We start from the raw sequence: 235379 nt of genomic DNA on the forward strand, positions 1-235379 counted from the left end.
GTGAAATAAAAATATAACGCCAGTTTCTTGCAGGAAAAAGCTTTAGAAAAACACAACAAAAAACTCTTAGTTTAAGGGCATGAAATTGACATTTATTTTTTTATGGAATGCAAATCTTCTTTTCTCTTCTTTCACTTTTGTATTTGTGCTGGTGGTGGTACATTATTATTATTTTGAAATGAATCTCTGTTGTTTAACAAATGTGATAGAAATATTCTGATTGTTGCTAAATTTAAAAAAACAAGCTCTACACTAGAAAAAAAATCCTTGGTGGGCTAAAGTTCTGAAAGTTGAATCAATTTAATCAATTAATTTCAACTTTCTTGAAGTTATTTCAGCATTTTTTCATATAATTATTTGCACTCCTTACTAGTTAAGAAAGTTGAAATTGTAATTTCAAATTGATTAAACTTTCAAAATGTTTTTTTTTTTTACGTGTAAGAAGACCTAATTAATTACAAAAAACCCACCTCTGTGTAAGGGTGTAAAAATCCTTGAAAATTTTAATCAAAACAAATAAATCTAAATGTATTTAATCAAAACATATAACCTTGCCTTTTGGAATTTTTTAGTAAGGAAGTAAAATGCAGGTTTAAATGTCAGGAGTTACTGTCGGTTCGCAAGTTGCTACTTTTTTTCCCACTGCTAATGTGGCGACTTTCTCTGTGTTGCATCATTTATTAAAAGCCTCTTATCATAGCCTCATATCTTAGCTTTTCCACCTCCACCTGAACTTTACTAACATTTACTAACAGCTTGCGCCAGCGAAAACCATAATTTTGTTGTTAAATCACTGAAAAAAATGATTCATTCAATTAATTGAAATCAAATAAACTGATTGCAACCACTTACAGTACCTTAAAAAATTTGATTAAATTGAATGAATCATTTTGTTTTTCAGTGTAATGACTGTCAGGATTTACTAAAGACGTGCAGTGGATCATTAGCGTTGAAAAGGTGTGGTCTAGTTATTTTTGCCACTAATCTTATTGCATTTCTAGTTTCCCTTTCAGATGCAATTTTATGGGAGGAGATTATTTAAATGATTCACGCAAGTTATTTACTTATGTGGTGGCTGGATGCTGGATGCTGCACGTTGGTGGTGGTTGAGGAGATTCCCCCATTCATATGTAAAGCGCTTTGAGTACTAAGAAAAGCGCTATATAAATTTAAAGTATTATTATTATTATTATTATGATGTGTGTGATATTATTGTTTTTTGTGCCATTATTTAACTCAGAAAAAAGCATGTCTTAAATCATTTTGCCCTTGAAATGGCTGAAATTGTAGCTGATAGACCGCATAAGAGAGTGCATGATACAAGGCTAGAGGATTTTTTAAAAATGATATAACAGATTATTTGGAATAACATAGAAAGATATTATTCAAAAATATTGTTTGCCAAGCCATTTTTTTATTTGCTGAACGAAAAATAAGAGGAGTCACTAGGAGAAGTCACACAATACCAGGTGTTTTAAAACTTATTGTAAACCTTCACTTTTAAGTGTTCTATGGTTCATTAGCTGTGATGTCCATGGCGCTGAACTATCTGCTTATATGCGACCCTGAACTAATGCTGCGTTCCAGGCAGGTTTTTGAGCCCGTATATTTACAACCTTCTTCCTGTGAAAGTGCACTGGAACAGCACTCAAACCCGTGACTTCCCACCTGTGAACTCGTACTAGATCGATGGACTCCCAGTTCAGAGTCGTGAGTCGTGGTTTTGAAGTCGTGATTTACGGGTTACCGGTTGCCTGGAACGCAGCATAATTTACGCTGCTCTTAGTAGATTGCGTTGATCATTATGGAAATCACCTGTTGCACCAGTGGCGGCTTGTGACTGCTCTTCCGAGGAGCACAAATTCAAAATATGTGTGTTACTCGTGTTTTCAAAATATGTGTTTGTTGCGTCATGTGAACCATGTGCATCACGTTTTTTGTCAAAATAAGTGCCTGCTGCACAAGCGTCAAAACCGTCTGTCATTTTCTTTGGATGTCTCATGTGTATGGCCCTCCTCAAGTCAATCCATAGCATCTCATCTGGGCTCTGACTTGGCCACTCCAAAAGGTTTGGTGTCATTTTCTCCATTTGTAGATTGTTTTCCTATAACTGTAGACTGGTGAATTTCTAAAGTCTTTAAAATAACTTTGTAATCCTTTCCAGGTTTATGTAAAGCAACAATTCTTGATCGTAGCCCCTGTGAAAGCTCTGATGGCTCACATAAGCCTGTTCTTCTTGTGCAGAGCAAAACTTCAAGACTTTATCTTAACAAGACTTCAGATGTGTTAAAATCTGACTCCAATGAACTTTGTTGAGGTCATTACTTCAAGGGTTCACATACTTTTTCCAAAAGCTCTATGAGGTGGTTCTCAATAAAGACATGAAAGATCAGAATTTTTTAATATTTTGTGTATTTTGTGTTATTATTTTTAGACACAGTGGCCCTCATTTATCATTCTTGCGTAGAAACGGGCGTATATGTTGGCGTAAGATTACGCTTACACTCCTCTCACCGCCTGATTTATGAAACTGTGCGTACCTCTGAAATTCAGGTGTAAGCAATATCTGCCCTTCATAAATGCGGCGGCTGAAAACGATCGTCATTAGAATAACAAGCCCATATAAATTCAAGTCTCCACCTCCCCCACGCCCTCATTTTACGACATTGACACATGGAAGACGGCAAAGACGAGAAACCAGGGAAGTGGAAAGAAACAAAATTGTTTTACTTGGGAGTTTAAATAGCGGGATTAAAGACACATTAACAATTGCATGACGTTTTGTAATATTTGTATTATTATTTTTATTATTAATGACGCTTAATTGATATTTAGAAGAATAATTATTTATTATTATTATTATTATTATTTAATGTTGCCTACATCTAAATTATATGTCTGCTTAATGGTTCGGTTAAGTTTTTTTTAAATAATATTTTAAAATGATGTAGTAACTTTTGTAGTGTGTTTTTCTGTATTTACATACAGTTGTTTGTTAGCTAAGATCCAGTTTGATACGGAGCTCTGGATATAATTCAAATTAACAATTTGTTTCCACGACATCCACATGTTTTACTAGGCTAATTCATAATTTGAAGTAATAATAATTGTAATAGTAATTACGAAATATTATAATTAGGGCCGGGACTTTAACGCGTTAATTAAGATTAATTAATTACACAAAAATTAACGCGTTAGACATTTTAACGCATTTTAATCGCACTTATTTTTGCACCGCGGAACGTTTCTCACTGGACGAGTTGCGCCAGACCGATTATACTGGAGCACCAACTAGCGTTCAGACAACAACAACAAACCGCAGTGAACATGAACGAAGGAGCTGATGAGACCGCTTTGGTTGGCCCCGTGGATGGGAAATTTAGTTATAAAAAACGAACGGATGGAAGTGTCGATAAGAGCATGGTTATATGCAAGATATGCCACAAGGAATTCGCATATCACCGCAGCACATCGAGCCTTAAGTATCACCTAAGTGCCAAACATATAGCAGCTAGCGTGGACGTAAGCCCGACTCCGAGTAGTTCGAGGACCCACACCCAACCCACACTCCACCAGATGACTGGTTTAAGGACCAGGGTAACTAAGTCAACGTCTGAAAAAATAACAAACGGCCTGGCTCACTGGATTGCACTCGACTGTAGACCACTTGGAGTGGTTGAAGATAAAGGCTTGCAAAAAGTACTACAGATTGCGTCGTCTGACACAACATACGAGCTGCCATGCAGAAAGACAGTGACAAAAAGAGTCCAGCACCTTTATGACACTGAAAAGGCAGATAAAGAGAATTTATTGGAGAAAGCCGAGTGTGTTGCCCTGACTGGGGATCATTGGACCTCGGTAAGCAATTCAAATTACCTCGGTGTGACGGCACACTTTATTGACGTCAAGTGGCGTCTTCACTCATTTGCCTTAACTATTCAGAAAACCACCGCTAGGCACTTTGCTGAAAACGTGGCAGAAGATTTTGAGTCTGTGGCAGAGGCATGGGAAATCACACAAAAAGTCACCACAATCGGAACAGACAGTGCCCGAACGATGATGGCTGCAATGAGACGGCTCACATTCCAACACATGCCGTGTGTTGCTCACGTGTTGCAGAGGACCATCACAGTTTGCCTTGCTGACAGCGGGTTCACAGCCACATTGGCAAAATGTCGTAAAATAGTGGGGCATTTTAAACACAGCCCCTCAAACACAGAGGAACTGCACAAGGAGCAAACACAACTAGAACAAGACGAAGAGCCACTGATACAGGATGTTTCCACAAGGTGGAATTCAACACTGTTTATGATCTCTCGTCTGCTGCGGAATCAAGAGGCTGTGAAGCTTACTCTAGCCAAACAGAAGCACAAGCTCACCATGTTAACAACAGCAGAGTGGGACAGACTGCAGAGGCTCGAGACCCTCCTTAAACCATGCAGGTAAACACCCAACCACTGTTTTTAAATTTATTGTACTGAATATCAATATCACTATGACAAAAAAAATCAATATCACTATGACTATACTGCCCTACAAAGGCAAAAGACCTTAACTCACTAGAGTGTGAAAAATGACTTTAAAGTTTAGACTTAGTGAGTTTCAATTGTCAGTTAATTTCTTCTTTATTTTAATTTTCTCGAAAAAAACATCAAATTGACTCAAGATACTAATGCAAATAATAAAGGAAGTCTTGAATGTCTCAAAAATATCAATAAGTAATTTTTGACCAAAAACGAAGTTACTGCCTTTTGCCTTTGTAGGGCAGTATAGTATAAAGTTGCTACTGTTAGTAATCTACTATTAATTGGCACAATAATTAATCACTTTCCTAAACTATCCTCTGCAGATATGTGACTGAGCTCCTTGGGGGGGAGACTTATGTCTCGTGCTCTGTTGTGTTACCTGCTCTCCGCCACCTGACCCACATCATGGAGGTCTCAGATGATGACCCAGCCTATGTGGTGAGGTTCAAGGGTGACTTTAAAAAGGACCTGTCTCAACGCCAAGATACCCTCAATCTTGGATGGCTCAGGGTGGCTACAGCACTCGACCCCCGCTTTAAGGTATCATGTGTAATGGTCTTCTTTGTTTTTACTCTTTCTTTTTGACCCCCTTTCCCCTGCTCCCCCTCTCCCCCCCCCCCCCCTCTTTCTATGGGAACCATGTATGAAAATTAGTTTCACCCATGTTTTACTCTGTAAATCTGTGATGTGACAATAAACCTGATTCTGATTCTAAGGACCTAAAGTGTCTACCAAGAGGAGAGCGAGAAGGGGTGTGGACCAGCATTGAGGCACTGCTGCGAATAGAACCAAACAGAGCCACTCCAGAACCCACAGAGGAGCCAGCAAGGAAGAGGAGCCTCCTACTGTTTAATTCAGACTCTGAATCAGAGGATGAAGAGAGGCACAACGTGGCTCTGGCTCGCTACAGGGCAGAGCCCACCATCAGTGAGACAGACTGCCCTCTGCAGTGGTGGTCCACTCATGAGGGAGCACATCCACAGCTTTCTGCCCTGGCTCGCAAGTATCTGGGCAGCCCTGCCACTTCTGTCCCTTGCGAGAGACTTTTCTCACAGGCAGGCAACATTGTTCAAAAAAAAAGGGCAGCCTTGAGCTCTGAAAATGTGAACAGGCTAGTGTGTCTCAGCAACTGGCTAAAAGAGAAGGAGAAGTAGTAGTCATAGATGTATCCTGAGGCCAATGGGGTTGTTGTTACTGAAATGTTGATTAAACAGTGGCCTAAGCAAATGAGAGATTTATTTTTCATCAGGATATTGGAAGAATAGGGACTGAGGTCAATCACTGGCACTTTATTATTTTATTTTAAATGGTACACTTTATGTTGAACTATGTATTATGTTGTTGGTGCAACTGGCACTTTATTATTTTATTTTAAATGGTACACTTTATGTTGAACTATGTATTATGTTGTTGGTGCAACTGGCACTTTATGTTGAACTCTTTATTGGTTTGGCCAAGTTTATTGAGAGTTGGACTGAAATTAACTTTATTTTTTAACCAGCTGTTGGTAAATCAACAAAGTCTGTTATGGCCTCTGAAGCAACAGAGAGATGTTTTCTAATAGTCAGGGGTTCCAATGTTCTGACTGAATTTACTTGAAAGTTTTGTGTTTTACTTAAAAAAACATAGTTTACAAAAGGTCTACCTACCTATAGGCTGCCTGAATTTTTGAAATGTTCTACATTTCTTTCTAAATGTGTTATTGCTACACTTAATGGCAAAAATTGCACTAGTCTGTTTGACTTGGTTGAACAAAAATAAACAATATTTTGTTGCTTAAGCTTATGTATTCAGTCATTATTCAATGGTATACAAAAACTCCATGTGAAAAAAATAACTTCTCACTGTTCTCAGGTCAAATTTTAATATGCAATTAAAATGCGATTAATTTCGATTAATTAATTACAAAGCCTCTAATTAATTAGATTAATTTTTTTAATCGAGTCCCGGCCCTAATTATAATAATTAATTCCAAGGAACAAACTGTTGAATATTTACTTTAAACTAAATAAGAAAAAGAAGTGTCCATAATGTAGCATAAAAGATAATTCGTGGCCATGATTTTGTCCGCATGTCATCATGATCGGATTTATGGCTCCATTCAACACAAGCATTTTACCTTACCTATTCATGTGTAGCTATTTATTTATCATCGAATAGTATGTAACTAGCTTACCTTTTGATGCATTATTACCATGTTTTCGTAGCACATCCTTGTGCTTTCTTGCAATGTGCCGCTTCAGATTCCAGGATGAATATTTGCTGACTTTTACAGTCTCTCCGCACTCCCTTTCAATGTTTTCTTCCTGTCCAGTCTTAACTTTGATTTTTACTTTACATTTGTATAAGGCTTGAATTCCATAACTTATTGCTAGACGTTTTTACAGATTTTCGAACTAGCAAATTATTAAAGGGCGTTCTGGGTTCAACGAGCGGTGCTGAGCGAGCGGATCTTTAGAGAGGCGCTTTGATGGTAATATTACCGCACCGCTCAAGGCTCCGCTCACATGCTTTGCCCTGAAACGTCAGGTAAAGCGCCCAGGCTCTCAACTGAAGGAATACATATGCCTACAAATCAAATGCTTTGGTAAAGTCTCACAAATTAAACATTGAAGTACATGTTGCATAATATAATTTTAGTTTTTTACAGTGGGTCATAATATATCATATATTTTAGTTTGTCAGTGCGTTTTGTGGTGTTAGGAATTGTTTGCGCATTTCTGCACTAACTCAAAATGTGCGTACACCACCTCCTGAGCTGGCGTAGGATTTGAGCGTGCCGTACGCCAACGTCCATATTGATAAATCTGAAAGTCACCGTGGTTTTGGGTGTACGCCAGGTGTACGCTGGAAATTTGGTGTACGCACGTTTGATAAATGAGGGCCATTATGTTTTTCAATACCTTTGACTTAGAGGAAGATCTGATCACATTTTATGACAAATTTATTCAGAAAACTATGACATTCCAAAACGTTCACACACTTTTCCTTGCCATTTTAAATTTATATTAATGTCCAGATTGTTCATACTGTTGAAAAAAAGTTTTTTTAACAATTCAAGTTTCCAGGTTGCTTTTAAAACATTTGATACAACTGAAATTTAAAATGAAAATGTAGTTGAATAATTTTTTGCAAAGATAAAGGACAAAAATGTTTGCAGTTATTATATTAACATAGTAACAAGGTTATGGTCATGTATATTTAATAAAAACAAGAGCAACACAAAAGCAATCTGTCTTGTACTGTTGTGTTACTTTTGACCCACCTATGTGTTAGCCTTCTTTTGTCCCAACTGATGAGGTCAAAAGTAACAATGTACAACTTATGTTTAAAGTGAAATTATACTGAAGTTGTTGTTCATTTGTACAAAATACCACCTGGTATTGATAGACCACACTTATTAAGTTATTGACCACAGCAAACATGTATCTCTGTCTTTTAATCATTCAAAATTAAATATTTGGTAAGAAATGGTCCTCCACCCCCCCCCCCACTCGAGTAATTAAGGATGCAAGATGAATGTTATCAACTGTAATATAATGAGAAGGCAGGCAAATCAATTTTTTAAGCCTTGTGGGGAAGCTAATAATAAAAATGAAGTATTGGAAATATTTTCTTTCACCTAGTTATAGTTCATTAAGTACCAACATAAATCTCCACTTCAACAAGAGTTCCTTAGAGACCACAAATTCATATGCAGAACTCACAAACCAAACTCATAAAATAACAACTTATTATTCTGAAATTAAATATTTTGGTTTGAAATAATAAAAGCTGTTTTTAAATAAACACACAATTATTTTGCAATTCAAAATGCACACTAAGTAATCATTACGAACCAAAAATTGGTTATTGACTTATTAATATGTGTACACTGTAACAAATTTCTGTAGTTTTCACAGCATTATTACTGTAAAATGAGCAAATGCTTACTGTAGAACTTGTATACAGCAAGTTGCTGTAGATCTGCAAAGCATCATGGTCTTTTTCCAACGGCGGGTAAATTCTACAGTAAAAATATTTTTTCTGTGAATCACAATACAGCAATTTCTAGAGGATTTTTTTCTTCAGCCAAGGAAAGCTACGAGATTCCACACTTTCATCTGAATTTTTACTTCAGAAAGGTAAATTTGCTAATTTAATTCCAAAGTTTACTCTTGTAAAGTCACCTGTTTGTTCAACTTTAAGAGTGCACTGAGAGAGAGGAGTAATGAGCGACACACTTCCTAGTAAACCCGTCTCGTGTGTGCATTTAGCAATTTTATTACCACAAATATATATTTCTGCATGATTTCGATATGTTTTCTAGTCTGGCAACATTTTATAACGTCATAGTTAAGAGAAGGAGAATAATTTAATAATAAAAGTAATTGGCCGTGTCTCAATGCGAAGGCTGCATCCTCCGGAGGTCGCATTTCTCGGCTGCATACGTCATCAAAACTGTCTTGTTTCAAAATATTAACAATTATAAAGTTGACTGTTATTCTAAGTTAATAGTAAATTGTTTAATATGCTTATGACTTGCGAATCTAATGGTCAGTTAACTTAAATAACCCAGGGTTGATGACGTATGGACCCTGCATATGCGACATCCGCAGGCTGCAACCAGTCTCTCGAGCTGAAAGAAAACGCAGCTGAGGAGATATGAGGTAAGACTTATCCGGCAACATTACATTTATAACGTCTTTAATTTAATTATAGCGTTAGCATTGTGAACCAAAATTAATTTAAAAGTGTGTATTATTGTATTTATTGGCGCGATATTCGTTTAAATCTCTCGTTTTTTTCTCTTGCTCGCTTACGTTGCTGCCTGAGGAAACGGACATAAAGTTAAGCGGGCCGATTCGAAAGAAAACACAGTAACACACATTTTTCATAATTTCACGATTTTTCTGAACTTCATTGGAGGTCAAACTGCAGAAACTATAACGTTAGATTGTTAATAGCCTAATTTGAAGTGTTATACCCGACTTTTGGGAGCATATTGTATAAATATTTGTCTTATCTGGCGACATTACATTTATAACGTCTTTTATTTGATTAAAGAGTACCTAACGTTAGCATTGCTGAATTCAAAATAGTTTGAAATTGTGTATATATATTATAGTATTATAATATTCTCGCACTGTATTAAGATATTTCGAGATCTTACTCGTTCCTTTTTTCACCTCTTTTTTTTCCTTTCAGACTGCAGACAAGAGCCATCGACCATCGTTCCAGGTACATAAGTTACATGAACTGGCATGCATGATGATTTTCAAATGCAAGCAATGTTGTTTATTCTATGATTTATATATATATATATATTAATATATCAAACATGTTAAAGTGCACAGAAACCATGCAACAGGAAGAAGCTGTTTTTCTCTTGGTTGATGCAAGTTATTTTTGTACAGTATTGACACACTTTTTCTCTTATGAATATTGTACTTGTGATTTCTAATAGTTTTTATTTGTTTGTTTATTTTGTGTTACAGGAAACTTCCACCTAAACAGATGCTGAGGCCCAGATTTCCCTGCCAAGCACTCCAAGGCTCATCATGCTCGGTAAGATCCCAGCACTCGACATACACAATAGATGCCAATTATAAAGGGTTACTTCATCTATAAAGCATATTTGTATCGAGTCACTGTGTGGTGTGAACAAAGTTTTATTTCATCTTGCACATACATTCCAAAAATCTCTAGTGGTTATTGATCTAATAGGAAAAAAAGAGGTAGTTATGTAGGGCTAGTGTTTCAATAAATTTTGCTTATGTAAAATAGTAAACCATATCAGATTGAATACTGTGCAATGTCAACTTTTATTTAATATTTTTTAGGAGAGTCCATTCTGGGGACAAAAAATGGATGCTTTCCATCGAGGGCAGAGTTCTCCTCCAATTGAGTGACCGTTGTGATTTCACTTCTGCTCTAGCCATGTATGATGCAGCCACTACATTGGAATTTATCCAGAGGTAAGCACTTATTTGTTTTTTATATAGTTTTGACTAGGAATTGGAACAAATATTGAGTACTCATTCTTTAACCAACTACCCGATTAGTAAAATACTTCTTAAAGTGTTTATTTTTGTTTATATCAACTGTTGTGCTATTGTTAAACATCATACATTTAATTTAACTCACCATGCAAACGGTAGAAAAGCAGCACAGCTAGTCTAATGCAGTGGCGGCCGGTGACTTCTTTTTTCGAGGGCGCACGATGCGAAGTTTGTCACAACATGTATGTAGCCCGTCATGTGTGTGGTTCGTCATTTCAAAATATGTGTTTGGCGCGTCGAGTGAAACAATACTTTTCCTTTCACAAATCAACAAATATTTACCATAAATTTCACTGTTGTATCACTAACTGTAAACATGGTATTGTGGCAGAAATGTGGGATATTCATGTATAATTTTATAATAGTATTAAAGGCGGAGTGCACAATGTTTGAAAGCCAATGTTGATATTTGAAATCACCTAAACAAACACGCCCCTACCCCAATAGAATCTGGACCTTCTTTTAAAAGACCCGCCTCACACATACCCAACCCAGAAAGGATGTCGGTTAGTAGACACGCTCCTTACTGCTGATTGGCTTTAAGTGTGTTTTGGTAGTCGGCCCGTCTCCTTTTCCAAAGCGTTTTTCAAACATTGTGCACTCCGCCTTTAATGTAGACAGTTATTAAATAATAAATATTAAATTTTACTCCACAAACCACCAACAGAGCATATAAAAAATAAAAATTGTTTATTTAAAGGTGCAGTGTGTAAATTTTAGCGGCATCTAGTGGTGAAGTTGTGAATTGCAACCAACTGCTCAGTCCACTGCTCACCTCTTGCTTTTGAAACACATAGAGAAGCTACGGTAGCTGCCACCGGACAAACATGTCATAGTTGGAGACAACTTAGTAAAAAAGTTTGTCCGTTAAGGGCTTCTGTAGAAACATGGCTGCACAAAATGGCGGCTTCCATGTAAGGGGACCCTCTGTGTATGTAGTTAAAACGTCTCATTCTAAGGCAATAAACACATAACGGTTCATTATGAAAGGTCTTTATACACCCCTGATAATTAAGTTTTGTATATTATTTTGCATTTCTGTCAAGAGATCCTTCTTGAAATTACACACCGCACCTTTAAAACACTGTGAAGTAAACTTTTCTGTATATGTCATCAACCCATCTGTCTTGCTTATAAACTTTTACATTAATAGTCAATTTCTTTCACTACAGGGTAGAGTCCAGCCCAGGAAGTCAACTAGTTCAGGTCCAGTTTTAAAAGAATAATAGTTCTGAAAAAAAAACGTCTTGGGGAAAAACAATATTCAGGTTTGAAATCCTGCTGTAAATGTAAATCATTTAATTTTTATGCATTTGTAATTTACCAGAAACATTTAAATAAATATTGATTGTTTTGTGTGTTCAGAAAAGTGTTTTTGTATGAAGTGTTGAAATTAAATGAAATATTCACAGAAAAATGTTAACATATTAAAAAAAATGTATGTGTTCAGAAAAGTTTTGAGATGTTCACAGAAAAAATTTAACATGTTGAAAAAAATGTATGCTATGCTATTTTTAATTTATGAATTTTTGTAATTTAAAGTGAGAAAATAAATGGCATTTTTGTGACAAACAGTGTCTTCATTTTACAGTACACAAAATAAATGCAGTAATCCCTATTACAGTAGTAGTTATGAAATACAGTACTGTGATTATTACTGTAAAATAGTTCACAGTAATTTTAATTTTACTGCAGTTACATTTACAGTAAGAATACTGTGAAATGAAATACAGCAACTTACTAGCTAATTGCTGCCAGCAAGTTACTGTATTTTTCACAGTATTCTTTTTACAGTGTATTAATGTAAATCTCTTGTTTCTTTTAAATAAGTATCTGTGTTATGGTTTATGTTCATGTCTATTTGGGTCTTGTATTAGATTACTTGTCCCTTCCTGTTGTAGTCCTGTCTAAGGTCTGTGTAGTTGTTTCATGCTAACTTGGTGTTAATAGATACTAATTTTTTTCACATTTAAGTGACAGGATCGTATGATGAGAGACAGGAAAGAAACAGTGGCAGGAAAGTACCTTTAACTGGGCTTTTAACTCGTTCTGTTGAAGGTGCATGATTTCAATAACATCACACACTGTGCTCAGACTTTTCTTTAGCTGAAGACTCTAACAGTCTCACATTTGTCTTTTTTAAAGTTTTATAAGAGATAACAACACACTGTTTTCAGATTTTTTGTCTCAGCTAGAGACTTTACTCTTACTTTTGTCTTTTCTGAAGTTTCATGAGATCTCAATAACATTACACATTGTGCTTAGATTTTTCTCCTTAAAGACTCTATTGCTTTCACATTTGTCTCCTCTAAACTTTAGAAGAGAGAAATCTCAACTACGTTATGTATACCAAGTCAAATGTCTCAATGTGAACTCAAACGTTTCCACCATTTAATTTGTATAAACAATTTTGTTAAATCAATGAATGGAGTCATTTGCATTTCACAAATTTGCTGCACATTTATTCTTATTAAACACGGAATCGTGAGCAGCACAAAAATAGTCCTGTAAGCCACCATTGATGTTTTGGTCATGCATGCCTAGACTGAATTACAAGATGCGCATGACGTCACCGTTATCGAACTAAGTTTGGTCTTTTAGAACCGCAAAAAGCCATCGTTTTCAAACAACATAAAATTGTTATGTAAATAGCCCCTTAAAAATTGTTTAAGGAGACAAATATGAGAGTGTTTGAGTCTCTAGGTGAAGAGAAAAATCTGAGCACATTATTTAATGTTATTTTAGATCTCTTATGTAACTTTAAAAAAGACAAGTTTTGTCTCAGGAAACAAGTGTGAGAACCAGGAAACTCAAGCAGTAGTCTACATTTGATGTTAAAGTAACCTCATTCATGTCTAGGAGAAACATTTGAGATCTTAAAGAGATTTCACTTTTGATTTTTCTTTCCTACAGGTAGAACTGAAACAGATCCGGAATCCGTGGCTTTTTTCCTGCTAACACGTGTGGGTCATATCTGATCTGTGCCACATGGGAGAAGAATTTGGAATTGAGTCACTTGGAGCATGTAGTGTAAAGGCAGCCTATGATTCCTACTCTATCAGAGATATCCATCAGCATCTCACTCTCTGTTCATCCACCACTCTGTGTCGTCATTCTCCATGCCGGGGGAGTTATAAATTTAAAAGAAACAAGACCACAATGCACATGTTGTGTGGACGGACTATTGATCTACAGACTGGCCCTTCCAGACCTCTGAACTTGACATGCTTATCACAGGGCATTCAGTTTCCCTATTGCTTGGGGCTGGCATTTAAACTTTCCCACTTAGAAAATATTGATTGATTTTTTTTCCTTTTTTGTGTTTCGCTTTATTTACCTTTTCCTCTGACAGCCACCCACACAGGAAATAATAGAACCAAAAGCTGGTCGAGACATAAGCGTTTAACTGAATGAATTCCTCTAAAAGAATCATAACCATTGCTGGTCTATCTGTTCAAAATAATTCCTATTCTGTATACCTTGAAGTTTACATGAAATCAAAAGTGGGTTTGTAAAACACATGCAGTCACTGTGCAGCCTTTTCAAGATCTGCAATTGCAAATTTATAGTGATGTATATTTTATGAAATTTACTAGCCTGACGTTGTCATACTCAATTCTAGTCAGAATTTGAGTCTCATACCGTTCCATTGGGCTATGATTATCAGGCGTGTCTCAACCGAAAAATGCCTCTGCACTCAATTGGATAGACCTATGACCAATCAGAGCAACGGAGTGTGTGACGTGTCGTATATTGAAATGACGTCTTTTGCAGCCTGACCGAACTGCTAGTTATTTCGCTACAATGACACTAACATTGTGATTATACTAGCGAACGTACATCAACACCTACTATGTTTACAACATTTCATTTATATCACAACATTAAGTTTTTACTAAGTCATACAGTAAGACTATCTCTTACCATGTGTGCGTTAGGTGAACTTCATCCACGATGATACCCATTACATTTGCTTAAGAATATATTGGACCCTAGCATGTCCCTCGACTTATTCAGCAGCCACGATTCGGGTGTTCCGAAAAGAAGCTGGCAACGACCGCTAATTATATCCATCTCGTCGTGCAGGCCGAGTTGCATCGCCGTGATTCCCATTTTAGTTGCTTCTTTAACTTTGTCCTCCATAAGTGCGACCAACTTTTGCCGAATCCCGTAGGAAGGACGGCAAAAACATCTTTCCGATCAACAAATGCCTTGCTCGGGTTTCTCTGTTCCTCTTTTAAAATCAATGCTCTGTCGATATCTTTTAGAACAGATTCAATTTCAGAATCCACAAATCTGAATTCTACAGCGGCAGCCATTTCGTCGTAAATAGATTCAACACACGCGCTCTTTGGTGACGTGGTTGATTACGTTACTGTTGATCATCTGTCCATCATCGTATAAAGCCCGACCTGACAATTTGATTGGTCGACCAGCTTTGGGACTAGCTTAGTAGCTTCTCAACGGAGAAACCCCAGACCGAACTTCCAGTCCTCAAAATGTTGTGGGCGGGGCTTAGATCGGCTGGCACCCAGGCTAGAAAATTACAGCAATAAAACAAAAAAACAGAAAAGTTACTGTGCAGGAGTACAGTAAGCATATGATTGCGTATGGTACACAGACACAATCACACACACATGCATATGCATACCCCGCACATACAGTAATAGCACAGTCTATTTGTTGGTTGTTTTATAATCATATTTATACAGATCTGTGTCGCATTTCAGTGTATTGTGATAAATGTTGTCTTGTATATTAGGTCTATGTATCGTTACATGGTTTATATGTCTATGTGTGCCTAACAATATGAATTAATAAATGAAGCATATTCGTATATTGTATCACATAACCAGGGCTGGAAATGGGGGGGGCAGGGATTATGGAGTCCAGGGAGTGAATTTTGAGGGGGCATTTCACCTAAAACTGGTTAGAATTTTTGAAATAATAAAGGAATTGTATTTACTTACAACTTAACTTATTAGCATTTAACAATGACTCCCCATTATGAGTTTTTATCCCAACTATTTTGTATAATGCATTATTACATTTGTTACATGACACTTTATAGTCACAATGACACTGCATAATGTATCGGTTTCATTTTAGATTTTTACTCCTATTTAAAATATCCATTAACTAAATATTCAAATATTCATGATTTAGTGTGACATATTCTCAAGCAAAAGTATCGATTACGTATGTAACCCACGTTCCCTGAAAAAAGGGAACGAAGACGCCACGTCGATGACCGATGTATGGCATGCAGTATTTGCATCTGCTGACACCGCTCCGCAAGTATGCACAGGATGAGAAAAGTGTGAAGTGACCTAAGATGCTTCTGACTCCACAGGAGGAGATGGCGGGCGAGTTGTGCCCCGGGTCTTGAGGGGTAGAGGTAGTTTAGAATGTGAACGGCGTGTTCTCTCAGGAAAAAGTGCCACTTCTATGCCTTAAATGAGACGTGGGCAGGGCCACCTTAACCTAATGTAAGGCCCTGGGGCTGAGAGGTTTTGTAGGCCCCCCATCCCCTCGATTTATATTCTCATTTAAAAAAAAGTGTAATATCTGGGTAATCTACATTACAAAATGCATTCGTTTTGTGCAGTGAGTTTACCTTCTTTGACCCAGAAAACACCATAATATTGTTATTAACATATCACTGAGCCCATTTGAGCATAAACACAAGACACTTTATTTAACCCATTTGCGCCTGATGCTGCAAGAAGAAACATTACATCTACCGCCGGTTACTTTTGGTTCATGTTTCTAAAGTGCTACAGAGGGCGTTGACAATTCTTTGTATTTTTTTAAAACCCTCAGGAGATAAGTGTATTTATCCTAGAATAACAAAGGTTTAAGGCGTTTTAGGAGTAAATGGGTTTTAACAACCACACACAGCAACTTGTGGTGATAATAAAACCAAAATGTGTGAAAGTATATATGTTTATAAGCTTTATATATAGTTTTTGGAATATTCAAATTTGCAGAAATTGCCACTCACTAACTAAATGTTCACCACAGTTTAAAAAATATAATATGTTAAAGTTAGTTTTAAAGGGAAAATGCATTAATGATAACAAAAGATACGTCTTTATCGACAGAATCTTATTTTTTAATCAATTATTTATTTTGTAGGCTATTGAAGATATAGTATGCATTGTATTTAATATTTATGCATACATAAGCATGTAAAAAGTATGAATATGCACAAAACAGACAAGGAACATACCTGTATATAAGATATTTAGATAAGGAGATTATAAATATGAATGGTGCTATCAGGGGATGATCATTTGAGATTGGCTTGTCGCTCGTTACTTGCACCTTTACCGTTGCGTCTCTTTCTCGTCTTTCTAAATCAACAGATGTGTGGATGTCACACGGTGACAATCTTTTGGGGGGCGGAACCGAAGTTAGGAAAGTTTGGTTCCGCCCGGAAGTGTTTCCGCCCGGACCGGAAGAGATGGACACCGGAACTTCCGGTAGCGCCGCGAGAGGGAAAATCGGCGAATTGGACGCAGCTGTGCCTAGTTAACAGGAGCGGCTGATGATTGGAGGACACGCTGAGTAGGGCAGTACTTAAGGACAGCTAAAATCACAGTTTGGAGTTGTTGTGTGCAGTGTTGAGGTGCTGTGTTGTACTCGTCCGGTGCACTCGTTGTGGGCTGTTTATCTCTCTCTCCGGCTGAAGCTTGTGTGGCTGTGTGGACATCGTAAACCTTAAGGGCTGAAGAACGAACGAAGACTGTTGAAAACTGAAACACAACAAAGAAGAGGAAATGGAGTTAGCGTGAGTGTACATCTGTATGGGAACTATTGAGATACGTGAAATTGCTGTGTAACCCTGTTAGGGGAAGAGACGCCCCGTGTGTGTGGTTGGAGTCGATTGCCGTGTTAACCAGAACAGAGAATAGTGGGACCAAACGTACAACCTCTGTGAGTATAAAATACTGAGTTTGAAGACGCACTGCCTAATAATCTGTCTTTATAGCGATACCTCCAAGGGAAGGAGGACGGCCCTACCCCTAAGTTAGCGTGGTGGGAGAGCCGAAGGAACATTGGCTGAGGCTAGCCACAACAACGCATCTACCGACCGGGCCGTACTAACCATCGCCGAACAGACCCAGGCGAAGTGGAGGAAGGTGGGCGTCCTAAGTGTACACTTGATTGTGGTGGGTGAGTCTTTGTGCTGTGGAACTTTCACTTTGACGTGGTGCTGTGTATTGCTGTGTGTCTCGTCAGACAAACCCCCACCTTCATACGCCTCATCGAGGGAGAACGAAGAGGCTACCGGTCCCAGTGTGGTTACTTAATATATGTTGTGAGCACGCTCCAGGCGGATAGTAATAGTGTGGTGCCCAGAACATCCGAGTGGGTCTAGGAGTGGCGGTGAAGTGCTGGAGTATTACGGTTGTGTGAGTACGACTAAATGTCACTGTTGTGGATACTTTCATCGGTGTGATATTTATCTTTGCAGAGAGAGAGGGGTAGTAAATTCCGTCTGTCCCGAGGTCTCTTCAAAGGGGCGCCCCTGTCCGGTGTTCGATCACCTCACGAGTAGCGAGGAGAGGGCAGCGCTCGGGCCGGTGAGACAGTACGACGTTTCCCCCCCTGCAACTGCCAAGCTCGTCGAGAGGGTCCGCCCCCGACACCACATTGGAACAGCTTACCCCAGCTGAGTACATCCGTGTCGTAAGTCCGCCACCCTGTTTAACCAGAATAATATATCTAGGAGTCTGCTTATTAGGAACCAGGAAACGTGCTGTGTGGAATTGGAACGAGTGAGCGACATGAGAAGAAACTGTGTGAATCCCGTACTTATTGTACGTGGTGTCCAGCAGAGAGGTGAGAGTAAACCAAGTCCAAATAACTGTGCCTCTGTGTCCCAGCCGCCGCCTGTGGAGAAAGAGAGAGAGAGAGTGAGCGACACGAGGAGAAACTGTGTGAACTCCTGTACTTACTGTACGTTGTGTCCAGCAGAGAGGTGAGAGTGAACCAAGTCCAAATAACTGTGTCTCTGTGTCCCAGCCGCCGCCTGTGGAGAAAGAGAGAGAGAGAGAGAGTGAGCGACACGAGGAGAAACTGTGTGAATCCCGTACTTACTGTACGTTGTGTCCAGCAGAGAGGTGAGAGTGGACCAAGTCCAAATAAGTGTGTCTCTGTGTCCCAGCCGCCGCCTGTGGAGAAAGAGAGAGAGAGAGAGTGACCGACACGAGGAGAAACTGTGTGAATCCCGTACTTACTGTACGTTGTGTCCAGCAGAGAGGTGAGAGTGAACCAAGTCCAAATAACTGTGTCTCTGTGTCCCAGCCGCTGCCTGTGGAGAAAGAGAGGAAGAGAGTGAACGACACAAGGAGAAACTGTGGGAACCCCGTTCTTACTGTACGTTGTGTCCAGCAGAGAGGTGAGAGTGAACCAAGTCCAAATAACTGTGTCTCTGTGTCCCAGCCGCCGCCTGTGGAGAAAGAGAGAGAGAGAGAGAGTGAACGACACAAGGAGAAACTGTGTGAACTCCCGTACTTACTGTACGTTGTGTCCAGCAGAGAGGTGAGAGTGAACCAAGTCCAAATAACTGTGTCTCTGTGTCCCAGCCGCCGCCTATGGAGAAAGAGAGAGAGAGAGAGTGAGCGACACGAGGAGAAACTGTGTGAATCCCGTACTTACTGTACGTTGTGTCAAGCAGAGAGGTGAGAGTGAACCAAGTCCAAATAACTGTGTCTCTGTGTCCCAGCCACCGCCTGTGGAGAAAGAGAGGGAGGGAAAGTGAGCGACACGAGAAGAAACTGTGTGAATCCCGTACTTACTGTACGTTGTGTCCAGCAGAGAGGTGAGAGTGAACCAAGTCTAAATAACTGTGTCTCTGTGTCCCAGCCGCTGCCTGTGGAGAAAGAGAGGAAGAGAATGAACGACACAAGGAGAAACTGTGCGAACCCCGTACTTACTGTACGTTGTGTCCAGCAGGGAGGTGAGAGTAAACCGAATCCAAGTAACTGTGTCTCTGTGTCCCAGCCGCCGCCTATGGAGAAAGAGAGAGAGAGAGAGTGAGCGACACGAGGAGAAACTGTGTGAATCCCGTACTTACTGTACGTTGTGTCCAGCAGAGAGGTGAGAGTGAACCAAGTCCAAATAACTGTGTCTCTGTGTCCCAGCCACCGCCTGTGGAGAAAGAGAGGGAGAGAGAGTGAGCGACACGAGAAGAAACTGTGTGAATCCCGTACTTACTGTACGTTGTGTCCAGCAGAGAGGTGAGAGTGAACCAAGTCTAAATAACTGTGTCTCTGTGTCCCAGCCGCTGCCTGTGGAGAAAGAGAGGAAGAGAATGAACGACACAAGGAGAAACTGTGCGAACCCCGTACTTACTGTACGTTGTGTCCAGCAGGGAGGTGAGAGTAAACCGAATCCAAGTAACTGTGTCTCTGTGTCCCAGCTGCCGCCTGTGGAGAGAAAAGGAGAGAAGAAAAGGAAAGAACCCTATAATTACCTGACCTCATTCCAAGCGAAGGCGAGAGGAGGTCCTTCGCAGCTGGTAGTAGCCGATCCCCTGTGTCTTGCAGCAGCCTGTAGGAAAAGGAGATACACGTGAGACAAAGGAACATTGTTATAACTCTCCCCCAGAGCACGTACAGAGTAAACCCCGTAAGGAGAGAAAGGTACGCAGTAAGGATACATTAGGCCCAACATTCATTTTGCTTTTATTTCTGCCTCCAGGAGGAAAAGGAGGGCGCCACGGGCAGTCAAGACTAGGCAGGAGCCCGAGTCCCACACCCTCCGGTCTACAGTGCTCTGGGCCCCTGCTGTCCCCCCCCCTTCTTCTTGTTACTCTTCCTGGCCGTGGCCTACCTGGAGGGCAGAGCCGAGAGTATTAGATTTAATTGCCCCCTCCCCATCTCCCAAGTTCATTTTAAATATTTAAATAAATAAAGTTCTTGTTTTATACTTACTTGCCCTCGTTGTTGTCTGGTCATTGGGTTGGCTTTGGGGACCTCCTCGAGGTGGAAATTAAAAAGGGGCGTGGCTTTAGCCAAATAGTAGCCAGCCCCGGGGCGTGACATGTACTGTGAGCAACAGTAACATCGCGTCAAACTACATCGCTCCATGCGCACGCGTCACTGATATAAACGCGAGTAAACTTAAACTTTATAACAACTAACAGCATTATGTGCTGGAACTCCTTTCTTTATTTGGCGGCACAGTTTCTTGCGCACGGTTGGAGAGACTTTTGCATGCCAGAGACTCAGCTGCACGAGCACCGAGAGAGCGAGCACGTGCACGAAAGAGAGAGAGACCTGCACCTCACTGGTGCTTATTATGAAATTTCAGAAATTACTCTTTCATTTGTTGGTGGATTATTTCCCGTTTCTCTGTCACACTCAGGCAGGAATGCCAAGTTGACAACGCGCACTCAATTACATTACACGGAATAGAAAAATCTTTTACGTCTGACATTATATTTCATGGTAAGTTACCACAGACCAATCAGCAGCCATGTAACGTGCAATTAGATTGATTGACAGAAATCCTGACAAGTTACAAAACAATATGACCTTTTCAGCTCATCATGAACGCGAACATGCGAGGCCCATGAACTTGGGAGGCTCCTGGGCTTGAGCCCAGGTAAGCCCGTGCATTAAGGCGGCCTTGGACGTGGGGCGACAGGGACAGCCCAGGCTGGCACTGATATGCTCGCCCCTCGAACACAAGTGGAGAAATAGCCTGTGTAGGGGGGAAATCGAGACGTGAAAAGTTTGCGTCCTTCAGTTCAATGGCTGCAAACCAATCTTGTGGACGGATGCATCAAAAAATTTGCTTCTGCGTCAACTTTTTTGAACAGCATCTTGTAAAGCGCCCGGTTCAATGATCCAAGATCAGTCGTAACCCAGTTGTTTGGTTCTCCGGATGTCAAGTCGTGTCCGCTAACATCAGAGGAGAGGGAGGATGGGTCGGCTCTGCACTGCACATAAATTATTAGAGGTCCTCTGAAGACCTGGAGAAGAAAGAAGAACAGCTTTTCATAAAAACAGGGTGCTGTTGGCTGATGCCAGAAGCAGAACATAAAATGGAATTACCGGGGCAATCACAGACTCCTGAAGAGCAGCCTCCACCATCTCAAGGTCGATGGCCCTAGGGTCACTTAGATAATGCAGTAACAGGAGAAAGACGGTACATCTCCCTCTTCCAATACAGTTTACAACAAATTACAATATTTTCTTTCGATTTCACTTACATCATTTAAAAGCAGACATTACAAGCATTATGTAGACATTTATATTTTGTTTCTTTGACAAGTATTCGTTAAGTTACAGTTAATTTTTCTGACGCGTTTCTGAAAGGACTTCACTGAGGGAGAGAGAACAAAACGCGCATCATGTTTATTTTCTTATTTTTGCGAAAAGCACAACATTCTGTTTTTATTGGGAGTGGACAGAAAAAAAACTAGACACTTTAACGTTTTAAATGATGTATACATCATATCTGTATGTCCAAAATCAGCAGAGTTATCTAAGTCTCTTTGCAGAGTGATTGAAAAATAAAGAGTTTGCGGTGCCCGCACCGCAGTCGACCTCAGAGTGTTAATACCAAAGATGGCTTTCTCGAGTCACCATAATGGTCATTGTCCAAGATGGGTTTCTCAAGCCACCATAATCGACACAAATGATTTTTGACCCTGTTAGACCACCAATGGACACGTGCGGCACAGGCTGCACCTTGACCTTTGTCACTTGTGGTGCGAGGTCCATTGCAGCGCTTAGTTCTTGAGAACTGTTTGGCCGTGACCACTCTTGTGCAGATGCTTCAGTGCCTTATACTGATGGACCTGCAGTAATGCCACAGCGTGCTGGGCAGAGGCGGGCAGCCAGTCAGGCTGATATTGACAGTCCATGGAGAGGAGAGGCTCACCCTCTGATGCAGCAACTGACACAGGGGCGGATCTACCAGGGTGGCACGGGGTGGCAGTTGCCACCCTAAATAAAAGCATTGCCACCCCATATGCCACCCCAGCGCGGGTATCCTAATATATATAATTTATACCTGAGTAGGCTCTTTTAACCAGAAAGGCAATGTAGTTTTTCTCTGCGTGTGTTTGGGGGTGGGAGACACATATCTGACGATGATTGGTTTGTGTGTCTTAGACGGGGTGGGACAACCACATAGCTGATGGTGATTGGCTTAATTTCCATTGTTAGCCAACCAGAGGCAGCAGAGTTCATACACAAGCATACAGTCAGTCCGAGCAGAAAGTCTTTTACAGTGTAAAAAAAGTCCGCGCAGATTTGCCAACTTGGTGACTTGGTCGCTAGATTAAGAAACTTTTTAGACCCCTTTAGCGACTTTATTAAAAAAGCGACTAGGACAAATCTAGCGACCTTTTCTGGCGTGGTTGGAGACGTTTGGAAACTGCGGTGAAAGGATGCATCGCCCCATCCAAGGCACTCACATGCAGCCCGGTTCTCGCGCTGCAGTTCATCCGTGATCCGAGTCGCACAAACCCGCAACAACAGAGCGATGGCGAATACAACGAGCTCAAAACAAAGGTAGCGGACGCAAGCACAAAGTATAAAAAGCACAAACGTTACTTTTCCATCGTTGAGGTGAAAGGCAAGAATGATTATGGACGTGCAACTTATGCCCATGAAGAAAGAGTCTCTTCACGTGACGTCTTTAGAAAGTAATTCTGATCTAATAAAGCATCTCACATCATCACATGCTGCCAAAACATTAGTGGTTTCTCTTTAGTGTCTTAAAGTGATTAAGTTGAGCATCACATCAGCAAATCAGAGTACTAAATACGGTCATATTTATAGATAAATGTTGCATCAGGATAAAAATACAAAAATTAAACTGATGTTAAATATTGCACGAGGTAGTTGCTTGGTAGTTAAAACAACTGAACTGCAGGTTTGTGTAAGCAGTAAATATATTTTAAGCAGTTCTTTCTAGAGTTAGCCCGTCATGTCTTAGCTACTGCAGCAATCAAAATATTCCATACGTGCATATGAAATCGCTCGTTATGATATAGTCTGATGTTTTTATTTGTCTTCGTTAAGGAGACAAAACTATTCAGTGTTGTGTATGTATAGAAAGCTTGAAAGACAACTTAATGCGGCATTTTCCAGGATATTATGAAAAGAAAGGCTGATATCCATTATTTTTACCAAAAATAATAGAAAAATCAAATACTATGGGAGTGGAAGGTACAAATAAAACAGAAAAATATGTTGTGGAAGGGAAAGGAATAGATGAAGTAATGAAGGAAAGAAACATATGGATGGCAAAGAGCTAAAAAGAAGTGAAAAGACAGAAATCCATCATCAAGTGAGTGAAAGGATTAAAGAAGAGGGTTATGAGAGAAAGAGATGTTTGCCTTTCAAATATGTTTTACATTAATATAAACTAGGCAATCCTATTTTATTTATATAACTGTCTTTATACCATTATGTTCAACCAGTCAGTGTTTTTAGATATTGATAAGCTGTATGTATTAACTTAGTATTAAGACAAAGGGTGCTACAGAGATGCTAAAGGTAGCTGCTTGGGTACTTACTTATAGGACCATTTGTTGTTGCGTTTATTAATGTTATAAAAATTTGAGGACCAGTGTTCACCGAATATAGTATATACAGTATATAATTTCTTGAATCCACGACAACCATGCAAGGACGCTTACTTCATTGCCACCCCTTGTAGTTCTCATGCCACCCCCTTGCCACCCCATAAATAATTTTCTAGATCCGCCCCTGAACTGACATCTGGTCATCTGGAGAAAAGCCGAAGATAAGAGTGGTACCATGTTTGACGGTGAGGAGTGGGCCTGGAGGGTTGGTTCCCGGTAGGGAAAGCCCTCACTGTAATCCTCACACTCCGAGAGATTCAGCTTCCCACAGTGGGGAGTGTGACCAATCCACAAAAAGCCATCTCACACATGACACAATGATTGTTACCATCTCTAGGTGCCAAATATCAGCCGCATCCAGAACGCACAGGTGGAATGTCATCTTACAAAACACAAATGCTCTGCAACAAACACAATTCACAAACTGATCCCTATAGGGGCCAAACCCATATCAGTTCTTTAGAACCTCCAGGAGCAGAACGATTGGGGAAGAAGATGTTTAGGTTTCGCGTCAGCCATCCCAGCCCTTATGGGACTGAACATGTCAGGGAGAACCATAAAGGGCAAGTAGGTCATGTTCTGAACCACAAATAGTTCAGTTAGACCATTTTTAGACAAAAATTTCTCCACCACCTCAGAGTGGACTCTACATTCCCCAGGCCTCTGCCTCGACAGAATTTCTGCTCTTACGTTCTGTGCTCTTAGAATATGCATCCCCTGGGTGACAAAGAAACCACAGTTTCTTCCATGTAGACAGGAAAAGAAGGCTTTCCATGTAACACTAAATATACAGCATGGGTTTCCCCTCTAGGAGAACCTAATACAATCCTCAACACAGTTGTCAACAATGACTTGGTGCAAGCGGAAGACAGGTATGCCTGCATTGTCACCAAATCCCAAACCACCCCAAGAAACTATGTTCTTTTTTGGGGGGTTAAATTGCGCATATGGCCAGGGACGACATCTCACTGCCAAACTGCCATTTCGACAGATTTTTGAGACTGTACTAACACTATACAGTCATCTATATGGATCCCCGAAATTCAAAATTGAGCAAGGGATGAATCCATACATTCTTAAAATGTGAGAAACTGCGGTTTCCTCCATGTAGACAGGGAACAAAGGCATTTGCACGCACCCCTGAGCATACAAAACAGGTTTCACCTCAGGGAGAACCCTTTAGAGTCACCACTGAGAAAGTCTCATGTGCAGTAGGCAAAAAAATCACTTTGGACAATGCCGCTATTAGACCCCATATTTTCTAAAAAGACTTTAGTGTGAATGGGCCCTAATATAATCCAGGACGCTGCTCCAGGACGCTGCTGTCAGGATTGACTCAGTGCAAGCAGGAAGCATATGTGCCTGCATTGTCCCAAACCATTCCAAGGAACAATATTCTTTGTTTGGGGGGGGCATGATTGCTCTTCTATTGCTTTAAGCTGTAACTCCAGACGTGTTTTATAGCCAGGAACGACATCTCGATACCATACTGCCATTTCGTGAGACTGAGCTAGCACCAGCCAGTCATTCAAGCCGATCCCCCGAAGTCTCAGTGGAGCAAGGGCTGAATCTATACATTAAGTGAACGTGCGAGGGGAAAGAGCTAGGCTGACCAGAAGCACCTGATATTGGAATGCATTCCAAAACAAACCTTAAAAACTTAAGAATAATATGTGGAAAACATTTTTCAGATGTAAAAATATTGTCCGTAAAGCCCGGACTGAATCTCGAGGGGGGGGTGTTTTTCAGTTGATTCATAGCAATTCGGAAATTAACATTCCCTTAAGCATTAATGTAAAACTGCCCTGTTGGCTCCCCCGTGAGTTTAGCGAAGCGGGGCACCCTCCGAAGCACTGATAGACCATCAGGATCTTAGATACAGTCTTATGATTTGCGATTATAACTGATCTGAAATCAGCTTATCCATGTATTTATTTTGCGCTGCTGCTTCAGGCCCCCAAGCTCTGTGATTTTGTAGTTGTCAAGAGGAACTGGTTGCTGGGGCTGAACTTTACCTGCAGCCTTCTGAGAAAAAGTACGACAGGATAAACATTTTTTAAAAGCTGCCACTTTTGCAGTCTATCCATGACAGAGGAGACAGCATTTCCAAATAAACCGGTGGATGGTAAAAGAGCATCGAGAAGTAGATGTTTAACTTTGTCTTTAATGCCTGATAGATTTACCCATAAATGTCTCTCCGTGGCTACCATAGCGGACATAGAACACCAATTGCTTTGCCGTAGCATGAACAGAGAGATTTGCCGCCTGTCGGATCTTGTTTAATAAATCTGTGTGCACCGCCTTTCTGTTATTTAAGTCAGCCTGGTATGCCTGAAGGATACCATACTATGCATGCATGCACGCACCAGCCCGACCTGCCGCCTTTGCCCACCAAACTAAATATAACGTGACATGGTTTAGAGGGTAGTGTCTGTTGTGCTTTTGCAAACACGGGCAGAAAAATGGTTCAAACACTTAATTTGTCCACACAATATTTAATTCATTATATCCTTGTGTGAATTATGTATTTTTGTGCAGATCAACACTGTCTAACTCCTCAGAGTATAACATTGCATTGAGGTCCTGGTTGAGGCAGAAGAAACCGCTGTCACCCTCCCGGGTGCAAAAGGAACTAGACAGCGAGGGCTGAGAAAGGGCCGAAGCCTTCTCTGACACCTCTGCTAGCTCCTGAGTGTCCCAACCTGTTATGAAATGAGGGCTGCTTGTGCCTCCCTTTTATACCTTCCAGTATCTGTTGCATTCGTGACGTCATCACTGACCACCTATAAGATGGACTGGGTTTAAAAATTATTCAGGTGCGCAAATGATGGTGGTGTTCCCCAAAGTGTCATTTCATGACCAAACGTTGAGTTACATCGAAAGGGAACTCGAAAGTGGAACACTTTTGCCATCAAATCAACTCCCAATGGATAAAAAGTGTGTCCTACATTTTTCTTTGTTCCCATTTTGTTTCACATTCTAAATGTAAAATGAGTTTTAAACGCTGTTTGACATTGACTTTAAGTTTGCATGTGTGTGATGGTTACACTAGTATTACCAAAACCCCTACTCCCCCCTAAAAAACAATAAATCCTCTTCTTTCCCAACCTTATCCTCTTTTGCTCAGTAACCATGTTATACCACCTCAGATTTGCACCAATCATCAGTGTTGAGTCAGTCTACAAATGGCTTACTTGGTTATTCCTAATATGCAGGAAATTTTCATATCCCCATAAAACAGTATGCTCCTATATATTTTTAAAACTAGAACCCACATTTTTTTTTTTAATCGTTGAAATGAAATTATCATGAAAAACTGTAATTTTTGGGGAATATTGCGGGACCTCATAATCTTTAATCAAAAATGCAAATCTCATCCCCTCATCGAAACGACCTCTACTTACTTCTGGTTTGGCATGTGGGCAGGGTCCTGGAAAAGATCGCAGCGATTAGCAATAAGCAGGAACATAACCCCACTTTAAATGATCCAATCAACTCTTGATGGACAAATTCAAGTCAAGTCCTATCTTTATTTATTTCAGAAGCCTTTCACTCGGATATACGTCACCACAGGGAAAATAAGACAACCTCTACTTTCATTTCATGGCAACTTTAATTTATATCCTTATTTTGCCAGGCGCTGCTTTATACACTAACTTAAACTAAACATTCCATCCTACAGTATATAAAATATGAAAAGTAATAAAAAATTACACACTTAATATTTAACAAGTCGTATTGTGACTGAATTTCAGAAACTGTAATGAGAACAGGCAGCTTATAATGTTTGAGGGTGTTGGCGAACTAGATTTAGTGTGATTCTCTCTCTGCTGATAGGAGCAGATAGGCACTTTCATTATTTCTAACACCGTCCTGACAACAGAGCGCCACAGAGGCTCTGGTGACCTTGCCAACGGGAGTCCTGCATTAAACACTAATTAGGATGACTTTGGGAGAACAGCACCACAGGAGAGAAAAAGACAAAGAGAAATATAATATGTAATGAAACAGAACAGGTAGCACAAAAGTAAAAATATACAGAGAATCAACATTTTTAATATAAGTGCATACATGTGAATTATATCCTGAAGCATCTGGGATATAAAGTAATTGAAATGTAAGATAATAATATATAAGATAATTTGTTTATTGACAAGTAACACCAGTATAGTCTCAGCACTTTCAAAATATTGCAAATGCTAGTATACAACTGGAAGAACTTGGCACTAGAAAGTCAGGTGTCATCAGGGACGGACTGGGGCTAAAAAACAGCCCTGGACTTTTTCCCAAATAGGCCCATCAGAGATGGGACCAAGTCACACATGTGCAAGTCTCAAGTAAGTCTCAAGTCTGAACCTTCAAGTCTCAAGTAAGTCCCAAGTATTTTTTTTCTTGGGCAAGTCAAGTCAAGTCGAGTCACAGGCTATGTCAAGTCAAGTCAAGTCCTGTAGTAGGTCAAGTCAAGTCCAAGTCAAGTCACCTTATTATTGTAATTTTACCTGCAGAATCTGATCTTAATAAAGTGACAAGATATACAGTAAGTAACTATCAGTAAATAACAATAATTTGGATTTGCATTGTAAATACTCATGTTCAATAAAATACATCATGGAATCAAACAAAATTGTAACTTCATAAATTATTTATTTTTTTCACTTCTGCCAACCGTGTTTGAAATTTTCCACATTGAGTCCATAAAACAAATAACAGCTTAACATCCAACAGACCCCTCTCTGAACACCTCCCTTTCTCTCAAACACAATTTACGTACAACATTAAACTTTGTTAAATTTCTCCTCTCTCTCTCTCTCTCTCTCGCACACTCTTTCTCTCTCTCTCTCTCTCTCGCACACTCTCTCTCTCTCTCTCTCTCTCTCTCTCTCTCTCTCTCTCTCTCAAACATGCGCCCAGAAAAAACGAGCGCGTCGCACCTCTTCTGTTTGCGCGCCTAAATTTGAAATAACGAACTTGAGCGTGCAAAAGACGCGACATGTGAACCGCCCCTAACATTGTAGAATCAAGTAATTTTTCTCTGTGTGTGTGTTCAGGTGGCAAACTTGAAAAATAAGTATTAAAAAAAAGAAGTATTTTAAAAAATAAATCAAAATTATTTTGCCCACATTTGTCCCCAACACGGTATGATGAGGGCTACATTAGCTATTATTACATTAGCTAACTACCAACTAACCAGATATTAACAAAATGACAAGCACTTACTGGGCATAATGGCTCTTTAAATGACGAACGAAATTCGAGGTTGTCGTCTGGCTGCCCGTAATTTTAATGTTGCATTTCTTGCAACGCACTGTTCGTCTTTTGCCATCTTGTTGAAGCCGAAAGCGATGACCCTCGGTACCCCTCCGGCTGACATGTTGATATCTGATCTAAGTGGGCGTGGTGTGCGTAAGGTACAAGAGGGCATGACGAATATAGTGTCGTGATTCAGTCATGACAACACCATTCTCAGCCTGTGCTCCAGCTGGGTCGACTTTATTTTTTTAAATAATTTATATATTTATATTTAAACTGAAAACATGATGTGATTAACACTCAAGTCATTCAAGTCATCATGTCTCAAGTCAAGTCAAGTCCCGAGTCTTTAACTTCCAAGTCCGAGTCAAGTCCCAAGTATTTTTATTTTTGTCAAGTCAAGTCACAAGTCACAAAAATAGCGACTCGAGTCGACTCGAGTCCAAGTCACCAAGTCACAAGTCCCCATGTCTGAGGCCCATCATCCGGCCATTCGCCCCTAGCTGTGCACAACAGACACAAGGATGTCCTGATACTATGCCACAATACTGTCAGACTATTAGACAAGGATATTTAATATTTTGTCCATGTCATATTAAACTTTGATGTATAATAAGGCTGTGAAATAATGAAAATAGCTAGGCCTATTAATTTTGTCTGTACAGCTTTCACAAACAACCACCAGGTCTTTGCCAATTCCACAATACTAAACACAAATATGAAAGACAAGGAAAAACTGCACTCTGATGGAAGACAGACAGAAAGTGCAAGCTAGGATTTTTTGGTTAAACTAATATTTGGTCAATTATTTAGCCCCCTTTCTTATTAGCACGTTAGAGTGGTTGCAATGCATGCCTGATATTTACCCGTTTAATTCAATACCTTAGTCTTCATTGTAGCAGAAAATGTGAGCTCACTATAATCTCTCATATACAATAAAGTCAATGAAAGAAATGAAAACCAATGCAATACGATGAATGTCCACCCACAGACTGTTTTTAAACGGGGTTGGATAAATATTTTTTGCTTTGATGTGTGTGATTTTGGTTAGATGACAGTTGTAGGTTACAGTTTGACAAGAGTTTACAGTTTGACAAAAGCTAAATGTTTTGTTTTATTGCGACTGTAAATATAAGCAAACACTTTGCCGTTTGAATTATGTCCCATATGAACAAAATGACAGAGTATGTATTGTTTTTATGTTTCCACTGTTCAATCGCGCCCGCGCCTCTCTCTCTTTCACACACACGCGCGTGCGCACACACTCACATCGCGTCTTTCTCTAACAATTTGCGCATTACGTTAATTTTCACGCGAGTTTAATTTATTTTTATATCGTGTATATTATATTATAATGTCACGTGTCCTGCTACTACTAGCACTTATCTCGTGCTGATGTGAAGTTAACTCGGTCTGTCCCTCATCATGACCAGGCTGTGGATGCTCAGGCTCGCAAACATAGACGCTCGCGAATTCCAGGAATCCGTGGACCACGTAGCAGCATATAAGTGATCGTATTAGTGCCTCTGCTGTTGGCTGTTCATATTGCGTTATTAGACTTTTTTTTGCCATCGGCCGGGCGACGGCCCTCCGTTGAACGGCCGTTCTGGACTTTTCCAGAACGCACAGATTGCCAATCCGTCCCTGGGTGTCATAAATTAAAATCGAATGGAAAGAATGCACTATTCAAATATATGGCTTAAATGCACTAAAGGTTTAGATAAAAGTAGTAATAATAATATGAATATATAGAACTATAATAATGATACAGAAAGACATACTCTTTAAATTTACCTATTTATAGAAAATAAGTTCTATAGTCATTTAGCACATGCCTTGAGTTAAACTTTTGTGTGTGCATCAGCTGAAGAACATAATGCACAACTGAAATTTCTGGTAGAAAACTACTGTTCCCTTTCAGTTGATCACTACGACGTCACGTTGTGACCAACGAATTGGGAACTCCCTTAGAGAGACCAATCAGCTTTGATCTGTATGTAAAGAGCCAATGAATGTTTACATGCAGTATTTGCTTCGGCTGGCCCCACCCCGCCAGGTGAGTATAAATGCCAGCAGGTGAACTGCATTCATTAGATTTTCGCTTCGGAGCCAACAGCACCTACGCGTGTTGCAGATTTGTGTGTGGGAGGTGTGTTGCATGGATGATTGGCGTGACAGCGTTGCTTCAAATGCCTCTTTTATCTCTTCAGTGTGTGTGGTCATCTACCCCTACATGCTTCATGATTCATCTGCACAAAAGAGCTGCAATTTGATCTGCGTCTTTTTTAAAGGCAGCATTTCTCTGTGCTCCACAGGTACAACTGTGTGTTGAGTGCGGCAAATACATCGGCCCCTTGAATGGTCACACTCGCTGCCTCCCGTGTCTCGGCATTTCACACCCTGAGGCGGCGTTGTGGATGATTCATGTTCCCACTACAGAACCAACCCACCTGCTCTTTCCTCCTTCGCCAGCGGATGTGCACGGGAGTTCAAAGAGCATAACTCAGCATGTTCATGATCCGGCTGTTCGGCCGCAGAGCCAAGCTAATGTTCTCATACATTCGCCTGGCCCCTGTCGTGTGCTCGCCTCGGCTTCGCCTGACTGCCACACTGTGGATACATCTGTAATGCCGTTAGTCCCGCTTGCACGGTATCTGGGGGCCTGGTTAAAGCTTACCAGTCCATCGTGGTGGCTTCTTTGCACTCGGCTACGCGATTCAGCTCACCTGGCACCTCCCTCCCCAAGTTTGCGGGCGTCCTCTTCACTTCTGTGACAGATGTAGATCTTGCATGCGGAGATTGCTGTCCTCCTGGCAAAGGACGCGATAGAGCTGCTTCCTTCAGCCGAAATGAAGTTGGGGTTTTACAGCGCTTACTTCATAGTACCCAAGAAAGGCAGTGGATTACAACTGTTCCTCGATCTGCGCTCTTTTAATCGTGAGCTCCAAAAGCTGCCATTCAAAATGTTGATGCAGAAACACATTTGTCAATACGTCTGTCCACAGGATTGGTTTGCAGCCACCGACCTCCCCCAACACAGGCCATTTCTCTGCTTTGCATTCGAGAGGCGAGCATATAAGTACAAATATCGAGACCGCTTCAGCACTGGCTTCACGGCCGAGTTCAGAGATGGCCGTGGCTCAGCGGTGTGCACCGGGTTCAATTCACACCGGCATGCCATTGCACCTTGTTCCCTTGGTCAGACCCTTTCTTTGTACAGAACCTCAACTGCCCTGGCACATTAACTGCCTCGAGTTGCTCATGCCTGCCCCAAAGGCGAGCTATGGGGCAAAGCTGTACAACCCGTTGTATGTCGCAACTCGCCTGCCATCTCCTCCTATGTCAAAAAGCACCTGAGGTCCCTTGATGTCATTCACATTGCGCCTCGTCAGAGTAGTACAGGTAGACCTGTTTGAATCTCCGGAAACCTCTCGTTGCCAGCTGTTTTATTCCCTGACCGAAGAAACCCTTGGGACGGATGCACTGGCACACAGCTGGCCTCGGGGTCTTTGCAAATGCGCATTCCCTTCAGTGAACCTTCTTGCACAAACATTGTGCAAACTCAGTGAAGACAAGGAGCGAGTTCTACTAGTGGCTCTGTACTGGCCCATGAGGACTTGGTTCCCCAAACTTATGCTCCAACAGCCCCTTCCTGGTGAATTCCCCTGAGTAAGGACCTTCTTTCACAGGGATGGGGGCACAATATGGCACCCATGTGGAATCTCCACGTGTGGCCTTTGGATGGGACGCAAAGGTTCTAAGTGGTATACGTTTCCCAGTATTGCCTATGGTTACTGAGTGGGTTGGAACAGCAGTGAACCGCCTTCTCTGCATAAGATCCAGGTTTCACCTACATAAAACTAAGGAGTTAAAGGTTTATTCAGGGAACTGTAACGGGCAGCCCTCTGTGGCGCTTTGGTAGTTTTCCCAGTTCGTCAGACACGACATGATGTCTTAGTGACCGACTGAAAGGGAACGTCTCTGTGATTATGGCATAAGTATTTCCAATGTAAATGCTTTCAAATCAAGGCATTTACACTTACAGTGTAATGCTTTTTGATCAAAATTATACTAATCAATAATACAAGGCAATGAGACTGTTCACATCCTAAGCAAATGCTCTCCTTGTCTGGACAATGGTAACAATTTAAAAACCCAACAACAAAACAAAAAACTCTTTCAAATACTAATATAACAACATACTAAATATTAATAACCCCCTATTTTCTTATATTAATTTAAAATGCATAAAATTCTCTTTATTTTGATATTTACTCTTATTGTTAATGTCACCATCTTCACCTCCCAGCCATCATCCTCATTATTCCAACTCCATTTACAGTATATGCTCCTGTTCCCCTTAGTCCGGTCTTAGGCTGTGTCTCAATCTGCTCCCTCACTCATACCTCTATCAGTATATTGTGTACTACAAACCAATATCTCCTTGACACATTTTTTAAACACTTTAAGTATATTATGAAAAACACTTTACGTTATTACATTATTCTCTTACATTATTCTCGTGTGTAAATGTGTTATCTCCTGTTTTTTACAAATAAAGAATTTTTAGGCCCCTATTTTGAAGATCTAAGCACATTGTCTAAAGTGCACAGCGCAAGTGCACTTATGGCATGTCTGAATCCACTTTTGCTAGTTTAACGATGGGTAAATTGGTCAAAAGTGGATTCGGACAAGCCTTTATTGAACTTCAGACCATTGTAGTTAGGACCACTTCTATAGAATAAAAGAACATACTGTAAACACTTAATTTATTTAAACTACCATTCAGAGGTTTAGGTACACTTAACTAAAATGTTTCTTATGATTATAAAAATCTTTAATCTGAGGGTGTATGTTTGAATGAAATGATTTTTTTAGACTAAATATATACAGTGATTGTTCCAACATATTAATTTCAGCAAATTTTTATTTAAATTGATGTCTTGGACCCAGTTATGATGAAATGGCAGCCAATAAGAGCTCAAAATATATTGGCACTTGCTCAATACTGCATTGTAGAGTGAAACCTCAAGAAGCTGAGTGCTAAAATACCAGTAGTAGCCTACATGTGTATACATTTTTGGCAAGAATGTCTTCATTTAAGATGCCAAAGTAAGACATACTGTAGTTCTGAGTTAGTTAGAATTTTGCTTTAGCCACAACAAAATTGCCCTACAGTATTTTATTTTATTTTTCATTTTACTGTAGTTTTTTTATGTTTTTTTTAAATGTTATCACTACACATATGCTGGTACACTCAAAGAAACATGCATGTTAAAATTTCATTGCACTTTAAAGTTAAACACAGGCACACTATAGAATTGGAAGATTTCCATTAGCTCTGACAGTAACATAAACACTAGTGAGTGCAGTCATGCATTCTTCTTGTCATGTTCTGGCAGCAGTGGCAGAGGGCAGATGCACTGTGCCCCATTTCAGAGGGTTACTCAAGTCTGGCGTAAGACGGACAGATGTTGTGGAAGAGTGGGTGAAACGTTGGCAGTAGAAAGAATAATGCAGGTAAACCTTTCAGCCCCTTCACAGATGTTCTCTTCCTCAGCCCCTTCCTGTGGATGCACATCCTGAGTAGAGCAACTCATTTTTAAATAATACTGCTGCTGACTGCTTTTATTTGAGGCTGCTTTCTGAAGGCGAGAAACATCATCAACAAGGTTTGTCGTTTTTAGTGCAACAATCTAACACTCGTTAAGTAGCAGTGGGCCATGCTTTAGCTAATGAGTTCTGGTCAAAATGACCTGGCCAAACTATTTGTTTTTGTTTCAGTGGTGCTTTTTCGACTGAGGCAGAACCTGTGATGTGATTTCCATGCTAATATTAGTTCGACTTAACATGGCAATAATAACAATGCAATACAATAATTTATCAAAATGCCTTACTGAGAAAAACATATAACAACAATAAAACCAACACATAGCACAGTATTGTAATGTAATGAACCACCTAATGTTTAATAGGAACTGTGTTCCTAAACCTACAAATTATGCTGATCTAGGAACATGTCCTGCATTTGCTAAATAATGTCATGCAAAGCATTTGTTATTTGTTGAAGAGTTCATATTGTCCTTGGCCAAAATGAATTAGTATACATCTGGGCTTCATTTGGAGGTTTACACCATATGCGCATAATAAAGTTCTGCTATCAGTAAAGCTTTGAATATTTGCCACCAGCTGCACAGTCTGCATTTACATATGTTGAATAATTTGTGAGACATTTTTCAGGTTAAATCAATATTACAACAAACCTTTATCTTTATATGCATCTGTCTGACAAAGTCACAGTTAGGCAGAGTTGTATATTATACTTATTACAATGAATCGTGATACTGACTTAAAATATTCTGCACCAATACACAAAAACAAAGAATCAAATTTTAAAATGAAAATACCATGTATTCGTTTTTTTGCACACAACTTCTAAGCAGAATTAATTAATTAATCAAATCACATTGTAATTATTGCTTTTTACCATCTTATGGTCATTACCACTGTTACTATGGTCAAGTCGCCCACCATATTGGAACAATCCATTAACCAATAAGTGTTGCCAAGTCTGCAACGATCATTTTAAAATTGGTGATGCGTGATGCGGATTGCTTTTCCTGTGGGTTAAAGTGGCCATTGGATTGGTTTTGTTTTGCAAATCTGGCAATCCTGCCACGATGGTCCGTAAACACTGGAGAGCAAGCTGACTGTGGCTGTGTCTCAATCAGCTCTTCAGTAGGCGGGCACTAATCAGGGATTGGCCATTTTGAGGGCGGTCTCAATCGCAAAATCCTTCCGGTGCACTGGAACACTCTTTGCTTAAAAATTCCCACAATGCAATGGAAAAACCAGTAAGCATTTTCTGAAGCTCTCCAACTGATAATCGTGCAAGCCAACTCAATAAACTTCATGAAATTATGACTTTTATTGACAAACGTTAATTTTGTTTTAATATAAACACATATGCTGAACAGGAAGGGACCACAATCTACTTAATACTTAAATATATAATTCCTTTAAATGTATGCACCGATATGTAAGAGAATAATGACATTTTTTTTTACAATATACTTTAAGACGTGTTTAAAAATTATTGGATTGCAGTTGTAGGTGAATAACAGCTGTGAATTATCACAACACGCTTAAGCAGCCACGTCACAGGAAAATAAGTGAACAGTGTCCCAATGTGAAGTGAGCTGGGTACTTACCAATGTCCAAACCTGTGTACACGATATACTGATTTACGACCTCAGGAGCTTGGGAACGGATTGAGATACAGGGTCCACAACCATAGTTATACCTATGTTTAATCAAATGTTGTAGACCTGAATATTATTATTGTTAAACTAACATGAAAGTCCGATAAAAACTATCAGCCATGTCATGTTACAATAAATAAATAACAACATTCTGAAAGACATTACTGCAGTTTCCTTAAACAACATTTTTCACATTTTTCAGTGAACTACTAAAAACAAACCTTTTAGATTAATATTTAACATCAGTATAAATATTTATGAGTGTGAGTTTGGATCAAGCTTTTTAATCAATGTTTAGCACTATGTAGTATCCGCTAAAGCTGTTGATAAGACCAGACTTCAATAGCAAAAAAGAGGCCTTGCTCCCTGAGATCTGCTGAAACAGATCGGTATTTGATTTGTTCTGTATGAGAGTAAGAAAAGACAATTGATGACAGACTGTGTCTCTGTGACGCTGTAAGGTGTGAGGGACACACTGAGAGGAAGAGGTCAGGTTCATTTGTAAGTTGTCAAACACACATGCTCAGACAAAGATCAAGAGAAGCCCTCCTGAGCAAGGCTTCTGTTTGAAGTTCAGTGATGGGAAAGAGTCAAATTAAATCAATAAGATGGTAGAGGAAATAAGTTAGATTTTCAACATGCAATGGAAGACACAGGAATTAAATCTGTCTTCTCGAGATAAATTTGACATTTTTCAAGGCCAGAACACAAGTTTAATTGATGATCTTTTAAGAAACATGTTGCTTACATCAAAAGTTTGTTTTCACTAATAAATTCATTGTTTACAAATAGATTAATAAACACAAATTACTCCTTTTTTTATCAAATGACTCTTTTTCACCAATTCGGATTTTCTTAATGTAATAATGTAATTTATTATTGGCCCTCTGAAATAGTTATGACTGGTCAATCATTTTTGTATAATATGCAATTCATAATATAACTAATTGTTGTCCAAAGCATCAACTGGGAGAACTGAAGACCTGAACATCTCCACACATGGCTCAGCAATGATTACATGCACCACTGAAATGCTGATAGTTCTGCTGAACACCGGTGAACAGTGTTGCCAGATTGGAAATGTCCAATTATCGTACCAGAAGCTCAAAATTATGGTATTTGGAAGAAAATTATTGTACACAACTCAAATGTGCAGAATACAGCTAGACAAACAACTTTTGATAGCCTGCAGATCCCCAGTAGATAAATAACTAGGTGTAGCTTAGTGGGAGTGTCAAAACAACTGACTAGAAACTACTTACTCAAGCGACGCGGTAGGAACCTTAACTCTTGAGAGAGAGAGAGAGAGAGAGAGAGAGAGAGAGAGAGAGAGAGAGAGAGAGAGAGAGAGAGAGAGAGAGAGAGAGAGAGAGACAGAGATTCTCCACAATGAGTGGCTGAGAAGACATAGGGCTCTATCTTGCACCCAGCGCAATTGACTTTGTCAGTGACGCATGTATCATTCGTATTTTGCCCCGGCGCACAGCGGGTTTTTCCCGTCACAGAAGCACGTCGGCAAACTAGGGAATGAACTTGCGCTCCCTGGGTGGTTCAGCGCAAAAAAAGAGGCGTGTTCCAGCGCAAACCATCCCTGATGCTATTTTGCAGTTTCAAAAAACAATTGCGCCACTGACCAGAAAAAAAAGTTTAAAGTCAGTGGCGCGTTGCGCGTTGTTCATTATGCTATTTTAAGGGCGCATGCTTGACCATAATGTATAGCGTGCACAACGTGTACACTTTGCTTATCTAATCTACACAGATGCAACAGTTATTTTTGCAAATCATAAATTGTTACACTTAAAAATATTAATACACGAGATAAGGGGAATCATAGTGGTGAGCATTGTGGTGATAGTTTTTATTTATTCTCATGCAAATAATGATTAAAATATTTTCATAACTTTGTTGTGTGGCTGTATTACGTTTATTTTATGTAAATAATAATTAAAATGTTTTCATAAGAAACGTCTCGGTTACGTATGTAACCCTCGTTCCCTGAAGGAAGGGAACGGAGACGTCACGTCGTGACCGACGAATTGGGAACCGCTCCGCGGGTGACCTATCTACTTCGAGAAACTATAAAAACGCCAATGAACTTGGCATGCAGGTATTTGCATAATGCCGGCGCCGCCCCGCCAGGTGCGTATATAAGCCGCAGGTGCACAATACCAAATTAGCTATATTATTGCTGAGAAGCCGAGCAACAGTGCCCGGCCTGAAAACAGCAATGGAACAGCAAACTGTGGCGACGGGACGTGACGTCTCCATTCCCTTCCTTCAGGGAACGAGGGTTACATACGTAACCGAGACGTTCCCTTTCAGTCGGTCACTACGACGTCACGTCGTGACCGACGAATTGGGAATCCCTACCAAAACGCCACTGCAGCTGAACCCTTCCAGTGTCTGTAAAAGCCCTCCGCCCTCCACATAGGGGGCGGAACCTAAGGCGAAATGCAGAAGGCCGGTCACTACCTGTTCCTTAACCCACGATAGTGAAGCAGCGAACTGGGGAAGCGTCTAAACTGAGCGGAGCTAGAACACTGCGGAAGCCATCCCCTAAGAAGGTTGAATGGATGACATAAAAATATGAAACAACCGATAGGTTGCTCATAAAAGTCTCTGAACAAAACATAGTATGCAGAGAGATGCAGAGCAGGCTCTGCTAAGGAAAACGTGGAGGATTAGTACCCCACGGAGTATACACACAAATGAACCCCACGTAGGGGACAAATGTGGACGCCTAGCCTACACAGGTTTACAGAGAATACATCAGTGATAGGTTGACAGCGGATGCTCCGCAACACCAGCTATCAGGGCGGTGGAGGAGAGGCAAAAACAGTTTTTTAGACGTTTTTGCCCCGATGGCCTTCCATATTGGTGCAGATGTGCAGCACCAAAATAGAGGCTCCAAGCCGACACACGAGCCGACCCTCGGCATTCTTAACTAGTTAGTAGAAAGAACCCGAGTGGAAACCGGTTCGACACGAACACTATAGAATCTTGTGAACGTATTAGGTGTCGCCCAGCCTGCAGCTCTACAAATATCTGTTAGCGAGGAACCGCGAGCCAGTGCCCAAGATGATGCCACACTGCGTGTAGAGTGAGCACGTAAATTAAATGGACAAGGCACATTCTGCTTTTGATATGCAAGGGCTATAGTATCCACAATCCAATGGGACATCCTCTGCTTGGTGACAGCTTTTCCTTTCTGCTGACCACCGTAACAAACAAAGAGCTGATCTGAGGTCCTAAAACTTTGCGTCCTGTCTATATACACACGTAGTGCACGAACAGGGCATAACAAAGCCATGGCTGGGTCTGCCTCCTCCAAAGGCAGCGCTTGGAGGTTCACCACTTGATCTCTGAAAGGAGTGGTGGGAACTTTGGGCACAAAGCCGGGCCGGGGTCTCAGTGTTACGCTGGATGCAGCCGGCCCGAACTGAAGGCACGATTCATCGACCGAAAATGCATGAATATCCCCATCCTCTTAACAGAAGCCAAAGCAAGGAGAGTTAATGTTTTCATAGTAAGAAATTTAACACTCACACTATGCAGAGGCTCAAACGGGGCTTCCTGGAGTGATTTCAGCACCAAGGACAGGTCCCACGGAGGAATAGAGGGAGGACGCGAAGGATTCAGTCTTCGAGCGCCTCTAAGAAATCTAATGACCAGGTCGTGCTGACCCACTGTCCTACCGTTTACGGGTGAATGGTGAGCTGATATCGCAGCTATATCGACCTTAATAGTGGATGGTGACAGCCTATTCTCCAAACGGCGCTGGAGATATAAAAGCACAACACTAATCGGGCATTCTCGGGGGTTTTCACTTTGGGAAGAACACCAGTCGACAAACAGGTTCCATTTAAGCGCGTAAGCCTGTCTCGTAGACGGCGCTCGCGCTGCAGCAATAGTGTTAGATACCTCTTGCGGTAAATCACTCAAATCCTCCGTGCCCCGTCCAGAGACCACACATGGAGGTTCCACAGGTCGGGGCGCGGGTGCCATAATGTGCCCTCTTGTTGAGAAAGAAGGTCCTTCCTCAGGGGAATCTTCCAAGGAGGGGCTGTCGCGAGGAGAGAGAGTTCTGGAAACCAACTCCTGGTTGTCCAATACGGTGCCACCAACAGCACGCTCTCCTCGTCCTCCCGGATTTTGCATAGGGTTTGCGCAATGAGGCTCACCGGAGGGAACGCGTATTCGCGCATGTTTCGCGGCCAGCTGTGTGCCAATGCATCCACGCAGAGCGAGTCGTCGGCTAGTGAATAGAACAGGCGACAATGGGTCGTCTCTGGGGAAGCAAACAGATCTATCTCCGCTTTGCCGAAACGTCTCCAAATCTGCTGAACCGCAATGGGGTGGAGTCGCCATTCGCCGGGACGCGCAGCCCGAGAGAGCGCATCCGCCTCTACATTGAGCGTGCCCGGGATGTAAATGGCACGAAGAGACCTCAAATTCTTCTGACTCCAAGTGAGGAGATGACGGGCGAGATGCGACAGGTGACGCGAGCGTAAACCGCCTTGACGATTGATGTACGCCACGGTCGCAGTGTTGTCTTTGCGAACTAATACATCTTTGCCCTGTAACTCGTTGCTGAAACGGACGAGCGCAAGATATACAGCCCACATTTCTCGGCAATTTATGTGCCAATGCAGCTGGGGTGCCGTCCAGACCCCCGAAGCCGCAAGCCCATCGTACGTGGCCCCCCACCCCGTGTCCGAAGCATCTGTGCATACTATTGCATGCCTGGAGACCTGTCTCAGAGGCACACCGGCTCGGAGAAACGCACGGTCTGACCACGGAGTGAAAGTGCGACGACACGCAGGTGTAATGATAACACGGTGAATGCCGCGCAGCCACGCTCTCCTCGGGACTCGATCGTGAAGCCAATGCTGAAGCGGTCGCATATGAAGCAGTCCGAGCGGAGTTACAACTGCGGCTGCTGCCATATGCCCCAGGAGCTTCTGAAATTGTTTCAGCGGGACCGCGCTCTTGCTCTTGAATGTATTCAAGCAAGTCAGAATCGACTGTACACGCGCTTCTGTTAGACGAGCTGTCAAATCGATCGAGTCCAGTTCCATCCCGAGAAAAGAGATTCTCTGCACGGGGCAAAGCTTGCTCTTTTCCCAGTTGACCCGAAGACCCAAACGAGCGAGGTGTTTTAGAGTTAAATCTCTGTGATCGCACAGCGTCTGACGTGTTTGAGCTATTATGAGCCAATCGTCTAAATACGCGAGAATGCGCACACCTTTCTCTCTCAGGGGTTTTAAAGCCCCCTCCACTACTTTGTGGAGACAGAGAGAGCCCGAATGGGAGGACTTTGTACTGGTATGCTCGCCCCTCGAACGCAAAGCGGAGAAACGGCCTGTGCCGGGGGAGAATCGATACGTGGAAGTACGCGTCCTTCAGGTCGATGGATGCGAACCAATCGTTTGGACAAATGCATGGAAATATGCGCTTGGGCGTCAGCATCTTGAACGGCATTCTGTGAAGTGCACGGTTCAGCGAACGCAGGTCCAGGATCGGTCGCAAGCCGCCGCTTTTCTTGGGTACAATAAAGTAGGGGCTGTAAAACCCCGACCTCATCTCGGCTGGAGGGACCGGCTCGATCGCGTCCTTCGCCAGTAGGACAGCGATCTCCGCACGGAGGACGTGCGCATCGGCAGCTCTCACCGCAGTGAAACGAACGCCGGAGAATTTGGGGGGACGCCGGGCAAATTGGATCGCGTAGCCGAGACGAATCGTGCGTAAAAGCCAACGCGACGGGCTGGGAAGCTGTTCCCACGCCCCCAGACACCGTGCGAGAGGAACTAAAGGCACGATCGGTGTACCCGCGGCGGGCGCAACGGAGGTGATCGCCGGTGTGTGCGTATTGGCCGCACCGACAGCAGTGTTGTGCATGATAACACTCACCTGAGTCCGCTGCTGGGTGGGTGAGTAAGGGAGGCTCTGCTGAAGACACCTCACGCCACTCGATGCACCCTCTGGCGAAGCGGGAGGAAGACGATGGGTTATGAGCCCGTGATGGTCTTCTCTCCCCTGAGAAGTCAGAGAGCGCGATGGGGTTATGAGCCCGTGCGTTGCTCTCGAACTCCTCTGATGAGTCGGAGAACGAGGGGGGGTTATGAGCCCGCTCGTGTCTCCGGCGCTCATCTGAAGACCTAGAGATGGAAGTGGAATTCGCTCTTTTTGTGGAATTGTGGGTGCCGACTGAAAAGTCGGCGGAACAGAAAAATGAAACAAAAGATTCCCCAACCGGCCCTCCTCCGGTGGGGGGAGTGGTGCCTTCACCATCTCCCGAAGAGCGATCCCCTCCATCTCTAGGTCGCCCGTCTCAGGGCCGCTTCGATCTCCTCTTTCCACCCTTCGGAGCGGGCTGAGCGGGCGGGGCGGGCTGCTGGCGACCGGTTCCTCGCTTCTTAGAAGAGCCCCGGGGAGGAACGGAGGCGGCCGCCGCAGGACGCCCTCGGCGAGGAGCAGGCTGAGGCGCCGACGTGGACGGGGCAGGCGCAGGACGCTTCCGACGCGGCATGATTTGAGCTATGGCCTCAGTCTGCTTCTTAGCCGCGGAGAATTGCTGGGCAAACTCCTCGACCGTCTCGCCGAACAGGCCGGTCTGGGAAACCGGAGCATTCAGGAGCCGGGTTTTATCAGCATCCTTCATGTCCGCCAGACACAGCCAGAGATGGCGTTCCTGGACTACCAGGGTAGACATCGCACGCCCGACGGCGCGTGCGGTGACCTTGGTCGCACGAAGCGCCAGATCAGTGGCCGCACGCAGTTCAGAGAACTCCGCCGAGTCGTGACCTCCCGCGTGCAGGTCCCTCAGAGCCTTAGCCTGATGAACCTGCAGCAATGCCATGGCATGCAGGGCTGAAGCTGCCTCCCCACAAGCTTTGTAAGCAGCACCGGTCAGCGCCGAAGACTGCTTACAAGCCCGTGAGGGGAGAGTAGGCTGGTCCCGCCAGGAGGAAGCGACACCGGCCGGACACAACTGCATCGCGACCGGCCGCTCCACTGACGGGATACCAGTATACCCCCTGGCATCTCCACCCTCGAGAGAGGTGAGGGGTGAAGGCTGAAACTGCCGGTTCCGGGCGGAAAACGGGGTTTTCCACGACCGCGTCAGCTCTTCATGCACCTCGGGGAAGAAGGGCACCGGGGGCGAGGACTGAGAAGCCCTGGCACCCCCGAAGTACCAATCATCGAGGCGGGACGGTTCAGGTGGGGGAGGTTCAGTCCACTCCAAGCCGACCGCCGCCGCCGCCCGAGCGAGCATGGCTGCCATCTCGGGGTCGAACGCAGGACCCGCAACCCGACCCGAAGGCGGGAGCGGATCTGGATCGACGTCCGAGGCTGACAACCCCCCCTCCGACGTTACGGTGGACATCGCGTCCAGTGGAGGCTCGACAGAGCGCGAGGACACCGTAGAACACGGGCCGCTCGTCTCCATCGGGACCTCCGCTGGCAACGGATCAGGGCGCTGGGAGCTGCTGGACGAACCAGCAGACCGACCCAGCACCGTTATACGGAGGTCATCCTTCGCAAGTTTGGTAGCTGCGCCCTTAGCAGCACCAGACTTGGAAGGCGGGCGCCGTTCCCGGAGAAACGACACCCGTCTCCGCAAATCCGCCATAGTCATGCCCTCACAAGTGGAGCATGAACTATCACGCAACGCTGCCTCTGCGTGCTGGAGCCCCAGACACGAAACACAGCGCTCGTGGCCATCCCGGGGAGCGATGAACACACCGCATCCAGAAACGGAGCACGGGCGGAATGCCATCTTTAAAAAGACGCACCCGACCGTGACACGAATGAGTGACTGTCTTTAAAAAGACACAAAGCTCAAACGTGCTGCTCTTTTAGGGAAATCACTCTTTTGTGCGAGCTGGTGAAACACACAGGGAGAGGCAAACGCACTCACTCAACTCAAGTCCTAAAAAAAGAGACAGAGAGAGAGAGAGAAAGGGTGGAGAAAACACTGCGAGCCTCCGCTGAGGTGTCTTTGCCCAACCAACTTCAGCAAGCTGAGATCTTTTTCCTCCAAGAACAGGGATCTACGAAGATCAGTATACGCTTCTCGAGAGCAGATGTCTGCCGGCTTCGAAGCAAAAAGCTAATTTGGTATTGTGCACCTGCGGCTTATATACGCACCTGGCGGGGCGGCGCCGGCATTATGCAAATACCTGCATGCCAAGTTCATTGGCATTTTTATAGTTTCTCGAAGTAGATAGGTCATCCGCGGAGCGGTTCCCAATTCGTCGGTCACGACGTGACGTCGTAGTGACCGACTGAAAGGGAACCTTAATGTATATGAACTTGATTTGTAAGAGTACTTTGGGGTTGGACCTTGCTTGCGTTTCTTGGGTCCGATTTCAAAGCCCCCAAACCCTTTCAGCGGTGAGGGTGGACGCAGCGATGTCCTCTGCTGGCGTCTGTGTAGAGGCAGATCCACCTCCCGTTACACGGCGTGCCCGATTTATGCTGGCGCAACGATGGGGATGCCAGCTGATGAGACTATTGTGGCTATTTCCTCTCACGCCTGTTTAACCTACGCTGATTTGGGCGGGTTTCTCCTATCCCCATACAAAACAACTTCTCTGTCTTTGACGTGGGTCTCCTCGGCTGTGAACCGCTCCTGGCGTGCGCCTGGTAAATCCGTCATAATAATAGCAACCCGCCATGGAACTTGCGCCCTTGCGTTTAAAGGGAATGTTGGATAGCGTTCTGATTGGTTTATTTGACGTTACGCCCAAACCACACCTATGAATAATGAACCTACTTCAGACCAACCCCTTATTGATTTGCGCCTGGCGCAAGAGTTATTTCTCACGCCGGGAAAATAGCAACAGCGCCCAAGATCCGCCCACAAACTCACTTGCGCGTTGCGCTTCGCACTTGCGTTTCAGATTGTTAAAATAGGGCCCATAATGTGAGAAGAGATAGCGTTTTGGCTAGAAGGAATAGGCTACAGCAACTGACAAAATCTTGTGAAAAACAGCACTGTTTTTGAGCATTGTGTTTGTCCTAATCCTACCCCCAAACCAAAGTCTGAGCCCAATATCTTGCAAGGTTTAGGCCGTAGCTGTATCTCTTCTAGCCAAAACCAAGAGATGGAAGACATGCTTAACACGCATTCAAGTTCTCCTCACAATTATGATGGTAGATGTAGGATCCACAGCTAGATCAATGAGTATAAAAGCCCTATGATTGCAACAACCATTTGAAGTGTCATAAAATTGGAAAATAATCGTACATTGTGGGTTTTTTTTATTATTGATGGTACAGAAGTCAAAATTTCGGTACAAATTCGATCATTATCATGCATCTGGCAACCCTGCCGGTGAAGAACCTCTCCATCATTTACTACACATAAATTAGGAAACATTTTAAGTGTAGTTGTGGTCAGCTAATGGGTTGATGGCTGCTTTGCGCATTAGTAAATGACTGTGCCTTTGCTTAACAAATAATTATAATAGGTGTTTACAATTTTGTATTGAAGACATTTATCAACAACTTACATTTTTATTTGTAGAAATCTGAAGTATTGTGAAATCATTCTCATATTTATCAGTTAAACAGACGCTGATATAATCAGCACCATGAACAATAAAATGAAGATTTACTTCACTTTACATGATTAATAAGCTATAAAAAGATCCCCACACAAACATTCCTTCTGCTATATTTCATAATTTCTCCCTTAATTTTGTGAGTGCATATGTCAACAATATAAAACATACTGCTGTTTGCCTCTTTTTGATTTAAATGACTGCAAACATTAAAGACTTTTATTTCTTTCTGTCTTCCTAACATTATTTTTATTGTTGAAGTTATTGTTGTGCATTCTTGTAAATAAACATTAACAATTTTATCTACACTACAATGAAGTTGTCCAATGTTTTGATATTAACATTAATATTATAAGATATATACTTTCTAAAAGCAAATGTTATGGTTCTTAAACAAGATATATGAACCTTGAACATAGGGGCTTTTTACACCTGGTAATTTCATGCGTTTTCTCTGATCGGATAGTCATCCGATTCTTAAAAGACCAAGTGTAAATGCCCGCCGAAACGTTTTTAGACAGATTTAAATCTGTTCGCTCAAACCACTTCAGGAGTTGGTCTGGGACGCATGTCAGATGAAACTGGACAAGTGTGAATACATCTGGTTGATGAAGCCACATATGTCAGCACAAAGCTCCTCCCAAATGAAAGCACGTCACCCGGAACTTAGTTGGCAAAGAGGCAAACAAACAAAGAGGAGGGGCTTATTGCTTTATGGAGTGACGAAAGCAGGTTAAAAGCTTTCTAGAACCAATAAAAGACTCCAATGACAAACTTGAATAATATTAAACAAAGACATAAAACTTTGAGAGAATGTTTTGTGAACGCTTTTCCCGTCATGAACCTGACATTGTGTCTTAATCGTTCTTACTGGATTGCGGCAGTGCCGCAGATTGCAGATATAGCATGTCAGATGAGAACTTACCCCCCCCCCCCCCACCCAGGGTACCAAGTGTTTTCTGGGTTTTTTTCTCCCAAGGAGTTTTTTTAACAACTAGACCACAACCTGTCTACTGGGAGACTGCCAATAATAGTTTAACTTTGAACTTTCATTTATACATTACGGTAATTACTGATTTTAATAATATGGTTTAAAGAGCACCTTTTTCATTGCAAACAACCTTTTTTGTGTATTTGGTATAATACAATGAGTTTGCATGGTTTATTGTTAAAAAAAACACATTATTTTCCACATACCGTACATTATTGTAGCTCCAGATTTCATTCTCTTCCTGAAACGCACAGATTTGAAAAGCTATGTGTCCCTGATTGGCCAGCTAATCTGTACATTGTGTTTGGTCTGAATACTTCTGTTGTCAGCCGGAAATGTGACGCTGCTTACCATGTTTGAAAGATTTGTGCACAATGCAATGCTAACAGGAGATAACCTACAGGCTGTGAATCAAAGCGGGAGGAATTATGATAATGTCGGTCTTGTCTACATCACCAATCCCAGAAAGTAAATTGTTGCCTATAATCCATGTGTTTGCTGTAGTCTGAGGAAAGAGATTTACGTTGGAGATGATAACTCGCATCATTATTGACATTGGGGTTTGTACCTTTTGCATATCGTTAACATGCACTAATACACACCCACACACCAAAGGAAATGTAAAATCGTGAATCTGACCATTGGTGCTCTTTAAAACTTGACCCTAGCGATTTTGTTACTTCTGTTCTTCTTTGATTTTTCTGTGATAGTATGAACGTCTTTAGTAAACATGCTAATAGAAGTATATTGGAATTGGAGTATTATATGCTTCACTGTTTTTCTACTAACAGTAATGAATACCTCCATGTACTCCATCTAGACCATATTTATAATATGACCTGGAATGGAGTACTATTTATTTAATTACTGAAATGACTCCATGTAGCTTTAAATACATCATATATTAATTTCATTATGTCAATTAGCATAATTGTATTAAAACTGCGGTCTATTAAATTGAGAAAAATCTTGGAATGTTTTATTCAAAAAAAAAAAAAAAAAAAAAAAAATTATTTCTTCTTGGCTGAACAAAGAAAGATATCAACATTTTGAATGACATAGGGTGAGTAAATATCTGATTTTTTTTCCCCTTAAGAAAGTGGAATATTCATTTAAAACCACTATAATTAGATTTACAAGATTCCAGTCTTTTGAATTTTTGTTTGTTCCCGAAACAAAGCTAAGCCTTCATTCACAAAAAATCTTGCCAGTGGGACTTTTCAAAAAGTATTACAGGTAAGGAACAGCATGATGGTGAGTAATGAATAGATTTGCAGATATAAAACTGCAGACAGTTATAAATGTGGTTTTGTAAGCATCTACACAGCAAGAGGTAAAGGGTGAATCACTTGCTGGTGTACTGCAGGCTTTCAAAGAAGGAACACCAAAATAACTCAGTATTCCGTGCCAACATAAACTATTATGGGAATGAGACAATCCAAACTTGGACAGCTTCTGTCCAGGAAGCACTGTGCCATTCTAAGCACTGATCAACCATACCAACAGCAGCTGGCCTTTAGTGTTAGCCCAAGGCCAAAAACCTAGAAAAACATCTTCTGCCATTCAGACAACCCATGCTGGGAACATTGAGAAAGCACATTTCTGCCATAACTACTGCATCCAACTAAACAGCCTAAAACACAAGCCCAGTATTTCAGATTCAGGTCTTTACTAAATGTTTTACTAAATCTACTCTAGTCAGTATTAAATCATACTAGTACTGTAAATATTAAAATGACAATGAAAAGCTAAATTACCAAGGATAAACATACAAGTGTATTTCAAATAAATAGATTATTCACATATAATGAATTTCGAGTATTACAAAGAGGACTGTAAAGAAATCCTAAAAATATATTTTTGTGACTTGAGCTTTGATTTGAAGATATCCATACACTGCAAACAGACTTTACCCATGTGGTATCCAGATGTTTTTAGGGGTTTTCCTGAATAGATTTTTTTACCTGGCTCAGCTTTCATCAGAAAATGTAACAAACATCTGCCAACGTTGGTGTTTCATAGGGATACAGTGACAGTACTGCTGGAGATAAGGAGCATTTATAGCAAAAAATTGGCACACACGATGGGATGACACTTGGCTGCAGGTGGATATCACAGATTGGGGTTTGTGTGAGCTGACATTGGGGTTCTTTTGATCAACCATGAGGGAAAAAGGATGTGACAGAGTGAGGGGAAATGGGAGGCAAGGTATAGGACCAACAGATCGTCCCTTATGATAGCGGCTGGTCTTACCAGAGCAGATGGCGAGAGGGAGAGAGAGAGATACACAGGTGTGGCATTGATCTTTTAAGTATATTCTTGCCTGTTTTGATCAGCAAGAGAAATATGAGCATGTTTGAATTACTGATGAAACCTCTGAGGGGTCCAAGGCTGCTAGGTCACAATAAAATAGCATTCATTTATGTTAAATAATAACAATAATTATATATAAATAAAATAAAAAAGATATTGTAAAATTATTTGTAGAACATCCCCCCGAAGGCATATCAAAAACATTACAATCAGTGTTGAGGAGTAAGAGGAATACATGTACCGGCGTTACCTATTCAGAATACAAATTATGAGTAACTGTATTCCGTTACAGTTACAATTTAAATAGTTGGTATTTAGAATACAGTTACTGTACATTGTTGAAATCAATGGATTACATGGGGATACTTCTCTGTGTCACGTGTTTATTCACTCTCTAAATAAATTAAGGAAAATCCATGCATTTCCCAAAGGCCCAGTATGAAAACCAAAATATGCGCAGTTTGCATGATCAGTCACAGTCACAATGGAGTCTAGGTCAGAGATGGAGCCAGCCGGAACTAGAGCTTAGATTGGGCCCCAAAAAATCAAGCCTGACCCTACCCAAGCCCGTGTAACCAATGTTATGTCCTATCCTGGCCCGACACATTACCTGTAGCCTAATTATATGGTGTATATGATGTAAATTAGTAAATATTGTGTGTTTGATTTTTGGAAAATGCAGCAACTTTAGTTTTTCTAACTGTCTGGGAGAGTTGCATAGCAACCTTGATTATTTAATATTGTTTGTTAATTTGTCTTACGGATAAACTGTTTTTTTTTTTTGTTTAACCAGTTTTACTTACCTCACTTATTAAAAACTTCAGATGAAACTGATTAATAATAAAAAACACTTAATCAATAAGTTCCAGAACATAACATAACATTTAAAACAAAAGTTCCATTTTCAAAAAGGGAGCAAGAGAAATTACAAAAGTATAATTTAACAACAATATTATCTTTTAATCTTGTATTGTTTTTATTTTATAAGAATGTGTTAAATGTAGAAATACACAATCAAAAAACTTTTCACTGCTTGTACACAGTCAACTGGACAACTCACACTCAAGCCAGACCATGCTGATGAACCAGCATCACCTGCTTTGATTTGCTTGACAACAGCCCAGTCTCATCCATGAGTATAAACAACACAACATTCTAACTTAAACCCCAAATCTAACCCCAACCGACAATGGTTTTAGAAAAAAACAAGAAATCAACCTGCAGTGCATTTCTAGAGCAATAGGCCAATAAAAATTAAATTTTTTAAAGATATTTTATATAAATGTGAGTAAATTAAGTAAATTAAGATCTCTTTAAATATTTAAGGCAACAACAGTTTTTGTAGAGTCTGTGTTTTCTTTCAGAGAGTTATGGAGTTAAGAAGCTAATCAAACAGCACATGAATGCATTTATGTAGACAAGGCAGGATTTCATTTGGCAAAAATACAACTGGTTGAGGAAATCCATTGAAAAGGGTCCACCACTGATGTCCCAGGTCAGAGAGGAGCCAATATCACAATGTGTGCTGGAATCTCGAGCGCTGGTTTGGTTCTGCAGAAAAGCCATATTGGTCCAGACAAATCTAAATACCTTCTCTGTTTTGAGATGACCCCCACAGACATCTGGTGCCAGAAGCAGAAAGCGAACAGGTGGGAGAAAAAATGAGAACATTTGTGATTGCATGTGAATGGTGGAATGCTACATTGTCCCATGCTATCACAAACAAGTTTGCAGCCTTTCCAAGATTGGTTTCCTTTTTCCTTCCTCCCTACTCTTCACTTTTCTTTCATCAACCCCACTGAGGATTTTTGTTCTGCGTAATGGTGTTAAGGATATGGTCGTTAGCCACATAACCAGATGTCCCTCCTGGATGCAATGGATGCTGGCTGCAGAGAAATATCTCTGTGTTGCTATGGGTGGACAAGGCAGGACAAGTGTTTCTTTCCAATGTGCATAGCAAGAGATAACATAAATTGTGGATGACAGCATATGGCTAAATGCTAAAGATGCTAGATTAGAAATGATATATGTATTATCATCTACATCTGCTTTATCTGTTGTTGCTCTGTATGTAGAGTCAAAGGTTTTCTGAATGTAGTTTGAAGATTAGGTTTTGTGTTTTAGGTGTTCAAGAAATGTACTTTAGCAACTGTAAAAAAATGTGAGAATGGCAAAGAGAGCAGCTTAAAGACTACCGACAACATCTGCTGCTTTAAGAAAAACATCTATTGATTAGAAGTATTAAGAGAATGAACATACGGCCTGAAATTGCAATTAGTATCTTGAGCCTTATGGGTGAGAGTGGGCAGATGTTTTCTAACTAGTCTGATCAGAGCCGTATGCCATTGTGACATCAAATGTGTGGTGCCCAGGAGGGCATATGAAAAAAGCTGAGGTTATAACACTAGTGCCAAATTCTTAACACAAAACATGAATAATACATAGCAAATCTCCAAGAAAGAAATATGAAATGAACATTAAAAACAGGAAAATAACAACCATGCTTTTTAAGACCCAGCTCTTGGCAGCACCACAGAAGAAGGGGCTTGCCGCAGAGACCTGCTCAATGTAAGTTTTGCCAAATATTAGAATGGCATTACTTAAGAACTGATGGAAGACATTATGGGAATGAATGGATAATTCCCTCTTTACTTTTTTTGTGGTTCGCTCATTTTTTTTTCAAGGTTACCCTCTAAGTGACAAGTGGGTTTGTTTTCCCTCTTACCCATGGAAGCTGGCATGAAATATCTCATTCTCTTAGATTCATATCAAAATATGTGCAAAAATGTGTCTACTTCTATTTTGATGTAATGGAAACCAAGGAGATGAAGAAAATAATATATATTGGAGCAGAAACGGCGGGAGCAATTGGACCTTTGGGAAGAAGGTGCACGACAACCAATTAGCAATGACAGTATTAGATTTTGTGTGTGGCCCTGTTGTGGTAGCCACATTTGACTCAAGTATAACAGAAAAGGCATCTCATATTCTATTTCCCTCTTTTTCTACAAAGCTTCATGACACAGCAAGCCAACTGAAGTCTAATTCTGCTGTTGACAAGGCTGTGGGGAATCACCCTGTCTGTGGCTGATTCATTCACGTGTCACTCTGTCTCTTCTGATCCTCACAGCGTTGACAGTGTGTTCAGGGAGACAGCTCTTTTTTAACTTCTCCTTCATACACTTCCATTTCTCACACCCCCTGCCAATTCAATGCCGGTTCACTGATATGCCAGCAAAACGAAGTTGAAGTATATTCCCTTTTGTCCAATGTCACAATTTACTCATCTGCTACAGTAATATCAAAGTTTCAGAAGAAAGCTACTTTAATTGAAAGACTCTAAAGTGACCTAATGGCAAATTAGCCTCAGCAAATGTGATCTCATTTGTATTCTTTCAACTATAGTAACAGTAAACCACATGAATATATCTATCTGTCTGTCTGTCTATCAATCTATCTATCTATACAGGGGTGTACATAACTTGTGTGCAGGTACGCATGCGCGATTACAATAAAAATGTGCACCAGACTTGTTGGGATTTTGTTACATAGTTACCTTATTTACTGCAACATAAGGGATTTCTCCGTGCATCATTGGTAAGATAATTAATGTGTTTTGTTAGCAGCGATGCAACAGTCACTGGCCTGATAGGCACATAGGGTGGCCATTCGTGCCAGTTCTGCCGGACACGTCCCAAACAGGTTTTCAAGGGTGCGTTCTCCGGAAGTCGCTTTGGTCGCATACGTCATCATACGTCAAATGTTAGAACCTCAATGTTTCTGGTGGAACTGGCACGAATGGCCACCCTACTTACACATTGTCATTAGTTTTGTTTGCACTGTTGCTCTAAAGTACAAGCAGGATCCACCTCTTAAGGCTTCAGATAGCTTGCTAGTAACAAGGAAATGGTATAGACAGCGCACAAATGTTTGTTTACTTGCACTTGACAGGACATTTTAAAACAAAATTATCTCAAAAGGACCTGATTATAGTAGTAAAAAAGTGATGATGACAGCGTGTATCATGTCGGTGCCATAAAAAGTGTGAGTACCAAGCAATATATATATATATATATATATATATATATATTAGGGGTGGAACGGTACATGTATTCGTTTCGAACCAAATCGGTACGGGGGTCACGGTTCGGTGCATGAATTTAAACGGAGAATACACGGTATGAAAATAAAAAAAAACTTGCGTGCAAAATAATTAATGTAATGCGGAACTACTGTTAGATTCGCGGGTTCTTTAGGGACAGCTAATCTGTAGCCCCGCTTTAGCTCTGAAGCTCTGATTGGCGCCGATGCAGCCGAGCTCCGCCTATGTATGCGCTCTATCAGAGCCCGTCTTCATTCTCTGGCACAGTTTTTTGTCAGATTGACGGTCTAGTGAGTGAGTTAGCGAGCAGCGACAGCGAGTATGGCAAATGGTGGTGAGGATCCGCCGGCCTCTTTAAGATCGCAAGTTTGGCAAAACTTCACTTTTCAGTCAGTTACAGTAGTACAGGCGAGAGAGTGGTGGAAAAGACGAGGACTGTGTGTCTGCGTTTTCAGCAGTTGTTAGGTATGTGAGTGGAAATACATCTAATCAGGGCTGTCAAGTCTCACGCATTCACCATGAGACACACGCATTTCAGTCAGTTCACACGCTCACACGCCACACCTTGTTTTCTCACGCTGAGAAGTAGGAGATAAATTGTCCTGCTAATATACAATTAATGGACGAAGCGCATACATACGCAGGGCAGTACTGTCGAGTTCAGCTGCTTTAAGTTTTATAAGTGTGCTCAACTTTACGCAGCGCCATCATCGTCAGAGTACCACGAGAAATCTTGCGGAGGAGGCTTATTTCAAATCGCTCTCGCGTTACTCTGACGTCATCCACTTGTAGTTTCTTGCAGCGCCTCATGAAGTCGTACACACCTGTTAATGCATCCTACAAGCCTACATTTTTTTGTTCTTTAGTACATTTAATATTAAATAAAAGTGCTTAAATGTAATTAAAAAATGCATTTAGGTAACTTGTAATACATTGAAATCTTTGTATGAAAGATTAGTACAAGTTTACACATTTTTGTTAAATGAGATAGTATGTTAAATGCCTTTCAGTTCATATTCATGACATCTCAAAATAACACAGATAAGGACACCTATGTTTTTAAGATTATCTTAAGTACTAAAAAAATTATCTTTCTGCATTTTTGTTTTGCTTTTCCCTCCTTTGTACCGAAAAATGAACCGAACAGTGACGTCTGAACCGAGGTACGAACCGAACCGGGACTTCTGTGTACCGTTCCACCCCTAATATATATATATATATATATATATATATATATATATATATATATATATATATATATATATATATATATATATACAGGGCTATTATTTTATATATACATTGCATTTTGGGAACCAGAAATCCTCACCAACCTTTTTCTGCTTTTTTCCTTCAGATTTTGGTTCCCAGAATTCCACAATACATATACATGCTTTTAATACACAATACATATACAAATAACAAACTAAATTACATTCGTAAGATGGTTTTATTTTATAAGCTGTCCATCAATAGATAATGTACCTACAAATACTAACAAGATCATTTAGCAAGAGTGGAAACTTCCTCATAAAGACAGTGGATAAAAATATGATTGTGCAATTTTCCTACCTTTAAAATACCCATGAAATCAAAATGTATAATTCTTATTTTTTTATATGAGATTGTAGTGTTTTATATAAACAATTAATCAGTTTAAGTCATTATTTAAAAACAAAAAAATGTGCCCTCATAAAAAAATGTACTTATGTGGGATCATTCTCTGATAATGTCAGCTAGATGCTTGGGCTCCGCCCCCTCCAACTGTCAGTCTGATGCGACTTCCATTTCTAAATCAAACCTCGTACACACTGCATATAAATTCATTTTTCACTTCACCTTTTAGTCCTACACACACACTTCAGTAATTTCCAGATCTGACAACCGCATTGTACAACCAAATTAAATGAGGCAAAATGCAGTGATGCAAAATGCATTTATAGAAACTCTGCATAGGAGTGTGTTTTGTTCTGTACAAACATGTCACTCCTGAAAGTTTGCAGTGTGTACAGGGCCTATACCCAATCAAATTACAGTGGAAATCACACCTACTATTTTCCTAATGTGATATTCTGTTTCCCTTGGAAAAAACATCACAACGTGGAAGTCTAGACGATTGTGACTTCCGGTTCACAGGAACTTTAAAGTTGCCTTTGCTGGGTAAAGCTGCATTTGCTGTTGTTTACTTCATTTTTAATGTTATTCAGTATTACTTAGTCACAATGAAATTCCCTTCTAAAGCATGTGGGCTAAGTGAGGTGCCATATAAGTGAATAGTGTATGTGGTATAACACCAGTCCGTGCTAAATGGTTGTTAATTGCAGTGACAGTAAATGGAAAGATGTTCTATAGCCTCACCAAAAGCAAAAAGTGCTACAAATGAACTTAAGGGTTCAATACTTTAAAACTGCTGGAAATTAGACACAAAAGATGGTCATAATTGCTTACTTGCATTTTTTTTATTAGTGAAACTCAAACTAGTGATAGTTATGTATAAAACATAATACTGTATTTGTGCAAATTAAAATTAGTAAGGTCCAGGATAGGGTGTTTTAAAGTACACATAGTAAATGTACTGTTTTCGTGCACTCATTTTGCAGCTACAGTGATATCTACAGAATTTTTTTACAGTGATAGTTGTTGGCTGTTGTGAAAATCACTCACCCGCTAAGATCATAACCACATCATACAATACAAAATACATATACAAATAACAGACTATTACAATTACATTCCTACGGTACGATTGTTTTTTACCTTTGACAATATGAGTCATTTAAAAAAACAAATTAGTCATTTTATTATATGAAAAATTATAAGTGACCTCATAGCTGGCTACAGTCATGGTGCAACTTAACCTTGCAAGCATTTATAAATCATAACTGAGGTATTTTTTTCTGTATGCTGTTTCCAATTGAAGATACACATAAAGAGGCATAGACTTTTTAGGGATAATGGGGTTAGTTAATCCGTTTTTTCTTCAGTGAATATATTTTGCTGGGCGGGTTTACTTTTTTTGGTCAGTTTCTGCTTGGATAACATACAGTACTCTTAATGTAAAAAAGCTATTAGTGTAACTAAAGCTATTAAACAAATTCCTCTGTTATTGGAAAATGGCAAACCTGTTACTTATTCTTCATTCTTTACTCACAACTTTCCTAAATGACAGCGCAACTGTAGTAATGTCTGTACAAAATGTGTAATAATTATGCAGCTGGTTGCCAGTAACTTACAGTAGAAGATGAAGACTGAAAATGTTTAATGTTCATTTAAATTTGAAAAAACTGTCGCCAATAAATAACATGTAAAATTTACAGTAACTTACTGGCAGCTAGTTGCCAGTACCCAGTAATACTGTAATTTCTACAGATTTTTTTTTTTACCGTGATACATGTAGCTTCACCAACAGCAGTTTTCATTACTAGTGCCCTTATACACCCATACTTAACCCACTGTAATTCAGGACCCTTGCCAAACTTTTTAAAGAAAGTCTGATACAATCAGTATCAACCCTAGAGCTCCCCCTACTATAGGTAAGTGGTTTTCCTGGTGACCCACTGCTCATAAGGCCAGTGTTATTTCTCTAATGTTATCAACTACTTGTAAATCGTGAGAAAATTGTCATCCTAAACAGTGACACGGGACAGTGCAGTCGTCTGTCAATGACGTTAATATCCATGTTACCCGTTACAGTGTCGTGGACAAATGCGGAAGTTGGTGTATAGCCCATAGACCATGATTACTATTTACCATCTGCCGCTAGTTGTGTTGGCAAAAACAGCTAGCGTAAGCGTAGGCGTACAGGCCAACCAAACGACCCAAGAAGAGTTTGGGACAAGAAGTGCGAAAGAATGAGGATTCAATATCCGTGTTGCATTATCTAGATGGAGAGAGCTTTGTGACAACCTTCAAATAGACAGAGATGTCGATCTTGCTTGTGTTTTATTCGACAGGTGAGTTGTTTTGATTCGTAACCCTTCAAAAGTGTTATGAAAGCATGTCAGAGGCGCACTGATCGCAAATCAGCATGTTGAATATTTACGATCAGAAATCTTGTTGTGTGGGGGGAACCCTGAGGACAAACGCGCACGCTGTAGAGCTAATATAAAACGAAACCATAACCACAGTCATGGCGCAGTCCAAACTAGGGCTGTCCGAATACCATTTTTTGAGCTTCGAAGCTCTAGTAGAAATCAAATCCAATCTATATCCAATACAAAGTAATCCCCCATAACTCCTTGGGACATATTGTCGTCTTGTGAAGCAAATCAATCAAAGTTATTTACAACGGCCATTCCCAAACTGTGGTCCGCGGACCACTAGTGGTCCGTGAGGGTACTACAGGTGGTCCGTGAAAAGGCAAAATAAGAATATGTATATTTTAATACACAAACTCGTTCATATTTTGGGCGAACGTGTACTGCTGCCTAATAAACGTTACTGTGAACTCATTCATTCTGGTGCCTGTGAACGACAAGCTCTCTCAGTTTAACGTCGTTCAATAGGGTGCCAGATTTGTATATTCTTCCAGGCGAAAACCCGACTAAAACACACTGTAAACAGTCCTTAATGTGTAGCGGAAAAAACACCCAATCTGGCAACACCGCCACCACTCGGTGTTCACCAGTCACGCTGCATGCGTCATCACAACAACACAGACGCTGCTGAAATTCCTGCCGCGCAACTCAAATAGTTTAACATTAAATAACATCATATTTGTTCTAAATCGTTAACGATTAACATAGGCTGCTGACGCATATTCCGGATCTTGAAATAGACTTTGACTAAGCTCACGCTATTTAACGTGCACGTGTGGTGTGCAATACCTGCGTGTCATACACGCAATGCCTCGCAGCGCTTCTCGCCCGGGGTGCGACCCCCACCCAGCTAGCCTTTCAAGGTATGTGTAAGCAAATACAAAAATTAAAAGACAGTCAATGCTAATGTAAACACTGGTTGGATAGGGATTTAAAGTTGGACATTAAGATGTAATCTGACGCTTTTAGCTTCAGTGTTAAAACTGATCAAATAATTGCTGTCTGTGGTGGTTCTATATGGGCTATAATGGCAATCATATAAAAATAATAATATGGGAAAAAATAACTATAAATTAGTTCATTTTTGGAACTGTGACCTAGTTTAACATTTTCAAATATGAACTATGAACTGAACTAGTTCATTTTAAAATTTGTGAACTAAACTAGTTCATGTAGAAAGTAAACTTTCCCAACACTAAGAATATGTATATAAATAATTATGATATAAGGTTAAGAAACCTGTTGTACTGATTTGATGACCAGTTATAGTTTTAGTGCTAGTAAGACTATTTAGATGTGCAGATTAATTCAGGACTTTGTGTAGACATATTTTATAATAAGTATTATGAGGTGGTCCGCGAAAATTCTTGATTACAAATAGTGGTCCACACACACAAAAAGTTTGAAAACCCCTGATTTACAACACTATAGCGTGAATGCCAAAGCAGGAAGCGAGCTTTACGTTCGAGGTGATCTCTTCTACTGTTGGCGTTTGGTAGCTGTTGGCTATGGATGTTGGTCTCTCTGCGCCACCTATAGAGCGGGATTGTGAAGCGCACTTCCTGCTTGGCAAAAGCTCTGCTTTAACACTGTTATATATATATATATATATATATATATATATATATATATATATATATATATATATATATATATGTATGTATATTCGAATCTCAAAACTGAAAATCGAATGTCAACCCACGGAACGAATATTCAAATAATCGAATATTCTGTTCCAGCCCTAGTCCAAACTGAGATGAATTTAATCGTGAGAATTTAAGATGTGTGGTGTGCAGTGATGACCACATAGCAGCAATCCACACACTATAGGAACAAAACTGGTAAAACCAAGATATGTTCCATTATGTTTGTGGTCTGAAAATCTGAAAAGGTTTTAAAAATCGTTTGGTGTGGCCCTAACTTAAGTTAAAGTGTTTCGGGTAGACATTCGGGTAGCATTAAATCTGCAACATGAGATCATTTTGATCCTACCGTATTGGACTACTGGCTTCTGAGTGTGCCTAATGAGTTCAAAGTAAGCTATCCCATATAGCCATGTGCCTGTGAGAACATCACAACTATGTCAAAAACAGCTTCATGGCATCCCACCAGTAAGTTCGGTTATTCCGTTCCAGCATCTGTGAGGTGCGATTAAATTTTGCTGCTTCCAGCACATTCACCAATGTGGCCTCTTTTTGTCTGTTGTGCTTTTAGAAAGTGTCCAGGGTTGCACAAAGTCTGTGTTACTTGTATCACCATCTCAGGTACAATGAAATAGAATGCTGGCTACTGGCATTATGATGATTTACATTTATGCATTTGTCAGACATAAAGTGATTCAGGAATAGGTTTATTCCATTCAGGGAATAGTTCAAAATTGATGGCGTGAAAATAGTTAAGTTTAACATTCAAAAAGCCACCATAAGGGTTCAAACACACTAGAGTTTACATGACATCAAAGAGTGCTTTGAATACATTGTTTCCTTTGGAAATGCATTGCAAAGACAAAGAGATGGTTGCAATGCCCTGACCATTCCAATCCTTTGGCTATTCTGCAGTCATTGCGTCCCCAACTTGATTTTAAAGTGACTTTGGTATTTTCAAACCCTCAAAATTGATGTAAGTATGCCTATCCATCAATGCTTCAAAAGACTTTTGTATAAGAACTTTCTGACAACTCAAGTCACTGCAATCCAGCTGCAATCAACAACACAGAATTGGGTTTATCAAACAGTGACATCCACCTAATGGCCCTTGTTCCTTTAAAAGGCAGCAGTAATCATTCTTTTCCTTGAATGCACTTAATAGCTACCAATCAAGACCTAAAAAAAATGGCTCTGCGAAAAAGCAAATGAAAATACATATCAGTGTGCTGCTTTCATAGGTCTGCACGTGATTCATTATCATGAGAGATGAGCGTTTGGCATCACTCTATTCTAATCAGCCTATTAATCAACATCCCCAGTAAAGTTCAGTCATGAATTATACTCATCACACAACAAACTCTACTACCAGCATGTTTAAATCAACATGCCTCATCAACATCTTTGTTTAAATAAAGACGAGTTTCTATTGTTGCCGCAGTCTTCGCATTACCTTGTCAGTTTACTGAAACCTTTTTGTGTGTCTTTCAAGTGTAATCAGAATTACAATACTAAAAAAGTCAGCATATCTGCAATAAGTGGTATGTTAAAGTGTCAATTTAAAGTTTGTACAGTATCATTGTTTTCTAATATATGATGTTATTGTGGCAGAGTTGAGAAACTAAAATAAATCATTGTAATTTTCAGCCATTTCCAGTTATGTAAAAAGGAGTTTAAACTAAAACATGGTTGTTGGAACACTTTTTCCATTTTATTTAAAATTCCAATTATTTCAATTTTCCACTTTAGACATTTTACTAACTGTGAGTCATTTTGAAATTTCTTGTCAATTACTGTAGCACTCACTGTATTAGCAGACTGTCTGGTTTGTTTCCGCTAACTGTGACGGTCCCTCAACAGACATTCTTATGACTACATGCCAACTTATTCTACTAACAATAACCACTTCCCTACCCCTAACAGTCTATTTATACCACAATTAGAGTTTGGTAACATGTTGCAAATGAATCAGTTAATTACTTTTCATTAGTGGATTGTCTGAACTATCGAAATGAAGTGTAAACTTCAAAGGTGGTTGGGAAATTAGTGACTAGTCAAGAGAATTGAAATGAAGTGAGAGTTGTTAAGTCAAGCTGAGAGACAACTTAAAGCAACACTATGTAGTTTTTTTACCTTTAAATAATGTCTCTAAAATTATTTCAGTAATAGAACAACTTTTAACTGGACAAATTGTACTGTTGCTGCAACCTGAGCAGCCTCCTAGCTGCTACAAGCACACTCTGAAAGTGGCAGTGGAGGGTAGAGCACACAGCCCCGCCCCTCCCCCTGCCTGCAGAAGAGTGTCTGATACCAGGCACTGTTGCGCTTTTCAACCACATGGGGGAGCTGTAAGTCATTTTTACATGGAAACTACATAGTGTTGCTTTAAAACACGGGGTGCAAATTTTTTGATGGTTATTCACTGCTGAGGAGAGATGAAGGAAAGGACAGGAGAAGGTGAATGTAGTCACATTTACCTGACCAGTGATTGAACTCATAAGAAAATAAAAATGTTGTGACACTGAACTTGGGAAGACATTTCACAGGTACACACAAGAATGCATATAAAGAGACAGCCTATGCGTAAAGTGTTTTATCGCCTAAAGCTGATACACATATAAATCTCCTCGCTCTTCACATTGTCACGTCTTTAAGTCATATTTTAACATGAATAAATGTTAGTTTTAATCAATAAATTATTGTAAACGTAGACTTGTATCAGACAGTGTATTTAATATTCACGTATAGACCGCCAGACCTGCAAACCAGTACGCTTTTTGCATAGCAGGTACTCATTTTGACCTCTAAGTACGCTGGTATGATTTGTCACTTTAAACTACGCAAAAACCTGGTGACGCCTCTGCCATGCACAGTACTTAAAACAAGCAACAGATAAAAGAAAAATATGTCCAATCATAGAACAAGGTTCATCCACAAAATAGAAAGCGGCAATAGACGGAACCACAAAATCCTGTGTGATCCCCTTCCTCCCACTTTCTAATGTTTGTTTAAACGTACAGTCAAGACGTTTGACCCCTAAGGTAAACTGGTCAGGGTGGATGTGGAAGGTTGAAATACTAAATTAGCTTAATCCTATGAAGTCGACGGGTTTGCAGGGCAAGATGCGCGAACCCAAGATGCACAAACATTAATTCTGATTTGTAAATGAGCATTGTAAAAGTTACCATGATTTTATTATGTACCATAGATGCTGATTTCCCTGGTGGATCCTAACGTGCACTCATATCTGCGAGAGAGCATCCCAGTTTTCTTCATATAAAAAATGGAAAGTTCTCTCTCAGTGAATAATTCCCATGCTGGTTTGGTGCTGGTTTAGCTGGTGGTCACCAGCATACCAGCACCAAAACACAACATATGCTGGTCTTGCTGGGATGCTGGTGATGGTATGCTGATGACCACCAGCTAAACCAAACAAGCATAGACCAGCATGGGAATTATGTAAATAGCATCAATCACTAAGAAAATATGCATTTTCATATGAGGCAAATAGCAACGCTTTTACGTGTAAATACAGTAGTATATCTAACTCTATTTGCACTACAGTAAGTGTAAATAGCCGCGGCCTTATTTTATTGTAATCAGGCTAAACTAAAGTATGTGTTTAACTGTATTTTTTTGTGCGTTTAACTTTTTATGCACTTGGTAATTTGATAATAAGGAATGAACTTTATACAGAGAGTTTTGCCATTTCACTTCTCCGTCCTTGCGAGGAAATGAAACCGGGATGCACAAATAAGAATTGAAAAGCACCTCTGGATCAGTTGTTGAAGTCAGAAACCTTCTTTCATCAGGAATAACCATAGACCGTAAAAAAATACAGACGTGGTGTCCGTGACGTCACCCATTTGCTTGTGAAGATCGTTTTTGAAGCTTAAAGTAGGCGTTGCCTGCCGTCGCCATCTTGGCTGCGCGTCACCACGAATCACTCGCGGAAACCTAAAATGGGTAAAGAGGCGGGACATGGGTGAAGCTGAGGTAAAACCACGCCTGCCTAGCGCGAGTCTAGTGACAGCAGTGGCTGTTTAACCGTCACCCAAGTGGCCACGCCCTTAATTATGCAGAAGTTTAAGGCTTAATATAATTTAAACAGGTTAGTTACAAAAAAATTCACCCCCCTCACAGTTGTCATGTAGGGCAAAATTAGCTATATAGATCAAAAACACTTTTTGTTCCAGGCTGTAAACACATTATTTTCTACTGTAAAGTTGGGCATTTTTAACATGGGGGTCTATGGTAATTGACTCCTTTTTGGAGCCAGCCTCAAGCGGCCAGTCGATGAATTGCAGTTTAAGTCACTTCCGTATTGGCTTCATTAGAACGATCCGAAGGTTGCCCCTCGGGAATAACCCATTAACCTCACGTGAATCTCATCCACCAATCAGAAAGAAGCTGCTGATACCATGAAAATCGAGCACAAATTCGGAAAAAAATGTTTTTGTGTGTCTTGACCGTGATCTGAAGGATATATATAATAATAATAATACGAAAATACATTTCTTCAGATACCTCCCATCCACAACTGGCCCAAATGTTGTCTGCCATCAAGGATCCAGTGTCATCATCGCTACACTTGGCAAACACTTGAGGCATGTTGCATGCCAGGGCCGGCAGCATGCCAGCAGTGCTAACATGAGGCCACATTTGGCCCAAGACCATCTGTTATGTGGGCTGTGGTGTTTTTGATAAGCGTTAAGACAAACCATGGGCAAATTCATCATTATAAATATTGGGTTGTTTTTAACCCAGTGCTGGGTAACTATTGGACAGAACACAGTTCTGGGTTAAAATTACCCAAATAATGGGTTGTTTTAACCCAACTGCTGTGTCGTTTCAACATGGTTGATTAACAATAACCCAGCAGTTGGGTAAAAACAACCCAACCTTTTTTAGAGTGTACTTCAATCAATTTACCATTACTGATTATTTTGTCCATAAAATTGGAGACAGAAAATCACCTTGTTTTTTTCATCACAGTCGAACAAGTGGATAAGTAGTTCAAGCCGTAGATATTATGTATGGATGCCACATAGACTCAGTGCTGAAACTATTGTAGCACTGCTGCTTCATCTTTACTTCTCTGATCCTCACATGTGCTGTGTAACCTCTGGGTCTCCAATGTTGTTCCTGGAGGGCACTTTTCCTGCAACACATCTGCCTTAAATTTATAGGTAGGCCAGAACAACTTGATTAGGAGGTTCCAGTGTGTTTAATTATAATTTGCACATTTTTCATAGTTTGGCGGGTCCTGGAACTTCTAGTCAGGTGCGACTTATATGACAAAATTATTTCATATGAGCCAAGAGAAACCATTACCGTCTACAGCCACGAGAATCAACTAAAAATTATAAAATAATTATTGATTACAGTAAAAAGAGTGTCTAAACAACTGAATGTGTGACTGACCGCTCTGGTGGGAGCTTTTATAGTCATAAATTAGTGACCGTACAGCTTAGTATCACATGGTGATACTGCTGGAAAATCAGAAAAGGTCTTAGTTAGTCAGGATTTTAGAACCAAAATGAACTGCTTTGTGTCCTGTAAAATATAATGTAACAGTTTAACAAACTTTATTAAATCATACATAAACATAATTTGTGAGCGGAGGTGACAAATTATCGTTCCATGCTCCTTCCTAGCATCATAACGCCAGTGTTCTTTTGCAACCACTAGTGGTAAAAATTACATTTGCTTATCAGCCTTTATAGAATATTCTCTTTAACAAAAAAAAATGCTGTACAGGCTTCTGTCATAGGACAAGACTATATGTGCTGTGTAATTGGACATGTTCCAAATGTAAATTTATGAATCCACAATAATATTTTTTAACATTTAATCTACTGTAAAGAATATATGTGTAAGCACATCAACAAATTAAATATGAAGCTGATGTGATACTAAAGCTCCACTCTAGGGATGTGCTAAGAGAGGTAGCCAAGAAATCTCCTGAGATCCCACTAAAACAGTCTTGACGGCACACTTGGGATTTTGTGTGAACAGTAGCATTGCTGTTGAAGACTGTAGAGGCTTTGAAGTAGGTGTTATCTTTAAAACACTAGAAAAATGTGAGGCTTTGATCATCTGTGTGTCCTTAAACTTTATCATTGAGGCCTCATTTAAATGTGACTATATTACCTTTATGCTGACAATAAGCACATCAGAGTCCAGAGAAAGAATTGAGCTTGGTCTTTCTTTTTTAGCTTGAGAGTTCTTAGTTGTTTCGTTCCAACCTTTTCTCCAACACATACGATTGCTTTGTATTAGGGTATAAAATGAGGTTTTGGGGTATCATTTTGCTATGATGACATGTGCTGGGATAAGATTTTCAATTTAAACCGCCAGGATTAATTTTCTTTTATTACACATTACATTATTTAGGCATTGGATTGGCTCTCGTGTGTCTCATGACTGTACTTTTACTTGCGTGTTGTGTTTTATATGGTTGGAAGGTGGTTGGGTTTAGGGTAAGGTTGAGGGTGGGGTTAGATGCTCCAAAATATCTTTAATACCATAAATGTTTATGAAAATGTTTCTACATTAAAAAAATTCGTGAAATTAAATGTGTCTAATCTGACGTATAAGGCAAAAACCTTAAAACGTAACAACATGTTGTATAAATTACTGTTGCTAGTGGACAATAATACTTCACTTTACGTCATAATAAGGTGCTTGCACAAATGACCAAACGTCTCTTTCGTAAAGTTTCTCCAATTTGTCTCAGATGTAAAAAAATAAATAAATGTGTTAGTACTGTGTGTTAGCTCTATTTTCACACAAAAAATTGTTTCAATTATCCATAAAGAAGATGCAATCTTTGGGCATTAAATTAAGCATGTAAATATTGTGCCCTGGATCTTTTTAAGCTTAGCACAGTGTGAGGCACAAAAAGACCCCGGCTTAAAAGCATCTGTCACAGTAAAGGTCATATCATGCAGGTGCTAACAAGATTAAAAATGTACAGCTAACTGCTGTGGCACATTTCATCATCTGAAGAAGCAGCCGTCCAGACTCTCTTTTAGTGTTGCTGCCCCTTACCTCTTAAGCCCACCAGTGTGTTACAAAATTGTCCTATGGCCTTTTCATCCCACTTGCAAAGCTGGAACTTTTGGTATAGACTGTAATCGGATCATTTACTCCATGTATTCTTCTTTTACTTTGTCGCCATAGAGAAATAACTGACACAAGGTGAGTAAAACCAGAATAATCAGCTTACTCTGAACAGTGGGAACAGTTCATTATAGAGCATGATGGCTTCTTTCCCAAAGAATGCAGCTAATGCCTGCTGTACCAATGTGAGTGGATATGAATGTGTGTGTTTTATCTGGGTCTTGGTGGAAACAACTATGTGTGGTATTAGTTTTTTTTCTGTTATCCCACTGCAGGGGTAATATAACCCAGCGGTTCTCAAACTTTTTCAGCATGTGGCCCCCCATACGGGGCATTCCTTCACAGCCCCCCAAAGAAACTGTATGACAAAAAATTGTTCTAAAACTCAAAATTTTAATTAAAGAAAACACATTAAATGATAAAAGTAGTGCTGTTGGTTAGTAGCCTTATTTTTTTAGGTTTAATTGCACAGAACTCATGATAAATTAATTTATTTTATAAAACGTAAAAAAACTGGGACACCCTGGCACCATCTCGTGGCCCCCAGTTTGAAGACCACTGGTATTACCAATATCTTGTCACATTTTTTATAGTTTTCCAAATATTTATCATTAGTATTATATTGGCCGATGAAACAAAACGGTTACTTTTCAGGAAGTGAAAAAAACAGTATTTCAAAAGCAGTTGAATGTAGCGTTGTCATACTTGGTACGGCATCTTTACGTTTAACCATATTCTTGCCAGTGTTATGATATAATCCACATTTGACCAAAATTGAGTTTAAATGGACATACGTGGATATTTTACAGTAACGGTGGTCGAAACGCGTTCTTCCGATCATTCATTAGAATGGCCATATTGACAGATGAATACGCTCAGTTTATTAAATAGCCTACGTCTTAGTTTATTAAATACGCTTAGTTTATTTAATATTAATTATAAATGTAATAAATGTCTCTTGCAATCTATGAAGGGACAATGAATCAATACACTGACATGGTAATGCTAGACAGATACTTTGTTTGCACAGTCCTACCATAATTTTGTCACTCCTAGACGTTCGTCTGGTGTCAGGGGGAAGTTTACCTTGATGAAGGAAAGTCATTGTCTCACCAGGCTATGTTTATTTAGCTATCCAGTGCTGAGCTTCGATGAAACTTCACGAGACCGGCGAGATGCTTCCACAGGGCGGGAGGTACGCGGCGTGACAGATATATGTGACCAGTCACGGAAAGTAGGGACACAAGTCGGATCTGGGCATTTTGAGTTATTCACAGATTCTGAAAGTGCAGTTTCTAAGCTTTCCAACGATGTGTAACACATGGAAATCTGATAAGATTTGGAGAAGTTGTGGCCATTTGAATATAGGAACTCAGAAATACTCAAACCGAGAAAATCGAGACGAAAGGGACTCTTCTTTTCAGCTGGGGGAGACAATAGGGCTCATTTACATCTCATTTAGCTAAGCCATGCCCCCTGTAAAACCCTTTTTGAGATGTTCTAGCATCATATGTAGTATTTTATGACCAAATGACAACCCGCAAAAATAAACATGACTCTTTTACCTTTGTGGGGATCACAAGTCAAATCCAGTCTGTTTCAGATTATCCAATGACCATATTTGTCTACAAATGCGTATAATCCGTGAAATATAGATTGTTTACATCAGATTTCGCATGAATGTCTGGTAATACAATATAATATATAATCTGAAGACTATTTAAATCGTAACATGTAAGGGTATAGGAGCTTACACTCCGTTAAACACATAAACCCGCCTTCAAAGTTTGTATTTAAAATAGGGAAGTAGTATAATAGATCATCCAAACAGCGCCGTCGAAAACGTGACATCCTTTAGAGAGGTTACCAATGGCTCGCTCGTTCCTCCATCAGCCAATGACTTCATGGAAAATATTGATAGACAAACATGTAGCCAATTATATGAAGAATACAACTATATCTGTGTAACTTCAGTGTGTTTGGACTCATGCTGCGCTGCAAGAACTGATATACAGATGACGTCAAAGTACCGCGAGAGCGAGTCGAAATTAAACTACTCCGTAAGATTTCTTGAAGAGCTCTCGCGGTACTTTGACGTCATCCGACTGCGGCGCCGCATAAAGTCAGTGACGCGGCTGACGTACGATGCGGCTGACTGTTATTTGTTCCGCCCCAGCTTCTTTTATTTTTCTTTTGTTTTGTGCGCCCGAGCTTTACAGTCTGGGGAGACGCAGGCTATAAGTTTGAAAAAAAAAAAAACTTAGCAAACATGTCTGAGGAACAGGGCAGCGCGTCACTACAGTCACGTGACTTCACGCTCGAGCCGGAAGAGAAGACAATGCTGAATAAAGTCGTAATTCTGCTATTTTTGGACCAAACTGTATTTTCGATGCATCAACACAATCTTACTGACCCACTGATGTCACATGGACTACTTTGATGATGTTTTTATTAACTTTCTGGACATGGAAACCATACATAGATTTTCAATGAAGGAGAAAGCTCTCGGACTAAATCTAACGATAAAACATCTTAAACTGTGTTCCGAAGATGAACAGAGGTCTTCCGAGTTTAGAACGACATAAGGGTGAGTCATTAATTACATTATTTTTATTTTTGGGCGAACTATCCTTATTTAGTAGTCACGCTGTTCCCTTTGGGGGCGGAGGCGAAAACACAAGCTTATACAGTATGTAAATATACACACAGACAATGACGCCCCCCGCTGCACGCTAGAATCTCCGGAAAAACAAGCCTATTTTAACCGCAAAATGTACGCTTTTAAATATACAAAAACTGCTATCTCAAACATGGAGAGGCTTCTTCGTGATCTCAACTAACAGATTCTGCAATAAAACGAAAATCACAAATTTCGAAAAAAAAACTTTGTTTCTCATTTTCTCGAAACTTGTGCTGCCGACTTGAGTCCCTGGTTTCCGTGACGGGTCACATATGTGAAAATCAGATGACATGATTTCACAACTTTTCATTGGCCATCTAGATATGTGAAGCATACTGTATACCGAAATGAACCTGGACATTCAATCCATTGAAAAATCAAAAAATCGGCAAAATGGACATACGTGGTTTTCATTGGATAGCGAGGATATGTGGTTTTATTATGTACTTTTGGAGTGGTGTATAAACAATGTGATAAACACTCTATTTGAGGATGATCGGGGAAATTGAACACTTTATAAATGAATGTTATGACTCACCAGGACTGCCTTCAGCTCTGACAAAACGTTGCACAACATTTTTTAAACGGAAATGGTGACGCGTTAAACACCCTGTTACATTAATAATTATTATTAATAATTAATTAATAATAATTAATTACATTTATATGGCGCTTTTCTGCAGTACTCAAAGCGCTTTACATATGAAAGGGGGATTCTCCTCAACCACCACCAATGTGCAGCATCCACCTGTTCTGATGAGCCTGATGAAATCATTATAAACACGTTTAAAATACTGTAAAATACACTGTGTATTCCATCTGCAATTTTTCCGGCATCCCTCCTCTTCCCCAACACCTCCTTCACTGCCCTCTATCTTCCTCTGTGCAGTTTTGTTGCAGGGGGTTGAACCTGGGGCTCAGGTTTGCTCTCTCTGAAGGTTCAGAGCTCAGCTGCAGAGCTCCGTTCGAGGACAGCAAGCCAAGTTTGTTTACCATTAATCATCAAGATCTGTATGCGCAGGCGAACTATTAAATTGTAAATAAAATGACTCACATGATGACCTATTGACCTTTCACCAGATGATTTCATCCGGGACGATCCCTCACTCATGCAGCGCAATAAGTGTGCTCACACGCTCTTATTATGCACAATGCACAGTACAGGGAGGATACCTTCATTGCGGCATTAAGCAAAGCGTTATGCTTGTTACTTTTGATTATTTTAAAAGAACGGCATGAAAAGAGCATACATGCACCGCTTTTATTTATATTATTGTGTGTAACCTCTTTAGACCGTTAGATGCAAGTAACGTTAGCTACAGCAGCTAAACTTCTACACACAGCATTCAATATAAACAATGGTTCATACATGTTCACTCACTTTGTTCTTGCTGTTATGGGGAGAAAAGATATTCAGGCCTTGAGGGGTCTAGTCTTAATATTATTTGAATACAAATGATTCATACTTTGAATTACTTTGAGTTTTTGTTAAAAACAAAGTGCCATAAAAATCCTCTGAATTATCCTTATAATTAGAGGGTTTGTTATTATTTAAATACTTAAAAACAATAAATTCAGAACAGGATTAGCAGAATTATATTTTAAATTATGACCAAAAAAATACACATAGCTTGTAAACTTAAAGGGATACTTCACCGATTTAGCATTCAGCTTTGTATCTGTAGAAACCCGGCAGTATTACTGAATGACCATGTTTCCCTCCCTCATTTCCCCCTGAGAGGAGAGATATCTGCATTTTGGTTCTGCAAAAAAGTCCTCCGATGATGTAATATGACGATTTTTGCATCATCTGAGGACTTTTTTGCAGAACCAAAATGCAGATATCTCTCCTCTCAGGGGGAAATGATGGAGGGAAACATGGTCATTCAGTAATACTGCCGGGTTTCTACAGATACAAAGCTGAATGCTAAATCGGTGAAGTATCCCTTTAATAACATTCAGTTTTTTTAACTTGGCAGTGCTACAATCTTTTGTACAAACTCTTCTTAACTTTTCTTAAAACTGTTCTGTTTAAGTGTGTGCCATCTGGTGACCAAACAATAAGCAATTCTCTCTCTGTGAGACAGGGCGTGCATGAACGCTTCACCAGGCGCCGGCAGAGAAAGCACCAGTGAAAGTATAATTGAATATAGTACAGTCAATTTGACTCTATCTCTCTTTTGCCTTCTTAACTAACATTCTGTGTATTCCAGCTCCAGTTGTGGAAATATTGCGAACACATTATGGCTTTACCCTATCTTGACAGTTCACCTTCTCTCCAAGCGTTCACTGCGGGACATTTTATTATCTTAATGGATACAGACAGCAGTGGGCCGGAACCAATGCTGTAAACCAATTGCGATAGGAATCCGCAGGGATTCAAATTCACGTTCCCTCATCTGTGACTGTGTGTTTGTGTGTGTGGTGCATTTTTTCACTTGTTTCTTGTGTGAAGACTGTATCAAGTGTTCCTTTAGCCCGACCAGTAGAGCATGGTGCTAGCAGCAACAAGGTCATAGGTCCTATTCCCTGGTAAACACAAACTGGAAATGCATATTTAAATGCACTGCACATCGAGTTGTGTACAAGCGGCTGCCATATGAATACATCAGTTACATCAGAATGAATCTTTTTGACTGCCCTTTACAGTCTCAGTAGAAATTGGTAAACAAATTTGTCTTGCTGTCCTTTAAGAAGGGGCTTTATACACAGTCTCTAAAGATATGTAGGCAGCTTCTTACAGTAGGCATATATATTCTTGTGTGATGAGGAACAAAAAAATTGAAAAATGATAAGAAAAACACCAAAGAATTAGTGTAAAACCTATGTTTACTATAGTCAAACTTTCCCTTCAGATACAACAAGAATAGAATATTAAATAGATATAAATAAAAATCAGCATAAAGTAGTGCACCTTGAAGTATAAAAAATTAAGACATACAGTACATGTAACCTTAGACCTTTGCACTCTTTTGTTACGGTACAACATTTTCAAATTCAATTCAGTACCCTTGATCTGTTTGCTCTCAAATGTATATGCCTGGTTAAATGCACATTTCGATTAGTAAAATTGTAATTGAGTAATTGAGACATTACCGCATCATTAAATTGATTCCATATGGTCTTTAAATGAACATTTAAATTTATTAACTACAGTAAATGAAGGAAGGCATTTTTGTTTTTGTATCAGAATATATCAGAATTGCTTTAAAATACTGATTTATTACAAAATCAAGTGTAAAGAGAGGAACTTTCTTTGAAGTTTATTGTTAGCTGTGTCTATTCTCTGTTTATAATAATCATCATTATTCATTATTTAGCATACATTGTAAATAAAAGTCAGATCATAAAAAGTTTATTGCCTTGGTTTCTGGAGTTTTTCCTTACTCATAAGTGATGTCATTAGCATGTGTGTGTGTGTGCGTGCGTGTGCATGTAAACACTTAAATCACATGAATGCTGTTCAGTCCTTTATAACGCCTGTCGGGGTGTGAGTGGGTTGGACGAAGTGTTTATTCAGGATATAGGAATTCTCAGAGGAGCGATGCATCCCTGGTCAGCATCATTTCTCCAACTGCTGGAGTTTGAAGAATTGAAGCTTATGCAGTAAAGCATTCGTCAGATCATCTCATTCCTGTGATTTTCCATTAGTGGAAGAGGGTACATGCCTGATTAAAATTTAGAGAGAAACTTGTATTAAATGTGCTTTCACAGTGTAAAAATAAATATAATAAAAAATATTACAAATATTTACAGATATTCAAATATTTAATAATACAAGAATTAGAAATTCAACTATTGAAAGAAATTAAATTAAAAATATATAAATTATGTAGCAGAAATCTGAGCAAATACTGGCTTGGTTCAAAGATAAAAAATAAATGTGCTTAAAAGGTAATTGACAGCAATCCCATAGAAGAACCCCTTTGGTTCCTCAAAGAACCAAAGTCAAAGATTTTTTAAAGAACCATTTATTTCATACCTTTTAATAATAATAAAAAAACTTTATTTTTAGGAGTGTACACGCATGCGTACACTGCTTAGCGGATGTGATTTTTGCCAAACATTTAGGGGGGTCCCGGCCAGGGATTAGACTAGTTCTAGACTAAAATAAATTTAAGAACTGTCCAAACTGAAAACAACTTGCACTGGCTTATCTTAAAATACATTAGTGTCCTTTGTTTTGCCTTAAAATGCACACAAGTAATGTTTTTAGTAAGGCATGTTTGTTAAAACTAGTTATGTTTCCTAATTAAACTAAGGCCTAGTCCTAGCTTAAGCTAATCTCTGTCTGGGAAACCACCCCTTAAAGTCAATACAAACACCTAACCTAGTCCTTAACCTAACACTGACTCTGAACCCAGTCTACAATTTGACTAAATAATACAAAGAATGTTACAGGACCAACAATGATGTGCTTGGTGTAATCACATTTACCATGCAAGACTTACTGTACTGTACGTTTACACCAACGCCAGCGAGAGCGACTAATCTAGTAGGAACCATTGTTTACAGACTGTGTTCTCTGGAATCCAGGATTTCTAGATTTCCAGTGGTTGTTGCTTATTATGATTAAAAAATATTGTGCTGCAGTTATTTGCTATTCTTCTAACGTCTAAACTTTGGTAAAGGCTGTTATAAGAATATGAAGATTCGGCCTATTATACACTTCTGGGGAATATGACACTAAAACATATTACATAAAACTTAGAATGTCAATGCTGAGCTAGAGCTCCATTACCACTGCATTTGTGTGTCAGAGGGATATTGTATAGAGCCATTTCACAGTGCAATGGTAGAAGCAAGTCACAAAAGGATTAGTTTCATACATTCAGATCGCGCCATTGTAATGTCCTACTGAATTTCTGCAGTTAAATTGTGGCCATGGGCAATAGCCAGACAATACTCATCATTGTACTCAGTGGATGAAAGGCTTGACCGACAAGAACCAAGAAAACATGACAAATAAACACAAGGGCAAGTCAAAATATACAACAACAGGATTGGGGTTACATAACAACATCTATGGGAGGGGGGTGGGCCACCAGAAAGGTCTGGGGGGTGGTGCAGCCAGGGAGGAACTGGGTGGTTATGGAGTCCTTGAGCTGTGGGGTGAGGTATGAGGGTGAGGAGTCCTGGCAGATTTAGGGGTTTGGGAGAGGTAGACTCGGCCGTGAACACACAAGGGGAAGTTCCAGGGCAGAAAAACTGAGGCAGGACAGGTCTGGGGATGACAGGGGGAGCAGACGGGAACAGGATACGATTTCTGGGCTGAGAATGGGCAGAAAAGGGCACAGACAGAGTCGAACCAGGGCTACCAGGGAAGGGGAAAAAGTCCAGGGAAGACATGGAGACCAGACCAGGGGACCAGACAGATGAGCAGGGTGATAAATAAAAGTCATAGGTGTGAACCTTGGGGGGCCTTGGGGGATGAACCTGATGGACTGATGACGCTGCAGCCGGCTGAGGAGCCAAGACAGGGGGTGCTGCAGCTGGCTGTAGAGCTGAGACAGGAGGTGCTGCAGATGGCTATGAGACCATGACCGGGGTGCTGCGACAGGCTGTGAAGCTGAGACAGAAGGTGTGTAGCAGGCTGTGGAGCTGGCATGGAGAGGGGACCTGATGAAGATGGAGGTCTAGATGCTGCTGCCTTCCTCCATTTCTTCCTCCTGGTTTGCGAAACAAAGCTCATGGCAGGTAAGGTGGGTTCTGCAGTGGTATCAGCTGGCTCCCTCCTTCTGTGCTTTTCGCGAAGGCTGACTGATGGGAGAAGGCTCTCGGGAGTGGTGGTAGGTAGGGCTGTGTCATCCAGGGACAAAACAGCCAGGAAACAATCCTCTGGGATCACAGGCAGCAGGGCAGATGGTTTAGCCATGGTGGGACCTCGGGACTCCTCCCAAAACAGATGATCCCCCAGCTCTCGAAATGGGTGGCGGATCAACCCCTTCCATTCACACAGAGAAGGAGGGACATTGAGGCCCTCGATGAGGTAGGAGTCCAGGAGGATCTCAGGCAAGAAAAACCTCCTCGCTTCCAGGGCCTGGCAATACTCCCATACTAAAAAAGACCCTTGGCCCTCTTCATTTCGGTGGCAGTCGACTGCCACTATTGTTTGCGGTCTGTTGACTGCCGCCTGGCGGTAAGAGACATGCTTTTTTGCTGGGTTCTTTCGTTAGCTCTTTCGTTTTTTCATGAATGGTGGCAGTCAGAACCCAGATGCAGACAGCAGGAGAAACAAATTACTTTATTTAAAACAAGACAATACAAGGAAAACAAAAACCCACAAGGGGAAAACAAGGAAGAAATCAATAAACAGACTAAACAGGACTTAACACTAAACTTGACAAAGACTAGACTTGATGACAAAATTTGCTTGAGAAAAACAGGTTCACAACACTTCACAAAAACAGACGCACGAGCATAGGACAGCAACACAAGGGCATTAAATGAGGGAGCATATCAAGCGGGGAACAGGTGACAATCATGAAACAATAAAAAGGTGATTAATGAGGAGACAAGGGGGCGGGGTCAGGAGACAAGACAAAGAAGCACACAGCCCAAATAAAGGCCATGTGCTACCACACAAAACATGTGGTCCTGCCTCAACAGCAAAACAAGGGCAAGATGTCAGAATCATGACAACATTATTTTGGTAATCCAGGTCTTGTAGCCGAAACACATTTTCTCGTTTGGTCGATCAGTTCCGAATATCTTTTCTTGTGTGGCGCATGAATTCAAACACAAGGAGAACACTAAACGATAATGAAGATTTAAAGTAATACTGCTCTAGGCGGCAAATTTCGTGTGGACCTACTTACGTAACGATAGCAAGTAATTTACAAACAATTACAAATGCTTTTTATAACATAAACCTTATATTGTCAATCGCATGGATTAGTGAAATAAGCCTACTACACATGTAAAATGCGCACTCGTCAAAGTCAAAACTTGCACAAAAAAAACCTGTATCAGTAAAACAAAATACTTAAGGAAGCATATTGAGGTAACTATGTTAAGTTTGATGATGAACTTTTAAAGGCTGATATTTCCTTGTTAAGCGGGAGACAAAGGACACATTTCATCTTGTAGGAATCCTTACTAATACCACTAAAAGAAAATAATTCGCAAAGGTATGGCCACACGTGCTCTTGATCCTGTGGCTGATTTTAGACTGTGTTCGCAGCTGAATCACATTCTTTCTCCATTTTCTTCCACTGATTGACTCTTATAATTTCTCTAATTTCCAGGACAAGGTGCTGTGCATTGTGGTAATCAATGCAACATGACATCACTTCCAAAGAAGACCCATGAACATGTCTGATTGATTTAATGGAATGTGAAAACTCTTCGGCAGAAGTCTCATTGGCAGAATAAATAACATTTAAATTAAACTGGCCATTCAGTGCTATGCAGTTTGTTAAAAGCAAAGGAAAATAAAAAATAAGTATTTTTGACTGTAAATAAAATCGTAAGGAGTAAAAAGTACTTTTTTTCTTAAAAAATGTAATTAAGTAAAAGTATTGATTTTTAATTGTAGTCTAGTAAAGTAAAAATTGCTTAAAATAATACGTAAGTACAGTAAACAAGTAAAATTACTCAAGTACTTTACACCTTTGTTTAAGACCTTGCCACTGTCAACTTCGCTGGCGTGCAGGTGCAGTGCCTCGAACACTTAATAATGATCAGTGACATCTGTTGCGGGCATTCAGAGTGTGCGACAGTTACCGTAATGGTTTACATTTTTAAGACTTTTTGCCAGAACTAAGATTCATTAAAAGAAATGGCCTGTGGTCTCCTTCCCTGCATACTGCAGCTCGACGCGCTTTTATGTTGCTTGCAGGCTTCCCTAAAGTGGCTATAGCAAAAAAGCTTTCTCATGATGCGGCTGGTGAAACAACATGTCTAGCATGAACTTGTGTAAGGACAAGTAGCAGATGAGAAGAGCAGTCAGATGTCATTCGGGTTAAAATGCCCGAAAAGATCACGGAGCGAGTAAACGTGGTAGCGAATAAGCAAATATGCAGAGGAAAAGGTGAAAAGGCTTAACACCCCGATCTGCGTGGTACGAGTAACAATTGCTTTGTGACACATTTGCACTGAACTCGAGCGCGTGAAGTCAGCGTCAGAATGTGCACACACAAAAGAGGGTTGAGTAGGGCACTTAAATACTCCAACAGTCAAGTGATGATTGGCTAGATCAAAATGTCATGAATGACATAGCATTAAATCTTACTGGTAGAACTTGTGCTAAAGCTTTCATTTCTAAAATATACAATATATATAAAATTGTCTTCCTCTGCTGTCACTTCCTGTAGTAAGAGATAATGAGTTTAACACACAAAGATTGATGTATTGTATACAGTACCTGAAAGTCAGATTAAAGCATTTACCAAATGCATAAATGTAATACACTTAATGTTCTCAACATCTAGTGCTTTGGTTGTGTACAAAATGCAGACATACCAATGCAGAGCTGTAAATGCAAACGATTGCCCAGGTTAGCCTATAATGTGTCAAAGAGGTTTTTGAATGACTTAAATTAAAGGAAGATCATGAGAGTCATAAAAATTTCAGATTTTCATCCTAGCCTTTATGTTGTGCAGACAGAATTTGAGGTTGGTTGGAGCACAATACAATTAATGTTTTACACACATATATCCACTTATACATGAAGGAGGTTGTAATCACAGCATACCCATGAACGTCGTGCTCGTAATTTTCCAACCAGAGCAGTAATACATCCTGGGACCATTTCAGATCCCAATGAAATATATTCATTACCATGCAAATTGGTTTGGGAATCGTCGACTAAAAGCATTCGACATACTTCATTTGAAAGTACGTAAATGCAATTAATGGGGCCGCATTCAGAAGAAAGCGAATTTGCCTGCAGATAATTGTTATTGTCAGGATCCCATTAAAAGTTTTACCCCTTCTTAATTCCTTAAGAAAAACAGGCTTGTGAGGGAAGCCACTCTGCCATGTCATTGTTGACACAGACTTCATTATGCGATAATAATCCGCTTTTTATGCGAAGTGAATAATGCACTATTAACAACCTTGTGCAAAGAAAAGATTTCTGTCATGATTTCTGAGAGGTCTGTTCAATTACTGTCCCCTGTGGAATACGTGCATATGTCTGAAATGCTATCAAAGATGTACACTCAACAACAGCTTGTGAAATGAAACACAAAACGTGTTATAATTTTGTCGATTTTTATCAGAAAGTGATGCTTGGTTGCATTTTTGCACACTTGCTACATTTTATTTTTGTTTTGGTTTGGGAGGATGCTTCTTGCAATAAACTGAACTTGTCTACAGTAAAAAAAAGTCAATAATCAATTATCTCCCTGGCACATACAGTATAGGGATGAAGAGGTGCTAATGCACTACAAACAAGTCATCTGACTGTTACCGTTTGTTCTGTGGCACAGCACGCAATCACAGTCCATCTCTCTCAGGTAATCAACAGTTATTACAGCCCAAATCTTAGAGAGCATGCTCTCATGTTGATAACCCCCTGCCATTATATCGGGAAAAAGCAATGTTAATTTATACCATAAGCACTCCCCCCGCTCACACTGCAACCTTAGGAAACAGTTATCATGCAAAGACGAGGGATGAAAATGATCTGTGTCAAAACTGAAAAGAAAAAAGAAAAGATCAGTTATTACACTGACATTGATTACAACTGAATACAATTCTTGATCACTGACCTTACACACACCAGCCAGACCAGGGTTCTTTATTTTTTTAAATCAAAACTACTGGGTTAGGAGTAACTCTTAATGCAGAAGGATTGATCTTATTTCAGTATATAGAAGAACCCACTGTCTTCATGGAGAAATTAAATCTTACTCTCAATACTGTAACATCTTGATATTTAAATTCTTAAAGATATTTATATACATTGATTTGCATTATGTAAAAGCATAAAATGGTACAACAAATTATTCTATTATGTATGCATATTTCACACATTTAACAGACATGTTCTAGCCATGCTTCATGAGAATCACAAAGAAAGATTTGCAAAAGCATTAACTGCATTCTCAGCTCTTCTCATAGTTATATGACTTTGTGTCTTAAAAATAACAGCAAATAAAAGAAAAAAGATGAAGAGCAAAATCACGCCATGGCTGAAGTTCAAAGACAAATCTCCATTGTGATACAGGGGAAGTAGAGTGAGGAAAGATCAAAAGGAGAGTGAAGTGAAAGGTCAATGCTCAGTCGATCACAAGCGACTACATAAAGAGGTGTCCCTGCTAAGTAATGCACAGAGAGCAAGAGCAATACAGACTTCTGAAAGCTGAAATGGAACCTCAGACTTTTGAAGAAACACTTTTTATAGGGTCCTGTATGGGAAACACGTAATAATAATATATAACTTCTAAACTCCTCACATCTCACAAAGTTGCTCTTATGCAGTATATCTGGTTCGAGAGCGTAAGACTGCCTTTAGTGTGCTTTTATTTTAAAACGCATTACTTTTGTTAAGCCTGGCATCCATACTACAGAGTTTTGAATTTTGTAAACTCTGCTGAACCTGTTTTAGTTTGGAAACAGTATAGCTGTATAGATAGACCTGAATGGAGACCGATTGGGTGTTCTGGATCATTGCGTATCCTTCCCTGATTCGTCAAGCTCCTATCATATGACCATACCAAAAAATGACAATGACCAGCCACATGACCATGAACAATAACATGACATAACTGTAAGCTTTTCAGAGTTTTAGCTGTTCAAATGCTCCTTTTAAGCACACCCAAACCAAGCGCATAAGTACTATAAATGTTTGCACCAGAACATAATACACCCGGCGAAATGTGGCGCAAGGCATGACACAAAAGTTGGGTTTTTTGCTAGTTTCAGCCCAGTTACAATGATCATGCATCATTCTTTATCAACTCATTATACTTTTTACTCCATGACTGATATAACGACTTTTATAGGGAACCAAAGCTTTAATTACAAAAATACCAATTCAATAAATAAAACACAACGCAATTTAATTTCTTTCTCTGCTTACAGTTTTTCTGCTTACAAACTATGAAAATTATGAAAATAATCCGCAAATCCACTTTTAAAAACTTTAAGACTCTTATTGGTTAATTGCACATTACGCCCAAAAATCGATCTTGCAGTAGTGAGATGTCATACACCGAAAAGGTCAAAAAAGTCTAATGTTAAAATAGTTAAGAGATGACCAAATGAATCAAATTAGGCAGAGTTGTAGTTCACAGAAGTTCCAGAGACGTCTTAGACCCGGCATTTTCAAACTTGGGTCCAGGGGCCTTTAGGGGGTTCTAGGGGGTCCCCAGAAAAATTCAGAGAAAAAAAGAATTTTATTTATTTATTAGGTGTGTATTAGGTGTTCATCTCTTTTTCTTGCTATACGTTTAAGAATCATTATATTTATGTCTTTCTTGTGTGTTTTTCTAATTACATTTTATTTATTTTATCTCACTTATAACATAAGTGCATAAGGCATAAGTACTGTAGGCCTATTATCTTAATATTGTAATTTTCGTTATGACATTATAACTGTCAAAAATGAATAGTGTTGTAATGTTTCTTAATAAACTACCAGCTCATCATATCCAAAGTAAGCGATGAGCCAAATCAGTGACAATACCTGCTTAAATGAAATGTGTACAAATTTGTCTCTTTATGTATTATTGCGATAAATTAAATAGCATTACCAGCCAGTTATTCCATGTTTAAAAGTATTTTTTAATGCACTATTTTGCAACATATATGATGGCAACAACGTAAAAGTACTACTAGTCTGAATCACCAATACTATGTTAAAACAGTGAGACGGAGCTGTCCTATTTGTGTGGTGCTGAAACTCTTCTCACAGCAGCTCTCAAGTCTGTGCTCTGTTCCGAGTTTAACACACTACAAATTTTTGTCTGAATAATGTAGCCAATAAGGCGGTTTGACAACATATATGCACTATATATAATTTAACGTCTTTAACGTTATAACGATCATTTCAAAATATATATACGGCAACGCGCTACACGTCAAATAAGTCCGCGTTATAATTAAGGAGCTGACACTTCTAAAATCAATGAGGCGTTTTGTGGCGTCGCCTTCAGACAGTCTAGTAAAAGTTGAGGCGTCACGAAGTTTCAGTACGTGTCGGTCTGCGCAGCTTTAAATCTTTCCGTTTCACCTTCTTACAGATGTCCCTCGTTGTCTTTAAATGAATAGGAAATTAAAGTTATGGTAACGGTGCCTCTTAACGAATATTCGGCAAACCCGGACGGTTTGCGTGGGATTCTTCTTTACTGAGATACACGTCTTCACTGACCAGCCAGTTCTTTCGCCGGTTAGTTAGACGGCGTGTCGCCACATGGTTTTAAATGTAGCCTACCGAGTTTATGCTCGTTTTGTTTTTGTTTTACTGTGCGAAGGACTGACGTAGCGAAATCGTGACGGCTGAAAGTAGGCTATTCATGATAAAATCTGATTTCACGCGCCTATTTTGGATTTACAGTTTCCCGCGATACCCTATACTGACTCAATTACGCGTCAGATACAGACTTTATCTTCGATGTATTGGACTGCTAAAGAGACTTAGAAATGAGCGCCTCGCCTTCAAAATGTCTTGTTTAAGAATCACTCGTGGAGAGAGACGATTTCTCAGAGGACGGAAGGGATTTTAATACCGAATTTTTCGCTGATTTCACAACACGCGTTTCCATGGCTCCGGCGGTAAGATCGATTAAGCGTAAGGATGCGATTAACTGGCCAAGGATGTCGACAACTTTCTGGGCTGTGCTCCTGTTAACGGCTCTTCTGATCGTGTACTGCGGTGAGTTTGCGGTGTGTGCGATGCGTCTTTTAAGTGGGTGAAAGCAACGTAATGTGACCTTAGAAATCATGTCTCTTACCTGTCCATTATCTATCTAGTAACGTATAGTAAACTACGCATAAAAAGTCGTGAATCCTCCAGGAGAGAATAGCTGTGGATATGAAAATCTCAAATCATGTCAAAGGTATGAACATAGTGTCTAGAAATGTATTTTTAACTTTACTTCAAGGGCATGGGAAGGTTTGTGTCCATCATGTAGTATGATATCTGATGGACCTTATGATTAAAGCTTTCTGAAACTGTTATTTTTCTTTAATAGACCATAGCTTCTGTTAAGGATTGAGGATTAAGGAGTTGTTTAAACATGTACAGTACATGCAAACCTGAACTCAAACAGCTCCTCTGGTTAACACAAACATATGATTAATATCATAATTTCTTTACGTTAGATCAGCTCTGTCCATGAAAATGTCAGGACCATAATGTGCATAAATGTGCATAAATTAACCTGAGACTCAAGGACAAGGGACGGTGTGTGTTATGCATGCATGCACACAAACATGATAAATATAATACATACACATACAAGCAAATATTCATTATTGATTGTGTATCTTCAACTTTAGCTTTGTTTTTCTGTTTTTGGGATGCTTTCGTGGTGGTTTATCTTAGATAGTATTTAACCTCTGCCATCAACTTGCTGTTATGACCGGGGAAATCCCAAATCAATAGTGTGCATAGATGCTTTTGGATTTACTGATGTCCTACAATTGCATGATTCGTTCTCTGGCTACAATCAACGTTAGAAATGTTTGGTGTGGTTAGCAGTCTAATGTATACAAATGTCTTTCTGTGTAATACTGAGGAAACCATCATCTGCAGCTCTGCCCCAACCTGCTTGTTGTCTGTGATATTAATCTTCATCTAGATTGGCTGCCCACTGCACAACATCTATGTTTCAGTTGCTGTCAAGACCCCAGGCTGACGCCTCACAGCTCAAGCTGGTAGTAGATGAGATTGAAAACATACAAGCATGGGCATAGCCCAGTATATTTCACACGAAACATTAAGTTGTAATAGTTTAATTGTTTTTTTTATTTGTCTTGTTTGATGCATTCACATACACAAAAAATAGGTATTCTTTCGAGTCATGCGGTCAGTGCCCCTTGTATGCCACTGTATTACCGTCTTTCTGCGGACCATCTTCAAAGTATCCTCTTCGAATTTCATCATTGCATAAGATGATGTTTGTGTTTTAGAGAGAGATTGTGGGTATCTCAGGTTATTTATAATAGAATGGTATTTGTGCTGTACCGCAACTGTACAAAATCTATGATATGATGCCATTGATTATAATAATGACTGTTTAGTGAGTTATATCGAGAAGAATTTGTTTTGTGCAGTGGCTCCCTCCTCTGGATGCTATTCAACATGTGTGTTGTTAAAGTCACATACATTCCAGCTAGTGTGTAGATAGAGATCATTAGTTTAAGAAACTAACTTCTCCCACGAAAATATTTATATAAAAAATATAATATGTATATATATTATGGCATTGTTTTTATATGGTAGAATGTCTCTTATAGACATAGGAGTAATACATGATGAAATGAGTGAGCTTTACAAAATTGCTACCAAAGTACACTCTTACTTTGATGAAGGAACCTTTAATTTAATAAAATATAATCTGGATTGTTGTAACATAATACTCGCTCCAATTTACTTGTTAGATACTGTACCTGAATAACATTTAATTTTAATATACTATTTATTATATCTGATTATTTTGTACATGCATATCATATTACTTTTGACACTTGCATTAAGTAAGACATTAAAAACAGGATAAAAATAGATTTTCAGCTTATGTTTACACTTTTGTTGTAGATAATTAGATCAAGAAAGGAAAACACATTATGTGACACATTATTTTACAGAGTGCTTTGACCTATTGCTAACTCTTGCCCGAATGTTGTAAAATATTTTGTAGGATGCAGTGTCATATTTTGGTTTCATATCTGTGAATGCTTTAACCGCATGGGCATCATTAAAGTCATATGGTGCAGTGAGCATATGGTGCTTTGTGCGTGGGAGTTCGTACATGTATGTGTGCTGATATTTACTGGCTACATTCCTGTGAATAGGTAGAGAGAGGCTTAAAAATGTTATACATAAAAAACACAAAACAGTCAAAAAGGAAAAGAAGACCAAAGGAAGACAGAACGGGATGGTTACTTTATGACCACTTTCTCCATCAAACCTCCCACAGGGTCAGTTATGTGCCCCGATGAATCACAGTTCCTGCTACAGGCCCGACCCACATGTACAGAACTTGGTGCACTAAAGGCTCCTGCAATCCATTGCAGCATACACATGTTGTCCTCAAAACAGCCTGTGCTACCAACAAATTGCTTAAACACTCGATATTCACATTTTCTTCCACTTTCTCAGTCTGGTTATTATCAAACCAACTAAAGGGTTTAAATAGATGGGGGGGGGGGGGGTAATGCGTTAGCAAAGAAAATAGAAGGAAGCATTGGGTCAATAATCATGAACAAGGAAAAAGAACCCTATAAGGGGCTGGAAACACCAAAACTTTTAAACGCGGCCAAAAACGCCTTGAGGACGCCGATTGCCAGCTGTTTTTCAGCTGAGTGCCAGCTTTCTTTAGCTGAGCGCTTGGTAGCTGTGATACTTCAGCTGCGAGCCGGTTGGTTGCTGTGGTAATGTCCTGCCCCTCCTCCACTGTGATTGGGCGGCCGTGTGAGAACTGACATTGACGAGTGGAGCTTTTCTCCCAAAGTTGAATCTCTATCAATTCTCGACGCTCAGCGCCGAGCGCGGAAAAACTGCCGAGCGCCGGTTTTCAGCACGGAAAAAACCCGCTAGCTGCTGGCTTATTTGAAAAACGCCGAGCTTCCATTGGAAACAATTGAAAACATGCGCCGGCCGCGGGCGTAAAAGTTTTGGTTTACACAACCCCTAAAATGTATATATGTGCTATATATTTTATATTTTTTTCTTTGTTCATGATTATTGCGTATGTGTGCTCTAAGTTGTTCTAAAGTTTTTGCATATATTTAAAATAAATTTTAGTACGAAAGTTTTTGTTGAATCATGATTTGTAAGTTAAAACGTCCGTGCGCACATTTAAAGCAACACTATGTAGTTTCCATGTAAAAATGACTTACAGCTCCCCCATGTGCTTGAAAAGCGCAACAGTGCCTGGTATCAGACACTCTTCTGCAGGCAGGGGGAGGGGCGGGGCTGTGTTTCCTACCCTCCACCGCCATTTTCAGAATGTGCTTGTAGCAGCTAGGAGGCTGCTCAGGTTGCAGCAACAGTACAATTTGTCCAGTTAAAAGTTGTTCTATCACTGAAATAATTTTAGAGACATTATTTAAAGGTAAAAAACTACATAGTGTTGCTTTAAGAACAAATTTGTGCGTACACATGCTTAGTGAATGAGACCCATTGTTTGGAAATTAGATGCTTTTGACAGCTTTATGCTTCTATTTCTACCAAAACAAATGCAATTGTGGAAAAATTGAATTATATGACCTAAATATTGTACAAAATTACCAGCCAGTGATACACAGAATTGTGGGGTGTATCATAAATAAAACACAGCTATTGATCAGAATCAAAGACTTGAACTAACCATTTTATAAAAAAGCAATAAGATAGTACTCAAGGCTAGTGCTCTGCTACCTGCTTTTCACCTAGCAATGCCCTTTAGCCATGACTTATTCACAATACAGCACAGCTTCTTGTATTTTATTGCTTACATAAGTAATTGTATATCGCAAAATCACGCTGTAATCCAATTTAAATAAACCAATTAATTGCTTTACAAATAACAGCTTTTCCACCTCATTTGATTATTTTGTCTTAAGTTAACCTTTATTGATACAAACCTAACGTGTTTAAAGTGAAAGGTTCAAAACCAACGCCTAAATTTTAAAATGTATAGTTCTGATTTGGATGAGCCAATACAATGTAATGCCAATTTAACACACACCTGTAAGCAGCACATCTATTTAATTCTGTAATATTAAAGGTCCTGTTTTTCCTTTGTTTTGAAAGTTACGATTGTGTTTATGGTATGCAATATAACATGTGTTCATGTTTTGTGTGTAAAAAAAATGCTGTATTTTTCACACAATTTACTTATCACTATATTGCTGTTTTTACTGTCCTAAAAACGTGCTGATGTCTTTCTTGTTCTATGAAGTCCCTCCTTCAGAAATACGTAACGAGTTCTGATTGTAGTTTGTTTAGTGTGTTGTGTTCAACAGCAGCTCAGCTTAGCCAGAGCCATTTGAGCTTAGCAGGCGACTGACGTATTCCTGTGGGTGGAGTTTAGTCAAAAAATTTTGGTAACGCTTTAGATTACAGCCCGGAAAGTACTGCCTAAGTACAGTGAATTTACAGCGTATGTTTCTGTAATTATAGTTTACTTATGAAGTACGTACGTGTAATTATAAGGGAACAATTTATAATATTTGAGGAATAAAGGGGTAACAACCAGGAAAAATACAAATACTATATGTTGTAAAGTACTGCGTAAGTACAGCGAATTTACAGCATACATTTCTGTAATTATAGTGTACTTATAAAGTACATACGTGTAATTTTAAGGGAACAATTTATAATATTTTGGGAACAAAGGGGTAACAAGTGCCACTTTAATTTACAGCCCGCATATGTTGTATTTACTCTTTAACTATGTGAAACAAGGGGTTAAAAAATTTGACTTAGACTGTTAGAATACAAAACAATGGTATATTTACACAGGAACTACAGGAAATAGTTTGTTTAGTAATCTCCATCATCATGAAATGATAAAATATGTACCCCCCGTGGTTAAAAAAATACTTAGCCTATGCGTAAATATATTTTAATTGGCTACCTATATAATTCCAAAAATATATGTGGTGTATGACTATGATTGAATGAAGACCCACAGTTTGCAGAATCCATGTATGACGCCAGTGTGACCACGCACCAGCTATATGTGGAGAGGAGTGTGATCGAGCCAAATTCAGTGAATGTGTGTGTTCTCGCTAAATTACTCTCAAACATAAGATTGTTTTGCATGTAGCCTATGCCATATCACTTAGGCCTAATATTTGAATCGTTAGTCCGAAGTTATGAATTATTTACTGTATAAATAATTTGTAATTTCCCACGTTTTTAGCATATAAGTCATACATACCATGTAATATTAAAATAGTTAGCCCTTAGTTATAAAATACTTGTGCATATAGTGCATATAGTATTTGTATTTTTCCTGGTTGTTACCCCTTTGTTCCCCAAATATTATAAATTGTTCCCTTATAATTACACGTACGTACTTCATAAGTATACTATAATTACAGAAACATAAGCTGTAAATTCGCTGTACTTACGCAGTACTTCCGGGCTGCAATACATAACATTAAAAACATAAAAAAGTTCTGTACCATTTAGTACTGTACCATTCCCCTGCATTTTTGCATTTCTTAAAGTATTGTATAATTGATATTGTATAATTATACCACCGATTCCAATACAAAATTTCGTACAAAATCTAAAAAAGCTTTATAATACAGAACAATGATGCAAGCAGTGTTTAATATCTATTTATATTTTATACCTGGCCAAAGGCCTTTTCTACAGTCATTTTAGTACTGTCCATATCAAACGGTGGACATGACTTGGTGTTGAGTTGTCAAGTTTCTCTCTGGCCTAGCAAATGTCACAAGGTGACGATCTTTTGGGCGGAACCAAAAGTCGGGAAACTTTGGTTCCGCCCGGATGTTTCCGCCCAGACCGAAGAACGGAAACACCGGACATCCGGCAGATTCGCGGAGGCTGTAATCGGCCGATTGGGCACAGCTGTGCCTAGTTGAAGAGATCGCTGAGCAATTGGATGACTGAAGTACAGAGAGGAGTATATAAAGCACAGTTAGATCACAGTTCGGGAGTTCGGGCACGAGAGGGGGATTGACACGGGGAGAGCTCCTCTGCTTAGGGCAGGAGAGGTAAATACGTACCTTTTGAAGAGCCCGCAGGCTCTGTTGATCCGGGCTGCGCTAGAAGCGCGCGGAAAGAAGACAGGAGCTGCCTGGGGTGAAAGAAAGGCGATACGTGAGTGGAGAAAAGGAGCACCCCGAAGAGAGCATTGTGCTGTCAAGCCTGTGCTTAGTGTGTGCTGGGAAACGGAGCTGTGCTCATTTTTGGACGTGGTGGCTGTCTGTGGTTCTCTCTCTCTCTCGTTGCAGTTTTGATTGTGGATCTGCTGGAGTAAACAGGAAAATCCTATGGGTAAAAAGGAACTTGTTCTAACCAATATTGAAGGAGTAAAGCAGGAAGAAAATTGACCTTCTGGTACAACGTAAACAAAGGCTATTCGCCGTGAGTATACCCTTTTTGTGTGGAGTAACTGGCAAAAGTTAACTTGTGTAACTATTGGAAACCTCCAGGAGAAGGAGGGCGGCCCTACCCCTATAAGAGTGTGGTGGGCGAGCCGTGAGAAGTCCAACTTCAAACAGCCACCGCAACGAGACTTATTGTGGCCGTACTTCCCATCGCCTTATCGTAGCCCAAGCGCAGTGGAGGACACCGGGTGCTTCCCTTGTTGTGGTGCACTTATAGTGTGGTGAGTGAGACTGTGTAATAAATCTTTTTCACGTTTGGAGTGGTACTGTGTATATTGCTGTGGGTTGCTGTGTGTCTTGTAGACGAAGCCCCGCATCATCCATTTTCTTCCACTGGGCAGAGGACGGAGAGGCCAACGACTACAGAAATCACTGTTACTATAAGTAGTGTGCTGTTTGGAGTGCGAAGGGACGCAGACTAAGAGCTGTCCGTGACCGTGAGTAAACCATTGGAAAACATTTCGTGGTGTGAACTTCCCTGTGCCTGTTTTCGTCGCAGAGTCAGAGGCGAAAGGGTCCGCCGCCCCGTGGTCTCTACGAAAAGGGCGCCCCCGTCTAGAAATCGATCGGCCTATGGGCATTGGAGATAGGGCAGCGCTCGACCCGGTGAGGTGGTGTGGGACCTTCGCCCCTCTGTTGACCTACGGAGGAGAACCATACCTGCCAGAAAGCTGTAACCAGCAGAGCCGGTGAGAATTACTCGACGTCTCAGTAACAGTGTCCTTGTGTTCTAGCGGCCACCTGTGGAGAGAGAGCAGAACGAGAGGAATCATTGAAGAGCAAACTGTGAATGTGATACCTGCCCAGAAAGCTGTAAACAGCAGAGCCGGTGAGAATTACTCGAAGTCTCAGCAACAGTGTCTTTGTGTTCTAGCGGCCACCTGTGGAGAGAGAGCAGAACGAGAGTGAATCATTGAAGAGCAAACTGTGAACGTGATACCTACCCAGAAAGCTGTAAACAGCAGAGCCGGTGAGAAATACTCGAAGTCTCAGTAACAGTGTCTTTGTGCCCTAGCGGCCACCTGTGGAGAGAGAGCAGAACGAGAGTGAATCATTGGAGAGCAAACTGTGAACGTGATACCTACCCAGAAAGCTGTAAACAGCAGAGCCGGTGAGAATTACTCGAAGTCTCAGCAACAGTGTCTTTGTGTTCTAGCGGCCACCTGTGGAGAAAGAACGGAAAACGAAAATGAACATGAGGAGAACGGACTGTGTGAAGATACAGTGGTGGCGGAGGAGAACCTAGAGTGGCCATTGTTTTAAGTCCCCCGTTTTCCCCTTCCCTATTTAATATTTTTAAGTAATTTAATAAAGGATATTTTAATTTTATGCTTACCTTGTGTGTCTGGTCATTGGGGTGGCTTTGGGAATCTCCTCGAGGTGGAGAAAGGGGCGTGACCTTATTTACATCTGGGTCCACCCCTACCTGTGACAGATTTGGCGTAGTCGGCAGTCCACCTCGGGTTGAGACCAAGGTCCCCCAATGGCCTACCACGTTTTTTTAAAGAAAAGCTCCCATCAACACCCGATCAGTCCCTAAACAACGCGTTCTCGGGACGAGAACGGATTGGCGGGGGAGGATGTCACAAGGTGACGATCTTTTGGGCGGAACCAAAAGTCGGGAAACTTTGGTTCCGCCCGGATGTTTCCGCCCAGACCGAAGAACGGAAACACCGGACATCCGGCAGATTCGCGGAGGCTGTAATCGGCCGATTGGGCACAGCTGTGCCTAGTTGAAGAGATCGCTGAGCAATTGGATGACTGAAGTACAGAGAGGAGTATATAAAGCACAGTTAGATCACAGTTCGGGAGTTCGGGCACGAGAGGGGGATTGACACGGGGAGAGCTCCTCTGCTTAGGGCAGGAGAGGTAAATACGTACCTTTTGAAGAGCCCGCAGGCTCTGTTGATCCGGGCTGCGCTAGAAGCGCGCGGAAAGAAGACAGGAGCTGCCTGGGGTGAAAGAAAGGCGATACGTGAGTGGAGAAAAGGAGCACCCCGAAGAGAGCATTGTGCTGTCAAGCCTGTGCTTAGTGTGTGCTGGGAAACGGAGCTGTGCTCATTTTTGGACGTGGTGGCTGTCTGTGGTTCTCTCTCTCTCTCGTTGCAGTTTTGATTGTGGATCTGCTGGAGTAAACAGGAAAATCCTATGGGTAAAAAGGAACTTGTTCTAACCAATATTGAAGGAGTAAAGCAGGAAGAAAATTGACCTTCTGGTACAACGTAAACAAAGGCTATTCGCCGTGAGTATACCCTTTTTGTGTGGAGTAACTGGCAAAAGTTAACTTGTGTAACTATTGGAAACCTCCAGGAGAAGGAGGGCGGCCCTACCCCTATAAGAGTGTGGTGGGCGAGCCGTGAGAAGTCCAACTTCAAACAGCCACCGCAACGAGACTTATTGTGGCCGTACTTCCCATCGCCTTATCGTAGCCCAAGCGCAGTGGAGGACACCGGGTGCTTCCCTTGTTGTGGTGCACTTATAGTGTGGTGAGTGAGACTGTGTAATAAATCTTTTTCACGTTTGGAGTGGTACTGTGTATATTGCTGTGGGTTGCTGTGTGTCTTGTAGACGAAGCCCCGCATCATCCATTTTCTTCCACTGGGCAGAGGACGGAGAGGCCAACGACTACAGAAATCACTGTTACTATAAGTAGTGTGCTGTTTGGAGTGCGAAGGGACGCAGACTAAGAGCTGTCCGTGACCGTGAGTAAACCATTGGAAAACATTTCGTGGTGTGAACTTCCCTGTGCCTGTTTTCGTCGCAGAGTCAGAGGCGAAAGGGTCCGCCGCCCCGTGGTCTCTACGAAAAGGGCGCCCCCGTCTAGAAATCGATCGGCCTATGGGCATTGGAGATAGGGCAGCGCTCGACCCGGTGAGGTGGTGTGGGACCTTCGCCCCTCTGTTGACCTACGGAGGAGAACCATACCTGCCAGAAAGCTGTAACCAGCAGAGCCGGTGAGAATTACTCGACGTCTCAGTAACAGTGTCCTTGTGTTCTAGCGGCCACCTGTGGAGAGAGAGCAGAACGAGAGGAATCATTGAAGAGCAAACTGTGAATGTGATACCTGCCCAGAAAGCTGTAAACAGCAGAGCCGGTGAGAATTACTCGAAGTCTCAGCAACAGTGTCTTTGTGTTCTAGCGGCCACCTGTGGAGAGAGAGCAGAACGAGAGTGAATCATTGAAGAGCAAACTGTGAACGTGATACCTACCCAGAAAGCTGTAAACAGCAGAGCCGGTGAGAAATACTCGAAGTCTCAGTAACAGTGTCTTTGTGCCCTAGCGGCCACCTGTGGAGAGAGAGCAGAACGAGAGTGAATCATTGGAGAGCAAACTGTGAACGTGATACCTACCCAGAAAGCTGTAAACAGCAGAGCCGGTGAGAATTACTCGAAGTCTCAGCAACAGTGTCTTTGTGTTCTAGCGGCCACCTGTGGAGAAAGAACGGAAAACGAAAATGAACATGAGGAGAACGGACTGTGTGAAGATACAGTGGTGGCGGAGGAGAACCTAGAGTGGCCATTGTTTTAAGTCCCCCGTTTTCCCCTTCCCTATTTAATATTTTTAAGTAATTTAATAAAGGATATTTTAATTTTATGCTTACCTTGTGTGTCTGGTCATTGGGGTGGCTTTGGGAATCTCCTCGAGGTGGAGAAAGGGGCGTGACCTTATTTACATCTGGGTCCACCCCTACCTGTGACACAAACACATGATGATGAACCCTCTTACAATGAAGGCAGCTTTAGGAATGAATATTTTATCAGCTCAGTAGACTTACAAGGTTTTCTGACCATAGATGTGGCTTGTGAACTGGAAAAATACATTTTTGCAAAGCTAAAATGTGTGTAACACAAAACACCTTCAGCAGTTTATGTTGAAACTTTAGAAATGGTAATAAATATTTTTAAAAGTCTTTGCTTAAGCTTTGCTTTAAAAAAATATGTTATGGATTTCACCATACATTAATTGTGTTTAATATATTGATGCACAAAAAAGTTATAATATATTACAATGTAAGTTATATCTCATCTTATTGTAATCTGTAATCCACGTGGTTTTAGACGCAAAATGTAAATGAGCACAAGTGCTTGGCCATTTCGGTGTGTGCTCGAGCCCTGCCTCGGCGCACCCACGGGTTTGGCGCTGTGCGTGCTGTAGCACTTCCATCCTTAAAACAACACAAGTGAGAAATCTTTTTGGGGTTATAATGTTTCCTGCCGCACTGTAAAAGCATTCTGATGGTATACTGGTTGCGCAGATTGATACTTTTTCGTAACCTTGAGTGACCAAGAGAGAATATCTTGCCTCATTGTTCCGCCCCCAAGCAGCAGGTCATCATCATTGATATCAGTTGCCTCCTCTTGCAAAAAACTCAGAGTCTGCTGCCCATTTGTGTTCACACAAACTTTAAGACCTCTTGCTTTGTGACGTGCAGACCACCGTGGGTCGCACTTCACCATTGCGGTTGTGCGGTGATTATGACAATCACAGCCTTAATTTTTTCCATAATTATAGGTTTTTTGGGAAGCTATACAAGCTTACATTTCCCTCACAAACAACAACACGCTTCTTCTGTGACATTGATTTTTGTGTCAGCTCTTGGTGTGTACATACACTATTTTGGTTAAAGTGCCATATAAGGACTTTCAGTGTACTTCCTTCACTGAAATTGCCCATAAAAGAAATAAAGCAATATTGTTACGTATGAAACTTTTATGTTTGAAAAAAAATACAACACTTATACGAACCCTAGCAAAGTGCATAGAAAAACTCTTTTATGTTAGGAATCCAACTCTTAAACAGTGTTAATAAGTCAGAATGCATAAAATAGCTTATAAACTCTGCTTTAAAGTAGGCTATAGTTTTTTCTAGTGATTGCATGTTGGCTGAAAAAAACAGATTGAGATTTGTCATATGATTTCAGAAAGCTTGGAATATTCAGAACATTTTGGAGATTTTGGGTGTGTCCCAATTAGCTCCCTGGCTCCTGAGGTTGTAAATCAGTATATCATGTACACAGGTTTGGGGACTGGTAAGGGCCCCAGCTCAATTCACAATGGGACACTGTTCACTTAGTTTCCTATTTTCAGAAATATGGAAATTGTGGGTTTGGCCATGATAGGGGATACATTTGTGAATCAGGGTCTCTTAACTGAGGTTGTTGAGACCATACTTAACTCTAGAGCTACCTTTATCAGAAAATGTATACATTTAAGTGGAGAGTTTTCACTTTGTGTGGTAAACGGCATATTGATGAAGTTAACTGCCCACTGGCTTCAGTTCTGGAATTTCTACAAGATCAGTTTTCCTCTGTTCTTGTGCCCTCTACTTTAAGACTATATACTGCAACCTTAGCTGCTTTTCACTAACCTCTTATGGCGCTTTTCCATTGCATAGTACCGCACGGGTCAGGTTGTGTCAGCTCACCTTTCTTTGGCTTGTTTAGCTTTTCCATTGAGTTTAGTACTGTACCACTTCAGAGTGAGAGGGCTTATAGGCGTGTCCTTATATTTCCGCTGCCTACTGCTGTGACATCATACAAAATGTGGGAACGAGCGTTGTTGGAATGCAGTGTTTCTCATACATTCATAAGCACAAAATCTAAATGTACCAACACAAATAGATGTTTGCACATCACGTTTTTGTCACTGTACCTCTGTCTCACATGACAGTTTTTGTACAATCATCCGTGGCATCAGTCGACGCACTCCGCTTTAGTTGCAGAAATGCTGTGCATACATGCTGAGGTGCGTGTCACAGATGTGCCGCTACTGTACAAACTGCAAGGAAAACACTGGTATGGTATGGTGATCCTTGGCATGTGCTTGATGAATTAAGTTTTTCTTGAGAAAAAATTATATTCAAATGAAACTTATATTATTAACTAGACGGGTCTGAAACAAAACTTGTGTTCACAGTGGGTGGGACCGGTAGCAAAGGCAGACAGCAAGCACTTTGAAAAGCAGAAGAAAGTGACTTGTCCTGCGTTTCCTGTGCATTTTAGATGTTAATGGACCCTAATGCAAGAATTCTTTTTAAATTTCTTCCAAAAAAAGGTTGGGACACAATCAACTTGGGCATAAAGCAGTGGGGACATCTCCCACCGGTAAATTTCCAAGTAGGGCTGCTGTGAGTGCAGGCTCCCTAGGGACAAGAACCTTCAACCCAAAAAACAGACCAACCCAACAGGAGTTCTCCCGGTGCTTGTGATCAGCCAATCCGGACCGGATCTGGCTTCATTTTTGGTTTATCCAGTCTTGTAACGATTAGAATGTGAATTTTAATGATCATGATCGTTACCTTAGACATACACGCTCTCTCATACACACATTGCCGGAGGGTTAGAAAATACAGGAAAAGACTGCTAAAATACTCAGAGAGGCCGTTAAAATGACTCTTCTGCTTTATTACTGAGAAAACCAATTGCTTGGAAGAAAATGCCACCCTGGTGTTTTGAATTCCTGGAGGGCTTCATCAGTGTGAGGCCGCTCACAGGCTATGACAGAAAATGTCTGGGGTGGAAATGCTGTGAAGAAGGTTTAGAAAGATAAAATTGAGGTGGAAAATGACAAGTACAGAATGAGACAGAAACAGTCAGATGAAAATGCACCGTCTAGCACTATAATGTGTAATGATAAGGACACTTTTAACCAATAGTGTACAGTTTGGTGTCCAATTACTTTTTTAGCATTGAAGGCACCGACTCAGTTCTTTGTTTTTGAAGTGGAAAAGGCAAATACAGCATTATAATTATGCTATCTTTGGTTATACTGTGTGGCTTAATCAGCTCCCTACAGTAGCTCCCAATGTCACGAATCAGTATATAGTAAACAGGAGATCAGGCACTGGTAAGGACCATGGCTCATATTGAACTCTAGCACACACTTAAATGTGTTTTGAAACATCACCAGTTATGTTTATTAATGATAGGCAATTTCCTTACCTTTCTTGTGTTCCTGACTTGTGTATTTTGTTTATATGTGTTATATGTGATAACATTTAGTCTTTTATAAAGTTCTGTCACATTTCATGATGTTCATAGCTGGCTCATGAAAGGCTTGTGGCAGGATTTTCGATATGGTAACATAGTTGGAATCAATGCTCCCTGGTTTTTGGGCTGCATTGAGGGAACAAATGTTTAGGTGCACTGGAAGGATTAAAAAAAATGCTGACTCCCTGATCAGTGCTGTGGCAACTGAACTAGGAAGCTGACTAAGATGCACCCAAAGTCTGAAGAAAATGTGTGGTGAAGAAGTCAAGAAGAAGTTTTGTATTTTGCTAAAACATTAACAGGACATTAACATGCTTCAACCTGATGTTGTGCATCATTCAATTCAGTTATATGTGAATGGAATGTACAATCCTGGTGAAGTATTGGCACCCTTAATAAATATAAGCAAAGAAGACTGTGCAATAAACCTGTTCATTCTTTTGATATTTCAAAGTTAAAGAGTGAAAAGAATTGGGAATCACATTCTGTATAAAGTCTATTCCTATTCATTTTCACCTTTTCTTAGCAAACCAGGGTGACAAGGAATATGAAATTGTCCAGCAATGATTTCATGTTTCACGGGAGTATATCAACTTCAGTTTCACAAAGGGTCAAATTCTCTTAATCATCTATTACAATAGATTAAATCAAACCATCTAATTTTGATGTGCACCAAAATTGTTGAGCTTCACAAAATAGAAAGTCTCTGTAAGTAGATAAAACATGAAACACTTCAATTTTCACCATTCAGGGCAATAATTAGGAGATTCCAATCAATTGGAAATGTTATGAATATGTTAGTCTTGCATAGCCAGACCTTCAATAATGAAGGTCTGGGGTTTTTTGTTGCTTTTTCTGGACAAAGCCCGCTCACAAGCTGTTTGACCGACATGTCAAACAATCACAGTTTGTTTCATCTAGCGTCAGGTTTTGGACTCCCCACAAAAACGAGCCGGCTGGTGGCAACAAGTCAGTTATTGAAATAACCAGCCAACCGAATTGCATCTAAATAAACAACATTACTCAGAACAACGTTGTGCACTTCATCAACAGCCACACCAATGAGACGCTCCCGTTAAATGTCTGTTTGAAGCATATCTCTCCACTTTGTAACACCTACAAGCAATTCGGGAGATGACCGAACTTTTTGACTCCACCAACTGCCTCAAGCAAAACTCTTGAACGTCTTTTAGAGAGTCTATGCTGCGAACTTTGCATATTTTTGAGAATCCAATGTTTAGCTGATCATGATAACTGGTCATTATTATTCACGTGAACACGACTGATTCTCTTCCTCAATGGAACGTCAGAGCTTTGTTTTCCAGGGACTGAAACTAATCGCGACACTGACAATCCGGTTTATTGCAACCAATCAAAGACGACTTTAACATTCTCACAGGGTTTTAAGAAAAGTGTATGAAAAACATCAGACGTTTAGCCAACAGTCTGTGGGCGTGACGTCTGAGGCTAAGACTACTGTAGGAATATGTTACAACTCCCCTTACGAAAGGGGATGAGTCCTTATATTGTCTTAATGCACAGCAAGGAATATAGTTAGTGTTTTGTGTGTGTTAAGGTAACGCAACATAACATTGTTTTTTTAGCAATGAAAAAGGTGCCTATTTCATCACTCTGAGCCTTTGTAAGGGCTTCGTTTAGTTGTACAAAGATTTCACGTGACCGCACACTGCTGGAGTGTTCCCAAAGTGTCATTTCATGACGCAGTGTCTCGATTCCTTTCTTAGGGAGCCATGGTTAAATACATAACCGAGACGTTTTGTCTGGTTTTGGGTATTTAACCACTTGTGGTTGAGCATTGTCTTTGCTGTGTGGTTGAAGTCCTGTGCCTAGTGATCTGTGCACATAAATTGTGTTTGTTTTGTGTGCTCCATGCTCTCCTCTCTTGAATCTTGCCTGGTCCTCTTTACCCTCTTCCTCATTAATTATCAAATTTTTGTTACTCTCCTGATTTCTGTGATATTTCTCTGTCCTTAGCAAGTTTATTGTGGTTGTTACTCAGTATGTGTCTATGTCCATGCCAGTTCCTTCGGGGTAGTTTTAGTTATTTTGTTTGCATTTTTTTTTTTTTTTCAAAAGATAAGCCATTTTTAGCACTGAGAGTCTACACACAACCAATGACAATTATAAGTATTATTAAATGAAACGTAGTAATCTAAATGAATGAATGAAGTTTTCAATATACATTCTGTTAATACATTGATATTGTGCAGTTATATCTATAATAGCATATTAAATATGAAAATTTACAAATGCTAGAATCACACGTGTTCAAATATTTTCAAGTAGCCTATACTGATGAGATAAGAGGCTCAGTACAGTTCAACTATGACAAAGAGACGCTGCGACCATTGTGCTATTTTCCATTCTGCTGTGCTCAGCTGGCTTGAATGCAGACATTCATATTGTGTCAATGGTTTCTTACTCATTCTGCACTGCCTACCCTTTTGAAGCATGTTGTTTATAGTAGCAGGTTTATAGTAGCATTATTTTAATTGTCATTATTGATAATAGGACACAGTTTATTCTTTTGTTTCATTCAAATTTATTCGATAGCGCATTTCATAATCTTGCATTGTTGCAAAGCAGCTTTGCACAAAATAAATTGTAGAACAAACAGTGTAAAGATGTAATGTAACTGTATAGAAATAAGGGGTTAAGTACTGTAAAGGAATAAGAAAAAAAGGGAAATATATATATTTATATATTAGAAGAAAACGTTATAGAATATATGGTAATATTGTTTTTTTTAAAGAATGTTGTTAACAATAGTAACTGTAAAAACTATTATTATTTTTTTACAGATGCAAACACTTTTTAAATGACAAAATAAACAAACAACAAAGCAAAGGTCCTTTTGCTGCTATTGTGGTCAAAAGGTCCCCTTTTATCCTTCTGGAGCTTTTCAATTGAGACCAAGGGCTCTTCACATGGGGTTTCTGGGCCCCCTAGCTACTTTGTACCACCATAGCTGTTTCAATATTCTAATAAAATACAGTATTGTGCAAATGTCTTAGGCCACCACCAGCTAGCAATGTTTCAATAACCATCCATACTTATTGTCTGGTCTCTTTATTAAGATACAAAAAAAATAAAATATCTAAACAAACCAATTTTCATAACAAAATGTCTTTTTCAGGCAAAAGTCAATATTTAATGTTACCTCTCTTGGTAATAGGTCATTAGATGGAATTAGAATTTAGCGTTTTATTTCATTTAGGTTTAAAAGAGCCAGTAGGTTCTATTGCTCAAGTGTATTTGGTGCTCACACCAAATACTTGACACATATAAAAATCAGTTTTTCTCTGTTTTTTAATATTGCATACACATTTTATGTATTTTCTGGCTGTTTACTAAAATCAAGACAAAAAAAAATAAACATGTGGTCATTATACTATTTATGAAAACATCTAATGGTGATAAGGTTCTAAGACTTTTTGCACAGAATTGTAAGTCTGTAAATATTACTTTACATTTAGAGAATTTTCACAATATTCATTACATTTGCATCTTACAAATCCTTTGTGCACCCAATCACATGAGCTGTGACACACTGGCACCAAAAAAAAGATTGTTCTGTAAAGCTCACATTCAGCTTCACATTACTTGATATACTGAGTGAGTACGATTCAAAGTAGCAGCTTCAAATGGAAACATGGAAATGAGAAAAACACTGGCAAGATCATGAATCAGTGAGTTGTAAGGACATCATCATGGTTGGTATGAAGATGTAATTGTGCTCATTTTCAAGTTCATAATTTTATTTTGGGTGGTCTGCAAGAATATTGACATGATTTAGAACAGATAAAAGTGTAGGATTAATTTGCGATTAATAGCGAGTTAACTCATGACAATCATGCGGTTAATCTAGATTGATACAGGTTGGTTTCAGTGGCGGCTGGTGCTGAAAAAATGGGGGGGGGGGGGGCGCATAGAAACTTGAAATTAAACTTTTACTGTGGTAATGCAGGTCTGCAAATAGCAGTTTATCAGGTGATAAATATCATTACTGCTTAGCTAAAATGCTGAAAATGTTACTATTGAAGTCAACTAAATAATGAAATGATTTACTATGAATGTGTAAATCTGGGTATAATGTGGGTTTATTATCAGTAATGAACTAATCATGGTAATCATTCACACACACTCACAAACACACCAGAGTTTGCGTTAGACTATTTCATTTGAAAATCTCGACAGTCACTTATTCGTCATTTCATGTTTTAATGATAAGAATTGTTTTCGTTCATATTTCTAATCATGAACTTACAAGACGAGCATTCAAGTTCAAATGTGTTTATTTATTTGTGAAGAGAACATATGATGAACAGAGACTGTGGATCACTTTACATGTTTAACATCACATGAAGCAGATTAAATGAATTATTTTTTCTCGCAGTGACAGACAGCTTGAGGCGATAAAACACACAAACTTTGTGCTGAACAGGCAAATATGAACAAATCAAATCACAAAATACTAATGCGATTAAAATAGCAACAGGTGTGTTAAAATCTGAATTGAACACTGACTGTGTTTCTGAAACCATCTTGTGTAATAAACGCATGAAGACAGATAAATGCAGACTCTTGACATTAGATTTTGTGTTTTTACCTCAGATAGACAACGCAGTTTTACTTCTGTTCTAGAGATTGATTGCGTGCTCTTACATTGCGGTTCGGTTAACGCGATCTGAAACGCACACGCAAACACACACACACAGTAAAGTTGCCTAATCACAGACCAGTACGTTTGCAACAACGTTGACTAGTAAAATACCAGATTATCTGAACATCATGTCCACGCAAAGGCAGCTCTTATAAACAGCAAACAGGGAAATAATAAAAAGCATTTGACTTACATAGCATCCAGCTAACGTTAGCCAACTCCGTTTGCCATAAGTCCTGGAAAAGCATGTAAACTCGACCATGATCATTTCCTGCTGCTCAATCTGGTCCAAGCTCCTTAATCCTTTATTTATTCTTCAACTGAATGTCTCGTAAAGCTTGATTTTGTTAGAATAAAAACATATTTTCTTTTATCTCAGGGTATTTCACTTGCTTTCACTGATCAGTACTGTATCTAGCAGTTACATGGCAATCTGCAGCGCTGTTATGAGACTCTGAAAACGCTCCAATCACATGAGGTAAAAGACACAAAAAACTATTCTGATTTGCTTACAACATAAGTGGGAGCGTTTGGGGCGCACAGTCCTGCGCCCCAGGGCGGATCCGAAACCAGCCAATTAGAGCTTAGCCTCAGGTCACATGTTTTTACCCTTTTGCGCCCCAGACACACAAACATGACACACACAAAACAAACTCAGTTTTGATTTTTTTTAATAAATTATAACATGACTAACAGTGAAATAGTACCACTAAACAATTTTATTTTGTATTAATTTGCATTATATATTTATCTTTTTTGTAACATGCTAAAGTAGCTTTCTTCTCTGACCAACTTTGGGGGGCGGCGCCCCAGCGCTCCCTAGTGACCAGCTGCCACTGGTTGGTTTGTTAGATACAGCAGGTACTTTTAACACAGTTCTTGAACTCTTTCCCCTTTTTTAAAAGAAGTGGCCAGCCAGCGCCAGCATTTTTCATGATTTTCACAAAAGTTTAATGCCTTCCAGAAAATGTTCTTCTTTAAATATATAAAGAAACAATATATCAAATGAAAGAACAGACCCTTTGCTTTCAAAAAAAAAAGTTTTATCCTACCTTCATTAGTTCTCTTTTTATCACCTCTCAAATATGTGTAGGTTTCTTAAAAACACCCAATTTTGAGCAAAAAGCTGAGACAATTCAATATTTTTGAAGGACTTTTGATAGAGATCAGATGCAGAGCGATCTTTAAAACATACACGGAGTTCTTTCTCTTTCACATGAGGCGCTACTTCCGGGTTGTATAAGTTGCGGAAAGCCGAAATTTTCGTCATTGGCAGGGAAGCGTTTTCTCTTAATTGACGAGTTATCTCGTCAATGGCGGGGAAAGTTTTAATTGAACTTTTACCTTTACTACCTTTACTTAAACACTTGCTACTCATGCACTAAGGGTTAGAAAATTTTATTCCCTTCACATTAATCTTACATGTGGCAAACTAAAAATAACATAGATTAATGTAAGCTGTAAAAGTCAACTTTTGCAAAGTCAACATCAAATACCTTACAAATAATGAAAACATACTTATAGGCTGTGAAACAGAAGCGCGAGAATGGCCTAGCAAAGTTGGAAATACCTTGGGTCATTTCAAATCTAGGCGTTTTATTAGGTAGGTCTGAATTAGCAGTCTCTTTTGAAATAAAACTGAGCTTTGTAACTATGCCGATATACATTTATATATAAATAAACCACTATATAACAAAGAAAATAAAAACTGTTTTATATGATTCCTTACATTTACTGAATGTGCTTGAGGGGGTCTGTGATCATTCTCAAGTGTCGTTGTTGCTGCTGCTGCTGCTGTTGTTGTTTGCTCGACTTTGTGTAGCTATGACAGGCAGATGACATCAAAGTATGATTTCTCGAATCGCTCTTGCGGGATTTTGATGTCATCTGCCTCTTGGTTCTTGTGGCGCCACATGAAGTCAAACAACGAACAAGGCTGTTGTATCAGTCACTGGTTAGATCAGCGCAGCAGTCAAAAAATGGGTCTCTGTCACTTTCATGTATAAAAGAGATTTGTTCCCCATATCAGTTTTGCTATATAGAATGCAAAAACTTTGTAGCTCAATAACTCAAAACTTCTTAGAATGCAGATAGAACCTTCTAATTCGAATGCGTCGATATGGTGCATCTTGATAAAGTTGAACCTATTAACAGAGAGCAAAACCATACCCCCAATTAACCAATTGTAACCAATAGTGGTTGATGTCCTCAGGGCAACATTATGTTGACGCTGGGACAACATTTCAATCAACCAATCAGATTTCAGAAATAAGTTTACAGTTTGTTTTAAGTTTAAGCTTACAACCAGGATTAGCCATTTCTTGACCATTGTTTTTCACTTGTCATGTCCCTCTGATTTTAGGGTTTGGTTATGGTTAGGGTTGGGGTTTGGGGTGGGTTAAGGTTTTATTTGGAAAAATGTTGTCCCTGGGTCCCTGAGGACATCAACCACTTAGCAAAATCAGTTCGAGCGTAAGAGTGTTGCAGACATGGGAAGCGAGATGTTGCTATAATGTTTTCTAAACAATCAAACACGAAACAGTCAAGCTAATCTGTTCAAAAAATCAAGACTTTGTACTGTAAAAGGGCACAATAGGACCCCTTTAAAATAATCTTGTTGCTGTCAGTTAAAGAAGTCATTACAGTAGTTTGACACACAAGTAATGTGTATTAGTTACAATATGCAAATGGATAAATGATGGTTAAAAGATGGATGATGCCTGATAGCGAGGTAACCCATTGTTATCTCAGCTACCATGCAATCATTCACCATTCAGAGAGAAACTGTTCATATAGACTGCATAAATTTAATTAGTTAATTTGTCAGTGTTACTAGTTTGACACCACTGAGCTCTAGGACAGGACTGGAAGCAAGCCTATGACTGCTTACTTAAATTCTCTTAAGCATTCAATAACTTAACACTGTTGAATGTCTAATCAATCATTTTAGATTTTAAGGGAAATGATAAATGAGATTTCCGTAATGCATAATTATAAAGCTTAATATAATTGTATATTATAGCTAAACAATAGTGGAAAGAGATATAGTTAAGGAGAACAGGGTTGATTGCTTCACTCACTAACATGTTGTTATTAGAAGAACAGGAAGTGAAGGCAGGATCTAAATGCAAATCAATATTAAACGTAATATATGAACATAAACCAGAATCAGAACACATCATAATCCACACAAACAACACATAAACTCATTCAGTAGCCAAGAGGGAAGAGTACCCAATGAACACTTGAAAACACCAGGACAGGGCAACATTGATTAACAAAGAACAGACAAAAAATGGACTACAACCAATGCCACTGCTACCCATTTTGGCACCCTAAGCATGATTCCTTTATGATGCCACCCACACGGACCCGAGAAAAACAACTTTTGTTTTTGCCCGTTTAACTTTTTACTTAACATATAACTCAATACCAATAACACAATAGCAGCATCACAGTAGCCTATAAAACTTAAGAACAGTAAAAAGAGAAAGTAAAAACTTCACAGCTTTGCTGACTTTCTAAACATATGTAGAATAGCCAACACACACTACACATCTGAAAGTGCAAAATTTTCTTCAGTAAATAAAAAAATAAAATAATATATAAATATAAAATGTCATTATGAATGATATAAAGCAAACATTACTGTTGAATTCTGTGCATTATTGCACCTCATTTTATTATGCTATGTTTTAGCTGTTCTACATAGCCTACTGTGTTTACAAAGTAAGTAAATTTGTGACTTTTAGTCCTCTAAATCTTTGTTTTATTTAAGACAATTGGCTATTCTTGTTTGTTACTATTGATGATTATTAATTTATTCAAAGTGACATTTAATTTGGAAAAAACATGTCTGGATTATTTTGATAATATATTTAACAGGAATTGTTAGCCTACCATGTGCACTGGACTGCTTATGTTAACTTTTACTGAGAAAGTATTAACCACCGTCACGTCAAAATAAAGCATAAACTACTGCTCAATATCTAAAGAAAGATAGTAAAGACAACAGCTAGCTGGCTCAGTTATTTGTGAAATGCATATGCATAGGTAATGTTTAACAGTAAAATCTCAATTAAGATTGCACCGAAGTTATAACAACATAGTTTGTTAACATTAATGTCAGCAAGTTTGAGGCGCATTATTGCGCATTACGATTAGAAGCAGCACATGCACATTTCCCATGATTAAACATGGACTTACCTGCAAGTGATGCACGGGCATCATCTCGCAGTTTCTTGTTCTTTCTTTTCTCAAATCCTGACTCCTGCTGTCTTTTCGGAGCCATTTCCATAAAAGTTGCCTACTGTCTGTCAAACTTCGTCAGGCGCGCCGGCGCGATCAACCGGCGCAGACCATCCAAGGCGAGGAAGGGCATACTTTCTAGACTAGAGCAATTCAATTATCCTGTTTCCCCTTTTTTGTTACATATGCATAGCTAAAAAGTGCCTAATAATATTTCTATAGGCTAATGAAATAATATCGGCATTATAATTTGTTCTTTAGGTTATTATTTTTGGTGCCCCCTCAGCACTTGGTTCCCTACCATAGACTGTAAAAAAAGATAGACGACGCCTGTTCGCTCTCTTCCATTGGTGAAAAGTGAAGCCGCCAGTGTCCCGATATGACGCTGACATCTTGGGTCTTGAGTCTGCGCAGTAGCGATTTCGGGACCAGTCCTGCGCAGTAGTGAGCAGGAAGTAAAGCCGCGAAATCAAGACCCCGCCCTCACTCTCGCAGAATGCGCATATCACACGATATCACAGCTGTCAATCATGACGTGACACCACCGTTTTTTATATCAATAAATAACTAACTAAAAACAAACTTATTTTAAAAACAAACATTTGAATTTACATCAGCGTGACAAAAACTACAGTAAATGACAGAAACCAGCTTCGGAAAAAAGATAATTGAAGTGTAATTAAATTTTTAGTTGGTCTCAAGTCCCTTTGAATAACATTGGGAGGCGGGCTTTATGACCTACACTGGGACCAGTCACTGGGGCGCGATCGAGACGTTTTGGCTTCACTTTTCAGGGCTTGTTCCCTATGCACAGCGCGTGATGTGCGTTATGGGAGCGGCGGCGCTGACTACAAAAAAAAAAAAAAAACATTTATACCTAAAAGACATGACAAATCATTAACACAGACACGTGACAAAATGGCAACATTGTTACACAAAATTGTTCTGTTTGACCTCATGTTCATTAATAATAATGGGCTTGTTTTAACATCTGTCATAGTTGTCAAAGTCAAGTAGAAAGCAAAATGTGGCTGTTATTTGTTGCTAATCCGTCACACACGGCAGACAGATGTCGAAACAGTAATTAACAAATCCATTTGCACTTTTGCAAAATATAGGAGTGTTTTGAATCTGACCCAGCATGATCTCTTAAGTCAGTGGTTCTTAACTCCAGTCCTCGGGACCCACTGCTCTGCATATTGTGCATGTCTCCCTTATTTAACACACCTGATTCAGATCATCAGCTCGTTATGATAGATTCCATGAACTGAACTGAGTGTGTCAGATATGAGAGACATCCAAAATGTGCAGAGCAGCGGGTCCCGAGGACTGGAGTTGAGAACCACTTTCTTAAGTCATGTGGCAATCTAGAAATAATGAGTGTGGAAAGAAAATAAAAGTGTTGAAAGCTAATTTTCCCCCCAGAAATTTGCAAAGTGCAAATGCTAACACAAAGGCATTTCTGCTTGAAGTTGTCGGTGTCCACTATTGACCTACAGCACGATAAAATCTGCAGACATTAAAATATATTTCATTCTAACAGAGTCTAGTAAGTACTAGGGCACCTTCACTTCTGTAGTGGCAGGGTATATTTCACATGCAGAACAGAATGCATTTTTTTATGCGGTGGAAATGAAACCAACAATTGGGCAGAGGCTTGGTAGGGGCATGAAGATGGTGTCCGCTGGGAAAGGTGGCCATAATCATTGTAAAGTATTTCCTCTCACACACAACGCTGGGCCGGTAATCTAATGCACGCATTATTCACCCTGCATCTATTAAAAGAAAGCTGAGGAAGATTTATCGCCCAGGTTTAACTGTATGGTAAAATAGCGCATTAGGCAGATGATATCACGGTGTATGAAATGATTATGCATGCTTGCAGAAAAGTGGAAGAGGCTGGCTTAATTAAATGCAAGGTCTTGGTTATACATCACTGGCTCTCCGCTCAGCCCTTTAACCAAAAATGCTTTTATTTTTAAAAGCAGAAAGCTAAGAGAAAGCTTTTCCCCTAATTTACATACCCCCTGTTTTTAAAGTAGGTAGGGGGGAATAGGTGTATAAAGGGTCAAACTTTTGCTACCATTTTCTGCTCTATTGCTCACATGCACTTTTAAGCATAACAACTAAATTTATGATACTGTACATTGGTATTTGGCTTTGACATGTAGGAGGTCCAAAACTACTTTCTCTAGAAACTTCCAACGAATTGGTGCTTGGTGAGGGAAGCGAGTAGTGAACACACGCACTGCAAGTTGTGAACACACACTGTTATGATCCTGTCTCCTTTGCAGACCCACATTGTGTGTGGTAGCACGTGGCCATGGTTTGTTTTTAATCAGGCCATGTGCTTACCTGTCTCGTCTCCAGACCCCCTGGTCTCCTTATAAATGATCTTGTCATTGTTTCATTTTTGCCCTCATTATTTTCTCCCACATTAATTGTCCTTGTGTTTGCTGTCCTGTGTTGGTTCATATGTTTACCTATGTCAAGTCAAGACCACATTGAGAATCATTGAAGGTCATTGTCAAGTCTAAGTATTGTTAGTTTGTCTTAGTCCAGTGTTGTAGTTAAGTTTATCCTGTCCATTGTTATTTTCAGTTCTACTGTATTTATCCTGTTTACCTTCTCGGCGGCTTTTGCTTTTCCTTATTCGTGTTTGTGTCTTAAAAAAAGTCTTGTGTTTTACTTGCTACTTGAATCTGGGTTCCGTCCTTGCTGAATCATGACAACATTCACCCGGAGCACTGGGTAGCTTTCACTGCAGCACCTTGGGAGCATTGGGGAGCAGGTGCCTTGGTCAAGGGCACCTCGAACCGGCAACTTTTGGGTTACAAGCCTGCCTCTCTAACCATTAGGCTATGCCCTAGGTTTAATATGCTGTGGATTTGTACGGCAACTCTCTCTTTGTCACTTTACTTCAGCCTGCATCTATTCTATTGTGTCCTGTTAGCCTGATATAATTAAGTTAATTTTGAGGCATGCTAGAGTGGAGTCTTTTAGCCTCTGAATAATGTAAAAAAATTGTTTATTTGGCGTGTATGTGGTTTTACCCATGTAATCTCAAGCACTGTAAACTTACATTAGGAGCACTGTAGTCTTGACCCTTTCGAAAACTTCCATTCATTAATTTAAGTATACCATACACTGCTTTTTTAAGGCGATTTTCATTTGCGGATTACCTGTCTGATTTTCACGGACAGCATCAAACCCAGCAGAACAAAGAGGACAAAGTGCGTCAATGCACTATGCTAGCATGAGATTTTATTTTTCAATATATCAGTATGGGTTTTATTTGGATCAGTCAGAATTACAATTTATCATATACAATTTCAACCCAGTCTCAAGGCAAGTCGTGTTATAGTAATGAAAATTTTGATTAATTTATTCCTGTTTTATGACACAAATTTCCGCTGTTTTTCGTGTCTCTGGAGACTAATGTCTTTTTCGTCCTTCCCAGCACGAATTTCTATCAATGGCTGTGTGTGTCTGTGGCACGACTTTCTTTATTGTGTCATTTTATACTGTAATTTGTTTTCTCGTTGTTTTCTATTTTTCGACCATTGAATAAATAATATTAAAGTACATAAAATATTTCGGCCACACTTTTTAAGGTCCAATTCTCACTATTAAAGGTAGTGTAACACATTTTGAAAAATGCTAACGGTAGCCGCCTAGCAATGAAATCCCGATCCCACCCTCAAGTCAAATCACCATCCAAAGTCACACCTCTTTCATAACACATGAACACGCACAGATCAGACGGTCACGTCTCATGTCTCATTCACCAGTGAGAAAACTTTGCAGTACAAAGTGAATAACACTTCCAAAATAACCAACATAAACAACTGGTTTACATCAGAATTAGTTTAAGCACACGTTCGGTTGTGTAGACATAGTAACTATATCGTTATGCTAATCCGTAAACGAACACAAATTTCATAAGCAACACAATGTTTCATCAAAGTAGAATATCTGAATCCATCTCAATACAAACATATCGCGTACCTACCTTACCAAAATAAACAGTGCAACGACCCTTTCAGACTCTTTGCCTCCTGTAGCTATTTCATCTCGTGGTAAAGCAGAAAAGTTACCAATGTTAATTTGGGTTTTTGCTCTTGCTGATCCAGGCAGTTTTTGCTGTTGTTGTTATAAAAAATGCCTTTAGTTTTGTGGCTCCTGTGTAGGTTGTCAATTCAGCAGAAAAGTTTGCTATTCTCGCTGTTTACAGACAGGAGGTGAGTGGACGTGAACGCGCCGATGACGTATGGTGTCTGCGTGGACTCGCTGCGCGGTGGGAATTCAAATTACGCTTACGTATGAGGGACAAAAAAAGGAAACGTCCGTTCGGACCGAAATCTATGATTTGTTGAACATTTTTTGGCCCTACGCCTTTCACAGATGACATAAATTTCTACAAATACATTTAAACAACTTAACACAGTGTTTGCTATCAGGATGTGGGGAGACTTTTAACCAGCATAACTAAAAATGTTTCAGGATCAAATCTGTTACCCTACCTTTAACTAACTATTTACTATGTTTGCCTCAAACTCCTAATTACTGCTTATTTATATTTAGTAGAGTAATTGTTAAGTTTAAGTATTGGTAGGAATTGGGTAGGAATAAGGATGTAGGCATTAAAATGTTCTTTTTAAGTATTAATTAACAGCCAAAAGCTCAGTAATATTACATACATATTACACACATATTACAGCTGTAACAAAACTTTAATTTTAACAGTGAAAGAGACCCTTGAAACAACTTCTCCGCTGGGCCTTTTTCTGCTGCAGACACCTTTAGTCATGTGTACTAACAAAGGCGTTATGTTAAGAAAGTGCCAGTTGGACAGACTTGGCATACAATACGCTCGCTCGCCTTTTTAGGCTCCTCATTATGATTTATTAACCATCACAAACAGCCAGCATTTCAATGTAGCAAACAAGTCCGGGTCTGATGTGCTTAGTTCAGAAACATAAACTGGTACGACAATTGCCATCACTGAAATCACCTGCTGTCAAAAGACTGGAATACTGAGTGAAGTAGAATGAAAAATGGCCGCCGAGGCCCAATTATTATCTTCCCTTTCATTTACAAACCCAGCGGCAGACTTCTGTCTCCACTGAGATCGTTTCCTACTCTGGTGGTGTCACTTGTGCCTCTATTTTATGGTTTGCCTTGAGAAGAGACTTGCGTGCTTTGCATATTGATGAAAACGACACAGGTTGGGTTGAGTCAGAGAAGAAAATGTGCACATTTGATACTTCAGGCGATAAAATCCTTTTTTATGCACTTCCTCCAATATGTTGTGGTTTATGCCATTGGTTGTCCCAAAACAAGTTTGTGCCTGTATGCCCATAGGCATACTGTAGGTTTTAATGTTTAGAAGGAAGTGAACTGTAAGAGAACAACTCCTCAAGTTTCTTTATATTTTATTTAAAATGAAGTTCAGTACCAAATGTTCTAGTAAAAGTGCAATATACAACAAAACTTTATTTCATGTAGACTTTTCTACAGTAAACAAAAGTGATTATGCTGCTGTAATTGTGTCACTTTATTATCTAGCCAGCATCCCATTGTTCCTCAGGACAACCTTTTCTGGGCTATTCTTTTACCCCTGGATACTAAAGCATAAGTTTTCACAGGGACAATCAAAATATCATAATTGTCATACTACATTGACAAGGTTTTATATTTCCAACCCTGCACCTCTGGTACACAGTCCTTTAATGTGGCAGGCTGCAGCTTTCCTATGGATGCATCTGCCTAGGTCCTTTCACTGAGGCACCTCTGATCCTCCAGCTTTGGATGCCACCTCCCTTGCAATGATAAAGGCTTGGCTTGAACCTCCCTGGATGCACCTGGCCTTGTGTTGATAATAGTCCGACCAGGATTTCCCAGCATGCAGCAGGATCAGAACAGGAAGAGGGAGCGAGCTTTACTAAGTAAACACGTCTGGTCTGTCTGGCCAGGAAATAGCCTTGATGTGTCCTATCAACTCTGTCCCTTCTTTTAAAGGATGGGTCTCGGCTAGTCCCCCTGTGTGGCTCCAAAATTAGATCGGGATGATTGATTACATGCTCTTTTGATTCCAGCCAGGAGAAGAGAGGCAAGACTTATCGAATCCTTCAGACCCATCCTTCGAACTGTCACAGACATTTCATCAAAGTCATTCTTAGGGCCCACTTGATCTGTTTTATCAACTTAGCTCTCTAATACAGCTGCAGAAACGATATTGCAAAAGTTACCTCTCATCGATTCTCCTTCAAACTCCTGCACTTGACTTTATTCTTTCGATACTGGCGACCATAGCCTTGAAGACCTTACGCTGATCCAGCAGGGTAAATGCTCAAGAGGTTATAGATGGATTGATGGGTTTTCTTTCGTCCTGGCCAATTGTTTTATAGTTTTTAGTATCAAGTGAGTCAAGGAAATCTGCTGCACATGGTATCTAAAAGTAGTGGACCACAAGCAAGCAACTTTTATCTAACAAGTAGTGATGTAGAGTTACAAAACGAGTCTCGTTCACTAACAATTGTGTACATTATTTATATTTACGCACACTTCTTCCTAAATCGCAACATGTGCTCACACACACACACACATTTTTAGTATTGTTGATTTTATTGTTTTATTGGTTCATGAGTATTGCTGTGAGTTGTCTCTTTAAGTTGAGTTGTCAGTTTAAGCTTATAACTCTATCTGCACTTTTCCTCATATGATGAAGGCAAAGGGTTATCATTTTATACCATGCTGACATCCCATTGGCTAGCCATCAAATGTCCTTCACATGATAAGGAGAATGTAGATAAAGCACAAAAAGTGCCAAGCACATTTGGCCACCAGATAATGATTTTCACAAAAATAATTACAGGTGTCGCTGGAGTAAATCATTTAGACTTTTAGTTCTCTGCAAAAACATCCTACATTAGGAGAGAAAAGCTATAAAATTGTATGTAAGATTTAAGTAAATGCAGTGGGGCAGTCTGCTCTAAAGCTTAAAGAGTACCTATTGTCCGATTCACATTTTCACATTTCCTTTGGTGTGTACTGTAAGTGTGTATTAGTATGTTAACGATATGCAAAAGTTACAAACCCCACAGTAAACAATGACGCAAGTTATCGGCTCCAACGTAAGTCTTTTTTCTTGGACTACAACAAACACACGGATTGTAGGCAACAGTTTACTCCTTGGGATTGGTGATGTAGACAAGACCGACATTATCATAATTCCTCACGCTTTGGACTCACAGCCTGTAAGTTAAATCCTGTTAGCAACTGAATCTTTAATACATGGTAGGGAGCGTCACATTTCCGGCTGACGTCAGGGTATTCAGGCCAATCACAACGTACAAATTAGCTGGCCAATCAGGCACACAGAGCTTTTCAAATAGGTGCGTTTCAGGAAGAGAGTGAAATCTGGAGCTACAAAAATGTACAGTATGTGGAAAATAATGTGTTTTTTAACCATAAACCACGCATACACATTGTATTATACCAAATACACAAAATAAAGATGTTTTTTAGCAATGAAATAGGTGCACTTTAAAGTATTTTTTCTTTTTTTACGTGTACGTGAGAGTCCACATACAGTATGTACGTCTGTGTACATGTACGAGTCGATTAAACTTTGGCTAAACAATAAGGCTTTGCAAAGATGTTTGTTTGACTGTGTGTGTACGCTCGCATACACGTAAAAAAAACCCTGAACTATACTTCAGTCTTAAGAAAGCATGCCAGAGGCACCTGTGTATTTTCTAAAGCACAATAAAGGTTGGGTATGTGTTGACTATATGCAGAATTCCCTCGTGGAAAGTTTTCTTTTTGTGTATTTGTGTGTGTGAATGAATTTTGTTTACTGGGCCCCATCGGGCCTCACGTCTGTGTGAGGATGTCTTATCAGAGGCACTCCAGCAAGGGTCTGACAACTTAAACTGAGGGCCACATGTTTATTGAGTAATTGAAACTGAGCAGTGTGGGTATGAATTCAGCATGCCTGCCAATCAATCTACTCTGGGGATGGAGTTGGTGACAACGTGTGGCCTGACTAATGTAATACTGAAATTACAAAATCAACAGCATGTTATCCACTGCATATAAACAGCCTGGTAAACACCTCTCAACAATAAAGCAGTTAGCATTCTCTATGCATTTGGTGAGACTATTATTGTCCTACAAACATTAAAATTGTTTTCCCCTTTAACACAGAGAAGTTGTGCAGATTTCCTCCAAAACATCTTGAATGACCAGCCTTCCGGTTCTGTTTTAAAAGATGTGATTTCTGTTTCAGTAATGTCAATTTAATTGTGATTTTCCAAAGTTCTTTCTATTGACCACAAATTGGATGAACACATTGCACCTTAAACTTGTATTTGTTAAACTAGTATCGCTATGTGGGGAAGGTCGGGGTGTTCAACCAAACAGCAATGGTTATTTTTAAGTGCCACTGTTCATTACATATAGATGGTTTCATCGGACGCATGCGCATTGTCGCATTTACGCACCTGAATCGAACGTAACTTCCAGTCTGTATTTATTTATTTATCTTGTTAGTGGCTAGACTGAAACAAATACCTTGTTGAAAATAAAGAGTTTTGGTTTGCTAAAGACAAGGAGAGATGCCGAGAATGGATCACTGCTGTGCAGAGGTTTTGGCAGCAAGGCAAGAATTCTGTCATCGTTTTTATAACTTGGACTAATGATGAATGATGTGTATTGATGTCGCTGTTTGAACTCTTAATATCTCAATAGAAAGTTGCGCTAGCAAGCAGCTAACGCATGTTGCACTATTGTGTACAGTTTAGCTATGGCCCGGTTAGCTTACATACTTGCTTAAATGAGTGTAAAAAATTTGTCTTTCGTCGTTTTTATTGCTTGGACTAATGATGAATGATGTGTATTGATGTAGGTGTTGAAACTCTTAATTTACTCAGTGAGTCATGTTAGCAAGTGGCTAACGCATGTTGCACTTACGGTTTTGCTATGGTCCGGTTAGCTTACATGCTTAAATAAGTGTAAAAATGTTAGTAGGAGTAATGAAGATGTGTATTGATGTCGCTAATGTCTTCTCAGTAAGTTATGTTAGCACTAGGTCAATGCATAGGTTGGCCATTCGTGCCAGTTTCTCCGGAAGTCGCGTTGGTCGACCGCATACGTCATCGAGGTTCTTAGATTTTAGTTAAAATACGTTAGAAAATTAAGATTTATTTCTTTTAAGACATACAATCATTGTAGTTTCATTCTTACCTTGAAATGTAACGGTTGCTTTTCTGAATTTGAACCCGAAATATTAAACCATGATGACGTATGCAGTTGACCAACGCAACTTCCAGGGAACGAACCAGAAAACATGTTCGGGACGTTTCCAGCGGAACTGGCATGAATGGCCACCCTATCAATGCATGTTGCACTATTGTTGGACTGTGCGCAGACTATGTCAGTTGACCAGAGCAAAGTAGGCTACTGAAAGGCGGGGTTTAGTCGTTGAACGGCTTCACATGAAACTTTTGGGGATCTCTGAGAAATGGGGTAATATAAAATTTATATTTTGAGAAAATGGCAGTGTTTTTTGATCTTGCGTGCATTTAAACCTGTTGTCCGGGACTTATAAACAGTGATAGGAAGCTTAGAATTTGATTCTTACTGGCTCTTTAAAAGACCACATTAAACATTGAAATGAAAAATTCACAATTTAAAACTTGACAAATTCACAGGTGTGGCATTACCAACTAATTGCAGTTTAAATTCACTGTGGATTGAAACATTAAAAAAGCCAATATTCTGGGACTCTGCAATTCAGAGAAGAGATCAAGCAGCACTCATTTTATTAATTAGACACACTGAGCTCCGTGCAGTACTAATGAATGTTGGTTTAGGTCAATTAAGGACATTCTGTTCCCAAAGTTAAACTTGGTGCAGTTTTGATAAAAAATTACAGACAAAAGTATGATTATAACCCTGCCATCCGAAATGTGATAATTGCTGCATTCTTTTATTAAATAGCTTTGTATAAATAATTGAGGAGCTCAGATGCAAAACCCTCTAAGGGGCCAATCACACCAAACACGTTTTAAACGCGTGGAACCGCAAAAAAGAGGAGTGCGGGTTTTTATATTGCTAGGCAACCACCGAGTCAGCTGTCCTGTCAATCAAAAATTGAAGCGCACTTTTAGTGTTAACTGTCATATTAGCAGACACTTTAAAAAGAGGATGACCTTGACCTTGTTTGAGGGTGAGAGGTGCACAAACTTTGGGACTTTTGGTCGCACGCTCACATATCTGTTTGCATGCAACGGATTTGTCCGTCAGCACAAGGAAGAGGAAGGCATATTTAAAACCAAAAAGTCAGACGCCCATGTGAATGGACACGCATCTTTGTTTAGGTTAAGCATTTAAGATGGTACACCTTTCCTAAAACGTAGACCACTTTAGATGTTTAGTGACTATTTAGAGCATTGGAATCACTAGATGAGAACTTAATGTATTTTTATGTTTATGAAAAGATTTATACATTCTTTTGGCTGAAGCTCAATTACATTGTGTGCATTCCAACTTATTTTGCTAGCACAGGTCACATTTACACAAATATCAGTGCAATGATAATATTTTTCTCATTTTACAATACTATTTTTTAATGAAGGAGGGAAATTTTTTTACATTTATAAAAATACCTGTGTACGTGTGGACTAGTTATAAGGCTCATCACATTTATTATTGTAGTCGCTTTACAACATTCATTGTTGAGAGATGAGCCATTAGGGGGTTGGGTCTTAACCACTAGACGCGTACGGTGCCATATGTGGAATTCAAATTAAGGTGCCCCAGAGACTACGGTCCCACATGTGGGATTTCTGAATGTACAATGACGTAACACACTGTCAGATTTAAATTGGCTTTTGCGGAACACAGAAAGGCACGCTGGAAGAGACTCATTAAAAAACAGCTTCTCAAACAATAATTTCAAGCCCATGATGTGTTTTTTATGTACCGAACTTTAGAAATGAAAAACATACAGATTTAAATCTGCTTTTTCGACACACAGTGAGCGTTGAAGTGCCAGCGTCTCGTTCCCTATCTCAGGTAACAGAGGTTACAGTTGTAATCAAGACGTTTTTCATTTTTAGCATGCTTTGCTATGTTAACTAATTTAGTAAAAAAAGATAAACAGCACAAAGTAATTTAAAATTATGTGACTGCAAGTTAAAAAATATAAGAGATTTTGAATCATTTAAACAGAACTATGTGCCTTTGAACGTTTTTTGTTTATAATGGCATACTTAATTCATTGTAACAAAAGTGATACATACAACAGTCCCTGTGTTTTAATGAATGACTGTTATACATTTAAAATAATCCCATAATAAGTATAATCTCTGATACTCTGCATATTTTATGTTTTTCTCATTATCACTGATAAACACTGTGATCTTGTAAAGTGTATCACCTCTGTGTTTGTTGCAGATTTATGGATATTGTCTTTCATCGGAGCTTATTGAAAAAATGTCAGTCTCCTTTGTCTATTTTTAAGCCAAGCAATTCTGTCTTTACACAGAAGTTATTTGAGCAGTTAATGAGCTGTCGACAGACTGAGCGTTTAAGAGGCTACTGAATATTCATCAGTCAGTGTGCAGAAGCGTGTAACGCAAACACTGATTCACTCATGTATAACACCATGAAAACTGGTGACAAATGGGATGAGAACAGGTGAGATCTTTGTTTTGTCAGTGAAATATAAATAATTGATGTGACGAAAGAGGTGTGAGGTAAAAATACTTGCAGGGATTCATGTGCTTCTCCAGACATTTAACCAGCTAACCCCTAAGCAGATTGCAAGGTTTTTACAAATCAAAATAATTAGTGTTGCTTGGAAAAACAAGCCTCTTTTTACTTTTGATCAAAGGCTTTTTTGTACACAGGTTGCTCTTGTATAAGACATGGACCGTATTAGACGGTGTAACATCCACTGTGATTTGAGCATTAATGATACCTTTTAATTGCGTGGCTTGTTGAGAAGAGGTGTGCTATTCATTTTCATAAGGATTTGATTTTTTCACCTTTATCACTGACCAGTTAAAGCAACCCCAGAAAATAACACAGCCTCAAGAGGCTTGCATGTGGGAACTATTTATGGTGGGGGCAATGCCACGGGTGCTTTTCTTCTGACCCTAACAAGCACAGCCGTTTAGTCCCATTACTTTTAAGTTTTCATTGCATTATGTGTGAAAACAATTTGAATATAGCTATAGCCGTGAGTTCTACTGACAATTTTTAATGATTTTACAAATGTTTTAGTGATCTCCAAACACAATAATTTAATTTATTTTCTGACAATACTTTTCTTCAGTTAATGGTTCACTGTCCTTTACTGTTGTTCACTGTTGTTTTCTGTGTTTGATGCGGGCCTATAACCCTTGGCCTGGCAGATATCCAAAATCCATTGCATCATGGTGAAACAACAAAAAATTTCTTCAGAACAATATTTTTTCCAGTTTTAGTGATGTAGAGAACAACTAGTGTAGATGTTTAGTGCTTAGTTTACAATAGCAAGCATTCTTTTTTTAATTATATATTTGTCTAGGGTTATTGTTTTGACATTAAAAGGTTAATGACATGGTTAACCCATACCATTTACTCCTAGGGATCATGCGCTTAAGTCTTAGTTGTGCAAATCATTGAGTTTTGTACCAAATCCATACGTTTCAGGAATAGAGTGAAATCTGGAACTACAAAAATGTACGGTATGTGAAAAATGTTTTAAACCATAAACCACGCAAACACATTGTTTTATACCAAATACACAAAATAATGTTGCTTTTTAACAATAAAATAGGTGCACTTTAAAATTAGGGGAAATCTTTACATATTGACTAGTAGTTTACAAATTTAGTTTTTATGGTTACCTCTGTGTCAATGGTCGTAGTTACGGGAGTAAGTCTTGTGTCACACACAAATGGGGGGTTGGTTTAGTCATGCATTCCGACTGATTAACACTGTTAAAGAGCTGGATTCCTTATGCTAAAAGTGTCCAAAAAGCAGTTGGACGTATGAGTACTTTGGGCCGAATGCAAAGTTTCTGAGATATTCATACGTAACAATCTTGCTTTATTTCTTTTAAAGACAATTTTATTGCTGGAAGTTCTGTAGAAGTCCTCATATGGGCACTTATTCACACGAAATAGTGTATGCACACCAACCAAGAGTTGACACAAAACCAACACAGAAGTGTGTTTTTGTTTGTGAGAAATTTAAGCTTGTTCAGCTTCATAATGAACCCAGCATTATGGAAACAATAAATATAGTTTATCCATGGTAGAAGCAGTGTTGTGCAAGTGTGTTTGTTTAAAGCTGGATTTTTGAAATAGGGTGGTCCCAACTAGGTCATGAGTTGCAGATGTTAAGTAAAACTACATCAAATGTCAAAAGTGTTTTGTTTGTGCGTATAATGTCAATGACACAAACATGTAGGGAATTACAAGTTGTCCAGAGATAGTGAGATAATGTTTTGTGTGTGTTGCTTGCATGTGATACTGTACGCCTCAAGGGGCTTGGATTTTTCTGAGATCTGTCTTTTATAAATCTGATAAAAGTAAAGACTCTTCGGAGATATGAAGGATGCAGTACTACTTTGTAGGTACTCAAGATTAACATGAGATTAGCAGAAACACTGTGTGTTATGTGACCTTTAAATGTGCTTGTCACTCCTGGAACTTTAAAGTGTGTACAGAGTCTGTGAGAAAAGTCAGATTTTGTTATAAATATGTTATTTAGATTACTTATTAACCCTGGAGAACCCAGGAAAATCCAAAAACCCATTCATTCTATTGAACAAATTTTACCCTGTGGGTTCTCCAGGGTTAATATGGAGTTTTAATATTGTTTTCCTTTTTAGATGTGTAAAGTATTCAAATATATTTTTCAAGTATACTTTATCACATTATCCTAACCAAAGCTGGACTGTTTGACCCTCAAATCTGGTTTGTATGACTAGTGTGATCCAACCCAGTCTCACCCCATGGCGTCAATATTTGACGACACTTGACCATGCGTCAATATGTTGACGCGGAGGGTATACCTTTCGCGTCATTTTTTGACGAACTGGGGACTTCAATACTATTAAGTCCGTTGCATTCTCTTTCCTATTTTCTTACCATTTTCGCGTCGGTTTAGGGTTAGATTTACGTAATGACATCCCTACCCAAACCTAACTCTAACCCCAACGCCAGGTGACAACTGTTTAATTTCACGTACCTAACTCTAACCCCAACGCCAGGTGACAACTGTTTAATTTCGCGTACACTGTTTAATTTTGCGTAATCTAACCCTAAACCGACTCGAAAATGGTAAGAAAATAGGAAAGAGAATGCAACGGACGTAATAGTATTGAAGTCCCCAGTTCGTCAAAAAATGACGCGAAAGGTATACCCTCCGAGTCAACATATTGGCGCATGGTCAAGTGTCGTCAAATATTGACGCCATGGGGTGAGACTGTATTACGTGATCACTGTGTATCATGCCCGGGCGCAGTTTTGGTTCACTTTATTCAAAAGCATAGTATCATACTTTTTACTCCACTATATTTCATATTTAATACCTACAGTAATTACCTTAAATCTACATAATCTAGTATTTAATTACTTTTACTTTAGCGCTTTATTTTATAGTGTCTTTGTGACATACGCTACATGCATTTATTTTAGTAAAAACTGTTAATTATGCATAATTACATGCAACTTACCCTAAACCAAACCCTAACCCCAACCCTATTGTCACACCCCTGGGGCGGACCCGAATATGCTAAAAGGTCACGCCCCTCTTAACTCTTCCACCTCGAGGAGTTTCCCAAGACCACCCCAATGACCAGACAGACGAGTATACTATAATTAAAACAAACTTTATTAAATATTTAAAAAGGGAAAAGGGGGAAGGGAAAAAGGGAACTTTAAAATTAATGTGGCTCTCCTTTGCCTCCAGGGCCACTTGGGGAAATGACTGGGGCCGGGACTCTGGCCCAGCGGTCCGTGGCGCGCTCCGCTTCTCCTGGAGGCAGAATCGAACACAGTCAGGCCAGGGCAAACACTCCACTGATGCCCACAGCACTGGGGGATCCTCGTTCCCACACAGGGCCTCACTGGTTCAGGTAGGTAGTTGCTACAAGCACCGAACAGATTATTCCACAGGTTGCGTTACTCACAGCGCCGGGGGATCCTCGTTCCCACACGGAGCTTTCACTGGTTCAGGTAGGTGGTTGCTACAAGCACAGAACAGATGATTCCACAGGTTGCGTTACTCACAGTGCCGGGGGATCCTCGTTCCCACACAGAGCTTCACTGGTTCAGGTAGGTAGTTGCTAGAAGCACAGAACAGATCATTCCACAGGTTGCGTTACTCACGGTGCCGGGGGATCCTCGTTCCCACACAGAGCTTCACTGGTTCAGGTAGGTAGTTGCTATAAGCACAGAACAGATTATTCCACAGGTTGCGTTACTCACGGTGCCGGGGGATCCTCGTTCCCACACAGAGCTTCACTGGTTCAGGTAGGTAGTTGCTACAAGCACAGAACAGATCATTCCACAGGTTGCGTTACTCACGGTGCCGGGGGATCCTCGTTCCCACACAGAGCTTCACTGGTTCAGGTAGGTAGTTGCTATAAGCACAGAACAGATTATTCCACAGGTTGCGTTACTCACGGTGCCGGGGGATCCTCGTTCCCACACAGAGCTTTCCTGGTTCAGGTAGGCAGTTGCTACAGTGTATAGACGAAGCTCTCGTTGTCACACCCCGGGCACAAGGCTTGATTTTCTCTCTTTCCCTCTAGGACTCAGGCCACAACAGATGTCATCATCTCGCGTCTCGTCAGAGGCTGGGCAGTTTGAACGCTACAAGCACAGCATACACACTGCAAGTCAAGCGTAAACACCATCAATCAGTGAAACTCACCCACAGCACTCTTATACCACGTCACGTGAATTTTAGGTCGTCCTTGCCACCTGACCACGACGACCCCGAGAGACTGGTTGGGCAACAACTGGATCACAATTGAGGGAGAGATGTGTGGTATTCACAGGCCCGGCGTGTCGGTTATCACTTCCCTGGCTCACCTGCACTTCCTCTTTCCCACAGGGCCACTGGCTTACTGGCGGACGGTGCTTCGTCCGTGCTTCCGGTCGACCTGCGGCTCACCCACGCTCTCCTCTCCAGTGGGGCCAGGGACCTCACGAAACACAAGAACACACACCAGGATAACTCTTCATACAAGTCATGTACAGAGAAGTATCACGGCGGTTACTCACGCTTGGTTGCCAATAACCTCTGTTCCCTGTACTCTCGATGGCTCTGTGTTCACTCTTCCTCACGTAGACTCCACAATATTCCTTCGTCCGCTGACTGTCTCTTACTCTCTTCCCCAGGAGAGCGATCCGACCAGCGTGGTCCGTCTGCAAAGCAGCAACACAACGTACACAACGTATACCACAAGCACCCCGTTTAATGTCTGCAAAGGTGTCTTTATACCCTGACTCTTCTCCTCGTCAGCCTATTAGCAACCGCTGTGTTAATTTGCCCCACCTGAGCGTGATCAGACTTAATTTGCCTTCGGGGAAACCCCGGAAATGAAATGTGGAAGCCGGGTTCCGCCCGTCGCCCAAATAAAATGTGGAAGCCGGGTTCCGCCCGTCGTTCATTTAAAACGTCACCTGTGACATCCTCCCCCGCCGAAATGGTTCTAGTCCCTAGAACCGCTTCCGGTGACCCACTCTCCGTACCGGATGGGCGGCCGCCCCCGGGTCTCCCGCTGGGGGCGCTGTGGTAGGGGCTCTGGGGCTTCTTCAGCAGGTAAGTCATCCAGTTCTCCTGGAGCCTCTGGGGCTCCTTCAACAGGTAAGTTATCCAGCTCTCCTGGAGCCTCTGGGGCTACGTCGTTCACTGGACCCACTACGACAGGTATGTTCTCGGGCTCCCTTGGGGCCACTCGGGCCGGCCCCTCCGCCGGGCCTCTTGGAAAGATGACCCACCCTCCATACCAGGGGGTAGCAGTCTCCGGCTCCTTAGGAGCCACCTCTGTGGCTAGTGGGGGATAGTTTGGACAAGGGCGGATCATGTTCCGATGGACCACCCGCTCTGGTCCGGGCTTTCCTTCTGGCCGGATCGTATATACCGGCTGTCCCGGTCTCTGCTGCCGCTGCACAACGTACGGCCTAGCCTCCCACCGATCACTCAGCTTGCCTCTGCCTAATCGCCGATTGTCCCGGACTAGTACCCTTTCTCCGGGGAGCAGGGGAGCATCCCGCGCCGTCCGATCATACAACCTCTTGTTCTTCTCCCCGGCTGCCTGGATCTTCTTATTGACCTGTTCGTAGGCAAAGTGGAGACGGTGGTGGTGTCGTCCCACCCACTCGGTCACGTTCCCTTCTCTCTCACCTCCCGATGTTCCCAATAGGAGATCTGTGGGCAAGCGGATGTGTCTTCCAAACATTAAGTACGTGGGGGCATACCCCGTTGTACTGTGTACGCTGTTATTATAGGCTTGTAATAGGTTCGGCAAAGCACTCACCCAATCATCCTGGCGTCTCTGGTCCAGAGTCCCCAGCAGATTCAACAGGGTCTGATTGAAACGCTCACATCCTCCGTTTCCTTGGGGATGGTACGAGGTCGTATGGGTCTTTATACACCCGTACAGTTGGCATAGCTCTCGGATGACACGGGACTCGAAATTTGGGCCCTGATCCGAGTGCAGGAACTCAGGGCACCCAAATGGCTGGAACACTGCCCTCCATAATGCGGTGGCCGTGGTACTTGCTGTCTGGTCGAGGGTGGGGATAGCCCAGGCGTATTTGGTGAACAGATCTGTCACCACTAGGATGTTCTGGTACCGGTCCTTGGGACGACTCAGGGTCAGATAGTCCATCGCCACAATGTGGAGGGGGGCCTTTGCGTGAATCGGAACCATCGGTGCTCGGGGTTCCTGCCGGGATTTAAACAGAGTACATCGGGGACATGCTTGAATGAACGTACTCACAGAAATCTCCATTCCCGGCCAATAGAAATGTCGGCGTAGCAACGACATGGTGCGTTCCTGCCCCTGGTGTCCCATCTGGTCATGGTAGGCCTCCAGCAGTGCCCGAACTTGGCTGGCCGGTACCACGATCTGGCTAACCTCCTCATCGGTCCCCGGGTCCCGTATGGTCCTACACAATACTCCTTCACGCAACTTCAATTTCTCCCATTGTCCCAGTATTTTTCGACCCACCTCTGTCTGGGCGTGTCTCTCGGCGGGGGTCGGTCGCCGGGCCTGCCCAAGGCACTCGGCCAGATTCCGCAGCTCTCGATCCTCCTGCTGCCTAGCCTTCCAACGCTGGGGGTCCCATCCCCAACTCACAGGTGCTGCCTCCTGTTGGCTCCCAGGCGCCTCCACTACTCCGACCATCAGTCCTTCCTCTCCTTGTTCTCCCTCGAATGGGGCCGGGCCCCTCGAATCGGCCCTGGCTGGCAACCGGGAGAGGGCATCTGCGTTGGTGTGCTCCCGCCCCGGGCGGTACTGCAGCTGGTAGTTGTAATTGGCTAGCTGGGCCACCCATCGCTGTTCTACTGCTCCCAACCGGGCTGTCTGCAAATGTACCAGAGGGTTATTATCAGTGACCACGGTTACCTTGGCTCCCCAGAGGTAATCCTTGAATTTCTCACTCAAGGCCCATTTCAGCGCCAGCAGTTCAAGCTTGAAGGAACTGTAATTGGCATCATTTCTTTCAGCAGGGTGGAGACTCCGACTAGCGTAGGCGATCACCCGTTCCACTCCATCCTGTTTCTGTGCGAGCACCGCTCCCAGGCCCAGGTTGCTGGCATCTGTATAAAGTACGAATGGTTGGGAGAAGTCAGCATATGCCAAAATCGGGGCTTGTAATAATTCTTGCTTCAGAACCCTAAAGGCCGTCTCACACTCTGTGGTCCACTCCACCGTAGGGGATCCTCGCCCTCGTGGTCGCCCGGTCCCGACCAGTAACTGGTTCAAGGGTTTGGCAATCTTTGAAAACCCCTTGATAAATCGCCGGTAGTACCCTACAAAGCCTAGGAACGATCTCACTTGCCTTACGGTCCTAGGGGCCTCCCAGTCCCGAACTGCAGATACCTTCCCGGGGTCAACAGCCACGCCAGCCGCACTCACCACGTGTCCCAAGAACTGCACCTTACGGCGCAGCAGATGGCACTTTTCTGGTTGTAGTTTCAACCCGTACCTCTCCATCTCTCGAAACACCTTTTCCAGGTGTTGCAGGTGAGTCTCGAAGTCTGGGGAATACACAATCACATCATCGAGGTATACTAGTACAGATTCCATTAACTGACCTCCCAAGCATCGTTGCATCAGTCTCTGGAAGGTGGCGGGAGCGTTGCAAAGACCGAAGGGCATCCGGTCCCACTCAAAAAGACCAAACGGCGTGGTGAAGGCGGTCTTCTCTCGGTCCCGTTCCTCAACCGGTACCTGCCAGTACCCGCTGGCCAAATCCAAGGTGGAATACCAAGCAGACTTGGTCAAACTTGTCCGGGTAGTCTTCAATACGAGGCAGGGGGAACGCATCTTTCTTGGTCAGTTGGTTCAGCTTCCTATAGTCCACACAGAACCTCCATGCCCCCGTCTTTTTCTGGACCAGTACTATAGGTGCCGCCCATGGGCTGCTGCTTTCCCGCACAATACCCTGCTCCAGCATACCTTGTAGGAGAGTTCTCACTTCCGTGTATAAGGTGGGGGGTATCGGCCGATACCGCTCCCGGCTCGGCGCAGCTTCTCCCGTAGGGATACTGTGTCGTATTACCGTCGTACAACCATAGTCTTCATCATGGGTAGAAAACACGTGCTGCCATCTCTCCAGTAATTTCCGCAGCTCTTCTGCCTGTCCATGTTCCAGGTCCTCTCCTCGTAAGGAGTCCCCTGTCAAATGGCCCGGTACCTTTTTCTCCCTCGTTCTAGATGCTCCTTCTGCTTGTGTTAGTGCTACCTCAACGACTGCAGGATGCACTCGCCGGAAACTCACATCTTCCTTGTCCCGCACCTGATGTCCCTCGACCGACGTCACCGTCACCAGCCGCTGGTGCTTGTGTAAGTGTACTGGGTAGGGGTTTTCGTTACAGACCTTTACCGGCACTCGGCCTCGTCGCACCACCGTCAGTCCTCGAGCCACCCTCACCTGTGTGCAGTCTTCGTGAGGTTCAACCAACACCCAGCTCTCAGAGCCTCGACGCTGTTGTGGCACCCTGGCCCACACTATGGCTTCACTCTCGGCTGGCACTGACAGTGCAAATCGACATGCTACTCGACCAACCTCTTCTCGGCCATCTTGGTTCTTAGCCAGCTGCACTCGCCTGCAGTCGGCCACTACTCGTTCCCAGCCTGGCCGCTCGGCCCTCGGTATTGTCTGAACGGGCCTAGCCCGAAATAGCTCCTCCCAACACTCAGAGAGAACATTCATACCCAGGAGGGCCCGATGACGGCCGAGGCAGTGGTCCTGTACAATGATGACCCCCTTCTGCGGAACTCGTACTCCATACAATTCAAAGTCGGTAAGTCGATAGCCAATGTAGGGGATCTCCAAGCCGTTCGCCCCCTTCAGGGTAAGCCAGGGCGCTTCAGCCTTGTGTGCGGGGTAGGCCCCAAATAGCTCCTGGGACAAGCTCTCTGAGAATAAGGTGACCTGGGAACCAGTGTCAACGAGACAGCGCACCGTGGTGCCACATACCTGGGCCTCCACTGTTGGGCTAAGCCCAATCATCCCGTCCTTGGGTTCCATTCTTCTATGGGGGTCACTTTGGGGGGCGCCGACCACATGACCCACTGTGGCCGGTCGCCTCAAAAACCCCCCTCAGAGGCTCTTCGTGGTCCGCACTGCCTACTCACATGCCCTGCGGTCCCACACCGATTGCAAATGGGCCTCCCTTGCTCGTCCCACTCGAACCTGGGCCGACTCGCCTGCCAGGGCCGCCTCATCCCATCTCGGCCTCGCTCAGAGTGCGTCCGTTCTCGGGGGACGGGCCCTTCTTCCTTCCTTCCCGGCCCTAGGCGCAGTTCCCCTACCAGGGCCTTAGTTAGCTCGGCCATCTGATCTCGCACGTCTTTTAGGAGCTCCATCTTCAATGTTTGTTTCCAGTCTGATACCTCCGAGGCTGTCGCCGGGCCACTCACTGCTGCACATACGGGGGCCTCCTTTACTTCTGCTTGATCACCTTCCAAGGCCATAGCCTCCTTCTTCAGATCGTCAAACGTAAGTTCAGGGTCTCTTCTAAACTGTACTCGGAGGTTTTGACGTAGGGGGCCCTCCCGTAGCCCTAACAGGAACTGGTCCCTTAGCAGGGTCTCCTCATCTCCCAACCCATGATCTCGTCGTCGCTGTAGGCGTGTATACTGCTCGCGCAGCTTCAGGGCAAAGGCTCGAATAGACTGGTGTGGGCCCTGCTTGAAATTGAAGAACTGCGACCTCAGGACGGCCACAGGGGTGGTATCACCATACTGCTCGGTGAGGAAATGAAATATGGTCTGGGCGGTGGCTCGAACGGCTTCGGGGGCGGCTTGTACTTCTCGCCGGGCTTCTCCTCCTAGTGAGTTTAATATAAATTGCTGTTGTTGACTGGCGCTCAGCCCCTGAAGGCCGGCCAAATACTCAATCTGGGCCCTCCATTCAGTTAAATGAACCTCGGACTCGACCCCAGTATACTTCTGCACCCAGGGGTTTCCCAGGAACACGGGCATGACCCGGGGTGGTGTTTCCGGCCTTTCAGGCACAACACGGGGTGGGGTTTCTGGCCTTTCAGGCACCACACGGGGCGGGGCTTCGGGCAACTCGTCGTCGGCCATTGGAGGACCTTGGTCGCTCAACTCGAGGTGGAGCCCTGCCGACTACGCCAAATCTGTCACACCCCTGGGGCGGACCCGAATATGCTAAAAGGTCACGCCCCTCTTAACTCTTCCACCTCGAGGAGTTTCCCAAGACCACCCCAATGACCAGACAGACGAGTATACTATAATTAAAACAAACTTTATTAAATATTTAAAAAGGGAAAAGGGGGAAGGGAAAAAGGGAACTTTAAAATTAATGTGGCTCTCCTTTGCCTCCAGGGCCACTTGGGGAAATGACTGGGGCCGGGACTCTGGCCCAGCGGTCCGTGGCGCGCTCCGCTTCTCCTGGAGGCAGAATCGAACACAGTCAGGCCAGGGCAAACACTCCACTGATGCCCACAGCACTGGGGGATCCTCGTTCCCACACAGGGCCTCACTGGTTCAGGTAGGTAGTTGCTACAAGCACCGAACAGATTATTCCACAGGTTGCGTTACTCACAGCGCCGGGGGATCCTCGTTCCCACACGGAGCTTTCACTGGTTCAGGTAGGTGGTTGCTACAAGCACAGAACAGATGATTCCACAGGTTGCGTTACTCACAGTGCCGGGGGATCCTCGTTCCCACACAGAGCTTCACTGGTTCAGGTAGGTAGTTGCTAGAAGCACAGAACAGATCATTCCACAGGTTGCGTTACTCACGGTGCCGGGGGATCCTCGTTCCCACACAGAGCTTCACTGGTTCAGGTAGGTAGTTGCTATAAGCACAGAACAGATTATTCCACAGGTTGCGTTACTCACGGTGCCGGGGGATCCTCGTTCCCACACAGAGCTTCACTGGTTCAGGTAGGTAGTTGCTACAAGCACAGAACAGATCATTCCACAGGTTGCGTTACTCACGGTGCCGGGGGATCCTCGTTCCCACACAGAGCTTCACTGGTTCAGGTAGGTAGTTGCTATAAGCACAGAACAGATTATTCCACAGGTTGCGTTACTCACGGTGCCGGGGGATCCTCGTTCCCACACAGAGCTTCCCTGGTTCAGGTAGGCAGTTGCTACAGTGTATAGACGAAGCTCTCGTTGTCACACCCCGGGCACAAGGCTTGATTTTCTCTCTTTCCCTCTAGGACTCAGGCCACAACAGATGTCATCATCTCGCGTCTCGTCAGAGGCTGGGCAGTTTGAACGCTACAAGCACAGCATACACACTGCAAGTCAAGCGTAAACACCATCAATCAGTGAAACTCACCCACAGCACTCTTATACCACGTCACGTGAATTTTAGGTCGTCCTTGCCACCTGACCACGACGACCCCGAGAGACTGGTTGGGCAACAACTGGATCACAATTGAGGGAGAGATGTGTGGTATTCACAGGCCCGGCGTGTCGGTTATCACTTCCCTGGCTCACCTGCACTTCCTCTTTCCCACAGGGCCACTGGCTTACTGGCGGACGGTGCTTCGTCCGTGCTTCCGGTCGACCTGCGGCTCACCCACGCTCTCCTCTCCAGTGGGGCCAGGGACCTCACGAAACACAAGAACACACACCAGGATAACTCTTCATACAAGTCATGTACAGAGAAGTATCACGGCGGTTACTCACGCTTGGTTGCCAATAACCTCTGTTCCCTGTACTCTCGATGGCTCTGTGTTCACTCTTGCTCACGTAGACTCCACAATATTCCTTCGTCCGCTGACTGTCTCTTACTCTCTTCCCCAGGAGAGCGATCCGACCAGCGTGGTCCGTCTGCAAAGCAGCAACACAACGTACACAACGTATACCACAAGCACCCCGTTTAATGTCTGCAAAGGTGTCTTTATACCCTGACTCTTCTCCTCGTCAGCCTATTAGCAACCGCTGTGTTAATTTGCCCCACCTGAGCGTGATCAGACTTAATTTGCCTTCGGGGAAACCCCGGAAATGAAATGTGGAAGCCGGGTTCCGCCCGTCGCCCAAATAAAATGTGGAAGCCGGGTTCCGCCCGTCGTTCATTTAAAACGTCACCTGTGACACTATTGTCATGAATATGGTCAGACCGAACACAGGCGCAGGCATGGGTAAACACTAAACAGGTTTATTAAACAAGGACCAGAAAGCAAAAACCCACAAGGGGTAAAACAAGGTAACAACAAGGTCTAAATACTAACAGACTTTAAAAAGAGTAAACAATAAACTTGACAAAACCTAACAGGACTAAATCTGTTTTACAAAACACTGGCACAACACATGGAAAATCACAAAGATGTAGTACTTTACTAAACCAACCAGCGCAGGACAGCAAACACAGGGGCATTTGATAAGGGAGTAAATCAAGAGGGGAAAAGGTGACATGAATGAAACAATAACAAGGTGATTAACGAGGAGACGAGGGGGAGGGGTCAGGAGACGAGACAAGGAGGCACAGCCCAGACAAAGGCCATGTGCTACCACACAAAACATGGGCCTGTCACGATCCTGCCTCAAGACCAAGGGTGCGTTCCACTCCAGTTTTAGACACACACTCGCAAACTTCCCTAAGCACTTCCCCTCGGGGGAATCCCTGTCGCCATTTTGAAGTGCGTTCCACTTCGTCAAGTGGACGAGGAAAGTTTGTATGGACAGACCCTCGCTCCCTCGATTTTGACCGAGGGAGCGAGTCTGCTTCATATGTACACTTCATGCAGCTTCATATCCCACAATGCAACACGATTGTGATGTCACTTCAGCAACTCGCGCTTTGCACATGGAGGGGGCGGTCTCCACTTTCCATGTGATTAAGGGCTTAGGGCGATCCATTTGAACCCACTTCAAGTGTTTCAGCAGTAGTGGGCACTCGTACAACGTAAGCAATGACGTACATCCGAGTGAACGAGACTGAGGGAAGTTAGCGAGGGAAGTTCATAAAAAAACGAACTGGAACACAGGGCAAGAGTAAAACAAGGACAAAAGGGCAGAACCATGACACATATAGTAAGTACATGCTGTTGAAGGGATAGTTCACACAAAAATGAAAAATCTGTCATCATTTCTCTCTCTCATATTGTTATAAACCTGTATGAATTTCTTTTTTGATTAACACGAAGGAAGATGTTGGTAACTAAACTGATCATGAGCCCTTTCCATAGTATTTTTTTTCTACTATAGAAATACTATGGAATACAAAAAATACTATGGAAGGGGCTTGTGAACAGTTTGGTTACAAACATTCCTCAAAATATGAAGAGTTACAAAACATGATAAACGCCATAAAAAAGTTACCGCCAAAATCAGTATTGTATCAGGTCAGTTTTAAAAAGTAAATTCTTAATTTTATGCAAAATCCAATATCCGCAGTGTTATTCTGACACCTTTTCCCCCTTTTTTTCCAAAACGCGATAAACGCCATTCTTCCCTCTTTGCAGATTGCAATAAATCCGCTTAACAAATCACAGCGCACCATTCCATGCATTGTAAACAACAATGGCGGCGTGTTGAATACACACAGAATCCTAGTTTTCCTCATCTACTTTGTACTTCGTGATCAACAAACAAACAAACAAAATAATACTTTTGATGGCATTGATAATCCTGTGGTGGTTTTCTGTAACGGCGAAGAAACGTAAGCTATCAATTATCTAATAATTTACGTGAGCGGCACTTGGGAGATGGGAAAATGTCGCTGTTGCTTGTTCTCACACAACAGCATCAAGCTTCTGTCATGCTAACACATTGAACCCAGGAGATCTTATTAAAAAACGTTACGTTATTTTACTGGAAGCCAATGAAAATCGAGCAGGACCAAAACATTTTAAAGCTGATCGCCATGAAAAAGTTCAGCGATGACGTCCCAATGATGACAGCAGCAATGACAGTGTAGTGTTTTGATTAATGACATTAATGTTTATTTTTTTTAATCAGTGTATACCACTAGTCAACTAAATGAATATAACATGGCAAAGATGAATGCACATTTATATATTGATTCATTTTGTGGAAAAATATTTTTTATTTAATAAATCTTTGAAAATCAAATGATTCAAAATGGATTTGAATTTGTTAAGCTTCTATAACCTAAAGTTATGTGAAAGTTTGTAATAGAAAATATTGGTTTTCATCTTGTCACTTTCTTGGTATAGAAAACATGTTTTTACCAAAATTAGTCAAAATGAATTGATTGCGTTTTGGAACCAAACTCTTCATATCTTCCTCCGTGTTCATCAAAACAAACAAAAAAATATACAGGTTTGTAACAACATCAGTAAATGACGACTGAATTTTCATTTTTGCGTGAACTATCCCTTTAATCATTATTACTTTAATGTATAATTAGACTGTGATGACATAAAATAAAGTGTCAAAGATAAACACTGTGATAAAGTAAAGATGCTTAACAAGTGAGTAAAAATACTTCACTATTTTACAACTCTGATCCCTCTTTATTCAGTAACTTTGCTGCAAAAATATATGCTACTATTATTTGTGAAGATCATAATTGTTTTCTTATAATGCCTCCAGAGGAGCTGAGAATGTTGGTGTACCTAACACATACCTACCCTTTATTAAGATTTGTTTCATGAAAATATAACTTCTTTCATCTGAATTAAAATTCAATAATAAACTTTTTACGTGGTAATGTGTTTATATTATATGCCACATATTGAAGTAAATATGTAAAAGCACTACTGTATGTCCTCCTCCAGCCATGCTTTTGTTACTCACAAACTGCTGGTCATTTTAGAACGTTTAACTCCCACTCCAATGTGGTGCTGTTTGGTACCCAAAGGCACAGTTGTGCTGAAACTGCAGTGTTGTGTCAATATAAGTGACATGGTGCTCTTTCAGACATGACCAAGGACTGTTCATCGGTATTGAGTGCATGTCATTATCATCCCATGGTGACGCACCTGCTCCGTCAGTGTCCCGTAATCACTTCCTAGGCAACTCTCTTTTAATTGCTATCTAAATGATTGATGGATGACAATGGAAGATAAATGCTGAGAGAGTTAAAGCACAACAACAAAATTAAAAATAGACATCCCATGGTAAACGCATGTGAATGCTAATTATTGGATCTAAATTAGACATTATTCAGACATTTACATTTACGCATGTTTGCTTTTGGCAGGCCCTTTTATCCAAAGTGACTTACAGCGCATTTAAGCTTTGGTTCATCTCTGGGAATTAACCCATGTCCTTTGCATTTGTAGAATGCAACACCCATACCCATATATTTTTCATACTGTACATTTCACAAATGTTCTGGTCAGTTTTACACAAAGGTACTGTGGTGTTACCAGGGTACAATGATGGTAGATGATTGGTGTGTGAATTCTATATTCCATGATTACCAAATACCAGTACCAAGTAAAGCATGGTGTACTCCAAATGTCTCCAAAAAATATAATAGTACGAAGTTTACACTTGATTTGTTGATAATAGTGGTTTGGAAATGGTTGCAGACTACTTTGATAGTAGTAATTATTATTATTATTATTACTACTACTACTACTACTACAATAAAACAGCTCCCTTTCTGATCTCATGGCGTCTTTAAATCGTGGGGTGCACATCATTTCGAATAACTTAAACACTAATAAGACTCGCATTGAAAGAACTTGACGTCAGACTGAAGAATACGCGCTCTGACGCATCTACCGGTGAGTTCTTCTCAAACGCTTCTCTTCAAGCCTGTGTGAGGAGGCGATGTATGCGTCAGAGCAGAGAGAAAGTGCACTAGTTAAGAGGAGAATCAGACCCCAGTAACGCACAGACGAAGGCGGAGATATAGACCCAGCACATCACCAACAGCGTCGCGCTGGGACATTTGTACAGCATCACTCGAATAAATGCGGGAAATACGGTTGTTTTTGAGGCTGTACCTAACTGTTTATTTTGTTACTTATGATGAACACTTCGACAGGCTATTAATGCTGAAGATTGTCACTGTTTTTGGTACATCAACGCAGTTTCCCAAGTGCGTAAAACAGATCCGTCGGAGAGAACCGTCGCGCATCACTCGAGTTATCCACGCAGCAGCCACGGTTAAACTGGAAATGTCTGCATCTCCTGCGATGGGCCGTGAATCTGAATTATTAAGTAAAATGTTTTTCTAAAGTTGTCATCTGCTAAGAAAAGATCGGAATCGTTTATTCTATTGTGGAAATCTGTGAAAGAAAAGCGCAGCAGTGGGTTTTTTTTGTATGGCAAGAGGATGGATCTGTGGTGCGGCTGCTGAATCCAGTCAGGATGCTGATGCTGAGAGTTGCGTGGGTTCTAGCGGGAGCGGCGATCTGCTGTTTCCTCATCATCCTTATTCACTCTCGCTTCCTTCGAGACGGTAATTGTGTTTTATTAATCATATATCTGATAAACCTAGATTAATTTGCCACACCTGTAGGTTCACTTTAGTCTACTGCCAGATAATTTGATGAGGAATACCTCAGATTTTATCTAGATTGATACAATGCGAAGGGCAATATGCATGTACCTTAACTTTAATGTAGAGAGAGCCTTTAATGTAATATGTAGGCTAATTAGCAGTGCAGTAATAAGCACTTAATTACTTTTATATTGGGTGGGATTTGTGTTTTGACCAAATGGAATAGCTATAAGATTATTGCAAAGATGTCCTTTTTCAGATTTTTATCCACATGAATACGTTTAAAATAGTTGGGTTACTTAACTGGGTAAAGGTATCAGATCAGTGCTGTTTGTGAATTCGGTGATTTGTGGATGTGTTTCTCAATCAATAGATGGCACTACAGTCTTAAGGGTAAAGCTGAGGTCAAAAAATTATTATTTGTTACCATTTTTGTATTCAAGATTTATTAATAGCTCAATAAAGTAAAATTGTGTGCCTGTATCGAATGCATTTTAAATATTAGTGTCTTAAAATACACATATTAATGCATTTTGTATTTTTTGTAAATATGTAAATGTAACCACAATTGCATTTAAATGCTTTAGGTATAACCATGACTATATAATAAATTGAAAAACACAGTAATACATAAAAAATAGGGTGTTTACCATATGCAATGCAATTAATGCATTTTACTCTTTAACTAGCCTACACTATAAAAATTAGCTGCATTTTCAGGGAAGCCAACATTGTATGCAGTAACATTTATATTAATAAACTAAAAACATTATTTAATATCATATTAAACTATTTTTTTAGCAGATTATATTTCAAAGAGTCAGATCAGCTTGAAATAGCACTTCAACGTGTGCTATATATACTTTAGATTTTCAATAGTCATATAGCCTATATAGAAAATCTGATATTAAAAGGTTAAATGTATTATATTTTATTATAATTGATTACATTCACAGAACACACCACTAATTATGATTATAAGCAAGTTTCTTTGATCCACATATCTTTATAACATATGCACATGCAATATATATGTGCACACATGTGCATAAGGTATTTATAGATATGTACATTTCAAAACTAAAGTTACACCTATAATACATTGTTTTTAAAGTATACATTAACTGTGGTTATTGTTTACCAAAATAGTATGATTATGAGGTGTATAACAAGGTTTAAAGGCTATTTCTTTCATACCTTTATGCTTTTTATATACAGATTTGTTTAAAAGGTTTTAACATGGCATGTATTCTATATATTTTACTTATTTTATTTTTAAGTATATTGTACGTTTTCAAAGTTTTGATGGCAATAAATGTATTTTAGATTAAACAAAGTAGGATTACATTTAGATTAGATGTAACAAATATACAACTTTGCAAATCATGGTTGGATGGGAATTGATGTCAACATTAATGCTGAGAGGTGAGAAATAAGAGCCACAAAGACAAGTCAGCTAGATACTTATGTTTCACCTTTCCACACTGACCCAATAGATATAGGATGTCCTTTTCAGGAGACATCTATCCTGGCTTCTGTGTGTGCCTTAGAGGAGGACATGGGTGGTTTGTTAATATATGAGACAGAAGGTCAGGTGGAGTTTCTGCTGAGTGGTGGAGATTGAGCTTGTGTTCAAACATCTCCTGAAAAATAAAAAGATCTCTAAAAGAGGTGATTATTACAGAGAAAATACAGTAAATATAAAATTTCCTAAATGTCTTCTTCAGGCCTCAGAATTTTGTGCAACCTCGGTTTAAACCCATGACCTTTTGTGCTGCGGTAACACAATGCTACATACAAATTTCCTGTATTTTCTAATGGTGGCATGGTGGCCTAAGACTTATGCACAGTACTGTATATACAGTAAATCCCATACATATCCCAGTAGTCTAATCATATAGGCAAAACCTGTAATGCTCCAAAACCAGTCAAATCAGTGTGTGCTTTTTTGTAAGTGCTGTAAATTCATTTAGCCTTGTATGAAGTGAGAGAAAAGCCAAAATTGAATTTATAATTCTTTTAAGTTTTTTCTTCTATATCAGAAATTACAAACAGGTGACATAAGATGGTATGATAAAAGCCACAGTGCCTAATGGATTTTCTTGCAGCATGTTTATTTCAGAAATAAATCTACATTATTCATCTTTCAACAAGATGGCCATTTTGTGTTTAAGGATTCTTGTGCATTTATTGTATTTCATTAGATTTTATGAGGGTTTTTTATGTTAAGTTAAAACCAAGGGATGTGTTTATTAAAACTTTTGTGGAAGTAAATGAGGCACAGAAGATCTCATTTCCTTTTACTGCCAAGGTCGTTGCTTAGACAACTAAGGAAATTTATACTAACATATGCATTGAAAATCGTCAATGACCACAAAAATAATGCGGACAAGATCAAGGGAGCCTTTTTCCCTTACAGAAAAGCCACATGAATATCCTATATAAAATCCGTGGTTATGTGTTTTCCACCCCATGTAAAAAAAAAACTTGAAATTCATGTGCTTTCTTTGTAAGGGGTTGTATATTAAAACAAAATCTGGAAGGAACGCTCAAAGTGCTCAGATTTTTTTTTAAATTCATAAATATTTTGGTGGCAGCACTCAACAATTTAGTTACTGATAACTATACTTCTGCATTATAGTCTTTTTTGTATAACAGTTAATTTCAGTACACTAATGTTATTGGACATTAGTTATTCGTAAAATAAAAATATGTCATATAATTGTATTAAAATGCTTTTTTTATGTCACCTCACAACTATACCGTTTACAACATTGTAACCAGGCTATTTTTGTTGGAGTAGCATAAAAGCTGACCACACTCCTTTGAAATGTCAACTAAACAATATTAAATCATTATAGGATTGTGAAAAAGCACTGCCACCTTGTAATAATGTTGTTTGACTGAAAACCAGCAAGGCTATGATAACCGGCGGCCAACAAAACAATACCAGAAAGTTGATAGTTTGATTGTTATATGATATGCACAATAACCTATAATCATTGTACCTTTCAAAAAGTAACTTATCTAAGCAGTATTTGAGACTATCTTTTAAGGGATCTGAAACAAATACCATAAACAGGTAGCTACTTAGCAATGATGCCAATGACTGCTATATCTTTATTAAGGAGGATTAAAGATTCAGAATAGTAGAAAGAGCTGTATTGTTTGTTTGCTGTTTGATTGCATAATTGTAGTTAACATACTGTTTGTGACAGAGTTCTGACTTGCAGATGGCTGGGTTATTTAGTGGACTTTACTGAGGGACTTAAACTGAAAGGTATTGAAAATTTTGGCAATTGTGGCCTGGAGTGGCACATCAGTCTGAAGTGGCACTTCAATGCTTCTCATCCTCGTATAACCTGCATGAAGAACATATGAATACATTATAAATTTACTACAAGTGGTACCTAAATAAATTTTTAATAAAATTGTAGCACATTTTAATTCATATTCATGGCGTCTCAAAACAGCACAGATAAGTACACTTAGATGTTCTTTAGATTATAGTAAGAAGTACTACAGGAGAATTTAAAGTATATTAAGTACAAAATTAGTATGTTAAAATAGAGCACTTTAAAGGGACAATAAGTACTGTAGGATTTACCCCCCATCTAGTGGTGTAATTGTATTTTGTATTCAAACGAATAGTGCTCTCTAGCGCCTCGCTTTTCCAAATGCGTGTTGCAGCCGTTATGTAACAAATGATCTCCTTGTCCATTTCAGCTACTTCACGTGTTCTACATGAAAACGCGTTGTGGAAACGCGTTGGTAGGCTAGTGCTTTTTGTCCCTCTCTGCTATTATAGTTTATCAGTAATGCGGAATGACATGGAAGCCTCCTTGGACTTACCCGTTCAATGTAAGTAAAGAGAAGAAATTCTAAGCTTACAAAGAAAAGTCAGATCATTGGCATGAGTCATTTGACACCAATCATGACATATTCATGAATAAAAACATTGATTTTAATTAATAAAACACTTAAAACCCTTATTTTTACCTGGACATCTTTAGTGTGTGAGAAAATCCCCCATTTTTTCAAACCTTTTTAAGAGCTGCCAGAACTTAACTTAGATGTGGTACCATAAAAACGTGTTAAAACAGTGTACATTAAATAAATATACTGAAGAGACTTGATTGGTTTAATGGCCTGGTTGTAGTGAAATCTGTCAAAAGCTTAGAAAGAGTCAGTCAATAGCTCACACTTCACACATCTTCCATAAGAGAATACTCCAATATACTGTATATGGAAAGCGATATATGGAAAAGGTTACTGAAAGTTAACAGATGTTTGTTTTGATGTCTGTTTGGATGTCATCTTATTTTGACAGATGTCTTTTCTGCGTGTGTACTGGACACAAAATATTTTTGCACAAATTCCTGGCTGTGTAAATAGGCACATTGAGGTTATGTACTCATAACGGAGGAGGAGAGAGAGTGAGCAAGCGTGACATTTGACTACAGTAAGAGAGATTGCTAATATAAGATCTGAGGATTGCAGTATAAATGTAAAAAGATGGGTTATGATCAAAGTTATGATCAGACAGGAGATAGCATCTACGTGAATAGGACCCATTTTCTAGTGCTAGAGAAAGAGCAGAAAGGTCTAAAAACAGATGCTGAGGTTACTTTATATTCTGCTGAATACATGAGGAACATTGATTTTGCTGTTTCACTGAGATATGCTGTTGTTATAAGGAACAGTTTTGAGTGTCATTGTTTATTTGTGATGTGCTAATGACTAACATTAAATTCTTGCTTATATAATTCTTTGTTGCATTATTATTGTATATGGACTTAAATTTGATAAAGACTAGACTGTAAAAAATATGGACATGGTGTCCGTGACATCACCCATAGGTTAGTGAAGAGCATTTTTTAAGCTTAAAGTAGGCGGAGCCTGCTGTCGCCATCTTGGCCGTGCAGATAACCGAAAATGGGTAAAGAGGCGGGACATGGGTGAGGCTGAGGTGGCCCTGCTGGACTCTAGTGACAGCTGTGGCAGTTCACCCCTCACTAAAGTGGCCATGCCCTTAATAATGCAAAACTTTAAGGCTTAAAATAATTTAAACGGATGAGTTACAAAAAAAATCACCCCCTCACAGTTGTCATGACGGGCAAAATTAACTATATAGACCAAAAAATATTTTTGTACCAAATTGTAAACATATTATTTTCTGCAGTAAAGTAGGGCATTTTAAAGCTCACGTAACACACGCTGTTTCTGCATTTCTGATGTTAATCTGGAGTACCTATAGAGTAGTATTACATCCTTTTTATCTCCGAAAAGTCTTTAATTTAATCAGATTTATAAATGAAAGATTAGCTTTACCGAATCTTTCCGATAACGTATGAAAAAATTAAGAAGGAGGAGTTATACCGCGGGAGGAGCGAGTATGAGTCATGCAACACTATACAACACTGTTTTAAATACATGTTCGTGTCATTTCTATAATATGCATGCGACTATTTCCAACATAAGACAGAAGTCTTACTTACCGCGTGCAACTCGTCATGACCCGGTTGGGAAAATCCATCAAACACACACGCAAAACTCTGCTGCTACCCCGGATAATAAACTATATCCATTGCTTTCATAAGGCTGGATTTCTTCTCCTTACATCCAAAAACACACTTCATCTTTCATGCCATTGTTGAGTTTTGAAATGAAACAAAGCTGAGTGGCGTGATAAGATGTTAGCAAGCTCTAGCGTCTCCTGCTGATTGACGGGTGGGCGGGGTTTTCCAGGGGAAGTGCCCATATAAAGAAGTGATACGTATAGAAAACCCCTGAAACGTCAGTTGGACCTGTACTTTCCGAAACTTGTACGAACCCTGGCGAAGTGCATTCGGCACAGAAATACTCTGTAACACGTCCAACTGCTTTTTGGACACTTTGCCTACGTTTAGCATGAGGAAACAACTCTATAAATGTGTTAATAAGTCAGAATGCTTGAAATACCATTGAACCCCCCTTTTAACATGGGGGTCTATGGGAATTGACTCCCTTTTGGAGCCTGCCTTTAGCAACCAGTTGATGAAATGCAGTTTAAGTCACTTCCGTATTGGCTTCATCAGAGATCGGAAGGTTGCCCCTCGATGAAGACACATAAATGTGTTTGATATTTTAAGGGTGGGACAATTAATAGAGGGATGTGTGTTTTTGTTCAAATGTAAATTTTTGATATCAGCAGCATTTGTAATCCGCATTGTAATTCACAATCCACCAAATTTCGTCTGAATCATTTAAAGAATCATTGTAGACGTTAATTGATTCTAATCATAATCAGAAGGTTTAATTGTGAATGTTGGCTGTACATTTTAGTTTGTGCAAATGATGAGTGTTATGCAAGTGAATAATAGCTTTCAAGCTTGCCAGAAAATTCTGCTATTTGTTCTCATTCTTTATTCACATTTTTCCACATAATAATATAACTCGTCAAAACTAAGGCATAACACAAATAGAACTGTGGGAATTAAACAGATCCAAAATAAATCAAAACTCTCATATTTCCGTCTGCAGTGTAGTCATCTCTTGCCTATACTGTAATTAGGCAAAATCTTACTTGTGGCATTTTATCAAGCAGTTTTTCTAGGTTTCACCTTGAGATAAATGTCAAAGAATATTGAAGTTTACATCTATTCTGCACCACTATTGGCTGCTTTTTCTTCAATATCCAGTCTAAGTCATCCATTACAAAAGCTCCTAAATTATTTGACCTATATACACAATAGCCTTGAAAGAAAATACTTGGGATATTGTTTTCCAACTTTAAGAATTAAGATAAGTTAAGAAGAAAAAGAGTTATACATGTTTAAGTAGTAAAACTGAAATGTTATGCACAAAATATATTTGTTTCATAAAAAATATATAGATGTCCCATACCAGCCCAGAAACCCAATGGACTCAACGTCACAGGTCTACATTATTTTTTAATTTCAGCTTAATATTCAAATGTGCAAAATCGGAATATAAGAATATTTATTTTTGTTAGCCACTTTAAACATTGTAATTTCACAGTTTGAAAATTACAATTGCACTGTACTTACAAACAGGTACAGTAAATAAAAACCTTAAATAAGATTAATGAATAAATAAAAATACTCAAAAGTTAAATAAGTAAAACTGTACTGTGTTTAAATGTTGAAAACTGTACCTAAATAAAGATTAAATGAAAATTGATTATACCTTTTTTCTCCCAAGGACTTTTTTCCCAAAGGGTTTTTCTCCTAGGAGTTTTTTAACCATATAGGAGTCAGCTGACATTAGCTTAACTTAGAACTTTTTTTAAACGTTACATTATTACTCCATTCACTTAGCCACTGCACTTTGCTACTTTTGTTGGCATATGATTTTTCTGTGTTTTCTCTTTTGTTTTTATTCATGTAAAGGTGCTTTGGCACAATTAAACAATTGTGAAAATCGCCATATAAATAAAACTGAATTGAACTAAAAGTTATGTATTGTAAAAAGTGCTTTAAGTGTTTTAAAGAATTATAGAATAATTGGGGGTATTTAATGCAGATGTATTATTGATGACTAAACTCTGAAGCAATCTTTGCACCCTTTGCAGTGGTTGGTTTGCCAACTGGGAGGTGTTGAGTTATTGAAAGGGGTGTGTGGTAAGCATAACTTCGAAAGTATTTTGCGTTTATTGAGACCCACTCATATAAAGAATGTGTGAGTATTTGTGCAGAATAAAGACTCTACACGAAAACACACCTCTGCTCAGCACTAACAAATGCAGTCAGACATGCAAGTGCTGGGATGAGCGCTCCCTCCACTCACTTTATGCTCTCGCAACTGCACAACATTCACTCAATTGTCAAGGAGACTTTGGGCTTTACACTGTGATTGGTGGTTTGGCTTGATAGGTGACACACATAATCTTTTGTTCCACACTCGTTGTGAAATAAAGGTAAAAACATAGGCTATAAAGACACCATGCAGAGGTTTAAATCACGCAGAAAATACATAAATCATATTCTGTCTTATCTATGTCATCAAAATCTCACCTTTAGAGTTATATGCTTGTTGTATCTCGTAACACACGTATTTGTGTTTGTGTTGATGCACAATACTGCGCAGACTGGTTGACGCACTGTTGTAGCTATTTTAAAGGAGAGGCTTATGATAATTAATAATTTATAATATTAATAATTATTAATATTTTAAAAACATTCTCCACCATCCCAATTAAGGGAAACAAACATAAGCTCAAATGTAAAGTACTTACAATGGATTGTAATCAATTATTAGTATGTGGATCAAATAAAGGTCTTGTGTGTCTAGCCAACACCCGTCCAGCGAATGTTTACACTCTAAAAAATATTTAACCCCCGGCTGGGTAACTATAGGACAGAACACAAGCAGTTGGGTTAAAACAACCCATTATTTGGGTCTCTTTAACCCAGAAATGTTTTCTGTCCTATAGTTACCCAGCCTGGGGGTTAAAAACAACCCAATAGTAAGACACTATAGACTATATTAGGATATAGCTCTCTTGGCTAAGGAGATGAATATCCTAAAATTAATCCAACAGCTTTAAGAGCAGGTAGCGATACCTTTAATGATTAGTGACTCCAGATTATGAGCATAAACTACAAACAACATCATGTGTGAAACAAATCAGACTTTATTGACTAACTAAACACATACTACTCCAAACATACAAACACGCACACATACATACAGTTCAGCATTGGAAGAAGGTAAAGGTTTAAGTAGAGAAAAGAATAAAGCATGAAGTTATGACAGTATTTGTAATTCAGCAGATCAAAGCCTAAAACGAACCATCAGTTACTTGATGCGAATGCACCTTAGTTAATAGGGGATAATGATGTGTGATGCATCAGTGAATAAGACTAAGTAGGATACTTGCATGTCTTGCCCATTATAAAAAAGTGTCCTGATGTAGTTTGCTGAGGCTTCCGTTGATCCTGGCTGAAAGGATTGATGAGAGAAAAAACAGCTTGATGCAGATGATCTTTGGTAAATGAAAAGACAAGGCCTAAGCCTGGCACAAGCTTAGAGGTATGCTGGAAACGTCTAGTTTCGCATCCTCATCCTGATGAGAGTCCTGAAAGGACTCAAATGTATCCAGAAAGAAAAACATAAAGAACTCAGATAAGAACTCAGATAACAACTCCCACCTCAGAACTCCATCTCGCATAAGAACTCCACAGATCTCCACAGAACTCAGAACATCTTCCAACTCCTAAGAAACTTGGGGTGTGTTCTAAGGTAGGGGTTTTTAAGCTTTAAGAGGTCACACCTTTAAGATGTGTCTGACCCAATCAGAGGTCACACTTTCAGAGGGAAAGTTAACTGTCTTTGTCTTCCAACATGCTGTTTTGCATATGGAATTCAATTGGATGCTGAGGTGGAAATGTTAAAGAGTTTCATAATATTATTATGAAGAAGAGTTTCCTAAACATAATGCATATTATCAATCAGGAAATCAAAAACGGAACACATAGATACTAAACATGGTCTAGATATGATTTGGATTAAGTAAGTAATACTAAACATTCATTTAAACTAGTTTGGGTTAATAACTAGTTTGGGTTAACATAAAAACCAAGAACATATTCCATGATGAGATTAGAAATACTTGATTAAGACATTTCCCATATACATTTATAAGTGATGCATGACTAAATAGAAAGTTTCTTTGTCTGTCTCAAAATCTCCCACATTCTTTTGTGGTCATAAAACTCTAATCTTGATGTGTTGCCATAGTCACAAGAGATCTGTTCTGCTTTGGGGGTAGTTTTACAGACTCCTGGGGTTAGCCTGCTTTTTGAGTGAGGGTCTGCACTTATATTTATGAAATATAAGAAGTTATTGTGGGTCTGATCTGGCTCAGTCGTTACACTGTAAAGCTCCATAACTCCACCATACGCCAGTCGGTCCACGCAGCACTAAAAACACACTCCTGCCCACGGCCTCCCGATCAAGCCCAGACTGCGATTGATTGCCTTAATTATTTTAATGCGTTAATGATTAATAATGTCATAAATCATATGCGTTAATGCTGAAAGCCCTAGTTTTAACATCAATTTACATTTAATTCAGTGATTCTCTCTCCACGTTTTATCCAACAAGTTAATCTTCACAGATGAACACAGCTTTATTCATTTTATTAACTCTAAATGCGTTTCTTTGAAATAAAAACAAAAAAATTAATTTAGACTTCAAAATTCATGAGTTGTAAAAATCAAGTTGTGGTCATCTGTAAAGATTATCTTGTTGGACAAAACCCGTAAGTGTCATAAACTTTTGTTAAACACATTATTTATTTATTTTTTGCAATAATCCATATGTCTGTTGGAAAAATATGTCATTAGCCTCTTTCACACAGTAATTCTGGTAAATTACCATGAATTTACCAGAATGAATTTACCAGTAAATACAAAAATGTGCTGTTCACACATGCAGTGACGTTCCGTCTTTTTACCAGTAAGACATCATTCACACATCAGTATCAAAATACCGGTAAACTCGGAGAGAAAGCGGAAGTTACCTGTGGCGCGCGGCCGGCGAGCTCCGTCCGTGTCGTATTTGTAAACGGCGGGTTATGACTTAATATCCACGGTCCGTATTTTGTTGTTTTCACATCTGTGGCAAGCGGTCGCGAAGTTGCTCGTGACCAAACAACATTGCGTTAGGCGGCGTCAAACGGAACCTGCGCGTTTGCACATTAGGCTTCACAGATGGTGTGCTAAGGACGTCGGCAATTTGGCAATTAGATGGTAAGCTGTTTTAAACAACTTTGGTGAAGAAATGTGGATGTTAACTTCAGGTGTGCTCGACTTTTAAGCAACATGTGTGTGGAAACGTCCGTAGTCTGGGGGAAACCGCGTCACCTGTATAAAAATTTGTCTGATTGGCCCGCCCGATCTGTCAGCGCGGTCTGACGTCATCTAAATGCCGGTAATGCTATATTTTTCGTTCACACACAGCGCTTTCCGGCAAATTACCGTTAATCTTACAACCTGTCTTACTGGTAAATTGGGAGCACTGATTTACCGGAAAGGTTCTGTTCACACATGACATGTTAACTGCAATTTACCAGTAAATTACCAGTAAAGACTGTATGTGTGAAAGGGACTATTCTCTATGTGGGTCTCAATAGAAAGACAGTATACTGTATTGTATTACAGATGGCTACACAGCAGATTCACCAGTGTTAAATGTACACTCCTGGTATATATATGGGTACCACCAGGTCTGCACTAAAACTGAGCGTCTGGTGTGCGATCCCCTTTATAGATCAAAATCCATTCACCTTCTTCACAGTAGGCCACAATGCATGCGTACTTTATGTTGGAGGATTCTTTTATGCAAATACAGATGAAAACATATGTTGTGAATATTTCTCATATGTATTACATCTTTGCACTAAAACTGCAAATATATGTTATATTGTTAACGCTAAGCATGAACACTTCAGCAGTTTGAGTCCATCTGGATTCATGACTGACATGCAGTTTCATATTAAAGGCATGAAGTGCCAGTATAAATGTACACATTGAGATACGCAGTCAACCCACAAAACATAGTATCAATGTTCCTAAAGTGATGTGTTCAAATCAAAAGTCATCCTTCATCCCTAAACTGCTAAAGTCATTTTACGGCTGCTTTTACAGTATCTGAGACAACTGTGATGCTAGAGATTTCTACTATAGATCTTTGAATCAGCTGCTCTGGAACAGAACTGTCTACTCAGATTGTGTGTTTTTTCCTGTGGTTGTATACAAGGCTTTAATGTATAGACCACTTTTGCTATAAGTGTGATATTAGCCAAGATACTGCATTACAATTGAAAGCAGATTCATTATATTCCTTGCAAAAGCTTTAGACTATTTACAGTAGTAATGTAGTTAAAGCCCTGACTCTATTAAGAAGCAAATTTTTGTTCATTCCCTGGCTGATGGGTTAACATTTTGTTACACAAAAGCAAAAGCCTTTTCCTTAATAGAATTAATAGAAGAGAAATAATTCCCTTCTATTAATTGATTGATGCATTATTTATACGTTTTAGAGGTTGATAAAGTACTTATTGATACACATTGACCAGGTTTTGTAGCTCATAGAACAGATGACAAAGCAATGGCAAGGCTACATAAAGGCCTGGGTGGTCCACCCATTCAGAAGAGAAACAAAATATTTTTGTGGGAAAGAAGACAAAATCATGCATAAATTATTTTAATCATCAGTACAAATGCATCATTCAGAAATAAATAACTATTTACATAGAAAGTTTATCATTTGCATGTGTTTCAAATAGATACACATAAGCGCACAGACTTGTGTCTCTTCTGTAGCTTTAAAAAGATTAATTATATTAAAATTAGTGTATTAAATATGATTTATTATTAATTATTATTTATTTGATTTTATTTCTGTACCTAAATACTACTGTTAGACCTTACTTTATTTCTAACTATGTTCTTTTTTTATTTCCATATGCTTATAATTTCTTGATTTGTTCTTATTTTTTTCCCCACCCCACTTTTGCTGATCCAACTTAGAAAAAGAAAAAGTACAAATTCTACGTTTTTTTACTGTTTTATTATTACTGTACAATCGTGCAGTAATTGCAGTTTTTTTTTTTTTACTCTGTAAAGACAAAGACTTGTCAATGTTTAATGTTCATTTAACTTTGAACAAACTCTTGCCAGTAAATAAATGTAAATCTATGGTAAATTACCGTCAACCCAGCTGCAATTTCTACGGAATTTTTTTACAGTGGTCATTCCACAGTGCTAGTCAAAAAATTGCCACATAAGTGCCACAAAGCTTTTTATCTTCAGTAATAGAGACATTATGCATCATAACTTTGACAATATTAGCCATTTTTGTTGTGGCCAGTTTGTGTAGAAAGCAATCACGGAGGGATTATTATTGCCTGACTCATAACAAAACAACATCCACTTTGTCTTTCCTCACCATGATTGGTATTCTTATTTTCAATTGAAAATGGAATTAGAGGCTTTGCCTTTAATGAATATCTTATAACACATGATGTCACATTGTCTTAGCTGCACACACTTGAATAAATTGCAGGCAACTAACAATTTTGTCTCAAAGCAACAGCATGGCATCATTTATTTTTTGTAAACCATAAATATAAAAGAGAAAAATAAATAAAGGCTTTTTATTGAAGAATGCATTTATTTTCCGTTTAATTTCGTTTTATGTAATATGCTATTGGACTGAAAATTTCACTCATGTAGGAGGCAGTATACCTACACTGTGTGTTCACAGACTCACATTAGATTGTAATCAGTCACCTTCCAACAAATAAAGCCAAACTAATGAGATTATGCTGTCTTTTTTGATGTGCGAGAGATAATCATGTTCCTTGTAATCTACTTTCTTGAGAACTACTGTATGTTGGTTTTTATTTATCTATAAAGGCCCTTGGCATCTTCAGTTAATTCAGTTCAATTCAATTTTATTTATATAGCGCTTTTTCACAATTGTTAATTGTTTCAAAGCACACTATACATCAATAGATGCAGGAGAAAACAAAGAAAAATCGATGGACAACATAAGCAGCAGAATACAGCAGCTAAGATTAAACCGTACTGGCGAGGTTAGTAATAATGTAACGTATAGAAGAGGGTGCTAAGTTAAGCCAATGACTCCACAGGGGTTGAAAAAACCCTAGGAGAAAAACCCTGCGGGAATAGTCCTACTGTAGGAGGGGAAAAAACCCTTGAGAGACAGACATATATGTGTGTGTATATATATATATATATATATATATATATATATATATATATATATATATATATATATATATATATATATATACACACTGATAAGTAGACTAAACATGGTTTGCTGCTGGTCGTTTGTCAGACATCAGCTGGGCATCACGTTAAAGGAAGGCCAGTAGATCAGTGGTGTGATGACCTTCATGGCAGCAGGAACTGGGTCTGTTTGTTTCATTGTCCTCGGGACCGAGGACGAGACGGGAAAAGAAAAACAAAATCCTATTAGTGTAGGGGCTGTTCTCATGTAATGCAAGCATCCTACAGTATTGTGGCTTAATTTCTGCTCGTTTCCAGACAGGCTAACTATTGCGGCATAAGTATATTACCACAACGAGTTATGTGAATGCTTTGTTCTGGACAAGCTAACAATTGTAGGATAAGTACATTTACTGGACATTTTATGTGAATCCCTTGTAAAAGAAAAATGTCTTAAGTTTATACTTAAATTGATCGACTGTGTCTGATTTAGGGCTGATTTTTCCCATTGCGGTTGTTGATGCTAATATTGCGATGTGCGGTTGCGATTATAATAAATGGTATCATGAGTCAACTTGATGAGTTTTAAGGAAAATCCACACACAGTTTAGTGATAATGCTAAAATGTGTATTTGTAAAACTAGAAATGTTTTCGTATTGCCACGTGATGTAGCAACTGCTCAGTGTCAGTAATCCTAAATCCAAAATACAGCCATACAACAGACGTAGAGTTTTTTTTTTAGCTACCAGATCACTGTCAATCTCCTCTGCATCCATCTTCGCTCTGGTATTTCCGCACTGCGCACACACAAGTGACGACGCACGCCACACACAAGCATGCCACACGTGCACTGCCTTTTTTTGTTCGTTTTTCTTTCTTTTTTTTAAACAGCAAGGAAAATCATCAAACTGTTATCAGAAAGTTTGTGTTAACAAGTCCACACATTTATTTATTTAATATAATTGCAACATTTTGCGGTCATATAATCTCACAGGCTGACATCGCGATTGCGATGCGATTAATTATGCAGCACTAGTCTGATTCTTGAAAATGTTTTGGTAAATCATTCCACAGCTAAGGGGCTAAGAAGGAAAAGGGTCTAGCACCTTTAAATATTTTTGATACTCTAGGGATAATTAAGTGAAACCAGAATTTTGTGACCGCAGTGCACGTGATGGATTGTATTCTGATAGTAGTTCTCGAAGATATGAAGGTGCTAGGCCATTTAAGACTTTATAGGCGATTAGCAATATTTTAAAATGTATGCCATATTTAACTGTAACCAGTGTAAAAATGCCAAAATTGGGCTTATGTGGTCATACTTGAGTAAGCACTCTTGCAGTGACGTTTTGAACCAGCTGAAGCTTTTTTTACCTGATTTGCATGACATCCCCCAAGTAACGAGTTACAATAGTCTATTCTTGAGGTCATAAAAGCATGGATAAGCTTTTCTGCATCTGATGCAGACAACATATGCCGTATTTTTTAGATATTTCTAAGACGGAAGAATGGCATGTGGCAGATGTTGGAGATATGATAACACCTAGGTTCTTCACAGCGCAGCCGTCTATAGGCAACTTGTAATGTGACATATTTTGTTTAGAGCGATTCGGTTCAATAATAAGTATCTCTGTCTTATTTGAGTTTAGCAAAAGGAAGTTATTTGCCATCCAGTCACTGATGTCGCAAATACAGTCTGTTAGCGTAGAAAACTTGTGGGATTCGCTAGGATGTGAAGAGATGTAAAGCTTGGTATCATCTGCATACAGATGTGGCCTTTAAAAATGCGCGTTTTCTCCCGCGGCATTCGCCAATTCGTCTCGCAGAGTCTCGCAGCATTCTGCAAGTGCTTTCGGGGGGGCTACTTTCCATTTTCCCTTAATGTGTTTTGCTTCACAGAATATCCACCAGGTGGCGCATAAAAACATTGCATTGCGTTGTTTCCAGAAGTTAATAAGGGCATTGCTGAATATTTTACATTGCTACTGTATTAAAACACCAAAGTGATATGTCAACCCCTTCTTGCCAGCATAACAGCGCATACAACTATTAAGATACGTGCAATGCGAATTTATAGGAAGTGCAACAGAGAATTTAGTGTGAGCCTAATAAACGCGACTCTATTTACAATGAATATCTTAATTATTTGTGTTGTCGAATTTTGACACCGTTTCATTGTTTGTTCATAATATTTATAATTGTCAGTTTTTCTAAAAGTATCAATATTTTAAAGAAATTAATGTGGTATAAAAAAGATATGTTTTAAAGTTAAAAATGTTGTAAAAAATATAGTAGTATTCTTATATTTTAAGAATAACAATATGATACATTTATACTGCGCTAAATTGCTTCACATATGGAAAGAGGAATTCTTCTCAACCACCACCAATAAAGTTTACAAATTATTCTTTAGAAAAAAGGCGTTTAAACCCATGCGGGCTGTACAGTTGGCATATGATATCTTTTTTATTTCGTTTTTACATATTTATATTTATAAAATCTTTAATAATAGGCTACCTTTCTTGCGCATATGCAGTCAGTGTTTCTACGTAATTCACAATTGTAAAAAATATCATTGTAAAATAGAATATCACTAAAATAATTTATTAAAGTAACTTAATAAAATGTCTTAATGTCACTTATGTGTGTTTTTAGTTGGTCAAACCAAAATAATTGACGCGAACAGAGAAACTGTGCCTTTTGCGGACGAAAAACACCTCCGAAATGTTGAGTTTATGAATATTTACAATATGTACTATGTGAAATGTGTGTGTAAAATAATCAATTTTATAACATGTGGCTGTAGAGACAAACACGCCGCATCGCCTTCCAGATATCTTACACGTTCGCATTCAACACTTTTCAAAACTTATTTATATTAAATCTAATTAATAATTATAAATTATTACATGAGAAAATTAGAAGTGTACAAAAGAGCCAATTCAGATATTGTTAATTAAAGCTGTTTTATACACCTTTCTGCCTTGTTTAAATTAACAAGCATTTTATTTGCCACTGTCAACACGTTTTGTGATTGATTTAATGATTTATTACAGAAACTTATATGAAGCAAAGCTATTGTACTAAGCATCTTTATATATATAAATATATATATATATGTTATAAATGTTGTAAAAAATATATTAGTATTCTTATATATTAAGAATAACAATATGATACATTTATATTGCGCTAAAATGCGTTACATATGGAAAGAGGAATTATTCTCAACCACCACCAATAAAGTTTAAACATTATTCTTTAGAAAAACGCCTCCGAAGTGTTGAGTTTATGAATATTTACACTTACAATATATACTTTGTTAAATGTGTGTTTAAAATAATAAATTTCATAACTGTAAAGACAAACACGCCGCATTGCATGATTTTATAAATACCGAGGTCCATATAAGTATTTTCCAGGGCATGCACCCCAGGAAAAAAAGCTTCTTATTTCCCTGCTTTACATATATGAATTTTAATACATCAGAAAACCAAAGAATCAAATACCTATAGATTTCAAACCATGTCAGTATGCGGAAGACTTGTGTTGGTCATTAGGAATACATTAATAATTATTTTACCATCCTGGGCACACTGCTGCACACTTTCTCTTCTTTTGTTATTTATTTAACTTTAATGACTTTAACAGGTACTGTTTATTAGGCTTTAAGACTGAATGCAATAAAATGTTCAAGCCAAAATATGAACATTTAAACTCCGTGCACGCGCGCTACGGGTGGATGAAGCGTTGTACCGCGCACGTGATGCATCGCGTTTTCAAGTTCAAGCTTAGCAGAAGTCCAGTGCAACACAGTGAATCTAATCATACAGTTAAAAACATATCTTCAAGAATTAAAGGGTGGTGTTGAATTTTGTTAATAAACACGCTGAATAACGGAAAGTGAATTACTGGAGGGAGAGAATTAAATTTAGACCCATATGTGCTCAGCTGCAGTAATGTTTCTAGTCCTGTCACCTTGACAGTCACTACGGTTTCATATTTCCCGTCAATAAACTGCTGTATAATAGTCAGCGTTTGATTACTTACATCTCTCTTGCACTTCCACTAACTGCGCATCTGACCTCTGTGTTGCACCTCTGTCTGCCTGGTTTGATTTTATTGGTCATCTCGGTTTCATTTTGACTTTATCTTACTTAATAGACCCTTTAACTGTTTGTACACCATGATGACATGGCACCGTATGCGTGCGCATTTAGGCAACGGAGGTATGGCAAGAATCAGCAGTGAAGCAACCTACCCATTACACAAAAAATGCACACGGCCGCGCCGCTCTCAGTCTGTCTGCATCTATGAAAAAAATGTGCACCACCTGCATGCAGAGAGCACGCGCGCTGCCTGCACGACATCCAATCACTGCAGTCCCACGTTGGTTGGATGTTGGGACCGTACCAGTACAGCTCAGCAGTGGTGTAGTCTACTAGGAATTGTAAAGGATTTCCGTATACCCGCTAAAAATAGCGTGAGAGGATGAGTAACAGCATGGTTTTGTGACATTTCAAACTTTTAGTAATATGAATCACTGACCATTAGCATGCTACACTTGCTACTTTAGCGGGTTGAAATGCATATACATATTAGGCTATATATTTGGGGTGTTTGACTTTCTGCCGAACTGCGCGATCCGATCGGCATATGAAATCACTATAGCGGCGCGAAAGTGACTGGGGAGCAGAGTGGTGTGGCGCTACAAAAACCCACAGGCGAGTGACAGCAAAGTACCGCGAGAGCGATTCAAAGCGGATTTATCCACGTGATAACTGGAATCGCTCTCGCGGTACTTTGACATCACCAAGAGATCTATACCACTGCAGCTAAGTCACTACATTGACATGGCAGAAGGACAGAATGCCATTTTGTTCTGGGCACTCTTCCTTCACTCTTTCAAGTAGCCTTGGCAGTGCCTGCTTCTAGTGCTACAGTGGAGCGAGTTTTCAGCCATGGTGGCATCATGGCCAATTTGATCTTTTGAAAATGCAATGCAGTATAGGGGCCTCCCTCCACCTGTCCACAGCATGTATTTTATTTCTGTTGTAAGAGGACTTGACATGACTCGAAACTAAAATGGTAGGACTTTGGACTCGACTTGAGACTTGTTGGCTTTGACTTTTGACTCGACTTGGGACTTGCCTCATTTTTGACTCGACTTGACTCGGGACTCGAGGGCAAAGACTTACTTGTGACTTGCATAACAATGACTTTGTCCCAGCTCTGCTTATAGACATCACATGCCGATTGGTCTGCGCGGCGCAGCAAGAAGCCACACAAGCGCTGAGCGTTGAGTCAAATTATAAGACAAGCGTAAGAAAATGACAGAGGTCTGGTCAGGGAATTAACCCAACACAAAAGTGAAAATGATAGCAATGACTCTTTAGATAAGATCTATAGACATGCACATCAGTGTTTTATTTGTCTGGAGAAAAGGACAATTTGATATCCAAAATAGTGTCCAACATAATACTCACTCTATCATTATACTCAAATAAGTAGGGCCTACATGCACTGCTATCAAACGTGATGTGTTTTTGGTGTTTGTTGTAATCTGGAACTTGGTGTATATCAAATGTGTTTGTTAAATGTCTCCAAATGGAAACGGAATGCCCTCCCCCCGCACAGTCCTGCAATGAGAACCAGAAAAACCGGTTTCTAACCATTTTATTTACATGTGAATAGTGAGAGCACCCCCTCAGGAGCTGTAGCAGGGTTTTTGCTGGGTCTTTATAAGCTTAAGCCAGGACTTAGTTTAAATAGGAAATATAACTAGTTTTAACAAACATGCCTTACTAAAAACAGTATTTGTCTGCATTTTGAGGCAAAAAAAGGGCATGGCCGTCCGGACCTCGGTAATTTTCTGACGCGTGTCTTATTTGACTCAATGCTCAGCGCTCGTTTGACGACTTGCGGCGCCACGCAGCCCGATCGGACGGCATGTGACGTCTTAGCACCGCGAGACAGTAGGCCTACAGTATGCTTTTGAATAGATCTCGCGGTAGTGTGATGTCAAAGGCCAACGGGTTTGCGCTGCGCCCCATTAAGTAAGATAAAGTGAAAATTATTCCTAGATGACCAATAAAATCATACCAGGCAGACAGCAAAGGAGGAAGGATACCTCAGTTAGTGGAAGTAATAGGTTAAATTGGGCCGGAGCGCACCGGAGCGCAGCTCCGCCTCCTCGGGTCCACAACACACCTTGCCGGAGCTTCGGTCCGTCTCCTTCAGCAACAGGGTTTGGCGCAAAGCGAATAATAACGTTTTCATTCATAGGCTTCAAACTCGTGCTTGCGGGGCACCCTCGACAAAAATCATTTTGAGAAAATCATGCTTCTCAGTGTAACGATAGAGACACGCTGGAAGCAGATGCAGGAAAATAACACAGGTTTATTTATATGGAGAAGACACACACAGGGAATTAAGTCAACACAATGTCCAGATGATGGTAATGGTGCTCGAAGGACTACGGTGGTAAAGCGGGTGATGGTGGTTGTGAAGGTCGTTGGTGGTGTTGGTCTGAAGTGGAGTGAAACCCAGGAACAGAGACCGGAACATCCAACACGAAGACGACACGATACAATCCACATACGCTTTACAAAACAATCCAGAGACACGGAGGCCAAACAAAGAGTGAGGATCTGACGAGGAACAGAGAGCAGAGTGAGTTTATATGGAGAGTCTGTAATGATGAGCAGCTGGAGTGAGACAATCAACACAGGTGAAGGGAATCGGGATAACGAGCACATGACATCACAGGTGAGTAAACACCATACACGAGACACAGAGAGAGCAGTGTATTTACCCACCGTGACAGTACCCCCTCCCCTAGGACGTCACCTGACGTTCCTAGCCTGCTGTACCTGTTGATGGTAATCATCAATAAGGGAGTGATCCAGTATGTCCCGAGCAGGAACCCAACTTCTCTCCTCCGGACCGTAACCTTCCCAGTCCACCAAGTATTGAAATCCGCGTCCCCTCCGCCTAGAGTCCAGAATACGATTCACCGAATAGGTGGGTTCCCCTGCTACGAGACGAGGCGGGGGGGGGAACCGGAACTGGCGGGTTAAGTCGTGAACGAAAAACTGGTTTAATTTTAGAGATGTGAAACGCAGGATGAATTCTCCTGTACGCAGGAGGGAGGTTAAGGCGAACTGTTACCGGGTTAATAATTTTGGCAACAGCGAATGGGCCAATAAATTTGGGAGCAAGTTTGTTCGAGACGGAACGCATCGGAATGTTCTGAGTAGAAAGCCACACTTTTTGACCGACGACGTATACGGGAGGCTTAGACCGGTGGCGATCGGCTTTAGCCTTGGTGCGCGCCCCCACCTGGAGTAGAGCTTCCCGAGCTCTAGTCCAGGTGCGGTGACACCTCTGGACATAGGCGTGAGCGGAGGGAACCGCAATCTCGGATTCCATACTGGGAAAATTAGGTGGCTGGTAACCTAGACTACATTCAAACGGAGATAGGCCCGTAGATGACACTGGCAACGAATTGTGTGCGTACTCCACCATAGAGAGATGTTGGCTCCAGGACGAAGGATTCTTGGAGGCCAAACATCGTAACACTCTTTCAACATCTTGGTTGGCTCGCTCGGTCTGACCATTGCTCTGGGGATGAAACCCGGAGGACAGACTCACAGTCGCTCCTAACAATTTACAAAATTCTCTCCAAAATTTGGACACAAATTGGGGACCCCTGTCGGAGACCACGTCTGTCGGAAGGCCATGTAACCGGAAGACGTGGTCCACGACAGTAACCGCTGTCTCCTTGGCAGATGGTAATTTGGGCAAGGGGATGAAGTGAGTCGCCTTCGAGAATCGGTCCACTACGGTTAAAATCACCGTATTCCCCTGGGAGGGTGGGAGGGCGGTAATAAAATCTAGCGCAATGTGGGACCAGGGTCTCGAAGGGACTGGCAGCGGTAAAAGTAACCCGTCAGGAGGGCGATTGGAAGTCTTACCAGTGGCACACACCGAGCAAGCCAAAACAAAATCGTGAATGTCACGAGCCATACCTGGCCACCAGAATCGTTGTTTGACTAAAAACTTAGTGCGACTCACCCCTGGATGACAAGCTACCTTGGAACAATGACCCCACTGGATTACGTTGGACCGTAACTTCTCCGGCACAAACAAGCGGTTCGGTGGGCAACGAGACGGGGGCGTTACCCCTTCTAAGGCTGTCAAAACCTTCGATTCGACCTCCCATGTGAGCGCGGAGATGAATAGAGTCTCCGGTAAAATGTGCTCGGGAGTAGCAGTGCGATCGGAACGCTCAAAAAGTCGAGACAAAGCATCGGGTTTGATGTTTTTGGAACCCGGACGGTATGAAAGAGTAAAATCGAAACGTCCGAAAAATAAAGCCCACCGAGCCTGCCTGGAGTTAAGTCTTTTGGCAGTTTTAATGTATTCAAGGTTCTTGTGATCGGTCCAAACGATAAAAGGTACACCCGAACCTTCTAACCAGTGACGCCATTCCTCCAAAGCCAGTTTGACTGCCAATAACTCTCTGTTACCAATGTCATAATTACTTTCCGCCGGAGATAACCGATGAGACAAAAACGCGCAGGGATGAACCTTTCCGTCTGAGGGTGTGCGCTGGGAAAGCACTGCTCCTACCCCCACCTCTGATGCATCGACCTCCACTATGAACTGACGTGTGCGATCAGGGGACACGAGAATGGGAGCTGAAACGAAGCAGCTCTTGATTTTGGTAAACGCAGCCTCGGCTGTGTCTGACCACCTGAACGCAGTACTAGGGGAGGTCAAGGCAGTCAGAGGAGCGGCTAGTTGGCTGAAATTGCGAATGAAACGCCTATAAAAATTGGCGAACCCCAGAAATCTCTGCAGGGTCTTGCGAGAATCTGGGGATGGCCAATCCACCACAGCCTTAACCTTATCAGGATCCATGCGGACACCCTCAGTCGAAATGATGTGCCCTAAAAAAGAAACAGACTGTGCATGAAAAACGCATTTCTCCGCCTTGACAAAAAGCCCATTCTCTAGCAACCGCAGAAGCACTCGTCGTACGTGTTGCACATGTTCCTGGAGAGACGACGAAAAAATCAATATGTCATCCAGGTAGACATATATGAACTGGTCTATCATGTCTCGCAACACGTCATTAACGAGTGCTTGGAAGACCGCTGGCGAGTTCGTCAATCCGAAAGGCATGACGCAGTACTCAAAATGGCCACGAGGGGTGTTAAACGCAGTCTTCCATTCATCCCCCTCCCTGATGCGGACCAAATGATAAGCATTACGTAAGTCCAATTTAGTGAAGACGGACGCTCCTTGCAACCTCTCGAAAGCTGAAGACATTAACGGCAAAGGATACGTATTCTTTACCGTAATGTTGTTCAACCCTCGGTAATCAATACAAGGTCGCAAGGATCCATCCTTCTTCCCCACAAAAAAGAACCCCGCCCCCGCTGGAGAAGAGGAAGGACGAATGAACCCCGTTGCTAGAGAATCAGAAATATATTTCTCCATGGCCTTCATCTCAGGAACAGATAAAGAGTATAACTTGCCTTTAGGCGGAAAAGTACCGGGAAGTAGCTCTATAGCACAGTCATAGGGACGGTGAGGAGGTAGAGAATCAGCCCGCGACTTACTGAACACTTCCTTCAGGTCATGGTACTCTGCGGGCACGTTAGATAAATCCACTGCTTCCCCCTGAAACACAGACTCAGAAACAGTTAGACACGCAGACAAAAGACAAGACTTGTGACACCCCTCACTCCAGCTGATAACAGTCCCAAGACGCCAGTCGATCTTCGGGTTGTGCTGGTGAAGCCAGGTGTGTCCAAGCACAATGGGTGAGAGAGGGGAGTCTGTGACGTAGAATGAGATGTTCTCGTGGTGATTGCCCGATGTGATGAGGGAGACAGGTTCCGTGATGTGGGTGATAGTAGGAAGCTTGTGTCCATTAAGTGCGAACGGTGCAATCGGGTGAGTAAGCTGAGTGAGTGGTATCTGAAGCTTACGTGCAGTGGCGTGATCGATGAAACTCCCCTCAGCTCCCGAATCCAAAAGTGCGTGACAGTCGTGAGAATGAGTGCACCACCGTAGTTTCACCGGGAGGAGCGTAGATGTAGATGAGGTCTTCATGGAGGAGATCCCGCCCGATAGTAGCCTCAGATTTACTATCGGGCTTGGTCTTTTACCGGGCACTGATGGATCTGATGCCCGGCTCTACCGCAGTATAAGCACAATCCAAGGGACCTCCGCCGGAGCTTCTCCTCCCGGGAAAGCCGAGCTCGACCCACCTGCATGGGCTCGAGATCGTTGGGGGGACTGACCGCACCGCTCTGGCTGGCCTGGAGATGATCCAGTCTTACGGGTAACGGCGTGGTAGCTCTCCGGCGTGCTGCTTGGCTGAGTCGGGCGTCGATCCTGATGGCCAGGTCGATGAGAGCATTCAGAGACGTGGGTAAGTCCACCACATGGATCTCTTGCTGGATGCGGTCAGCCAGCCCATGCAGGAAATGGTCCCACTGCGCTTCTTCGTTCCACCTACACTCCGCCGCCAGGGTGCGAAACTCAATCGCGTAGTCCGACACGGTTTTATCCTCCTGCCGGAGTTCTGAGAGGCGTCTTGCGGCTTCCTTCTCGGCGACGGAGCGATCAAACACCCTCTTCATCTCGTCAGCGAGGGCGGAGAACGAAGAACAGCAGATGTCACGGTTCTCCCACACCGCCGTCCCCCAGAGGGCAGCCTTCCCAGTCAGGAGAGAGAGAACGAATGCCACCTTGGTTTGCTCGCTGGAAAAAGTTCTGGGTTGCAAAGCAAAATGGAGAGAACAGTGAGACAAAAATGTGCGGCAAAAACTCGGCTCACCCGCGTATTTATCCGGAATAGGAAGTCTGGGCTCTGACTGAGAGGCGCCCTCCGGTGAAGAAGATGTAGCTGGGGGTGTGGGAGGCGCAGTGGGCGGTGGTTGTTGTTGTTGGGTCAGCTCGGACACCTTCGTCACCATTACTTGGACTGCTCGACCCATCTCCTCTATAACCTTATCCTGGCGATCCATCCTCTGAACCGCCCGCTGGAGAAATTCCTCGAGAGGAGATGGGGAGTGATTTCCCGCTGCTTCCATTACTGGTCAGATCCTTCTGTAACGATAGAGACACGCTGGAAGCAGATGCAGGAAAATAACACAGGTTTATTTATATGGAGAAGACACACACAGGGAATTAAGTCAACACAATGTCCAGATGATGGTAATGGTGCTCGAAGGACTACGGTGGTAAAGCGGGTGATGGTGGTTGTGAAGGTCGTTGGTGGTGTTGGTCTGAAGTGGAGTGAAACCCAGGAACAGAGACCGGAACATCCAACACGAAGACGACACGATACAATCCACATACGCTTTACAAAACAATCCAGAGACACGGAGGCCAAACAAAGAGTGAGGATCTGACGAGGAACAGAGAGCAGAGTGAGTTTATATGGAGAGTCTGTAATGATGAGCAGCTGGAGTGAGACAATCAACACAGGTGAAGGGAATCGGGATAACGAGCACATGACATCACAGGTGAGTAAACACCATACACGAGACACAGAGAGAGCAGTGTATTTACCCACCGTGACACTCAGAGGTCCACTGTGTTTTTAATCCCGTCTGAATCGGCCATGTCTGTGTTTTTCTCTGACGACCTCTGTAATCTGTAAATTTCAGAGCATTTTACCTACTGTTTTACGCCGAACTCAGAGGTCATCTGAGAAATGTAATCCCGTCCGGATGAAGGCGTCTGTGTTTGCTCGCAATATGTTTTGAAAACGCGTTTCTTTTCATGTTTTGGCAAACGTGATCTGCCGACAGGTCTCACTAACGCACGTATAGACTATTGTACTTAATTCCTGAATCCCATTCATTCAGATAGCCTATGGATTTGTTTCCATTCGGCGGAATAAAATAATTAAATTAAGACGAGCTGAATATCATACACTGTTAAGACTGGACAAAACGGTTAGTTTTGTAGGTGTTTAGCTTGGGAGTTATACTCGGTTTAACAAAAAATGGGAATAATAATACAACAGAATATTTGGAATGGGGGCAAGCAGAACATGAATTCACAAATCACAAAAAAATGTAAAATTAGAAAAATTAGTTGATGATATTGCGCAAATGCTCTCGGTCTCTTCAAGGTCTACGCGAATTAGAGGTTTGTTATAAGACTCCGTTATACATCACGTCTCTTCTAATTGCACAGAAAAAATGAATCAAATGATGCGCATTTAAGTCGGATTTTTATGGAGAATAGGCTTTGTGACCGTTTAACCCCACGTGGACCGAACAAGAAACGTATGCTTTAATGGAGTCCGTGTATGACATCTCCTTTATTTAGTTTTACATATTTTTATTTATATGCATTTAATAATACCGTAAGATCATAATGTATACACTGTAAAAATGATTCAGTGGCTTTGTAAATGTAGGCTATCTAAAATAAATGATTAAATTAACTTAATGTCAGTTATGTGTGTTTTTTTTTTAGTTAGACAAACCCAAATAAATGACTAGAAATAGATATTTTGTTTAAAATGTACATATTTTATTTGATGTATACGCCTTAATAATATAAGTATTTAATTTACAGATTATTTTAATCAATATATTTGATAAGGTCAGAATTATATATTTAAGTTTTTGAAACTGTAATAATTGCTTTCTTCTAATTAATATTATTTGCATTTAAAATCAACTTTAAAAAAATGTACGTTTTACGCCTAACTTGAACTATGATGTACTTACTATTTTTACATTGATATTATTTGAGTAAATGTAGGCAAAAAAATAAATTAATAATAAGTAGAACAAATGTTAATTTTAAAAAATCCCATATAGCCAACAGGTTTTAATCAGCAACAGAGAAACTGCGCCTTTTGCCGATGACAAACACCTCAGAAACTCCTCGAATTTATGAATTTTTACACTCACAATATGATTTTATTTACTTACTACAAAAATATAACTCATTATACAAATTTATTCAACACCATTGCACACTTTATATCGAGTTTCATACCATGTAAAGGAAAACATGATCATATAAAAAGTACAGTAATGCAGAAAAGCGCATTACAACCATGTTCAGGCTATTAAAAACGTTCAGATGCAAAAATGAACTAAATGTACAATTAGATAAACTAGTTAATGATATTGCGCAAATGCTCTCGGTCTCTTCAAGGTCTACGCGAATAGAGGTTTGTTATAAGACCCAGTTCACGTCTCTTCTTATTGCACAGAAAAAAATGAATAAAATGATCCGCATTTTAGTCGGATTTTTATGGAGAATAGGCTATGTGACCGTTTAACCCACGTGGACCGAACAAGAAAACTTATGCTTTCATGAAGTCCGTGTATGACATCTCTTTTATTTAGTTTTACATATTTTTATTTATATGCATTTAATAATACCGTAAGATCACAATGTATACACTGTAAAAAATGATTCAGTGGCTTTGTAAATGTAGGCTATCTAAAATAAATGATTAAAGTAACTTAATAAAATCTTTTAATGTCAGTTATGTGATTTTTTTTTTTTTAGTTAGACAAACCAAAATTAATGACTAGAAATAGATATTTTGTTTAAAATGTACATATTTTATTTGATGTATACGCCTTAATAATATAAGTATTTAATTTACAGATTATTTTAATCAATATATTTGATAATGTCAGAATTATATATTTAAGTTTTTAAACCTGTAATAATTGCTTTCTTCAAATTAATATTATTTGTATTTAACATCAACTTAAAAAAATGTACGTTTAACGCCTAACTTGAACTATGATTTACTTACTATTTTTACATTGATATTATTTGAGTAAATGTAGGCAAAAAATAAAATAATAAGTAGAACAAATGTTAATTTTAAAAAATCCCATATAGCCAACGGGTTTTAATCAGCAACAGAGAAACTGCGCCTTTTGCCGATGACAAACACCTCAGAAACTCCTCGATTTTGAATATTTACACTTACAACATGATTTTATTTACTTACTACAAAATATAACACATTATACAAATTTATTCAACACCATTGCACACTTTATATCGAGTTTCATACCATGTAAAGGAAAACATGATAATATAAAAAGGTTGTAATGCGCTTTTCTGCATTACTGTACATGTTCAAGCTATTAAAAACGTTCAGATGCAAAAATGAACTAAATGTACAATTAGATAAACTAGTTAATGATATTGCGCAAATGCTCTCGGTTTCTTCAAAGGTCTTCGCGAATTATTTTGTTGTAAGACTCCGTTATCATCACGTCTCTTCTACTGTAAGTGTACACAAAAAAATAAGACGAATGATCCGCGTTAAAGTCAGATTTTTATGAAGAATATTTGACTGTTTATGTAACTGGCAAAAGAAAACTTTGTGTCAAAAAGCTTTCATGTGACATCAAAGTACTGCCAAAGCACCGAATCCCTGTCATGTTACTTCAATATCATATAGTATGCTTAAAGCATAAAGTCGAGCACACATTGTCGTTGTATGCCCTCCTTGAAACATGACTGCCCTCTACAGGTTTTTTATTTCCTGCGTCCCCCACCGAATCCCCCCTCTGCGGGATCTCGCAGAATTTCGGAAGTGCTCGCGGCATTCTGCTTTCAGAGACGCGCATTTTTAAAGGCCACATCTGTACCAGTGAAAACGTATGTTATGTTTCCTGATAATGTCTCCTATAGGTAACATATATAACGAGAACAGGATAGGACCTAGAACTGATCCCTGCGGTACTCTGTATTTAACTGGGGAGTGATATGACAATCCCATTTACATAAACAAAGTGATAGCGGTTTGTTAGATACGATCTAAACCAAGCTAAAGTCTGACCACTGATACCAACATAGTTTTCTAGTCTATTGAGTAAGATTGTGTGATCCATTGTGTCAAAGGCTGCACTAAGGTCTAGTAATATAACAATTGAGATTTCACCACAATCAGATGTTAATAGAAGGTCATTTGTAACTCCAGCCAGTACTGTCTCTGTGCTATGGTTGGGCCTGAATCCTGATTGGAACTTTTCATACGTACTATTATTCACTAAGAATGTGCATAGCTGACTTGCCACTACTTTTTCTAACATTTTCGAAAGAAAGGAGAGTCATAATGACACTTACAGAGTTGTAAAAATTATTTTCTTCATACAGTTTTTCAAAACCCTCCAGCTTCACTTCAACCATCATTTGCTATGGTTGTGTCTGTGAAAACCATTGTTCTGTGAAAAATTTCACAAGATTAACATTTTCTAGATGTTTTTTGCAAGTTGTCTACATTTTAGGACTTTTTATTCATTAAAAAAAAATGTTTTGTCTACAAAGTCAACCATTTGTTATCATCAAATTGAATGCAAAAACTTTGAAGCTCAATATCTCAAAACTACTCAGGATGCAGCTAGAACCTTTTAATGCTAAGGCAACAATATGTCAAGCTCAGCAACAGATAAACATAAAACTATCCCTTATCAAAATGACATTCAGAATAAAGTGGGCGATGCTTCCATAAAATGAAATGCTCGCTGGTTAGCATTCAGTGATTTGACAGCAGTGTACTTCCTCACAGGAATTGCTGTTTGTGGAGGAAGTGGGGAACAGACTGTCCACTGGCATCAGGCCAGTTAATCTCTCTCACAAACTCATCTTGTTTACAGAAACACTTTATAACTTTCTTTATAATCAGTTAAATATTATTTTATGTCACTGCTTATGACTGTCAATGGTGAACAAAACCATGAAGGTTAAAATAACCAATCCAATATGTTTTTGTTTATACTAAAACTTCTCATCTCTTGTTAAAAAGGTATTGCCCCCATACTTTTCATAATTTCAGTTACGAAGATGTCAATGTTTAAAATACACGCAAAGAAAAAGAAAGACACTTCACTTGTGCAGAATAAAGCTTTGAAATGTGGTATAAAATGATGTGCAGAATGACTTTTGCATTGATCTCTTTTTATAAACACATAGATCTGGATTCAGACGGCAATTAAATAACCACACGACTCTGGTGTTTGTCAAAAAAACGTAGGTAATTCCGACAGGAAATTTTTACACGGATGGATGAGAAAACCACTGACATTCTGGAAATAAAATCACTGACCACCCCTTTAAATAATGAAAATACTTTACGTCCCCACGAGACACAATTACCGTCCGAAAAGGGCTCCAGACTTTGTTAAGGGCATAATAGGACACATAGCAAAGCAAATCTGTTTATTTCCAAAGTAAACAACTTGACACACCTGTAGTTAGAGAAACACACAATCTGAGAATTTTTCTAAAGTAATGCTACGATTTTCATTTCGGGAAGTTGCCATGGAGACAGTAACCCGTGGAAAGGTAATTGAAGGAGAAGACAGGTCGTGCTCTGCCCTATGTGAAAAGGGCACCAGCAAAAGATATACGGTGACAGAGAGAAAGAAACATTTAAAAGTTAGCGGAAAGGAAAAATAAACAAAGTCAAGATTTTCCTCACATTTTTTTCCTTAGCGTCATCATTTCATTTGCCTGCTGGGTAGTTTCATTTGAAAATAGTCCTTATATAAAGACCACACACTGTCATTAGTAGCAATGGGGGATCAGTCGTAAGTTGTTTGTGGATGTGAGTTTGAAAATAATTAAATATCTTCCTATTTACTGAGCAGCAGTACTAGTAAAACAGTGCTTGTGTGAAAATGCTATGGACAGACTGGAGAAGACACGCTTTGGCTGTAGTGGATTAGTATGAATTTAGTTGTGAATAGGGTGAAGTATATCTGATGTGTTTGTGGGACTTGTTTAAAAAACAATGTGTTTTGCGCAAAGCGATTTTAGATTGTATTTCCTAATGTTTAATTTAACATTTGGCAGACACTTTTATATAAAGTGACTCACACTGTATTACAAGGTGAAGATTTTATCAGTATTGCCTGAGATCAAACCCTTGGCTATGACCTTTTGTGCTTCTAATGCAATACTCTTGCGACTGAGCCAAAGAGACAGTGCAGTGCAATGTAATACATTTACAGCATTTATAAATGTTCATTTTTACATTTAATACATTTTCTAGTTAAATGAGTACATTAGTTAATACATTAGTTGATGATGATGATGATGTATGAACAAACATGAATTAACATATATTTATTTATTTATTTACTAACTATGCATAAACATCATTTACTTAAAAATAAAACATGTACATGTTACCCACATATTATTGTAGCACAGTTTGTGCTTTATACAGTGTAATGTGATATTAGCCACAGTGCGTCCCTAGATGCCATTGAGCCCTTAGCAAACCTTTGTGAGGGGCCCCCTGTCAGAGTATTTATAAAACCCATTCATTGTTTCTGCTTAATCTAGTTAGTTGCTAACTAACCACATATCTTGTATTATCTTACAGCTGTATATTATTGCCATATTGACATTACTTTGACACTCACCTCTGACTGATAAATGAATACTTGCTGATTATAACATGAAACATGCATTTGCTGTAAAGCTGTTTTGATTCAATATTATATGTGTTGTTAGAAGCAATTCTAAAAATTCACTTAATGAATCACATGAAATATAAATACATAATGTTAATGACAGTAAGAGTTCAAAAATACCCATTTACCAAACCCAAACAAACTAGAAGACAAATACATTAAAGTTTATAAATGTGGTTTAATATATTTAATGACTTAATTAGCAAATTTGGAAATCTGTATTAAAGTATCATTTTTAAAATATTACACTGCTTTGTTTGGTAATACTAACAAACCTTTAACATATTATAAACACATACCTTCCTCTTGTTTACTAAATTACATTTGTCAAAGGCAGACATATTGTCAACAGCCATAGTTCAGATATGAAATTACAGGGATGGCTCTGTTTTGAACCCATGGTGGGCATCACTCTCCTCTGTCATGCCACGCACTGCATGTTGGCCGGGTACATATCAAAAATTAAAGTATTTTTAAAAATCAGCATATATTAGCATGTTTGCAAATGATTAACTCATTCACCTTCAGCCATTTTTTGAAAAATTGCCCGCAAGCATTTTTTTCCCACAAAAGTTTCACAAAATGCCTTCCAGGAAAATGTTCTTCTAAAAATATATAAACATAAAAAAAGTTTCATCCTATCTATATATTTTTTTTTTGTTTGTTTTTTGCAAAAAGCGGAAATAATTGCTTTTTTGTAAAGGAATGGGTTCGAGATCAGATTCAAAATGATAATTAAAACATACATAGAGTTTAAAATGAGTAAATAACGCTCTGGCTTTAGTTTTTTTTTTTAAATTGGGTATCTAGTGGATAATCAAAGTATTTAAGATTAACACAAAAATTCTTTAGAAACACTTTTTATGCAAATGTTTCCCTTAATTGATTAGATAACTCGTTAATGGTGGGGAAAGAGTTAAAATTATAGCATCTTATTTACATTAATGATCATTTTGATTTGGTATAATGGTATTTAAATAATTTTGAGATCAAGGGGCCCCCTAGTGGCGTGGGGGCCCTATGCCATTTGCGTATAGAAAGGACCGGCACTGATTAGGCATTAATATGTTTTAAACAACTAAAAAATGACAAAATAAAATAACATTTCAAAACTTCTCCAAAACCTCAAAACACCTTCAGACTCCAGAGGGTTAAGAGGTTAATTTTATCTAATTCACACTGTGTCACATAACTCACCATTATTTCATCAATTAAGTGAAAAAACGTGTTTCCAGAAACTTCTGCATAAAACCTACACACATGATTTATTGTTCTATCAAGTGAACACCCTAAAAAACTATAAATAATCTTCCATGCTTACAGTAATACTCATGTGGATGTGCTGACTGCTCTTACTGAAAATGTCTAAGCTGTGTTAAATAAAACCAGGAGCAGTTGTGCAATTTTTCCTAAGTGTCAAATTTGTACAGTAGCAACAGTAACTTAATCCTGCTGTGATACAGTTTTCAAGTGTTGGTAATGAGGCCTATTTCCTAAAGGACAAACAATTATAGAGAAGCCAAAGAGGATTATAAGACATATAACCCTGCAGTGTCTTTGAATTGCCTTCCCTGTGATACTAACAAATGGACTGTGTTAAATATTATTTGATATAATAAATTGAAGTTAGAATACTGTACTGCTATATCTTACCGTTATAGTGGCATCTTTGTCCTGATCCCTGGTTAATTATTGATCCTAAATATGTCAGCAATTAGCTCATTTTGAGAATAAGTGATGAGAAGATGGTTAGAGGAACTAGATGAACATATGGACAGAAAATGCTAAAAGGGTAAATATATGAAACAGAACTTAATGATGTCAAAGAAAGGACAGAAGAGAGGCTATATTCGCACTGTCATCAATGTTTAGGAGGATTGACAGCCACATTTAGGGGATATCGGGGGAAAAAGTTCAATTTTTTAGAAAATTGTCATTTTAAAGACAATGATTTAGACAGAGATTTTTGCTGTGATCAATAACTCACAAAAGTGTGGTCTATCAATACCATGTGGCATTTTGTACAAATGTAGAATAACTTTCACTTTGAACATAAGTTGCACATTAATACTTTTAACCCTGCCAGCTAAGACGAAAGTAACAAAACAGTAAAAGATAGATTTTTTTGTGTAACTTATTGAACATACCTTATATAACCTTGTTATTATGTAACTGCAAACATATTTTGTCCTTTATCTTTGCAAAAAAAGTTTGCAAATTTCAGTTTAATTAAATGTTTTAAAAGAAACTCGACTTCTTTCATAAATTTAACAGTATGAACACTATGAAAATTAAATTAAATGAGCATAATAATTCTCAATAAATTCTTGACACAGCAGTAGTCAGACCTCGAATACTTTGTTTGACGGAGCACCCAAAATTAAGTTTATTCACACATGACACCTATGATGGATGTAAATATAAAGGATTGCACCCTCACATGCTGTTTTTTAAGCCACACTAGGTCAATACTAGACAGAACACCCCACTGACTAAAAAAATACCCTATGCGGGGTTGTTTCAGCCCAACTGCTGCCTTATTACAACCCATTGTTGGGTAATCTTTAACCCAGCTGTGTTCTGACCAATGAGTTAAAAACAAAGAGAGCGTGCAAAAAGTATTATTGTGCTTGTCAGCAGAAAGTATTACTTTCCCATTGGATTTAGGATTGTACAGTGACAAGGCATGATTCTATCTGGGCATTGTACATTGCACTAGCAGTGATGCTGTCTGGTGTTAGAAGTTTGGCTGCGCATGACATTGCAAAGTCATTTTGAACTACAGTTTGCCATTACATTCGTAGGGATTTTTTCAGAGAGTGACAGGTTATATGACAGACAATTAGTGGTCCTGTACGATTCGGTTCACACAGCTGGTATTCTCCATAAATATGGTTTGAGGATGTAAGTTTGGTTATAGAATTGGGGTTTTACCCAAAAAAACAAACCAGCAGTGTATGAATGCAGTACTATTAAGACCTAAATACAGGATAGGAATAGAAAGATGAGATGGATTGCCCATGATTGAGATTTTCATTGATTCGTGGAGAAAAACAGATGCGTGTTTCCGCTGTTGTTCTCAAAATAGCATCTGCATTCATGTCAAACAGCATGTAAATTGATCTAGCACCTATACTGCATGCTGAATGAGTCATTTTAACTTCCTGGCATTTTGAAATCGCTTTATGATCTCACAGATCATTTTAGCACTGTTGGAAATGATTTTGCTGGTTCTGGTTGTTTTTTTTATAAAGGATCGGAATATATTACATTTACATTTCATATAAATCGCATTTAGGGTATACATTTATGAGTATGTGTTTCCTAGAATCAAACACAAGACACAATGCTACAGGTTGAGCTACAGGAACACATATACTCAGACCAAAAAAAAAGACCATAAATAAATTACTTTTTAAATGATCCAAAAAATAGTCTTCTGCAAAACATATCAGATTCTTATCTGAATCATATCCACTTGTTGCATTTGTTTTTGTTTTTCCAAATTCTGTTCTTTATCCAATTGAGTATTGCATTCGTTGCATTCTCTTTCCTATTTTCTTACCATTTTCGCGTCGGTTTAGGGTTAGATTACGCAAAATTAAACAGTGTACGCGAAATTAAACAGTTGTCACCTGGCGTTGGGGTTAGAGTTAGGTACGCGAAATGAAACAGTTGTCACCTGGCGTTGGGGTTAGAGTTAGGTTTGGGTAGGGATGTCATTATGTAAATCTAACCCTAAACCGACGCGGAAATGGTAAGAAAATAGGAAAGAGAATGCAACGGACGTAATAGTATTGAAGTCCCCAGTTCGTCAAAAAATGATGCGAAAGGTATACCCTTCGCGTCAACATATGACGAATGGTCAAGTGTCGTCAAATATTGACGACATGGGGTGAGACTGGGTTGTAACAGCATAATGTCTGTGCGTGATCCAAATTAGTGACACATACTTTAGCAGAACTGTGATCCACCACAAAACAAGCAATTTTCACAATAAATAATTACGTTGGTACAGCAGACTATAAAATGTATGTAACTGACTATAATAAACATTGTGCAGAATTACACAAATGTGCATAATGTTCACTGAGATGCGAAGTTCACCATTAATTCTGCAAAATGAATTTGCTCAAAAAAGCAGCAGCAGGCAGATTAAAATCAGTTGGCAAGGGATAAGATATTAAATAACTTACTTGATGATTAAATTACTTAACAATAATATCCATCCTCCTGTCCTTTTAGATGAAGCTAGCAAAATTTTTTGCATTTTTTTCTCAGTGGTGTTCCCCATGGACTTGTTTTTCTTTATAGTATGCGGAAGTTGACATTAGTTAGTGATAACATTGCCCACCCATTTAAATTAGGTATATGGTTAATCAATTTTACTGTCCCTTGAAACTGATTTAATAATTCTTGGCCCTTTTTAAATTTCATAGCTAGACCACCAGTCACAGAGCTGAAACGTTGGGTGTGTTCGACTTCATGCGGCACTTAGCAGATTGATCGGCATATTACATCAAAGTACTGCAAGATTAGACTTCTCTGTATGCTTCCAAAGATTTTGACTGGATAAATGCCAATCGGTCTTTGCATTGCAGCATAAAGTTAAACACACCTGTTCTTACGGGGAGAAACTGGCCAACTCTAATTAACCGCAACAGATGAAAGCACATGCAAATTGAAGAAAAACACCAGCAAAGAAAACAGCATCAACAGTCTGACAACACATCTGCCACAAATACTCAAAACCAAATACAGGAACGCACTGCAAATATGCAAAATACAGAGATGCACTGCAAATATACTCGCAACACAACCAAACAAAGAAACGTGTTACACAGATGTTTTGAGGGGACGGCAAAAAACCGACTGAGTTGTACCATAGTGTAAATTATTTGCTGACATGTACAGTATAACCAGTTAAAAGTCAACCTCTTTTTTTGAAAACCCAGAAAAGTCTTACCCAAACTAAAATTAGATAAAGTTCAAGAAGCCGTTGCACTAAAAGCATAAGTTTGGTTTCATTTCCAATAACTTCACAAAATACATTTGAAACATCTTTATGAAAACTAATAGAAATTGTCCCTATAAAGAATCTAGAAATGCACTGCAGCTAAAGCCACGGGTCTGACCTTTTTGTGTTTCAAATCTGAAGATGATGTCTTTAAAACTATATGGCATTAGGTATTTTTAAAGAAATCTCAGAAATGCTAACATTTATTAACTCACATGTTTGCATTGCATTCTTTGAATGTTTTGTTCCATTATTTAGTGTGTCAGGCTGACCCATTTAGTAAGAATGTCAAGGGAAATAAACATTCACACCTCTTTAGACAAATTATGACCATCTATAACATTCTTTTGTATTTATTATAATTACTGACAGTGTTTTAATCCTTTTTTTCTATGATTAAATGTCGCACTTCACCTTCTTTGACTTTGTTTCAAATGTCTTTCTTCCAAAACAAAACATTTCATTGAGCTTTACTATTTGAAATCATTCCTAAAACCTATTTTTTCATATCAACAACGCAGGTGCACGTAAGCTTAGCTTATCTTAGCTTAGCACACCATCAAAACACAACAAATCCCTGCTGAAAAAACAACATAGACAAGCATAATTGCCATGCTGGTCAATGCTGGTTTGTTGCTGGTTTAGCTGGTGGTCACCAGCATACCAGCACCAAAACACAACATATGCTGGTCTTGCTGGTATGCTGGTCTTTTCAGCAGTATGGAGGGATAAAAAGCACGTTTTTGCTACAAACTCACTTTATAACAGAAGTCGAGTGTTTTAAAAAACATATGTGAGCTGCTGTGGCTTTGGAACTATAATGTATTGGTTATTAAAATACTAAGAACACTGATACACCACATATAATCCCAACTGAGTTTATTGTCTTCTTGTTTTATCTATCAAAAACTTCTTTATGTGCATGTTTCTACCACCAGGGGGGCTATGGCCATTTAAGCCTGTATGACAATGATCAAACCTCTCGTTCGTGTTTCAAATCTGGACTGTCTCTGCATGAGGGCACCTTCAGGCTTCACATATTAATGAACAGACTATTGTCAGTAAAACAACATCAGTGGCTAATATTGGCATGTTTGGACAAAAAATGAATAAATATTACTCCTCTCTTTAGAAATTTGAAGTAAACATATAACATCAATCAATATTTCTCTGAACATGCACGTCTTTGAACCGAAAGGCCCGAGGGATATTGTTTTGTGAAGTGCTTTTATGATGACCAGGCATTAGATTTTTTTCAATGAATGCGACTGAGGGTCATATTTCATTTTCTGATTTTCCTTTTCATAACTCGTGACACAAATCAAAACATTACTGTCACTATAAGATTTTCTAAATAAAATAAAGGTCAAATACAAATGCTGGAGCCTTAGACCTTTCTAATGATGTATTGTAATCTTTTACAATAAATAAGTAAACAATAATGATCAGCTACATTCTCTGAGATCGCCCATGATTATTGTGCTCTAACTGGAAAAAGCATAACAAACATACAGTATGTGACCAGCCTGTGAAAACAAATTCTGTCTCAAAATCAAATTCTGAAATAATGAGCATCCAAGTTTGATTTAAGCCATTAATTTCACTTTGATTTCAATCCTTACTTATTCAATATTAAAGATATCAAGGTTATATTTACCCAGACTGTTCTTTACATTTTGTAGGATGATGCAAAAACAGCAATTCAGTAATGACTTTAGCTGGGTTTTCACAGGCAGGGTTACTTATTAATCAATTAAAGGTGGGGTGCATGATCTCTGAAAACCAATGTTGACATCACCTAAACAAACACACCCCTTCCCCAATAGAATCTGGACCTTCTTTGATAGACCCACCCCACACATATGCAACCCAGGCAATGATGTTGGTTGGTAGACATGCCGCTTACTGCTGATTGGCTACAATTGTGTTTTGGTAGTCAGCCCGACTCCTTTTTCTAAAGTGTTTTTCAAAAATCATGCACCTGCCTTTAATTGCAATGTCTTTGTTTTGTTTATTTCATATATACACAAAAATATATATATGAAGTCCTGCAGGTCAATGGAACTACACAGTACTATATAACTTATTAGCTGTCACTTCACGTATCAGAGATGAAGTTGACAGCAAAGCGTGTCACATGATCTGTGTGTTTAAACAACCCAGCATACATTAAATTTATAATGGGCTGGGTTTGTCCCTTTTTGACCCAATGCTAGTTTGAGAATAGCCCAGCATTTTCAGAGTGCAAGGGACACCTGGAAACAGTTAAGGAGGGGAAACGTTACAGAACTACAGCGAATATAAACATGACTACAAAACACAATTTGTTAACAATTCGTTAATGCATTAGCTAACACGAACTAACAATGAACAATACTTCTAAAGCATTTATTTATCTTAGTTCATGTTAATTTCAGCATTTACTGATATATTTATAATCTTTATAAGCGTTGTATACACTCTTAGAAAGGATGTGTTAATTTTTTACACATTTTGGTGCGTTAAGCTTTAATCAGATTATGTGTAATTTTAACACATTATGTGTCATTTTGTGTTGATTTTGTGTTAAAATATAACACAAGTTGTGTTAAAAGGAACTCAAAATGTATTGTTTCAATAATAACACAGAGATGGGTGGATTCTTTGACAACGCATTTAGTGTGTTTTTAACGCATTTGTTCTAAAAGTGTATTAACATTAGTTAATGCACCATGAAATAACATGAACAACTATATTGACATATATTAACAAGAATAATACATACACAAACTCAAATCACTAATAGCTTCTGTTGTTAAGTAATGCTTGGCACTGTTGTTAAAATCATGTAGCTGTGTGACTTGAGCAGGCATGAAAACATTATCGCAGCCTAAACTGGGACATAGACAGGGACAGAAAATGAAATGAACTATTGTATACATTTTGTAGGATCTTGTAGAATCATTAGTCCTTACACACATACAGTCTTTTCTGGCAAATAAAAAATGTGTGAACATGACCTTCTTAGAAATACGAGGACCTCAGTGTCTGGCCAATTTTCAAGAATGAGACGTTGTACTATTACAAGTAAATTACCGGTATGATGCTACGTGTCAACAAATAATAGGGTTACCACCAGCAAACAATGTCAGAACGTGCTGATCTGAGAAGTCTGCTTTGTGCAAACATAACACTAAGCCATAGATCAGTGTTTCTCAACCCTGGTCCTCAAGGACCCCCTTCCAGAAAGTTTTAGATGTCTCCCAATTTAAAACACCTGAACTAACTCATCAGCCTCCTTCCAGAATGTCACCCTAGCAAGCTAATGATTTAAATCAGGTAGGTTAATTAAGGAGACATCTAAAACATTCTGGAAGGGGGTCCTTGAGGACCAGGGTTGAGAAACACTGCCATAGATGACATATTTACTCTCTACTATTTAAATTTCTAAAGAGAAGTTGGCAAACTGTATGAGAATAAATATTTGACACAAAAATCAAAAACTTTTGTGTAAGACAGATTGTGTAAGTTTAGAGGTCACTTCTGGTTAATGACATCAACAGTTTACTGTAACAAAGTGTGTATGTGAAGAGAAAAAAGGCGGAAACCGGAAAACATTTTAATATAAAAAATAAACACAACAACAAAACAAAAGTAAGCCCCTCACGGAGACTGCCGGTCACAAACAAAATATCCAACACATTATAAAACAATATCCAGGCCTGGTCCTCTCTCCTCCTCTATCGCGTCTTTCCTTCATTTATACTTCCGGACTCCTCTGTGGGATACAAGAAGCACTGGTGTGCTTCACTCTCATTAGCAATCGCATTAAGGGTCTCGGGCCGCTCCCATGGCTCTCGTCCGCCTTGCTTACTATAAAGGTAAATCTGTAGCAAAACCTGAAAGCTTGTAAATTGAAATTTGACAGCTTGCAAAATATTTGTACTGTACTTCAAATTCATTTATTTATATAGCACATTTAGGTGGAACTATGTTGCCCAAAGTGCTTCACAAATGAAAATCCAGTAAAGGTACAGAAATATGATACACATAAACGACAATGAAAATACAAAAAACAAGCATAAACAAAGACAACATAATAAAAGAACCCCACATCAAACTGTCCCTGCCCCAAAGGCCAGAGTGAAGAAATATGTTTTCAGCTAGGACTTAAAGACCTCTAACGCCTGGTGAATATATAAGGGAAGACCGTTTCATAGCTTTGGTCCTACTACTGAAAAGGCGAGCACTCAATATTTACACTCACAGATTCAAAAATCTGAAGTTGAATGTTGAGATTTGCACTCATGGACAGTAATCACACACTTGTGTTCTGTTTTTGAAGTTGCAGACAAATAGTCACAAATATGTAAGCTACCATTTACAAAAATACATACAAAACGTAAAGTACATATTTAAATGCATACTTAAATCCAGATAAGCTGTACAACCTCTCAAATCGGTCACTGCCATTTCAAATTTTTGCTTTTTGACTTTTGCTACTGCTTTTGTGATATACACTCTGCAAAAGGAACTTCTGCACTTATAAACTCTGAGGTGAGAGAGAGGCCAGGGTTTGATAACGTCTTTTGATGGGGAAAATCACAATAAAGGGAACTAACAAACAATGATTACTAAGCCAAAGCTCTCATTTATTAATACAATTTCCTTCACTAATATATTACTGCATATCTAAACACTGTATGTTTACCATGTAGGCTATTGTAAACGGAGAATTACCCATACCAAATTAACAATGGTTTTACAACAATTAACCCTTTCAGATGTATGCTTAAAATGTCTTCACATACGAGTGAGTTTTAACTGCAGCTTTTAATTTACAGTTATAATAATTAACATAAATGTTTGTAATAATTCATAATAGCAGTATATATACAAGAAAACAAATAAACCAGCCAAATCTGTATTTAAAGTTAAATCTCAAAATTTACAAGCTGTTACATCTGCTACTGATTTACCTTCATAGTTTACCAGTATTTTGTTGTTTTGTACAAATGTTGTTGTTTGTGTTAAAAGCACATTTTTGTCTTTTATGGTTTTATGATAATTTACCAGAATAACTGTGTGAATGTGATGTTATTGGCTGCTGAAATGTCTCACAGCTGAATCAAGGCAGCACTGGCTGTAGTATTAAAGAGAACTTTAAATAGCATCTATCCCACTGGTTTAATAGGCGGTGTGTTTTGTATGCCTTTTTTGTAGGTACAAGGTCTGAATGGGCAAATCAGCGGATGAAAAGACAGCACAGTTGCAAAGATTGTTCAGCTACTGCTGAAATGGATACAATCACAACATGACTTCGCTGTCTCTTTGTGTGGCTCATTGTCATTTTAGTCAGTTGTCACTATTGGATGATTACAGATACTTTCAGAAGCTAATTGCAGTGGCAGAGAGAATCTTGGGTTGGACAAGTAAATAATGTGAAAACCCAGCTAAAGTGCCTCAAGACAGGGTCACATATAATGAGTAGCAGGTTTTTTATAAAAACATTTTTGAAAGGAATAGTAAAATAGGGAAAAGACCACAATGGCATTCACAACCTGTTGTGATCCGTTATGAGACATGCAAGAATAAATAGCACCAATGATAAGATTTATTTATGGCATTTATCGCTTTATTAGTTGGGCTTATATGGTAGGGCTTTTGTTGGTACCATTTTCATCCATGTGTATCCTTAATTAAAAACCTTTGTGCTTACACAGAGAAAAAAATATTTCAAAATAACAATTAAAAGAAAAAAAATAGTTTTATAAAAAATTCTGGTGCACTGTCATTATCTTATGTCATTGTCAAGATACTTAATTGGAATTTAAGTTGAGGTTATGGTCAAGTCCCTGCTGTATATAAAATATATATAAATGTATATCTATTACTTTGTACAACTCTTAATCCTATGTGAACTAATCACCCTAGACATTGTTTCAAATATGTAAGTGAAATGATAATGAGGGTCATATGAAAGGCTACATTGTACTGATTGTAGTGTGAACAGTAGAGAAAAGTAGTTTTGTCCATTGCTCTTGTCCAAATGTCTAAATTACTGTAGTAACAGTATCTGCTAAAGTTGGGCTAAATTCCCAATCCAGCCTCTCTCAATGGCAACCTGGTTTACAACATGGTCACAAATCCAATCTGATAAATCTGGTCCTCATCTTCATTGTCCACATTCTCCTTCAGGTGACCTCTACACTCCCTTTTCTGTTTCATCTTATTGCAGCTTCATTGAAGGGGTAAACTTTTGTGTGGCCTATTTACAGTGCTTAATTTATAAAACAAAAGGTGCGTGAACGCAAAACGCATATTAGAGCAGAGGGGTGACAAGGCAGTTGCAGGTGCAGGTCCCGAAATACGAAAAAAAAACTGTGCTGAAATACTGTGTGTTTAAATACTCCCTGTACCACACTAATCTTTACATAAACCTCATGCTTAACTGTTTGAATTGCTGAGTTGATAAAATAATCCAGTGAGTTTAATGCATTTTATTTAGTAAGCAAATAATATTTGTAAAATGCAAATTATGTAAATATCACTTTTAATACTAAACCTTTGAAAAACCTTCGAAGTAATTTTTATGCTTTTGATTCTTCAAATCCCTTTTAAACAGGTTTCTTTATAATGTTTGCTGTGTCTTATTTTGGAGTGTCTTTTTAATAAAGTAAAATTTGACTGTTATTCCTTGAGGTGTGAACTACAGTATTTTTTTTACTTTAACAGTTTAATTGCAATGTGTTTTTATTGCTTGACATCATAATGATGATATTACGAGATGGATTAATGCAGATAGGACAACACTGAAGGCCTAGGTGTGAAATGCACGGACCGCCAATGTTTTTGACCCACCTAAGAGTAACACCTAAAAAGTAACAATTCGCTACTTATGTTCAAAGTTAAATTATACTGAAGTCGTTTTACATTTGTTCAAAATTCCATTTGGTATTGATAGATCACACTTGTGAATTATTCACCACAGCAAAAATATATCTCTGTCTAAAACATTATCTTTAAAAATAACGTTTTTCTGAAAAATTTTACTTTTGCCCATGCTCTCCCCTAGTTTTTTAGTTTTTTACACTAAAAACAAACGGGGCTAAATAGCACTAAAATTGGTTATTTGCTCGTAATCATAGAAGAACCATTTTTTGTGCCATATAGCAGTAGTGAAGCACCTGTGTTGAACCATATAGTGCTATGAAAACCATGGGCCCTATTTTAACGATCTAAGCGCATTGTCTAAAGCGCACAGCGCAACGTGTAAATGGGCATGTCCGAATCCACTTTTGCTAATTTAACGACGGGAAAAATGGTTTGTGCGCCGAGCGCATGGTCGAAAAGGGTTGGTCCTATTGTAATGGGAGTATTTTGGGCGTAACGTGCAGTAAACCAATGAGAGTCTCAGCTCTCATTCCCTTTAAAAGCAAGTTGCGCTGGCGCTATGTCTAATCCCTATTTAGATGACGGACTTTGTAAACTGAAAAACTAAGCGGAGGAAGAAGATCCCCAGTTTAAGATTAATGTTAAATAATTGTGTTGTTTTTCACTTGTATTGAAATTGTTTTTATAAAAACCTTTAAAACCCGTTTTCTTTTAGTCATGGAAGTAAAAATGCAGGCTTGTAATTGCTTTAAATGTATGGCTATCCAATATCATCAAAAAATAATTTACAAGCATGTAAGAAAAGGTTTGTACTCTAAAAATACTTTATTTGTAACAAACAGGAGATAAAGAATTTACAAACGGCTCTCCTCACGTTTCAGCACTTTGGACAGCGGTTTTTTTAGCAAAGAGTTTTTTTTTAAGCATGACTTAAAAATGTTTCTCATCTCACCATATCCGCAGGTACATCATATAATAAATCCGTGAGGTAGCATTTAAAAAAACATTTAAAAACAGATGCATTTGTTTAAAGAAAAGCATTTATTTACTTACCAGGCTGCAGGTGAAGCAACTCTTTGCGCCTTCTAACGTCTCATAATTAGTCCTCATTTATGTCCAAGAGATTCAATAATAATCTTTTACATTCAATCCTTTAATCTTTCATATTTAAAAGCATTTTTGTAATGCTGCGCATTCATGTTCTTTGTGATAAGCAAACCCGCGTTGTCCTCCCGTTTATAGGTGCATACTAATGCGCTCTTTAAATAACATAAAACACATTGCGCCATTGACTTTAGACTTTAGACCAGGTTTTTGTTGGTCAATGGCGTAGTCTATTTTAGTTGCCTCAAAATAGCAACGCGCCAACAATGCGCCTGAACACACCTCATTTTCAGACCAGAACGCCCATGGGCGCAAAAGGGGGCGCAAATGCATTTGCTATTTAAACAACGCGGCGCTAAACGTGAAAATTAGGGTGGAAACTAGCGAAAGACACTTGCGTCGCGCATTGCGTCGCATTGCGCCGGGTGTAAGATAGAGCCCCATATGTGGTGCTATAGTGGTGCTATATGACCCCCGTATGGTTCTTCATTGGTGCTTCACCGGTGCTATATACAGTAGCACTAAAAATTGTTATTTTACGATTACTAGCAAAGATCCAGTTTTAGTGCTATTTAGCACTGTTTGTTTTTACAGTGTTCATTTATTCAAATGACCATTTGCAGTCTTTTGTCAACAAAATTTACCATACAGCCATTTAGCTCAGTCTTACAAAATACAAATTTCTCAAGTCAATGTGGTAGATCATAAGGCCACAGCGAGAGTCACATCAGTGAGATAGTGAGAAAAAGGGAAGTCTAAAGAGCTCCTGGAGGAAGTGGCAGATGAGAGGATGTGAGATGTCTTTATCCTCCATCAGACCCCGCCAGCTGAGATTAAAGACAGACCATCTCAAGGCGGCATTCACACTCTGAAAGTGGATCATCCCCCTTGTTGCATGCTGATGAACCAAAATGAATGGCCTCATGGACCCCATACCCTCTCTCAGATTGTAGTCTCTATGATCCCACAAAATCTCCTGCAAACCCCAGTCAGCCCGTGAGGGTTGAGTTCCATGTCAGTGGTGTATAAAGGACCAAAGATGAAAATAACACCAAGAAAGTTGTCCATTTGATCTCTGGGTTGCATACTGACCCAAGTTAAGCATCTGTTTTGACCTTTTTGACAATTGTGCTCTGTTGCTTACAAACATATAAATGGCCATATGAGTCTTGTAGCACTGTATTCAGCACAAACTGTGCTACTGTGCTAAAACTGATGTCTGGGGGAATTTGAACAATATTTGCTTTCAATGCTCCCTCAGGTTATAAATCATCAAAAATATGAGGTGTATAGAAACCAAACAATAAACTTTAAGGTGTTTTGGACAAAATGATTTGGCAAAAAGGCAAGCCGCAGCACATTAGGAAATATAGGGTTGATAGATAGATAGATAGATAGATAGATAGATAGATAGATAGATAGATAGATAGATAGATAGATAGATAGATAGATAGATAGATAGATAGATAGATAGATAGATATGTATGTATCTTGAAGAATGAATAAGACTTATAGCCTTTTCAGACTGGCCGCCATGAAGAGACGCGATTACGTGCAAAAATAAAAACAATAAATCCCTATGAAGCCATTCAAACTGCACCCGATGAGTCACGTCATGAGAAAGAAACCGTGAATTGTATTTTTTGTCTCACAGCTACAAAATGCACCATTTAAAGAGCCACACAGATCCAAAATCGAAAGTGACCTGTATTGCAGTGTGTCATATAAGTTATTGGCTTCTAAAGTAGGGAGTCGACTCTGAATTGCTGAAACGAGTTGTCATATGGATTTAATCTCCTGCCTGAATTTATCCACGTAATAAAAACACTTTGCATAATAATCTCCGCCTACAGCCTTGCCCGCGGGAGAAACGAAAACTATGACCTGCCCACAGCTATAGTTAGTGTGTAAACATCATATCACGCTGTGTTTTTAGTTTGTGTTGTTTTCACTACCAAAGGATGAAGATATAAGAAGAATCTTTGGTTACAATTACTTTTTCAAGGAGGGATATACTAAACATTTGGCTATGAAGAATCAGTGGTTAAAATTACTTTTTCACGGACGGATTTACTAGACGTTTGGCAATGAAAGATGGTTCAGTACCCACTTTATTTGGAACAACATGCGTCTCCTAACCATAACCTGTAAGTATGATTATAGCTACATACTTGCTTAAATGAGTGTAAAAATGTTAATGTCTGTCGTGGTTTTTATAACCTGGACTAATGATGAATGATGTGTATTGATGTTGTTTTTTAAACTTGTAATATACTGTCAGAGAGTCACGTTAGCTAGCGGCTAAAGCATGCTCACTTACGGTTTTGCTATGACCTGGTTAGCTTACATAAATGTTAAATGAGTGTAAAATGTTAGTTTCTATCGTTGTTTTTATTGCTTGGATTAATGATTAATGATGTCGTTGTTTAAACTCTTAATATACTGTCAAAGAGTCACGTTAGCAAGCAACTAACGCATGCTCACTTACGGTTTTGCTATGACCTGGTTAGCTTACATAAATGTTGGGTGTAAAATGTTATTTTCTGTCGTCATTTTTATTGCTTGGATTAATGATGAATGATGTCGTTGTTTAAACTCTTAATATACTGTCAAAGAGTCACGTTAGCAAGCGGCTAAAGCATGCTCACCTACGGTTTTGTTATGACCTGGTTAGCTTACATAAATGTTAAATGAGTGTAAACTGTTACTTTCTATCGTCGTTTTTATTGCTTGGATTAATAATGAATGATGTCGTTGTTTAAACTCTTAATATACTGTCAAATAGTCACGCTAGCAAGCGGCTAACACATGCTCACTTAAGGTTTTGCTACGACCCAGTTAGCTTACATTAATGCTTAAATGAGTGTAAAATGTTAGTTTCTATTGTCGTTTTCATTGCTTGGGTTAGTGATAAATGATGTCGAAAATTGGCTTCTCAGTAAATCATGTTAACACTAGGTCAATACATGTTTCACTATTGTTAGTCTGTGCCACTGATCTGTGGTCTGTGCGGAGACTCTGTCAGTTGACCAATCAGAGCAGAGTAGGCTACTGAAAGGTGAGGTTTAGGCAGACTGAGTCGTTGAAGGGCTTCACACAAATCGTTTGGGGATCTCTGAGAAATGGGGTAATTTTAAATTTATATTTTGAGAAAATTACAGTGTTTTTGACCTTGCATGCATTTAAATCTTTTGTCCGGGACTTAAAAACAGTGATAGGACGCTTAAAATTGGCATCTTACTGGCTCTTTCAATACATTTTATCTTCAAATCATGTGCCTGGACCCGCTGTTGTTACACAGAATTAGGGTTGCCACCTGTCCCGGTTTTACAGGGATTGTCCTAATAACCTGTCCCGGGAAATTTATCCACTCTCCCGGGACACTGAATGTCTTAGTTTTCAAAAGGCTATGTGAATATGTCATTTAGCAAGCGCATGGCAAAGAGGCAGACCGTGCGTGTGTGTGCCTCATTAAGCGCATGTCAGACAGAGAGCATCCTGATTGGCCTGTTTCAGTAAATCAACCAATCAGTTGTCAGTGTGGGCGGGCTTTTATCTCTTCTCCCGAACCAAATTAATTAGTGTATCTACAAACAGGACCGTCATGGCAGGGAGAGTTTCTCCAAAAAGCGAAAAAATAAGACTCATTTTACGCCAGACTACTACAAGTGTACCCCTGAGTAAACAAAAGTAAAAAAAGACAATCTTGCATGGTGCACAGTTTGTAACAGTGACTTCAGCATTGCCCATGGGGGGTTAAATGATTGTAAAATACATGTTTTTATAAAAAAACAAGTTTAATTTCATGTGCATATTTTTCAGGCCGGCTAGTTGCTATTTAGACCTGTTTAAAGTTGCAGTTTACTAGTAAACATTTACTAATACATTATTTAAATGTTTTTAACATTAGTTAAAGCACTGTCTGTTAACTAACATGAATGAAACCTGAACAGCTGTATTTTTATCAACTAACCTTAACAAAGATTAACAAATACAGTAACAAATGTACTGCTCACGGTTCACGAGTTCACACTTACATATAATTTATAGAGTAATTTAGAATGCGTGTTTGGCGTGCTGTCCGGGGGAGGGCTTCGAGCTCGGACTTGGCCCGAACCCAGAGTACCCCCCCTGTGTAAGTGGTTTTTAGAACTAGAAGTGTGGAGAAGGGGTGGTGGTGGGATGCTACAAACTGTCAATGGATCGAGGTAAGACTGCTGAGTCTATATGTACCCTCTCATGGTTAATTGCTGAGTGTTTCCACCTGTGTATAATTGCTGAGTGTTTCTACCTGTGTATGATTGCTGAGTGCTTCCACCTGTGATTAATTATCTGAACGTGCTCCTCCCGAACTTTGTTAATAAAACATCATTTCACGAGTTCACACTTACATATAATTTATAGAGTAATTTAGAATGCGTGTTTGGCGTGCTGTCCGGGGGAGGGCTTCGAGCTCGGACTTGGCCCGAACCCAGAGTACCCCCCAAAATGCTAGAGAGCATCGGACAGCCGCCTGGCTAAATACCCCCCAAGAAGTGCAGAGCTTGGCGGGCTGGCCTTCGAGGTGAGGCCTGGTTCCTTGACCAGGAGGTCCCCTGAGAGTCTGGGGACTATCGTACTGGGAGATCGCCTGAAAGAAAAAAATAGGAAAGGTGAAACGTGGGAGAGACAATGACAATGAACATACTTCGTGGCTGCTCCACTCTTTCACAACTGCGTGGAAACTTTCCACTCTTTCACAACTGCGTGGAAACTTTCCACTCTTTCACAACTGCGTGGAAACTTTCCACTCTTTCACAACTGCGTGGAAACTTTCCACTCTTTCACAACTGCGTGGAAACTTTCCACTCTTTCACAACTGCGTGGAAACTTTCCACTCTTTCACGACTGCGTGGAAACGTTCCACTCTTTCACGACTGCGTGGAAACTTTCCACTCTTTCACGACTGCGTGGAAACTTTCCACTCTTTCACGACTGCGTGGAAACTTTCCACTCTTTCACGACTGCGTGGAAACTTTCCACTCTTTCACGACTGCGTGGAAACTTTCCACTCTTTCACGACTGCGTGGAAACTTTCCACTCTTTCACGACTGCTTGGAAACTTTCCACTCTTTCACGACTGCGTGGAAACTTTCCACTCTTTCACGACTGCGTGGAAACTTTCCACTCTTTCACGACTGCGTGGAAACTTTCCACTCTTTCACGACTGCGTGGAAACTTTCCACCCTTTCACAACTGCGTGGAAACTTTCCACCCTTTCACAACTGCGTGGAAACTTTCCACTCTTTCACGACTGCGTGGAAACTTTCCACTCTTTCACGACTGCGTGGAAACTTTCCACCCTTTCACGACTGCGTGGAAACTTTCCACCCTTTCACGACTGCGTGGAAACTTTCCACCCTTTCACGACTGCGTGGAAACTTTCCACCCTTTCACAACTGCGTGGAAACTTTCCACTCTTTCACAACTGCGTGGAAACTTTCCACTCTTTCACAACTGCGTGGAAACTTTCCACTCTCTTTCACAACTGCGTGGAAACTTTCCACTCTCTTTCACAACTGCGTGGAAACTTTCCACCCTTTCACAACTGCGTGGAAACTTTCCACTCTTTCACAACTGCGTGGAAACTTTCCACTCTCTTTCACAACTGCGTGGAGACTCTCCACTCTTTCACAACTGCGTGGAGACTCTCCACTCTTTCACAACTGCGTGGAGACTCCACTCTTTCATGCTGCATGGAGACTCTCCGCCCCCTCACGACTGCGCGGAGACTCTCCGCTCCTTCACAACTGCGTGGAGACTCCACTCTTCCATGCTGCATGGAGACTCTCCACTTATAGCATGCTCACTGAGTGTAAACTTTCCCCTTCCTGGGGTGCTGAAAAACAGAAAAGAAAAAATTAGTGTTTGCCCAGGAGATTTCTCGCTGTGTCATCTGGGAGACCAATGCTCGCTAACCCTGCTGAGTGGCCCAGAGGGTTTTAGTCGATGAGGCTTTGGTGGGCTTTTTTGATATGAAAACGGTTGGTCCTGATGTAGCTTTGGAAAGCATCTGAGGACCATCTCCCGAGAGCTTGGATCTGATGTTGGGAAAGGCCTTTTTGGGCTGCTGTAGTTGCGGCCCCTATGCGGAATGAGTGGCTTGAAAAGCGCTCTGTTGGGAAACCTGACTGCTGGAGGACAGATTTGAGGTGTTTCTGGAACCAAAAGCGTGTCACGGGTTTATTTGATTCGTCTATGAACAGGGGTTCTGCAGGAGATTTGGCTTGGGAGCTTCTCCATTGAAGATATGCCCGAACTGACTGGTATGGATGGATTGGCGACGGGAGATTAAAAATATAGATAAAATGGCCTTTTTTGGTTTGGTCAGTTTTACTTTGTTTAATCAAAAAGGAGATTGTTTCTCCATCTAGTACTGATAAGTCTGAGATAGTGGGGTTGTTTCTTGGGTTGAATTTAGAAGTAATAGCAAGTTCTGAGCATCTAAGAAAGCCGAAAAAGGCTAGGATGAACATGGCGTCGAGTGTTCGCGCGGTATTGAGAGGTTGGTAGCCTGTGCGGAGGGTACGAATGCATTTGTTGAGGATGTCTAGTGTTATCGGTTGTCTGGTGTCGGGTGGGCTGGGATCTTTGAATACCTTTAAGCAGGAGGGAGGTTTGAGAATTATTTATCTCCTGCGAGGGAGTGCCGTAAATTAGTTTATGGAAAAACTGTATGCCGCTCAGGTAACCTTTAATGGATCCTACTTGGAGGCCTTTAATGGTATTAAGGTGGGAAATAAATGAGGTGATAGAAAGGAGAGAGAAATCGGGGAACGGCATGTTATAGGAGATGTGGAATGCTCTAAAGCTTCTCCAAGCGGTCAAGTAAGATTGGAGGGTCCTGGGAGACACTGCTCGGAGGATGGTGTCGAGCGATGCATCGAGGAGGGGTTTTAGCGGGTGGGTTATGGGAATATCGGTCGCGAATAGTGATGTACTGAAGTTGGGGATTTGTCCGCCTCTGGAGCCAGCATCCTGAATTTCTGAGAGGATCAGAGCACGGATGGTTTTAGATACTGGTGGAGGTTCCATGGCAACTGCGTTGGACGCCACGGGCAACGGAGTAGCTGTGAAGAGAGAGTAAGGTGATTTAGTTTGTGCAGAAGAGCTGGGAAGGGTATAATTTGGGGCTGCGAATGTCGTCGGCAGCATCGTGCTTGGGTGACCTGTTGTGGTTTGAAAATGACAGTTAGTTGGAAGGTGTGAAGGATAAAAGGATAAAGTGTGGGCTTGAGCTGCAAACGGAGGCAGGCCCACGCCTGTTTGAGATGGTAAAGTTGCATGCCGCTGTATGTGGGCGGGGTTGTAACCTAATGGGTAGAGAGACTGTTGACATGGATTAGCCTGTGCTGCTAGCTGCAATAGCTTTGCGCTAGTGTCTGTGACAGGAGCTGAAGGCCACTGAAAAAGAAAAGGGTTATGAGGGTTATGAAACTGAGCTGCTAAAGGGAGGACACTGGGCCCGACCATTTGTGGCGCTGCGGCGGCAGAGGCAATGGCGGAGGGCTGGGTCTTGTCAAGAGGTGGAAAAGGACCTGTCATGGTGAAAACTGGGGCGTGGCCTAGACTCGCTGGAGCCCTGTTGCTGTGACTCGATTGGCGAAGTGAGCCGTGTTCTGAATGGGCAGACAACGGAGGTGGCTGGACAGGTAAATCTTGGGCCCTGTGGGCTTTGCTTTGTCCGTGGGTCATCTTGGGAGTCACCTGTAGAGAGACATACAGATCATACAACTCAGCTTTATTAATTTTTCTAGAAGCCTGTATATCCGAGTTACCCAGCGCTTGTCTCAGGCCGGCTACGGTCCACTTCCCGATGGGTGGGATAGTCGGGGTGGCCGAGTGGAATGAGGAAGCCTTAGAAGAAAATAGAGGTCTTGTCGGGGCCGGCGAAGGCTGGCCTCGGGATCTTGGAGAACGCTGGGATGATCGGGCCGGTGTGCGGCCACGAGAAGAAGCCTTGGGTTCAGGTGTGACGTTCGACGTAGCAGGAATGGTAGTGGGACTGGCGGCATGCGAAAATGCATCCCTGGGGATGTTTATGTCTTTGTCTGATGAAGAGCTAGATTGAGACATGGTAGCTGATCCCAAAGAGTCTACTAATGCTACAAACTGTCAATAGCTGCTACAAACTGTCAATAGCTGCTACAAACTGTCAATGGATCGAGGTAAGACTGCTGAGTCTATATGTACCCTCTCATGGTTAATTGCTGAGTGTTTCCACCTGTGTATAATTGCTGAGTGTTTCTACCTGTGTATGATTGCTGAGTGCTTCCACCTGTGATTAATTATCTGAACGTGCTCCTCCCGAACTTTGTTAATAAAACATCATTTAGTTCATGTTAGTTAATACATTAACTAATGTTAACAAATGAAAATTGTAAAGTGTTGCCAATAATTGCATAGGCCTATAGAAATATTATGCTATGGGGGGGCTTCGGGATACCTCCCTGAAATGACTTTTTGCAGGTTGGGTCTGCACTTGTGAGCAAACCAATTGGTCGTGTCATCAATATGTCCAGGTTTTTTATCAGACATGGGTGGCAACCCTACACAGAATATCAACACAGAAACTGACTGCAGTAAACAGAAGTAGACAGGAACAGTGTTGAGCATACATAAAATTAGGGGTGTAAGTTTACACTGCTCATGCATTGGTTCGTATTACGGTTTTATGGTCATGGTTTATGTATGGTTCGGCACTGGCAGAAAAAAACCTTCTACTGCCAAATCAACAGAACACTCTTTTAGTTACCAACAAACTTATTTCTGTCACTTAAAAATTATCTGGGCTTTTCCATAAACAAAGTGCATTTCAAACTCTGTTTTCACCAGATGAGCAAAAACTGCTTTATGTTTTAGGCATATTTGTAACACAGAGCTTTCGATTTTACAATCCAAATCCTGTAAAGCTGTAAAGGGTTGTGCTGAGACCTGGGATTTTTAAGGCTTCACTCTTTTAGGTGTTCGCTTCACAAAGCATTACTACATTTGCTTATGCTTGGGGTTATGGACCAGAACAAACCCTAAACTTAAGCCTACTAATCTTTGCCTTGCACTGTTTATCTGATAGGCATGAATGAAACCTCGGATTGTGTTAATTGTTGTAAATCTTTTGTAAAGATGTAAATCTCAATTAAAATTTTTAGAACTTAACTAGTGTATTCATTTACAAAGATAATCGCAGCAAAAACGGATCTGTATGCAATGTAGTTGCCTAATTCACGCTTGTAAAATACAAAAGTCCAGGTGACGGCTTGCAATTGAGTTAGCCCATGAAAGCATGATGATATAATGATACTCTTATATTGACTCGATCACTACTGGCTTCTGTAGATGGACATCAAAATGTTTTGTGCAAAGCAGGGAAAGGGAAGCAGAAAGAAGAGATGATGAGTTTAAGGGAGGCAAGACACTTTATCCTCACCCAGACAGGTCTTAAACATTCAAGAAAAAATCTCAGGAGAATTGCATTGTTGCTGAGAAAATCATTTGTGTTATACTGTTCTGTATTTTCAGATATGAAATTAATATTTAGTCCACTAGCTATAGGACACTACATAAACTGTTATGTATATAAGGCAGTAACTATGCTATTAATTAATAACTAAAAATTATTATAAAGTTATTAAACATTGTTATCATTGTATAATGTCAAATGTGCAAGAAAATATTTTCTCTGCCGTCATTATTTTAAACATTTTATGCCATATATGCCTCCAAACATTAAGTATATGAAGAGCTTTATGTATAGCAACGCCGCTGGGTTTAAGGTTTATCATGGAGTTTAGACTTCCTGAACAACATTTACAAAGTTATTGTAGTTCACATTAGATATTTTCTTTTATTTGCTTCATAAACATAACAGACAGTAAATCAGATGTGAGGAATAGAAAGGTTTAAAAATCACCCTTACTTTATTTTTTACATCTAGTAATGCAGGCAGTTATATGAATATTTATCTAATATGGGGTAGTAAGGTAGCCCTAATCAGAAATTAATTGATATTTTTTTTGATACATGGTTACACATACTTTTCTTTTTTGGACTATGGACCCCCTATAAAGTAGTCTTGGCCAACCCATTTTAAAAATTCTAGTTCCACCACTGTTTCCTTCCGAAATGACCTTTAAGGGCATAAAAACACTGCCCATTATCTCATATCTCAATCATAAACTAGCATGTAACATGATGCAGTTGGAAGAGCACACCAGAGAAATATGACATGAACTTTCCACCAAGGCTGTAACACCCTAATGGCTGTAACACTAATCCATTTTAATGCTATATCGAAAAGATAAAAACTTTCTTGAAAAGCCATTTTAACAACAGGTAGAAGTATAAGGTCCAGATTTACTTAACATGGAAAATTATCATCAGAATAACAAAATATTTACCACTAAAAATGTAATTTCCTGTAGTTTTGGCCATTTCTTTTACTCCCATTTCATTGAAATATTTGTTTTCTCTAAATTACAGAGCTAGAAACATATAAATGACTTCCAGCAGTTTACTTTCCTAATGCTAAAGCACTTACATTAAAAATAGATTTTAGCCAATTAACATAAGTGTCTTAAATGCTTGAAAGTCAATGACTAAAAGTGCTGTGAAAATGTACTTACATTGACACCTGTACTATCACTTATCACAAGGACCTTCACATTTCTCAAAAACACCAAATCATTTCTGCATTTGTTTCAGCTGTTTATGACCTTGATGAATTAAAAAGTGATCCAATTAAATTAGAAAAAAAGCAAATAAAGCAAGAAAAAAAAAGTTTCATCCTATCTCATCTCTTTTTATAATATCTATCTGATCTCTTTTTATAATATCTTAAATATGTATAGGTTTCTTTAAAAATACCAAATTTTCTGCAAAAAGCTGAAATAATTGCATTTTTGTAAAGGAATTTTGTTAGAGATCAGATTCAGAATGTGTCACGAGTGGGTTGGAGAGACAGGACGCAAACGCAAGGTTCCAAAATAAATAACATTTAATGATCAAACACGAGGGATAACACAGTGAACACAGGAACATCCAATACAGGGAACAGACGGGGTAGCAATGACAATGATCCGGCAATGAGTGTGACACAAACACTGGTATAAATACACAAAGACTAATGACACACAGGTGGAATGAATGATGTGATAATTAACAAGTGTCCAGGTGATGACAATATAGAACAGACACAAAACATGACACGGATCACCGTGACAGAATGACGATCAAAACATACACAGAGTTTAAAATGTTGTTAAATTAGTTTCTGCTTGAGGTTTTTTTATAAACGGGGTAAGTAGAATAGCGGAATTACAGATTACTGAAATACAGAAAATTTACGGATTGACGCGAAAAGGCATACATTTACCATCAAATCAATTACGTTTTATCTAGTGTATTTAAAACATTCACCATGGCTTTTAGCAATTTAAAATAAGCCAATATCCAAAAACACTATTGCCAGGTCCTTTTTACCCAAACTACATAAGCACATTTAAAAATACAAATCTAATTTAAACAATTCATTTTGTCATGAAATTATTCCTTTTTTTAATCACAAATACAGCATTAAGGCTATGTCCACACGAAGCCGGTGCATTCCCTATCCGATCATTTTTTTTCCTTGCTCTAAAAAAATAATCCGTAAACACGAAACCACTGAAACCGACTGAAAGCGGTGTAGTATATATGCCGGACCAGTATGGGGCGCTGTAATTCTGCCACAGATATACACTATACACGGAGAAGAAGACTTTGAGCATGCGCATAACCAACGTATCGTGTTGTCCATTATCGCTTGTTGGTCACCACAATTGCATAGAAGCAATAGATTTTGCTGTAATAAAGCTAGTAGGCTTTAGTAGCTTCTGTAGCATGAACACAATCACGTAGTCCGCCGTTATTGTTGTTGCTGCTACGTGTGACGCTTCCGACACGTGATGTGATGACGTTTTCGCGACGCAAAATATACGGATTGGCTGTACAGACGAAACCGCAAGGGTGTCGGTTTCAGATTTATCCACTTTAGGACCCGGTTTCAAAAAATAGCCGGATTCAGTCTCCCAAAACGCCGGATTCGTGTGGATGAAACGCCAATACGATAACAAATTTATACGTATACAGTGATACGCGTCTCCGTGTGGACAGCCCATAACTATCCCATACACTAAATGGATCCTCAAAGAAACAGACATTATATGCTTACTTTATATTGTTTGAGGTGAACACCATTGCATCGTGCTGTCAGTCATTGAGTTATTATCTAGATGAGAGCAATGGATAAACAGTCATGTGCTCTTATAACACAGAGCGAGCAGGGCATACAATACATTCATATAAAAGTTTAGTTTCACGCATGAGTGGTGCATTGTGGGAGCAGGGGATGTGCTGAGAGCTGCAAAAAAAACATAATAAGTGCTCCTTGACTTTATGCAAATATCAAGCAATAAACACCAGGCCAGTCAATCCCTGTGAAAAGTAGGCAAGCCAAGATCTTAACATATGCTTTAGAGTGTTTGTGGAACTGGTACAGGGCTGAAATCATGTCATATTTATTTTAAATGTGTATTTTATTCAGGGCTGTCTTGAACATTTGCTGAGTTGTTCAGCCGTTTTGACTTCAGCTGGTAGATAGCACCATTAAAGTTAAAAGACGAGGAAACGCAATCAGGGTGGAAACATTATTTTCAAAGACATCCTATACATTAAATTAACACACCCCAAAGAGAAGAAGTTTCAGCTTTACCAGCGGCACTGAGCATCGCAGTGGAAATATACCGTTAGGCATGAAACTCCAGGGCTGAATATGAGTCCCACTCCAGCTATGCTGTGAGCAAGCGATTGTTATACTGGTGGTAAACAGCCAGACACAAAGTATTTTTGTCACACAGCCAACACAACTGTTTTTGGATATTTGCCTTTCTTTAATATGGCTAAAAGCCATTGTGAATGTTTAAAACGTATGTCAGTGTGTAAAACGTCAGTGATTTTATGGTAAATTTATGACTTTTCATGTCAATCCATGCTTGCCTGCTTCTGCTTTGGTTACTCGTGTTGTATGAAAGTTGTTAAGAATGGTACCAAAAAATCTGCACCCCTCACGTGCTGCTCAGGCTTACAATGTGAAACCATTCCATTAGCAACTGATATTGATCATATTGAGCATGTGATTTAATATTGGTGGTACACAACCAGCCACAAAGCCAGCAACGGGGCACGCATGGCAAACACTGTCCGGATGCGACAACGCTAAATGCATCGCTCAGGAGTGCAGAGCCTGTGTCAATCAGTAGCAATTTTTCTTAAAAAGTCTGCCATATGTAATAACTGTATGTAGCCGCAGTAGTGGAGCCACAGCCACAATGATCCTGTTTATTAACCAATACTGCATTGAGAGAGGATGGGACCGCCTACCTTATTAGCATACGGACACAGAAATAAATACATGTAGAAATGAATACATTTGTGAGATTTTTGAAATGGTATTGCATACTTAATCAGTGTTTCTGGTTCAAAATGAATATACCACCACATATTGGTTATATATTTTTCCCACTCTGGGTCAAACCATATTTATTACCTGCTAAAAATATTACGCTATAAACCCACGGACATTCAACAATTTAGATTTATTGCATGGCCAAAGACACAACATAATGCAATGAATGTGTCTATGAATGTGTATAGTTAAGTTAAATGATAAAATGTGCACTCTGAAGCCTAAAGCTGTTAAACTAAATATAAGAAAAGAAGGAATTGGGAATGAGATTAGGAAAACAGTCCTGCACAGAGCTCTAGTGTGTAGCATGTCTCTTAAATCCTGTATTGTCTTGGGTTGTGTCCTGCAGGTCAGTTGGCAGCAGGCACCTGTGAGATTGTCACTCTAGACAGAGACAGCAGTCAGCCACGCAGGACAATTGCCAGACAGACAGCTCGCTGTGCATGTAAGAAAGGACAGATCGCTGGGACAACGAGAGCAAGGCCGGCCTGTGTGGATGGTAAGATATTCAAAACAAATAAATACTACCTACTTTTTTATATTTTATAGTAAATAATTTGGTGTTCTCATCTATGGTATGACTTTAGAATACTTGGGGTATGGTGCAAAAGTCTGCAGTACTGAAAATAAGTAAATTTTCATTCATTTAAACTGCTCTTTGTTGGAAGAAAGATGAATGAGATTTAGTCAGTTTAATCTGCTGAAGGCCTCAAGATCTTTTGACGGTTGTTATATTTGGTGGGATGAGCTCTGTCCTTGATAACCCACGGATCCTAAAATGGTTTGCCTTTTTAAAGTCGCCATGAAATGGAATTAGCGATTGCCTTATTTTCCCTGTGGTGACGTATATCCGAGTGAAACTGGCTTTTGAAATGAAACAAGGCAGGGCTGGATATGAATTTGTCCATCGAGATCTGATTGGATCCTTGAAGTTGGGTCTTGTTGTTAATTGCTAATCACAGCGATCTTCTCCCGGACCCCGCCCACCTGCCATATGACCGGAAGTAAGAGAGGTCGTTTTGAGGAGGGGAGGAGATTTGCGTTTTGATTAAAGTTTATGAGGGCACATGAATTTTAAATAAAATAATGAAGCTTACAGATAAGTCATTTGTAAAAAATCCATATACCACAATATTACAAAACAAATGATAGTTTTTTTATTTTCATGGCGACTTTAATGTTGGTAATAAGTCCCTGTTCTTAATTAGAACCTGTCTATTTGTTTCAAAAATTAAAACTGAAATGAAACTTATATGATGCAAAGCACCACATCAGGGCATATAAATTCGACATAGAAGGAGCTCAACAACCTTGGTTATGTGGCCAGAAGTCAAGAGTCTGCCCCCGAGGGCCACCTCCACAATTTCCACAGCTAATGCCAATTGAGATGACCCATTCACCCATTCTAAATGAGAGACATATTGTGAAGGAATTTTATTGTTAAAGGTGGCTGCTTCTGCTGCTGCCATAGTACTGAAGATTAACAAGACATACACAAGGGAAAAGACATGTTCCATCCTGGTCAAGTCTCTGATTTGGGATGAGCACACTCTTTTTGAAGGTCAACCTCAAACCAAAGCATCTTATGTGGAAACTAACTAAAAAGCATCTAACTAGAAAGACATCTCAATGTCACCCCCACAAAACAGCATCAGCATGATGGCACACACCTCCTAACATCCCGGTTAGCAGTTGTTTATGTCTTATATCTTGTACTGGACAGTATACTTTAAATAATTTACTTTCGCTAATGCACAGGTGAGGGAGGGATGACAAGATGAAGTCAGTGTTCTGTTCTCTCTCCCTAAGCGAAGTCCTTTCAGAAACGCATCAGAAAAATTACCTGTAACTTAACGAATACTTGTCAGACAAACAAAAGATAAATCTCTACATAATGTTAGAATGTCTACTTTTAAGTGATGTAAGTGAAATTGAAAACAAAAATTCTCATTTGGTGAAATCTGTATGAGAAGAAGGAGAGATGCCGTCTCTCTCCTGTTACTTCATTACCTGGAATGAGCTGAGATTGCCACACATGATCCACATGCATAGCTCACACCCCACAGTCAAGGGACAGTTAATGCCTCATCAAGTTTCAGCATTCAGTGCAGTGAATCCGTGTTCTTTTACCCAAGTGCAGCAAGCATGACATCTAAATCCTTACTTGCATATGTATCCTGAGTCTGTCGAACAGTACAACGAGATGGCCACACGCATCCGCAAACACACAAGGCATCATATTTGACACGCTTTAAAGGGACATTCCACGTTTTTTGAAAAGATATTCTTTTTCCAGCTCCCCTAGAGATAAACATTTGATTTTTACCGTTTTGGAATCCCTTTAGCTGATCTCCGGGCCTGGCGCTAGCACTTTTAGCATAGCTTAGCACAATCCATTGAATCTGATTAGACCATTAGCATCGCGCTAAAAAATAACCAAAGAGTTTTGATATTTTTCCTATTTAAAACTTGACTCTTCTGTAGTTACATCGTGTACTAAGATCGACATAAAATAAAAAGTTGTGATTTTCTAGACAGATATGGCTAGGAACTATACTCTCATTCTGGCGTAATTATCAAGGACTTTGCTGATGTAACATGGCTGCAGCAGGCGTAAGTGATATTACGCACTGCACAAAAATAGTCCCCTGCTATTGAAAGGAACCACAGTAACCACAAATGTATATTTGTCTCATTACAGAAACTAGTTTTTCTATGAAACATATGGTAATACAAATTGCATTTAGCCAAAAACATGGGTGCACTTTTTCTATAGTAAAACCATGGTTTCTGTAAGGTAAACCATGGTTTTAATACAGAAGAAGTAGTTTCCTCTTACATTCCTGCCTAAAAGGCTCATTATGTGGCTCATTATGCAAGTCTTTGTTTTCATTAGCTGTCAATCACAGATTACTTAGGAGCTTTTACACCTCCTCACATATGGCTTTTCTAAGCAAAAAGTGTCTTAAAAATTGTAAATCAATATATTGTTTTATGTGAATGAGTAGGCAGCATGATTTTCACATCATTTCAAAGAAAAATCTCTACTACTAGATCCAGTTTTTAAAAGTTTTGTGAAAATATGTTATAATGAATACATGTTGCTCACATAATATTGTAGCCCAGTTTGTGCTGAACACAGTGCTATGAGACTTTTGTCATTATTATGTTTTTAAGCTTCTGAAAAAGCACAAATGTCACTGCTGGTCAAAACTGCTCAAGGATGCCAAATCACCCAGGGGCCCCGGAAGGTTAATGGTCTTGGTGGCACACTTTAGTAAATTTCCTTTCACCAAAGTGATCTTATAAAGGATAAGCGATGTAGAAAAAGTATAGATCCAAAACTAAATTAATTTCATTGTAGAATTCATTATTCATAAATATTCATTGAGGTATGTATGCTTCCCGAAAGCACATTCAGAAGCATATTTTTATTTTGCAAAGTAATACAAATTGTTAATGTATGAAAAGAAATTAGTACAGCATCCTGGAGCTATGAGGTTGTGCACATGTTTTGGCTAATGAGTGTGACAGAGATGACAGGGCAAATGTATTGTGACAGCGGCCAAAAATTTGCCTTTTAATAAATTGCATTACCTCCACAGTAGGTATAGCCCTTGTTCTCACATTATAGCAAACCAGGCCATTCCTATGATAAAGTGCTAGCAGGTGTACTGAGGGTTCCAGGCTGTTGAGTGCATCAATTATTATTGATGTACCATTAAGTACTATTTGAGTTGTTTCTTTCTTGTAATTAATCATCAACTTCTGCTTTTCTGCTTGTAGCAGTATTAGTATACAGTCAGCATGGTATTTAGACTTTTAGCAGTTAAAGACCCTACCTCTACTTTGATGAATGTATCAGGAGGCAAAACTACAAATACCTATGGAGTAATTCTTAAAAAAAAACTGTGTGTATTGTGTTAAAGCTGAGAGAGATTTGAAACTTTGATAAGTTCAGCTTAATTAATAAAACTATGAAAAATATCCATGCATCTCTGTATAATACAGTTTACAATGCAATTCTCAGGCCCATAGCCAGAGGGGTTCAGGTGGTTCGAAGACCTCCCCCCACTACCCTCGACTTTCAAAAGTTTAGAATTTAAGTCAGGTTTTTAAGTGTCAATTAAATTATAACAGCCAATACAGCGTTCGACAATTAGGATAACCTGATGGCCCGGGGGAAGCTTGAGCGATGCTCGGGCCCCTTGACAGCTGTTCTATAGGGCCAGTCCATGACCGTTACTAGCTTATCGTTTGCACGTATTTTGATGACTTGCCAGGTGAAATATTCAAACAAAGACAACGCAAGATAGATTTCAATATGCAATTCGCTCGCAGTTTGAGAAGTCCACGTGTGCACGGAAAGCATCTCAATGATTCAAACAGGGCACACAATTAACATTTTCTTCCACTTGAATGGACATGTTTACACAAAATTATCTCAAAGTGCCTTGATTATTCTTGTAAATACTGTCTGTTGACTTAAGAAAACGTGAATAGTTCAGAAATAAAACCTTTGTGCAACAGTATGTCGAATGCGTGAATCCGTGTAGGTCTTAAAGAGACAGCAGATCAGATAAACCTAGTTTGTTAAGATTAAACAACAACGGATAATGTAAAAAACACCCACTGTTTTTCTTGACCGATTAACTTTTTATTCAGGATTAATCTACATTTAATTTATACAGTGGATGCAGTATTATACTTTACTTTTGATTACTTTCAATTCAATTTCTGTACCTGAAAAGTACAGTACTGTTAGAACAAACTGAAAAACCTTGCTCATAATTGTTTGTTCTTATTTTACGTTAACTAGTTTTAAAGAGCAACTATTTCATTTCATTTAAAAAATATATTTTCTGTAGTTGGTATAATAAAATGTTTGCGAAATGTGACGCTCCTTACCATGTTTGAAAGATTCGCTCACAAGTCACCGCTAACAGGAGTTAACTTACAGAGTCGGAAGCGGGTGGAATTATGATAATGTTGGTCTTGTCCATGTCAACAATCCCAGGAACAATCCATGTGTTTGTTGTAGTAAAAGAAAAGTGATTTATGTTGGAGTCAATAACGTCATCGTTTCATTTGGGGTATGTACCTTGTGCATATCGTTAACATGTACTAATTCAAACTTACACACCAAAAAATTAAATAAAATCGTGAATCGGACCAAAGGAGCAGGGAATTAAAGAATCATTTTTAACTTGAGATCAAAAAGCAAGTTTCAGAACTGAAAAGGTCCTTGTTACTGAAGCCCAGAATCGCCAGGGTTTGGGATGTACAAATCTATGACGTATTTGAGATTTTAAACACCACCTCTAAAGTAGAATAGAAACCTCTGCTTTTGTAGCCCCGCTCACAGGTTCGCGTGTAGGGAAGTAACATGTGGCGCGAGGCAAAGCCATATGCAGCCTCTAATCAGCAAACATGCTATTATAGATTGCCAAAGTTTGTGCAGTGCCCGGTTGTGGAAGAGCACAGTTGCTATACTGTATAACCTTCCCTCAGAACCTACCATTAGGGGCCCTATCATACACCCAGCGCAATGCAGCGCAATGCAAGTGTCTTTTGCTAGTTTCAACTTATCAAGCCCAATTATCATTTTCATGTTTAGTGCCACATTGTTTTAATAGCAAATGCATTTACACCCAATTTTGCGCTTATGTGCGTTCTGGTCTGAAAAGGAGGTGTGTTCAGGCGCATTGTTGGTGCATTGCTATTTTGAGGCAACTAAAATAGACTATGCCATTGACCAAAAATTTGGTCTGAAGTCAATGGCGCAATGTCATTTTTGTTATTTAATGAGCGTGTTAGTAAAATGCACCTATAAACGGAACAAACAATGCGCATTTACTTATCACACACATGGATGCGCAGCAACACGCAAATGTTTAATATATGAAAAATTAAAGGATAAAAATGTCTCTTGGACATAAATGAGGACCGATTATGAGACGTTAGAAGGCGTAAAGAGCTGCTTCACTTGTATTCTGCTAAGTAATTAAATTTTTTGCTTTAAACAAATGCAAATATTGCATATATTTTTTTATGTTTTTTTAAATGCTACCCCCCAGATTAATTGTATGATGACTTTGTACCTGTGGATATGATGAGATGAGAACCTTTTTAAAGTAATGCTTTAAAAAAAAACTAAAAGAAAAAGAAAAAGGTTTTAATACAAAAAGTAACAATTACAATACAAATGTAAATAACGCAATTTTTAACATTAATCTTAAACTTTGGTCTTCTTCCTCCATTAAGTTTTTCAGTTTACAAATTCAACCATCTAAATAATGAATCTGCATGGTGCGAGCGCAACTGGCTTTTAAAGGGGATGAGAGCCGAGACTCTCATTGGTTTATTGCATGTTATTATGCTCCAAACACACCCATTATGAAAATAGAAACAACCCTTTTAGGTTGTGAGTTTGGCGCACAAACTTTTTTCCCGTCGTTAAGTTAGCAAAAGTGGATTCAGACAGGCTTGTTTAGACTCTGCGCTGTGCGCTTTTAAAGCCCGCTACTGATGCCCCACTTCCCAGATAGCAATGAGTCGGCGGACCACCGGCGGTGCTCTGGCGGCCGTAAGCGTCATAAGGGCGTAATCGCAAACAGGTCTGACGGCGGACCGCCGCGGCAGCCGCTTTTGCATAAATTAAGCAGTCGGTCCGCCGGCTGCATGCTGGCGGCATCTCGCAACAAATGAGAGTGACGTATTCGGCGGCAAAAGTTTCATCCCCGCCAGCGGGACGCACCTATAGCCGACAGCTTGGGGCTGGCGGCATAAAGAAGCCATGCGGATATTTTTTGCTATCTGGGTTACTGTGTTGTTTACGTTAATTTAGGCAAGTGCATTTGAAAGGTCCAACATTTGACAAACAAAGCATTTTTATCATATAACTGTGGTAGGTTACATTACGTGTTCATAAGAGCAACCTCACAATCACATTAGAAATATAAAAAGTTAGTGAAATTGACTTACCAGCCGCAATGTAGATTTGGATGCGCACCTGGGTTGTTTACGGTAATTTAGTCACATCGGCTTTGAAGATTTGTTGCTACTTCAACATACGCATTGTCATTTATGTGTATCATCTCTAGCACTCATAACCAAAGGTGTATACTACTTAAGTATTTTAGTTACATTTTCCAAGCATCTGTGCTGTATCAGAGTGTTTGTCTTGGGAAAAAATTTACTTTTCTTTACTAAAAAATTTTCACTACATTCTAAAGCATAGAATCATACTGTGTATTCATTATATATTGCATAATAAAATTTATTTAATACCTAATTACATAAAAATTTTACTTTCTTGAGTAAAAGTACGAAAAAATGTTTACTAAAGTAAAAGTACAAAAAAATACTAGATGTTTAATGTACTTAAATATTAAATATAAACCAAAAACTTGAAATTATGAAATGTAGTGGAGCTAAAATTATGATAATATGTTTTGGAATGTATGTTTTCCAAAGAAAAACACTGATAAAAAAGAAAACTTGAAAATTTACTTTTTTGTAGAAAGTAAAAATACTTAAGTACTATACAACTCTGCCCATAACCTTTTGTGGCTCGAACATATATGTGTTCGGCTGCTATTTTTCCCACATCTTAGGTTTTCCAAACAATTCCTCACGTGAAGTGATGGCCTGCTCATCAATTCTGCCATATAGCATTGTTTAGCATATCAACATTGAGGTGACAAGCGTATGAAGGGAGCAAAAAGAAACAAATCTATGCTCCAAAAGAAGATGCAAATGAATACAAATGACATCTCTTATATCCAGCAGAAGGCATAAATCAGGTATGGATTAATATTGGAGGCAGACTCATATTTCTTACATTAAGTTAGAAGCTCAGCGTGGGGACCATTATAATAACAAACTCGGTACTCAGTGTGCTAACCTAATAGTGTGCTCTGTCAGTGTCAGTGAACTATACGAACCTGTGAACCTAAGGATAAGGACAAAGTTAAGGAAGAGAAAATGGAAGACATATTATCCTTGAAATCTTCCTCTAAAGTCCAGCCACATGTGGAGCATTTAGCAAAGATATTTTTACTCAGGCTCTTTTACTGTAAATAAACAAATAGCAGCATGGCCGAGGCGTCATCATAAGGGTTTCCTAAGCAATGAACACTCCGGTGTGCGGGTTGGCTGTGAATAATATATATATAATATATATATATATATATATATATATATATATATATATATATATATATATATATAATTAATATCAGTTTAAGTTCAGGTGTTCACCTACAAATAGTATGAGAGCAAGACATCTTTTACTCTTAACCAAGAATGGGGCAGGTCTGTAAAACTCATGGTTGAGATCCAGCTGCAGATGCCGAGCGGAGATGTCACAGCAAGTAAACGTAGTCAGCAGGATGGTAGTTTACAAAGCCTAGGGAAGATGACCTAATTGATAAAGGGCTTAAATGAGTGGCGCTGGGCATGGATAGAAGGAATAGGCAGAGACAGGCAGCATTTTAGTAGCTGCACTGTAAAATTTCTGGAGAAATTACAGTATTACTGGCAACTAGCTGCCAGTAACTTACCGTAGATTTTACAGTTTGTTCAGTTAAATGAACATGAAACATTTTCAGTCTTTATCTACAGTAAGTTACTGGCAACCAGCTGCAAAATTACAGCATATTTTTACAGTGTGGTGTAAGAAATTAAGAGAAGCAGGTGCGCAGTTGTCATTTATTTATTTTTTCGCTTTACATGTTTTTGTTAACACCCTGTGGTCAAAAAACGTGGGGCACATTTCGACATTTTTTCTCATTAAAGTGGAATCGAAATACTCCACATTTATAATCATTCACTTAAGTGAAGACATTATTTGAAACTATTAAGGGTCTACTTTTATTTGTGTACACAACAACAAAACAATGTATTATTTTTGTAAAAATGTAGGCAAGATGTTTTTCACTTTTTTTCTGAAGGAAAAATTCTTGACAACAAGATTCATTTCTTAAAAGTCTTATGAAAACATGTTTAGTATGAGTTTTGTGGCCCTTATATCAGTGACTTAAAAAAGTTGCTTTTTCAGCTTTTTCAAATTAGCTCAGTTTGTGCAAAACATCGTGTTAGGAGACTTTTGCCATCATGTTTTTAAGAAACTGAAAAAGACCAAATGTCAGTGCTGGTCAAAACTTCCACAGGGCTACAAAACCTCAAAGACCTTAAAGGATTAAGCAACTGAAAAAAGTCCAAATGAAAAAGCATTAAAAAAATTCTGTCAATGTCCCAAAACCCTTAGACCCCAGAGGGTTAAGAAAAATAATAATTTTTACTAGGACTATATGGTTTAGAACAATAATGTAATTGCAATTGATTTTACCAGTAATGCGATTTTTTTTTAGCTCATCATTTTTTTTATTAATCTTCAACAAAGACAAGCAATGAATCATTATATAGTATGACCAACAAATTAAACACAAGGCAAGACTTACATTTTATTTAATGAAAATAAATTATGCCTGAATTAATATGAATGACATTTTTATTCAACTACTTTAGTCACACTTGTTTACTGAATAATTTGTTGACCTTCCAAACTTGTAAACATGCAATACTTATCATAACAACATAAGGCAGTGTCAAATAAACATTAATATGAAAGTTAGTAATCACACAAACTAAAGTGCAGAAATACAAAAACAAATCTGGCTTTACCATACTCAGTATTTACAGAATTTAAAGTCACTGTAATAAACATATGATATGTAAACATGTTGACTGCACTTTTTAAAAGCTGTTTGTGAACTTTTCTAGACATAAATAAATAAACATCTTACTGATCTCCAGTCAGTAACAAGTGCAGAAAAAAAGTATTTATTAATATTAAATTGACACAATTTTAGTTGTGTAATACAAGTCTATCACCATTATACATTATATATATATTATATTATACACACATTCTCTCACTCCTTTAAACAACACATAGTCACATAAAATCACTTTTTATCTCTCACGTGCACACACACACACTATCTCTCTCTCTCTCACTCTCAAAACAAACCATACACTTTTTTCTCTCCCTCACACACACTCACAATCCTGTGCAGATTGCATGCCACGTGACCAGAATGTAATCGCAGCCCTTGCAATTAGAAAATGCCATTTTTGTGATTTTATCGCAATTGCTATTAATTATTTAGCCCTTCATCAATAGCTACTCCTGCGCTTGCTCCAACCATGAGAAGCATCAACAAAAGTTGCACTGTCGCAGTGGGGGTGATGTGATGGGTCAAATGTCATATCGTTGTTGCGTATGTGTAATGGTAATTTAGACATAAAAAAATTGCACATATTTTCATAATCGCTACTACCCGCCCGCAGGAGTTAATTATTCGCTCACATCCTGCCCGTGAATTCTAGGAATGTCACAATCCACCTGTTTAAGCCACTTTTATGCCCATTGCAGGACTCTGTCTTATGTGATATGTTGTAATGTTTGCTATCCTTGTTGATGAGTGTCATGCCATTGCCATATTGCCATATTGTGTTGTCCCATCTCTGTGTTATTACTGAAACAACACATTTTGTGACACTTTAATTGGTGAACCGAAAACTGCAAAAAAAACAACTTATGTATTAAGTGACAGGGACTAGCTGTACTGTTGCATCCATAGCACTAAACACTATGCAAATCATAGTTACAACCTTCTTTTCAATACTACAGAGCTAAGGCAGTTTCAAGCATATTACAGGACAGTTGATGTGTGAATGGTAGTAACATTACCGTAGGGTGCTTCTATTTAATTACTACTTGTAAATAGATCTAAGTTATATTTTTATAGCATTTAGCCTCTTAGGGAAGCACTTCACCCTGGAGTCACCTTTCATAGAGATATTGGGCTACGCAACAACATACAGTGGTTTTTATATGATTTCTCTCCGCATGGATCTTGTTGGGGTTGACATTTCCAGTGTTGGCTCCTGCTGCAGGGGGGAAATGTCAGCACGCATCTGTGAGTCCATGATATCACTCAGGGTAAGGTTTGTAGACACCAGACTGCATGCACTAGTCCGCAAGGCCCCCCGACGCAACCAAACAGACAGTCTTTGCAAACACTCACATAACAAATGTGTCTGCCAATTAGGGCTCAGCCTGGCATTTACCAAACAGAAGCAAGGATAAATCCACCATCCCCTCCATATGGAGTGAAGGCCTACAAGATACAGCAATTCTCTTTCTTCCGCAAAATGTGGATATCAATTTAATGGTTGATTAAACAAATGATACTGCACGACAGATATTGCATTTCAACAGCTTTGTGCCTGCAGTTGGAGAATGTTGTTAAAAGAGCAACATTTTGCAATCTGAAACTTAATGAATGGTAAAGTTGTTACTTTCAAAGGTGCGACGCTTTGATGTAATCTTCTGTTTAAACAGTCTGCCAATGTTTAAAAGGCACTGACACCCATGAACCAAGGTAACAATTGGAATGAAATTCTAGCTTACCGCATTTGTCAAAATATATACAGTACATGCAGCCTGCAATATATTTAAAATAAAAAACAACACCTACATGTATAGCAAAACAGTACTTGGTATGCAATAACAAACACTTCAAATGATAGTACGTACATTGCTGTCACATAACAATAATACAATGCATGTTAAATTAAGAGATTTGCATTTAACCATGAGAATCGGTACTTTACATTTTGCTAACTGAAAAGGTTGCTAAAAGGTTTTTCAAGCAAGTATTATCATAGGAACCCATTTCACTGTTGATATAATTTCTCTACTGGTCATTTTAGAATCACTAATGGAGATTGGTTTAACCACCTGATTCGTATGGTTTCAGACACTGAAAACAAGAGCATAAGTGCTATGATAAACAAGAACATATAAATCAATCATATGTAACAATAACTAGTGATCGCCAACACCACTCTCCTACTGTTTCGACTGTAGTGACAGTGTATAATTTTAATCCTGTTAAACAGGGGTCTGCAGGGTTCTGGCACCCGGCCTGAAGCCTTGTGCCTCTGGCCTAATCACAGCCGTGCTGATATGGAGCTATATCACACTCCTACTCAAGCGATTTTGCTTTATAGACCATTTTAGAGCCAATGTCACGATTACATCGCAAAGCTAGCTGGAGGCAAAACTAAAGGAAAACTGTAGGCGGCCAATACAAATCAGCATAAAGTCAGATTTAATTGGATTTTGTCCAGTGATTTTTTACAGTAACACTTTACACTAAGGTTGTATTTGTTAACATAAGTTTATGCATTAGCTAACATGAACTAACAATACCACTACAGCATTTATTGATCTTAGTTCCTGTTCATTTCAGCATTTACTAATACACTTTTAAAATCACAAGTTGTATCTGTCAACATTAGTTAAAGTTGCCGTGAATTAAGAAATAACTGAAAGACACTGAAAATAAGAGCATAAGTACTATGATAAACAAGAACATATCAATCAATCACAAGTGATCGCCAACACCATTGTCCTTTATTGTTTCGGCTGTATACAGTGCATAACTTTAATCCTGTTAAACAGGGGTCTGGCTGAAAACTGAAAATGTTCTTGTTCTGAGATATGACAACTTTTATTGACACCAGGCCAAGCGAACGCCAGGTCCTGAGATGTACCCATATATGACATAATTGATAGGTTAAGCACCGCCTCCACTGAAGAATATTGATGCCCTGCCCACTATATTGTGCATGTAGTGTAATCATAGAGAGAGACAAATCGAGAGAGATCTGTGCAGAAATGCCTCCTATTAAGACACCAAGATGGTGTGCAGTTCCAAATTGTGGACAAACACAGTCTTTAGCACTATTCGGACGGGATTAGTTTTCCAAACGACGTTTGCGTTTCAGCGTGTCCCCCAGGACGTCTGTGATTTTATGTACCGATTCGGACGGGATTAAAATGATGCAGTCTATTTCAGAGATGGGAGTGTCTGTTTCTTCATTTGGGCGTTGCAGTAGCACGTGCTCTGGATACGCGTGTTTGTAATGTTTAATATTTTGCTTTAAATGTAAAATCATGACAGAACATGTAATTTATTAATTTAATTTTAACAAATCAAAATAAAATATACAAATCCTACTAAAGTAACATTAGCCTACGTGTTTTATATAACTGTCTGCTTATAACAAACACAAAATAATGAAGAAATAATGATTAATACAATTTAATATCTTTATTAATTAACATTACCATTCCGGAGTTGAAGAACTTTGAACGGAGTTTCTTATAATGTTAATGATATATCAGTGTTTAGTCTTAACAGTGTATGATATTCAGCTCGTCTTGATTTAATTACTTTATTTTGCCGAATGCGAAAAAACATTCATATCTGAATGAATGGGACTCAGGAAATACAATATACGTGCATTAGTAAGACCTTACGGCAGATCAAGTTGGCCAAAACACGAAATGAACCGCGTTTTCAAAAGATATTGCGGGCAAACACAGACATTTGCATCCGGACGGGATTAAATTTCTCAGAGGACCTCTGAGTTCGGCGAAAAACAGTAGGTAAATTGCTCTGGAATTTTTACGGAGGTCGTCAGAGAAAAACACAGACATGGCCGATTCGGACGGGATTAAAAACACAGAGGACCTCTGAGAAGCACGATTTTCTTAGAGGTCCCCCTGTAAAACTAATCCCGTCCGAATAGGGCTTTTGCATATCGGATCCCAACATTAAGGGTGGATTACCTTTGTTTTTAAGGAAGTTCAAACCTGCATGCTAATTATACCACGGGGTGGTTATTTGGTCTACAACCACCACGCCTTTTCAAACAGAGCATTTGGGTGAGAGAGGGGGTCAAAACAGCTCAGAAAATAGATTTTTACAGCTAAATTATGATGTTTTTTCTATAATAATTTTTAAACATTATAAGTGAATCTCAGAGAACAGTACAAATTAATAAACACGGCCAGTTCATTGCCTCTTACTTTAATGCAGGGATTTTCAAACCGTGGGTCGGGACCCAGTTGTGAGTGGCACCAGGGCCGTGCACAGACCTTTTGAGGGGCATGTGCTGAAACTGAAAAAGCGCACCCCCTCCAAATAAATATCACTTAATAATCATCTTAATAGCTTTATATTTATTCGCTATTAATGATTGAAAAAAATCACTATTAATGAATGAAAAATGACATTTTATGATAGCTTGGCATTATACAGTGCAAAGGATATCTGCCCTTGTAAGTTGGCTTTAACAATTTACATCCTGGGTGTTTGTCTGTATTAGGCCTATTTGTAGTCATGTGTTTGTGAAGTGCTCTTGTGTACTCGCTCTTATTTAATTGTAGAATATATTCATTTTTATTTTTTCCTCTGCTTACATACATAAAGTTACATAAAAATATGTTTGAAGAAAAAAAAAGGTATTCTGTTTGGTTTTATAAGCAAATTTTTATTATTTGGTTAACATGTTTATGTATGTGATTGAGAAGAGGGGGAAATAGGAGATTAAAGATCAAAATAGGAGATTATAATATAGCCATACCATTAGCATAGCCAACATGTATCTGCCTACCTGGCAAAAACTGTGCTGATGACCAGGAACCTTGGTCTTTTGAAGTTGCAAATAACTGCATTACTGAAAAATATACTAAATACTAAATAGACTTAACTCTATGCAGTTGATTTCAGAATAAAAAGTTTTGAACCAAATAATCATACAACTCCCTTGACAAATTCAAGGCATAAGATACATGCATATACAATAAATTATATCCAGATTGCATACTGTAATGAGTGACAGGGCAATATAATGTACATACTTGTATCCTTTACATGTTTTTCGTCTCTATCCAGTTATCCCAACTGGGCATCTGATGTCTAATGCTGCGTTCCAGGCAGGTTTTTAAACCCGTGAGTTACGACTTCAAAACCACTACTCACGACCTTATGGGTTCCAGGCAGCCTGTAACTCATGTTTTTACATCCTTCTACCGGTGAAAGTGCACTGGAATGGCAGTCAAACCCGTGACTTCCCACCCGTGAACTCGTACTAGATCGATGTACTCCCAGTTCAGAGTCGTGAGTCGTGGTTTTGAAGTCGTGAGTTACGGGTTACAGGTTGCCTGGAACGCACCATAAGACCTTTCTAATCTGATATGTTTTTGGTGTTAATGTAGGCTAGACATTTACCCGCACGGGCGTCTTCTCGCGTGAGATGTGTTGACTTTAGTTTAACGATTGAGACGCGTCATGCAAAAAAAGCGGTAAAAACCCGACCGTGCATTCCGTATTGTTGTCACGGGTGCCCTTCACATGGGTGAACACTTGTTTAAAAACTGCTCGCGCTTTGTCAAAAACTCAATTTGGTTGCAGTTTGGAGCCCTTAGTGCCCCCTGATTGCCCACTCGACCAATCCCGTCTATGGATAATTCGGCTCTGCTCAAATTTATAAAACATGGGCCGTTATATACATACTAGTGTTTCTTTCGTAATGAGACAGCATTGTACTCAAACAACAAGATACTTATTTATTGTTGCAAGACGTTCAGCTGCCTCTGACTGCTGTGGAACTTCAGCTCGCTGCACTCAGGGGGCGGAGTTAAAAGGTTTGACAGACAGTTTGAGCGGATCCAAAAATATTTAGTTTTTTAATAATTTTATTTGATAAATATATTTGTAAAACACACAGACAGACATAAATGTTTAACAACAGCATTAATTTATATATAAAAAAATAATAATTAAACACCTCCAAAAAAGGGCACTTCGGAGTGTAAGGATAAAAAGGGCATGTGTTCTGCACAGGTTGAGCCCTATCTGTGCACGTGCCTGGGTTGCACAGTTGCTTAGTTTTAAGGGGATCGCGCAGCGCCGCGTCGCGCCTAGGAGAACTCGGAGGTATTGTAAACTGGAAGTGCACATTAAATAGCGCGAGCTTCGTTGGATAGCGTCTACTTCAAAAAGCAAAATATACGTTAGCAGCCAATGATAATCGTTAATGATTTGGGACAAATATGATGTTATTTAATGTTAAACTATGTGAGTGGCGCTGTGTGGCTGATTTGAGCAACTTCCTGAGTCACAGCTGGGCGGCGCCTGTGTGCATATACTCATAGAAAACAATGTGTTCAGTTGATTTAGAATGGCGCGGCGCTGAGCGGCGTGGCCGGTGTGCGATCCCCTTTAGGGGTGAATAACACAAAAATTATTTAGTCCAACTAATGAGAAGCCATGACAATAATTTTTATATGATATATTATAAGGTATTTTGATTTTGCAATTTAACTTACATTTAAAAGGTTACAAGGAATATAAAAACTAGTCAATTATAAAAGAGACAAAAATGTTTCCTCATATTTCCATTTAAAAAATGTTATGTTTATGTTAGTGGGTCCTGTCACAGATTATAGCCATTTCAGTGGGTCGGAAAATGAAAGATTTGTGAACCCCTGAGTTAATGCACCATAAACTTACATGAATAACTAAAGCTTATTCACGCATTTATGACCTCCAGAATTTACTATTGTAACTCAGTACATTTACATTTGGTAGACGTTTTTATCCAAAGCGACTTACAAATAAGGCAAACAATAGAAGCAAAAAGAACAACACAAGAACAGCAACACATAAGTGCACTACCCTTAGGAAAAAATAACCATTAACAGTTACTGCAGTAAAACCATGGTTTTGCTAATAGTAATCGATACACCAAATAACACGGTTACTACCCTTTTACAAAAAAAAAAATGGTAAGTCCAGTCCCCTTTATCCTAGTCCCAGACTAAAATGCATGTTTGCTTTAAATTAAAAACATCTTGCCCTGACATATCTTAACACAGCCATTCCCAAACTGTGGTCCGCGGACCACTAGTGGTCCGTGAGGGTACTGCAGGTGGTCCGTGAAAAGGCAAAATAAGAATATGTATATTTTAATATACAAACTCGTTCATATTTTGGGCGAACGTGTACTGCTGCCAAATAAACGTTACTGTGAACTCATTCATTCTGGTGCCTGTGAACGGCACGCTCTCTCAGTTTAACGTCGTTCAATAGGGTGCCAGATTTGTATATTCTTCCAGGCGAAAACCCGACTAAAACACACTGTAAACAGGCCTTAATGTGTAGCGGAAAAAACACCCAATCTGGCAACACCGCCACCACTCGGTGTTCACCAGTCACGCTGCATGCGTCATCACAACAACACAGACGCTGGTGGAATTCCTGCCGCGCAATTGAAAAATAGTTTAACATTAAATAACATCATATTTGTCCTAAATCGTTAACGATTAACATAGGCTGCTAACGCATATTCCGCATCTTGAAATAGACTTTGACTAAGCTCACGCTATTTAACGTGCACGTGTGGTGTGCAATACCTGCGAGTTGTCAAACACGCAATGCCTCGCAGCGCTTCTCGCCCGGGGTGCGACCCCCACCCAGCTAGCCTTTCAAGGTATGTGTAAGCAAATACAAAAATTAAAAGACAGTCAATGCTAATGTAAACCCTGGTTGGATAAGGATTTAAAGTTGGACATGAAGATGAAATCTGATGCATTTAGCTTCAGTGTTAAAACTGATCAAATAATTGCTGTCTGTGGTGGTTCTATATGGGCTATAATGGCAATCATTTAAAAATAATAATATGGGAAAAAATAACTATAAATAACTATAAATTCATTTTTGGAACTGTGACCTAGTTTAACATTTTCAAATATGAACTATGAACTGAACTAGTTCATTTTAAAATTTGTGAACTGTGAACTAAACTAGTTCATGTAGAAAGTGAACTTTCCCAACACTGAGAATATGTATATAAATAATTATGATATAAGGTTAAGAAACCTGTTGTACTGATGTGATGACCAGTTATAGTTTTAGTGCTAGTAAGCCTATTTTGATGTGCAGATTAATTCAGGACTTTGTGTAGACATATTTTATAATAAGTATTATGAGGTGGTCCGCGAAAATTCTTGATTACAAATAGTGGTCCACACACACAAAAAGTTTGAAAACCCCTGTCTTAACATATATCAGTGCTGAACTAGTCTCATCAAGGCTAATACAGTATGCACAGCCAAGGGTTTTTTAAAGGACAGAAATGATAAAGATAGAAAAACAGAAAAAGATATTAAACTTTATGGGGGAGTTTTCCAAGACAAGCTACTATACGCAGCCAGTGTAGAGGAGTGACGTGCATCCTCTTAGGCTCATTAAAGACCACTCTTGCTGCTGCATTCTGGATCATCTGTAGAGGTTTGGTTGTGCAGGCTGGGAGTCTGGCCAGTAGTGCATTGAAATAGTGCAGTCTGGACAGGACAAGAGCCTGAACTAGGACTTGTGTAGCATGCTCATATAGGAAAGGTTTAATTTTCCTAATGTTGTAAAGGATGAATCTACAGGAACAGGTGGTGCTTGCAACATGATCTGTGACGCTAAGCTAATCAATTACCAATTCAAGGTTTCTGGCTGTCCTGGAAGGCATAATGGTCGAAGAACCTATTTTAATGGAGAAGTTGTGATGAATCTTAGGATCTGTCGATATCACAAGCAGTTCCGTCTTAGCAAGCGTTCAGCTGCAGATGATGATCCTTCATCCAGAGTGAGATGTCACTCAGACATGCTGAGATGCGGGAGCGTCAGGCTGGAATGACAAGTGGAGTTTTGTGTCATCTGAATCAGAATACAAACCATCATGTACATTGCGGTTGCAAGATTCTGGTCTCTTAATAAACATTAGAATATCAAAATCAACTAAAGGTGTTAGATCATATTCCTATCTAGCCCCTTAACTCTGGAATGATCTACCTAGCAATGTTTGGGAATCAGGCACACTCGATCAGTTTAAGTCTAAACTAAAGACCGATCTCTTTAACAAAGCATTCACTTAAATTCATCTCCTAAACATACTTAGGCCACAGTAGTAAGCTTGTCCAGAACTGAGCATACATCCATTTTTCTGTATGACTTAAACATTACATGTGAGCCGCCTCTACACTAATAGGAACTTGTTTTTGTTTCCTTGTCTCGTCCTTGGTTCCCCAAGGACATAGAGACTCACAGACCCAGTTCCAGTTGCTGTGATGTTCGTCCCACTATTAATCTACTTGTGTGCCATCTTCGTGATGCCCAACCAATGTATGTTCAGCGACAACCAACTGCTGAATTTTATTTCGTTTTTTTTTAATAATTTGTCAGTAGTTATATATTCTATGCCCTGTAACAACATTATGAGTTACAGCTGCAATCAGTGACACAGTGTCTCAAATTGCAGGTGTAGCGTGTCTAGGGTGACCATACGTGCTTTTTCCTGGACACGTCCTGGCCAGGATTTCGGGTGTGTCGTCCGGAAGTCGCATTTGTCAACCGCATACGTCATCGAGGTCCTCACATAAAAACATTATAAAAAAAAGATTTCTCTTAAGACATACAATCATTAGTTGTATTCTTATTTTGAAATGTAACTCTTGCTTGTCTGAAACACAACCTGAAATATTAACCTCGATGACGTATGCGGTCGACAAATGCGACTTCCGGATGACACACCCGAAATCCTGGCCAGGACGTGTCAGATGAGAACTGGTCATCCCTTCTAAGCCTGGTTTTTGTCCTAGGAGTTTTTTCAACCCCTTGATAGTCTATTCCAAGCTATATTATAAGCATAGTATATGTTCACTGTGTTCACTTGGAATGGAGTATTACTCATTACATTATTTAATAAAAAATTACTCCATGTAACTTCAAATACTTCACCCTTAATTATATTTAAAACTGCCATGCTTTGTTGTTCTTTGCTTTTCTGTGTTTTCTTTGTTTCTATTTCATGTGAAGCTGGTTTGGTATGATAAAAAATTGTGATAATTAATTAGTACATAATTAAAATTGAATTGAATTGAATTACTGTATTGACAAACCTTAAGGGGCGGTTTCCTGGACAGGGTTTATACAACCTGATCTCACAAATTTCCGTGTTATAGTCACAGAATATTTTGCTCTTTTATCCGTATTTTCTCCGCATTTTTCTGTGTCCATACCATGGACTTTCTTTTCCGTGTCAGTTTCAAGTATTGGTTACTCAATCGTTTTTCATATTTTCTTACCATTGTTGCTTGGGTTTGAGGTTAGAACGACTTTCTGTTACATAAAATGACATCCTAACCCAAACCTAACTCTAACCCTAACATCAGGCGACAACTGTTTAAAAAACAGGAAATAGTATAAACCAATAGTTAAAGTGACATCATAACCCGAACCCTAAATCCAATCCCAAACCAAAGTGACAATGGTTTAAAAATAGGAAAAACAATTAAGTAACCAATACGTGAAACTGACGTGGAACAGAAAGTCTGTGGTACGGACACGGAAAAATGCGGAGATCCATGACAATGACACGGAAAAATGAGCAAAATATTCTGTGACTATACCACAGAACTTTGTGAGATCATGTTGACTAAAATTCATGTTTGAGCTGCCTTAATTAAAAAACACCTTGTACCGACAGATCTTAACATATATCAGTGCCATTGATTTGTCCCAATATGCACACCAGTATAGTTTGTAAAAACTAGTTAAATGTCCTTATATAACTAAGGCCTAGTCCTGGGTTAATCTAAACCCTTTCTGGGAAACCACCCCTAACAAAGATTAATAAAAGATGAAAAACCATATTGCTTGTGGTTACTTCATGTTAACTAGTGTATTCATGAAAGTTACAACAAATACAACCTTATCGTAAAGTGTTACCAAACAAACTAACAAAACTTTTCTAGAGTAATTCACTGCGAGTCATCTTGACCGTTGCAGTTTACTATTAACAAATAAATAAAATATACATATGCCTAATCATAATAATATATATGAGATTATATTTGCAAATGATTAAACCAAACTGCATTGTGTGCCATTTCTATTTTAGCTCCTGCTTTCTTGCATACCACAGTCGTCAAACTGCGTCTCAATCATTACTCTCAGCACCCATGGCATATAAAAAGGCAGTGAACTTCAGATCCACCTTGTCCTTTAGTCCGTTTTTAGCGCCAGTTATAAATGGTATTATAACACAAAATGTATGACAGAATAGACGGTCAGTCATGGAATAAGCTTGATTATCCACAGTTATTTGTTGAGTCTTTTACTTCAATTGTTATATATAAACACACGTTGTTCAGTTGTTATAAACCCATTGTGTTGAGAGTGCAGTTATACCTTTGGAAATAAATAATTCTAATACTATTTTAAACACAGAAGTTTCCACTTTAGGCATTCAAATAAAAAATGGATTGAGACAGAGGTGTTAAAAATCTAATCTTCTGGGTCATTCTTTACACCAGAGATGGAACGCTCGGGGATGCAGTACCTAAAACAAATATGTGTATTAGATATACAGTTTTGTATACAATGAAAAAAGTTTTCTATGTACAGGATAGCATTAGTATTCTATTCATTTGCTGTGTAATCAATCTTAATAGATCTCATGTTCCAATAGCTTGATTACTGCTTTAAATTTCTCCATTAATTAGGTTTTACTCTTCCCCCTTTTGTCTCTCTGCAGCATCTAAAATTTGCTAAAGACTACAAAACACTATGCCAAACAAAAACACAAATCAGCAAGTAATTATCCAGCCCTCTGATTTTTTCGATTCTTTCTCTGCATTTAAATATCGCTGTCAGAGATGAATGATGTCAAAAGCCATATTAGAATGAAAATGTCAAACAAAGAGAGAAAAAGACAGAAAAATAACATTTACTTCAAATATTAAGTTGAAACAACTAAAATGATAAGTATTTTTTACAGTGTAGCTTGTTGCATGTCACGGTATGGCAGGGAAAGAGATCTCATGTAACTCTTGACAGCTGGTTGCTCTATTGTCTGTAGAAATTATAATAGCCAACAATGGATTCAATATGGAAAGGTGCTATTAGACTCAATATGATCATATGTGTCTTTGTGCTGGTCCTACAGATCATATCATCTTAAGGGTTTCTCTGATCCACAGCTAGTATCGTGAAGACCAAGCAGTGGTGCGACATGGTGCCCTGTCTGGAGGATGAAGGCTGTGACTTGTTAGTAAATAAATCAGGCTGGACTTGTACACAGCCCAGTGGCAGGGTGAAAACTACCACGGTAAGACCAAGCTTCTCGTATGAGCATCTGTCATTTTATTTCCTGTTCTAAAAGTCAACTAAAATTCATTTCTGTACTCTTTGAATTTATTTGCTGATTTAAAAAATCAAGTAGAAATTAATCTTTGGCATAAAATGGACTAATAAATATTTCACATTAAGACCAGAATTATTAAGGGGGTTAGTGGGGTCCATTTTAATTTTATAGTTAGGGATTTAACAGTTATGACATTCCATTTTCTCTGTTTTTAAACAAATATGAAATATGACATGGTAGAACAAATATAAGTCGTTGACAAAATAAGCTTAAAAAAATATATAGATTATTGTAATGGATATTTTTGAGTATGTGTATTAATTAAACAACAATTTTTTTTTGTTTGTTTACTATATAGTGGCATTTACAATTATAATACACATCTTAAATATAAAACTAACATTTGGGAACTTTACTATCACACTCCCTGTCTGTACTTTTCACAAATGTCCAACTGATGGCAAAACTTTTTTTTAACATAACAAAGAAACAAACTATTCAACAAGATTATAAACATGGCATTGCACCAACCAACAATTGAATAAGCTAAACAAAAGACAATGGTAGGATGATGGCTGTACAGAGGTAGACAGTACTTAAGTATTTTAGTTACAATTCTAAGCATCTGTACTTTATAAAAGTGTTAAAGCAACACTATGTAGTTTTTTTTTACCTTTAAATAATGTCTCTAAAATTATTTCAGTGATAGAACAACTTTTAACTGGACAAATTGTACTGTTGCTGCAACCTGAGCAGCCTCCTAGCTGCTACAAGCACACTCTGAAAGTGGCGGTGGAGGGTAGAGCACACAGCCCCGCCCCTCCCCCTGCCTGCAGAAGAGTGTCTGATACCAGGCACTGTTGCGCTTTTCAACCACATGGGGGAGCTGTAAGTCATTCTTACATGGAAACTACATAGTGTTGCTTTAACCTTTGGAAAACTTTTACTTTACTACATTCTAAAGCAAAGAATCATACTGTTTATTTATTTATATTGCATATTAAAATGTATTTAATATCTAATTACATGAAAATTGTCTCCTTTCGTACTTTTACCCAAGCAAAAGTACTTAATAAAGATCATGCAATCCAAATGTTGCTAATAAATACATTTTGATACAGTTTTGCAATCAGATAGCGTGCAAGATTCTTTTTTTTTTGTAATTGGACTTCATTGGTCTTCTCTCCTACGCACCTATCTATCACCTACAGGTGTGCGACCCTAATTTGTAATAGATGGATTTATACTTAGTTGCTTGTTGACTGAGAAAATTGTTTGTTTCACGCACCCTGGGGTTTGCAACCACTAGAACATTACTTCATTTAATTCATATTAGATCAGTTTATGAACCACAAGGCTGACAAATCCAAATCAGCAGGCAACACAACAAATTACTACTTTGACTAAGAATTGCGCCAATGTTGGAATTTTCACAAGAAGAAGCGAAAAAGATTCTCTTTCCAAAAGATATTGATTTTAACTTACCACAGGCTGAACACCAAGTACAACTTTAAAGACTTATCAATACGCCTGAAAATACATGGATCCATATAGTAGCGGCCGGTGACTTCTTTTTGCGAGGGCGCTTTCGGCACAACATGTATGTAGCCCGTCATGTGTGTTGCTCCTGTTTTCAAAATATGTCTTGCATCATGTGAACCATGTGCATCACGTGTTTTGTCAAAATAAGTGCCTGCTGTACACGCGTCAAAACCGTTTATGATAAAAGAGACGCTCGCATTTTCCAGATACTCGCATAATCTCATGCGTAATCAGAGTTTGATGTTAAGGGAGTGTCTTGTGTGTATGTTGTGTACGTGAGCGTCCTTTTATCATAAACGGTTTTGACGCGTGTCCAGCAGGCACTTATTTTGACAAAACACAAATGTGCGTAGTTCACATGACGCAACAAAGACATATTTTAAAAAACGAGCAACACACATGACACTCCGAACACATATTTTGAATTGGCAGGCCTCAGATGAGCAGTCACAAGCCGCGACTGGATCCATATTAAGTGACAATTGGAGGAACAAGAGAATTCCATGCAGTCTGAAAAACAGAACACAGTGTTTTTAAAGAGATGAGATTCTTAACAAGTGTTCCATGGATTTGATGCTCTTAATTGTGAGAATTATCTGCTGATGTTAATGAGACAAATAAAAAAATTGTCATATTGGAAGAGAAGATCAAATCTAACCCTCAAATTGGCTTTGACTGCATTCTTGCTTCTATTAAGTCTTCTACGGAAAAACATCAAGAGAATTTGAAGGAGACCAAGTTAAAAAAAAATATAAACGAGATAAGGAAGATTATCTTTGGAATGAGGTTTATCCATAGGACATCAGCTTACTACTCTACCAGTGTCTACCAGTTTGTGGATCAGAGTTTCGCAGTCGGGAGAAAGGAACTGCATGGCTTTATGGTAATGGACAGAGTGATTCCACGGTGAGCGAATTTACTATAAACAGTGACTCAAGTGCCCAAGATTCTATTTTTTTGGGCAGACGTGAAGAAAATAAATGGCGAAGAGGTTCAAGGGCCTCAAAGAAACTTATGACTGTGGACTCAAGGCTTCTCAAAGAGACAGTAATTAATATTTGGGGAAAAAACTAAGGATCAAATTGGTGTTTTGTTTAAAGGATTGTCTTTTGTTCCGACAAGTCGTGTTAATTCTTTTGGTCTAAAAGTTGATCTATCCAAATGTCACATTTTTTTCTAAATCGGTGTCTGGTTCATCTGGTTAGTAAACCTTCTAGACCTAAAGTACTTTTTGCCCACATGTGTAACCTACATTTGGTAACACTTTATTTCGATAGTCCACTTTAGACATTATAAGTAACTTTGCAACTACTTAACAACTACCAATCTTTAGAGAATTAGTAGACTATCTGCTTAATGTCTACTAACACTTTATTGTGATGATATCTCAACAGACATTCAACTGTCTATAAGTATCTTTGCAGGTGCATGTCAACTTATTCCTCAAACCCCAACCCTTACAGTCTACTAATACTCTAATGACAATTAGTTGACGTATAGTTGCAAATTATTAAAAGTTAGTTGACATGTAGTTGCAAAGTTAATTACAGTTAGTAGAATGTCTAAAGTGGACTATCAAAATAAAGTGTAACCATACATTTTGTCGGTTAGTTGAACTAGATCTAATGAAAACTTGCTCTCCTAGCCAAAACAATTCTCACAACTTTCATTGAAAGAGAAAAAAACTAAGTGATGATCCGAATATTATTATAAAACCAGCAGACAAAGGAGGAGCTATCATAGTCCAAGAAACAATTAAATACCAGCACTAAATTCTCTCACAATTACAAAACACAAGGTTTTAAAAGAAACTGCCCAATGATCCTATTAATATTTATCTGAGGTACTTTATTTTTTAGAGAATGCAAAAAACAAAGGGTTGGATATTCCAGTCACAGTTTCACTTTTTATATTGTCAACATCCTATTAGACATGTCTTTTATACTCTTTACTTAAAAAATGAAGTGATCCTCCAGGCCGACCAATTATGGCACAGACTTTTATCTCCTTTATCTCAGTATGTTGACTTTTTATTAAACCATATCTACAGTCTTTACCATCTTACATTAGGGATTCTACTGATTTCATTAATAAGATTTCGGATTTACATAATTTACCAGATATGGCTTTATTATTAACTTTTGAGATAATGAATCGCTTAGGTTACTCACGTAACCCCGGTTCCCTGAAATAACGGGAACGAAGCATTGCGTCAGTTAGCTGACGCTATGGGGGAAACTCCTGTTTACTCCGTGACTGAAGCCTATTGGTTAACGTCTGTACAAAGTACAGACCAATGACGTTTGAACCCGCGCGCGGGAGGAACGCGTCCCTATATAAGCGCGGTTCAATCGTCAGGAGCTCATTATATTCGACTGAAGCGCGCAGCCGAATAACACTCGCTGCGTAGACGTTTGTAGCACGGCAAGAGACGCAGTGCTTCGTTCCCGTTATTTCAGGGAACCGGGGTTACGTGAGTAACCTAAGCGTTCCCTTTCAATACGGTTCACTTCGCATTGCGTCAGTTAGCTGACGCTATGGGGGAACGTAATCCCATCACGCCGTGCATACACAACGTACTGAAGTGCCTTACCGGAGAGACACTGCGTGTGGCCCTATACCCGGCATATTCACAGCTTTAAAAGCAAATGTGTAAGCACCATATAAATTGTTGACGCGCACACGGTGGGGTTTTAAACGCACCGGGGGCACATAACATAGCACAAGACGGCGAGGTACCGAGCGCGCCGCGGCTGTGCGAGATAAGTAAATTCAGAGTCACGTTGGTGAGCTCGCTGAGCGCACCGTGGTGTACACATAAAACGCATGAGCGTGCATGATTGAGCCGAGAGAACCTGCGCTCGTAGGGCAGGGACGTCTAAGCTGTACAATCTGACAACGTAGACGGCGAAGACCAGCCGGCCGCGTAGCAGATATCAAATATAGATATAGATACCCCTGTAGACCAAGTTCATGAAGAAGCCAAACTCGCACAGAGTGGGCTCTATATAGGACATAGCTCATAGAGGGGCGTGAGCCAGTGCGATGGTTTCAACGATCCATCTAAATAACCACTGTTAGCAACAGACATACGTAGTGAGTGATCTGCGAAGCTCACGAACGGTCGATCTGACTATAATATGCGGCAGAACGGTTCGTAGCGTGGGATTATACAGATACCACAATAGTGTGAACCCAGGTGCACCCTCGAGCGCATCGGGATGCATATAGGTAGAATTATAGTGCACAGATCGGTGAGCTTTCCAAGCGCGCCGTAAATGTGTATTGACTATAAATTGCACGGGCACAGGTGAACACTTGAATACATCGTGAATGCATATAGATGAATCAGAGTGTTATAATGCACAGGCCGGCAAGATTCTCGAGCGCGCCGTCATGTGTTCTGATAATAAATTGTGCGCACACGGGTGAACTCTTCAGTGCACCGTGAATGCGTATAGATAAATCAGTGCACAGAACGCGCCGTGAATGTGTACAGATATGATTGATGAACGTAACGGTGGGCACCCAACGCACCGTGAACGTACACAGATGAACAACAATGTATGTGTCACAAAGCATAACACAGCTGTGTATACAGGTGAGCTTTCCCAAGCGCATCTTATTGTATACCAAAATGTTATAGCGTGTACATGTGAGCTTCTCTAAGCGCACGGTGGACGCATATAATTAAAAACCATATCGTGCATACAGGTGAGCTAATGGGCGCACCTTTAATGCAACAAACCTCAGTAGTGCGCGAAGCAGGGATGTCGAAGCTGTAAACTGACAACGTGGACGGCGGGGACCAGCCGGCCGTGTCACAATTGTCAATGAAAAACCTCTAAGACCATGCCCATGCTCTAAGACAAGTGAGCATAATTGTCACGGGAGGTGATAACGTCAACGATCCATAAATAGCCTGTATTGACAGGTGCTCTAGTGAGTGATCTGTGACGCAGATGAACAGCTGATCGTCTGATGTACGTCAGACGTATGTGTCATACAGGACCTTGGACAGTTCCAGAGCGCTGTGCCTCGGGCACCGTCCGCATCTGAGAAATGACAGGCCTATGAATAAAGTGAAAAGCCAGCCGTAAAAGCATGGTTCGCTGTTACCGCCGCCGTCGGCATCTGAGAGATGACAGGCTTGTGAAATAAATGAATGGTCGGTCGTAAAAGCGTGGTTCGCTGTTATCACGGCCACATAGATATAGGTAGGGGAGAGAGCTGCCGTGCCTCTGTAGTGAGGAGAAAAGTGTTCCACCGGCGATTCGCGGGGGGTTTTGACTTTCAAATGTCACTAGACAGAATGGATCAGACTTTGCATAAGGACGCCTCGTGAAAGGGGTCCTAGCAGCTTGTGTCAATGTGTCATAAGGCACGTAATGTAGGTCGTGTCCCACGGATGCCATCTCCGCACGCCTATCGTAATGGGTTAATATTGGTAGTTAAGCATGAGATGCGTATCACTCTGATTGAACATAGCTTATAAAGCGATGCAATGAGTTTATAAAGGAGATGACTCGTCAGCTTGTTCAGGGGGCGAGATCTCAGTCTGGTTCGGTAAATAATGAAACCACCGTAGATTGCCCGACCGCATTATCACAATAACACGGTCGAGAGTGCTGCAGTGCTAAATCATCCTCTTAATGTACCGTATTCACAGTACAAGGTGATTTATATGAGACAAACGGCGTTCCACGCGCCGAAGGCTGATTGCCGTCGTAAAGCGTGTTCAACCCACAGCAAATGCTGGGCTAGCTCGTAATGACAGCACTTCATGCAGCCGTGTGTAACTTAAGCAAGCTTCCCGGCCGTCAGCTCGGGGCGGGACCTTTGCTTAGTCAAACTGAAGTGGACTTATGAACAGAATGCCACGATATTCAGCTTTCTGAGGCTCGTTAGAGGGGTACGTGTGCCCGTCTTAAACGAGATGCCGCGCGCGTCTGACTGTGCGCGCGCTTTAAGCTTTGAAACTTATTGTGGCGGGTAGCAAGCTCACTTGAGGTTGATATTACCCTTAGTATCTCCGAGTATTGGAGCGGAGGTGTGAGCGTCTTCGGATCCGCTAATATAAATCAGCTATATGGCCGAAAAACGTCATAAACCGCTTGGCTGTAAGCCTTTGAGTGGCCGTCCGGAGAGGGCGCGATTCAAACGCTTGGAGCCATGCAAAAGTCTGAGGCTGTCCTTCCTCTAGGAAGAGAGAATAACAGCCGTAAGACCGTGCTCGTTTGCGCCATCAGCATCGTAGCGGAGAAACTGAGGTGGGCTGCGAGCGAATTTGGCAGAAAGGTGTTAGAGACACCGTACAGTCGTGGGGTGTCAATACACAGTATATGGCCAAACCGGGGTTTTTTCGGCTAGCGTCGATAGAATTATGGACAGCGGGCCGTGTGTGCGTATTACTGATTGCTTGTCAGTAAGGCGATAAAGTGTTTAGAGACACCGTACAACCGTGGGTGTCAAAACACAGTACAGTAAGCACGGAAATTACTCTTTTTAGAGGAATTAAATACCGTTCGCCACTATAGTGAGGTCGCATAGCCGACAGTATTACACAGTATGTTTGGATAAACAGCACACAGAAAACATTTCAGGGCAGTCCAGCCGAGGCGCGACATAACCCCTTTTCTCCCAGACAGTTTCGTTCTCTGTTGATGCAGCTGTGCTGCGGAGACCAGAGCTCAGCCGTTCAGGTGCACAAGCCTCAGTAGTGACGGTGACCGAACGGCTCACGGAGCAGGGTAGTATGTCTAGGTGGTTTAATGTCAGACTGAACCCATCGCAGAGAGGAAGTCTGCCGTGAGGCCCGCGGTTTTGCCGTTTATTAAAAGGGCAGAAAAACCGGGTATATATATAAGAATGTACCAATATTCAGCGCACTGATATAGGACGGGACTGAATAAAGGGAGGTATTCGGGCCTCAGTATATTATAAACAAATTCGTTCTGCCTCTGATTCCGTCTAAACCAGAGAGAAATTACCAGGCAGACGAAGAATGAGCTATCTGAAGTGAGATCGGCTCAGGCCAGTAAAGCTCTATAATAAGTGTTTTAGCGCTCCAATAGAGGCGTGTCCGCCTTATCGAGCAGACGAATGAGATCGTGCCGCTCCAGGAGGGGAGGGGCATGAAGCTCTCTTATAATGAGTGTTCTTGGTGCTCCAATAGCGGCGAATCGGCCCTATCGAGCAGACGAATGAGATCGCGCCGCTCCAGGAGGGGAGGGGCATGAAGCTCTGTAATCGTTGAACACTGGACAGCTGCATTTAGAGGCAGCGAGCCGTAATACAGCGTGCTAGCTAAGCCGTTAAGAGACCTCACCACTGTGGGGAAAGGAGCGAGGGACTCCGCGAGCGTGGAGCACGAGTGGCTGTGCTATGACAGGGGCAGACCGCCCGTGTTTGCTTGTCGTACGCATCTATCCAGGTCTACGGTTCCCCGCTTGTTCATCTCAACAAGAGAGGAACGGCAGAGGGGAGCAGCAACACAGACAGAACAGCCATGCGTCGTGACGGTATCACCCGATGCACTCGGGGGATTAATATATGTGCCAGAGATCTCGCCACTGAATGTGAGAGGAGCGAAGGGACTCTGTAAGCATGAACGGTTGCGGTGTGACAGAACACAGGGGGGGTTAGTCCGTGTGTGCTTGTCTATGCATCCATCTAGTCTCATGGCTCGCCGTGTGTTCATCCCGGCGAGAGAGGAACAGCAGGGGGAGCACGAAACATGGATAAGACAACCAAAGCATAAGCGCGGTCCCGGCGTGGGAGGTGCCAGACCGGTAACGCGCTCGGAGGAAATTCATAGCAGAGAGGCTCACCGAGCCGCTGTGCTGGACGCTATTACAACAGCGCCTGCTCTTTTAGCTTATAGCTTTATATTAAAAATATTGATCTTACCGGGCGGCCGCAGGGGAGACCTCGTCAGGCGTGTGTCCGCTGCACAGGGCTCGTACCACGGCAAGCGAAGGCTATCTTCGGTTCTCGGCCGGAAAGCGGCAGGGGAAGACGCTAGACCTGGACTCTGCTATCTTCGGTTCTCAGCCGGAAAACGGCAGGGGAAGACGCTAGGCCTGGACTCCGCTGCAGGGCTTTTGTCAACGGCGAGGTAAGGCTTCTTCTTTTTCTTCGGAGCAGCGAGAGGTTCGCGCTGAAGGAGAAAATAATGAGCTCCTGACGATTGAACCGCGCTTATATAGGGACGCGTTCCTCCCGCGCGCGGGTTCAAACGTCATTGGTCTGTACTTTGTACAGACGTTAACCAATAGGCTTCAGTCACGGAGTAAACAGGAGTTTCCCCCATAGCGTCAGCTAACTGACGCAATGCGAAGTGAACCGTATTGAAAGGGAACTATATATTATAACATCTCAAATAAGAGAGGGATTAATGCCCTTACACATAACCTCTCTGCACGGGGCGATGTTATACCACCTACAGAGTTTTTGATTGAGATGGCATCATATGTTTTGAAATATAATTATTTTAGTTTTGATAAAGACTGTTTTCTTCAGATTAGTGGTACGGCAGTGGATTATGAAAATTTTTATTTTATTTATTTATTTGGAGCATTGTTATGAATTTTATTCTGAAAACATCCTTTACGTATCATTAAATGGTATAGGTAGACTGATGACATATTTAGTATTTTTTGGGAGATTATAATGAGGTTTGTGAGTTTTTTGTATCCTCTATTGATTGTGTACAACCAATATCGTTGTGGTAAGTGTGCTCTAATTGTGCTCAGTGCAACAAAACATCTAAAACATCAATCTTTTGTCATCCAAGAACTGGGAAAAAAAATAGTATCTGTGATTACTTGTGTCTCTACACATGTTGTTAATTTGATTCAGTGTCCTTGTGGTTTGGGATATGTTGGAAAAACTTCACATCAACGAAAAAAACAAGGAATTAGTGGCAATAATTGGGGAAATAATGTTAATTATCCAGTTGTTGCCCGTTTTCTATCTTCGAAAATGTTTTTGTAGGATTGATAAAGTAAGTATGCAACCTAGAAGATGCAATATTGAATTGCTCTTACTGAGACTTGAGTTGTTTTGTATTTTTACTCTGCAGACGTTATCACCTATGTGTATGAATGATGAACTATTATTTAATGTGATGTTATAAAAAAAGTTGTATTATTGTGGCTTTAATTATGTGATGCGGAGTTAATGAGGTATTCAGTCATTCAGGTTGATTGGAAATTGATTCTTCACTGTGATTAGTCATGTTATCATTTTAAATACAATGGAGTTTGTATAGTATGTCGATGCCTGAATAAAGATCATGCAATCGAAACACTGCTTATAAATAAATTTTGATACAGTTTTGCAAGCAGATACTGTCGAGGATTCTCTTTGTTTTTGTCTGTAATTGGACTCCATTGGTCTTCTCTCCTACGCACCTATCTATCAACTTCAGGTGTGCGACTAATTTGTAACTCAATTAAAAGTACTTTTTACTTAAGTGAAAGAAGTACTAGGGGGCGCATTTACTTTAAGCATTTTGCTTTAATAAGCAATTCCAAAAAGTGCTGATGGGATTGGTAATATCTGCATGTTATTTACTAAAAAGGTGCAAATTAAATAACACAGGTGCAACAGCCAATTTTACTTTATTGTTGTTCCTCTATGCCCTGCTTCCCTGAAATGCGTTGATTTTGTACAAAGCTCATCGTTCTGAGAAAGTGCAGTGTCCTCCAATTGGCCAGCTAACCAAAACGCAGTGATTGGCCTGAATATCTCTGTCGTCACACGGAAATGTGTCGCTCCTTACCATGTTTGGAAGATTAGCTCACAATGTAATACTGACAGGAGTTAATATCGTCTTTACTACCTAATTAATAAGAGCCGAATTTGATCCGAAAAATGCAGATGACTAAGCTGATCGAACAGCTTTGCCAGCATGGCTTGAGCAGGATGTACTGTAACAGATCGGTAAGGTTGTAACAGATCAGTAAGGATGCTAAAACATTAAAACCATGTCTGCATTAGTGATTGTAGAAATCACAAACAACAAGTTTTACTCTGCACTGCACAAAACTTGCGATTGAATCATGGTTTAGTCAGTATATGAAAAAGCGGGCAGGATTATGATATTGACCGTTGTGTCCACGTCAACCGGCCCAGGAAGTAAACTGCTGCCTACAATCCATGTGTTCGTTGTAGTACAAGAAGAGATTTGAGTTGAAAACGCATCATCATTTACTTTTTTGTACCTTTTGTATATTGTTAACATGTACTAATACACACTTACACACCAAAGCAAATCGTGAATCAGATAGTAGTCGCTCTTTAATGTAGTGAAATTTAATTTGTCATGTCATTTTGAATTCATGAGGTATTATTGTTATTCTAGAATTATTCTCTCTTTTAACATTTGATATGTTATCTATATTCTATTGTAAATAAAATATATGTTTATGATATTAGTAAATGATTCCATTCCTTTTTTACTCATAATTTCTTCAGTGTCCCAACTTTTTCTGATTTGGGGTTGTAATTTATAGTATTTTTATTACAGAAGATTTACAGTTGAAGCTTTTTTATTATTCACAAAATTTAGTTTTTCTCTCTGCCACACATAAAACCAAATAATGTGATTTAGTAGTGCATTTGTTAAAGGAAATTAACATTTGACAGTATGAAAGAGTTTAAGCTAATATAATAACATTGATAAAAACTGCTATTGTGGAGATCATGCAGTTGACACATGCGAAGCCATTGCTGTTATGAGTGTTGGGGTCTGTGTAATTAATCCCACTGCGCCAGTGTGGCACCACAAGACACCACGGTGCCCAGGCTTGGACAGCATTGCCATGGAGACGACAGCTGCTCTACATGCAAAATCTCTCAGTTTCCGCAAACCATTATCTCCTACTGCCAGCTCTTGCCTGAAGGGGCCAAGTCAGCACTGGAGACTGACCACTTCCATTTTCGTCTGACCAACCACCTTTCCCTACCTAACAAAGAAACGCAATCTGCCTATCGTTAAGACTGGGGCAAGCTTTTGCACCATGTGGTATTTTGGTTTAACTTCTACTTAACTGGATAAATTATTTGGTCTCAGTAGCCCTGGAGCCTGTCCAAACTGTCACTTTTTTTGTTATCTTGCCAACCTCTCGTTTCCATTTCCTGTTCAATTTCTTGAGATGATACTGTTCAGTGTTTTATTTTTAAAGTTTATATGGCTGTCACCATAAAAAGTAATACATGATAATAACTCCTTGGTTTTGGTTTAACAACAAGTGATTAATAAGCAATTCACTTCAATTTTATTTATGTTGCGCTTTTAAAAATTGTTCATCGTACCGAAGCACCTTCACATAAAACAGAAACAAAGAAAACAGAGAAGGGGAAAGAACAACAAAGCATGCCAGTTTTTAAATTTATAGCCTAGGATGAAGTATTTGGAGCCACATGGAGTCATTTCTTATTAAGTAATGTAAAAAATATTACTTTATTCCTGGCCACGTTATAACTATTGTCTAAGATGAAGAACATGGAGGGATCCATTATTGTTAGTAGTAAAACAGTGTAGCATATAATACTCCAATTCCAAATTATGTACTTATATTAGCATATTTACTAAAGAAGTTCTTGGCTTAAGATACTATCACAGAAAAAGTAACAAAGTCACTAAGGTTAAAGGTGAAGTGCATGATCTCTGAAAGACAATGTTGCTATTTAAAATTACCCAAACAACCACGCCCCTACCTCAATAGAGCTGTACCTTCTTTTGATAGACCTGCTCCACACATACGCAACCCAGGCAACAATGTCAGTTAGTAGACACACCCCTTACTGCTGATTGGCTACAAATGTGTTTTGCTACTCGGCCCAACTCCCTTTTCCAAAGTTTTTTTCAAAAATCATGCACCCCGCCTTACTGTGCATTCACACCAGCCGCGGAAGAGGCGGCAAGCGCGGATGATTTACATGTTAAGTCAATGCAAACACGCGATTAGGCATCCTGCGGCGCGGTACACGTGGTTCCGCACGAATTGAGCGTTGCCGCGGGAAACGCGCGAGTTCAAAAATCAGGGGCCTCATTTATAAAACTTTGCGTAGGATTTGCGTCAGAAGTGGCGTACGGATGAAACATAGGATGCGCGTACGCACAGAAATATTCAGATTTATAAAACCGTGCGCACGCACATCCTACGCATTTTTCCCTTAATAAATCACAATCAATTCTAAATGTAGCGCAGCTTTTGCGGCTTCATGACACGCCCATAGTTGCCCATAAATAGTCCGTGAAACGCCCACATTTAATATGCATTGAATGCGAAATCATGGCAAACACAGAGAGGAAATAAAAAAAACGTAACTTCACTCAATGTGAAGTAGAAGTTATCGTTGGCGAGGTGGAAAAGAGGAGAAAAATGTTTTTTGGAGGGCACAGTGTGGGCATTACGCATTGTGATGGGGCATTTTATTTCCATCCATTTAATTGCATCTGACAAGCTACAGATGTCGGTAATAATCGACGTGGAAATGGGACATTGTTCAGCGCAAATGTAATTTCTTGTTGCTTTCTGAATGGTTGAGACATACGCCATACATTGTTTTATCAAAAATAAAACACACTAAAGGCATATGCATGAATACCATAATTCCGTAGATTATGAAGATATGGTTTACTATGAAAACAACTTTCCCCAGTGGACAATTAATACATCTATCTATCTATTTATTTATCTATCTATCTATATATCTCCTTAATTATGTATCTATCTGTCTATGTAATTGCATCTATATCTGCTCCACCAGATGGACACATTGACGAGAATATCAGTTTTGTACATTATTTCGTTCTGTGAACTATATTCTTTATGAGGATGAATTGCACAACATGCCAATATTATTGCAGAACATATTTCACTTTTCTTTTAGCGAATATGTGTTCATTTGAAATGAATTTCTGTTGAATTTTTTCACTGCTGATCGATCAAACGGGTTTTGGTGTAGACTGTTAATTGTGAGACTTGCTTTATGAAGTCTTCATGTTATTTATGAAAGGCAGTGTTGTCACTTTCACGTGTTTCTTCCATCTGCCGACAGTGTCGCCATTTCTCATTTCACCCGTTTTTGTGCGTACGCCTGGGTCAGAGCTTGCGTGACGGACAGCACATTTTCCCGTCAAGTTTGCTTTTTATAAATAACAACTATTGCGTAGAGAGTGGCGTACGCCTTCTTTTGTGCGTACGCAACGTTTATAAATGAGGCCCCAGAACTTTGGCGGAATTCCGCGCCGCGTTAACCAATCAGGAGCTTGCTGTAGTAGTGACGTGATTACAGGAAGCGAGCGGAGTGGTGTAGTCTCCACAGAGTCGCAGAAGCCCCTCCCATGACGCGGATTTCCGCGTGAATTTCTCGCATGACTAGAATTTCACCCGCGGCTTTCACGCGAGAATGAAGCGAGTGAACTCAAATGTTCAAGCGTCCAACTACGCGCGAATAGCGCGTTTTTGCCGCCTCTTCCGCGGCTGGTGTGAATCCACAGTTAAAGTACAAACCATATTAGTCAGAGCCGTTTCACTGTAATGGATAAACAAAAGTTCTAAGTCAAAATATTATCAGCAGCGTCCCAGTACGCAGGCCTGTAGTCAGGCTACAGTCAAGGGTTGAAAAAACTCCTCTAGAAAAAACCCTTGTGAGAAAACCTTGATTTCCAGGAGGGCCAGTTCTCATCTGACACGTTATATCAGCAATCTGCGACACAGCTGCAATCCGGAAAGGAGGATTGAGATACAGTGTCACAGACTGCAGCTCTGCATGCTTTCTCACCTGCCTTATTTAGTTGGGTTAAATCGTACTAGAGTTCGTTATCCAACTTGGTGCAGTTCGTTTGGGCAGGTGAGAATGCAGCAACAAGCGAACTGGGACCTCCTGAAGAGACCTTTATGCCTTGGTTGGGTTCATTTAGAGCCCCTTGAAGTTGCATTGAAACTGTAAACTGTTGAGGGCCAATAAAGTGCATTATATGGAGAAAATCTTGAAATCTTTTCCTCAAAAAAAATGTATATCTTCTCGACTGAACAAAGAAAAACATAAACATCTTGGATGACATGGGAATGAGTAAATTATCAGGAAAGTGGGGTATCCCTTTAAAGGACAAGTTCGGTATTTTACACTTAAAGCCCTGTTTTTAGATTGTTTATGATGAAATAGAACGGTTTTGACTGAAATTTCGACATCTGATGCTGCAAAAGACGCATTCCAACAGGTTTTATCGTAGTTTTTGTTCAACTCCATTGACTTGTATTAGATGTGCTGTGAGGTACGGTATTACTCCGCGCCGGGAACTTTGTTTGTACTCTTGCAATTGGCAAAGGCGGATTAGCGCCACCACCTGGGCTGGAGTGTCTATTATTCAAGCTCTAAGCGGAAGAATGTACGGGTGTGAGGCGTTTGGAAAAATAGGTCCACAAATTTACAACGAATGCTAAAACACCTGTTGGAAAGCATCTTTTGCACCGATTTTGTGTGAGCATATCAGTGAACACCCCTGACCACTCAGTGAGTTTCACGTCTTTGTAAACGAACGATTAATGCATTTTAGGAAGGATTGTTCTAGTGCACCTATACACCCATTGTAGAGGGAGGTGAAAAACAAACACCCGAAAATTCTCGGGCCAGCATCATATGTCAAAATTTCAGTCAAAACCGTTCTATTTCATCATAAACAATCTGAAAACAGGGCTTTAAGTGTTAAATACCGAACTTGTCCTTTAACTGGAACAAAATTGTTCCTTAACTCTTTCCTCTTTAAACTCTTTCAAGTTATCTTGTCAATTAAGATAAAAAAACACGTTTTTGATTCACTTTTATGGTAATGTGTAATATCGCAATTATTACCGCCCCTACCCAATTTATAAAAAAAATCTGTGTGTATGTTTTTGATAATCATTCTAAATCTGATCTCTAACAAAATCCCTTCACAAAAATCAAATTATTTAAGCTTTTTGCTATAAAAAATTATTTTGAAGAAAAATACACATATTTAAGTGTTTATAAGCAAAGAAAAAAATCAAGATAGGATAAAACTTTTTCCCATTTTGTTTGTTTATTGTTTGTTTGAAAGCAGAGGTCTGTTCTTTCAATATTTTATTTTAATATTTGTATGTTTATATATTTTTAGAAGAACATTTTCCTGGAAGGCATTTTGTGAAACTTTTGTAAAAAGTTACAAAAAATGCTGGCGGGTAACTTTTCAAAAAAAAAAAAAGGCTGGCGGGGAATGATTTAAGGTACATAATAGGTCCTTAGGATATAATATTGTAGCCCAAAAGGTACAACATTTCAATGTGTTGGAAGGATGGGACAAATACCACAACAACCAACCGGCGCATTGTACAACGACTGATGAACAGAAGTATCATAGCAACCAAAGCCCCCAGCTGAAAAAATGCTGGCAAGTGCCCACAGTTGGCATGTGCCTGGCGTTTTCAGCCACGTTTAAACATTTTGGTGTACACGCCCCCTTAGACATGCTAATGTTTTATCTAGCACCTGCTACATCTACAGGTACGAATATTTGCTCACCATACAAGAGTCAAGGGTTCATTATTATAAATTAAGCAGCAGCCTCCCTTGGCAGTATTGTGTGCCTTTTTCAGCCTGGCAGTGGACCATTTAGCAGATGGCAGTGAAATTTCACAGGCATTTTATGAGGCAGGTGCTCAATAAAGCAACTGTTTTCAAGTATTAGCTCGATTACTGTAGCATTATAATATATTTGATTACCATCACACGTTGAAATACAATATGCTTGGATTGTACCCAGGGGATTTTATACCCCAGTTTGCCCATACACTTGATGGGAGATAAATCTTGCTTAAAAACCCTGAAGTGGTTACCTGGTCTCCTTGCCTGACAATACTGGTTAGGTTGTTTTGATTCGCTTTGGGCACTTGTCAACTAGTCAGGCAGACAAGCAGCCACCCTAGGCCTTTCAGAGGGTAATCAAATCATTGTATTTTCAAAATTTTGTTTTGCTTGGGCGCAGTGCATATACAAATATTTAGTTGGCCACGTAAAACAATGAAACTAGACTGTAACCACCAAGACAAATTCTTGTACAGTAAGAACAACTTTAGCTATAAAAGAATGACTAAGCAAAGATTTAAATGCAAGACCAAGTTGAAGTCTCTGACATTGTTTACAAAAAGTTACAATATAATGTAATGTAGTTCTTTTAGCTGAGTAATGCCATATTGTATGTTCCTGACAATTTAACATGTGATGTTATGTTTCTGTTCAATTATCAGAGCATTGTGTTAAGGGAACAAAGACCATGGGTTTGATCCTATAGGGAACAAAAATGCTGATGAAATGTATGAATTGAATCCATATTAAATAACAGCATCTTCCAAATGCATAAACATAAAAGCACAACTAATCTTCCTGTTTCTGGTCGATCTAGGTGTCCTAACATTGGCAGGGGTTCCTTGAGCGCTACGAGATGAGGCTTCTTGCAGCTTCGGCTACCTGCTGTAGATACTTGCTGTCTCTCATCAGCTTAACACCTGCCTCTGCCTTCCCGTCTGCATCTTGGCTTTGTAAATGGGCAGCACCCCTTTGTGCCACGGAGAACATACGTTCACAAAATGCCCATCGGCGTACGGTTGGAGCCACAAGGTCTTTAAAGACTGCAGCACGGGACACTGGGGTGCCTACTCTAAGACTGAATAAGACACTGACTCTATTGGACTCTAGCAGCGGTTTTGACCTAATGCTAGGCTGTAAACCCAACTGCTCTCTGAAACAGCTTTCTGATGGACTATGTCTTTGGCACTGGCAACATTTTTACAGACCAAAGAGAAAAACTATGTCATGAACAAAAAACAGAACTAATACTTTGACTATGGGAGTGCACACTAAAGGACAGATTCATATCATAAACCCTGAAGAAAAACAAATATATACATATATAAAATTTTAGAAAAAGTGAGCTAGATATAGATATCAATTGACTTCACTTAATGGCATTGGTTTACAAATGAAAAACGAAAATGAATGGATTGACCAATCCCATTACTTACAATTAGAAGAAAGCATTTTATAACTTTCATTTCCTTAAACTGAGCAAAGCGATTGTATTCTGATAAACAAGGATATAGATACTGTATACATATACACATCAACAAGCTGAATTATTATTTTTAAGTAGCAAAATATTGGACGATTTGCAATATGCACTGAAGGTTAAAATGGAAGAGTACCCAATGCTTATCATCAGAAAATATAAACAACTTTAATTTTTGATTTACCAGAACTGAAATGTCATGACATGTATTTTGAGGGCCTACAAGTTATATATTTAACAGTTTTATATGTTGTACCTTTGTAGAGAACCTTATTTAACATAAATAACTTTGTGGAAATAACAGATATAGAATGTGAGTAATTCTCTGCTCCATAAAACGGCATGTTCTATGGTTCTGTTTAATTTCAAATAGAAATTTTCCAACTTTACAAAAGATTACCACAAGTACAGTAAATCGAGGAAAAGGAACAAAGGAAATGATTTAGGGGAGAAAGGTGTTAGTATGCGGAGCCATGAAAATTACTGTTTGCTATTGTATTGTAAAGGTGCATAGAAAAAAACACTTTATTCTCTGATTTATTCTGGGATTTATTTTGTGCTTGTATTTGTTCTGGTGCTCACCCTATGTCCTGACACCTCCAGTCAGAGTTCAGAAAGTCTTAGATTCATTTACATGAAGTAATTTTTTATTATGAAATATTTTAAGAATAAATTAAGTAAAAATAACAATTTGCTGAAACAAAGTCTTAATCTTATTATGTTTTGACAGATTTTTTTTTATTTTTATAACCTGTACTACATGACACATATAGACGAACCCCTTTTGATAAGAAATGAGCTGAATATTTCATTAATACATAAAGGCATTTTAAATTGACAATTAATTACAGAATGTAACAAATGACTGACAAGTGCATTTTTACTTCTCTACTTTACGAAACATTTCCAAAAATGTTCATGGTTTGAAGACATGTTACTAATTGAATCTTTGAATGGTGTAAAAGAATAGGACACTCTAAAAAATTATTTAAAAAATATTATATGAAACATAAAACATATTTTAATCCCAATTCATGTGAAAAAAGGAACTTGTATATAGAATAATATATATTTTTTATTATATTAAAATACATTTTTAAATACAAAGCAATTTAAATATCAATACATATTTAAAATATTTTTTCCGTTTAAAAGTTTCTGTTTTCAAGTTTACATTTTGATTACATTTTAAATAGATTTTTTTTGTGGAACTTCTTGTCTTTCATTGGTATGACTTAATATTAAATGCCATTACTGTACATAAATATGGTATCATTCAGCATAATGGTATTAAAATGTAATACCATCACTATACATTGTACAACGACAGTATTTTGTTTTGATTTTACAGAGAACATTACATTTATGTTTATAAAACGATTACTTCTAGTCCTTGATGTTGCGATAAAACAAGTACAATGGCAGAAAGGTGTCAATGCAATGAAAAAAACCACATGCAAATAGAAAAAATCTTCACACATGCGCTGCAGATACTCACAAACACAAACAAATACAGAAACGTACTGCAAATTCTTACAACATAAACAAATACGCATTGCAAATCCTTACAAAACAAACAAATACTCAAAGTTTGTTTCCAGGGTAACTTACGCTGTGAACCTAACCTGGGGTCTCATTTATAAAACTGTACGTAATATCTTTACTAAAAGTATACTTAAGCACAAAAGCCAAAAATGACATGCGCCCAAAAATATTCAGACTTATAAAACCGTGCAATCTTCCCTTTATAAATCACAAATAACCTGCAAGTGTGCTTATGTGAATCAGCCTCATATCCGGCCCTGTGCACTTCCATTTTTAAACATTAATTGTCAATGCAAATCACCTCATGAATGACGATCCGCATATTGATGAGACTGGCATCCAGTTGTTTGTTCGGAAGCTGGTATATGCCCAGCCAATAAATGTACGCCATTGGCATAATCCTCCAGCAGTGTAATCACAGTGCATTATGCCTGTTTTACACATACTCCATGTGCAGTGCATTTGCGTTGCGTTGAGCAATACATGTTCATCATACGCCATTGTGCTTTCACACATACTAACTTTGCACTGCGTTTATGATCTGCATCTTCTGTGTGATTCATTCAACAATGGGCAAGTAATTTCTCAATATTTTGATGATGTATTCCAATATATTCAAATAATCCATAATTGTAATTTTCTCATTTATGCTTTGTGCAATTGGTTGACAGAAAAAAGCTATTGTGTCGTATGTTGCTAAAAAGGTTACGGGAAAAATTAGCTTTGGGTTCACTCTCTGAACCAGTGCAGAAGACAATATGGATCATATTATCTGGTCTCATAGCTGCGTCTTAACAGTGACCGGCATCTGAAGTATTTTTGAATGAGTGCATTTCAAATGGATAATATTCTATGTCTGGTGGGAGCCGATCTTAGAAGACAAACAACAACCTACCACAAGTCCATTGTCATGAGGCTTGCGGTTACATTGAGGTATAGTAAAGTTTTTTTCTTTTCTTTAAAACTGCTTGATTGATACAGAGAAACGCATCTTTCTCCTCTTTAAACTGTTGCTATGTCCTGCTGTCTAATCATGTCATAAAGGTCCCATAGAGCGTAACATGGCAGAGCTATCCTCCAATTCAATTTTATTTATATAGTGCTTTTCACAAGTGTTTAACAAAAAATATAGTTTTTATGGAGACTGAAACAATATTGTTTTTAATAAGTAAAAATGTAATAATAAACAATTGTTAACTTTATACTGAAATACTAACATTCTTACCTGCATATGTGGCAACATTAAAAAGACATTATTTTTTCTTTTTTCCATTCATTAATTGAGCCTCTTAGCAGTTTTCATTTCTGCTTGCATTTATTAACTGGAAAATAATGTGTATGTATTACAATAAACATCTATAAATAATTAACTTTTTTTCTTTCACAGGTTTCTTGGAACTTGGAACTATATATATATATTCAAATTGGCTAGGTGCAATTTTTGTGCAAACATATTATTATAGATTCACCAGCACACTCAGGGAGCATGTTTTTTAACTAAAGAGGACATTTTTCTATAGTCAGCATCAGCCAGGGCTGATCCCACATTGAAGAAGAATCTTCAGTTACAGACTATCTTGGGCTAGGATGGTTGTGGACTGTGCCTTTGGCATTTTTTCAACCAGATGGATAGTATTCCATAATAGGATGGATATTATGGGCCAGATTTACTAAACTGGGCAAATTAGCGTGAGAGTGCAATTCCAAAAAAGATTGGAGTGTTAATATCTTCAGGTTAGTTACTAGAAAGGCAAAAATAAATAACTGTATTGTTGCTATGTAATGTATTGTATTGTTGTATTGTAATTGTTTCTATGTAATGGTGTTCTGTGCCTGATCTGGTTCTATGTTCTGTGTTTATTCCTGTATTTATTATCCTGTTTTATTTCATTGGTGGGCCGTGCATTTCACACCTAGGCCTTCAGTGGTGTCCGACCTGAATTAATCCATCTCATCATAATACCATTATTATGATGTCACAGCAATAGAAACATATCAATCATTAAATTGCAAAGTAAAATAGAAATAAATGTTTTATACACCTTAAGGAATAACAATACATTTTTAGTTTAAAAAAACACTACAAAATGAGATGCACTGAATATTATACAATCAGAAACCTGTTTGAAATGTATTAGAAATAAAGGAAAACTCTTTTTTTTGCAAAAGAAATCTTTTTAGGGCTGAGAATGTCTGTTCGACCGAAGCTGTGGAGATTTTTCTGCTGAAGGAAATCAAGGATTTCAATGGGATTTTTGCCTTCAAAATCAGTCATGGCATACATTACAGTCAGATCTGTTTTAGCCGGGACATATCAAAAAAGTGTTACGTCACTCTGTGTTAAGCTGGAGAACGCTGGGAGAATTATGTTTGAAACTGCTGGGGGTCGAGGAGGAGAGAAACATACATTTCTCGTGGTCTTGAAAACTGTTCTGTATCTGGCAGAGCATATTGTCCAGAATATTTCTGTGGAGTTGGTGGAAGCATCCATGAAGATCGCCTTGTGCTGGACCTCTCCGTGCCCCTGGAGCCCATGAGATGGGTTCTTAGATCTCATTATATCGGCCCCTCTCTCACACAGTGGTGTCAAAAAACTCCTTCACCCTTGCCATACAGAATTGTACATTCAATGTTTTGTTCTGTAGTATTGCAAATAGCACATCTGAATGCTCAAAAATCCCATTAAATGTGTGAAGCAAAAAACTAAACTCAAAGTCCATCAGCACAACACACAGAATCCTTGTCCTACTCATCATGATTTTCAGGATGTGGTGAAACATCTCTTTAGGGCAACTCTGCTCTCGAAGATTATACTGACCTATCTCGATGCGTATTGCCACCCCATTGGTGCCACACAAGGAAGACGTCACCAGCAAATATCAAAAGAAAAGTTATAATGAGATTTATTTTATACACATTCATGGAAAAATATATTAAAATGTAAATAAGGGTAAATTGTGAATTCAGATAGGGATGGTTTGCTGGCCCTGACGGCCCACCACTGTTATTTATTAAAACCTATTTGCATTTGGATCTGCTGCCTGCTATCTCATCACTACATCAACGTAATTTACTAAGAGCAGCGCTATCTAGTTCAGGGTCATAAAAAACCTGCAGGTGCGGGTGATCTACTAACGCCTAATGCGCTTGGGTTTAGCACCATGGACATCTCAGCTAAAAATTTGGGGTGTAAAATCCCAACTAACGAAGCCATACTACACTGAAAAGAACCAGAGGACAAAGTTCACAAGAAGTTTTGAAACACCTGCTTTTGTGTGACTTCTCCTGAATCCTTTAATTTCCTCCAGCAAATAAAGTATAACATGGCTTAGCAAACAATATTTTTGAATAATATGTTCCTCTGGCATTCAAAAAAACTGTTTCCTTGTACCATACACTCTCTGATGCCTCTCCTAGCAGCAATAATTGCAGCTATTCAAGCGCAAAATTATTTAAAGACTAATGCCGCAAATACCAGTAATATGACATGCGCAAACATTAGTAAATCCTTTTGCGTGAATCATTTAAATAATCTCCTCCCATCAATTCTGTGTCTGAAAGGAAAACTCCTAGAAATGCATATGCAGTAAGGTCAGTCACAAAATAACTAGACCACACCTTTTCAGCACTAATTATACAATATAATGCGCGTCTTTAATAAATCCTGAAAGTCATTAATCAATGCCAAAATGATGGTTTGCGATGACGCAAACTGTTAGTTAATCTGGCCCTTAGCCTACAAATGCTGACTCTGTGGTCACTGCAGCATGCATACTGCACAGTTCCCTAATAAATCCTTC

At 39.6% G+C, this 235379-nt stretch overlaps 2 protein-coding genes and 2 long non-coding RNA genes across 5 annotated transcripts; all 4 read left to right on the forward strand.

Annotated features, from left to right (window-relative positions):
- Positions 1-3148: 3148 nt before the first annotated feature.
- Positions 3149-6457, forward strand: LOC135745056 (E3 SUMO-protein ligase ZBED1-like). The gene is made up of 3 exons (XM_065263466.1): positions 3149-4442; positions 4850-5066; positions 5243-6457. Exons 1-3 carry the CDS (start codon positions 3328-3330, stop codon positions 5678-5680), a joined length of 1770 nt encoding a protein of 589 aa, XP_065119538.1. The 5' UTR covers positions 3149-3327; the 3' UTR covers positions 5681-6457.
- A 74815-nt stretch (positions 6458-81272) lies between these two features.
- Positions 81273-231086, forward strand: tafa5a (TAFA chemokine like family member 5a). 2 transcript variants are annotated; one of them, XM_065263460.2, is made up of 4 exons: positions 81273-81977; positions 190621-190770; positions 212230-212357; positions 229372-231085. In XM_065263460.2, exons 1-4 carry the CDS (start codon positions 81866-81868, stop codon positions 229378-229380), a joined length of 399 nt encoding a protein of 132 aa, XP_065119532.1. In that variant the 5' UTR covers positions 81273-81865; the 3' UTR covers positions 229381-231085. The 2 variants fall into 2 exon arrangements, with proteins under 2 accessions (XP_065119532.1, XP_065119533.1); XM_065263461.2 differs by lacking the exon at positions 81273-81977 and adding an exon at positions 131760-132430 and having other exon boundaries at positions 229372-231086.
- LOC141282869 (uncharacterized) lies at positions 88975-89728 on the forward strand. Its single transcript, XR_012337727.1, has 2 exons — positions 88975-89088; positions 89274-89728. It is a non-coding gene; the product is annotated as an uncharacterized lncRNA (long non-coding RNA).
- On the forward strand, positions 91215-91993 carry LOC141282872 (uncharacterized). Its single transcript, XR_012337730.1, has 2 exons — positions 91215-91353; positions 91539-91993. It is a non-coding gene; the product is annotated as an uncharacterized lncRNA (long non-coding RNA).
- Positions 231087-235379: the final 4293 nt, after the last annotated feature.

The sequence above is a fragment of the Paramisgurnus dabryanus genome, chromosome 1 (genome assembly GCF_030506205.2).
Source record: "Paramisgurnus dabryanus chromosome 1, PD_genome_1.1, whole genome shotgun sequence".
NCBI lineage: Eukaryota > Metazoa > Chordata > Actinopteri > Cypriniformes > Cobitidae > Paramisgurnus > Paramisgurnus dabryanus.

What these genes read in the sequence shown, in the direction of transcription:
- LOC135745056 (XM_065263466.1), top strand. Translation starts at nt 3,328, where the DNA reads ATGAACGAAGGAGCTGATGAGACCGCTTTGGTTGGCCCCGTGGATGGG. An exon ending in ACCCTCCTTAAACCATGCAG is followed by an intron (nt 4,443 to 4,849) that starts GTAAACACCCAA and finishes TATCCTCTGCAG; the next exon opens with ATATGTGACTGAGCTCCTTG. An exon ending in CACTCGACCCCCGCTTTAAG is followed by an intron (nt 5,067 to 5,242) that starts GTATCATGTGTA and finishes TCTGATTCTAAG; the next exon opens with GACCTAAAGTGTCTACCAAG.
- tafa5a (XM_065263460.2), top strand. Translation starts at nt 81,866, where the DNA reads ATGGCTCCGGCGGTAAGATCGATTAAGCGTAAGGATGCGATTAACTGG. An exon ending in TCTTCTGATCGTGTACTGCG is followed by an intron (nt 81,978 to 190,620) that starts GTGAGTTTGCGG and finishes TGTGTCCTGCAG; the next exon opens with GTCAGTTGGCAGCAGGCACC. An exon ending in AAGGCCGGCCTGTGTGGATG is followed by an intron (nt 190,771 to 212,229) that starts GTAAGATATTCA and finishes TCTGATCCACAG; the next exon opens with CTAGTATCGTGAAGACCAAG.